Here is a 288358-nt window from a genome sequence, read left to right on the forward strand (position 1 = left end):
TAGAGTGGATATACCTAAACCTTGCTACAACACTTATAGGCAGTGTACCTAATCATACAGTAGTGTAGTTTTTAGTAAGTCCGGTTCGTTCCACAGGGAGCTTCCAAGTTTAACGCTATATTTTTAAAACTATATTTGTATAAATATATATATATATATATATATATATATATATATATATATATATATATATATATATATATATATATATATATATATATATATATATATATATATATATATATATATATATATTTATATAAGTAATATTATTATTATAAAAGGGGGTTTTTACCGTTTAATGACCGATTTGTCGATTTTAAAACTTTAGTCGCAGTTAAAACCTAATGTAAAATAATAAAAATAACTTAATTTAAAGCGTAAAGTAAATGACGATAATTAAAATGCGATAAATTAAAGTGCGATAAATAAAATGACGGTAAATAAAATTGCGAAAATTAAAAAGTACGATAATTAAAAGTGCGATAAATAAAATGACAGTAAATAAAAATGCGATGAAATATGAAATAAAGGAATTATGCTTATTTAAACTTCCGTAATCATGATGTTTGACGTGTTGATTTTAATTTATTACCATGGGTTAATTGTCCTTCGTCCTGGATTATTCGATATGTCCATACGGTTTTGTCCATAATAGTCCATCAGTCATAAATATAAAGTGCGAGAGTCTTCGTCAAATTATCCTTATACCCGAAGTCAAATATTCCAACTAATTGGGGATTCGAATTGTAACAAGGTCTTAATACTTTGTTTAATGAATACACCAGGTTATCGACTGAGTGTAATCCAAGGTTTTATTACTTTGTTAACAATTACCCTTGTATGTAATTCACCCCTGTTTCAATAAGTCTATTGATTATTAATCCATCCCCGTGTCCGGTCAAATGAATAATTATTGGTATTTATAGATATCCCGCCCACCGTACCCAGTCAAGCGTATGTAGTTATATATAAATACGTCAAATTATAAGTCTATATATTAAATTAACGAGGTATCATTTAGTTAATATAAAGCCCATTAATAGCCCATAGTCTAATTTCCACAAGTGTCGTTCTTTTGTCCAAACCCCAATTATGGTACAAAGCCCAATAACCTCGTCTTTAATATTTAGCCCAACATCACGATTACTTCGGTTTAAATAAGCATAATAATAACTTAGCTATGAGATATTAATTTAAAAAGGTTGAACATAACTTACAATGATTAATAATAGCGTAGCGTTACACGGACAGAATTTCGACTTTCACACTTACAACATTCGCTAACATACCCTTATTATTATTAATCTTAAATTAATAGGACCAAACTTTGCAATTTATAGGACCTGAGCTGAGCTGAGAGAGATTCAATTATAGGACCAAACTTACAATGATTAATTATAGGACCTGAGAGAGATTCAATTAGGATATAAAATTCGTCCACCAAACTTTGCAATTTATAGGACCTGAGCTGATACAGTATGCCATGCGACCGCATGACGTTTACACTACCTGGCCATGCGATCGCATGGCCACTTTTTCCTGGTCACAAAGCTTCCAAAGCGTGGGCTGCTGCATATTTATTTAATATTTATAATATAATATATATAATTATATATAATTAATTATATATTATATTATATTCTTGTACTTCGTTGACTTGTAATTTTAGTTCCGTTGCGTCGCGCGTTGAGAGTTGACTCTGGTCCCGATTTTGGATTTTCGAACGTCCTTGCGTACAATTTAATATCTTGTACTTTGCGTTTTGCGGCTCGTACTCTTGTAATTTTTAGACGTTTCTCATCAATAATTTGAACCTCTTGGATTGTACTTTGTACTTTTGAGCTTTTTGGTCGTTTGCATCTTCAAATAGTCGAATCTATCTTTTGTCTTCACCTTTTTATTATTTTAACGAATATCACTTGTAAATAGAACAATTACCACTAAAAGCTTGTCTTTCTTGAGGGATAATGCTATGAAATATATGTTCGTTTTTAGCATTATCAATAAGGAAACAGAACCGGTAGTTGAAAAGGTTAATGAAGATAACACAGTTAAGGCTAAACCTTATGTTAAACCATACCAACCACCACTTCCTTACCCAAGTAAAATGTGAAAAGAAAGACTTGAAGCCGAGCAATCCAAATTCTTGGATATGTTTAAACAAATAAATGTAAATCTTTCTTTCATTGATGTGATTTCAGGAATGCCTAGATATGCTAAATTCTTGAAAGATCTAATCACAAATAGAAAGAAAATGGAAGAACTCTCGGCTGTTACTATGAATGCTAATTGTTCTGCAGTGTTGTTAAATAAGATACCAGAAAAACTTTCAGATCCAGGAAGTTTCACAATTTCATGTTTTCTGGGTAGTCTTAGTTCAAAAGAAGCATTAGCAGATTTAGGTGCTAGTATAAATTTAATGCCGTATTCATTATACGCTAAACTAGACCTTGAAGAATTGAAACCAACACGAATAAGCATACAACTAGCCGATCGATCAGTAAAATATCCTAGAGGGATAATGGAGAACATGCTAGTTAAAGTTGGTACTTTAGTATTTCCAGTAGATTTTGTTATTCTGGACATGGAAGAAGATTCTCCAGTTCCTCTCATATTAGGAAGACCATTCTTAAACACGGCTAAAGCAATAATAGACGTGTTCGGTAAGAAACTGACCCTAAGTATAGAGGACGAGAGTGTTACCTTTTCTGTGGATAGAGCCATGCAACAACCGCAATCTGCAGATGATACATGTTATTATATTCAAACTATAGATTCACATGCAGAATTATTAGAAGAATTTCCAGAATTACAAGGAACAGGAGAATATTCTTTAGGAGAAGGAACTGAACCAATTGATGAAGCTGAAATGTTAGATACACTTATGGCTAATGAATATGAACCAACAACAGGAGAACTTCAAATGTTAAAAGAGGAAGACAGATATCGATACAAATCATCGATAGAAAAACCACCGACATTAGAGTTAAAGCCACTTTTAAACCATTTGGAATACGCTTATTTACATGGTGAATCTGAATTACCTGTAATAATATCGTCTTCTCTTACAGAAAATGAAAAATCTCAACTCATTACTGTGCTAAAAGCTCATAAACCAGCTATTGCATGGAAGATTCATGATATTAAAGGAATAAGTCCTTCGTATTACACACATAAAATCCTTATGGAAGAAGGTCATAAAACGTATGTGCAACGCCAACGAAGATTAAATCCTAATATGCAAGATGTTGTTAAGAAAGAAATTATTAAACTGTTTGATGCATGTTTAATTTATCCATCTCTGATAGTCCATGGGTAAGCCCAGTTCAATGCGTGCCTAAGAAGGGTGGCATGACTGTCATCACAAATGAAAAAAATTGAGCTTATTCCTACTAGGACTGTAACAGGATGGCGTGTTTGTATTGATTATAGAAAATTAAATGACGCCACCAGAAAAGATCACTTTCCCTTCTCTTTCATTGATCAAATGTTGGAAAGATTAGCTGGGAATAGTTACTATTGTTTTCTTGACGGTTTCCCCGGATATTTTCAAATTCCAATTGCACCCGAGGACCAAGAGAAAACCACGTTCACGTACCCTTATGGTACTTTTGCTTACAAACGCATGCCATTTGGACTTTGCAACGCCCCTGCAACCTTTCAAAGGTGTATGATGGCGATTTTTTACGACATGATAGAAGAATGCATGGAAGTTTTCATGGATGACTTCTCAGTCTTCGGTGATACATTTGAAACATGTCTAGTTAATCTTGAAAGAATGCTTATTAGATGCGAGCAATCAAATCTAGTTCTTAATTGGGAGTAATGCCATTTCATGGTTAAAGAAGGCATCGTTCATGGTCATAAAATTTCAAAGGAAGGAGTTAAAGTGGATAGAGCTAAAGTAGATGTAATTGCTAAACTTTCACATCCCACCAATGTTAGAGGAGTTAGGAGTTTTCTAGGGCATGCCAGTTTTTACCGACGTTTTATAAAAGATTTTTCTAAAATTGCCACTCCTATGAATAAACTCCTAGAAAAGGATGCTCCATTTATCTTTTCAGATGAATGCATCAAATCTTTTAATATTCTTAAAGAAAAACTCACTAATGCGCCGATCATGATAACTCCAAATTGGAATCTACCGTTTGAACTCATGTGCGATGCAAGTGATTTTGCAATGGGAGCCGTTTTAGGACAAAGGATTGAAAAATGATTTCAACCTATTTATTATGCTAGTAAGATGTTACAAGGAGCACAAACGAATTACACAACTACTGAAAAAGAACTCCTTGCTCTTGTCTTTGCTTTTGAAAAATTTCGTTCATATCTCGTTCTAGCTAAAACGGTGGTCTATACTGTAGTGACCCGAACTTTTCCATGTTTATATATATTAATTGAGATTGATATTTACATGATTAAATGTTTCCAACATGTTAAGCAATCAAACTTGTTAAGACTTGATTAATTGAAATATGTTTCATATAGACAATTGACCACCCAAGTTGACCGGCGATTCACGAACGTTAAAACTTGTAAAAATGACATGACGATATATATATGGATATACATATGGTTAACATGAGATTATGATAAGTAAGTATCTCCATAAGTATATTAACAATGAGTTATATACATATAAACAAGACTACTAACTTAAGGATTTCGAAACGAGACATATATGTAACGATTATCGTTGTAACGACATTTAAATGTATGTATATCATATTAAGATATATTAATATATCATAACATCATGATAATATAATAATTTAACATCTCATTAGATATAATAAACAATGGGTTAACAACATTAATTGAGATCGTTAACTTAAAGGTTTCAAAATAACACTTACATGTAACGACTAACGATGACTTAACGACTCAGTTAAAATGTATATACATGTAGTGTATTTAGATGTATTAAAATACTTTTAGAAGACTTCAAGACATATATCAAAACACTCATACTTAACGAAAATGGTTACAGTTACTTTCCCATTCTTTTCTTTCATCAAGAATTCTAGTCGTATTCTTACCCGTATTATACACAGCTTCAAAACGTACTTACTATGGGTATATACCAATAGGAACTAGCATGGGATTCCACTCTTGATTATGTCATGTATGACTAATCAATTTTAACTTCTACCATGAGCTAGTCAACTAACTAGAACTCCTTTTAACCCCACTCACCAATTACCACTCATCATTCACTCCATTTCACTTCCAATTCTCTTTCTAATTCTCTCTCAACACACACACACTATTATGAACGTATTTTTCCAGTAATTAATCATCATCTTCATCAAAAATCACTTCAAGAATCAAGCTATAATCATCATAGGAAGAACACTTCAAGAACACTTCAAAAATCCCTTCAAGTTTACTAATTTACTTCCAAGCTTTCTAATCCATTCCAAGTAATCATATAAGATCAAGAAACCTTTGTTATATATAGTAGGTTATCTTTCTTATTCAAGATAATATTCATATTCAAACTTTGATTCAATTTCTATAACTATAAACTATCTTAATTCGAGTAAAAATCTTACTTGAACTTGTTTTTGTGTCATGATCCTACTTCAAGAACTTTCAAGCCATCCAAGATCCTTTGAAGCTAGATCATTTCTTGTCACTTCCAGTAGGTTTACCTACTAAACTTGAGGTAGTAATGATGTTCATAACATCATTCGATTCATATATATAAAACTATCTTATTCGAAGGTTTAAACTCGTAATCACTAGAACATAGTTTAGTTAATTCTAAACTTGTTCGCAAACAAAAGTTAATCCTAATAACTTGACTTTTAAAATTAACTAAACACATGTTCTATATCTATATGATAAGCTAACTTAATGATTTAAAATCTGGAAACACGAAAAACACCGTAAAACCGGATTTACGCCGTCGTAGTAACACCGCGGGCTGTTTTGGGTTAGTTAATTAAAAACTATGATAAACTTTGATTTAAAAGTTGTTATTCTGAAAAAATAATTTTTATTATGAACATGAAACTATATCCAAAAATTATGGTTAAACTCAAAGTGGAAGTATGTTTTCTAAAATGGTCATCTAGACGTCGTTCTTTCGACTGAAATGACTATCTTTACAAAAACGACTTGTAACTTATTTTTCTGACTATAAACCTATACTTTTTCTGCTTAGATTCATAAAATAGAGTTTAATATGAAACCATAGCAATTTGATTCACTCAAAACGGATTTAAAATGAAGAAGTTATGGGTAAAACAAGATTGGATAATTTTTCTCATTTTAGCTACGTGAAAATTGGTAACAAATCTATTCCAACCATAACTTAATCAACTTGTATTGTATATTATGTAATCTTGAGATACCATAGACACGTATACAATGTTTCAACCTATCATGTCGACACATCTATATATATTTCGGAACAACCATAGACACTCTATATGTGAATGTTGGAGTTAGCTATACAGGGTTGAGGTTGATTCCAAAATATATATAGTTTGAGTTGTGATCAATACTGAGATACGTATACACTGGGTCGTGGATTGATTCAAGATAATATTTATCGATTTATTTCTGTACATCTAACTGTGGACAACTAGTTGTAGGTTACTAACGAGGACAGCTGACTTAATAAACTTAAAACATCAAAATATATTAAAAGTGTTGTAAATATATTTTGAACATACTTTGATATATATGTATATATTGTTATAGGTTCGTGAATCAACCAGTGGCCAAGTCTTACTTCCCGACGAAGTAAAAATCTGTGAAAGTGAGTTATAGTCCCACTTTTAAAATCTAATATTTTTGGGATGAGAATACATGCAGGTTTTATAAATGATTTACAAAATAGACACAAGTACGTGAAACTACATTCTATGGTTAAATTATCGAAATCGAATATGCCCCTTTTTATTAAGTCTGGTAATCTAAGAATTAGGGAACAGACACCCTAATTGACGCGAATCCTAAAGATAGATCTATTGGGCCTAACAAACCCCATCCAAAGTACCGGATGCTTTAGTATTTCGAAATTTATATCATATCCGAAGGGTGTCCCGGAATGATGGGGATATTCTTACATATGCATCTTGTTAATGTCGGTTACCAGGTGTTCACCATATGAATGATTTTTATCTCTATGTATGGGATGTGTATTGAAATATGAAATCTTGTGGTCTATTGTTACGATTTGATATATATAGGTTAAACCTATAACTCACCAACATTTTTGTTGACGTTTAAAGCATGTTTATTCTCAGGTGAATATTAAGAGCTTCCGCTGTTGTATACTAAAATAAGGACAAGATTTGGAGTCCATGTTTATATGATATTGTGTAAAAACTGCATTCAAGAAACTGATTTCGATGTAACATATTTGTATTGTAAACCATTATGTAATGGTCGTGTGTAAACAGGATATTTTAGATTATCATTATTTGATAATCTACGCAAAGCTTTTTAAACCTTTATTTATGAAATAAAGGTTATGGTTTGTTTTAAAAATGAATGCAGTCTTTGAAAAACGTCTCATATAGAGGTCAAAATCTCGCAACAAAATCAATTAATATGGAACGTTTTAATCAATAAGAACAGGACATTTCATATACCAACCATTATGCTCTTAGATACCTATTTTCAAAATAAGATGCCAAACCACGATTAATCCGTTGGATCTTACTCCTACAAGAGTTCGATATTGAAATCCGAGACAAAAAGGGAGCAGAGAATCTCGCCGCTGATCATCTTTCTCGTCTTGAAAATCCTGAATTAGAAGTTCTAAATGAATCGGCCATATAAGATAACTTTCATGATGAATATCTATTGAAGATAGATTATAATGAAATTTCATGGTTTGCAGACTATGTAAACTACTTAGTATGTGGATTCCTTGAAAAAGGGTTGTCGTACCAAAAACGAAAGAAATTCTTTAGTGATATAAAATACTATTTTTGGGAAGATCCACATTTGTTTAAAAGTTGTCCAGATGGAATAATACACCGATGTGTATTCGGGGATTAAGCCAGTCAAATCTTAAACCATTGTCACACAGGACCAACAGGAGGGCATTATGGGCCTCAACTTACAGCAAGAAAAGTCTACGATGCTAGATTCTATTGGCCTATAATTTTCAAAGACGCAAACCTTCTTTGTAAATCCTGTGATGCTTGTCAAAGGGCCGAAAAATTAGTCAACGTGATGAAATGCCACAAAATATCATTCAAGTATGTGAAGTATTTGATGTTTGGGCATAGACTTTATGGGTCCATTTCCAAAATCTCATAATAATCTCTACATTCTCGTTGCCATTGATTATGTATCTAAATGGGCGGAAGCACAAGCTCTCCCAACTAACGATGTACGAATTGTAGTCAACTTCTTAAAACATCTTTTTACAAGGTTCGGAATACTGAGAGCTTTAATAAGTGATCGGGGTACTCATTTTTGTAACAATCAACTTGAGAAAGTTCTCAAAAGATATGGAGTAACTCATAAAATCTCAACCGCTTATCATCCACAAATAAGTGGACAAGTTGAAAATACCAACCGAGCTTTAAAACGTATTCTAGAGAAAACCGTAGGATCAAATCCAAAGGATTGGTCCATGAAATTGGAGGATGCACTCTGGGCTTTTAGAACAGCCTACAAAACTCCAATTGGCACCACACATTTTAAACTCGTTTACGGAAAAGCATGTCACCTTCCAGTAGAAATTGAGCATAAAGCATTTTGGGCTTTGAAGACATGTAATCTTGATTTACATGAAGCCGGACGTCTACGGTTAAGTCAACTAAACGAATTAGAAGAATTAAGACATGAAGCATATGAAAATTCGTTAATCTATAAAGAAAGAACAAAGAAATGGCATGATAAAAGAATCAGAAGTTCAAAAGAATTTAAAGAAGGGACAGAGTTCTTCTTTTCAATTCACGATTCAAGCTATTTCCTGGAAAATTGAAATCAAGATGGTCTGGACCATTCATAGTCAAAAGAGTTTTCCCATACGGAACAGTAGAGTTAATAAAATTAAATGGGATTGAATTTAAAGTTAATGGTCACAGAGTTAAACATTATATACATGGTCCAATGGAAGTTGACAATGAATTTAATCACAATTTCAACACCACAGCTAACTAAGTGTGGGGAGAATCAAATCTTTTAAGGATAATATAATGCTATATAGAGTTAGATTTTCTGTTTTCGTGTAGTTCTCGAAAATGGAATCCGAATGGTCTTTCCCTAGCAGACCCTAAAGAACTAGTCTTTTCCATCCATTCTGAATTTTTATTTTTTTAGGTTTTACGAGATGAAGAATCCCTTTGATCTGAACCATGGTCTACTACTACACGCTATGATTACTAAACGTAATAATAACACTTTCTCGAGTGAACTGGTATCCTTCATAAGAGGAAAAATGGACGAAGTAAGGAAAGAACTCATGAAGAATCATCATAAGATACATTTTGGTAAAGGAAAATCAAAATCCGCAACAAAAAGAAGAGCAAGACACCTTGAAAGATGTCATAAATGCGGAAAATGGTCACACGAAGGTAAATGTTCGAACAATCAAACATATTCAAATACCCAATTTGTTACTCTATGCAGAGAAGGACCGTTCATATGTTTAGAAGAAAAGTTATTGAAGAATCGAGGTTATGCTTATGTAGCTATGGAAAACCAAATCACACGACTCTCCTATGAGTCAGCTAAAGCAGGTCTCTGAGAATTCTTTCTCACAGGTAAGTATGTATAGTTTTTATTTGTTTTTATTTATTGATTTTAACCTTTTGATAATAAACGCTGAATCGGTCGCTATAAAGTATTAAATTGATATTCAATAAAAAGAGGTATGCGAAACTGAAATTATTGATATCATACAAAAATTTATTACATCACTGCTAAATTTACCGTTTATTCTTAAGGTATAAATATCTTTAATCAATCAACCCAAAATATTTCAAAAATTCGTCAGGAGTAAAACTAGGTTATGGAACCGAAATTACTTTACCGAAAAGAGGGGCGTATATTTTTGATAATATTTGATTGATTAAAGTGGGATAAAAGACCAAAAAGATTTTTAATTTTATCTTTAACATGTTTTTAAAATTAATATTGTAAATTTTTAGAACCAATATATTTAAGTTTTTAAATATTTTAAAAATTAATATTTTTAATATAAGTTTGTAAAATTAATGTATAAAAATATTAATGATATTTATATGAATTTTTAAATTTTATGCATTTTAAATTTAAGTTTGGTATGAATTTAAAAACAAAAATGTACTTTATTTCATTAAGTTAAAAATTTGATATTTAAAATTCGTCGTGAGTTGAAGACTAGGTCATTGAACCAAAATTGCTTTACCCAAGGGAGGGACGAGAAATTTTATTATCATTATTTTTAATCTTATTAAATTAAAGTATGCCAAAAACATTAAAAAACCCAAAAATATTTGCTTTTAAAACGACGCTTAAAAAGTAACAAATTTTAAAATTTTGTCGAGAGACGGACTAGGACAACGATCCGAAACGCCCTCATTCTTAAAAGAAACAAATTTTTAAAATTTATTAATTTATGTTTTATTAGTTAAAGATTTTTATAAAAAAAAATAATAATAATAATAACCCCAAGCGATCGCATGGGGTTTGCACAGCAAAGCCATGCGATCACATGGCCTTGAAAATCTGGTCAGATATAAAAAGAGCAGCGAGCTGCTGCTGCTCCTCACTCACACACACAAACACGAACATACCTACAAAAACACCCCTAAATTCGTAATTTTTCAACCAAAATCAACCAAATTTCTTGCTACAATCATGTCTTTTCTCAGATGGGGAAGCAGAAAGGTAAAGATTTCACCCTTAAAACCTTTTAAATTTGAATTTTAGTGTTCTTGAGCTAAATTTTACCTAATTTGATTTTGTTAATTTCTAGTGTAATTAGAGTTAAATTGTTAGTATATTATGCATGTATAACCTAGATTGATGCTATTTAACATGACTTGAAGCCAAAAACTTCAAAAATTTAAGAAATCTTGGGTTTGTGTTCTTGAGCAATTTGGGGCTTTTTGATATAAACAGGTTATGGTCGATTTTTGTCATGAATTATTGCTAAATTAAGTAGTGTAACATGTTTAGGTAGCTAAATGATCCAAACTTTGATCCTAAACATGATTTTTGAGAATTAAAGTGGACTTTTTAAGTTTAAAATTCATGAACTTGATTAATTTGATGTAAATGCCATTTGAAACTTGTTTAATTGCTAGTAATGATTATTTTGACATGTTATTTGAGTTGAACGCTTATGAACTTTGTAAACATTTTCATATATGTTTATTTGAAAAAGTGTAGAATTGATAAAAATATGAAAATGAGCATGAGTTTAATATGGATTAAACATGTCATTGTAATTGTTTCAAATTGTTATTTTGCTAACACTAATGCATATTTGGATGCACAAAATTTGTGTTTAATGTGTTTTGAAAAAATATACCGAATCTGGCGGTGCATCATCATCCAGACAACCTGAAAACGAACCACAGCCAGAAATGTAATATGAGCCACAATATGAACCAGAATCTGAACAGGAACAACAACAAGAACAACAATATCATAATGATCAACACATACCATATTATGATCCGCAACAAGAATATGTTAATGCCTACGTACAATTTCCGATTCATCCAATAATAGAACACCCAACGATTGATGAAGAGATTTTGCATCCCAATTTGAGATTTGATCGAAGTTGGAGAGATTACGCAACGTACCAAAGTAACAAATTTAAACTGGTACCGAAAAATGTAGAAGTACCGAGGGTAATCGATTGGGAGCCTTTGGAAATTTCCAACTAGCTAACTCAGTTAGGCAGCATCTGATCCAAAGGTATGGGAACTCTTCTTTTCCCGATTGGGAACGTTTATTCACCATTCATAGGCCTGTATATAAGGAATGGTGTGTTGAGCTTATGAGTACTATATCAATTGATACGGATGTAGTTAGGTTAGACGATAGGAATTTTCTAAGATTTTTACTTGGCCGTAGGATGTACAGAATGTCCATGCTAGACATGGCCAGGGCTTTACAGATTTACACTCCTTCTGAATTACTACTACCTGATTGTACAAATTTGATTTATCATGGTGAAAGGGTAGATAGGAATTTTAACGCGGACGCCGTCTGGAGGCGTATGTCAAATTATAATGTTTTTACGCGGGGAGGAAGACACTCTTATTTAGATATTAACAAAGCAGAGCTTCGTATTATACATAGATTTTTAGCTAATTCGATTACACAAAGAGGTAACAACAAGGAGAAAATGACTTTACACGATTTATTTTACCTTAAGTGTATTCGAAACACTAGAAACTTTGTTAATATCCCCTACTGTGTTGGTTTTTATCTGTCCAAAATGGTGGAAGGAATACAGGACGGGGGAATAATAGGAGGGGGTATTTTTGTTACTCTCATTGGAGAGTATTTAGGTGTAAATAGGGATCAAGGGGGTCCACTGATGGTGTGTAGGGAACAGGTTGAGACTTTAGGATTGCGGGTCTATCAGGGTGCAAAGGTATTAAAGAGCAGACGCAATAAGGCAGTACCATATCAGGGCCCTCATTCACAGGTAGAGAGAGGTTCAGATGAGGAAATGGAGGAAGCGGATGACATTAGGGATGTCATTAGGGAGGCTGTTACTGACGTTTACCAGCGTATAGATGAGGTTGAAATGACAAACGAGGCTAGACATAGTCAGTACGAGCAGTGGTACGCCGAGAATGTGTACGAGCATTCCAGGCAACGACAGCATGATAGATGGCACTATCATCAGCATTAGATCATGAGCCAGCTATCACCTCAGGTACCAAATAACTACGTACCGACCCGACCTGCTTACTATCCGCCACACCAGCCCGATATGCGACCACCATTTACTCTCTACGACCCCAACCAAGCCTATCAGCACACCTATAACCAACCGTGGAACCCGACCGACGACATGAACTGGAACCCCTATCCAGATTGATATAGTTCCGTTGGTGATTTCTATGATTTTTATCTTTTTATTATTTTTATTTATTTATGTTTAAACATATAATATTGTGATACTTTTATGTAAGTTTTAATATTTTCATTATTTTGTATACTAATATTTCATTTTTTGTAATTTGAAAGTGGGATATTAAGTCCCATTTCAAATTACCATGCATGTTTATATTTGTATTGTTTATAGTTTATCTCAAGTACAAAACAGGGTAAAACAGCGCACTTTCAAAGACTGGCATTAAGTTCAGCAAAAGCTATTAATTTTGACGACAAAACAAAAAACAAATGTGATGTAACAACAAGACGGAATGAACAAATGATGTGCACCATTTATCATTCAACAAACAAACGCCAATATGTTTGAAAACTTTGGTAAAATTTAATCATTTTTCTACGCTAATCACCCTCAATAATTTAAATTGTACTGATTTCTTGCAAATGAGGGCATTGCAAGATCTTAAGTGTGGGAAGGGGTTAAATTCTTTCGGATTTTTAAAATTTTAATTTAAACACTTGGTTACTATTAAAAATACTAGTAACGCAGTAGTTGTATTAGAATCTAGTACTCTCTGATAATAGAGAACATCCCTAGTCTTATATACTGACTACCCAATTCTAGTAAAAAAATTTCAAAATTTTCAACTAAATGAACTCAAAATCATGATATTTATGAACGATAAAACTAGGTGTTAACACCGAAATTATGGTTACCTCGTAAAGGACATAAATTGAGAAACAACCCAAAATGTTAGAATTCATTTAAAATGGAATAGAGGAAAATAAAAAGGCAAAGAAAGAAAAATAAAAGCCAAATGTGAGAAAAATTTACCAAGTTATTTAGAACATATATCACATATTTTTGTACAAATAATTGAAGATACTTTTGTTTTGGACAATTTTATCAGTTTTACCCAATTTCTTATAATATATTTAAAAGAAATGTGCCACTTGATTTAAAAGGAAGTAAAGTCTTCCGAGAGGAAAAGAAACGCACTTCTTGATTTAGGTCAGGAAGTTGTCGTCTAGACCAGTTGTAGAGTCTACGAAAAACCTTGAAAAGTTTTCTCGAAAATCAGCTGGAAATCCACGGACCTCAGCATCAAACAGGGTCGCCAAGTGGTCAAACTTATCCTAACCATGAGAGGATCTGTCTCGTACAATGGGGGGCACCATGCAAATTAGCTTATAAGACTAATGAATCAGATCTCCAGAAAGGATAATCTCCTTAAAGATCAAAAATCAGCTTTTAAGACTGATATTACTCAATCCTTGAGATTGACCTTAAAGATTGAGAATTCAAACTCATGGAATTCAATGATATCTAAACTCGAGCTTGAACAAGAAAATATTTTGATCAAATTACAAACCGATTTATTTTCTGAAAACCCATTTTCAATGCGTTCATTACCATTGAACGTAAAATCCTAGGAATTCACCTGGAATTCATTAGGTCACCTGAACCAAATAGGGTGTCAACCGTAAGAACGGTGGTTGCATAGCATGTTCGAAGATAGGACCTTGTGAAAGGACTGAAAAACTATAGGGTGATCTTTACTATTGCTCCTACAAAGGATAGTAATTGCATCCGACATGATATAGACCATAATCAAAAATATGTCACGGGACATTGCCTTAATAATTGCTTGTTCAACGCTTTCCTTTACAACCGGACGGTTGTTTATCGAAAGATAATATACGGAGCAAGTATACTGGACGTGTTGCTTTCCCAATACAAGGATAGCAAGTGGGTGACACAAAACCGCAAGTTTTAAGCTAAAATTATCAAATCTGAAACCCACAAACATTTTGCATACACCGGTGAAGGGTTATTCCGGAAAACTTATCTAGGGTAAAAGCTAGATTGAATTTTCAAAAGATCAAATGTTTTCATAAAGATCTAATTTCCTAAAGGATCTAAATTTTTATAGTCATGTGAGACTGTAAACCACAACGTTACTATCATTGTTCATACCACCGTATTAAAATCACTGATGTACAAAGTGTAAAGAATAAAGAAGTTATTCTAGTAAAGTTATATTCAAGTTCTATATTGCTTGAGGACAAGCAACGCTCAAGTGTGGGAATATTTGATAATGCTAAAAACAAACATATATTTCATAGCATTATCCCTCAAGAAAGACAAGCTTTTAGTTGCAATTGTTCCATTTACAAGTGATATTCGTTTAAATATTAAAAGGTGAAGACAAAAGACAGATTTGACGATTTGAAGACGCAAATGACCAAAAAGCTAAAAAGTACAAAGTACAATCAAAGTGGTTCAAATTATTGATGTGAAACCTCTAAAAGTTACAAGAGTACGAGCCGCAAAACGCAAAGTACAAGATATTAAATAGTACGAAAGGACGTTCGAAAATCCGAAACCGGGACCAGAGTCAACTCTCAACACGCGACGTAATAGAGCTAAAATGAAAAGTCAACTATGCACATGAATATAATATAATATATAAATAATTCTTAAAATTATATATATATATTATATTATATAATAAAAATCGTCGGCAAACTAAAAAACAAAGTATTGTGAGCTGGCCAGAGGGGCTATGCGATCGCATGGCTTCTATGCTATATCCCCATGCGATCGCATGGTGAACATGAACTCGAATTTAGCCTATAAAAAGTCGGGTTCTGATCGAGCAAAAACACATCTTTTTCTAATCTCTCTCTCACGATATATATATATATATATATATATATATATATATATATATATATATATATATATATATATATATATATATATATATATATATATATATATATATATATATATATATATATATATATATATATATATATTTTATAATTTTAATTTTAATTTAAGATTAATAATAATAAGGTTATGGTAGCGATTGTTGTAAGTTTGTAAGTCGAAATTCTGTCCGTGTAACGCTATGCTATTATTAATCATTGTAAGTTATGTTCAACCTTTTAAAATAAAGTCTCGTAGCTAAGTTATTATTATGCTTATTTAAATCGAAGTAATTGTGATGTTAGACTAAATATTAAAGACGGGGTTATTGGGCTTTGTACCATAATTGGGGTTTGGACAAAAAACCGACACTTGTGGAAATTGGACTATGGGCTATTAATGGGCTTTATATTTGTTTAACAGAATGATAGTCCGTTAATTTAATATAAAGATTTACAATTGGACGTAATTATAAATAACCACATACACTCGATCGGACACGATGGGAGGGATATTTATAAGTACTAATAATCGTTCATTTGACCGGACACGGGAATGGATTAATAGTCAATGGTCTCATTAAAACAGGGGTGGATTACATATAAGGACACTTGGTGTAATTGATAATAAAGTATTAAAACCTTATTACAGTTTAAGTCCCCAATTAGTTGGAATATTTGACTTCGGATATAAGGATAATTTGACGAGGACACTCGCACTTTATATTTATGACTGATGGACTGTTATGGACAAAAACCAGATGGACATATTGAATAATCCAGGACAAAGGACAATTAACACATGATAATAAACTAAAATCAACACGTCAAACATCATGATTACGGAAGTTTAAATAAGCATAATTTCTTTATTTTATATCTCATCGCAGTTTTATTTATTGTCATTTTATTATCGCACTTTAAATTATCGCACTTTAATTTATCGCACTTTAATTATTGTCATTTACTTTACGCTTTAAATTAAGTTATATTTATTTTTTTATATTTTACCTTAGGTTTTAACTGCGACTTAAGACATAAATTCGACAAACCAGTCATTAAACGGTAAAAACCCCCTTTTATAATAATAATACTACTTATATTTATATATATATTTATATACAAATTTAGTTTTAAAAATATAGCGTTAAACTTGGCTAGTTCCCTGTGGACGAACCGGACTTACTAAAAACTACACTACTGTACGATTAGGTACACTGCATATAAGTGTTGTAGCAAGGTTTAGGTATATCTCATTCTATAAATAAATAAATAACTTGTGTAAAATTGTATCGTATTTAATAGTATTTCGCAATAAAAATATAACTATTTCGTACCCCTCTGCTTTAACATCAATTTACAATTATTATTTATTATGATTAATATTAGTGATATTATTAGATATAAATATTATATTGAACATTAAAAATAATTAATATTATCATTAATAAAATTATTATTTTCATTGTTATAATTATTATTATAGTTTTTATTATTTATTATCAACGTTAGTATTATTATTATTATTATAATTATTGTTATTATTACTGATATTATCATTTTTTAATATTAATATTTTTATTATATTGTTATTAGTATTCTTATCAAAATTAATAATATTAATGGATTTTATTAATAAGTTGATATTAATTATTTATTTAATATAACACTAATGTAATACAGATATACTCCGTACATATAGCTATATACAGATAGAATCAGTATTATTATTTTTTTAGATTATTATTATTAATATATATTTATTAATTATTAAAATTAAAATTCTTTATATATTCAGAAAAAGGGATCGATATACAGTTCAAGTAACTATCATCCTTTTGATTTCTTGTCTTGTAATGTTTGTACAGAATAAATGGCATCATATACAGCAAATTCGTTAATCATCTGTCTCTACTTTTCCTTTTAAATTTTGTTTGATTCCATAATTGAATTACTTTTCTGTTTATATTTTTTTTCTTCTTCTTCATTGAGTGGTTAACAGATGTAGACACACACACACTGTTATATGAATTCATCTCTTTCTTATTCCTATACCTTCAATTTCTTCATCAGCTATATCAATTATAGCAGTAAGTATCCATTCCTATCTGTTCAAATTAATTTATTTTTTTTCTTATAGTTCGTTACCCTGTATGGTCAATTTTAAATCAAAATATCGATTCCAAATCACTTATCAAAATATAGAAATGCAGACGTATTCTAAATGATATCATGAAGCTATCTGCACAATCACATCCCCTAATTCAATGAATTGAATCCAAATTTGAGAGTCAAACTTTTCATATAAAAAGTCAAACAGAATGTTCATGGCAAAAAGTCGAATTCATATCAATGTTTTAGGTTCAATTGAAGTTACAGAGAATTTCTAGGAGTAGTTTACAACTAATTTCATGTTGGAAGTTTTGTCTAAAACTTTATCAAAGTCAAAATTATTATTTTTTCTTTCTTTGTTTTGAGCCTCGACGAACAGCAGGCAGATGGTTTTAAATTTTTCTTTGTGTTTCTCTTGATACAAACACCCTGAAACGATTACTTATGTTTCACTTTCGAATTAGGAAGCAAACCCATAAATAATTACTTGACTCTGGTCGAATTACCTGTGACGAAGATGATGAAAAATAAGGAAATGTAATAAAGGAGTAAATACAATTGAGGTGTAATTAAATTAGAAAAATCAGGAGCAGATGAGTGGTTAAGTGTTGTGTCGGGTTTCGAGAGGTCTGGAGTTCGAGCCACGCATGGGCGGTTCTGTTGTTTTTTTTTTTTTTTGGAAAATTCATTCATGAGGTAGTTTTTATTTATTTACTTATTATTGATACTCATATTACTCATTAATTACTATTATTACTATTATTATTATTAATATGATTATTATTGCTATTGTTATTAACATCAATATAATAATAATTATTATTATTATTGATATTGATAATATAAGTAGTAATTATCACTTATTAGTATTATTAGGTATTAGTAATATTATGATTATTATTATCATTTTGTTATTATGTAACAACATTAAGTATTATTAATGTTATTATTAGTTTTATTGATATCAATATAAGTATTATTATGATTAGGATTAGGATTAGGATTATTATTATTATTGTTATTATGAAAATAATACAAACTATTATTTTATGATTGATATTAGTATTAGTATCATTGTAAGATTTATTATTATTATTATTAACAAAAGTATTTTTATCAAGATTACCATTAATAATATGATTGTTATAGTTAATATTATCAAGTATTAAGTAATTTTATTAATGATACTATTATTGTTATTATTATAATGAAAATAGTTATAATTTTAAGTGATAGGAACTATAGATATAGGTTACAAATTTATCACGAGGTTTATACTGAACTTATTATTACTAACATTGTTATTATTATTATCCTTACATAATTAAAGTAAAGTATCATTATATTTAAAAATTATCAAAGTATCATTTTACTACAAGTATAAGCATTATTATTATCATTAGTAACCTAAGTATTATTATAAATATTACCATTATTATTATTAGTATTATTATTATTACTATCACTACTATTATTATTATTAGCATTACCATTATTCTTATTAGCATTAAAATGATTAATAAAATCATCATTATTATAACTAACATTAGGATATGATTATTAGAATAATTAGTTTTATTATAATAACTACCTTTCCAAACAACTGATATATACAAAAATATATTAAGACATATAACATAACAAAATTAATATTTTCATATACAAAGAATAATTGAGTCATATATATATATATATATATATATATATATATATATATATATATATATATATATATATATATATATATATATATATATATATATATATATATAATATACAAAAATATATTAAGACATATAACATAACAAAATTAATATTTTCATATACAAAGAATAATTGAGTCATATATATATATATATATATATATATATATATATATATATATATATATATATATATATATATATATATATATATATATATATATATATATATCATTATTATAAAAATAATACAACTAATAAATTATTATATATATAAATTTATTCGCTTACAATTATATGTATTAATAAACATACAAATGATATAGGTTTGTGAATCCGAGGCCAACCCTTCATTGTTCAGTTTCGTCGTATGAATATTTTTACTACAAAATATTGGATGTAAGTTTCATTTGCTCCCTTTTTAAATGGTTTTGCAATGTATATTTTTGGGACTGAGAATACATGCGCTGCTTTTATAAACGTTTTACGAAATAGACACAAGTAATTGAAACTACATTCTATGGTTGAATCGTTATACCGGATATCACCCTTGTTGAACTTGGTAACCTAAGAATTGGTGTTTATTATAATTGCCACCAATTGACGCGAATCCTAAAGATAGATCTATGGGCCATTGACAATCCCCAGTCAGAGAATTTGAACTGCTTTAGTACTTCGACTTTATTTTTTTGGGGATATTCTAGATGCATTTGTTAAGGTCGGTTACCAGGTGTTCAATCCATATGAATGAATTTTAATTCGCGAGTTACGCGTGACAATATATGAAATCTTGTGGTCTATTAAAATGATGGAAATGAATGATTATGATAAACTAATGAACTCACCAACCTTTTGGTTGACACTTGAAAGCATGTTTATTCTCAGGTATAAAAGAAATCTTCCGCTGTGCATTTGCTCATTTTAGAGATATTACTTGGAGTCATTCACGACATATTTCAAAAGACGTTGCATTCGAGTCGTTGAGTTCATCAAGATTAATATAAAGTCATTCATAGTTTGGATATATTATGAAACGATATGCATATCTGTCAACTTCCGATGTAATGGAAGTTTGTCTTTTAAAAACGAATGCAATGTTTGTTAAATGTATCATATAGAGGTCAAATACCTCGCAATTTAATCATATGTTATTGTATTCATCCTTATGGATTAGGGCGGGTCGTCTCAAACCACAACTAGGTTGACCTCTCTGAGTTGAACCTAACAACTATAGGTTCCAACTGGCAACTACAACTTGTGCACACAACTGTTAAGCAACTACCACTACGGACAACTGTCACTACGACTAGCATGGCAACTCTACAGTGATCATTATTACAACATATCTACTAAGCATGGCAACTATAACAGTATAACATAGTAGCACAACTTGCTACTCTATACTACACCCGGAGATAATCCCACTCACCGATTACCAGCAACAGAAGGAACTCAGAATTCTAATCTTACTGAGCCTTCTCTTCATCTTTATCACCTGAGAATAGACATAACATAGTCAGTAATCATATCTTGATAACAATCCGACAACAAAACAACAACACACCGATACCAACACTTAATCAATCTGACCTGTCAACCGTACGAGTGACACTCATCCGCACATCTGAGAAACCTCAACTGTGCGGTTGACACCTCACTCGTACGTTTGGTCCTTGGCCAAATATCTAATTACACAATAGTAGATCCATACGGTTGACCACACGAGTGAAATATGACTCGTACGAGTCACATCTCAATCGTACGATCCAACTAGCAAATATAACAGTTCAAGTAACCACTCACTCGTGCGGTTCACCATGCGGTTGACCGCCTCAATCGTACGAGTGAAAGCTCACTCGTGCGAGTGAAGGCTCACTTATGCGAGTGATAAGGAACATCAATAGCAACATTTAAAGATATTTTCCAACCTATATTCATCATATATTCATTCATTCATAAGCCTATATCAAGAATTCAACCCATAATAACAGATTAACGCATGCACACTAGACACACACGCTAATACCTCTATTTATGACCTAAATACATTTTGATATAGCTTTTAAAGAGTTTACCATTAGAAAGGATTTTTCATTACGATTCCAACGATACTTGATTCATCAAAAATGGAGTTATGGTTTGAAAGTTATGACCAAAACAAGTTTCCACAAATCTGACCATGTACTCACACGTGTGACTGAGGCCTCACTCGTGCGAGTGAGTCCTCACATGTGTGGTTGACCACTCAAAATTTTGGTCACTCGTACGAGTGACCTGTCAAAAGTGTGGGTGCTGATGAACACCTACAGCTCGCTGTTTTCGCGTTTTTTGACCCCAAAACATGATTTTTGCTCAATCTGATCATGAGACCACTTCAAAAACATCATATAACAACTATATAATATATATCTAACAACAATTAACACTAACAAACACAATTCATCAAGATTCAAGCATCAAAACTCACTTTTGCTCAAGAACACAAAAACCCATTTAATCAAGAATTCAAGCAACAATTCAAGCAAGCTAACCTGGATTATTGATTACTAGGATGCAAGAATTTAATCTCTAAAGCTTCTTGATTCAATTCCACACTTGAATTAGATTAGGGTTAAAGGTAGGAGATGAAGTTAGGTACGGTGTGTTTTTGAGAAATCTCTAAAGAGATGGAGAAAATGGCAGCACAATAAACTTATTTGGGGTTAAAATCCCATACCCCATCACACCCGGGTATTTACCAGTTATCTAATAACTTACGTACCTCGTTAGGCGGCCCTAACGGAGTCCAAATTAAATAAACAAACTTGTTCGGTGACCCTTGTCACAAACTGGTCTCAACTATTCAACAACATAATTATAAACACATAATTATTAAAACCACTATTTACGCCACACCCAAAGGTAGAATGGTCATTTCAACTAGGCCCAAAATGCGGGTGTTACACCAATCGTCAATCATCACCACCAAACCATCCTGCAAATCGACTTCCATCAACCCTCCATCAACAGCCTGCAAGCGACACCATCACAGCCCATAATCGACTGCTGTTCAGCTTCCTGTTTCGACCACCAACAGCCCCTAAAGTACACTTGTTGCTGATATTCTCCTACTGCAAATACGCCTTCAAACAGCCTTATAATAGGTCCATAGTTGCAGCGTTTTTCCTTCTTTTCTTGCTGTTTTCTGTCGAGCCAAAACAGTCCAAGAAGACCCTCTGTTGGGTCGTAAATTGCTCCTGCTGAATCTGTTTCTGTTTCGTTCCACAATCATCATCTTCTCTTGATCTTAATCTTCATAAGGTATCCCTAAACCCTAGCTTCATGTCACTTATAAACTTATTTACTTTAAGTATTATTAATGAATGAATTATGAATGATGTATGAATAACTATAATGAATATGATTAGTTATTATGTTAATAAGATTAAGTATGTTAATTTATTAGTAATAAGGTTAAGAAGGATATAATGAAAGATTATGATCTTGATATATAAACTAGATAAGTAAATGGTTAAAAGATTATGAATAAGTTTATGGATTAATGAATTATGTACATGAAGTATTATGATAAGGTTTAGGGTTAGTAAGATAAAGAATCATGATGAAACTAGTTTAATAAGTTAAAGGGTATAAATAGGTTAGGATTATGATTAATACAAATAAAAGGTTTATGATTTTATGTGCATAAGTTTTGATTAGTAAATTATAATGATAACGAAACATACATGCATGCATGCATACGTATGTATGTATATATAGGTAGGTATATGCTTGTGTATATATTTAGATGTATACATACGTGTATATGTATAAATATATATGTATGTATATGTACGTGTGTGTGTATGTATGAGTGTGTATATGTATCATGTATATGTTATAAGAAATTATAAAAGTTGATAAGTAGTTATATGTATATATGTATCACCTTTACACTAATGTATATGTGACACATACATATAATATATACTTATATCATATAGCTATAAACACATACGTGATGATAATAATAAAGAATATATATATATATATATATATATATATATATATATATATATATATATATATATATATATATATATATATATATATATATATATATATATATATATCACATAGGTGTATATTTATATATGTAACACACATAATGATAAGATTATATAATGGTTGATTAATTAGATAATAATAATATTATTATAACCTATGAACTTATCTATATAGTAACACTTTAATTACACTAAGTATATTATCACCTATATATATAATTAATAAGTACATTAATAATTCGTTGTGCGTACACACCTATAACGTGAAGGTTATAATTAAAGATAACGTACAAAGACTACAAACATCACCGCTACTTGTGGCCTAGGGTGGTCCTTGTTGCCTTATGGGAACCGCTTGTGGATTTCGAATGCCATGACTTAGATTCTGGTCAAGAATCCTGGGCGCCCGGTAACAACAGATCATTCGAGTGACTTGCATGATAGCAACGAAGTTTGGGCTAGATTGTACAACATCTTTGTGGAAATTATAACCCGAACTCTTAAACTAGAAACTTACTATAAGTGGAAGCTTTCCATAAATAGTGGGTTTCCAAAAATAGAAACTTTTTAGGAATAGGGACTTTTCTCGAAAATCGTCACTGTTAATATAGTTTGCTATATTAATAAACTAACTTTATGTCTGTTAGACATTAACTAATCAAACGTTATATCTCTAGGTTGAGATCTCCGATTACATACTCCGTTCGTACTACTTGCATGGAATAACTTACTTGCTACTAAGGTGAACTTCATAGCCCCACTTTTTAACTATCTTATTTACTTATTTTAAACTTTGGGGTGAGACACATGCTTATTTTTAAAACTATTTTACGCTTAGACACAAGTACTCGAAACTTGATTTTAACTGTGCTGCCATGCTTTGTTTCATGCTAAATCCCTACCATGATATCGTTAATTGCTACTTTGAAACGCAAACTTAGTTATTGTGAGTAGGCCTACTGAGAGCGACGTCTCTAACCAGTTGACCGTTCGTCTTTGGTTACATAATAATGATTTCAACGACACTGACAGTTCAAGATGTCCTGGGGTAACTTTGTTTAGTTCGATATCATAACTTCAGCACTACTTTTGATAACTAAATCTTGTGGTCTAAAACAATTATAAACCTATGTTGTTCACTCAACCATTTTTGGTTGACACTTTAAGCATGTTTTGTCTCAGGTGAAGATTGCTAGAGATTTGTTTGCTGTTTGGACTTTGCTGCTTTTGGAGTCCGCATTTTACATTTACATTATTGCATCAAAACATTTAAGTTTACATTCACATTTACATTTGTAATGACTTATTACTTTCCGTTGCTTTAAATACATTGATTTTTAATAAAAACATCTCATTTAGAGTCGTTCTCGCTTTACACTTGTGTTATGATATTGCTTAGTCACATATGACCCCCGATCCCATTTAGGAGGTGTGACAACTAGGTGACTTGGGACTAAGGATAAAGGAAGAAGAGTCTTTGGTCAAAGCAAATCACTTTTTAGCTGATTTGGTTGATATGGAGTTAACTCAATATAATGTTAAAGTGATTCCTGAAGTGAATTCTGCCAAGTTGAATAAGGCCATAATGAGTCAACTGGTCAAAGTTCATAGATACACAAATTTATGGGTGAAACTTCATGTTTATGATGGAAGATGAGTGCTTTATACGGCTGAATCTTCCTTTTATGCCGAAAGAATTGACAGTTACAATTATATATGTTTTGGATTGGATTGTCATTACAAGGAAAAGACAATTCAAAGTGACTCTCCTCTTGAAGCACTTAAGATAGTTGATCTTGTTTTGAAAGAACTTACAGCTCAAAGGATCGATGTCGTGTTTAATGAGTCTTATCCATGTTGGACCGCCGTAAGCTACGCGCTTTAAGATTAAAGTGTTTCAATGACTTGAAATGTCGAAGAGTCGATCTAGTAATAAATTTCATATTTGGTCAATGCAGGCTTGGTAGCTGATGTATTATGGGCTAGATGCTAGTTGTAATGTTTGTGATGCCTGTGATGGTTTTGGATCTATACTATTGTGACTTATTAGTGCTTTTCTTTTGTTTGTTGTAATTTAAGGTTGCTTCATTTGGGTTAAAGCTATGTAAGTCCATGTGATTTCATATGTACGCTAGAATTTTTCACATTTTCGTGAATAATCTTTATTAATTTAATTCATGTTTTTTGTCAAAAAAAAAAAATGTTACTTCTTTTGATATGTAGTTTTAGGGATTTTTTGTAAGGCTTGGTCGACGATGTGGAGTGTTATTGCTTTTGGGTGTCTCAAATGAGTTTTTGCTTGGAATTTTGCTTCGGCCCCTTTTCTCGGCGTTTCATTCTTTAGTGTTCGTACCTATATCTCGTTGAAGCATATTTCTGTTTAGATGTGTCGTGTTCACTTGTGTTTATTTCGAACACGACGTTGTCTTCCGAATTTTTTTGGCCGATTTGTGTTCGCATTTGATGGGATCCATACATTCCATGAATAGTTGTCCTTGGGTGTTCATTCCCATGGGGGCTAAGGCAAAGTAGGTTTCCTATGAGTATATTATGTTCTCATTTGTCTTGTTCAGGGTCGATCCTGATAATTTAGATGCCCTATGCACCTCTTTATTTTAAATGATAAATGTTGAATTATATACTCAACATAGATTATTTAAAATGATTTTTTCGTGCGTTTCTAAGAATAAATAAATAGTCCTCTTAAACATAATGTTTTAACTAAATTAGGTTTAGCGCATGCTTGGTATAATGAGAGGAATGGAAATAGAAATAGTAATTGAAATATAATGAAATCTTATAAGGATTAAATATATATGATAAACAATACATATTAATAATAAAACAAATAAAAAAGGAGGAATACACGTAATAATTGTGAGATTAGTAATGGAAGAAAAGTTAGGAAGTTGGTTTCATGCTTCATACATATAGATTCGTGATTCTCCTCAATTTGATAGATAATGCTCCATTGGTCGCTACTAATAAATGCCTATTCCCAATATATTTAACCAAGCATGTGTATTCATTCACTTTCCCATTCCTCATCACCAAAAACCCCACAACAAAGCACACCCTTAATGTGGTTATTGAGTTAACTTTTTAATTTGAATTCACTTAGATATTATTTGTTTATCTTTAAAACTTAGAATATATCTTGTAATTTATCTAAAATCAATAAATTTTAAAAGTCAAAATTAACATACTAAATGATCAAAATGATTGATTCAATAATAACCATGTAGTATAACATATATGTAGATGCTAAAACGAATCTTAGAACAAACGTATAACTCGATCTAAGGGGGAAATCACTAGAACAAGCTTAATCTAATAAACCTAGACTTTCAGGATCGATGAATCAAACCTCTAAGAGATTAGATTGACACCTAGAGTTCTTATTCGGTTAGGTATGGTTTTAGTCAACTTTTGGACGACAAAACACGGCTAGGATATGTGTAGGGTGTGTAACCTATAAAAAAACCCATAACGCATTTATATAGATACAACAGTGACCATCGGTCGATGGTCTTGAACCATCGATCGATGGTCTTTCGTCATCGGCTGATGGTCCAACCATTCAGCTGATGGTCCAACCAATTATTATTTAAACGTTAACAAACAATAACCAAACATCAATGTACGTTACAATACAATAATTTTTTATAACTAATGACTGAAATAAACATACGAAACATATAGAACTTGGGATTAACATTTGCGCACTAATAAACTCCCCTTAAGACCTATTCTATAAAAAATCTCCAGTCATTCTTTCACTAGAATGGATATGTAACCAAGTTATTCAGATAACAAACTTTAGCCACACGAACAAACTGTTCTGCCTACACTCGGTTCTCCCTACGATACAACATCTGATTGTAGCACAGAGTGAAGATATCAGCCTCAGTGAAATTTATCAATCAGACTGGATCTAATACCCTTATCACATTGTCATCTTGTCCAGCCTTTTTCTCCAACACTATGACGGCTTCCTCAGAATAATCGTCATAATACCACCATCTAAATCTCTGATTAAAGTTCTACGACATTTTATTCAAAGAAACCTTCTTCATGGTCTTTGCAGGTTTGAACTTGTCAATTATCCGAGATTTACCTGTAGTAAATGGTCTTCGCAGGTTTGAACTTGACAATTATCCGAGATTTACCTATAGTAAGATTAGTTTTGTAACTAATCTTGGGAAATTGTAGACGAAACCATGCATTTCTGATTTTATAAGAAGACTAGGAAAATCATCATACTCACAGTACAACATCTTTATCCTTGCAAATTTCATAAGTTCCATATAAAGTAGTGACTTGAAATCATGAAAGTGTTTGATATAATCAACACTAAATTCTTTGTTCACCGCATATATATTGAACTCCTTGATGTAAGGCCGTGCTAAGATTTTTCCTATTGTAGCTCGGGACTTTCCTATATCAATGAACTTCAAGTACTTAGGCTCGAGCTTGGGTTTCTCACAATACTTTCTTATTCTCAACGAAACTTTCCAGTCTTCTTCCAAGACTTCTACCTTCTCCTTATTCAACTTTACCGGCAAAATATCCCTTCGGTAATTCACCTTAATTTTTTTCTTCACACTTTCTGTTTAGCAAATCTACATTCATTTTAAAGTGATCGGAAAAACTCGTAAGATCTTCATTATTTGAAGTATGATAAATTGCATAATCTTCCGCAGTTATATAAAAAATTACTTCATCAATATCTTCATCACTAAAGCTATTAGGAGCTTCTTCACTAGAGTCGTCCTGAGAAAGAGAATCAGTGGACGATGCGTCAGCCGATGAACTTGCTTCTTGCTCTAGACGCACCATTATGTCCAGTTCTTCTCTAATGAAGTTGTGAGGAATCTCCCCCTCTTCTAAATCATCAAAAACAACAGTATGCTTTAATTTGTCCTGCATCACAAGAAAATCGCGTAAAGAATAATCAACACTTAAAGCAATTACTAACAGTAGGTTATCCTCAGTTCCTTTGGCAATCTCTAATTGATTTTCAGTCACATTCTCCTCTGTTTGAGCTCCTTCTTCTTCACACATCTCAACCATTTCAAACTTTTGATCCCAATGATCCATTTTTTTTTCTCTCACTGAACTTGTTTCTTCACGAGCTAACACTATCAATTTATTCTGACTCTCAATTGTTTCATTCGTCGTCAACATCTCTTCCTTCTGTTTATTCACTTGACTGGTTAATCTTCCGATCTCAACCTTGTACGCTTCTTCCTTTTTCTTAACCTTTTCGTCCATCTCATCCTTATACTTCAGCTGCTCCGACATTGTTTTGATCAGAAACTTCGTCAATGATTGAACGGATTCTTGATCAACACTTGGATCAGTTCCACCTAGATTCACTGGAGGTGCGGGTGGGTTTGATGTAACATCCGTCTCTTGTGGACTTTGTTGTGGAATAGACATCGATGGTTGTTGAGGTTGTTGCATACAAAATTTTAAAATTAAGAGAACAATAAATATGTTTGTTAAAAGAAAAAACTTGCATATTGCTCGAACGAGATGTTACGTAAAAAATTTCAAAGATTATAGAATATTACGTAGTTTTGTTATATTTATTACATCAAAGTTTTTATATATGGGTAACATAGCACATATCAAAATAAAAGTTATTAATTAAAATAGAACGGCAATGATGGTACTTGTAAATTTTAAACGAATATAGTAGACACAAAAGTTCTATCCAAAACAAAAACAAATACACACGAGAACCAAATCAAATTGTTTAAATATTTTATCAAGGTTATAATACCATGCGGTATTATAAATATATTCAATTCAATACAAACTATGTTTTTACTATTCACAATATTATTTTAATACTAAAATCCGATTTTTCAAAATGACCCCCAACTTTGATCAAACTACAAATCGGCCCCTCAATCAGGGGGCAAAACGTCAAACCAAAATTCTAACAAAAAATCTTAAATAAACTCCACCTAAATTTTCAACGGGCCATATCTTCTCGCTCGCCGCGAGTTAAATTATTTCAACAATACCGTTCAACTCGAAATAATTTTACGAACATAACGCAACTAACTACTCGCAAAACGGATGTTTTTTAAATACGCTAAATAGTTAGGTCCACCTTTCATACACGTTGGTTTTTTCTTTTTTTCAAACACTGGGTTTTTCATTAGAACCTGCTTTGGAGTTCTGCTGTGAAGCGCGGGCTCCTTAACTTGTTATCTAATTAAAGACAAGATTAAGGAGGTAAATAAAAGGAAAAGGGCATTTAAGGATTTCAGATTAATGCTTTGAGTCCCTCACATAACTGTTTTCTATAAAATCTAACGTCTTTTAATCTTTAATTGTGGTAATCGTCATCAATCATCAACATAAATAGCGTGGTGGTGGTAGCAGTAGGAGTGGTGACCTTCCTGCTAACTCAACTGTTGATCCACACCGCCCAATTATACATTATTATCCGATATACTAAAACACACCCAGAATTTCGTCGTTTCAGTTCCTATATATTAAAACACACCCAGAATTTCGTCGTTTCAGTTGTTTCGGATTGTCGTTTTGGAGTTTGCGTTCACACTGCAATCGGTCCCTCAACTTTGGCTCAATTTACACAACGACCCCTCAAATTTACATTTTTTTAGTGGTCGAAAGTGAAAATATATAATTTTATTATAATAAAAAAAACTAATTCTACCCGAATTTTAACGGGCCCTATCTTCTCGCTCGGTGCGAGTTAAATTTTTCCGATACCACCGTTCAACTCGAAATAATTTTATGAACACAACGCGACTAACTATACGCGAAACGGACATTGTTAAAAAAATACTAAATATTTCGGGCTATATTTCATACATATACATACACGTACACTACTACCAAAATAGACTTTAGAAACCGGTTATAAAGGGTTTACAAACCGGTTTTAAAACCGGTTTCTAATGGGGGAGGTCTTTATTCGTTTTATCAAACCGGTTCCTAATGTTAGACTTTAAAAACCGTTTCTCTAACAAGTACCGGTCTCTATCTTTTGTTTAGAAACCTTTTTAGATGAAGAAAACCGATTTCTAAAATTGATTCTCAATTAATACTACTTCCTAGCGATGCTTTAGATTTTGAAACAAAATAAACTAAAAGAGTGCAAAAATTAGAATCATTTGTATAACTAGATTTATGAGCTCGTGCGTTGCACGGGGACTTATCCGCAAACATTATTGATTTTTAAACTTATATATGAAATAACGATTTTATAGGAAAAGTGTCAAAAGTATTGTTATGATCGAATTAGTAAGATATGTTTTTGTAAACAACATACATTAGTAAAACTTTGATAAATTTTAGTTCATTCATAGATTGATTACACAACATAAAGTTTTGTTCTATTAACCATTGGGGCTTCATCCCAGATGATAATAAGTTTTGTTCTTATTAATTCTGCCAAATGGCTATTAGGTTTAATCCTACAGAAGGATTCATACTTTAGATCAATAGGAATGCTAAAACGTGATGGGCCGTTCTTCCACCAGGCAACAAAGAGGCAATTCTGCTAGATGCGACATTCAACACAATCATTTGATTGAAAAGTGAAGTAACATGTTATAGGCTGCCATGGCGGAAGGTTGTTGAGGTGGTCCACCACTTTGATTCCCATGACCCTGAAATTTAAAAATTAGTTAATGAGTTTTGAATTAAAATAGTCAAACTCAATTGTGTTTCAATCCACCTACTAACATCAACTACCTTTGATCATTCAAGCAGACCAACATCTTCAAATTCGCAAGCCTATCATATTTAATCATTTTCAAACCCTTGCTTAAAAGTGGTGAAGCTTAAAAGTGGTTACTGCGGAAACTCGGACCATCAAATAATGAGAAATTAAAAGGAAAAACACATTAATATCTGCATTAAGATGAATTACTGTTAGACTAAAAGAAAAATACACTAATACTTCGCACTTTTCTTAGTTGAAACGTCTGCAATACTTTCAACAATACTATCAACCGACTCCATTAAGAACCTTCATTTCTAACCACTTTTTTACTTGCATTACAAGAAAGCGCCTTCTTCAACTGTTTATCAAGTTCATCTTCTTCAGCCAGGATTTCTTAATCCCGCACTGTTAGAGGTGCCTAAAGTGATGTAGTTGATAAGTTTATGTTGATAAACACACTTAAAATCTCTTTTTATCAAGCTCATAATTCTGACGTACTTAATACATAATAAATCATTTACATTCAGTTATAAGTTCATTTTTTTGATCAAAAAAAGAAAATGAATCTGCTGTCATTGAGCATAAATCAATTTAGCTTAATGATCAACATAATATAAAATTTAAAGGTTATTTTTTGACAATAACTTTCATTTTTCTACAGCAACATAATATAAAATTTAAAGAAAATTTGATTTAACTTCTTAAGCTACAACCATTAAAAAGTAAACTCTTTCACCTTTCCGTGGACACATTATTTAGCAACAACGAAAATACGGGACGAAAGTTATGGCATTACAAAAATGATCCAAAACACTGAACATGTTGTTACAGCATAGCATATTAGCAAATGTGACGTTTCGTTTGGACGAAAGTGTAAACCCATTTAGACTCGATAAACTGAAACATATCATATATCAATCTGAAGCTCGTCGGATTTACTTTATAAACGAATAATTATATTCACCAAAACTTTACACCCTTTTTTAACATTCGAGCCTGCAAAATATGTCGGAGACTCATTTTGATACTTTATCCATAAATAAATATGCAGGTTATTCACCAACCTTTAGTAGTACACAAATATCATAGAGAAATCAAAAACAAAAAAAAAAAATAATAATAATAATAATAACTCTTCACAAAGTTGGTATAATAAAAGACATAACTTGAGTACTTGTTAATACTAAAAGTCATATACATTTTCTGTAAATATATGGATAGTGGGTCAAAACTGGCACCTTTAATTTTCATATTTACATCAAAGATAAAGCTGAAACTATAAGTCTAAATTAGATCCATTTTCAAACTTTATCTCAAGATAGAGCACAATACTTCAAGTTCGGATAGTTTACTTATCTTAAATTTAATGTAACTGTCCCATTTGAAAGATGTAACCAAAAGGCTTCCAAGGCACGTTTCTATAGTTGTATGTAACCAAAAGTCTTCAGGCACACTTCTATCACAAGGATCTTAAAAAAAAAAAACTTCTATCACAAGGTTTATGTCATGTTTTATTATATAATCAAAATAGTTCATCATTTCATATGTATAATGCAAGCTATAGATACAGTTTTAGAGGAACTGAGGTGGAATAATAACAAAATACAGTCAAAATTGAAATACTAGAATATAAAAAGTGTGTAATAAGTTAAGGGAAATTAATGTTACCTTAAATGTATCAAATCAAATCGAAGTTTATCCGAGTAAAATTCAGCCTGTTGTTGAAATCATGAATTTTAGCACTTGAATAAACTTCTCTGAAACTCAACGTAACTCAAGTGGTTATTTCAACCCAAAAGGTCTGTTCAGTCAATTGATTCATCATAACATATTTAAAGCAAGTATATTCAATATTTTATTATGACTTTACTAATAAGCTAGTAAAAGAATTAATTAGTGTGAATTCACTAACCAATGGGACTTGAATCATCCTTGAAATTAGCTAGTTGAAGAACACACCCTTTGTGTTGAAAATTTAGATGTTCTCGAAAAGTAGGATCACCCTTCCTTATTGTCATAGGAATAACTATCAGAGTCTTTAGTGCCACCTGTCGAAAACCAAACCGTTGATAAACAGATAAGAAAGATGTAACCCTAAACCCAAAAAAAAAAAAAAAAAAAAAAAAAAAAAACGATGAAACAGATTACATGGGCTTCATCGGGTCAAACGGGGTCGAAAGTTGGCTAACGTGTATTCAAATGTTTACATTGTTCCCAAATATTTGTATTTGCAAGAAATCATATTGATATTTTAAAATTTTAGCTTATTAGCCATTTTAAAGTATTTATTAATTACAAAATCCAATGAGAGAGATCAGAACCTCCATTCGGTCAGCCCAAATTGACCTGTCGAACCCCGTTTGACCCGTCAGCAACCATTCAGTACATCACATCAGAAGTAGCAAGTCTTTGCCTACAATTGCACTTCTGCATGAAAAGGTCACTGTTATATATACTTTTTATATTCAGTTAAAAATAACTTACCATCAAACTTCTTCGTCTTTCCAAACTGAATGATTAAAAACACAGATTCTTCAGGTTTAGATGCTTTCATAGTGAACATTTTTTTAGGGTTGTAAACAGGTAGTGATTTCATAAATAATTGTTTAAAAATCTAAAATTGTTACTTTAATTTAACTAACAAACCTGATTAAAGAAAAGAGATGATGAAATGCTGTAATCTCAAAGACTTGACGGAAATTGATTCATTGTTCCTTTAATTTCATGATTGTGGACCAAATAATCGAACTTGAATCATCAATTTAGGTATTTTGTACATAGTATGGGATTTAGATTTTGGACCAAATAATCGAACTTGAATCATCAATTGATGGGATTTAGGGTATGTATCAAAGATAGGGATCTAGGGTTTGAGTCGACGAAGAGAGTGATTTAGGTTTTGCGTAGGGGATTTAGCGTCGGGTATGGTGGTAAGGGAGCAGGAAGGAGAAAAGTGGGAGCACGAAGGAGAAAAGTGTTTGCGTGTTTTTTTTCCCTTTTATTTGTCCAGCGTGGATTAATTAACTGCTAATGATAATTAGTGTGTGATTAACATGTCAGCATAATAGTTTAGGATTAAGTTAATGACTGACATGTAGGATAAATTTTCATGATTTATAGAGGTTAAGAGATAAAAACCAATAATACAATATTCGAATACAAAAACTTCAATTATAATCCAATGTACTTGTATGTTTACAATACAAACAAAGATATCACATTCACAATCTAATCGGCAATACATAGACTAATCAAATCATCAATACGTAGACTGAATTTTACAAAACATAATAGCCACAACCAAGCCATATTGTGTTGGAAATTTAGTGTAATTGAGGGATTTAATCTACACTTGTAAATGGGTTAGGAGGTACGGAGTGTACACCCATTAAGTGATAGATTACCCGGACCCGAAAGTGGTTTTCCATTATCACAAATTTGAGTGATTACGGAAGTATTATTCCTGCACTAGGTGAAACATCTCCATCGTGGAAATAAAACAAACAACTTTATGAAAAGGATTTAATCGATTTCCTTGATTTGGTTGTTGGAAATAAAAAAACAACTTTATGAAAAGGATTTAATCGATTTCCTTGATTTGGTTGTTGGAAATAAAACAAACAACTTTATGAAAAGGATTTGTTTTAGATTTGAAAAGGAAATTGAATTTTATGAAAAGGATTTAATCGATTTCCTTGATTTGGTTGTTGGAAATAAAACAAACAACTTTATGAAAAGGATTTGTTTTAGATTTGAAAAGGAAATTAGTTAGTGAAACATCTCCATCGTGGAATAATACTTGTTTTTGGGTGCCTATAAATAAGGACTATCATTCATGAGAAAAAATAGATACAAAAACACCTTAATACTCTTATGCAAAAGAGTTCTTGTTTACTGCCAATAACAAGAACTAATCTCTGTCTTATCCCAATGTGATATTCGTGTAACCCAGGCAATAAGGGTCGAATAATTACTTTCGAAAAGTGATACCATGATTCAGTGATTTATCCGGCTATCGATTATTTTACCCTACACGAAATTTCAATAAAACCTCCAACAATCAAAAGTAATTATTTATTATAATCGATGGCGGCTGATAATGCTAAAAACGAACATATATTTCATAGCATTATTCCCCAAGAAAGAGAAGCTTTTAGTTGTAATTGTTCTATTTACAAGTGATATTCGTTTAAATATTAAAAGGTGAAGACAAAAGACAGATTCGACGAATTGAAGACGCAAACGACCAAAAAGCTCAAAAGTACAAAATACAATCAAAGAGGTTCCAATTATTGATAAGAAACGTCTCGAAATTACAAGAGTACAAGATTCAAAACGCAAAGTACAAGATATTAAATTGTACGCAAGGACGTTCGAAAATCCGGAACCGGGACCAGAGTCAACTCTCAACGCTCGACGCAACGGACTAAAATTACAAGTCAACTATGCACATAAATATAATATAATATTTAAATAATTCTTATAATTATTTATATATTATATAAATAATAAAAATCCGTCGGCAAGAAAGACTCCAAAGTTGGTGAGCTGGAATTTCAAACTCCGCGACTCGCGGAGTTTGAAGGCAGAAAAGGCCGCGAGTCGTGGAGACCCCCTGAACTCAATTCCCTATAAAAGTAAATGAATTCTGATCATTTTAAATATCCATAATCTATCTCTCTCTCAATATATACGTAATATATATATATATATATATATATATATATATATATATATATATATATATATATATATATATATATATATATATATATATATATATATAATTTATATTTTAATTTTAATTTTAATTTTAAATCCTAATAATAAGGGTATGTTAGCGAATGTTGTAAGGGTGTAAGTCGAAATTCTGTCCGTGTAACGCTACGCTATTTTTAATCATTGTAAGTTATGTTCAACCTTTTTACATTAATGTCTCGTAGCTAAGTTATTATTATGCTTATTTAAATCTGAAGTAATCATGATGTTGGGCTAATTACTAAAATTGAGTAATTGGGCTTTGTACCATAATTGGGGTTTGGATAAAAGAACGACACTTGTGGAAATTAGACTATGAATTATTAATGGGCTTTATATTTGTTTAACTAAATGATAGTTTGTTAATTTTAATATAAAGATTTACAATTGGATGTCCCTATAAATAACCATATACACTCGATCGGACACGATGGGCGGGGTATTTATATGTATGAATAATCGTTCATTTAACCAGACACGGGAATGGATTAATAGTCACTAGAATTATTAAAACAGGGGTGAAATTATGTACAAGGACACTTGGCATAATTGATAACAAAGTATTAAAACCTTGGGTTACACTCAGTCGACATCCTGGTGTAATTATTAAACAAAGTATTAAAATCTTGTTACAGTTTAAGTCCCCAATTAGTTGGAATATTTGACTTCGGGTATAAGAATAATTTGATGAGGACACTCGCACTTTATATTTATGACTGATGGACTGTTATGGACAAAAACCAGACGGACATATTAAATAATCCAGGACAAAGGACAATTAACCCATGGGCATAAAACTAAAATCAACACGTCAAACATCATGATTACGGAAGTTTAAATAAGCATAATTCTTTTATTTCATATTTAATTTCCTTTATTTATATTTAATTGCATTTCTAATTATCGCATTTTTATTGTTATTGTATTTAATTGCACTTTTAATTATCGTACTTTTTAATTATCGCAAGTTTATTTTATCGCACTTTTATTATTCGCAATTTCATTATCGTTATTTACTTTATGCTTTAAATTAAGTCTTTTATTTATTTAATATTTTACATTTTGTTTTAACCGCGACTAAAGTTTTAAAATCGACAAACCGGTCATTAAACGGTAAAAACCCCCTTTATAATAATAATATTACTTATATATATATATTTGTATTTTTATAAAATTAAACTAATATAGCGTTAAGCTTTGATTAAAAGATTTTCCCTGTGAAACGAACCGGACTTACTAAAAACTACACTACTGTACGATTAGGTACACTGCCTATAAGTGTTGTAGCACGGTTTAAGTATATCCATTCTCTAAATAAATAAATATCATGTGTAAAATTGTATCGTATTTAATAGTATTTCCTTGTAAAATTTAATAGCTATTTTATATACACCTCGCATAACATCAAGTATTTTTGGCGTCGCTGCCGGGGAACATCTAGCTTAAAAGCCGGAAGCGCAACGCTAATATATAAAAAAAAAAAAAAAATTCTTATTAAGTTTTAATTAGTTTTTGTAAAATATATACTTTTTAAAATTTAAAAAATTAAAAAAATTAAAAACTGAAAAAATATATATATATATAAATCTATTTTTAAGATTTTTTTAAAATTATAAAGTATTTCTATTTTTATTTTAGTTTTTAAAACATAAGTTTTTATTTAATTTATATAAATATTTTATATATTTATTAAAACAGAAAATTTAAACAGAAAAATAAAAAAAATAAAACAAAATATAAACCTGTCAAACGAAAGCTCCTGATCTGAAATTTGATACCCCGCGACTCGCGAAGTTTCCAGCTTCGAGCACCGCAACTCGCGGAGCCGTCTGACACGGGCCACACAGAAACCCTAACAGCATTTATTACGGTGTAATTATTATTTATTATTATTATTAACCCTAATTACTTAATTATTATTATAATTAGTTTTAAATTTTTAAAATAAATTGTATTTTAAATTTTAATTAGTTTAATTAGTTTATAAAATTAATAGTTTTATAAATTAAATAATATAAAAATAATATTTTTATAAAAATTTTAATTTTCACAACTTTTAGTATATTTTTATATTTTGTCTCTTTTTAATTGTTTTAGTGTAATATTTGTATTTTTCGCTAGTTTTTAGTTTTAAACTTAGTTTTTGCCATAGTTATATTTTTATTTCTAGATTTTTAGGCTTTGCCGTAAAATCCCTTAAGTGCTTTTTCTTTAGACTAAGATTTAAGTGCTTTAGAATTCTGCGACGCCTTTTTAAGTTTTAGTGTCTTTTTAAGTTATTGCCATTTGGGATATAGTTTTTCTTGTAAGCTTTAATATTTTTAGACACGTTTTACCTATGTATCAATTATCATTCCAATTAGTAATCTCAATTTGCGATTATAATTTTAAGTTAGTGATAGTAATAAGGTTGGGTTAGTCGAGTGTTTTTAAGTTCTATAAGTCACTCTTTTTCTTTCTTATTTTTATTTTTCGATCTTTTTCCGACACGCTCTTTTTCTTTCTTATTTCTCGCTATTCTAGTTTTTAGGACATAGATTTTTTATTCTACTTCTTATCTAAATTTCTTAAAATTACGAAAATTTATTTTAAGTGGTTAAATTGATAGACATCAAAATTTTCTGGTTCGTAGTAATAGTTGGATTTGTACGTGGACCGGGTTATTGGAGCCAAACAGTCCTCAATTATATTGAGACCAAACGAATCCTGCCCCTCTGCTGCATCTTTTGGCTATTCGAAACGTGGGCAAAATCAGAAAAGTCTATTAATTGGATAACTTATATAATTTTTCTTTCCTTTTTAAAAACTAATAGGATATTCAGTGAATGCACCGAGCAAGACGTTCACCACCTTTTGTACGTTCACCACCTGTAACTCGATCAAGACATCTAGTTAATATTGTCGCCGTTGATAATCCATTCTTTGAAACCGACCTCACAATTGAGAATCCGGAGAATATTCAGGGACGATTTATAGATCTTGAACCATTAAATTTTCCTCCGGAACCACCAATCATTCAAACAGAGATTGTTGAGGAACAAACCATTAAATCGGAATCCTCTAGTGATTCGGATTCAACAAATTCAATTATGGAGAATCTGGAACCTTTAAGTATGGAAGACCGAATGAGAGCTAAACGTACTGGCCAAGGTCACGCAATTACTCATCCAGACATTAATGCGCCAGATTATGAAATCAAAGGACAAATTCTACACATGGTGACTAATCAATGTCAAAGATTGGTTGGAATCGTTACCTGAAGGGGCGATTGATACATGAGATGTTTTAGTTGAAAAATTTCTTAAACAATTCTTTCCGGCATCTAAAGCCGTAAGACTTCAAGGAGAAATTGTTACGTTCACACAGAAGCCAAATGAAACTCTATATGAGGCGTGGACAAGATTTGGAAAGTTATTAAGAGGATGTCCGCAACATGGTTTAGATACCTGTCAAATAGTACAAATATTCTACCAAGGATGCGACATCACTACAAGGAAAGACATCGATATAGCAGCTGGTGGTTCTATTATGAAGAAAACAGAAACTGATGCTTACAAAATTATTGATAACACTGCTTCCCACTCACATGAGTGGCACCGAGAAAAAGATATCGTTAGATCATCTAAAGCAGCTAGAGCCGATTCTAGCCATGACTTAGATTCCATTTCCGCAAAGATAGATGCTGTCGAGAGACGAATGGAAAAGATGACTAAAGATATACACTCAATACGAATTAGTTGTGAGCAGTGTGGAGGACCACATTTGACAAAAGATTGTCTCAGTATTGAATTAACAATGGAACAAAGAGAGAATATTTCATACATAAACCAAAGGCCTGGAAATAATTATCAGAATAATTATCAACCGCCAAGACCGATCTACAATCAAAACCAGAATTATAACAGAAATGTTCCATACAACAACCAACAAGGTCCTAGCAATCAACAAGTATCCAACAATACTTACAATCAGCAAAGACCTAATTTTCAAAACAACCCACCATAACAAACCGATGATAAAAAGCCGAATTTAGAAGATATGATGACGAAGCTAGTTGAAACTCAAACGCAGTTTTTCACATCTCAGAAACAAACTAATGAACAAAATGCTCAAGCATTTAGAAATCAACAAGCTTCTATTCAAAATCTGGAACAAGAAGTAAGTAACCTAGCAAGATTAATAGGTGAAAGAAAACTGGGAAGTTTACCTAGTGATACAAATGCAAACCCCCGGAATGAAACAGCTAAAGCCATTATCACAAGAAGTGGTACAACACTTAAACCACCTGAAATACCTGTAAATTCTGATGAAGCTATTCCTACTCCACAAGAACCACAACCTGAACAAGATAAGGAAAAAGAACCGGTAATTGAAAAGGTTAATGAAGATAACACAGCTAAGGATAAACCTTATGTTAAACCATACCAACCACCACTTCCTTACCCGAGTAAAATGAAGAAAGAGAAACTTGAAGCCGAGCAATCCAAATTCTTGGATATGTTTAAACAGATAAATGTAAATCTTCCTTTCATTGATGTGATTTCAGGAATGCCTAGATATGCTAAATTCTTGAAAGATCTGATCACGAATAGAAAGAAAATGGAAGAACTCTCGGCTGTTACTATGAACGCTAATTGTTCAGCAGTGCTGTTGAATAAGATACCAGAAAAATTATCTGATCCAGGAAGTTTCACAATTCCATGTTTTCTGGGTAGTTTTAGTTCAATAGAAGCATTGGCAGACTTATATGCTAGTATAAATTTAATGCCGTATTTACTATACGCTAAACTAGACCTTGGAGAATTGAAACCAACAAGAATAAGTATACAACTAGCCGATCGATCAATAAAATATCCTAGAGGGATAATGGAGAACATGCTAGTCAAAGTTGGTACTTTAGTATTTACAGTAGATTTTGTTGTTCTGGACATGGAAGAAGATTCTCAAGTTCCTCTCATATTAGGAAGACTATTCTTAAACACGGCTAAAGCAATGATAGACGTGTTCGGTAAGAAATTGACCCTAAGTATAGAGGACGAAAGTGTTACCTTTTTAGTTGATAGAGCAATGCAACAACCGCAATCTGCAGATGATACATGTTATTATATTCAAACTATAGACTCACATGCAGAATTGTTAGAAGAATTTCCAGAATTACAAGGAACAGGAGAATGTTCTTTAGGAGAAGGTAATGAACCAATTGATGAAGCTGAAATATTAGCTACACTTATAGCTAATGGATATGAACCAACAACAGAAGAAATTCAAATGCTAAAAGAAGAAGACAGATATCGATATAAATCATCAATAGAAGAACCTCCAAAATTAGAGTTAAAGCCACTTCCAAACCATTTGGAATACGCTTATTTACATGGTGAATCTGAATTACCTGTAATAATATCATCTTCTCTTACTGAAAATGAGAAATCACAACTCATTTCTGTGTTGAAAGCTCATAAACCAGCTATTGCATGGAAGATTCATGATATTAAAGGAATAAGTCCTTCGTATTGCACACATAAAATCCTTATGGAAGAAGGTCATAAAACGTATGTGCAATGCCAATGAAGACTAAATCCTAATATGCAAGATGTAGTTAAGAAAGAGATTATTAAACTGCTAGATGCAGGTTTGATATATCCAATTTCTGATAGTCCATGGGTATGCCCAGTTCAATGCGTGCCTAAGAAGGGTGGCATGACTGTCATTACAAATGAGAAAAATGAGCTTATTCCTACTAGGACTGTAACAGGATGGCGTGTGTGTATTGATTATAGAAAATTAAATGACGCCACCAGAAAAGATCACTTTCCCTTACCTTTCATTGATCAAATGTTGGAAAGATTAGCCGAAAATAGTTACTATTGTTTTCTAGATGGATTTTCCGGATATTTTCAAATTCCAATAGCACCCGAGGACCAAGAGAAAACCACGTTCACGTGCCCTTATGGTACTTTTGCTTACAAACGCATGCCATTTGGACTTTGCAACGCCCCTGCAACCTTTCAAAGGTGCATGATGGCTATTTTTCACGACATGATAGAAGAATGCATGGAAGTTTTCATGGGACTTTTCAGTCTTCGGTGATACATTTGAAACATGTGTAGCTAATCTTGAACGAATGCTTATTAGATGCGAACAATCAAATCTAGTTCTTAATTGGGAGAAATGCTATTTTATGGTTAAAGAAGGCATCGTTCTTGGACATAAAATTTCAAAAGAAGGAATTGAAGTGGATAGAGCTAAAGTAGATGTAATTGCTAAACTTCCACATCCCACCAATGTTAGAGGAGTTAGGAGTTTTCTAGGGCATGCCGGTTTTTACCGACGTTTCATAAAAGATTTTTCTAAAATTGCCACTCCTATGAATAAACTCCTAGAAAAGGATGCTCCATTCATCTTTTCAGATGAATGCATCAAATCTTTTAATATTCTTAAATAGAAACTCACTAATGCGCCGATCATGATAACACCAAATTGGAATCTACCGTTTGAACTAATGTGCGATGCAAGTGATTTTGCAATGGGAGCCGTTTTAGGACAAAGGATTGAAAAACGATTTCAACCTATATATTATGCTAGTAAGACGTTACAAGGAGCACAAACAAATTATACAACTACTTAAAAAGAACTCCTTGCTATTGTCTTTGCTTTTGACAAATTTCGTTCATATCCCGTTCTAGCAAAAACGGTGGTCTATACCGACCATTCTGCTCTTAGATACCTATTTTCGAAATAAGATGCCAAACCAAGATTAATCCGTTGGATCTTACTCTTACAAGAGTTTGATATTGAAATCCGAGATAAAAGAGGAGCAGAAAATCTCGCCGCTGATCATCTTTCTCGTCTTGAAAATCCTGAATTAGAAGTTCTAAATAAATCGGCCATACAAGACAACTTTCCTGATGAATATCTATTGAAGATAGATTATAATGAAATTCCATGGTTTGCAGACTATGCAAACTACTTAGTATGTGGATTCCTTGAAAAAGGATTATCGTGCCAAAAAAAAAGAAATTCTTTAGTGATATAAAACACTATTTTTGGGAAGATCCACATCTATTTAAAAGTTGTCCAGATGGAATAATACGCCGATGTGTATTCGGAGATGAAGCTAGTAAAATTTTAAACCATTGTCACACAGGACCAACAGGAGGGCATTATGGGCCTCAACTAACAGCAAGAAAAGTTTATGAAGCTGGATTCTATTGGCCTACAATTTACAAAGACGCACACCTTCTTTGCAAATCCTGTGATGCATGTTAAAGGGCCGGAAAAATAAGTCAACGTGATGAAATGCTACAAAATGTCATCCAAGTATGTGAAGTATTTGACATTTGGGGTATTGACTTTATGGGTCCATTTCCAAAATCTCATAATAATCTCTATATTCTCGTAGCCATTGATTATGTATTTAAATGGGCGGAAGCACAAGTTCTCCCAACTAACGATGCACGAGTTGTAGTCAACTTTTTAAAACGTCTTTTTGCAAGGTTTGGAACACCGAAAGCTTTAATAAGTGATCGGGGTACTCATTTCTGTAATAATCAACTTGAGAAAGTTCTTAAAAGATATGGAGTAACTCATAAAATCTCCACTGCTTATCATCCACAAACAAGTGGACAAGTTGAAAATACCAACCGAGCTTTAAAACGTATTCTAGAGAAAACCGTAGGATCAAATCCGAAGGAATGGTCTATTAAATTGGAGGATGCACTCTGGGCTTTTAGAACAGCCTACAAAACTCCAATTGGAACCACACCTTTTAGACTCATTTACGGAAAAGCATGTCATCTTCCAGTAGAAATTGAACACAAAGCATTTTGGGCTTTGAAGACATGTAATCTTGATTTACATGAAGCTGGACGTCTACGATTAAGTCAACTAAACGAATTAGAAGAATTAAGACATGAAACATACGAAAATTCGTTAATCTATAAAGAAAGAACGAAGAAATGGCATGATAAAAGAATCAGAAGTTTAAAACAATTTAAAGAAGGAGATAGAGTTCTTCTTTTCAATTCACGATTCAAGCTATTTCCTCGAAAATTAAAATCAAGATGGTCTGGACCATTCATAGTCAAAAGATTTTTCCCATACGGAACGATAGAATTAATAAATTCAAATGGGATTGAATTTAAAGTTAATGGTCACAGAGTTAAACACTACATAGATAGTCCAATGGAAGTTGACAACGAAGTTAATCACAATTTCGATACCACAGCTAACTAAGTGTGGGGAGAATCAAGTCTTTAAAGGATTTTATGTATTTCTGTTAGAGTTAGATTGTCTGTTTTCGTGTAGTTCTCGAAAATGGAACCCGAATGGTCTTTCCCTAGCAGACCCTAAAGAACTAGTCTTCTCCCCCCATTCTGAATTTTTATTTTTTTTAGGAAATGAAGACTGCCTGTGAACTAAACCATGGTCTAATGCTACACGCTTTGATCACTAAACGTAATAATGACACACTTCCGAGTGAAATAGTATCAGTAATCAGAGAAAGATTGGACGGAGTAAGAAAAGAATCCAGATACGAAGATAATAAGTTACAATTTGGTAAAGAAAAATCAAAATCCGCAGCGAAAAGAAGAGCACGACACCTAGAAAGATGTCACAAATGCGGAAAATGGTCACATGGAGGTAAATGTTCAAATAATCAAACCTATTCAAATACCGAATTTGTTACTTTATGCAGAGACGGACCGTTCATATGTTTAGAAGAAAAAACACTTAATGCTCGAGGTTACGCCTATGTAGCCATGGAAAACCAATTAAACCGACTATCTTATGAATGGGATAGATCGTATAACTAAGAATACTATCTCACAGGTAAGTCTGTACAGTTTTTTTTTTATTTTTATTTTTATTTTTAACCTTTTGATAATAAACGCTAATTTGTTCGCTATAAAGTATTAAATTGGTATAGAATAAAATTAGGTTTGGCGACCGAAATTATTGATATCATACAAAAATTTATTACATCACTGTGAAATTTAACGTTTATTCTTAAGGTATAAATATCTTTAATCAATCAACCCAAAATATTTCAAAAATTCGTCATGAGTTAAATTAGGTTATGGAACCGAAATTACTTTACCGAAAAGAGGGGCGCATATTTTTGATAATATTTGATTGATTAAAATGGGATAAAAAGCCAAAAAGATTTTTAATTTTATTTTTATCATTTTAAAATTAATATATAAATCTTAAATTAATATTGTGAACTCTGTAAAATCAATATATTTAAGTTTATCAATATTTGAAAAATTAATATTTTTAATATAAGTTTGTATGTATAAAAACAAAAATATAATATAAAGTTTGGTGTGAAATTTTAATATTATGCATTTTTAATTAAGTTTGGTGTAAATTTTTAATTTTATGCATTTTTAAATTTAAGTTGGTGTGTATTTAAAAACAAAAATTTACTTTATTTCGTTAAGTTAAAAATATGATTTTTAAAATTCGTCGTAAGTTGAAGACTAGGTCTTTGAACCGAAATTGCTTTATCCGAGGGAGGGACGAGAACTTTTATTATCATTATTTTTAATCTTATTGAATTAAAGTATGTCAAAAACATTAAAAAAACCCAAAAATCTTAGCTTTTAAAACAATCACTACAAAAAGATAAATTTTAAAATTTTGTCGAAGGACGGACTAGGACATCGATCCGAAACGACCTCGTCCTAAATAACAAGGGAAACAAAATTTTAAAATTAATTACTTAATTGTTTTAATTAGTATAAGATGTTTAAAAAAAATACAAACTCCGCGACTCGAAGAGTTTGAAGGGTCAAACACCGCGACTCGCGGAGGGACCAAAACCCAGAAAAAATAAAAACGTAAACTGATCAGTCCACACACCACACCACAAAAATACTGCGAAATAAAACCCGAAAAAACCCTAGAAAACACTCCCAAATTCACAATTTTTCACCGTTAATCATCAAATCTTTTACTAAAATCATGTTAAGAAGGATGCTATCAAGGAATTACTCAAAAAAAATGGTAAATTTCTACACCTAAACACCATTTAATCCGAAAATTGGTGTTCTTGAGCAATTTTATACCCAATTCGATTTTGATGCTTTTTAGTGTAATTATGCTTAAATTGCTTATGTATTATGCTTGTATAACCTAGATTGATGCTATTTAACATGATTAGAAGCCTTAAACTTCAAATTTTGAGTAATCTAGGGTTTGTGTTCTTGAGCAATTTGGGGCTTTTTGATATAAACAGGTTATGGCCGATTTTTGTCATGAATTGTTGCCAAATTAAGTAGTGTAACATGTTTAGGTAGTTAAATGATCCAAACTTTGAGCCTAAACATGATTTTGAGAATTAAAGTGGACTTTTTCAAGTCTAAAATTCATGAACTTGATTTTTGAGAGATAATGCCATTTGAAACTTGTTTAATTGCTAGTGATGATTATTTTGACATGTTATTTGAGTTGAATGCTTATGAACTTGGCGAACATTTTCGTATATGCTTATTTGAAAAAGTGTAGATTTGATGAAAATATGAAAATGAGCTTAAGTTTGATATAAATTAAACATGTCATTGTAATTATTTTGATTGATGATTTTGCTGACACTAATGCATATTTGGATGCACAAAAATTGTGTTTGATGTGTTTTGCAGACTGAAAGGGGTGAATCTTCATCCTAAGCTCGCAATGCTCCTGCTGAGAATGCGGAACAACATGAGGTGGATAACTACTACAAACAAGATATACCTCATCCAGTCATGACATTTTCTGATATGCACTTGGAAGATTTGCACCCGAACCTGAGATTTGACAGACTTTGGATAGATTATCCAAAATACCAAAGGGGCTTGCATACTCTTCATTCTAAAGCTGTTGAAGTACCTAGGGTCATAGAATGGGGACCATTAGAAGCTGTAGAATTGGCCGGGCCAATTAGGGAATTACTTGCACAGAGGTATGGTAATTCTACTTTTAACGATTGGGTACGGTTATTCAACATGCGTAGACCTGTATATAAAGTATGGTGTGAAGAATTGTTGTGTACTATAGAATTAAATGATCGGGTAGCTAGTTTAACCGATCGATCTTTTATTAGATTTTTGTTAGGAGGTTCGATGCGCCACATGTCTTTACTAGACATGGCTCAGGCTTTACGTATATATACGCCTGAGGAGTTAGCATCTGCCGATTGTAGAGGGTTGATATTGAACGGTAGGAAGATAGATGAGAATTTTGATACACATGGTGTATGGAGTCAAATGACTAGCCATCACCGATTCAAAGGGGGAAATTACTCTTATTTGGATATAGATAGAGCAGAGTTAAGAGTAATTCATAGATTTTTAGCTAATTCGATTACACAAAGAGGTAAGAATAAGGAAAAGGTAAATGAACAGGATTTGTTTTACCACATGTATATTCAAGACCCACAAAGCGCTGTAAGTATACCATATTGTGTGGGTTATTATTTATCAGCTATGGTTAGGGGGATGAGACCGCATAGCATAATAGGAGGTGGTATATTTATAACTTTGATTGCTGAATATCTCGGTGTAGATATAAGGCGGGGGGGGGGGGGGGGGGATTACTAATCGAAGAACCAGAAACCCCGCGATACAATAGGTTTAAATGTATACCATGGTGCGAAGGTTTTGAAGAGGCAAAATAACGCCGCAGTACGATATAATGGTAGACATCCACAGGTTGAGAGAAACCAACAGCCAGGTAATGTGGGAGGGGGAAATGAAATGACAGAAATGCAAAGGTTTATAGCTTCACAAGAGTACGAAAATGCTAGACATCGAGCATTTGAAGATTGGCAAGTTCATCAAAACCAAATCATAGCTTATTGCCAACAAATAGGTAGAAACTATATTCCTACTCCATCGCCCGCATTTCCTCCCTGGTCTATAGAGATCCAACCACCGTATCCTACGTATAACCCAGCCGAAGCATTTTATAACACCTATGGTTATGCATGGAACCCCTACTGGTATCAGTATCATCCCTAGTCTACTTAGTTTTATTTATTTTATAATTTGTAATGTTGATACATTTAATACTTATGTTAATATTGTAATAGTTTTTATAATTTTCTAACTTTTATTATTAGATTTTAATAATTTTTGAATGTGGGGTAATATACCAAACTTCAAAAATATGTATATATGTTTGCAGTTTATCTTATGTACACAACAGGGTAAAACAACGCATTTTCAAAGACTGGCATTAAGTTCAGCAAAAGCAACTAATTTTGACGACAAGATGCAAAATATATGTGAAATAACAACAAGACGGAATGAACAAATGATGTGCACCATTTATCATTCAACACAAACACAAATATGTTTGGAAACTTTGGTAAAATTTAATCATTTCTACCCTAATCACCCTCAATAATTTAAATTGTTACTGATTTCTTGCAAATGAGGGCATTGCAAGATCTTAAGTGTGGGAAGAGGTTAAATTCTTTCGGATTTTTTAAAATTTTTTTTTATCTTAAACACTTGGTTACCATTAAAAATAGTAGTAAAGTAGTAGTTGTATTAGAATCTAGTGCTCTCTGATAATAAAGAACAGCCCTAGTCTTATATACTGACTACCCAATTCTAGTAAAATTTTTCGAAATTTTCAATTAAATGAACTCAAAATCATGTTTATACATATTTATGAACGATAAAACTAGGTTTTAACACCGAAATTATTGTTACCTCGGAAAGGACATAAATTGAGAAACAAACTAAAATGTTAAAATTCATTTAAAATAGAATAGAGGACAATAAAAAGGAAAATAAAAGCCAAGTGTGGGAAAATTTACCAAGATATTTTAAACATATGTCACATATTTCTGTAACAAATAATTGAAAATACTTTTGTTTTGAACGATAATTAACTGTTTTACCCGATTTACTGTAAGAAAGATGGATCTACACGATGAATCAATTCCATCATTAAAAGGATGTAAAGTCTTCCGAAAAAGAAACGCGCTTCTTGATTTAGGTCAGGAAGTTGTCGTCCAGACCAGCTGTAGGTTGACGAAAAATCTAGAAAAGTCATCACTAAAATCACCAGGAAATCCACGGACCTCAGCATCAAACAGGGTCGCCATGTGGTCAGACTTATCCTAACCATGAGAGGATCTGTCTCGTAAAATGGAGAGGGCGCCGTGCAAATTAGCTGGATAAGACTAATGAATCAGATCTCCGGAAAGGATAATCTCCTTAAAAGATCAAAAATCAGCTTTTAAGCCTGATATTACTCAATCCTTGAGATTGACCTTAAAGATTGAGAATTACAAACTCATGAAATTCAATGATATCTAAACTCGAGCCTGAACGAGAAAATATTATGATCAAAATTACAAACCGATTTGTTTTCTAAAAATCCATTTTCAATGTGTTCATTACCATTGAACGTAAAATCCTAGTAATTCACCTGGAATTCATTAGGTCACCTGAACCAAATCGGGTGTCAACCGTAAGAACGGTGGTTGCATAGCATGGTCAAAGACAGGACCTTGTGCCAGACCAGAAAATTATAAGGGTGAGCTTTACTATTTCTCCTACAAAGTGAAATGTCCCGTTCTTATTGATTAAAAACGTTCCATATTAATTGATTTCGTTGCGAGGTTTTGACCTCTATATGAGACGTTTTTCAAAGACTGCATTCATTTTTAAACAAACCATAACCTTTATTTCATCAATAAAGGTTTAAAAAGCTTTACGTAGATTATCAAATAATGATAATCTAAAATATCCTGTTTACACACGACCATTACATAATGGTTTACAATACAAATATGTTACAACAAAATAAGTTTCTTGAATGCAGTTTTTACACAATATCATACAAGCATGGACTCCAAATCTTGTCCTTATTTAAGTATGCGACAGCGGAAGCTCTTAATAATCACCTGAGAATAAACATGCTTAAAACGTCAACAAAAATGTTGGTGAGTTATAGGTTTAACCTATATATATCAAATCGTAACAATAGACCACAAGATTTCATATTTCAATACACATCCCATACATAGAGATAAAAATCATTCATATGGTGAACACCTGGTAACCGACAATAACAAGATGCATATATAAGAATATCCCCATCATTCCGGGACACCCTTCGGATATGATATAAATTTCGAAGTACTAAAGCATCCGGTACTTTGGATGGGGTTTGTTAGGCCCAATAGATCTATCTTTAGGATTCGCGTCAATTAGGGTGTCTGTTCCCTAATTCTTAGATTACCAGACTTAATAAAAAGGGGCATATTCGATTTCGATAATTCAACCATAGAATGTAGTTTCACGTACTTGTGTCTATTTTGTAAATCATTTATAAAACCTGCATGTATTCTCATCCCAAAAATATTAGATTTTAAAAGTGGGACTATAACTCACTTTCACAGATTTTTACTTCGTCGGGAAGTAAGACTTGGCCACTGGTTGATTCACGAACCTATAACAATATATACATATATATCAAAGTATGTTCAAAATATATTTACAACACTTTTAATATATTTTGATGTTTTAAGTTTATTAAGTCAGCTGTCCTCGTTAGTAACCTACAACTAGTTGTCCACAGTTAGATGTACAGAAATAAATCGATAAATATTATCTTGAATCAATCCACGACCCAGTGTATACGTATCTCAGTATTGATCACAACTCAAACTATATATATTTTGGAATCAACCTCAACCCTGTATAGCTAACTCCAACATTCACATATAGAGTGTCTATGGTTGTTCCGAAATATATATAGATGTGTCGACATGATAGGTCGAAACATTGTATACGTGTCTATGGTATCTCAAGATTACATAATATATAATACAAGTTGATTAAGTTATGGTTGGAATAGATTTGTTACCAATTTTCACGTAGCTAAAATGAGAAAAATTATCCAATCTTGTTTTACCCATAACTTCTTCATTTTAAATCCGTTTTGAGTGAATCAAATTGCTATGGTTTCATATTGAACTCTATTTTATGAATCTAAACAAAAAAATTATAGGTTTCTAGTCGGAAAAATAAGTTACAAGTCGTTTTTGTAAAGGTAGTCATTTCAGTCGAAAGAACGACGTCTAGATGACCATTTTAGAAAACATACTTCCACTTTGAGTTTAACCATAATTTTTGGATATAGTTTCATGTTCATAATAAAAATCATTTTCTCAGAATAACAACTTTTAAATCAAAGTTTATCATAGTTTTTAATTAACTAACCCAAAACAGCCCGCGGTGTTACTACGACGGCGTAAATCCGGTTTTACGGTGTTTTTCGTGTTTCCAGGTTTTAAATCATTAAGTTAGCATATCATATAGATACAGAACATGTGTTTAGTTGATTTTAAAAGTCAAGTTAGAAGGATTAACTTTTGTTTGCGAACAAGTTTAGAATTAACTAAACTATGTTCTAGTGATTACAAGTTTAAACCTTCGAATAAGATAGCTTTATATGTATGAATCGAATGATGTTATGAACATCATTACTACCTTAAGTTCCTTGGATGAACCTACTGGAAAAGAGAAAAATGGATCTAGCTTCAATGGATCCTTGGATGGCTCAAAGTTCTTGAAGCAAAATCATGACACGAAAACAAGTTCAAGTAAGATCATCACTTGAAATAAGATTGTTATAGTTATAGAAATTGAACCAAAGTTTGAATATGATTATTACATTGTATTAGAATGATAACCTACTGTAAGAAACAAAGATTTCTTGAGGTTGGATGATCACCTTACAAGATTGGAAGTGAGCTAGCAAACTTGAAAGTATTCTTGATTTTATGAAACTAGAACTTTTGGAATTTATGAAGAACACTTAGAACTTGAAGATAGAACTTGAGAGAGTTCAATTAGATGAAGAAAATTGAAGAATGAAAGTGTTTGTAGGTGTTTTTGGTCGTTGGTGTATGGATTAGATATAAAGGATATGTAATTTTGTTTTCATGTAAATAAGTCATGAATGATTACTCATATTTTTGTAATCTTATGAGATATTTCATGCTAGTTGCCAAATGATGGTTCCCACATGTGTTAGGTGACTCACATGGGCTGCTAAGAGCTGATCATTGGAGTGTATATACCAATAGTACATACATCTAAAAGCTGTGTATTGTACGAGTACGAATACGGGTGCATACGAGTAGAATTGTTGATGAAACTGAACGAGAATGTAATTGTAAGCATTTTTGTTAAGTAGAAGTATTTTGATAAGTGTATTGAAGTCTTTCAAAAGTGTATAAATACATATTAAAACACTACATGTATATACATTTTAACTGAGTCGTTAAGTCATCGTTAGTCGTTACATGTAAGTGTTGTTTTGAAACCTTTAGGTTAACGATCTTGTTAAATGTTGTTAACCCAATGTTTATAATATCAAAAGAGATTTTAAATTATTATATTATCATGATATTATGATGTACGAATATCTCTTAATATGATATATATACATTAAATGTCGTTACAACGATAAACGTTACATATATGTCTCGTTTCAAAATCATTAAGTTAGTAGTCTTGTTTTTACATATGTAGTTCATTGTTAATATAATTAATGATATGTTTACTTATCATAATATCATGTTAACTATATATATAACCATATATATGTCATCATATAGTTTTTTTTTACAAGTTTTAACGTTCGTGAATCACCGGTCAACTTGGGTGGTCAATTGTCTATATGAAACCTATTTCAATTAATCAAGTCTTAACAAGTTTGATTGCTTAACATGTTGGAAACATTTAATCATGTAAACATCAATCTCAATTAATATATATAAACATGGAAAAGTTCGGGTCACTACACAAAGGATAGTAATTGCGTCCGACACGTTATAGACCATAATTAAAAGCATGTCAGGGGACATTGCCTTAACAGTTGCTTGTTCAACGCTTTCCTTTACAACCGGACGGTAGTTTACTGAAAGGTAATATACGGGACAAGTAAACTGGACGTGTTGCTTTCCAAATACAAGGTTAGCAAGTGGGTGACACAAAACCATAAGTTTTGAGCTAAAATTTTCAAATCTGAAACCCACCAAACCCACAAAAATATTTTGCAAACACCGGTGAAGGGTCATTCCGGAAAACTTATCTAGGGTAAAAGCTAGATTTAATTTTCAAAAGATCAAATGTTTTCATAAAGATCCAATTTCCTTAAAGGATCTAAATTTTTATAGTCATATGGGACTGTAAACCACAACGTTACTACCATTGTTTATACCGCCGTAAAGAAATCACTGATGTACAAAGTGTGAAGAATAAAGAAGTGATTCTAGTATTTCAAGACTATATTGCTTGAGGACAAGCAACGCTCAAGTGTGAGAATATTTGATAATGCTAAAAACGAACATATATTTCATAGCATTATTCCCCAAGAAAGACAAGCTTTTAGTTGCAATTGTTCTATTTACAAGTGATATTCGTTTAAATATTAAAAGGTGAAGACAAAAGACAGATTCGACGAATTGAAGACGCAAACGACCAAAAAGCTCAAAAGTACAAAATACAATCAAAGAGGTTCCAATTATTGATAAGAAACGTCTCGAAATTACAAGAGTACAAGATTCAAAACGCAAAGTACAAGATATTAAATTGTACGCAAGGACGTTCGAAAATCCGGAACCGGGACCAGAGTCAACTCTCAACGCTCGACGCAACGGACTAAAAATTACAAGTCAACTATGCACATAAATATAATATAATATTTAAATAATTCTTATAATTATTTATATATTATATAAATAATAAAAATCCGTCGGCAAGAAAGACTCCAAAGTTGATGAGCTGGAATTTCAAACTCCGCGACTCGCGAAGTTTGAAGGCAGAAAAGGCCGCGAGTCGTGGAGACCCCCTGAACTCAATTCCCTATAAAAGTAAACAAATTCTGATCATTTTAAATATCCATAATCTATCTCTCTCTCAATATATACGTAAATATATATATATAATTTATATTTTAATTTTAATTTTAATTTTAAATCCTAATAATAAGGGTATGTTAGCGAATGTTGTAAGGGTGTAAGTCAAAATTCTGTCCGTGTAACGCTACGCTATTTTTAATCATTGTAAGTTATGTTCAACCTTTTTACATTAATGTCTCGTAGCTAAGTTATTATTATGCTTATTTAAATCCGAAGTAATCATGATGTTGGGCTAATTACTAAAATTGAGTAATTGGGCTTTGTACCATAATTGGGGTTTGGACAAAAGAACGACACTTGTGGAAATTAGACTATGGATTATTAATGGGCTTTATATTTGTTTAACTAAATGATAGTTTGTTAATTTTAATATAAAGATTTACAATTGGACGTCTCTATAAATAACCATATACACTCGATCGGACACGATGGGCGGGGTATTTATATGTATGAATAATCGTTCATTTAATCGGACATGGGAATGGATTAATAGTCACTAGAATTATTAAAACAGGGGTGAAATTATGTACAAGGACACTTGGCATAATTGATAACAAAGTATTAAAATCTTGGGTTACACTCAGTCGACATCCTGGTGTAATTATTAAACAAAGTATTAAAATCTTGTTACAGTTTAAGTCCCCAATTAGTTGGAATATTTGACTTCGGGTATAAGAATAATTTGACGAGGACACTCGCACTTTATATTTATGACTGATGGACTGTTATGGACAAAAACTAGACGAACATATTAAATAATCCAGGACAAAGGACAATTAACCCATGGGCATAAAACTAAAATCAACACGTCAAACATCATGATTACGGAAGTTTAAATAAGCATAATTCTTTTATTTCATATTTAATTTCCTTTATTTTATATTTAATTGCTCTTCTAATTATCGCATTTTTATTGTTATTGTATTTAATTGCACTTTTAATTATCGTACTTTTTAATTATCGCAAGTTTATTTTATCGCACTTTTATTATTCACAATTTCATTATCGTTATTTACTTTATGCTTTAAATTAAGTCTTTTATTTATTTAATATTTTACATTTTGTTTTAACCGCGACTAAAGTTTTAAAATCGACAAACCGGTCATTAAACGGTAAAAACCCCCCTTTATAATAATAATATTACTTATATATATTTGTATTTTTATAAAATTAAACTAATATAGCGTTAAGCTTTGATTAAAAGATTTTCCCTGTGGAACGAACCGGACTTACTAAAAACTACACTACTGTACGATTAGGTACACTGCCTATAAGTGTTGTAGCAAGGTTTAAGTATATCCATTCTCTAAATAAATAAATATCTTGTGTAAAATTGTATCATATTTAATAGTATTTCCTTGTAAAATTTAATAGCTATTTTATATACACCTCGCATAACATCAGCGGCTACGATGAAACGCATGACGGCGAATTTCTCTAAACTTGATAAGTTTGTGGGAATTGATTTTAGGAGATTGTAAAAGAAGATGCACTTCTTTCTGAGCAGCATGAGTGTGGTGTACGTACTCAGCACACCAATTTCTGAAGATCATGGTGATGATGCCACTGTTGAACAAATTCGGAAAAGGTTCAAGTGGGAGAACGATGACTACATCGCTGGAGGTTTAATCCTCAATGGTATGGCTGATTCCCTTTTTGATATTTACCTAAATGTTGAATCTGCTAAAGAACTATGGGACTGTTTAGAAACCAAGTATATGTCTGAAGATGCTTCTAGTAAAAAGTTCCTTGTGAGTAATTTTAATAATTACAAGATGGTCGATTCTAGACCGCTCTTGAAACAATACAATGAGCTTATTCGTATACTTGGTCAATTCACACAACATAAGATGAACATGGATGAGTCTATTTAAGTCTCAAGCATAATTGATAAACTACCTCCATCTTGGAAAGAATTTAAACATTCTTTGAAACATAAGAAGGAGGAGTTAACTCTTGTTGAGTTGGGTAGTCATCTGCGTATTGAGGAATCCCTCAGGTTGCAGGATAATGACAAGCCAAAGAGCAACGAAGTTGCTGGTACGTCTGTTGTCAATATGGTGGAACATAAAAAGTTCACTAGTAATAATGACAAAAAGGGAAAACGTAAACTTCAAGGTAATAACAAAGTTGATCCTAATAAGAAGTCTAAATTGACTTGTTGGAAGTGTGGTAAATCTGGACACTTGAAGAGGGATTGCAAGGTTATTTTTGGCACTAACAATGCTAAGGGATCTAGCACAAATGGTTCGGGCGATGGTTCGAACAACCAAGCCCCGAAAGGTCAGAATATATTTAATAATTCAATTGAGAATTATTATGTTTCGTATATATCTGAGATTTGTTTTGTGCAGGATGATGATGTTGCATCGTGGGTTGACTCTGGAGCTACTATTCATGTATGTAAGGATAGATGTTGGTTCAAGACTTACGAGTCGGTGACTGATGGATCAATTCTTCATATGGGAAATGAGTCAACAGCCTCTATCCATGGATGTGGTCGTGTGGATTTAAGTTTTAGTTCTGGAAAGATTGTTTCTTTGTTTAATGTTTTGCATGTACCACAAATTAGGAAAAATTTGGTTTCAAGTAGTATGTTGAATAATTGTGGTTACAAGCAAGTTATTGAATCTGACAAGTTTGTTCTATCTAAAAATGGTTTATTTGTTGGATTTGGTTATTTGAGTAATGGAATGTTTAGACTAAACATTGAACATGTAAGTGTTGATATTGCTTGTATGTCTACTACTAGCATAAATAATTCTATTCTTTGGCATGCTAGACTAGGACATGTACACTTTAAAAGAATGCAAGATATGTCTAAAGATGGATTAATACCGGCCTTTGATATGAACAATGAAAAGTGTAAAACGTGTATGTTGACAAAGATCACTAAGAAACCTTTTCAAAATATACATCGTGATACTGAGATTTTGGAATTAATACATAGTGATTTATGTGATTTGTATGCAACTCCTACTTTAGGGAACAAGAAATATTTTGTGACTTTTATTGATGATGCTTCTAGATTTTGCTATGTTTATTTGTTACATACTAAGAATGAAGCATTAGATAAATTTAAAATATTCAAAACTGAAGTAGAATTACAACAAAAGGCATTAATTAAAAGACTTAGAACGGATAGGGGAGGTGAATACATTGACCAATTGTATTTCCAATCCGTTGGTATTATTCATGAGACCACAGCTTCTTATACTCCACAACAAAATGGTATATCTGAGAGGAAGAATAGGGTCATCAAAGAGATGGTTAATTTCATGTTATCCTATTCGGGTTTAAGTAAGGGATTTTAGGGAGAAGCTATATTAACAGCTTGTTATTTGCTTAATAGAGTTCCTAACAAAAGGAACAAGATTACACCTTATGAACTTTGGAATAAAAGAAAACCTAACTTGAACTATCTTCGGGTATGGGGTTGTAGGGCTGTTGTAAGACTGCCCGATCCCAATAAGAAAAGTTTAGGTGAAAGAGGTATATATTGCATATTTATTGGATATGTTGAACATTCCAAGGCGTATAGGTTCTATGTTATAGAGCCTAATGAGTTTGTCTCAATTAATTCTGTGATTGAATCAAGGGATGCAATCTTTGATGAAAATCGATTTTCATCTATACCTAGACCAAAGGATATGATTCCAAGTAACAATGGAATCAATAAGGATTGTAATGATGAAGTCTCTGAAAAGGCTGTTGATCAGTCACTTGAGATTCGCAAAAGCAAAAGAAAAGGGAAACCTAAATCATTTGGACCTGATTTTCAGTTATACTTAATTGAAGGTTCTAGGTGTGATGTTTCTACCCAATATTCGTATTGTTTCAATGTTGATGATGATCCTAAAACATATGATGAAGCAATGAGGTCTCAGGATGTTGCATTCTGGAAAGAGGCAATTAATGATGAGATGGATTCTATCATGGGCAATAACACTTGGGTGTTAGCTGATCTACCTCCTGGTTGTAAACCTTTGGGTTGCAAATGGATCTTCAAAAAGAAGATGAAGGTAGATGGAACTATTGAAAAGTTCAAGGCAAGGTTAGTCATTCAAGGCTTTAGACAAAAAGTCTGGAATTGACTATTTCGATACTTATGCTCCCGTGGCACGTATCACTACTATTAGACTGTTGATTGCTTTAGCTACAATTCACAATCTGGTTATTCACCAGATGGATGTGAAGACATCATTCTTGAATGGTGAATTGGATGAGGAGGTTTATATGAACCAACCTCATGGCTTTGTCATGCCAGGTAATGAAGGCAAGGTGTGCAAACATGTGAAGTCCTTATATGGTTTGAAACAAACACCTAAGCAATGGCATCAGAAATTTGATGAAGTGGTTTTATCTAGTGGTTTTAAATTAAACCAAGCAGATAAATGTGTATATAGCAAATTTGATGATTCTGGTAAAGGAGTTATAATTTGTCTATATGTTGATGACATGTTAATCATTGGGACTGACCAAAGTCAGGTTGATTTAACAAAAGAATTTTTGTCATCAAAATTCTCCATGAAAGATATGGGGGAGGCTGACGTTATCCTTGGCATTAGGATCAAACGTGAAAGCAAAGGAATTTCGATTTGTCAATCTCATTATGTTGAGAAGGTGTTGAAAAAGTTCAATTGCTTTGAATGTACTCCTATGAGTACCCCTGTTGATCCAAGTGAGAAGCTTATGCCTAATCAAGGTGAAGCCGTATCACAACTTGAGTATTCTCAGGTGATTGGCTGTTTGATGTACGCCATAACTTGTACAAGACCGGATATTACTTTTGCTGTGGGAAAACTGAGTAGATATACTAGTAATCCTAGTACTCATCACTGGCAAGCAATTAGGCGGGTACTGAAGTACTTGAAGAAAACTATGGACTATAGTTTATCTTATAATGGGTTTCCTTCGGTAATAGAAGGATATTCTGATGCGAGTTGGATAACCAATATTGAAGATCATTCTTCAACGAGTGGTTGGGTGTTCTTGCTTGGGGGAGGTGCTATTTCATGGGCTTCTAAGAAGCAGACATGTATTACCAACTCAACGATGGAATCTGAGTTTGTTGCTTTAGCTGCTGCTGGTAAACAAGCAGAATGGCTTAGAAACTTGATCCATGAGATACCATTATGGCCTAAACCTATAGCACCCATGTCTATCCATTGTGATAGTGCTGCGACATTGGCAAAGGCTTATAGCCAGATGTACAATGGAAAGTCTAGACACTTAGGTGTCAGACATAGCATGATTCGTGAACTCATCATGAATGGAATGATTTCTATAGTGTTCGTGAGGTCACAATAGAATTTAGCTGATCACTTGACGAAGGGATTGGCAAGAGACTTGGTTGACAAGTCTGCTATGGGGATGGGTTTAAAGTCCACATAAATGTCTATTTATAAGATACCCAATTCCCTTCCAATGAAAATTAGAAGTTGAATTCAATGTGGAAGGCTTATACTTAGAAATTTGAAGTACATAAATTTTATATCATCCCAAGGTAAGGTATGTACTCGGACCTGCTGAAGGTGAGATTGAAGTCTAGCTTCTTAACAGTTCATTTGAAAAAGTGCAAGAGCAGGTGCATGACTGAAGTGAACTACCTATGTGAATGTGAAGTTTTGCCGCTTCAACAAAGCTTGGACTTTTAGCTTTGGATACATTCATGAAAGGATATGGACACATGGCTTGTAAAGTGTCAGGGTAGCTTTAGAGTATTTGAAAACTTATGTGTATATTATTTTCAGTTATTCAAATGGGATGAAGGGTTCAATTCTTAGAACACACTGATTCTCGAATATTTAGAATGTGTAATGTACTAAGGTGAAAATTCAATCTTCAAGATATTTTCATTTATGCATGAGTTTTTGTTTTAATTTGTTTAATTCTCATGAAACGAATTGCACTAAAATGGAGAGGATTGTTGAAAATTTAGTGTAATTGAGGGATTTAATCTACACTTGTAAATGGATTAGGAGGTACGGAGTGTACACCCATTAAGTGATAGATTACCCGGACCCGAAAGTGGTTTTCCATTATCACAAATTTGAGTGATTACGGAAGTGTTATTCCTGCACTAGGTGAAACATCTCCATCGTGGAAATAAAACAAACAACTTTATGAAAAGGATTTAATCGATTTCCTTGATTTGGTTGTTGGAAATAAAAAAACTTTATGAAAATGATTTAATCGATTTCCTTGATTTGGTTGTTGGAAATAAAACAAACAACTTTATGAAAAGGATTTGTTTTAGATTTGAAAAGGAAATTGAATTTTATGAAAAGGATTTAATCGATTTCCTTGATTTGGTTGTTGGAAATAAAACAAACAACTTTATGAAAAGGATTTGTTTTAGATTTGAAAAGGAAATTAGTTAGTGAAACATCTCTATCGTGGAATAATACTTGTTTTTGGGTGCCTATAAATAAGGACTATCATTCATGAGAAAAAATAGATACAAAAACACCTTAATACTCTTATGCAAAAGAGTTCTTGTTTACTGCCAATAACAAGAACTAATCTCTGTCTTATCCCAAAGTGATATTCGTGTAACCCAGGCAATAAGGGTCGAATAATTACTTTCGGAAAGTGATACCACGATTCAGTGATTTATCCGGCTATCGATTATTTTACCCTACACAATAAAACCTCTAACATATTGTCCAAGTCCTTTACTAAGTACATATGAGTCTCTTTGCTTATGACGTATCTGTATGTATGAAAAGAAACAGCAAATAATCGTTATTTATAGAACGAAAGAGTTCATTAAGTTGAAAATTTTATATGCTATAGTGATTTAACATGTTCTTATCATTTTGAAATCATCTTGTTGCATAATATTGCAGCATCTTCTAAGTGATCTGTATCTGTATATATATGAAGAAAAAAAATATTACGGAGTAATAATAAATATAAATACTACGGAGTACATAACAAATGAGAGGTTCGTTCTTTAGATACATAAATCACTTACCGTTTCCAAGAAATAATGGTGTTGAAATTTGATAAACCTGTGTATCCCCTGCATCACGTAAAAATTAAACCTATGAATAAAACAATCAACATTTAAGCATTTCGAAATCATAGATGCGACCTATGAATTTAAATACCACTAATTATAAATCTATATTCTTTGTTTCAACAACAACTAATATGGAATGAATTTGTTTATCGTTTATCCTTTAGTGCTAAAGATTAAGAGCTTCTTTTGCACCTCGAAAATAGTTTATGAAAGAGCTTTATTAAAAAATATATGATAATGATAATGGGCGGCTTTGATTGATTAACTGAACGTATAATGGTAGAGTTGAATTTTAAAAAATATACTAGTTTAATACCTGTGAATTTGCGGGATTTTGAAAGTAAAGTTGCAATAAGGGTGATGATATGTACACATCATTTTTTGTCCATAAATAGTGTACGTTTGACTATCACATCATAAAATAGGTTTAAAAAAAGGTGAATTTTACAAGCAAGCAATAGATAAATATGTTATGTATATGAAATATATGTACATGTTTAGGCTCATATTACACTGTTTATATCTAACAATTGAAACTACATGTTTTTTGTGTTCTTTTTATGCATGATGAATAGAGTAGGGCATAAAATCTAGGTTAATACATGATTCTTTACCAACACAGAAGTAAATAGAACTGCATACGATATAGAATGTAACTTTTTATGTACTAAAGTGTTCTCTTTGTTTAGTGTTGACATAAGATGGTGAAAACAAAATGAAAAAATGGACAAAGCAGACCAAAAAGTCATGTGATAAGAGGATCAACCATAAATTCTTTGGAAATATCAATAGCATAAAATACATTTAGTGTTCTCTTTGTTTATTGTTACATACGATGGCTAACATGAATATAGACATAGACATATTTAGAATAACATTTGCAGATTTGTTGCAACACTGAACATCAAGATCGAATGTGACATAATTGTTGGGTCAAGATCTAGGGTCAACTGATATAACCTGATTTGAGGTTGAATCATAATCCATTTCTATTGAACAGACCGCTCTCAAACAAAAAAGCCTAAACTTCAAGATTCTTAAAGATTATTCACATGAAAGCTATTTTAGTTAATAACATGCATATTCACATGACTTAAATATGGTGTGATTATTAATATGGATAAATGGATAGATTGTTACACATATGACAAAAATCAGATAATAATTAATCATTAGAGCAATTAATGTTGTTATATCAACTGGTATGATTTATATAAATTAGATCATAAGGTGAATTTTAATTTGATTATATTCTTTTGCAAATCAAATACATATGTTAAGTCATACATGAAAGAAAGAAAAAAAACATCATGTTTAGTAATTTGCTATTAAATACTGTATGTAGAATATGAGTCGACTTCTGCACCGAAAGCATATAAAATACATCCTAAAAAGCACTGGTATGATTTGGGAACATACAAACACATAGACAATAAGAAATTTACCCGATAGGGTGAGTATTCCGACTCTATACTCGAACGTACGTGGCCCTGCCGGATTACTCTGTGACTGTTTCTAATCCTTCTCTGGCCACTACAAGATTGGAATCTGAGACCTCTTGTAAAAGCAACCATCTTATGTTTCTGCCTATACATAATCAAAATCAAAAGGAAAATCCCTATCAGAGGAAAAAATAATAAAAATATAAACTTTTTTATGTGGGGAATGATTAAATGAAAGTAAGTCCATCGTCTATTGTACTAAAAGTGAACGTTTCAGTAACAAAATTCAAGTGTTATCGTTTGATGTATCAAGCGTTTATGTGTAGAACTTCATGATGTTATTGTGTTTCAATGTTTCATCATGAATAACAATCTACCTTCAAGATCATCTAGACTTTGCAAAAGATCATAAAGCTTTACCTGATTTCAAGTCAATTATATTCCTTCATGCTCATTAAAACCCCTATAACTTTATGATTCCAAGAGAATAGAAAAAAGATCATTTTTGCTCAGGTTAATAGAAAAAACTAATGATGAAGTTAAATAAATAAATAAATAAAAAATCTTACATTGTCTTTGAAGCACCCGTACCCATATATCATTATACTGCAACAACAAACAAATCAACATGGAATAGTCTTCGAATCTACAACAAAACGTTTTAGCATGTACAACGTGTTAGTAACTCTAATAATGTGAAAATTCTAACTGTTGATTATAATTTATATGCCAAACTCCACTTACTATACTACATAGGAGTGATTTCAACAACCAACAACCAGGATCAACACCCTGAGCCATGTTTTCAGCTGTTGAAATGTGTTGATTGAATTCATCAATTAAAGTCTCTATATCCCAAATCTTAGACCTGTTTTGATTCAATTCAATTTATCAACCCAACAACCATCTTCTTAGACCCATTTTTAGGCCTCCTATAAGTAATCCAAAAATTTCATTTAATTCAATATATGAAACTGTAAATTGTGCTACCTTTCCCTCATTTATTTCTGCTCAACTTTCTACTTTCTACTTTCTACAAACCAAAAATGGAAAAGTGAAAATTTTAGCATTGATTATAATCTAATTTCTAAATTACCTCTGTTAGTACCTTTCTATTTTGCATTTGATATTGGGACAAATTTTGTTTTATTAAGCGTCAATAAATTCAACACATAGATATACTTAAAAACTTACATAGCAATTCGAACTTATTGTTAGTGGTCATGAACTAACCATATACGTACTGCACCAAAAAGGGCTAATCGTCTATCGATAGATATAATCCAAAATGAGAACTTTACCAACAGAATAGAAATGAAACCTCTACAAAATGCGATTTATATTGATTACCTCATCAAGAAAAAACCTTTGCTATAGGAGACAATTTCAACCCATTTACTAATGTTTGACTCAATTTCGGTTAAGTTTTATCATAAAGTTGGATAAGTCTTTTAATTTGGATGAAAATGGGACGTGCCCAATGAGTTGAATCATCTAGTATTTTTCATACACACAACTCTAGCTCTAGTTGAGAAAAGTGCATACCTTCACCTTCCTTAAAGGACTGCTAATATCTTTTGATAACAAAACTTGTATATATCCATGCTGCTATTATAAGTAATAAGTAGGAAAAATGGTGAGAGAAAGTGTGAGAGAGAGTGTGAGGAACAACGTTGCGGGCACGAATAGAGTTAGGGTTGATTACAGCGAGAGACCACTAGATCGATTAAAAATACTTTTCGGAATTCATTTGATATCTTTCATGTTCTTCAACTTCCCGGAAGAGTGGAACGTTGAGAAACTTTGGAGGACCTTCAAAAACATCGGGGATGTTAGGGATGTGTATATGGCAGGGAAGCGGCTGAGAAACGGCCAAAGATTCGCTTTTGTCAGGTTTGCGAATGTTGTGAATGAAGATCGAATGCTTTCGGATCTAAGTAATATTAAGTTTGAAGATAAACCTATTAGAATCTTTAAGGCGACTAATAGGGGAACAGAAGGCAGAAAGTTTGATAAAGTCTCAAACAATCATGGAAAATATCAATCAGCAGGTTACGGTAACACTAGTGGGGGAGTCAACCCTGCATTTAGAGATGAAAGAAAATATCATGAAGTTGCTGGTCACTATGGTGATGACTTACGGGACAAACTTCAAAATAGGGATCCTAAAAATAACACCTACAATAAGCCAAATGTAGAAGGGTGGAAAGATAATAAAGTGATAGAAATCAAGTTTAAAAATAGGGTGAATCATATTAACAAAAGATCGATCGTTGGTACTGTTAAAGACTGGAATATAATCCCACAGATTAGCAACCTATGTAAAGCTGAAGGAATCACAAACTGTGATGTCAAATACTTGGGTGGTCTGAAATTTCTTCTTATCTTTCAATCGTCTTCTGAGGCTAAAGAAATAATGAACAACCAAGAGGCGGCGATACATAGATGGAGTTCATGTGAAATACTAGGTGATACTCCTATCAACAATAATCGTAAATTAGTATGGTTGGATATTCATGGAATGCCGGTGAGTGGATGGAATGAAATAAACTTTAACAGAGTTGGAAGTATGTGGGGGGATGTTTTAGACTACCATAATTGTTCTATTAACAATGAACACCAAAACTTGATTGTTGGCAGCGTGCTTATCCACACCAAAGGTTCAATACGTATATGCGATGAAGTAAAGATCAAGATAGACAATTGTATCACTCGAGTCCAAGTTTATGAAAGTGATATTATTCCTATAGAATTAGAGACAGAGATAAGCAGCGGTGAAGAATGCTCGGTTGATCAAGTTAAAGAGGATGATGAATTCATAGACGATACATATGATAACGAAGATGAAGACGTGTCTGAAAGTGAGATTTATGAATCTGATGAAGAAGTTTTTGACCTACACCGAATCAATATGGATAGTATGGATAGGGATCCGGCGGCGGTGGCCGGAGATCATCACCATCAACACATGCCGGAACCGGTGGAAGAAGAGGATGATTACGTGGGAATAAAGAACCTTTTTGAATGTATCAACAATGATGTTGTCGTGGAAAATCCAAAAAGTGCCGAAAGCAATAACTTTTACTCACCTAATTCAAAAAATGCTTCTTTTTTGTCTCCAAAAAGTCCACGTAATCCCAATATTGTGCATGCTAATTGTGAACCACATGTTACACTAGATTCAGAAAGTGAAAGCCCAACTAAGAATAATGTTGGGCCGTTGGAGGGAGTATCAGGTTTTTCTAAAGAGGATGGGCCTAATAATATAAATCCACTTAGATGTCCAATTGATGAGAACCTTAGGCCTTCGACAAAAAATACAAAAACTAAGGGAAGGGTCTCTGTTAGGAATAAAATGGGTAAAGATAAAAACAAGTCAATTATCAGTTCTGGTATTGATAACAAGAATAAATCGAAGGCAAAAACAGTGAAGAAAAAAGACTGTTGCTGGTACTCCTTGCGGCAATGGAAGTCCTCTTCAAGAATGATGAACATCAAAGGCGCTGCTAGGATTCAAAGACCAACAAATCAACCGCTAAAATCGACATGTACATCCTGTAAGGCTACGGTTGTTCCAGAATCCAATCAAGTGGGACGCGAATCTCCCTCTGGATCCGTCCAAATCCAAGAAGTGAAGAGCTATGGGAATAAACTGGGTCTCAAATGGAAGCGTAAGGCTTCCAGTCAGTAAGTTTTGGTTTCTTTCTTTTCGAATTAATTTTGTCTCCAATGAAGATTATTGCCTTTAATATTCGCGGTTTTGGGTTCGGGTCTAAGGATGATAAATCGGGATATTTAAAGAGTTTGTTATGCAAAGAGAAGCCTTCTATGATTGCTTTACAAGAAACTAAATTAAAGACCATTGATTTAATTTGGGTTCGAAAGGTGTGGGGGTCGGATGACTGTAATTTTGTACAAAAGGAAAAGATGGGAAAATCTGGTGGACAACTTCTGATATGGGATAACAATCAATTCTTGGCGGAATCCGTTATTAGGGATGATTACATAATTGGGATTAAAGGAAGGTGGATTGATTCGGGGATGATATGCAACATTGTAAATGTTCACGAACCGCATGATGATACTGGGAAACAAAAACTTTGGTCGATTTTATCTAGATGGGTTAGTTCGAGTATAGAGGATGCTTGGATATTATGTGGGGATTTCAATGAGGTAAGGAGTGAAGTGGAAAGATTTAATTGTGATTTTTTAGAGTATAGGGCGAAACGTTTCAATGAGTTCATTACGGATAATAGTTTGATTGAGATACCAATGTCGGGACGTTTATTCACTCGGGTTAGTGATGATGGGTTAAAGTATAGTAAATTAGATCGCTTCCTTGTAACAGATAAATTTCTCCAACCTTGGACAGATTTGACAGCCTGTGTGTTAGATAGACATCTCTCGGACCATTGTGCCATAGTTTTGAAAGATGAAGAAAGAAACTTTGGGCCGAAACCGTTTAAAGTTTTTGATGCTTGGTTAGATGACGAAGATGTGGAGGGTGTTATTCGTAACACGTGGGATATTGGAATTCCGGTGATTAATAGAAAAGATTGTATGTTTAGAAATAGGCTAAAAAATGTTAAAGCTGCGATCAAAGATTGGAGTAAAATCAGATTTGATAAGCTCGAAGAAGAGATTGAAGCTCATAAGATGGTTGCCAAAAATCTTGAATTAAAAGCCGAACAAACGGTTTTAGATGATCTCGAGTTGGTAAATTGGAGAAATTCGAGGAAACTTTGGTTTGAAAAGGAGAATACGAAGAGGAGTATGCTAAAGCAAAAGGCGCGTATCAAGTGGGTATTGGAAGGGGATGAAAATAGTAAATTTTTTCATTCGGTGGTTCGTAGAAGATATAACAAAAATGCCATATGTGGAATTAAAATTGATGGGATGTGGAAAGACGACCCTGGTGAGATAAAAAGCGAAGCTTTTTCACACTTTGCAACTAGGTTTCAACAAGTTCATAGTGAAAGACCAAGCTTAGAGGACCTTAGATATCAGGTTCTTTCAGCTTTTGAGGTTAGTAGTTTAGAGGATCGATTTGATGAGAAAGAAATTCGGGATGCTATTTTTGATTGTGGAAGTAGTAAGGCCCCGGGTCCGGATGGATTTAATATGAGATTTTTTAAAAATTTTTGGGATTTAATTAAGGTTGATCTTATCGATGCACTCACGTGGTTTTGGGAAAAAGGTGAAATATCTAAGGGTTGTAACGCTTCTTTTGTTACTCTCATTCCGAAGGTTAATGATCAGCAAATTCTAGGTGACTTTCGCCCCATTAGTCTTATTGGTAGTTATTATAAAATAATTGCCAAGATCCTCTCAAATCTTTTACGCAAGGTTACCCCTTCACTTGTGGGCGCGGAACAAAGTGCGTTTCTAAAAGGAAGATTCATTTTAGATGGAGCGTTAATTGTAAACGAGTGTGTTGACTTCCTTAGGTCTAATAGGCAAAAAGGCTTTCTATTCAAAGTAGATTTCGAGAAGGCATTTGATTGTATAAATTGGGAATTTCTGTTAGAAGTTATGAAATGCATGGGTTTTGGTTCTAAATGGTGTAAGTGGATCCACTCTTGTCTATCCACGGCTTCCATTTCCATACTCGTCAACGGGTCTCCGACTAATGAATTCTCACTTGGAAGGGGTGTTAGACAAGGTGATCCACTATCTCCATTTCTCTTTATTCTAGCGACGGAAGGACTCAATATTCTTGCCAAAGCAGCGATTGATCGAGGCCTTTTTAAGGGTATTGAAGTGGGCATAGACAAAGTCCCCATTTCTCACCTTCAATATGCGGATGATACCATCTTTATGGGTGAATGTAGTGGTGCTAATGCCCGTAGTCTTCAAATTCTTCTAAAGTGTTTTGAACTTGCATCCGGCTTAAAAGTGAATTATCATAAAAGCTGCTTATATGGAGTTGGGGTTGGTAATGAAGAGTTGACGGTAATTGCTAATCAATTCGGATGTCAAGTTGGTTCATTCCCATTTACTTATCTTGGTCTTCCGATTGGGTGTAAGATGAATAAGTTAAAACATTGGGATCCGGTAATTGAAAAGATAAAAAATCGTCTTTCGAGTTGGAAAATGCGTTCGATGTCATATGGAGGAAGATTAGTCCTTATTAAATCGGTTCTCTCGAGTCTCCCGTTGTATTATTTATCGCTCTTTCGTGCGCCGCAATGTGTTATAAAATTACTTGAGAGTGTGAGAAGGAATTTTTTTTGGGGAGGGGGGGATTCGGGTTCAAAAATAGCGTGGGTTAAATGGGATAATATCTTAGCTTCTTATGGGTTTGGGGGGTTAAACATTGGTTCTCTAAATGGGAAAAATTTAGCTCTACTCGCAAAGTGGTGGTGGAGGTTTAAAACCGAAACCAATTCACTTTGGGTTAGAGTGATTCGTAGCATTTATGGTTCGTGTGGTGGCCTAAGGTCGGGTGGTGACTTAGGTTATCGCCCGTCCGTAGGTACTTGGCATAATATCATTGTTGCAGGTAATTCTTTGGAAGACATTGGAATCAACTTCAAAAATTCGTTCGTGAAGACAATTGGGAATGGTTTGGATACTTCTTTTTGGAATGAAGTGTGGATCGGAAATTGCAAGCTTAGTGAGCGGTTCCCGCGATTGTATCGTCTAGAATGTCACAAAACGGCTTCGGTTAATTCGCGCATTGGGTCGTCTAATCAGCAGGGCAGCTTCACATGGGCCTGGGCTCGTCAACCTTTGGGCCGCGGCTTAGGCGATCTCATGTCTTTAATACGGATGGTTTCGGGGATATCGTTAAGCGACAAAGCGGATTCATGGCATTGGAACTTAGATGGGGACAATCCCTTCTCCGTCAAAAAATTATCGGGTCTGTGTGATGAAAGGCTTTTATCTATTGGAAGCAACTTATCAAGTACTTTGCGTAACAACTTAGTGCCTAAAAAAGTAGAAGTTTTTGTGTGGTGTTTGATGAAGAAAAGATTATCGGTCAGGATTGAATTAGATAAAAGGGGTGTTGACCTTCATAGTGTTCGATGCCCCCTTTGTGACGACGATATTGAAACAACAGATCATACCTTGTTATTTTGTTCGTTTGCTCAAGACATTTGGAGCCGAATCAATAGTTGGTGGGGGTTGGGTTCGTTTTCGAATCTTAGTTTCAATGAGATTCTTAGAGGAAACTCCGGTGTCTCTATGTCTCCTTTCGGGAAGAAAATTTGGCAAGCTATCGAGTGGATAAGTGCGTACTACATTTGGAAGAACCGTAATAATCGAGTGTTTCGCGGAAATGCGTGGAGTGTAGCGGTTACTCTTAATGAAATCCAGGTCAAATCGTTCGAATGGATTTCAGTTCGTAATAGAGGAAAAAAATTTGACTGGTATACTTGGTTGAGCAACCCTCTCATATAATCTTTCGAGCTAGTTTTTCTTATATGGTTGCTCACTTCGCAACCTATTTCTTGTGATGTAATTTTTGTACGTTGTTATATTTTTCGCGATTAATAATATTCCTTGCTTTTCAAAAAAAAATATATCCATGCTAATATCTAAAATGTCATATATAACATAAACCTAATTACATAACATCGGTTGCAAATCCAGCGCTAACACAACCTCACTATTGAGATGAATATAAAACAAAAGGTATGATAAAATAGTAAAACCTGGTACTTGTGTCTGCTTAGATCGTGGTGGTGATGATTATAATATTTCTTCTTTAGCAAAAACACGATGAAGATGTCTCTTGCTTTTTTCTTTATCCTTCTTGGCTAAATTGTTAATTATATTAGTTAAGCTTCATTTAATTATCTAAAACAAAAGAAGTCAAGTGAGACAAAAAAAAAATGCCTTTTGTGGACAGTGAAATTAGATATAGTTAAATACCCGTCATCTCGTGTAAAGAACTCCTTTATATTTGTTGCCTCAACTTGTAACTTAAGTTTTTCTTTGTTTATAGATAGTCCATATCATGTACAGGTTTTACTAAATAGATTTAGAGCACAATAAACTTTAATATAGGAAAAGCAAAAATCCGTAACACAAGATATTCAATAAAAAGTTCAAACTACATATCGATTAATTGTTCCATAGATGACCCAGATACTGTTAGCACAATGTACCTGAAATCAACCCACCTTTACTTTTCTTTTTCATGTCGTGGCCCTGATCTACTATGTCTTTGCTATCCATTGTATTCTTTTTCTTTGCACGTGCCAATTGAACTTTTCTTGTCACACCTGCAGATGCTGGTAGCAAGTAATATTTTAAACAAGTAATTACCTAACCCAATAACAGATTGGTGATAATAGCTAACAATTTGGTTATAATATAACTTATGATATAGAAAAAAAATGTACCTTCAATAACCAGACCATCTATTCAAAAAAAGGTCCTCATGCAATCTGCACCGCCTTGATTTTTGGGTGGTTCAAGCGCCTTCAAAAAGAAGTGATGTTCAATAACATAACAAAAGGTGAAGAAAGCTTGTTCTTCCAAACAAAAGTAATATCATTTGAAATGTAACTTGAAGTTTCAATACGACAACGGATTCATGGATAACATATAGGGGTGGTCAGTATTTGGTTTGAAACCGAGGAACCCGAAAACCAAACCGAAAGTAAACCGGAAAAAAACCAAACCGAATTTGAAAAACGGTTTTCGGATCGAGTCAAACCGAAACCGAATTTGAATTCGGTTTTCGGTTTTGAAAATTCTGAATTCGGGTTAACCGAAAACCGAATTCAAAATTTTTAAATATTTAATTTGTATATTTATGTTTTAATGTTATTATAATTTGGGATCCAATCAATAAAATATGTTCTCACTTATATGACGATTTGGTAGCTCACATTATAATTATGTTACTCAAATTATTATGTTCTTCTATGTTACTCAAATTATTATGTTCTTCTTCTTAATAACAGAAGCAGTAAACGTCATAATTCAGCTGTAAATATTAATAAATTATTGAATTCTTTATAATTTAATAGTACGTCATTGTTTTAGAATATAAATAACCAAGACATCAGTAACGCCACAACATAAACCAACATCGTTCTCAGTTTTTTCATAATATTCGGTTTTAACCGAAAACCGAACCGAATCCGAATTCGAATTCGGTTTTCGGTTCGGTTCGGTTTTAACTTTGAATTCGGTTTTCGGTTTTGCCCAACAAAATTTCAAAACCGAATACACCAAACCGAATAAACCGAACAAACCGAAAACCGAACCGATAAACACCCCTAATAACATAGTTATGAATGTTGAGTAATTAATAAATAAATAAAGAGGAGATAGGACAAACCTTGGGATTTTTCAATGCTTGATCTCTCTTTATAACTTTTCTCATGAAACTTATATGATCTATTATATCATTCTCTGGAAGCCTAATACCGCACAAGATGCAAAATGAAATGAGCTATAAGACACTCATACAAATATATTATTAATACAAATATCAATTACAGAAACACGTATTATAAGTGTATGCAATTTTTTATATATAATCTGAAAAACAACAATTAGCATCCGATAATACTTTTCATCAAACACCTGATATGCGTAAATGATTATAGAGCGTATGTGATTCGCCAAAGTCACCTCTACAGATAAAAATGGTTGATATTCACAGTAACTATTTTCAACAACATACAGAAACCACAAACAAGAATGCAAATTCTTGATTAGAAAAGGAAGCAATCAATTCGTACCTGATATGTGATTATGAAGGTATGTGAGCATTGTCCTACTGAATTTAATCATGGAAATCACCTGAATGAAGCCAATATGAAACATACATTTATATAGTGATATATAGAACCCTAATTCTCCATTATGAACAATGAAATTAAGGGATTTGTGTGTTTAATTTTTTTTGTATTGAATCTGATGAAGGAGAATTGTGTGTTTATGGAAGAAGTTTTGGTGAAACTGCACAGGTTAGGGTAGTTTTCACATCAGCGGTTTATAAGTTTGATATGTAATAACTGCAGAAGGGATCGTACATGTATTTATGAAATGGAGGGATAAATTTGGAAAACACTATAAACCTGACATGAGAGAGAGAGAATTCTGAGGTCAGACAAATTCTAGCCAATGGATCAAGAGTTAAAAATCAATTTTAATGGTGGAGATTAACTAATTAAATGAGGTTTATTTAATTCTGACATAAATATGACTTCGCTTTAATATATAGAGTAGAAGTAGATATATACAATTAAAAGGTGTTTGAAATATCGTGTGAGAAAAAATCGTGGAAAAATGAGGGAGGTTGTTGTTATATCACGTAATTGATTTCTGATGGTTTTAGAGATCGGTGTTTCAAATTAATATGTCTCTTTTCTTAAAACCGGTTAATTATAACAAAATGGTCTTTAAACTTTTTTAATAGAAATATGTTCAGTAAGTAGAACCGATTTCTATGATCACTGACGAATACAAATCTGTTTGTTATACTATAACCGGTCTCTAACGTTTTTATAAACCGATTTTCTAAAGTGTTTACAAAAATCGGTTTCTATTAGGGGTCTCTATCGTAATTTTTGTAGTAGTGGTACAACAAACAAAACAACCTATTAGATATATTAGGTACCAAACAACGTATATTCAAATTCGACCGCGCGTTGAATACAACTGCAGTAACGCGCGCCCTGTGAACAGTAACCACTTTTGTTTTGTTCATAGGGTTATATCGGTAATTATACAATTTCTATTTTTTTTTAAATTTCTTAAATAAACACCACTAGTTATAACCTCCTTCCACCACGGCGACATCGCCACCACCGCCAGCCACTACCAGATCTAATAAACCACCACCGACAACCACCTTTAACCAATCTCCTATGTACAGACCACTATCAAAATCTAATACAGTAAAAAACCCTAGAGCCAAACCGTCGGCTACCACCACCACCATGGTGTTGTTGTCACCATCTCGTTGCCACCATTGTTAGCCACTACTGGAACCAGAATAAGACATATTTGAGAGCGGATTTTTTCCATTAGAATAACAAAGCTATTTCAAAACTAAAATAAAAATTTACAATAGCTTAAGCAAATGAAATTATACATTATACAAAAATAATAAAAATAAAAAATCATATGGAAGCATTAAATAAATGGTAATTTGACATTCAAAGGGATAATGTGAATAATTGGGTAGATTTGGTTGGCGACATGAGGTTATAAAAAAGTCTAAAACATAAACAATTAGTCGGTTTGAATGGAAAGTTGAAAAACCAATAGGATTTGATAGTATGGCAGTTGTATAACAGTCTGCGGGGCGGAAGTGTTTCCAGTTAGTGGTGAGAGAAAGTGAGAGGGAAGTGGTGTTGTGGTCATAATGGATGACAGAATAGTGGTGTTTGTTGATAGCGATGGTAGAAGTGCCGGTGAAGAGGATCTAGTTTATAAAGAAGGGTGGCCGGATACAAGCATGGTTGAGAATAGGAATGGTGGTTATTGTTGAGTCCCCAGAGTAATTAAAGATTTAATTATGACAAAACCGAATTTATTTGCACTAAAATGTAATGTGCAGCAAGCACAAGTTTGTTTATGTATAGACATCAAATATTGTTGTGTCGAGTGTCTAGTATGCTGCCTAGTCTACCAGCACAAGGTAGACAGTATTCTTTAAATCAGCACATGATGTGTACCCAGCAATTCAAGAATATCAAGTGACTCAGCATAGAAGAACCAGCATGGCTGGAAAGCAGCATACAACACAAGACAGCTATGCTCCATTACAAGCATAGTAGTTTCCTGAGTGGTCTACATCAATTGTACTATTCAACAGAAGTCGAAGACAAAGTTGAACAGAAAAAGACACGCGTCGGCGGCTGACAAGTGACTTTACAAGACCATGTGAGAATGCAGAAGTTTAACGCATGTGCAGACATGTATTATACTTTGTCAACGCCTAGGGAACACAACATTCTATTTGTTTAAACAAATAGTGGTGCCAAATCGAATTGGGGTGTTCCTGCCAATAGCTACCTAAGAGGAAAGAAGGGAGCACACTCTTTGACATAATTGTCCCCACAAGTACAGACATCCTATGTACCAGTGGACAATAGAACAATTACACGGTTAATAGGACCACTATAAATTGGTGTATCCACTATTGTAACAACTAGTGGTGTGGGTTTATTTATTTAGAGTCCAAACGTGTAATAGCTTTAAGAATATCCTCAATAGCTATAACTAGGTAAATCTGTATCAACCAACTATCATTCCGCCAAGGATAGTTGTAATTCTTTGTGATTCAATCAATAAAGAATAAACCGTTGAAAACTTACCTTTGACTCTATTTAATTTACTTGTTTGAATACTAAACTGTCTTAACTGTTAAGTTAATTTGAAAAACCTGTATTCACCGGTAACAACCTCGAATCGAGCCTAGCGATAAATGACCTTTTTACCCTTAGTTAATATTAATTTATTAATATTAGTGATTTTAATAATTATGGGTTAATAATTATTTGATTAGTTAGTTGTGTGCGCTTTGTGACAAGGGTTACAGAACAGGTTTCGTTATGTGAATTGGACCTTGTTAGGGTCACCTAATGAGGTACATTGTGTTTTAGATAACTGGTAAATACCCGTGTGTAGTGGGGAATGGGTTTTCTCATAGTTAAGAAACCCCTAAATGAATATATGCACCGTACGTTCTATTCTTTCCATCTTTAGAAACCTCAACCCTAAAACACACTCTAGCTCCTTAAATTCATAAAATCAAAAGTGCAAGATCAAAGCTTGTGATTTCGTTTATAAGATTCAAGTGTTTTCAAGGATCAAAACAAGGTAAACATCATTGAATTTGATAGATTTAAAGTAGGGTTTGGGTTAAAATGGATTTTGATAATTTTTGAGTTTGATTCTTGATTATATGTGTTTGTTATTCTTGATTGATGTTAGAAATAGTTTCTTTATGTGTTATGTGGTATTCTTGATGCATTAGATTGACCAAAACATGCAAAAATCGAGTTTTGGGTGCTAAAAACGCGAAAACAGCGAGCTGGAACTGATTTTCAGCACCCACACTTTTGACAGCTCAACCACACGGTTAAGCACACTTTTAAGGGCTCAACCATGTGGTTGAGGGCTCAACCGTACGTGTAAGGCCTCAGCCACGCGGTTGAGCAGTGGTCAGCTTTTGGTAAAATTAAAAAGGGTGTAACTTTCAAACCGTAACTCCGTTTTCGACGAATAAACTATCGTTGGAATCGTCTTAAGATTTAATTTTCAATGATAAGGTTTTAAAATATTAAATCAAACTTTATATTTGGTGAAAAAAGCTCGAATTGCAGTTATGCTGCTGTTGTTGCTCAACCGTGCGAGTTAGGCACTCACCCGTACGGGTGAGGTGTCTACCCGTGCGTGTAAGTTATTAAATCATGCGAGTGGACTTTAAAGTCACTCTTGGTAGTAGGTTGGTCAGTTATGCGAGTGAGGATACTCATCTGTACGAGTGAGCTGGTCAGTCGCACGAGTGAGACCCCACCCGTGCGAGTGATAGTGTTTGTTTGTTTGGGTCAAGTACTATTCTCACCCGTTCACTATATTGTTATACTGATATACAATCTGATTAAAAAGTGTACTGACTAGAGAAATGATATTCTCAGGTGATAAAGGAAAATGTGTAGGCTCAGTGAAATAAGACTACTGAGTTCTTGTATTTCCAGGTGAGTGGGACTATCCTAATGTTAATAAGTATTTAGTAACGAGTATGATACTGTTACCTTGGTTTATTCACCTGAATAATTTGTATATGATATACTGTGCTTTATTATGTGACTTTTTGTAGCCACCCTGGATGCCGACTACGGGTTAGTAGTCTGGTAGTGATATTGCCGATTGCGGGTTTTGTAGCAGCAACTGGCTTACATGTGGGGCAGCTATGGTTTTGTAGTTATGCTAAATTTGTAAGTTGGGCAAGAGGCAGGAATGAGTCTTTCTGGTTCAGGAATTACTATTCGCGTAGTATAGTTGAATGATGCACCCCCTGCATCTAGATACTATGCGAGGGTGACAGTAATTGGAATTATCGATATACTCCATCCTGATCAATTGGATTTAAGGGCCCGGCCAGGCTGCCGATCCTCTTGTTATCGAGACCTTGTTTGTGTGTTGGCTAGCTTGATGCTATACGCTTATACCTGTTAGGATCGTGCCATTCACTTAGCCTTGTGCTAACTCCCTCACTTCCTCTGTGACGCCCCGTACTAAATCAACATGTACGGACCATCAACGACAGGATCATTACAAGATCAAACACTATATGCGTTTTCAAAACAAGTTTGCATTCATGATAAAAGGTGACGTCATAACCAACGTCAAATGTTTTACAACCAAAAGTATGCTTCTATGAACGGAAGCAAGTAATATTAGTACGTGACCCTTAGGTCGATACAAATCATTGTTCAAAAGTAATATAGTTTGAATGCAAGATAAAATGTTTCATGCGGTGACATCTCTATAAAAGCGCAGCGGAGTCTGCAAGGCATGACTAGTACAACAGCGGAAGCAAGCAACCTTAAGCACCTGAGAAAAACATGCTTAAAAATGTCAACACAAAGGTTGGTGAGCTATAGTTTAAGTATAACAGTAATGTAAGGTAGGTCACGAGATTTCAGTGCTTCAACAGCGTTTCAAAACAGTATGAAAAGTATATGTATAACCGTGGGCACTTGGTAACTAACTTAACGTTTATCACCCCCTAAAAGTACACTTGGCAAGTGCGTATGTTTACGAAGTATTAAACACCCGTTAAATGCTAGTGCTACTAGCCCGAGTGGGGATGTCAAACCCTATGGATCCATATCTAAGATTCGCGTTCATCGGTTCAAAGACCAATGACTAAACGTTACCGAGCTAAGGGGAAAGTTTATGCCGTTGTATAACCCACACATATATAAAGTTTAAGTACTCATGCCTAGTATGTAAAACATAAAATGCGCATGTATTCTAAGTTCCCAAATAGTTAAAGTAAAAAGGGATGCTATAACTCATAGTGATAAAGTAGTAAAAGTCGGCACGCGGTAAAGTAAGCAAAGTGGTTGGTCCGAAAGTCCTCAACCTAAGTCAAAAGGTACTAAGTCAGTAATTCGTTCCCAAAGGTTTAAATTTATGTAAAGTAGGTCTTAAGTATCATCATCATTCATCATTAAGTCAAAAGGGTAAAGTAAGTTTTCATTCAAGAATCGGGTTTAAAACAAAGGCTGACTTCGTCTAGTCGCCACGGCCTCTATACAAACTGAAATGAGGTGAGACCAGTGACCATGGCTCCGTATATAAGTCCTCTAGGTACTGACCAATTTCCAGAACCAAACTCGTCTTTGTTTGACCGTGGTGACGGTTTAAGTGCGAGTTAGTCAGAAATTTCAGTACAACGTTAATAAGGTGTAGTGACTTTCGGAGGCCATAGATCCTAAACCGTAACTCGGATTAAGACGAGGTCTAAACAGAAAATCATCTAATCGAACCGAAATAACTTAAAATCAACTTTCCAGTAGCCCAGGTGTCACGACCCTACTTTTTCCGTTATCTTTTCAGTTAATTATTTAAAGATCGTTAACTGTTAGTGTGCCACGTCATTTCTATGACCTATATTATTATTTGTAATAATATATATATATATATATATATATATATATATATATATATATATATATATATATATATATATATATATATTAATTATTATGTGTTATGTGAATATTTGTATTCATATTTTAATTTATACGTTTCTACGTCTCGCGGATTTCCATCCGGTGAATCTTTTTGGTTTTCAAACCAACGGACGCGTTTTTGGGATATTTAAATCCTAAATATTTTAAATATGATATTTTAAGATCATATTATTATATAGTGTATTTATATTTATTTTTCGTCGCGCGTTTGTTATCTTTCCGGATTTTAAATCGCGTAAGTGCGTTTTCGCGTTTCGGGACTCGTTCGGGCTTTCGGGCCACAAGGAATATACATTTAAGTGAGATGGACCAAGTGGGGCCCACCCCACTAATTTTTTCGGCCGAAGCCTCATGGGAGGGAGGAGTATATCCCTTGTTTTCTTTTTTTGACATTCCGTTTTATTTATTCCACAATTAATCTAAACCTAAACTTATTAATTTTGCTCTCCTCCTTCTCCTCTTCCCCTTGTGCCGTCGCCATCACCACCATAAACCACCATCTTCATCAATTTTCAAGCTTGGATCAAGAGATAACTAGTATAATCGGATTCCTCTCGTCTTTCTCTACGCGACTACGTTATCAGGGTATAAACCCTAACCCTAGAATTTTCTATTTTTCATTTATTTACTGTATTTTGATGTTTAATTGATAGTATGATGTTTGTGGATTATTGTAATGGTGTTTGTATGCATAGATGTACTCAAAATTGCATGTTTTCGGTTTGTAAATTTCTGGACAGCAGCTATTTCGTGATTTCTGGGTTTGTGACTGATATAAAAGTTAAAATAAACTATCTAGATGAGTTCCTCTCATCAAGACATTAATTTTAGACTCCGGATTCATGTCGTTTCGATTCCCGGAGCCCTAGTTATGATCAAATTACTTTTTGTTAAAATTGAATTGTGTTATGGACAAGAACCAGGTTGGGTCCGACTTTGTGACCATCCTTGGTGTCTTTGGGGTGTGTCATTTGGTTAGGACTGATGGTGGGATGAATTTTCATGTTCGGGTCACCTAAATCAGAGCCACGGTTCACCCGTTGTGCCTAAATCGCTGTTTTGAGTAAATTGAAGTCCCAAGTGGTGTCATTGCTGATTACCATGACCTAGGGACTGTTCTTGGAGTGTTCTTGAGTACACCATTGTGTCGGGTGGTTTGGATAGGCGGAGATGCATATAAGGCTCGCCAGAAGTCGACACCCGGGGCTCAAAATACGACCCGATGAACTTTTGAATTAAAAACTTATGGTTAATGATTAAACTTATGATAAAATTTATGTCTTTCATTATTAATTAATTACTTATGATAAAAGAGGTAATTATTATTATTTAAGACTTATGATATAAATATTTATTATATCATTTAATTATTATTTATGATTTAATTAACATTTTAATTTAACTTATGATTAATGACACTTTTATTATTAATGGAAAATACTTATGATAAGTATTAAATTTATTTTATAAGAATATTATTATAAGACTTATAATGAAGATTAAATAATTATTTAATTATTATAAGACTTAATTATTATTTAATTATGATTTAATTATTAAATACTTATGATTTAATAATTATATTTAGAAACTTATGATATGATTAATAATTCATTATTAATTAATAATACTTATGATATGATTTAAAATTTATTATTAATTAATAATATTTATATTATGACTAATATTTAATTAATTAATTAAATACTTATGTTATATTAATTATATCATTTCAACTTATATTAACTTTAATAATTCATTTTATTTAATTAAACTTATGTTATGACATAATTAGACATATCTAACTTTAATAAACGTTATAACTTACATTATTATTATAACTTACACTTTTCAATTTAACGTTGACTATGTTTGACCAAGTTTAACTTTTGAGTTGACTTTCAGTTGACTTTGACTTTCAGTTGACTTTTGTTGACTTTCGAAATAAGGAAACTTTCCTAACTTAAAAATTTCCAAAAATAGAAACTTTCCAAAAATAGAAACTTTTCAAAAATAGAAACTTTCCAAAAATAGAAACTTTCCAAAAATGGAAACCTGCTAAAAATAGAAACTTTCTATAAATAGAAAGTATGTGTCTGTACGCTGTTCCAGTCAAACTGATGCTTGCCGAGTATTGTTCTATGTCTACTTGTAACATGTACAATAGCTATCATACTAAGACTTGACCTAAGTTAGTTATTTATATCGACCTGCTTTATTTATAGGTCGGCGTTGTGATCGTTCCTGATCACTTTACTCTATTTGCTATTCGCTTGTTTGTGTGGTTTCTTCAGTTGCTTTTAAGGTGAGTTATAGTCCCGTTTTTACATACTTTTCAAAGTATATTTTTGGGATGTGATTTCATGCATTTTATTTACGTTTAGACACAAGTAACAGTTAAATTTAATTATTCATTGTGAGTTGGACAAAAATATTTTCTAGTCTGGTAACTGTAATCATTGGTTTCTACTGGTGAACGCGAATCCTATGGATAGATCTATCGGGTTTGACAACCCCATTTCGAGCTAGTCGCGCTAGCAATTTATAATCGGAATGTTTAGTACTTCGTAATTTGTTGTAGATACACTGTCTAAGTGTATATTTTTATTGTGTTTGGCAAGGGTAAATAAAGGGTTAAGTGGTTACCAGGTGGCTCTTTGATAATGGAATAATGTTTAATGTTTTCTAACATTTTTAAATCTTGTGGTCTAAAGTTTACTTATTTATTTAAACCTATAATTCACTCAACCTTTGTGTTGACAGTTTACTTGCATGTTTTCACAGGTACTTGAGTTTTGTGATGCTTCCGCTGTGTTTAGAAGAGTCTGCATGCATTTGGGCAAATTTTATGAAACATTTTATGAAACTTAAGCTTGCATTCTATTTTTGGAGAATTTAAACTTGTGGGTTTGTTGGCAAGGATTTGTGTCAACTTTTGGTTTATTACTATGGTTGGTTGTTTAAAACTACATATTTGGGTTTGTTTCCTTTTTGAGAAACTTTTGAAATAAAAGAATGCAACTTTGTTTATTTAATTCATTTAAGTCCGATCAAGCTGTGGGACCAACTGACGGATCCGTTAAGTGTTTTGACGGGGTCGTCACATGTGGTATAAGAGCGTTGGTTGTAGGGAACTAGGCGGTCTTAATGTGGTCAACCCGTGATTATTAGGGTGCATTAGAGTCTAGTCTACAGCCCGACCTTTTTGCTATAGCATTATTATGCATTTCATTTCGTATAAGTTATATTATTAGCTTTTATATCTTTTTGGTATGTGGTTTGCGGTTTTGCTGTTTGCAGATGTTGACTTCGAGCGATAACTCCGTTGCTGCTCCTGCTCCACCGTCTCCTGATAGACGTCATGCTAATCAACCGGAGATCGATGATCCTGTTCATTACTATTTTTCTACCATTACTCATATGAACCGGGCTTATAATGAGGTGACACGTATTAACGCCCTTAGTGATTGTTTGCGCACCTTGCCACATAATGAAGTTATGGACGAGATCCGTGCCGACATGGGTAACTTTATCACTTTCAAGCATAGGGTTGAGGATGCGAACCGTAAGCGTGATCGAGAAGTTAATGCTAAGTTCGAGGCTCTCGAGAGCACTGTTCGTGTGTTGAAGGAAGAGTTGGATGTTGTGAAAGGGAAGTTGCGTAAGTATGAGGATCCTGCTGAGACTCATGTTGGACCAGCTTATCACACCCGCTCTAAGCGAATGTGATGTGATTATTCATATTGATTATCTATTTCATCAGACTTAATGTCCTTTTTATACATACATTTTGGGTTATGTACGGCGTTTTTCCGAGGATTTTATTAAGATTTTGTTATGGGATATTTTTCATTATGTATGGATGGTTATTTTTATGACATCTATTATCATTATCATGTTTTATTTCTGATGTTGTGGCTCTTGGCATGTTATATTATGCGTAATATATGTTCATGTATGTTAGGTGCTATGTATGTTGTATGATGTTATCATAAAATATGTATGCATGTGATGGTTATTTCTATAACAATCATAATTGTCATGTTATTACTCATAGTGTTAGTTGACTAATATCTTAATGGTTAGTCTTTTCGTGTTTTGATCTATTCCTTTATGACACTAGTATTATTCTTGGTACTAACGGATGTGTTATTCTATTTTGAAGATCATGCCTCCAAGAGAGTCCACTGAAGCGCGTATGCAACGCCTGATCAATGAAGGAATTGCTGCTGCTATGGCAGCAAATGCTAATGTTAACGCCAATATGAACAACAACGTGGGATGCTCCCACAAAACTTTTATGGCTGGTCGACCCCAAGAATTCAGTGGTACGGAAGGACCAATAGGGCTTACTCGTTGGTTCGAGAAAATCGAATCTATTTTCAGGGTCAGTCGGGTCCGTGAAGAGGACAAAGTTAGTTTCGCTAGTTGCACTCTCAAGGATAGTGCCTTGACATGGTGGAACAATCTGGTTAGTAGTTTGGGAAGCGATGTAGCTTATGGTTTGGCCTGGAATGATTTTAAGGAAAGATTGATCACCCGCTATAGACCTCGGGGTGAGCTTAAGAAGCTAGAGGTTGAGCTCAAGAATTTGAAAATGCATGGCACCGAGTTAGATGCCTATGAACGAAGGTTTTTCGAGTTAACTTTGCTATGTCCGAGGGTTTATGCGGATGAGGACCGCAAAATTGAGGCTTACATTGATGGTTTGTCCGAGAAGATTGAACACGGGGTTGAGTCTAGTGAACCCCAGACTATTGAGGCGGCTATGTCTATGGCCCACAAACTTAATGACAAGGTGTTGAGAAGAAGTAAGACTACAGTTGTTGAAACTAGTGAGGAGGTTGTCAAGAAGGCTGATAATGGTAAACGAAAGTGGGATAATGTAGTGACCCGAACTTTTCCATGTTTATATATATTAATTGAGATTGATATTTACATGATTAAATGTTTCCAACATGTTAAGCAATCAAACTTGTTAAGACTTGATTAATTGAAATATGTTTCATATAGACAATTGACCACCCAAGTTGATCGGTGATTCACGAACGTTAAAACTTGTAAAAACTATATGATGACATATATATGGATATATATATATAGTTAACATGATACTATGATAAGAAAACATATCATAAAGTATATTAACAATGAACTACATATGTAAAAACAAGACTACTAACTTAATGATTTTTAAACGAGACATATATGTAACGATTATCGTTGTAAAGACATTTAATGTATATATATCATATTAAGAGATATTCATACATGATAATATCATGATAATATAATAATTTAAAATCTCATTTGATATTATAAACATTGGGTTAACAACATTTAACAAGATCGTTAACCTAAAGGTTTCAAAACAACACTTACATGTAACGACTAACGATGACTTAACGACTCAGTTAAAATGTATATACATGTAGTGTTTTAATATGTATTTATACACTTTTGAAAGACTTCAATACACTTATCAAAATACTTCTACTTAACAAAAATGCTTACAATTACATCCTCGTTCAGTTTCATCAACAATTCTACTCGTATGCACCCGTATTTGTACTCGTACAATACACAGCTTTTAGATGTATGTACTATTGGTATATACACTCCAATGATCAGCTCTTAGCAGCCCATGTGAGTCACCTAACACATGTGGGAACCATCATTTGGCAACTAGCATGAAATATCTCATAAAATTACAAAAATATGAGTAATCATTCATGACTTATTTACATGAAAACAAAATTACATATCCTTTATATCTAATCCATACACCAACGACCAAAAACACCTACAAACACTTTCATTCTTCAATTTTCTTCATCTAATTGATCTCTCTCAAGTTCTATCTTCAAGTTCTAAGTGTTCTTCATAAATTCCAAAAGTTCTAGTTTCATAAAATCAAGAATACTTTCAAGTTTGCTAGCTCACTTCCAATCTTGTAAGGTGATCATCCAACCTCAAGAAATCTTTGTTTCTTACAGTAGGTTATCATTCTAATACAAGGTAATAATCATATTCAAACTTTGGTTCAATTTCTATAACTATAACAATCTTATTTCAAGTGATGATCTTACTTGAACTTGTTTTCGTGTCATGATTCTGCTTCAAGAACTTTGAGCCATCCAAGGATCCATTGAAGCTAGATCCATTTTTCTCTTTTCCAGTAGGTTTATCCAAGGAACTTAAGGTAGTAATGATGTTCATAACATTATTTAATTCATACATATAAAGCTATCTTATTCGAAGGTTTAAACTTGTAATCACTAGAACATAGTTTAGTTAATTCTAAACTTGTTCACAAACAAAAGTTAATCCTTCTAACTTGACTTTTTAAATCAACTAAACACATGTTATATATCTATATGATATGCTAACTTAATGATTTAAAACCTGGAAACACGAAAAACACCGTAAAACCGGATTTACGCCGTCGTAGTAACACCGCGGGCTGTTTTGGGTTAGTTAATTAAAAACTATGATAAACTTTGATTTAAAAGTTGTTATTCTGAGAAAATGATTTTTATTATGAACATGAAACTATATCCAAAAATTATGGTTAAACTCAAAGTGGAAGTATGTTTTCTAAAATGGTCATCTAGACGTCGTTCTTTCGACTGAAATGACTACCTTTACAAAAACGACTTGTAACTTATTTTTCCGACTATAAACCTATAATTTTTCTGTTTAGATTCATAAAATAGAGTTCAATATGAAACCATAGCAATTTGATTCACTCAAAACGGATTTAAAATGAAGAAGTTATGGGTAAAACAAGATTGGATAATTTTTCTCATTTTAGCTACGTGAAAATTGGTAACAAATCTATTCCAACCATAACTTAATCAACTTGTATTGTATATTATGTAATCTTGAGATACCATAGACACGTATACAATGTTTCGACCTATCATGTCGACACATCTATATATATTTCGGAACAACCATAGACACTCTATATGTGAATGTTGGAGTTAGCTATACAGGGTTGAGGTTGATTCCAAAATATATATAGTTTGAGTTGTGATCAATACTGAGATACGTATACACTGGGTCGTGGATTGATTCAAGATAATATTTATCGATTTATTTCTGTACATCTAACTGTGGACAACTAGTTATAGGTTACTAACGAGGACAGCTGACTTAATAAACTTAAAGCATCAAAATATATTAAAAGTGTTGTAAATATATTTTGAACATACTTTGATATATATGTATATATTGTTATAGGTTCGTGAATCAACCATTGGCCAAGTCTTACTTCCCGACGAAGTAAAAATCTGTGAAAGTGAGTTATAGTCCCACTTTTAAAATCTAATATTTTTGGGATGAGAATACATGCAGGTTTTATAAATGATTTACAAAATAGACACAAGTACGTGAAACTACATTCTATGGTTGAATTATCGAAATCGAATATGCCCCTTTTTATTAAGTCTGGTAATCTAAGAATTAGGGAACAGACACCCTAATTGACGCGAATCCTAAAGATAGATCTATTGGGCCTAACAAACCCCATCCAAAGTACCGGATGCTTTAGTACTTCGAAATTTATATCATATCCGAAGGGTGTCCCGGAATGATGGGGATATTCTTATATATGCATCTTGTTATTGTCGGTTACCAGGTGTTCACCATATGAATGATTTTTATCTCTATGTATGGGATGTGTATTGAAATATGAAATCTTGTGGTCTATTATTATGATTTGATATATATAGGTTAAACCTATAACTCACCAACATTTTTGTTGACGTTTTAAGCATGTTTATTCTCAGGTGATTATTAAGAGCTTCCGCTGTCGCATACTTAAATAAGGACGAGATTTGGAGTCCATGCTTATATGATATTGTGTAAAAACTGCATTCAAGAAACTTATTTTGTTGTAACATATTTGTATTGTAAACCATTATGTAATGGTCGTGTGTAAACAGGATATTTTAGATTATCATTATTTGATAATCTACGTAAAGCTTTTTAAAACCTTTATCTATGAAATAAAGGTTATGGTTTGTTTTAAAAATGAATGCAGTCTTTGAAAAACGTCTCATATAGAGGTCAAAACCTCGCAACGAAATCAATTAATATGGAACGTTTTTAATCAATAAGAACGGGACATTTCAGTTGGTATCCGAGCGTTGGTCTTAGAGAACCAGAATTTTGCATTAGTGTGTCTTATCGAGTTTGTTAGGATGCATTAGTGAGTCTGGACTTCGACCGTGTTTACTTGAAAAATGATTGCTTAACAAATTTTGTTGGAAACTATATATTTTTAACATGTGAATATTATGTGATATATTAATCTCTTAACGCGTTTGATATTATGTGATAGATGTCTACCTCTAGAACAAGTCCCATTGACTCACCTAATAATAATGAAGAGTCAAATGTAAATTGGAATGATTCGTGGACTGATTCACAAGTTCCCGAAGAGGAACCAGAAGAAGAGTCTGAACCGGAAGAAGAATCGGAACCGGAAGAAGAATCGGAACCGGATGAAGAAATAGAACCGGTGGGGGAAATAATAAACCGGTTAAGTAAAAGAAAATCCTCAACCAACCGACCAAGGTTAATTATGGTCAATGGTGTTTCCGCCAAGGAAGCAAAATATTGGGAGGATTACAAATTCTCCGATGAATCGGATTCCGACGAGAATTCCGATGATGTTATAGAAATTACCCCAACTGAATTTAAAAAGGCAAAAGAAAATAATAAGGGAAAGGGCATAAAAATAGAGAAATCTAATTCCAACCCCGATGAACTTTATATGTATCGTCAACCCCCGAAGTCCTTAAGTTGTAACAATGACCCGGGAACCTCTAAACCACCAGGTTTTTCTAAACCAATGTGGACAACGACGGCTCGTATTAGGGGAACATCATATATCCCTAGAAACTTGGCAAAACGAACCAAAACCGAAGAAGAAGAAACGAGCGAGTCGGAATAAGATAGTTGTATTCGTGTGGTGTAATATATGTAATATAGTGTTCTTATGCTTTATGATATATGTAAAAATTGCTTGTATTAATAAGTATTTTTTTATGAATCTAACTCTTGTCTATTTTACAGTTTAAAAACACAAAATGGATAGACAACCCAATATTTTAAGAGACCTACCCGGAGACATGATTGATGAAATCTTGTCTAGAGTCGGCCAGAATTCTTCGGCACAACTATTTAAGGCGAGATCAGTTTGTAAGACATTCGAAGAACGTTCCAAGAATGTCTTGGTTTATAAGAGACTTTCGTTTGAAAGATGGGGGATATCACATTGGGAAACTCATAAGTTACGATGTGTTTACTTTGACGCATATATTGCGGGGAACCCAAATGCTATTTTACGCAACGGGTTAAGAAATTATTTTGACTCAATATATCCGAATATTGGACTTCGTGATTTAGAAAAAGCGGCTAACATGCAACATAAAGAAGCATGTTATGCTTACGGATTAGTAATGTTCGCTTCTCACCAAAGTGAGAACAAGAACATCGGGCTACAACTATTAAACAAAACGTTTCCACAAGTGACGGAGTCGGTAATTGGGGTAAGAAATGAGGTTTTTAGATTATTACGGGACTGTTGGACATTACGTAACCCTCGTCCCTTTGATGACGTTACAACATGCTGTCTTATCAACGGCCATAACGGTTATGTTGCACAAGACCAAGGATGGGAAGTAGTCCTAGTAAAACCAGAATGCATGACTTGTTTCTGGACGTATGAATTACGTGTCTTTATTGCCTTTGCTGAACGACTTGTGTACTAGCTAGAATTGTCTTCACAACTATCTTGTATCAAAGTTATTATGTGCTATATTTCATGCTTTATGTAAAATAAGCGGTATTGTAAGTTTGTAAAATATTGTATAAAAGTTTGAACGCGAAATATTATTATAATCAGTTTTTCATATAGAATTGTAGTAGTTGAATTGTATATTAGCTACTAAGTATGAACTTAACGGGTAGGTACTACCCGAATTTAAACCTATAAAACGCTAATATGAAGAAAAAGCTTTTATAAATGAGTTCATATTATGCTACGAAATACTATTAACTACTCTTAATATTCTGTATGATTAACTTGTTCCATTTAACTATTTTGAAGGAAATGGCACCGACTACTCGACACACCGTAAATATGAATGAAGAGGAATTCCGTACTTTTCTAGCTTCAAACATAGCCGCAGTACAGGCTGCGCTACATACCAACAATAACCTTGGATCTAGCAGTACAGGAAATCGTGTAGGATGCACCTACAAAGAATTCACTGCCTGCAAACCTTTGGAATTTGATGGAACCGAAGGACCGATCGGATTGAAACGGTGGACCGAGAAGGTTGAATCGGTGTTTGCCATAAGTAAGTGTACTGAAGAGGACAAAGTGAAGTACGCTACGCATACCTTCACAGGTTCTGCGTTAACATGGTGGAATACCTATCTAGAGCAAGTGGGACAAGATGATGCGTACGCACTACCGTGGTCAGCATTCAAGCACTTGATGAACGAGAAGTACCGTCCCAGAACTGAGGTCAATAAGCTCAAGACAGAACTTAGAGGGTTACGAACCCAAGGATTTGATATTACCACGTACGAAAGACGATTCACAGAATTGTGCCTATTGTGTCCGGGAGCATTCGAAGATGAGGAAGAGAAGATCGACGCGTTTGTGAAAGGATTACCGGAAAGAATCCAAGAAGATATAAGTTCACACGAGCCCGCCTCCATACAACAGGCATGTAGAATGGCTCACAAACTAGTGAACCAGATTGAAGAAAGAATTAAAGAACAGACTGCTGAAGAGGCCAATGTGAAGCAAGTCAAAAGAAAGTGGGAGGAAAACGGTGATAAGAATCACCAATACAACAACAACAGCAATTATAACAATAATCGCAACAATTATCCCAACAATCGCAACATCAATCGCAACTACAACAAACGGCCCAACAACAACAACAACAACAGCAACTACAACAATCATCCCAACAACAATAATAACCGCAACAACAACAACAATCAGAAGCAGCTATGCCAAAGGTGTGAAAAGAATCACTCGGGGTTCTGCACCAAATTTTGCAACAAGTGTAAAAGAAATGGTCATAGCGCGGCGAAGTGTGAGGTCTACGGACCAGGGGTTAATAGAACGAAAGGAACAAATGGTGTCGGAACGAGTAATGGCGGAGAAAGTAGTGTCGGAGCAAGTTATGCCAATGTAGTTTGTTATAAATGTGGAAAACCAGGCCACATTATTAGAAATTGCCCGAACCAGGAGAACACGAATGGACAAGGCCGTGGAAGAGTTTTCAATATTAATGCGGTAGAGGCACAGGAAGACCCGGAGCTTGTTACGGGTACGTTTCTTATTGACAATAAATCTGCTTACGTTTTATTTGATTCGGGTGCGGATAGAAGCTATATGAGTAGAGATTTTTGTGCTAAATTAAGTTGTCCATTGACGCCTTTGGATAGTAAATTTTTACTCGAATTAGCAAATGGTAAATTAATTTCAGCAGATAATATATGTCGGAATCGAGAAATTAAACTGGTTAGCGAAACATTTAAGATTGATTTGATACCAGTAGAGTTAGGGAGTTTTGATGTGATAATCGGTATGGACTGGTTGAAAGAAGTGAAAGCGGAGATCGTTTGTTACAAAAATGCAATTCGCATTATACGAGAAAAAGGAAAACCCTTAATGGTGTACGGAGAAAAGGGCAACACGAAGCTACATCTTATTAGTAATTTGAAGGCACAAAAACTAATAAGAAAAGGTTGCTATGCTGTTCTAGCACACGTCGAGAAAGTACAAACTGAAGAAAAGAGCATCAATGATGTTCCCGTCGCAAAAGAATTTCCTGATGTATTTCCGAAAGAATTACCGGGATTACCCCCACATCGATCCGTTGAATTTCAAATAGATCTTGTACCAGGAGCTGCACCAATAGCTCGTGCTCCTTACAGACTCGCACCCAGCGAGATGAAAGAACTACAAAGCCAATTACAAGAACTTTTAGAGCGTGGTTTCATTCGACCAAGCACATCACCGTGGGGAGCTCCTGTTTTGTTTGTCAAGAAGAAAGATGGTACATTCAGGTTGTGTATCGACTATCGAGAGTTGAACAAACTTACCATCAAGAACCGCTACCCACTACCGAGAATCGATGACTTATTTGATCAACTACAAGGCTCGTCTGTTTATTCAAAGATTGACTTACGTTCCGGGTATCATCAAATGCGGGTGAAAGAAGATGATATTCCAAAGACTGCTTTCAGAACACGTTACGGTCATTACGAGTTTATGGTCATGCCATTTGGTTTAACTAATGCACCAGCTGTGTTCATGGACCTTATGAACCGAGTGTGTGGACCATACCTTGACAAGTTTGTCATTGTTTTCATTGATGACATACTTATTTACTCAAAGAATGACCAAGAACACGGTGAACATTTGAGAAAGGTGTTAGAAGTATTGAGGAAGGAAGAATTGTACGCTAAGTTTTCAAAGTGTGCATTTTGGTTGGAAGAAGTTCAATTCCTCGGTCACATAGTGAACAAAGAAGGTATTAAGGTGGATCCGGCAAAGATAGAAACTGTTGAAAAGTGGGAAACCCCGAAAACTCCGAAACACATACGCCAGTTTTTAGGACTAGCTGGTTACTACAGAAGGTTCATCCAAGACTTTTCCAGAATAGCAAAACCCTTGACTGCATTAACGCATAAAGGGAAGAAATTTGAATGGAATGATGAACAAGAGAAAGCGTTTCAGTTATTGAAGAAAAAGCTAACTACGGCACCTATATTGTCATTGCCTGAAGGGAATGATGATTTTGTGATTTATTGTGATGCATCAAAGCAAGGTCTCGGTTGTGTATTAATGCAACGAACGAAGGTGATTGCTTATGCGTCTAGACAATTGAAGATTCACGAACAAAATTATACGACGCATGATTTGGAATTAGGCGCGGTTGTTTTTGCATTAAAGACTTGGAGACACTACTTATATGGGGTCAAAAGTATTATATATACCGACCACAAAAGTCTTCAACACATATTTAATCAGAAACAACTGAATATGAGGCAGCGTAGGTGGATTGAATTATTGAATGATTATGACTTTGAGATTCGTTACCACCCGGGGAAGGCAAATGTGGTAGCCGATGCCTTGAGCAGGAAGGACAGAGAACCCATTCGAGTAAAATCTATGAATATAATGATTCATAATAACATTACTACTCAAATAAAGGAGGCGCAACAAGGAGTTTTAAAAGAAGGAAATTTAAAGGATGAAATACCCAAAGGATCGGAGAAGCATCTTAATATTCGGGAAGACGGAACCCGGTATAGGGCTGAAAGGATTTGGGTACCAAAATTTGGAGATATGAGAGAAATGGTACTTAGAGACGCTCATAAAACCAGATACTCAATACATCCTGGAACGGGGAAGATGTACAAGGATCTCAAGAAACATTTTTGGTGGCCGGGTATGAAAGCCGATGTTGCTAAATACGTAGGAGAATGTTTGACGTGTTCTAAGGTCAAAGCTGAGCATCAGAAACCATCAGGTCTACTTCAACAACCCGAAATCCCGGAATGGAAATGGGAAAACATTACCATGGATTTCATCACTAAATTGCCAAGGACTGCAAGTGGTTTTGATACTATTTGGGTAATAGTTGATCGTCTCACCAAATCAGCACACTTCCTACCAATAAGAGAAGATGACAAGATGGAGAAGTTAGCACGACTGTATTTGAAGGAAGTCGTCTCCAGACATGGAATACCAATCTCTATTATCTCTGATAGGGATGGCAGATTTATTTCAAGATTCTGGCAGACATTACAGCAAGCATTAGGAACTCGTCTAGACATGAGTACTGCCTATCATCCACAAACTGATGGGCAGAGCGAAAGGACGATACAAACGCTTGAAGACATGCTACGAGCATGTGTTATTGATTTCGGAAACAGTTGGGATCGACATCTACCGTTAGCAGAATTTTCCTACAACAACAGCTACCATTCAAGCATTGAGATGGCGCCGTTTGAAGCACTTTATGGTAGAAAGTGCAGGTCTCCGATTTGTTGGAGTGAAGTGGGGGATAGACAGATTACGGGTCCGGAGATTATACAAGAAACTACCGAGAAGATCATCCAAATTCAACAACGGTTGAAAACCGCCCAAAGTCGACAAAAGAGCTACGCTGACATTAAAAGAAAAGATATAGAATTTGAAATTGGAGAGATGGTCATGCTTAAAGTTGCACCTTGGAAAGGCGTTGTTCGATTTGGTAAACGAGGGAAATTAAATCCAAGGTATATTGGACCATTCAAGATTATTGATCGTGTCGGACCAGTAGCTTACCGACTAGAGTTACCTCAACAACTCGCGGCTGTACATAACACTTTCCACGTCTCGAATTTAAAGAAATGTTTTGCTAAAGAAGATCTCACTATTCCGTTAGATGAAATCCAAATCAACGAAAAACTTCAATTCATCGAAGAACCCGTCGAAATAATGGATCGTGAGGTTAAAAGACTTAAGCAAAACAAGATACCAATTGTTAAGGTTCGATGGAATGCTCGTAGAGGACCCGAGTTCACCTGGGAGCGTGAAGATCAGATGAAGAAGAAATACCCGCATCTATTTCCAGAAGATTCGTCAACACCTTCAACAGCTTAAAATTTCGGGACGAAATTTATTTAACGGGTAGGTACTGTAGTGACCCGAACTTTTCCATGTTTATATATATTAATTGAGATTGATATTTACATGATTAAATGTTTCCAACATGTTAAGCAATCAAACTTGTTAAGACTTGATTAATTGAAATATGTTTCATATAGACAATTGACCACCCAAGTTGATCGGTGATTCACGAACGTTAAAACTTGTAAAAACTATATGATGACATATATATGGATATATATATATAGTTAACATGATACTATGATAAGAAAACATATCATAAAGTATATTAACAATGAACTACATATGTAAAAACAAGACTACTAACTTAATGATTTTTAAACGAGACATATATGTAACGATTATCGTTGTAAAGACATTTAATGTATATATATCATATTAAGAGATATTCATACATGATAATATCATGATAATATAATAATTTAAAATCTCATTTGATATTATAAACATTGGGTTAACAACATTTAACAAGATCGTTAACCTAAAGGTTTCAAAACAACACTTACATGTAACGACTAACGATGACTTAACGACTCAGTTAAAATGTATATACATGTAGTGTTTTAATATGTATTTATACACTTTTGAAAGACTTCAATACACTTATCAAAATACTTCTACTTAACAAAAATGCTTACAATTACATCCTCGTTCAGTTTCATCAACAATTCTACTCGTATGCACCCGTATTTGTACTCGTACAATACACAGCTTTTAGATGTATGTACTATTGGTATATACACTCCAATGATCAGCTCTTAGCAGCCCATGTGAGTCACCTAACACATGTGGGAACCATCATTTGGCAACTAGCATGAAATATCTCATAAAATTACAAAAATATGAGTAATCATTCATGACTTATTTACATGAAAACAAAATTACATATCCTTTATATCTAATCCATACACCAACGACCAAAAACACCTACAAACACTTTCATTCTTCAATTTTCTTCATCTAATTGATCTCTCTCAAGTTCTATCTTCAAGTTCTAAGTGTTCTTCATAAATTCCAAAAGTTCTAGTTTCATAAAATCAAGAATACTTTCAAGTTTGCTAGCTCACTTCCAATCTTGTAAGGTGATCATCCAACCTCAAGAAATCTTTGTTTCTTACAGTAGGTTATCATTCTAATACAAGGTAATAATCATATTCAAACTTTGGTTCAATTTCTATAACTATAACAATCTTATTTCAAGTGATGATCTTACTTGAACTTGTTTTCGTGTCATGATTCTGCTTCAAGAACTTTGAGCCATCCAAGGATCCATTGAAGCTAGATCCATTTTTCTCTTTTCCAGTAGGTTTATCCAAGGAACTTAAGGTAGTAATGATGTTCATAACATTATTTAATTCATACATATAAAGCTATCTTATTCGAAGGTTTAAACTTGTAATCACTAGAACATAGTTTAGTTAATTCTAAACTTGTTCACAAACAAAAGTTAATCCTTCTAACTTGACTTTTTAAATCAACTAAACACATGTTATATATCTATATGATATGCTAACTTAATGATTTAAAACCTGGAAACACGAAAAACACCGTAAAACCGGATTTACGCCGTCGTAGTAACACCGCGGGCTGTTTTGGGTTAGTTAATTAAAAACTATGATAAACTTTGATTTAAAAGTTGTTATTCTGAGAAAATGATTTTTATTATGAACATGAAACTATATCCAAAAATTATGGTTAAACTCAAAGTGGAAGTATGTTTTCTAAAATGGTCATCTAGACGTCGTTCTTTCGACTGAAATGACTACCTTTACAAAAACGACTTGTAACTTATTTTTCCGACTATAAACCTATAATTTTTCTGTTTAGATTCATAAAATAGAGTTCAATATGAAACCATAGCAATTTGATTCACTCAAAACGGATTTAAAATGAAGAAGTTATGGGTAAAACAAGATTGGATAATTTTTCTCATTTTAGCTACGTGAAAATTGGTAACAAATCTATTCCAACCATAACTTAATCAACTTGTATTGTATATTATGTAATCTTGAGATACCATAGACACGTATACAATGTTTCGACCTATCATGTCGACACATCTATATATATTTCGGAACAACCATAGACACTCTATATGTGAATGTTGGAGTTAGCTATACAGGGTTGAGGTTGATTCCAAAATATATATAGTTTGAGTTGTGATCAATACTGAGATACGTATACACTGGGTCGTGGATTGATTCAAGATAATATTTATCGATTTATTTCTGTACATCTAACTGTGGACAACTAGTTATAGGTTACTAACGAGGACAGCTGACTTAATAAACTTAAAGCATCAAAATATATTAAAAGTGTTGTAAATATATTTTGAACATACTTTGATATATATGTATATATTGTTATAGGTTCGTGAATCAACCATTGGCCAAGTCTTACTTCCCGACGAAGTAAAAATCTGTGAAAGTGAGTTATAGTCCCACTTTTAAAATCTAATATTTTTGGGATGAGAATACATGCAGGTTTTATAAATGATTTACAAAATAGACACAAGTACGTGAAACTACATTCTATGGTTGAATTATCGAAATCGAATATGCCCCTTTTTATTAAGTCTGGTAATCTAAGAATTAGGGAACAGACACCCTAATTGACGCGAATCCTAAAGATAGATCTATTGGGCCTAACAAACCCCATCCAAAGTACCGGATGCTTTAGTACTTCGAAATTTATATCATATCCGAAGGGTGTCCCGGAATGATGGGGATATTCTTATATATGCATCTTGTTATTGTCGGTTACCAGGTGTTCACCATATGAATGATTTTTATCTCTATGTATGGGATGTGTATTGAAATATGAAATCTTGTGGTCTATTATTATGATTTGATATATATAGGTTAAACCTATAACTCACCAACATTTTTGTTGACGTTTTAAGCATGTTTATTCTCAGGTGATTATTAAGAGCTTCCGCTGTCGCATACTTAAATAAGGACGAGATTTGGAGTCCATGCTTATATGATATTGTGTAAAAACTGCATTCAAGAAACTTATTTTGTTGTAACATATTTGTATTGTAAACCATTATGTAATGGTCGTGTGTAAACAGGATATTTTAGATTATCATTATTTGATAATCTACGTAAAGCTTTTTAAAACCTTTATCTATGAAATAAAGGTTATGGTTTGTTTTAAAAATGAATGCAGTCTTTGAAAAACGTCTCATATAGAGGTCAAAACCTCGCAACGAAATCAATTAATATGGAACGTTTTTAATCAATAAGAACGGGACATTTCAGATAACAACCGCAATCAAAACCAAAATCAGTAGAAGAAACAGGATACCTCAGGTGCTAATAACAGAAATCAGCGTGTGTGTCCTCGTTGCTATAAAGCTCATGATGGTTACTGCACAGTTACTTGTAAGAGGTGCTCTAAGTAAGGGCACATTGCTAAAGATTGTACAGTGCTTTTGAAGGGGGCTGCTACTCCCGCGACTGGTGGTAATAATAATAATGTTGGTAATAGAGGTGGTAACGGTAACGGTAATGGGAAATCGAATAATGGAGGTAATCCAAGGGTTTGTTATGAGTGTGGGAAGCCGGGGCATTTCCAAGATACTTGTCCCAACAAGAAGACTGCAGAGACTGCACGCGGCCGAGCGTTCAACATTAATGCTAAGGATGCGGAGGAAGATCCTAAGCTTGTTACTGGTACGTTCTCAGTCAACGATTTATCAGTTTTTGTGTTATTTGATTCAGGGGCTGATTTAAGTTTCGTGTCGAGTAAATTAAGTCCGAGAATCAAAACGCCGTTAACTCCCTTAGACAATACTTATGTTGTTGAAGTAGCTAATGGTAAGGAACTTACTGCTAAGACTGTACATCGTAAATGTAACATTAATCTGGGTGGTAGGGATTTTGAGATAGATTTGATATCGATTGAACTTGGTAGTTTTGATATTGTTATTGGTATGGATTGGTTGTCTGCGAACCGTGCTGAGATCGTGTGTTATGATAAGGCTATTCGTATTACTGATGTGATTGGAGAGCCACTGATGGTCTTTGGAGATAAGAAATGCACACAGTTAAACCTTATTAGCTGTATGAAAGTTCGAAAACATCTCCGCAAAGGCTGTCATGCTATTCTTGCTCATGTTGTTGATCCTAGTAAGGAAGTAAAGAACGTTGATGACGTTCACATTGTTAGGGATTTTCCCGAGGTGTTTCCCGATGACTTACCTGGCCTTCCGCCACAACGCGCGGTAGAATTTCAGATTGATCTTGTTCCCGGCACTGCTCCTGTAGCACGTGCTCCTTATCGTCTTGCGCCTTCCGAACTTCAAGAATTGTCGAGTCAACTTCGTGAGTTGTTAGACAAAGGTTTCATTCGTCCTAGTTCGTCCCCTTGGGGAGCTCCCGTTCTGTTTGTTAAGAAGAAAGATGGTTCCTTTCGTTTATGCATTGATTACCGTGAACTGAATAAGCTCACTGTTAAAAATCGTTATCCTCTTCCGAGAATTGATGATCTGTTCGATCAACTTCAGGGTTCGTCTGTTTATTCAAAAATTGATCTTCGTTCTGGCTATCATCAGTTGCGTGTTAAAGAATCTGATGTTTCAAAAACTGCTTTTCGCACCCGTTACGGTCACTTTGAATTTCTTGTTATGCCGTTCGGATTGACAAATGCACCTGCTGTGTTCATGGACCTCATGAACCGTGTGTGTAGACCCTATCTGGACAAGTTCGTTATTATTTTCATCGACGACATCCTTATCTATTCTAAGAGTGATGAAGAGCACGAAGAACACTTGAGGTTAGTGCTTGATTTGTTAAAGAAAGAAGAGTTGTACGCTAAGTTATCTAAGTGTGCTTTTTGGTTAAGAGAAGTTCAGTTCCTTGGTCATATTGTTAGTAAACAGGGAATACAAGTTGATCCTGCTAAAATTAAGGCGATTGAAAAGTGGGAAACCCCGAAAACTCCTACTCAGATTCGTCAGTTCTTAGGGTTAGCAGGTTACTATCGAAGGTTCATTCAGGATTTCTCTCGTATTGCGAAACCTCTGACTGCTTTAACGCATAAGGGGAAGAAGTATGAGTGGAAGGATGAACAAGAGAATGCTTTTCAGATTTTGAAGAAGAAGTTGACTACCGCTCTGATTTTGTCACTACCAGAGGGTAATGATGATTTTGTTGTTTATTGTGATGCATCGCGACAAGGCTATGGTTGCGTTTTGATGCAACGAAAGAAGGTTATTGCGTATGCGTCACGACAGTTGAAGATTCACGAACAGAACTATACAACTCATGATTTAGAGTTGGGGGCTGTTGTTTTTGCGCTTAAAATTTGGAGACACTATCTTTATGGTGTCAAGATTACTGTGTACACCGATCACAAGAGTCTTCAACATATCCTCGATCAGAAACAGTTGAACATGAGACAACGAAGATGGATTGAGATGTTGAATGATTATAATTGTGACCTTTTGTATCACCCGGGTAAGGCCAATGTTGTGGCTGATGCATTGAGTCGTAAAGAAAGGACTGAACCTCACAGGGTTAGGGCCTTGAATATGACAGTTAGATCAAACCTCGTTAGGTAGATTCTTGAGGCACAACAAGAAGCCTTAAAGGAGGAGAATTTCGTGAAGGAGAATGTAGAAAAGGTAGCTAAGAAGTTTGAAGTACGAGCTGATGGTACTAGGTATTTTGCGGGACGTCTTTGGGTTCCGAAATTTGGAGGTCTTCGACAACTTGTTTTGGATGAGGCTCATAAGTCTAGATACTCTATTCATCCTGGTTCAGGAAAGATGTATCAGGATCTTAAGGAGCTGTATTGGTGGCATAATTTGAAAGGTGATGTAGCTAAGTATGTGACTAAGTGTTTGACCTGTACTAAGGTCAAAGCTGAACATCAAAAACCGTCTGGACTTTTGGTGCAACCAGAAATTCCCGAGTGGAAGTGGGAAGGTATCACTATGGATTTTATTACTAAGTTACCAAGAGTATCGGGTGGCTATGATGTGATTTGGGTGATTGTAGATCGACTCACTAAGTCGGCTCACTTTTTGCCGATTAGGGAAACGAATTCGATGGAGAAACTCACCCGTTTGTATTTGAAAGAGATTGTTTCTAGGCATGGTGTTCCTGTTTCCATTATTTCCGACCGAGACAGTCGATTTGTGTCGAGGTTTTGGCGATCTTTACAGGAAGCCTTGGGTACTAGGTTGGATATGAGCACCGCTTATCACCCTCAAACGGATGGTCAAAGTGAAAGGACCATTCAGACATTAGAAGACATGTTGCGAGCGTGCGTCATTGATTTTGGAAATGGGTGGGATAAATATTTGCCGCTAGCTGAGTTTTCTTATAACAACAGTTACCACGCAAGTGTTAAAGCCGCACCGTTTGAAGCTTTGTACGGTAGGAAATGTAGGTCTCCTATTTGTTGGAATGAGGTTGGGGATGCTCAACTTACAGGTCCAGAGATTATTCACGAGACTACTGAGAAGATTGTACAAATTAAAGAAAGGTTGAGAACTGCTAGAAGTCGGCAAAAGAGTTATGCCGATAAGGGAAGGAAAGATGTTGAATTTCAAGTTGGTGTTCGTGTTATGTTAAAGGTTTCGCCTTGGAAGGGCGTAATCCGTTTTGGTAAAAGAGGGAAGTTAAGTCCTCGTTTCGTGGGACCTTTTGAGATTATTGAAAGAGTTGGACCGGTGGCTTATCGTTTGAAATTGCCACAAGAACTCAGTGCTGTTCACGATGTTTTCCATATTTCGAATTTAAAGAAGTGCTTGGCTGAATTTGATCAGACTATTCCTTTGGAGGAACTTCAAGTTGATAAGCAATTGCATTTTATTGAGGAGCCTGTTGAAATCATTGACCGAGAGGTTAAGACTCTTAAACAGAGCAGAATTCCTATTGTTCGGGTCAGATGGAACGCTAGACGCGGTCCCGAGTTCACTTGGGAGCGTGAAGACCAGATGAAGCAGAAATACCCGCATTTGTTCGCAGATGCCGAGTCAACCCCTGCGCCTGCTTAAATTTCGGGACGAAATTTTCGTAACGGGAAGGTACTGTCACGACCCTACTTTTTTCGTTATCTTTTCAGTTAATTATTTAACGACCTTTAACTGTTAGTGTGCCACGTCATTTCTATGACCTATATTATTATTTGTAATAATATATATATATATATATATATATATATATATATATATATATATATATTAATTATTATGTGTTATGTGAATATTTGTATTCATATTTTAATTTATACGTTTCTACGTCTCGCGGATTTCCATCCGGCGAATCTTTTTGGTTTTCAAACCAACGGACGCATTTTTGGGATATTTAAATCCTAAATATTTTAAATATGATATTTTAAGATCATATTATTATATAGTGTATTTATATTTATTTTTCGTCGCGCGTTTGTTATCTTTCCGGATTTTAAATCGCGTAAGTGCGTTTTCGCGTTTCTGGACTCGTTCGGGCTTTCGGGCCACAAGGAATATACATTTAAGTGAGATGGACCAAGTGGGGCCCACCCCACTAATTTTTTCGGCCGAAGCCTCATGGGAGGGGGGAGTATATCCCTTGTTTTCTTTTTTTGACATTCCATTTTAATTATTCCACAATTAATCTAAACCTAAACTTATTAATTTTGCTCTCCTCCTTCTCCTCTTCCCCTTGTGCCGTTGCCATCACCACCATAAACCACCATCTTCATCAATTTTCAAGCTTGGATCAAGAGATAACTAGTATAATCGGATTCCTCTCGTATTTCTCTACGCGACTACGTTGTTTCTCGATCAGGGTATAAACCCTAACCCTAGAATTTTCTATTTTTCATTTATTTACTCTATTTTGATATTTAATTGATAATATGATGTTTGTGGATTATTGTAATGGTGTTTGTATGCATAGATGTACTCAAAATTGCATGTTTTCGGTTTGTAAATTTCTGGACAGCTGCTATTTCGTTATTTCTGGGTTTGTGACTGATATAAAAGTTAAAATAAACTATCTAGATGAGTTCCTCTCATCAAGACATTTATTTTATACTCCGGATTCATGTCGTTTCGATTCCCGGAGCCCTAGTTATGATCAAATTACGTTTTGTTAAAATTGAATTGTGTTATGGACAAGAACCAGGTTGGGTCCGACTTTGTGACCATACTTGGTGTCTTTGGGGTGTGTCATTTGGTTAGGACTGATGGTGGGACGAATTTTCATGTTCGGGTCACCTAAATCCGAGCCACGGTTCACCCGTTGTGCCTAAATAACTGTTTTGAGTAAATTGAAGTCCCAAGTGGTGTCATTGCTGATTACCACGACCTAGGGACTGTTCTTGGAGTGTTCTTGAGTACACCATTGTGTCGGGTGGTTTGGATAGGCGGAGATGCATATAAGGCTCGCCAGAAGTCGACACCCGGGGCTCAAAATACGACCCGATGAACTTTTGAATTAAAAACTTATGGTTAATGATTAAACTTATGATAAAATTTATGGCTTTCATTATTAATTAATTACTTATGATAAAAGAGGTAATTATTATTATTTAAGACTAATGATATAAATATTTATTATATTATTTAATTATTATTTATGATTTAATTAACATTTTTATTTAACTTATGATTAATGACACTTTTATTATTAATGGAAAATACTTATGATAAGTATTAAATTTATTTTATAAGAATATTATTATAAGACTTATAATGAAGATTAAATAATTATTTAATTATTATAAGACTTAATTATTATTTAATTATGATTTAATTATTAAATACTTATGATTTAATAATTATATTTAGAAACTTATGATATGATTAATAATTCATTATTAATTAATAATACTTATGATATGATTTAAAATTTATTATTAATTAATAATATTTATATTATGACTAATATTTAATTAATTAATTAAATACTTATGTTATATTAATTATATCATTTCAACTTATATTAACTTTAATAATTCATTTTATTTAATTAAACTTATGTTATGACATAATTAGACATATCTAACTTTAATAAACGTTATAACTTACATTATTATTATAACTTACACTTTTCAAATTAACGTTGACTATGTTTGACCAAGTTTGACTTTTGAGTTGACTTTCGGTTGACTTTGACTTTCAGTTGATTTTTGTTGACTTTCTAAATAAGGAAACTTTCCTAACTTAAAAACTTTCCAAAAATAGAAACTTTCCAAAAATAGAAACTTTCCAAAAATGGAAACCTGCTAAAAATAGAAACTTTCTATAAATAGAAAGTATGTGTCCGTACGTTGTTCCAGTCAAACTGATGCTTGCCAAGTATTGTTCTATGCCTACTTGCAACATGTACAATAGCTATCATACTAAGACTTGACCTAAGTTAGTTATTTATATCGACCTGCTTTATTTATAGGTCGGCGTTGTGATCGTTCCTGATCACTTTACTCTATTTGCTGTTCGCTTGTTTGTGTGGTTTCTTCAGTTGCTTTTAAGGTGAGTTATAGTCCCGTTTTTACATACTTTTCAAAGTATATTTTTGGGATGTGATTTCATGCATTTTATTTACGTTTAGACACAAGTAACAGTTAAATTTAATTATTCATTGTGAGTTGGACAAAAATATTCCCTAGTCTGGTAACTGTAATCATTGGTTTCTGCTGGTGAACGCGAATCCTATGGATAGATCTATCGGGTTTGACAACCCCATTTCGAGCTAGTCGCGCTAGCAATTTATAATCGGAATGTTTAGTACTTCGTAATTTGTTGTAGATACACTGTCCAAGTGTATATTTTTATTGTGTTTGGCAAGGGTAAATAAAGGGTTAAGTGGTTACCAGGTGGCTCATTGATAATGGAATAATGTTTAATGTTTTCTAACATTTTTAAATCTTGTGGTCTAAAGTTTACTTATTTATTTAAACCTATAATTCACTCAACCTTTGTGTTGACAGTTTACTTGCATGTTTTCACAGGTACTTAAGTTTTGTGATGCTTCCGCTGTGTTTAGAAGAGTCTGATGCATTTGGGCAGATTTTATGAAACATTTTATGAAACTTAAGCTTGCATTCTATTTTTGGATAATTTAAACTTGTGGGTTTGTTGGCAAGGATTTGTGTCAACTTTTGGTTTATTACTATGGTTGGTTGTTTAAAACTACATATTTGGGTTTGTTTCCTTTTTGGGAAACTTTTGAAATAAAAGAATGCAACTTTGTTTATTTAATTCATTTAAGTCCGATCAAGCTGTGGGACCAACTAACGGATCCGTTAAGTGTTTTGACGGGGTCATCACACCAGGTATTCTGATCAGACCCGAAAAACAGTAGGTTAAGTGTTCCGGTGGGTTCTTGGTGCTCGATGCTCATCACGGTTCTCATCGTTGATGCTTATAACTTCAAGTGTACAACTCGTTGATGTGTTTGCATCATCTTTACCAAGTTTTGAAAATCATAACACAAGTGCAAGTCTAAGATATGTAGCACAACTCAATTAAGAGTTGTATGAAGTTTGATGAACCAAAGTTACATCAAGGTCTTAGATCCAACACATACATGAACTCTAAAAGTAATATTAACCAAGTTTGACCATCATGACACTAGTGTAAGTCTAAGACATGTAGCACAACTCACTTAAGAGTTGTATGAAGTTTGATGAACCAAAGTTGCATCAAGATCTTAGATCCAACACATACATGAGTTATAAAAGTAATAATAAGCTATAAACTTGAAAGTAAACTTATATAAACAAGATCTTAAGTTGTAAAACATAGTCTTAGTTAGATCTTGAAGATCCTAGACCCAAAAGTCTAGATCTAACATAAGTGTACAAAGTTATAATTAAAAAGTCTCACTTACATGTTTTTGAACTTACAAAGTAGTTTCAAGAAATATGAGATCAAGATTAACTAGTAATACTTGACCAAATTAACAACACTACAACTTTAAATAATTGAATTGAAGAAATAAATTAAAGCTACAAGTATTATGTTCATATTTGCTTCATACTTGAGAAGATTCAAACCAAAGTTTAGATCTTAAGAATTCAAGTCTACAAAACATGAACATAAAGAAGATCATCAAGTTTATGAACTCTAGATCTTGAAAACACTTAAGTATAGAACCACAAACTAACAAGTTTTAGGTTCTTGTTCGTGGTTCTTCATCAAACAAAAGATGTAAGTAACCAAGATCCATGAAGATGCAAACTAGGAAGTTTGATCTTGAATAACAACCAACAATAATCAAGTAACAAAACAAGCAAGAAGTAAAATGATGATGATGTATAGCCACAGTTTTTGAACAAGGAAAGAAAGAAAAATAAAATTTTTGTTACTTACAAGCTAGAGAGAAAATTGAAGTGTTGTATGTAAGTGTGTGTAAAGGAAAATGAAATGCAAGTAATAAGTAACAAAGTTTGAAAAAAAAGAACTCCTTTGCCCTCCCCAATACCGACAGTTTAGGTGATAGAAATGGGAAGTCAAAACTCACTTTCTAGTGTTGGAAAGGTAGTGAAAGCTTGAATGGGTAATAAGGTTAAGTTGCATGGGAGAAAGGTGTAGCATGCTTGAAGTAATTTGTCTCTAAATTAAGCTAATTAAAACATGATTATTCTTAGTGTAATACGAGCATAAAAGATGGGCTTACAAGTCCATTATGGGTGTAGGGTGGGCTTACTAGTCCATGTAATAAAAGTTCAAGCCCAAGTAATCAATAATTTAATAAAAGGCCCAAGTAATTAACCACTAACACTAGTTAATTAAAAATGATTAATAATAAATAATCATGAATGTAAATAATATTCAAAAATATTATTCGTGAAAAGTACGCATGTCACAAAGACTAGTCAGGCCATGGAAAGTTAAATATGGTAACAAGTAAATGTAATAAAATACATTTATTAAAGCACAAGTATTAATAATAAATATTAATAATAAACGTTGGAAAATCCAGGGTCGTTACATTACTCACCTGTTAAAGAAAATTTTGTCCCAAAATTTTAAGCTGAGGTAGATAGAGGAGTCGGGAAAAGGTGAGGATACTTCTGCATCATTTAATCCTCTCGCTCCCAGGTAAACTCAGGTCCTTGTTTGGCATTTTATCGTACTCGGACGATCGGAATCTTGTTGTGTTTCAAATTTTTGACCTCACGGTCTATAATTTCAACAGGCTCTTCCACGAAGTGGAGTTTGTCATCAATTGTAAGTTCTTCTAGTGGTATGACAAGTTCTGGTGCAGCAAGACACTTCTTCAAATTCGATACGTGGAAGGTAGGATGCACTGAGCTCAATTGAGTTGGAAGATCCAAACGGTATGCAACGGGTCCAAGACGCTCCAAGATATTAAAAGGACCAATGTATCGTGGGTTTAACTTTCCACGTTTTCCAAAACGGATTACACCTTTCCAAGGTGCAACCTTCAACATTACATGGTCACCCACATTGAATTCAAAGTCCTTACGTTTGAGGTTGGCATAACTCTTTTGACGATCACGGGCCGTCTTAAGTCTCGCTTGAATCTGAGCAATCTTCTCCGTTGTTTCATGGACTACCTCGGGTCCAATGATTTGCTTTTCGCCTACTTCGGCCCAACAAATAGGAGAACGGCACTTGCGCAGCATTAATACTCGAATGATAACTGTTGTTGTACGAGAATTCGGCTAACGTCAAATGCCTTTCCCAGGCCTTTCTGAAATCAATGACACATGCACGCAACATGTCTTCTAAAGTCTGAATTGTGCGTTCACTTTATCCGTCGATCTGTGGGTGATACGCAGTACTCATGTCGAGACGAGTTCCCAAGGCTTCTTGTAAAGAACGCCAAAATCTGGAAGCAAAACAGAGATCGCGATCTGAGATGATCGATAAAGGTACACCATGATGAGATACAACCTCCTTGATGTATAGTTGAGCAAGTCTCTCCATCGTATCCGTCTCCTTCATGGCTAAGAAGTGTGCAAATTTAGTGAGACGGTCAACGATAACCCATATGGTATCGTATCCGCCCACCGTCTTTGGTAACTTAGTAATGAAGTCCATCGTTATCCTCTCCCACTTCCATTGCGGGATTTCCGATTATTGAAGTAATCCAGAAGGCCTCTGATGTTCGGCCTTAACTTTCGAGCAAGTCAAACACTTACCAACATAAGTTGCAACATCCTTCTTAAGATTCGGCCACCAATACTGTTCCTTAAGATCGTGGTACATTTTGCCCACTCCTGGGTGAATCGAATATCTCGACTTATGGGCTTCATCTAAAATAAGGTTCCGTAAATCTCCATAAAGAGGTACCCAAATTCTTCCGACATAGCATTGGAGTCCAGTCTCCTTAACTTCGAATCGAGAAACGAGAATGTTCAAGTGTTCATGAGATATATTCTCCTCCTTGAGAGCCTCATCTTGGGCTGCTCGGATCTGACTATTGAGGTTCGAATGAATGGTGATGTTCAGTGCCCGAACACGAAGAGGTGCCATCCTCTCCTTGCGGCTCAAAGCGTCAGCTACAACATTGGCCTTGCCAGGGTGATAACGAAGTTCACAATCATAGTCGTTTAGCGTCTCGATCCATCGACGCTGTCTCATATTCAGTTGCTTCTGATCAAAGATGTGTTGGAGGCTTTTATGATCGGTGAAAATAGTGATCTTTGTTCCATAAAGATAGTGTCTCCACAGTTTTAATGCAAAGACAACGGCTCCAAGCTCGAGATCATGAGTAGTGTAGTTTCGCTCGTGAATCTTCAATTGTCGGGAGGCGTAAGTGATAACCTTTGTTCGTTGCATCAGTACACAACCAAAACCACTTTTCGAAGCATCGCAATAAATGACGAAATCGTCACTGCCTTCAGGTAGTGATAAGATAGGTGCGGTGGTTAACTTCTTTTTGAAGGTTTGAAATGCTGATTCCTGTTCGAGTTCCCAAATGAACTTCTTCCCTTTGTGAGTCAGTGCGGTCAAAGGACGCGCAATCAGAGAGAAACCTTTAATAAACCTTCGGTAGTAACCGGCGAGGCCTAAAAATTGGCGGATGTGAGTTGGAGTAGTGGGGGTCTCCCACTTGCTGATAGCTTCAATCTTGGCAGGATCAACTTTGATACACTGGTCGCTCACAACATGACCCAGAAATTGGACCTCCTTCAACCAAAATTCACACTTGGAGAATTTGGCATAAAGTTGCTCTTATCTCAAGAGTTCAAGTACTAATCGAAGATGTTGTTCATGTTCTTCTTCGCTCTTAGAGTAGATGAGGATATCATCTATGAAGACGATAACGAACTTATCCAGGTATGGCTTGCAGACACGATTCATGAGATCCATGAATACGGCAGGTGTGTTGGTTAATCCGAATGGCATCACGAGAAACTCATAATGACCATAACGAGTTCTAAACGCAGTCTTCATCACATCACTTTCCTTCACCCTCAACTGGTGAAAACCGGATCGCAAATCGATCTTAGAGTAAACGCTTGATCCTTGCAACTGGTCGAAAAGATCGTCAATTCGGGGAAGAGGATACCAATTCATGATCTTCAATTTGTTGAGTTCACGGTAGTCGATACACATGTGGAATGATCCGTCCTTCTTCTTCACAAATAAAACGGGTGCGCCCCAAGGAGAGAAACTTGGTTGAATAAATCCACGGTCTAGCAGTTCTTGTAATTAGCTCTGCAACTCTTGCATCTCGGAAGGTGCGAGTCGATAAGGTGCGCGAGCTACAGGTGCAGCTCCTGGCACTAAATTGATCTGAAATTCTACTGCTCTCGGTGGCGGTAATCCAGGCAATTCTTCCGGAAAGACATCAAAAAATTCGTTCACAATTCGTACATCGCCCACGCTCTTCACTTCGGTTTCTAATGTTTTCACATGTGCTAAAACGGCAAGATGTCCTTTCTTCATGATCTTTTGCGCTTTCATGCAACTAATGATATTTAGTTTCGAGCTACATCTCTCTCCGTAAATAATCAGTGGCTCACCATCTCCGTGTGGTATACGAAGAGCTTTATCTCCACAGATAATATCGACCCTTATCTTGGTCAACCAGTCCATACCGACAATAACATCAAAGCTTCCCAACTTAATGGGTATCAAGTCAATCTTGAAATCCACACCAGCTATGTTGATAATAGCTCCTCGGCTAATTTGGTCAACTTTCTCAAGTTTTCCATTGGCTACTTCTACAAGCATACTCTCCTTTAATGGAACTAACAACCAATTTATCTTATCGCAAAAGTGTCTACATACATAACTCCTATCGGCACCAGTATTAAATAAGACAGAAGCTAATAGATTGTTGATAGTAAATATACCTGTCACCAAGTCGGGGTTCTCACGAGCATCCCTTGCATTTACATTGAATGCTCTGCCACGCGGTGGTCCGCCATCCTTTCGTTTGTTGGGACACTCATTTCTGAGGTGGCCCGTTTGTCCGCATTCATAACACTTTCTTGGTCCATTGGGGTTCGGCTTCCCAGTCATGGTGGTGATCTTGCAGTCTCTGCCAATATGCCCGGTCTTTTTGCACTTTTCACAAACAACGTTACAATACCCGGTATGGTGCTTGTAGCACCTCTTGCATTGCGGTAGGGTACCCTTGTAGTTGGGGTTCGAGTTGGTGTTCGGATTGGGATTCCCACCGTTGTTGTGCCTCTTAGCAGGGGTTTGATCATAGGCTATCCCCTTGTTGTTATCCCACTTACGCTTATCACTACTACCCACTTCGGATTTAGCCTTTTCCGGTTCATCGATGATGATTTGGTTCATTAAAGTGTGCGCCATGCGCATTGCTTCCGGGACGTTTGGTGGCTTAGATGAGGTGACATTTCCCTTAATGGACTTAGGAAGTCCCCACAAGTACCTTTCCATGCACTTAAACTCCGAGGTAACCATGGTAGGACACATCAGGGCTAATTCTAGATACCTACGGTTGTAACCATCGAGATCGTTTCCCACAACCTTCAACTGCATAAACTCAATCTCCATCTTCTGGATCTCTGTCCTAGGGCAATATTCCTCAATCAGGGCCCCTTTGAATTCCTCCCATGGGGTAGCAAACGCCTTATCAATACCCTTTGCTTGAGCCAATGTGTTCCACCAAGTTAGTGCACCGTCTGACAGCGCACATGAAGCATACTTGGTTTTATTCGCCTCTGAGCAGTTACTAACTCGAAACACAGATTCTAATTTCTCAAACCACCTAGTGAGACCAACTGGCCCCTCAGTTCCACTAAAGTTGTGGGGCTTGTAGCTTTGAAACTCTTTGTACGTGCACCCATTACGAATGGGCTGGATAACAGGTGGCGGTGGAGCTTGGGGGTTCATTTCTGCTAAAGCTGCAGCGACTCGTTCGTTGATCATTTCCTCGATTTGGACTGTGGTGGGTGTTGATCTTCCGTTGGCCATTGATGTTCTAAACAAAAATTTTGACTCAAGTCAAAATCTAGTGTTCAAATAGTAATAATACAGTACATGGTAAACAGCATGGAATCAACACAACACATGCTAATTAAGTAACGCAAATAGATTCAGATACCACAAAGTCATCACACAGTAATGTAAATAGAACACTGTGCAAAAATTGAACAACACAAAGTTCCATTCATTAATAATAAGTTGCATACATCCGCATAGGTTCGTACAATACATAAGTAAAACATAAAACTACAAATAAGATTACATAATGAAATCTACTACAAAAGTCCTAAGGTGATGGTGGGTGTAGGATGTCCATTACGTGGGACATCTGGTCCTCGAGTTCAGCTACCCGAGCATGGAGGATCTCCACTTCCCTTGTCAGTTCCTCGACAGAGGGAGATGGTGGGGCGGGCGGTGCAGTCGGTACGGGTGGTGCTGGTGGTGCAGATGGTCCGGCTCCAGAAGTGGAGGCTGCAAAGCGGTAAGGCTTACGTACAAAAGGATCAGCAGGGTACGGTACAAGCCGCTTTCGGGCGGTAACCTTATGACGCAGACCATGAGCGTCAACGAATGTTCGACCTCCATTAATCCCTGGCATGACGGTACCATCGAAATGGTACCGCTTCTTCGGCGGGGTGGAGGGTGGATGTACAGGTGCATCATCAGGGTCCTCATCTGAATCCTCATCACTAGAGTCATCAGAGGATGAGTCATCGGATGAAGAATTGGCGGATGATGGGTCATCTAGATCGGCTGGGGGTGGCTGCACTGGTGGCTCTCCTCGGGTGGCCATCATCTTTCGGTATCTGGCGGACCCGATCGGCTCGAGACGTCCATCAGGAAGGCGTCGGCACCAATGGTTATGCTCATTACGGACTGGACCTTCCCCAAGTTCCGCGGGAATCACATGACCACAGGAATGGTGTTGTGGCTCCGAAGGTCTTGGGACAAGTGGAGCTGGAATCTCCTATAGGTCCTCAACTCCGTCTGAGGTAATCACTGGGCCTGGTGCATGGCTACTAGCTCCAGAGGATGAAGCGCCAGAGTCACTGGAAGGTGTAGATGACAGGATCGAGTCAGCAACAACGGTAGGTGAGGTGGCCGATGAGTCCGAGTGGCTCTCCAAGTGAATGATAGTGGGTGGGGCATCGGACATCTGAACAAGGAAAAATAACTTTTTCCATGTCAGTAAGTCATAAAGCAAGCACGTATTATGCAAATTAACTACGACAGTCTAAATCATGTATAGCAGTAAATAGCATGGCAATAACAATGAATCCTACAGAAGTAGCATGCAATCGAAAGCAAATAATATCATGCAGTAGTGAAAACCAAGTAATAGTACACGGCATATAGCAGTAAAAGTAAACGGCATCATGCAGTAAGTCCCTCAGAAACAAGTAAACTAGCAAGTTGTAGATTAGTCCTATTAGTGAATCCTACTCGGTCGGGTCTTGACTCACTAATGCAACCTAATTCCCTACAACCAATGCTGTGATACCAAATGTGACGCCCCGTACTAAATCAACATGTACGGACCATCAACGATAGGATCATTACAAGGTCAAACACTATATGCGTTTTCAAAACAAGTTTGCATTCATGATAAAAAGTGACGTCATAACGAACGTCAAATGTTTTACAACCAAAAGTATGCTTCTATGAACGGAAGCAAGTAATATTAGTACGTGACCCTTAGGTCGATACAAATCATTGTTCAAAAGTAATATAGTTTGAATGCAAGATAAAATGTTTCATGCGGTGACATCTCTATAAAAGCGCAGCGGAGTCTACAAGGCATGACTAGTACAACAGCGGAAGCAAGCAACCTTAAGCACCTGAGAAAAACATGCTTAAAAACATCAACACAAAGGTTGGTGAGCTATAGTTTAAGTATAGCAGTAATTTAAGGTAGGCCACGAGATTTCAGTGCTTCAACAGCGTTTCAAAACAGTACGAAAAGTATATGTATAACCGTGGGCACTTGGTAACTAACTTAACGTTTATCACCCCCTAAAAGTACACTTGGCAAGTGCGTATGTTTACGAAGTATTAAACACCCATTAAATGCTAGCGCTACTAGCCCGAGTGGGGATGTCAAACCCTATGGATCCATATCTAAGATTCGCGTTCATCGGTTCAAAGACCAATGACTAAACGTTACCGAGCTAAGGGGAAAGTTTATGCCGTTGTATAACCCACACATATATAAAGTTTAAGTACTCGTGCCTAGTATGTAAAATGTAAAATGCGCATGTATTCTCAGTTCCCAAATAGTTAAAGTAAAAAGGGATGCTATAACTCATAGTGATAAAGTAGTAAAAGTCGGCACGCGGTAAAGTAAGCAAAGTGGTTGGTCCGAAAGTCCTCAACCTAAGTCAAAAGGTACTAAGTCAGTAATTCGTTCCCAAAGGTTTAAATGTATGTAAAGTAGGTCTTAAGTATCATCATCATTCATCATTAAGTCAAAAGGGTAAAGTAAGTTTTCATTCAAGAATCGGGTTTAAAACAAAGGCTGATTTCGTCTAGTTGCCACGGCCTCTATACAAACTGAAATGAGGTGAGACCAGTGGCCATGGCTCCGTATATAAGTCCTCTAGGTACTGACCAATTTCCAGAATCAAAATCGTCTTCGTTTGACCGTGGCGACGGTTTAAGTGAGAGTAGGTCAGAAATTTCAGCACAACGTTAATAAGGTGTAGTGACTTTCGGGACGCCATAGATCCTAAACCGTAACTCGGATTAAGACGAGGTCTAAACAGAAAATTATATACTCAAACCGAAATAACTGAAAATCAACTTTCCAGTAGCCCAGGTATTCTGATCAGACCCAAAAACAGTAGGTTAAGTGTTCCGGTGGGTTCTTGGTGCTCGATGCTCATCACGGTTCTCATCGTTGATGCTTATAACTTCAAGTGTACAACTCGTTGATGTGTTTGCATCATCTTTACCAAGTTTTGAAAATCATAACACAAGTGCAAGTCTAAGATATGTAGCACAACTCAATTAAGAGTTGTATGAAGTTTGATGAACCAAAGTTACATCAAGGTCTTAGATCCAACACATACATGAACTCTAAAACTAATATTAACCAAGTTTGACCATCATGACACTAGTGTAAGTCTAAGACATGTAGCACAACTCACTTAAGAGTTGTATAAAGTTTGATGAACCAAAGTTGCATCAAGATCTTAGATCCAACACATACATGAGTTATAAAAGTAATAATAAGCTATAAACTTGAAAGTAAACTTATATAAACAAGATCTTAAGTTGTAAAACATAGTCTTAGTTAGATCTTGAAGATCCTAGACCCAAAAGTCTAGATCTAACATAAGTGTACAAAGTTATAATTAAAAAGTCTCACTTACATGTTCTTGAACTTACAAAGTAGTTTCAAATATGAGATCAAGATTAACTAGTAATACTTGACCAAATTAACAACACTACAACTTTAAATAATAGAATTGAAGAAATAAATTAAAGCTACAAGTATTGTATTCATATTTGCTTCATACTTGAGAAGATTCAAACCAAAGTTTAGATCTTAAGAATTCAAGTCTATAAAAGATGAACACAAAGAAGATCATCAAGTTTATGAACTCTAGATCTTGAAAATATTTAACTATAGAACCACAAACTAACAAGTTTTAGGTTCTTGTTCGTGGTTCTTCATTAAACAAAAGATGTAAGTAACCAAGATCCATGAAGATGCAAACTAGGAAGTTTGATCTTGAATAACAACCAACAATAATCAAGTAACAAAACAAGCAAGAAGTAAAATGATGATGATGATGATGTATAGCCACGGTTTTGGAACAAGGAAAGAAAGAAAAATAAATTTTTTGTTACTTACAAGCTAGAGAGAAAAGAGAGAAAATTGAAGTGTTGTATGTAAGTGTGTGTAAAGGAAAATGAAATGCAAGTAATAAGTAACAAAGTTTGAAAAAAAAAAGAACTCCTTTGCCCTCCCCAATACCGACGGTTTAGGTGATTGAAATGGGAAGTCAAAACTCACTTTCTAGTGTTGGAAAGGTGGTAAAAGCTTGAATGGGTAATAAGGTTAAGTTGCATGGGAGAAAGGTGTAGCATGCTTGAAGTAATTTGTATCTAAATTAAGCTAATTAAAACATGATTATTCTTAGTGTAATACTAGCATGAAAGATGGGCTTACAAGTCCATTATGGGTGTAAGGTGGGCTTACTAGTCCATGTAATAAAAGTTCAAGCCCAAGTAATCAACAATTTAATAAAAGGCCCAAGTAATTAACCACTAACACTAGTTAATTAAAAATGATTAATAATAAATAATAATGAATGTAAATAATATTCAAAAATATTATTCGTGAAAAGTACGCGTGTCACAAAGACTAGTCGGGCCATGGAAAGTTAAATATGGTAACAAGTAAATGTAATAAAATACATTTATTAAAGCACAAGTATTAATAATAAATATTAAAAATAAACGTTGGAAAATCTAGGGTCGTTACATCCTCCCTGCTGGTAGGCTTATACGCTAGGGTTTTGGGAGGAGCTTCTTTTGATGGATATGTTTGAAGTTCAAACTCTGATGTCTTTTGTATAATATAATAATAGTTATTTAACATAACACCGGATGATTTTTAATAACTGTGTGATATTGTAAAACATAATTATGGTTATGTAAGTATTATATGTATAATATTTCCATTGTGTATTAAAAGAATGGACGGTGTTACAAGTTGGTATCAGAACGTGTACACATGGATGTCATGTTCCCAAACCTTCGACAGTGTGTCAAACATATCTTTAGGAGACAAGCTAAGTAAATGTAGAGAATGGTATGATAGTCTATAGGTACTAACGGATTATCCACTAAGATTTTGTAAGTTGATGTGTAGTACAGGTGAAAGATGACTGATGAAAGGCAGGATGTCCGAGCTCCACCTACCCCCGGAATCTTCAGAGCTCCACCTGAAGGGGAAGACTCGGACACTGATCAGCAAAAGTACATCCAACGATTGGAGAGTTGATTGAAAGAACCCCGAGACTGGATAACTGAGCTAGAAGGTATTGTTTCTACGGGTACAGTGACGGGTAATGATGATACTGTACCTCCAAGGTTTTCTGTACCTCAGTTTGGGTCTGCATCAGGGGGAACTTCATCACAACCACAATAGTCCCAAGTTCCGTTGCCATTTCTACAGTTTCAAACGCCACCTCAAAAACATTCACAACCTCAATAGGGATACCAAAATCTGGGTCAAGTTATGTATCCTTATGTGATCCAAATGTAGAAACCACCAACAACTGAAACAAAGAAGAAGTGTACATTCAAGCAATTCCTTGATTGTAAGCCTCCAGAGTATGTCGGTAGTTCTAATCTGACTGAAACCTTTGATTGGTTACGTGAGGTAGGCCGAGCATTGGAAGCCTGTCAATGTGAGCCCGAATTACGCGTAACTTATGCCAGTAGATTGTTGAAAAGGAAAGCAATGGGTTGGTGGGATTCAATAACTTCTCAGATGTCAAAGGAAATGTTGAACCAGGTGACTTGGGAATAATTTGCTGCTAAGGTGTGCGAACAGTATTGCACTCCTTATGAGATCTCAAGAATGAAGTGAGAGTTTATGAATATGAAGATGAACAGATAGATGACAATTGATGAAGTGATCGAGAAGTTCACTGACAAGCTTTGCTTTGTACAACAGTGGCTTCCAGATGAACAATCTAAGATTGATCAGTTTGTGGAAATGATCTTGCTAGAATATAGATCATTGGTAAGAATGACACCTTCGTTACCTCAAGCTTTTGCAATAGCCAAGATGGTGGAAGGAGACATTAAGGCGGCCAGAGAAATTTAAAACGAACCAGTGATGCAACCAAAGCAAGCGTCAAGTCAAGGTAGTTTTAAATCAAAAAATCTCATGGTGGTCAACATAAGGGAAGATTTTCCCAAAGTGGTAGTAGTTCGAACCAGAGGCTGTGGTGCAATGGTTGTAAATCGACTCATGCGGGTCCTTGCACCAATTTGACAAAGAGGTGCATGCGGTGTGGAGTAATGGGTCACGATATCCAGGCATGCACATTCAAAGAAAATGTTTGCTGGAATTGCCATAAATCAGGGCACAGATCAGTTGATTGTCCATCTGCAAGAAAGATGAGTTCTGGGGTAGGGGCAGAGCAAGGACAGCGTCAGACGGGGGATCTTCAGCTTCGTCAACTGGACAGAAGCGTAAGACTCCTCCAAGACCTATAGCAAGAGCCTTTCAGATGTCGGTAGATGCAACTACTACTTCCGACGATGCTATCACCGGTATGTTTTTGGTTAACTCTACACCTGCTCGTATATTGTTTGATTGCGGAGCCAATCGTTCTTTTATGGCTACCAGATTCTGTGATAAGTTAAACTTGCCTGTTTCTATGTTACCTGAACCTTTAGAAGTGGAAGTAGGCAGTGGTAAGACTGTTCCAGTTACAACATCTGTGTCTGGAATAAGTATAGAAATAGATGGGAGTATATTTCTGGTGACTTGCTTAGTGATGCCCATACCTAGCTTTGATGTAGTTCTAGGTATGAACTGGTTGAGTTGCCATAAGGCAAGTATACAATGTCATAAGAAATTGATTTCTTTCCCTTTGTCTGATGGGACACGTGTTATAGCCCTGGGCGAACGGGGTGAGTTTGGTTGTCCTTTGATTTTGATGATGAAGGCTAGGAAATCGTTAGCCAAGGGATGTGATTCGTTTCTCGCATATGTAATTGATGCTAAGAAAGAGAAAAAGATGATAGCTGATATTCCAGTAGTGCGTGACTTCCCAGAAGTATTTCTAGATGAATTACCGGGTTTTCCGCCAGTTAGGGAAGTAGAATACAGAATTGAGTTGATGCCAGGATCTACACCAGTGGCTAAAGCTCCTTATAGGTTAGCTTCGTCCGAGATTCGCAACATGATGACGCAAATTCAGGATTTGCTAGATCATGGGTTTATACGACCGAGTTCATCACCGTGAGGTGCTCCAGTGTTATTCGTGGAAAAGAAAGATGGTACGCTCCGAATGTGTATTGATTATGGGGAATTGAACAAAAGAACTGTGAAGAATAAGTATCATCTTCCGAGGATAGATGATTTATTCGATCAGCTTCAAGGAGCTTCGTTCTTTTCGAAAATAGATTTACGTTCCGGGTATCATCAGGTTCATGTTGCTGAATCTGATATTCCAAAAACAGCATTTCGTACTAGGTACATTGATTATGAGTTTCTGGTGATGCCGTTCGGGTTAACGAATGTGCCAGCAATTTTTATGGATTTAATGAATCAGGTGTGTCGACAGTTTCTTGATAAGTTTGTCATAGTATTTATTGATGACTTTCTGATCTATTCAAAGACAGAGTCTGAGCATGCTGATCACCTACGTCAAGTATTATAATTGTTGAAACGAGAACAGCTATACGCCAAGTTTTCCAAATGTGAATTTTGGTTACGTGAAGTTCAGTTTCTGGGTCATGTTATTTGTCAAGAAGGTATTAAAGTGGATCCATCTAAAATAGAAGCGGTAATGAATTGGAATGCACCGAAAAATACGACAGAAATTAAGAGTTTTCTAGGTTTGGAAGGGTATTACCGTAGATTTATTAAGGATTTCTCTAAGATTGCGGGTCCATTAACAAAGTTAACTAGAAAGGATGTATCTTTTCAATGGGGTGATGAACAGGAGAAAGCATTTTAGACATTGAAGCAGCTATTGTGTCAAGCTCCAATATTAATGTTACCCGAGGGTACCGACGATTTTATGGTATATTGTGATGCGTCATAAGAGGGTTTGGGTTGTGTGTTAATGCAACAAGAGAAGGTAATTGCGTATGCTTCACGGCAGTTGAAAACTCATGAAAAGAATTATCCAGTTCATGACTTAGAAATGGCGGCAGTGGTTTTTGCTTTGAAGCTATAGTGACATTATTTATACGGTACGCACTGCGTTATTTGTACAGATCACAAGAGTTTACAGTATATCTTTTCTCAGAAAGAGTTGAATATGAGGCAGAGACGGTGGCGAGAATTAATAAAAGATTATGATTGTGAAATCCGCTATCATCCGGGTAAGGCAAATGTAGTCGCCGATGCTTTAAGCCGAAAATGATCCATTGACAATGTAAAATTTATGTGAATAGAAATTGTATCGGATCTGATCGAACGCTTGAAGATAACTCAATTTGAAGTCTTGAGGGATGAACATTTAAAATTCGAGCTTTTAGTCAGGAGAAAGAAGGATTTAATTGACGATTCTCGTGGATTAAAAACCTTCAACAATCGATTATGGGTTCCTTTACTCGGAGAACTGAGGGAATTAATTACGAATGAGGCGCACAAATTAAGATTATCCATTCATCCAGGAAGTACAAAGATGTACCATGATTTGAAGACTATGTATTGGTGGCCAACAATGAAGAAAGACATCACGAATTTTGTGGAAAAATGTCATATATGCGCCCAAGTTAAAGCGGAACATCAAAAACCCTATAGATCATTACGTCAATTAGAAATTCCAGAATGGAAATGGGAACATATAACGATGGATTTTGTAACCAAGTTACCCCGAACCCAGAAAGGACATGATATGATTTGGGTGATTGTTGATCGATTAACCAAGAACGCACACTTTTTGCTTACTAGTGAAACGACATTGTTGAGTAAATTGGCTCAGTTATACATAAATGAAGTTGTAGCTCGGCATGGGATACCATTATCTATTATGTCAGATAGGGATTTGAGATTTGTATCTAACTTCTGGCAGAGTTTACAACAAAATTTGGGTACTCGTGTTAATCTTAGTACATCGTATCATCCTCAGACGGACGGTCAAAGTGAACGAACTATTCAAACATTAGAGCATATGTTAAGAGCCTGTGTATTGGAATATGGTGGGTCATGGGATTTTCACTTACCATTGATAGAATTCGCATACAATAATTTGTATCAATCGAGTATCGGCATGCCACTCTATGAGATGTTGTATGGTAGACGATGCAGAACTCTGACTTGTTCGTTAGAGGCCGGAGAGAAACAGTTTGCCGGCCCTGAAATTGTACAACAAACCGCTGATAAAGTTGCAATAGCTCAAGAAAAGTTAAAAGCTGCCAGTGATAGACAGGAAATGTACGCAGATCCTAGTCGAAGACCAGTGACATTTTCTGTGGGTGAGCGTGTGTACCTGAAAGTATCACCGTGGAAAGGTGTAATTCGGTTCAGTAAACGCGGAAAATTAGCCCCAAGGTATATAGGTCCATTTAACATAAGACATATATTGAACGATCAAACCGTGGTTCTAGATCTTCCCCAGTGTTAGCGGGCATTCACGATACATTTAACATATGTTATCTTCGTAAGTGTAAGGTAGACGACGAAAGTTAGATTCTACTATCGCAGGATTTAAAGGTTGACATGAATAAAAAGTTAGTAGAAGAACCAATCAGGATTGTTGACAGAAAGGTTACCAAGCTACGTAAGAAACGTATACCAATGATACTTGTAGAATGGAAACATAGTTTGGGTTCTAATTTGATTTGGGAAACAGAAGAGCTAATGAAGGCTAGATAGCCTCAATTGTTTGTCTTGGACCAGATTTCGAGGACGAAATCTTCTTAAGGGGTAGATTTGTAACAACCTCGAATCGGGCCTAGCGCTAAATGACCTTTTTACCCTGAGTTAATATTAATTTATTAATATTAGTGATTTTAATAATTATGGGTTAATAATTATTTGATTAGTTACTTCTGTGCGCTTTGTGACAAGGGTCACAAAACAGGTTTCGTTATGTGAATTGGACCTTGTTAGGGTCACCTAATGAGGTACATTGTATTTTAGATAACTGGTAAATACCCGTGTGTAGTGGGGAATGGGGTTTTCTCATAGTGAAGAAACCCCTAAATGAATATATACACCGTACATTCTATTCTTTCCATTTTTAGAAACCTCAACCCTAAAACACACTCTAGCTCCTTAAATTCATAAAATCAAAAGTGCAAGATCAAAACTTATGATTTCGTTTATAATATTCAAGTGTTTTCAAAGATCAAAACAAGGTAAACATCATTGAATCATTGAATCATTGAATTTGATAGATTTAAAGTGGGTTTTCGGTTAAAATAGGTTTTGATGATTTTTGGGTTTGATTCTTGATTATATGTGTTTGTTATGCTTAATTGATGTTAGAAATAGTTTCTATGTGTGTTATGTGGTATTCTTGATGCATTAGATTGCCCAAAACATGCAAAAATCGAGTTTTGGGTGCTAAAAACGCGAAAACAGCGAGCTGGAACTGATTTTCAGCACCCACACTTTTGACAGCTCAACCATACGGTTGAGCACACTTTTGATGGCTCAACCACGTGGTTGAGGGCTCAACCGTACGTGTGAGGCCTCAGCCACGCGGTTGAGCAGTGGTCAGCTTTTGGTAAGATTAAAAAAGGTGTAACTTTTAAACCGTAACTGCATTTTTGACGAATAAACTATCGTTGGAATCGTCTTGAGATCTACTTTTTAATGATATGGTTTTAAAACACTAAATCAAACTTTATTTTAGGTAGAAAAAGCTCGAATTGCTGTTATGCTGCTGTTCTTGCTCAATCGTGCGAGTTAGGCACTCACCCGTGCGTGTAAGTTACTAAATCGTGCGAGTGAACTTTAAAGTCACTCTTGGTAGTAGGTTGGTCAATCGTGCAATTGAGGATACTCGTCTATAATGACCCGTCCAAATCCATTTGGACGAATGCATCATTGATCGATTTCATAGTGAGGTACTGACCTCTACATGATACGTTTTGTAAACATTGCATTCTTTTGAAAATGCACACCATAAATGAATATCAATTTCCAAGGTTTTTTGGAATCTGATGATTGCTACATATAGACAATCACCGTAAATAATAGTTTACCATAATACATTAGTTGACAATGCAGTCAAAATAAGATACATGGTGATGATTTTGTGAATGCAAAGTTTTCTCGAATAAAGCATGTATGACTTCATGCACATAGCTTGTATAACGTATAAGCAAACAGCGGAAGACTTTTAGGAACTTGAGAATAAACATGCTTAAAAGTGTCAAAACAAAGGTTGGTGAGTTCATAGTTTTAATGTTGCGCATAATCTGTATATAAAGGTGGATCACAAGATTTCAGTTGTTTCATCCAGAAACGTTTATCAAAATATTCTACAAGATTGAGCACCCTGGTAACTAAACTTTAACGTTATAAAAAGTACCCCTGTTTTAACATACATGCAACCAACATGTATAATACACGCACTCCAACGTGTACTAAACTCAAATAGCATACGTCTGTTTTATAGTTCAGGCTAGGGTTTCTAAACCTGGAACAGACGGGGATGTCAAGCCTTATGGATCCATATATAACTACTCGCGCCCATCAGTTCTTATAACCGGCAGTTACTAGTTACCAAAGCTAAGGGATTTTTGGTTCAAACTCGGTGTAGAATTTATATGTACTTGTATCCATTGCATTTAAAATAAAGTGCATGTATTCTCAGCCCAAAAATATAGATTGCAAAAGCAATTAAAAAGGGATCTATAAACTCACCTTAGCAGCACATAAGGTTATTCACCAAAATGTGACCGAAACTCGGAATGCAAAATAACCGTAGATCTCAACCTATAGAACATATGTTGGTCAATACATGTCTAACAAGCTAGGTCAGGTCATAGTGTATCACAATCCTAATGCTCGAGACCGACATGCAAAAGTTAACAAAAGTTATCTCAAAAGTCAACCTGACCCAATATGATCTTTAAATCTATACATGTTTATTGACATAGTATAAGTCTTGATAATTGAAAGAATTTATAGTTTATCAAACTCAAAATATTATTTATTTCAGGAGCTATGTTATATTTGAATTATCATGGCAATCGAACATATTTTACTATTTCACATATTTTTCTAATACTTGTAAAATCAGATTATATTGTTTATAAAGCTTTAAAATATGATAAAACAGTCAACTTGACAATTGTTCAACGAGACGTGCCTTATATAAGAATTCATTTACTCGACTAATAATATTTGGAAATTCAATTTATCAATCTCATAGACAAGTTGTTTAAATATCAATTTACTGTTTCAAACACAATTTCAATTAATATTAATCATAATTCAGTTGACCATAACTTTTAATCCGTTTCTCGAAAACACACGATTTCTAAATGAAAAGTTATTAATTTTTCGACAGCTTTCCAATGACATGCATATCATATACCTTATATCAATAACATATGTATCAAATTCGTGATTCATCATAATCTATCTAACGACAAAATTTAAGCATACAAGTATGCATAAACATATATATCGAGCACTAGACATGGATACACTACTAAATATATAAAAGATAAGATATGAATGCTCACGTATCAATATTGTGATTCAATATTGCAGGAAAGTACGTAGACGCAACGAAGATGATAAACACTAGGTTTGACTTGCGAACAATATCCATGAACATTAACCATAACCTTCATAGCTATAACACATAGTTTCCTTAGCTCTATCTCGTTCATAAAACCCGTTTTGAAATAATTCTCTCATGACCCCGTCGTAGTATTTTATGTATATACTAATAATAATACTAATACTACTAAAAATAATATTAGAATTAATAATAATCTTTATTAATAATCTTTATTAATAATATATATATATATATATATATATATATATATATATATATATATATATATATATATATATATATATATATATATATATATATATATATATATATATATAACAGAGCGATTCAGAGATGTGTGTGTTCTCTCGAGCCAAAAACTGTCGAATTTATAGATGTTGCCAGGAATCTCACCCCATGCGATCACATGGGTTTCATGCCCATTTGCCATGCGATTGCATGGCCAGTTGGTACGCACCCAATATGTTTTATTTTCTTGTTTGTCGACATATTTTTTTTACTGTAGTAAATAGTGTTTTACTGTAGCAAGTCATTTTTTTACTGTAGCAAACATATTTTTTACTGTAGCAAATAGCGTTTTACTGTAGCAAGTCATTTTTACTGTAGCAAATTGTGTTTTACTGTAGCAAAGTCATTTTTACTGTAGCAAATAGTGTTTTACGGTAGCAAAGTCGTTTTTACTGTAGCAAATAGTGATTTTTGAAAACACTGTAGCTTTTCGGGTACTGTAGCAATTCGAAAATACTGTAGTAAATTAGTGTTTTACTTGTTCATCTTAAACGTTTTAGTTAACTCATCTAAATATCAATCGAATCAATAAACGAATGTTACTATCGTTTACTAAATAACTTGAATTTTTATATATGTATATATCTTTATTTAATATATATAAATCAGTTTTTAAATACACATTGCAAGTTATTTATGAATTATTAATATTCCAATATATATATATATATATATATATATATATATATATATATATATATATATATATATATATATATATATATATATATATATATATATATATATATATATATATATATCTCTCTATTTACAAATAGATGTTCGTGAATCGTCGGTCAATAGTCAAAGGTTATCTGAATATATAACATTAGTTCAAAAATTTTGAGAATCAATATTACAGACTTTGCTTATCGTGTCGAAATCATATAAAGATTAATTTTAAATTTGGTCGAAAATTTTCGGGTCGTCACAGTACCTACCCGTTAAAGAAATTTCGTCCCAAAATTTGATTGGGATGGTCATGGCTGACAATAAGTATGTTTTCATGACTCATATGAGTTGGAAATTTGAGTTATATCATTAGTGGGTACTATGGATAAAACAATTTGATTTTTGTGAAGAGTACAAGTGAAGTTATCACAAAAGAGTGAAAATGAGTAAATACATGTTCGCCTTAACTGGTGACGTAGTCACGGTTGATTTTCGGAATTCAAGGGATTTAGAGAAAATCTTCGTAATAAGATTTGGTTCTTCGGTAATTAAGGAAATTAGAATCTTCTTTGGTTAAATGCGATAATCTGTTTCGATTGCTCTGTCGGATATTTTACTATAAATCCACTCCCTTCGTTTCCTTATTTCCACAGCTCACATCTTCTATTCTTTCTCCCTCAATTCATACTTTAAAGTATTCGTTAATATGCTCCATCCAGTTCTGGTTCTTGATATACTCCTAACTTTCATATCTATCATTCTTCTTTTTCATCTACCGCCGGAGGAATCTATTCACTTTTACTATACTCTTGGCTTTATAGTGTTTTTAGTTCTCCCATGTCTTTATGTTGCAATACTTATTGATATACACAGTTTGTAATTTATGTGTTGTCGTCGGGCTTTATATCTTTCCTTATTTTTCAGAGTCCCTGCTTCTGTCTTTCTATAATCATCGACATCTACAGTTAATGCTCTCTCCTATTTGCTGCGATTTATACCCCCATTTCTATTTCGGAGCTTCATGCTCTGTTTTCCCTTCTATCCATTAAGCACCGCATGTAATGGACCAGAATTCGCAGATATGAATTTCAGAATGAACATAGTTAATGTTCTAAGAAGAAAATTGTAATGACACGATCTTGATTTGTCAAATTACCAGAATACCTCGGAAAAGGCCGAATCATCAAGAAAAATATTTTCTTGATAGTTTAAAGGTTAAATAGAATGAAAGAGTTATGTAACATGGTTCATGATGAGGGTATGATCTGTGAACCTTTATCACGTTCCATTAGAAACTCAGCATGACTTACTGTAATATAATCACGTTGATCAAGTGTCATTATATTATACTAACTCATTCTTCAATTCCCAACATTACTTCAAAAACATTCATATTTTAAATTCGAATTTTTCAGATTTTAGAAACTACAACAGTTTCCTTTATGATGGAACACTGTTAGCGCGAAGAGATAAATGATTTCAGATAAAAATGGTTATGAAAATATCTTCAAAAATATCGAGGATCTTTATAATGAAAGATACGATGATATTTTAGAATTTCTAATATCGAAAGATGATAAAGAATATTTATTCGTAAAGATTTAGAGTCAGGAGCAAGGTATTCGATAATGACTTCAGCAGATACTGAATCATTTGGATTCTTTGAAGGCAGGTTTAGTCTTTGTGATTTATTCACAGCCTCCTTCATGGTTTGCTCAATCCGTTTTCCAGCTCCAAACCTTCTATTTTTCTGAGCTTTGCCAACACATTATTTTTTATCATCAAACTTTTGACTGTTAAGGTCGTTTACAGTTTTTGCTGCTTCATCAGCATTTTTCCAAAATTCAGAGAACTAGTTCGCAGTTTAGGGTGTTTTTCAGAAACTTCACATTCGAAGTGTGTAAGTCTAGGAGATAGACGTTATATGTACATATATAACTGTTGGCGTAGAATTGCTGAAAAATTCGAGAATAACTTTTAATCCGTTTCTCAAAAACACACGATTTCTAAATGAAAACTTATCAATTTTTCGACAGCTTTCCAACGACATGCATATCATATACCTTATATCAATAACATATGTATCAAATTCGTGATTCATCATAAACTATCTAACGACAAAATTTAAGCATACAAGTATGCATAAACATATATACTCGAGCACTAGACATGGATACACTATTAAATATATAAAAGATAAGATATGAATGCTCACGTATCAATATTGTGATTCAATATTGCAGGAAAGTACGTAGACGCAACGAAGATGATAAACACTAGGTTTGACTTGCGAACTGTGATGAACCGGAAATTTCTGACCAAATTTAAACTTTATCTTTAAATGATTTAATGTTTCCGACACGATAAGCAAAGTCTATGAAGTTGAATCTTAAAATTTTAGAACTGTTTCATGTATTAAATTACATTTGACTGCTCTCGACGATTCATGAACAATTATATGTATGTATATATATATTGCTACAGTAAAATGACTTTCCTACCGTAAAACACTATTTGCTACAGTAAACACTATTTGCTACAGTGAAACCGTATTTTGCTACAATGATTTGCTACATTAAACACTATTTGCTACAGTAACACTATTTGCTACAGTAAAATACTATTTGCTACAGTAAACACTATTTGCTACAGTAAACACTATTTGATGTCGGCGAACTAGCAAACAAAAACAGGATAAGGCGGCCATGCGATCGCATGGCAAAAACACTGAAAACTCATGCGATCGCATGAGGTACTGTAGCAGGCCACATACTATAAAAGCTCGATTCATTCCTCTGTATTATTATTTTTTATATTATTATTATTATTATTATTATTATTATTATTATTATTATTAAGATTAATATTATTATTATTATTAATCTTATTATAATATTATTATTAGTAGTATATATACCTAAAATACTACGACGAAGTTATGAGCGTGTCACCTTCAAAATAGGTTTTTGAGCGGGATAGAGCTAAGGAAATTATGGGTTATTGTCAAGGAGGTTATGGGTAATGTTCGAGGGTATATTTGTGAATCAAATCTAGTGTTTATCATCTCTGTTGCGTCTACGTACTTTCCTACAATATTGAATCTCGATATTGATACGTAAGCACTCATATTTTATCTTTTATACATTAATTGTGTATCCATGTCTAGTGCTCGAGTATATATATTTATGCATGCTTGTATGCTAAATTTTGTCGTTAAACAGTTATGATGAATCACTTAGTAAATACATATATTACTAGTAAAAGGTATATGATATACATATTTTTGGAAAGCTGGCGAAAAATCAATAACTTTTCATTTAGATATCGAATAATTTTGATGAACGGATTAAAAGATATGATCAACTGAATTATGATTAACGTTAATTGAAATTGCTTTTGAATCTACAATTAAGATTTAAACAACTTGTTTACGAGATTGATAAATTGGATTTTTGAATATTACCAACCGAGTAAATGAATCCTTATATAAGGTATGTCTCGTTTTGTTGAACTATTGTCAAAATTGACTTTTTGAAACGACTTTGGATAACTTTTGTATGGACGGTGTTACATCACCCCCTACAGTACTCCTGTTGTTTATCAAGAGACCAACAACTGGTATCAGAGCTTCAGTCTTAATAATTTAATATCTTGAATCTGAATTCTCACATGGCTGCATATTCAAATACAGCTTACCTTGAAAATGGCTCATTCAATAGACCACCCAAATTTGATGAAGATGAGTATGAAACTTGGAAGGCAAGGTTCATGCTTCACCTTGTGTCTATTGACCTACTCATGTCTGGCATTGCCACAGATGGTCCATTCATCCCAACTGAGACTATTGATAGTGTTTCAGGTACTGCAAACACTCCTGCCATTCCTGGCAGAGAAGTTATTCTCACTCCAGCAAAATGGGATGCTGAGGACAAACGTCGTGTTGGACTTGATTCTAAGATCAGAACCCTATTGGCTATAACATTACCTAACCATTTGTTTAAACTGATTAAGGGAAAGCTGAATGCTAAGCTTATGATAGACTATCTTGATGTTATCTATGAGGGCATGGATGAGGTTAGGCAGAACAAGATTATTGCTTTGAAAAGAGAGTATGAGATGTTCTTTGCCTATAAGAGTGATGCTCTTAAGCAAACCTTCATTAGATTTAACTCCTTAGTTGCTGACCTGCTTACTTTGAAAATCACATATACTAATTTTGAACAACTAAACAAATTTATTGACTCACTGCCTGCTAAATGGAAACCTGTTACCGAACCTCTGAGAACCACCCAGACTTTAAAGAACTTTAACATGTCTTCTCTCTATGGTACACTTTAGAACCATGAGAAGGCAGAAGCTAAACTTGAACTTAACTTGAAAGAAAACTTTAAATCTGCCCCCACCACTTCAAAATCTTCTAAGACAGATGATACTTCTCTTATTGTTGCAGCTAAAAAGAAAGCTCAAAAAGCTTTACTGGTTCAAAAGTTGATGGCAGAAGAAGAGTCAGCTGAAGATGAGGTGGATAGTGGTACTGGGTCTGAAGAAAGCAGTGATGATGAAGATGATGTGGAAGGGTTTGCTGAAAGTATGCCTTTGCTGGCTAGGCAGTTCAAAAGGTTCAATCGTAATAGAACCAGCAAGTCATACAAAGGGAGTAAGAAACCGAGTGCTAGGTATAGTATCAAATCAGTCAAAGGTCCTAAATTTGAGTGTTACAATTGTAGGAAGGTTGGACATTTTGCTGCTGAATGCTTGTCCAGGAAACCTTCAACATCACATGCTAACTCCTTCTCAAAAGCTGATAAGTACAAAAACAAGTACAAAGCTATGAAGGCTCAGATGAAGGAAAGTGCAAAGGCTGATAAGAAGGGAAAGAAGCCAGAAAAGGTTCTAGTTGCTGAGCATCATGATTGGAATGAAACCAGCTCTTCTTCATCTTCTGACAGTGATACTGATGATGATGGTGCTGGTTATGCTTCTGGTAAAAAGCTGTGTTTAATGGCCAAGAAGGTCAAGGAATCTGATGAGGATGATAATGGTAGTACATTTATGGCTGATATGAGGGAAGTTGACCTGAAAAAGGATTCACCTCAATAGAAATATGAAATGCTTTATCAGGTTGATACTTTTCGAACTTATACTGATGATGAAAAAGCTGAAATGTTTGACTACCTAAGAGTTGATTTGTGTACAGGCAGTAAACGTGAAGAAGTTTTGAAAACTGATAACAAATCTTTAAATGAAAAACTTAAAGGCAAAAATGATGAAATTAAAATCTTGAAAGATGAAATTTCAAAACTTGAAAAACAAAATTTTATTTTAAAGTCTCTTCACGTTGAGGCATCAGATGTCAAGAACCAGCTAAACGATCTCAAAAATGTTGTTGCTTTATGGTGTACATCTGCTCAATGCACAGCTAAGTGTGTGAATGAGCAGGTGCCTGCCCAAGTTGAAGCATTCTTTGTTGGTGACTATGCTGTTGCTGCTGCTCTTGCAGAAGTTGCTTTTATGGACCCTACTCTTGAAACTGATCCTGAAGCTGTCTTGCCAAATACTTTTTCCAAGATAGTTAAGGGTAAAAAGGTTTTAACAAATAAGTTTGTCAGACCTACAGAGACCCCACCACCATCCATGAAAGAGATTTTGGAGAGTGAAGTTAAAGCTAAGGAAATCAGTGCTTCAATTAATGAAACTACTGATCCCTCAAGCATTTACTATATGACTCCCAAAGAAAGACAAATCAAGAAGGAAATAACTGAGAATAACAAGAGAAATCTAAAATCAGTTAAGCCTTCTAGCTGCCTGAATGCTAAGCCTGCTGCTGCTATTCCTGCTGGTCAACCAGTAACTACAGACGAACCAGTAAACCCTGATACTGGTAAGTCTAAAGTGATCTCAGCTGGTAAATCAGTAGCAGCAGATAAACCAGTAACTTCCCACACTGGTAAGTCAAAATCCAAAGGCAAAGCAGCAAACCACACGAATGGTACTGGTTCCAAGCCAAAAGCTGCCCATAAGGGAAAAGCTAATGCAGTAGAGTCAAATACTGAGACATCTATCATTGAGATACTGACTGTGAAGCTCGACCAGCTGCTACTGGCTGTTACTCAAAGCCAGCAGCAGAACCAGTCATCCAGTACATCTACTGCAAACCAGCTACCGACACCAAAAGTGAGAAAATGCTACAAATGTGGCAGCAAAACTCACTGGTCCCATCAGTGTACCCGTGTTATGAATCCCAATGCTGTTACCCCTCAAACCAACTAAGCAGTAAGGAAGAAAGCATCAAAGATGAATCTTCCGGAACCCATCCTTGGATGGGTTCCCAAAGAATATATATATATATATATATATATATATATATATATATATATATATATATATATATATATATATATATATATATATATATATATAGCAAAAGATCTCATAGATTACGGAGAAATTTACGGAATATGTCTTGCAAAGTTTACAGTAATAGATACGAGAAGATATGATTTAGCAGATACGCTAAGATATGAATTTTGTCTATACACTATTCATGCAATCAATGCAGCAAGACGTGTCTAGACTAAGAATTATAAGCATATAATTTCCTAAGGATGATAAGTAGGTAATTTTCGACACAAAATGATAAGCAAAACTTTTGACATGCAGACACGGTCGAAGTCCAGACTCATTAATGCATCCTAACGACTTATCAGTTAGACACACTAATGCAGACCTGGTTCGCTAAGACCACCGCTTGATACCAACTGAAATGCCTAGTTCTTATCGATTATAAACGATTCATAATAGTTGATTACATCGCGAGGCATTTGACCTCTATATGATACATTTTACAAACATTGCATTCGTTTTTTTAATAGATAGACTTTCATTACAACGAAAGTTGACATGTATGCATACCCCTTCATAATATATCCAAACTATGAATGACTTAATAATAATCTTGATGAACTCAATGACTCGAATGCAACATCTTTTGAAATATGTCATGAATGACTCCAAGTAATATCCTTAAAATGAGCTAATGCACAGCGGAAGATTTCCTTAATACCTGAGAATTAACATGCTTTAAAGTGTCAACTAAAAGGTTGGTGAGTTCATTAGTTTATCATAAACAATCATTTCCATTAATTTAATAGACCACAAGATTTTCATTTCCATTTCTCATAAACATCATCTCATATCAGGCATTTCGCAAACTGCATAGAGATAAAAAAATCATTCATATGGTGAACACCTGGTAACCGACCTTAACAAGATGCATATAGAATATCCCCATCATTCCGGGACTCCCTTAGGACATGATAAATTCGAAGTACTAAAGCATCCGGTACTTTGGATGGGGCTTGTTGGGCCCAATAGATCTATCTTTAGGATTCGCGTCAATTAGGGTGTCTGTTCCCTAATTCTTAGATTACCAGACTAAAAAGGGGCATATTCGGTTTAATAATCCAGCCATAGAATGTAGTTTCGATTACTTGTGTCTATTTCGTAAAACATTTATAAAAGCAGCGCATGTATTCTCAGTCCCAAAAATATATATTGCAAAAGCATTTAAAAAGGGAGCAAATGAAACTCACCATACTGTATTTTGTCGTAAAAATACATATGACGACAATGAATAAGTGTAGGATTGACCTTGGATTCACGAACCTATATCATTTATATATATATTAACACATGATATTAATCAACTAAGTTTATAAATTTCATAATGTATTATGATTAATATTCCTATATGTAATTATATTAATATCCCTATGTATAATTATATTAATACTTATAATAGGTTATATTATTATGATATATAATTTAATTAATGTTATAATAATAATATTTTAGTTTAATATATTAAAACATAGTAATTTGTAATATTAATTATATTTATGTTACATGTAATAATTATATTTTGTATAAAGAATATTGTTGTAATAATTAAAATAATACTAGTAGTAATATTAGTAATACAAATAATGATAATAATAATAATAATAATGTTAAAAGTAATAATTTTAATTTTAAAAATAATAATGATGAAAATAATAATAATAATTATAATATTCATCAAATTAATAATAATAGTAATTTTTATAAAAATAATGATAATGATCATAATAATAAAAATAATGACAATTCTAATAGTAGTAATGATAGTTTTTAATGAAAATAAAATGATAGTTTTAATAATACTAATAAGAGTAATAGTAATATTAATTTTTAATAAAAATGATAATTTTAATATTAATGATAAAAATAGTTAGTAGTAGTGATAATATTAATAATAATGGTAGTTTTTAATAATAATAATAATAATAATAATAATACTTACATCAATAATCATAATGATAAAATTAATAATAAAAATAATAAGAATAATAATAATAATAATAATAATAATAATAATAATAATAATAATAATAATAATAATAATAATAATAATATTACTAATATTACTACCTTAAGAATCAAGCTTTCCAAACATAAAACGCCATTGCCCGGGTTCGAACCCGAGACCTCTCGCTCACCCAACAACACCCTTAAACTACTTGTCCGTTCTAATTTATCCGATAAAACTCATACACAATTTCAATTAACATGTTACTTCTGTTTTCTATTTCTTCTTCTTCCTAAATTGTAATCAACTTTCATCAACATCAATTTATTCGTAATCATCACCGTTATATTCTTACTTCGTTTATCATCACTGATTAACTATCATCTAGTCATCCTATCATCGTCAAATACGAAGAAGATCAAAGTAGCAGCAATAAGTTGACGACAACAATAACTAGCCCACATAATATTTTGGGCCGAATTTATACCAAATTTAAATTAAATGTATAATGGGTTTCGGCCCATGTTGAAATCAACAGCCCAAGTTAGTGATCCAAAACAAATTCGTGAGTTTAGGTCTGTGTAGGAAAATTTGAACGAATAGGAGTGGAATGAGAATATCTTACGCAAGCATCATCATTCTCTTTATCATTATGGAACCATCACTATCACTATCTTTCCATTATCATCATCGTGATTTCTTTTACTCACCATCATCTTAACATTATATTCATCATCATCGACTTATTCATGATCATAATATAATCATAATCATAACATAATCATAATCATATCATAATCATAATCATAACACGATTGTAATCATAATCATAACATGATCATAATCCTATCATAATCACAATCATAACATGATTATAACCATAATCATAACATAATCATAACATGATCATAATCCTATCATAATACTCGTATATCATGTATCATCTCATATCATTATCACTATAATCTATCTTTATCATAATCTATATTATATATCTATCATCATCATCTTACTAAAATATCATTATCATTGACATACCATCATGATTTTGTTTCTGTAACATAATCCGAACTGAGCAATAATAGAAAAGAAGTAGAGCTACAACAATCTCGTCAATTCATCATTTCCTTTTTCACATTCTGTTTGAACAATAGAAAAAAATATAGCAGCAGCAACCAAGCTGTGAAACAAATATATGGAGATGGTCTTTCTGGTTTGGGTCACGGTTTTTAACAGTCAACAGATGCAGTAGTTTAGGTGAGGTGTGTGTTGGTTGTCAAGAAGGAAAAAAAATGTATATGCATCTGTAACAGAACAGGGACGAACATGTATACCTTCAAATCCGATTCATCTAGTTCGATCGTTTCAAGCTATAATCCCAACATAAAAGTTGTTATAAATTACTCATCAAATACTCGACACTCATAATTAAAGCCTGAAACCACCTCCAAATTCTCAATTCGAACGAAGAACACCAGTTTGACTTTTAAATCCTAAAACTTTGACTACTAAATTAACGATTAATTTGATAAATCAAAGCTTGAAAATTTGCAGAAAGCTTCACCAGATGATTCCTGATAACTCTACATTAATAGGTTTTTGTGATTGGTTTAAAATTGAATCATGGCTCAAACATGTCGCGAAGGAAAAAGAATGGGTTTTGTTTCTTTATTTCTGCTTTGAACGGCTGGGGTGGATGTATATCATGAAATTGATCGATGATGTGCAGTACCATGAGTTGATCGAAAAATTGTAAGGTAGTGGATTTGATCGACACAAGTTCACGGGCAGGAGAAAAACGAAAAAGGGAAGAAAGAAGAGAACGAATCAGATAGGGATATAGCATAGGATTCTATTTTCATATATTTATATTAATATTACTAATAAATAAATATAAATATATTAATAATAATACAATTAATATTAATAATAATAGTATTACTAATATTACTAAATAAGTTGCATTAATAATAATAATATTAATAATAATTATTATTATTAATAATGATAGTAATTTTTGATTATAATGTTAATAATAATATTTATAATAATTATAACAATATTAATAATAATAATAATAATAATAACATTTATAACATTAATATAACAAATTAATATTAATATACTAATATTTTACATAGACTAAAATATCCTAATTTCTTCCTATAATATATATATATATACATATATATCTATAATATATTTATAATAATTATGTATAGAAATTATGTAAATATATTATGTAATAACTTACAATTATATATTGTATATTTATAAGTATTCATTTTTATCTTCGTTTAATATCAATCGACTGACAATTGAGCGTTGCAATTATTTAATAACTCTCTTCGAAGCCATATATATATATATATATATATATATATATATATATATATATATATATATATATATATATATATATATATATATATATATATATATATATATATATATATACACTATACATATATTTGTATATACAGATTTACAATAAATTTTATTATATCTTATATTATTTTATTTTGTAAACTTAATTCTAATAACTAAATAATATAATATTTCTAATTATCTTTCGAATTAATATATATTTATATTCTTAAATATATATGTATCTATTTACAAATAGTTGTTCGTGAATCGTCGAGAACAGTCGAAGGGTAATTGATTACATGAATATAATTCCAAAACTTTCGAGATTCAATATTACAGACTTTACTTATCTTGTAGAAATCATATAAAAATTAAGTTTAAATTTGGTCCGAAATTTCCGGGTCGTCACACTACCTACCCGTTAAAGAAATTTCGTCCCGAAATTTGATTGGGATGGTCATGGTTGACAATAAGTATGTTTTCATGACGCATATGAGTTGATGAATAGAGTTTTATCATCATTGAGTAATTTATATAAAACAATTCGATTATGCTAAGAGTATAAGTGAAGCTATCGTAAAAGTTTGAAAAAAAAATAAAAAAAAATAGAGATTCGTCTTATCTTTTGACGTAGGCAGGGTTGATTTTTCGGTATCCAAGGGATTTAAAGATAATCTTCAAAATCTATATAAGATTTGATTCTTCGGTAATTAAAGAAATTTAAGATCCTCTATGGTTAAATGCGATAATCGGTCTTGATTGCTCTGTCGGATACTTCACTATAAATTCACCCCCTTCGTTTCCTTATTTCCACAACTCACATCTTCTATTCGTTATTTCTTAATTCATACTTTTGTTTACTCTTCCCGACTTTAATTCAAGCGAATAATGATCCAGAATTCGTAGATATGAAGTTTCGAATGAACATGACTAATGTTCTAAGAGAGAGAGTGTAATAGCACGACATCGATTGGTTAAATTACCAGAATTCAAGAGAAAAGATAGAACTATCAAGAAAATATGTTATTAATATATTTATAGATTAGATAGAATGTAAGAGTTGTGTAACATGGCACACGATGAGGGTATGATCTGGGAACCATCATCACGTTCCATTAGAAACTCAGCATGACTTACTGTAATATAATCACGTTGGCCGGGGGTCATTATATTATACTAACTCATGCTTCAATTCCCAACACTTCTCCAGAATTCATTCGTAATTTATACTTAGGTTTTACAGAAGTTTCAAATATAATGTAATACAGAAAGCACGAAGAGGTATATAATTTCGGATGAGAGTATTTATGAAAATATCCTCAAAAATATCGAAGATATTTATGATGATATTTTGGAATTTCTAAATTCGAAGGTTGGTGAAGAAAACTTTTCCGCAAGATTTTAACATGACTTCGGAGCAAGATATTCTCTAAAGATTTCATTGGATCCAGAATTACCTGGATTCTTTGAATATAGGGTTTGGTCTTTGTATTTTGTCATGACCCGGATTTTTCCATGATTATATATTGACCAATATTAATATTTACATGATTAAATGTTTCCAACATATTAAGCAATCAAACTTTTTAAGACTTGATTAATTGAAACGAATTTTATGTAAACGTGTGACCACCCAACTTGTCTGATGATTTACGAACGTTATAACTTGTAAATAACATGATAATATATATATGAACTTATATATATATATTTAACATGATGAAATGATAATTAAGTATCTCATTATGTATATTAACAATGAACTATATACATAAAATGAGACTACTAACTTAAGGATTTCGAAACGATATATATACCTAACGATTATCGTTGTAATAACGTCTTAATATTTATATATCGTATTAAGATATATTAACACACTATGTTATCATGATAATATAACAATTTAACATCCCATTAGATATAATAACAATGGGATTAATTACATTTAACAAGGTCGTTAACTTAAAGGTTTCGAAACAACACTTACATGTAACGACTAACGATGATTTAACAACTCAGTTAAAATGTATATATATATATATATATATATATATATATATATATATATATATATATATATTTATAGTGTATTAAGATGTATTAATACACATTTGAAGGACTTCAATACATATATCAAAACACTCTTACTTAACAAAAATAATCACAATTGTATTCCCATTTGTTTTCGTCAAGAATTCTACTCGTATTCCCTCGGTATTTGCACTCGTATTATACCCAGCTTCTAGATGTATTTACTATTGGTATATACCAATAAAAATCTGCTCCTTAGCAGCCTTAAATGATTAAGGAACATGTGGAACCAACCATTTGTCAAGTAGCATGAATTATTTAGCAAGAAAACAAAATTAGGAATCTTTTCTTTCTTTATAAACTAAAAACGTTTTTATGCATACACACCATTTCGTCATTCCATTTTCTCATACTTACACTCCCAATTCTCTCTAAAAATACTCCTAACTTCATACTTGATCATCTCTAAGTATTTTCCCCATCATTTAGCTTCAATTACAAGCTTTAATCATCATAAAAATAACCTAGAATCAAGAAGTTGCAAGATTACTTCCAATCTTTTTAATCCAATCCAACAACTCATCAAAGATCAAGAACTTCCATCTAATCTCAGTAAATTTTCATTCTTAATCAAGGTAATAATCATATCCAAGCTTTGGTTTAATTCCTATAAACATAACTACCTTAAATCAAGTAGTAATCTTACTTGAACTTGTTTTTGTGTCATGATTCTGCTTCAAGAACTTCCAAGCCATCAAAGATCCTTTGAAGCTCAAGTTATTTTCTCATCATTTTCAGTAGGTTTACCTACTATACTTGAGGTAGTAATGATGTTCATAACATCATTCAATTCATATATATATATATATATATATATATATATATATATATATATATATATATATATATATATATATATATATATATATAACTATCTTATTCGAAGATTTAAACTTGTAATCACTAGAACATAGTTTAGTTAATTCTAAACTTGTTCGCAAACAAAGTTAATCCTTCTAACATAAATTTTAAAATCCAATAAAAACATGTTCTATATCTATATGATATGCCAACTTAATGATTTAAAACCTGTAAACACGAAGAACACCGTAAAACCGGACATACGCCATCGTAGTAAAACCGGGGGCTGTTTTGGGTTAGATAATTAAAAACTATGATAAACTTTGATTTAAAAGTTGTTCTTATGAGAAAATGATATTTCTTATGAACATGAAACTATATCCAAAAATCATGGTTAAACTCAAAGTGGAAGTATGTTTTTCAAAATGGTCATCAAGATGTCGTTTTTCGACGGAAATGACTACCTCTTTCAAATATGACTTGTAACCTATAACTCCGACTATAAACCACTACTTTTTCAGTTTAGTTCTAAATACTACAATTCATTATGAAACCATAGCAATTTTATTCACTTTAAACGGAGTTGTAATGAATATTTGGCGAGCAAAACAAAATCTGCTAAAATTAACGTTGTATGGACGAAATTTATATTGTAAAAACTATATTAACCATATTTCCTATATATATTTGGACATGTTATCATTAGTATAATAAAATATTATAATCTTAGTTAATTCCGAGATTGTATATATATATAATAATCTTAGTACATTCCATGACAATAAGTATACAATATGTTTTGATAAATCCTAAGACAATAAGTATACAATACGTTTTGATAAATTCTAAGATAATACGTATACAATACGTCTCTGGGTTGATGCAAATACAATACATATACAATACATCGTGGGGTAATTCTAAGATTATATATATACCGATTATTGGACTGTTGGACATTTCGGACTATTTTGGACTACTAACATAAAAATGTTAAAAAAATTAATATATAAGTATTATATGAACTTGCTTTATTTTATTCACATGTCGTATTATTATATGAATCATTATTATTGTTATAGGTTCGTGAATCCAAGGACGACAGCCATATTTTTAATAAGCTGAAAACTTATTATTAATATACTTTTACTACTGTGAGTATATAGTCCCATTTTTAAACTCTACAAATATTTTGGGATGAGAATACATGCATTTTATGTTTTACGCCATAGACACAAGTACTCAAAATATATTCTACGTTGAGTTGTACCACTTTGCATATCTTCCCTAATAGCTTGGTAACTAATATTTACATGTTGTAAGAACATGTATACGCGAATCCTATTGATAGATCTATCGAGTTTGACAACCCCAACCGGGCTAGTCGCTATAGTATCATAAACAGTTACATAGTACTTCGTTTTTACTACACTTGGTACAGTGTAGGGAGATTTCATAATAAAGGGAATATGCCACATTAATGGTTAAGTATGGTTACCGAAGCGCTCAACAACTTATAGAATATCTTTATTGAAATATTTATAACTATGAAATCTTGTGGTCTATATTTATATCGATGCTAGCTTTAAACCTATATATCTCACTAACCTTTGTGTTGACTGTTTAAGCATGTTTATTCTCAGGTCCTAAAGAAAGTCTTCCGTGTAGTGACCCGAACTTTTCCATGTTTATATATATTAATTGAGATTGATATTTACATGATTAAATGTTTCCAACATGTTAAGCAATCAAACTTGTTAAGACTTGATTAATTGAAATATGTTTCATATAGACAATTGACCACCCAAGTTGACCGGTAATTCACGAACGTTAAAACTTGTAAAAACTATATGATGACATATATATGGATATATATATAGTTAACATGATACTATGATAAGTAAACATATCATTAAGTATATTAACAATGAACTACATATGTAAAAACAAGACTACTAACTTAATGATTTTTAAACGAGACATATATGTAACGATTATCGTTGTAAAGACGTTTAATGTATATATATCATATTAAGAGATATTCATACATGATAATATCATGATAATATAATAATTTAAAATCTCATTTAATATTATAAACATTGGGTTAACAACATTTAACAAGATCGTTAACCTAAAGGTTTCAAAACAACACTTACATGTAACGACTAACGATGACTTAACGAATCAGTTAAAATGTATATACATGTAGTGTTTTAATATGTATTTATACACTTTTGAAAGACTTAAATACACTTATCAAAATACTTCTACTTAACAAAAATGCTTACAATTACATCCTCGTTCAGTTTCATCAACAATTCTACTCGTATGCACCCGTATTCGTACTCGTACAATACACAGCTTTTAGATGTATGTACTATTGGTATATACACTCCAATGATCAGCTCTTAGCAGCCCATGTGAGTCACCTAACACATGTGGGAACCATCATTTGGCAACTAGCATGAAATATCTCATAAAATTACAAAAATATGAGTAATCATTCATGACTTATTTACATGAAAACAAAATTACATATCCTTTATATCTAATCCATACACCAACGACCAAAAACACCTACAAACACTTTCATTCTTCAATTTTCTTCATCTAATTGATCTCTCTCAAGTTCTATCTTCAAGTTCTAAGTGTTCTTCATAAATTCCAAAAGTTCTAGTTTCATAAAATCAAGAATACTTTCAAGTTTGCTAGCTCACTTCCAATCTTGTAAGGTGATCATCCAACCTCAAGAAATCTTTGTTTCTTACAGTAGGTTATCATTCTAATACAAGGTAATAATCATATTCAAACTTTGGTTCAATTTCTATAACTATAACAATCTTATTTCAAGTGATGATCTTACTTGAACTTGTTTTCGTGTCATGATTCTGCTTCAAGAACTTCGAGCCATCCAAGGATCCATTGAAGCTAGATCCATTTTTCTCTTTTCCAGTAGGTTTATCCAAGGAACTTAAGGTAGTAATGATGTTCATAACATCATTCGATTCATACATATAAAGCTATCTTATTCGAAGGTTTAAACTTGTAATCACTAGAACATAGTTTAGTTAATTCTAAACTTGTTCGCAAACAAAAGTTAATCCTTCTAACTTGACTTTTAAAATCAACTAAACACATGTTCTATATCTATATGATATGCTAACTTAATGATTTAAAACCTGGAAACACGAAAAACACCGTAAAACCGGATTTACGCCGTCGTAGTAACACCGCGGGCTGTTTTGGGTTAGTTAATTAAAAACTATGATAAACTTTGATTTAAAAGTTGTTATTCTGAGAAAATGATTTTTATTATTAACATGAAACTATATCCAAAAATTATGGTTAAACTCAAAGTGGAAGTATGTTTTCTAAAATGGTCATCTAGACGTCGTTCTTTCGACTGAAATGACTACCTTTACAAAAACGACTTGTAACTTATTTTTCCGACTATAAACCTATACTTTTTCTGTTTAGATTCATAAAATAGAGTTCAATATGAAACCATAGCAATTTGATTCACTCAAAACGGATTTAAAATGAAGAAGTTATGGGTAAAACAAGATTGGATAATTTTTCTCATTTTAGCTACGTGAAAATTGGTAACAAATTTATTCCAACCATAACTTAATCAACTTGTATTGTATATTATGTAATCTTGAGATACCATAGACACGTATACAATGTTTCGACCTATCATGTCGACACATCTATATATATTTCGGAACAACCATAGACACTCTATATGTGAATGTTGGAGTTAGCTATACAGGGTTGAGGTTGATTCCAAAATATATATAGTTTGAGGTGTGATCAATACTGAGATACGTATACACTGGGTCGTGGATTGATTCAAGATAATATTTATCGATTTATTTCTGTACATCTAACTGTGGACAACTAGTTATAGGTTACTAACGAGGACAGCTGACTTAATAAACTTAAAACATCAAAATATATTAAAAGTGTTGTAAATATATTTTGAACATACTTTAATATATATGTATATATTATTATAGGTTCGTGAATCAACAGTGGCCAAGTCTTACTTCCCGACGAAGTAAAAATCTGTGAAAGTGAGTTATAGTCCCACTTTTAAAATCTAATATTTTTGGGATGAGAATACATGCAGGTTTTATAAATGATTTACAAAATAGACACAAGTACGTGAAACTACATTCTATGGTTGAATTATCGAAATCGAATATGCCCCTTTTTATTAAGTCTGGTAATCTAAGAATTAGGGAACAGACACCCTAATTGACGCGAATCCTAAAGATAGATCTATTGGGCTTAACAAACCCCATCCAAAGTACCGGATGCTTTAGTACTTCGAAATTTATATCATATCCGAAGGGTGTCCCGGAATGATGGGGATATTCTTATATATGCATCTTGTTAATGTCGGTTACCAGGTGTTCACCATATGAATGATTTTTATCTATATGTATGGGATGTGTATTGAAATATGAAATCTTGTGGTCTATTATTATGATTTGATATATATAGGTTAAACCTATAACTCACCAACATTTTTGTTGACGTTTTAAGCATGTTTATTCTCAGGTGATTATTAAGAGCTTCCGCTGTCGCATACTTAAATAAGGACGAGATTTGGAGTCCATGCTTGTATGATATTGTGTAAAAACTGCATTCAAGAAACTTATTTTGTTGTAACATATTTGTATTGTAAACCATTATGTAATGGTCGTGTGTAAACAGGATATTTTAGATTATCATTATTTGATAATCTACGTAAAGCTTTTTAAAACCTTTATCTATGAAATAAAGGTTATGGTTTGTTTTAAAAATGAATGCAGTCTTTGAAAAACGTCGCATATAGAGGTCAAAACCTCGCAACGAAATCAATTAATATGGAACGTTTTTAGTCAATAAGAACGGGACATTTCAGTTGGTATCAGAGCGTTGGTCTTAGAGAACCAGAATTTTACATTAGTGTGTCTTATCGAGTTTGTTAGGATGCATTAGTGAGTCTGGACTTCGACCGTGTTTACTTGAAAAATGATTGCTTAACAAATTTTGTTGGAAACTATATATTTTTAACATGTGAATATTATGTGATATATTAATCTCTTAACGCGTTTGATATTATGTGATAGATGTCTACCTCTAGAACAAGTCCCATTGACTCACCTAATAATAATGAAGAGTCAAATGTAAATTGGAATGATTTGTGGACTGATTCACAAGTTCCCGAAGAGGAACCGGAAGAAGAGTCGGAACCGGAAGAAGAATCGGAACCGGAAGAAGAATCGGAACCGGATGAAGAAATAGAACCGGTGGGGGAAATAATAAAACGGTTAAGTAAAAGAAAATCCTCAACCAACCGACCAAGGTTAATTATGGTCAATGGTGTTTCCGCCAAGGAAGCAAAATATTGGGAGGATTACCAATTCTCCGATGAATCGGATTCCGACGAGAATTCCGATGATGTTATAGAAATTACCCCAACTGAATTTAAAAAGGCAAAAGAAAATAATAAGGGAAAGGGCATAAAAATAGAGAAATCTAATTCCAACCCCGATGAACTTTATATGTATCGTCAACCCCCGAAGTCCTTAAGTTGTAACAATGACCCGGGAACCTCTAAACCACCAGGTTTTTCTAAACCAATGTGGATCACGACGGCTCGTATTAGGGGAACATCATATATCCCTAGAAACTTGGCAAAACGAACCAAAACCGAAGAAGAAGAAACGAGCGAGTCGGAATAAGATAGTTGTATTCGTGTGGTGTAATATATGTAATATAGTGTTCGTATGCTTTATGATATATGTAAAAATTGCTTGTATTAATAAGTATTTTTTTATGAATCTAACTCTTGTCTATTTTACAGTTTAAAAACACAAAATGGATAGACAACCCAATATTTTAAGAGACCTACCCGGAGACATGATTGATGAAATCTTGTCTAGAGTCGGCCAGAATTCCTCGGCACAACTATTTAAGGCGAGATCAGTTTGTAAGACATTCGAAGAACGTTCCAAGAATGTCTTGGTTTATAAGAGACTTTCGTTTGAAAGATGGGGGATATCACATTGGGAAACCCATAAGTTACGATGTGTTTACTTTGACGCATATATTGCGGGGAACCCAAATGCTATTTTACGCAACGGGTTAAGAAATTATTTTGACTCAATATATCCGAATATTGGACTTCGTGATTTAGAAAAAGCGGCTAACATGCAACATAAAGAAGCATGTTATGCTTACGGATTAGTAATGTTCGCTTCTCACCAAAGTGAGAACAAGAACATCGGGCTACAACTATTAAACAAAACGTTTCCACAAGTGACGGAGTCGGTAATTGGGGTAAGAAATGAGGTTTTTAGATTATTACGGGACTGTTGGACATTACGTAACCCTCGTCCCTTTGATGACGTTACAACACGCTGTCTTATCAACGGCCATAACGGTTATGTTGCACAAGACCAAGGATGGGAAGTAGTCCTAGTAAAACCAGAATGCATGACTTGTTTCTGGACGTATGAATTACGTGTCTTTATTGCCTTTGCTGAACGACTTGTGTACTAGCTAGAATTGTCTTCACAACTATCTTGTATCAAAGTTATTGTGTGCTATATTTCATGCTTTATGTAAAATAAGCGGTATTGTAAGTTTGTAAAATATTGTATAAAAGTTTGAAAGCGAAATATTATTATAATCAGTTTTTCATATAGAATTGTAGTAGTTGAATTGTATATTAGCTACTAAGTATGAACTTAACGGGTAGGTACTACCCGAATTTAAACTTATAAAACGCTAATATGAAGAAAAAGCTTTTATAAATGAGTTCATATTATGCTACGAAATACTATTAACTACTCTTAATATTCTGTATGATTAACTTGTTCCATTTAACTATTTTGAAGGAAATGGCACCGACTACTCGACACACCGTGAATATGAATGAAGAGGAATTCCGTACTTTTCTAGCTTCAAACATAGCCGCAGTACAGTCTGCGCTACATACCAACAATAACCTTGGATCTAGCAGTACAGGAAATCGTGTAGGATGCACCTACAAAGAATTCACTGCCTGCAAACCTTTGGAATTTGATGGAACCGAAGGACCGATAGGATTGAAACGGTGGACCGAGAAGGTTGAATCGGTATTTGCCATAAGTAAGTGTACTGAAGAGGACAAAGTGAAGTACGCTACGCATACCTTCACAGGTTCTGCGTTAACATGGTGGAATACCTATCTAGAGCAAGTGGGACAAGATGATGCGTACGCACTACCGTGGTCAGCATTCAAGCACTTGATGAACGAGAAGTACCGTCCCAGAACCGAGGTCAATAAGCTCAAGACAGAACTTAGAGGGTTACGAACCCAAGGATTTGATATTACCACGTACGAAAGACGATTCACAGAATTGTGCCTATTGTGTCCGGGAGCATTCGAAGATGAGGAAGAGAAGATCGACGCGTTTGTGAAAGGATTACCGGAAAGAATCCAAGAAGATATAAGTTCACACGAGCCCGCCTCCATACAACAGGCATGTAGAATGGCTCACAAACTAGTGAACCAGATTGAAGAAAGAATTAAAGAACAGACTGCGGAAGAGGCCAATGTGAAGCAAGTCAAAAGAAAGTGGGAGGAAAACGGTGATAAGAATCACCAATACAACAACAACAGCAATTATAACAATAATCGCAACAACTATCCTAACAATCGCAACATCAATCGCAACTACAACAAACGGCCCAACAACAACAACAACAACAACAACAGCAACCACAACAATCATCTTAACAACAATAATTACCGCAACAACAACAACAATCAGAAGCAGCTATGCCAAAGGTGTGAAAAGTATCACTCGGGGTTCTGCACCAAATTTTGCAACAAGTGTAAAAGAAATGGTCATAGCGCGGCGAAGTGTGATGTCTACGGACCAGGGGTTAACAAAATGAAAGGAACAAATGGTGTCGGAACGAGTAATGGCGGAGCAAGTAGTGTCGGAGCAAGTTATGCCAATGTAGTTTGTTATAAATGTGGAAAACCGGGCCACATTATTAGAAATTGCCCGAACCAGGAGAACACGAATGGACAAGGCCGCGGAAGAGTTTTCAATATTAATGCGGCAGAGGCACAAGAAGACCCGGAGCTTGTTACGGGTACGTTTCTTATTGACAATAAATCTGCTTACGTTTTATTTGATTCGGGTGCGGATAGAAGCTATATGAGTAGAGATTTTTGTGCTAAATTAAGTTGTCCATTGACGCCTTTGGATAGTAAATTTTTACTCGAATTAGCAAATGGTAAATTAATTTCAGCAGATAATATATGTCGGAATCGAGAAATTAAACTGGTTAGCGAAACATTTAAGATTGATTTGATACCAGTAGAGTTAGGGAGTTTTGATGTGATAATCGGTATGGACTGGTTGAAAGAAGTGAAAGCAGAGATCGTTTGTTACAAAAATGCAATTCGCATTATACGAGAAAAAGGAAAACCCTTAATGGTGTACGGAGAAAAGGGCAACACGAAGCTACATCTTATTAGTAATTTGAAGGCACAAAAACTAATAAGAAAAGGTTGCTATGCTGTTCTAGCACACGTCGAGAAAGTACAAACTGAAGAAAAGAGCATCAATGATGTTCCCGTCGCAAAAGAATTTCCCGATGTATTTCTGAAAGAATTACCGGGATTACCCCCACATCGATCCGTTGAATTTCAAATAGATCTTGTACCAGGAGCTGCACCAATAGCTCGTGCTCCTTACAGACTCGCACCCAGCGAGATGAAAGAACTGCAAAGCCAATTACAAGAACTTTTAGAGCATGGTTTCATTCGACCAAGCACGTCACCGTGGCGAGCTCCTGTTTTGTTTGTCAAGAAGAAAGATGGTACATTCAGGTTGTGTATCGACTACCGAGAGTTGAACAAACTTACCATCAAGAACCGCTACCCACTACCGAGAATCGACGACTTATTTGATCAACTACAAGGCTCGTCTGTTTATTCAAAGATTGACTTACGTTCTGGGTATCATCAAATGCGGGTGAAAGAAGATGATATTCCAAAGACTGCTTTCAGAACACGTTACGGTCATTACGAGTTTATGGTCATGCCGTTTGGTTTAACTAATGCACCAGCTGTGTTCATGGACCTTATGAACCGAGTGTGTGGACCATACCTTGACAAGTTTGTCATCGTTTTCATTGATGACATACTTATTTACTCAAAGAATGACCAAGAACACGGTGAACATTTGAGAAAGGTGTTAGAAGTATTGAGGAAGGAAGAATTGTACGCTAAGTTTTCAAAGTGTGCATTTTGGTTGGAAGAAGTTCAATTCCTCGGTCACATAGTGAACAAAGAAGGTATTAAGGTGGATCCGGCAAAGATAGAAACTGTTGAAAAGTGGGAAATCCCGAAAACTCCGAAACACATACGCCAGTTTTTAGGACTAGCTGGTTACTATAGAAGGTTCATCCAAGACTTTTCCAGAATAGTAAAACCCTTGACTGCATTAACGCATAAAGGGAAGAAATTTGAATGGAATGATGAACAAGAGAAAGCGTTTCAGTTATTGAAGAAAAAGCTAACTACGGCACCTATATTGTCATTACCTGAAGGGAATGATGATTTTGTGATTTATTGTGACGCATCAAAGCAAGGTCTCGGTTGTGTATTAATGCAACGAACGAAGGTGATTGCTTATGCGTCTAGACAATTGAAGATTCACGAACAAAATTATACGACGCATGATTTGGAATTAGGCGCGGTTGTTTTTGCATTAAAGACTTGGAGGCACTACTTATATGGGGTCAAAAGTATTATATATACCGACCACAAAAGTCTTCAACACATATTTAATCAGAAACAACTGAATATGAGGCAGCGTAGGTGGATTGAATTATTGAATGATTACGACTTTGAGATTCGTTACCACCCGGGGAAGGCAAATGTGGTAGCCGATGCCTTGAGCAGGAAGGACAGAGAACCCATTCGAGTAAAATCTATGAATATAATGATTCATAATAACCTTACTACTCAAATAAAGGAGGCGCAACAAGGAGTTTTAAAAGAGGGAAATTTAAAGGATGAAATACCCAAAGGATCGGAGAAGCATCTTAATATTCAGGAAGACGGAACCCGGTATAGGGCTGAAAGGATTTGGGTACCAAAATTTGGAGATATGAGAGAAATGGTACTTAGAGAAGCTCATAAAACCAGATACTCAATACATCCTGGAACGGGGAAGATGTACAAGGATCTCAAGAAACATTTTTGGTGGCCGGGTATGAAAGCCGATGTTGCTAAATACGTAGGAGAATGTTTGACGTGTTCTAAGGTCAAAGCTGAGCATCAGAAACCATCAGGTCTACTTCAACAACCCGAAATCCCGGAATGGAAATGGGAAAACATTACCATGGATTTCATCACTAAATTGCCAAGGACTGCAAGTGGTTTTGATACTATTTGGGTAATAGTTGATCGTCTCACCAAATCCGCACACTTCCTGCCAATAAGAGAAGATGACAAGATGGAGAAGTTAGCACGACTGTATTTGAAGGAAGTCGTCTCCAGACATGGAATACCAATCTCTATTATCTCTGATAGGGATGGCAGATTTATTTCAAGATTCTGGCAGACATTACAGCAAGCATTAGGAACTCGTCTAGACATGAGTACTTCCTATCATCCACAAACTGATGGGCAGAGCGAAAGGACGATACAAACGCTTGAAGACATGCTACGAGCATGTGTTATTGATTTCGGAAACAGTTGGGATTGACATCTACCATTAGCAGAATTTTCCTACAACAACAGCTACCATTCAAGCATTGAGATGGCGCCGTTTGAAGCACTTTATGGTAGAAAGTGCAGGTCTCCGATTTGTTGGAGTGAAGTGGGGGATAGACAGATTACGGGTCCAGAGATTATACAAGAAACTACCGAGAAGATCATCCAAATTCAACAACGGTTGAAAACCGCCCAAAGTCGACAAAAGAGCTACGCTGACATTAAAAGAAAAGATATAGAATTTGAAATTGGAGAGATGGTCATGCTTAAAGTTGCACCTTGGAAAGGCGTTGTTCGATTTGGTAAACGAGGGAAATTAAATCCAAGGTATATTGGACCATTCAAGATTATTGATCGTGTCGGACCAGTAGCTTACCGACTAGAGTTACCTCAACAACTCGCGGCTGTACATAACACTTTCCACGTCTCGAATTTGAAGAAATGTTTTGCTAAAGAAGATCTCACTATTCCGTTAGATGAAATCCAAATCAACGAAAAACTTCAATTCATCGAAGAACCCGTCGAAATAATGGATCGTGAGGTTAAAAGACTTAAGCAAAACAAGATACCAATTGTTAAGGTTCGATGGAATGCTCGTAGAGGACCCGAGTTCACCTGGGAGCGTGAAGATCAGATGAAGAAGAAATACCCGCATCTATTTCCAGAAGATTCGTCAACACCTTCAACAGCTTAAAATTTCGGGACGAAATTTATTTAACGGGTAGGTACTGTAGTGACCCGAACTTTTCCATGTTTATATATATTAATTGAGATTGATATTTACATGATTAAATGTTTCCAACATGTTAAGCAATCAAACTTGTTAAGACTTGATTAATTGAAATATGTTTCATATAGACAATTGACCACCCAAGTTGACCGGTGATTCACGAACGTTAAAACTTGTAAAAACTATATGATGACATATATATGGATATATATATAGTTAACATGATACTATGATAAGTAAACATATCATTAAGTATATTAACAATGAACTACATATGTAAAAACAAGACTACTAACTTAATGATTTTTAAACGAGACATATATGTAACGATTATCGTTGTAAAGACGTTTAATGTATATATATCATATTAAGAGATATTCATACATGATAATATCATGATAATATAATAATTTAAAATCTCATTTAATATTATAAACATTGGGTTAACAACATTTAACAAGATCGTTAACCTAAAGGTTTCAAAACAACACTTACATGTAACGACTAACGATGACTTAACGAATCAGTTAAAATGTATATACATGTAGTGTTTTAATATGTATTTATACACTTTTGAAAGACTTAAATACACTTATCAAAATACTTCTACTTAACAAAAATGCTTACAATTACATCCTCGTTCAGTTTCATCAACAATTCTACTCGTATGCACCCGTATTCGTACTCGTACAATACACAGCTTTTAGATGTATGTACTATTGGTATATACACTCCAATGATCAGATCTTAGCAGCCCATGTGAGTCACCTAACACATGTGGGAACCATCATTTGGCAACTAGCATGAAATATCTCATAAAATTACAAAAATATGAGTAATCATTCATGACTTATTTACATGAAAACAAAATTACATATCCTTTATATCTAATCCATACACCAACGACCAAAAACACCTACAAACACTTTCATTCTTCAATTTTCTTCATCTAATTGATCTCTCTCAAGTTCTATCTTCAAGTTCTAAGTGTTCTTCATAAATTCCAAAAGTTCTAGTTTCATAAAATCAAGAATACTTTCAAGTTTGCTAGCTCACTTCCAATCTTGTAAGGTGATCATCCAACCTCAAGAAATCTTTGTTTCTTACAGTAGGTTATCATTCTAATACAAGGTAATAATCATATTCAAACTTTGGTTCAATTTCTATAACTATAACAATCTTATTTCAAGTGATGATCTTACTTGAACTTGTTTTCGTGTCATGATTCTGCTTCAAGAACTTCGAGCCATCCAAGGATCCATTGAAGCTAGATCCATTTTTCTCTTTTCCAGTAGGTTTATCCAAGGAACTTAAGGTAGTAATGATGTTCATAACATCATTCGATTCATACATATAAAGCTATCTTATTCGAAGGTTTAAACTTGTAATCACTAGAACATAGTTTAGTTAATTCTAAACTTGTTCGCAAACAAAAGTTAATCCTTCTAACTTGACTTTTAAAATCAACTAAACACATGTTCTATATCTATATGATATGCTAACTTAATGATTTAAAACCTGGAAACACGAAAAACACCGTAAAACCGGATTTACGCAGTCGTAGTAACACCGCGGGCTGTTTTGGGTTAGTTAATTAAAAACTATGATAAACTTTGATTTAAAAGTTGTTATTCTGAGAAAATGATTTTTATTATTAACATGAAACTATATCCAAAAATTATGGTTAAACTCAAAGTGGAAGTATGTTTTCTAAAATGGTCATCTAGACGTCGTTCTTTCGACTGAAATGACTACCTTTACAAAAACGACTTGTAACTTATTTTTCCGACTATAAACCTATACTTTTTCTGTTTAGATTCATAAAATAGAGTTCAATATGAAACCATAGCAATTTGATTCACTCAAAACGGATTTAAAATGAAGAAGTTATGGGTAAAACAAGATTGGATAATTTTTCTCATTTTAGCTACGTGAAAATTGGTAACAAATTTATTCCAACCATAACTTAATCAACTTGTATTGTATATTATGTAATCTTGAGATACCATAGACACGTATACAATGTTTCGACCTATCATGTCGACACATCTATATATATTTCGGAACAACCATAGACACTCTATATGTGAATGTTGGAGTTAGCTATACAGGGTTGAGGTTGATTCCAAAATATATATAGTTTGAGGTGTGATCAATACTGAGATACGTATACACTGGGTCGTGGATTGATTCAAGATAATATTTATCGATTTATTTCTGTACATCTAACTGTGGACAACTAGTTATAGGTTACTAACGAGGACAGCTGACTTAATAAACTTAAAACATCAAAATATATTAAAAGTGTTGTAAATATATTTTGAACATACTTTAATATATATGTATATATTATTATAGGTTCGTGAATCAACAGTGGCCAAGTCTTACTTCCCGACGAAGTAAAAATCTGTGAAAGTGAGTTATAGTCCCACTTTTAAAATCTAATATTTTTGGGATGAGAATACATGCAGGTTTTATAAATGATTTACAAAATAGACACAAGTACGTGAAACTACATTCTATGGTTGAATTATCGAAATCGAATATGCCCCTTTTTATTAAGTCTGGTAATCTAAGAATTAGGGAACAGACACCCTAATTGACGCGAATCCTAAAGATAGATCTATTGGGCTTAACAAACCCCATCCAAAGTACCGGATGCTTTAGTACTTCGAAATTTATATCATATCCGAAGGGTGTCCCGGAATGATGGGGATATTCTTATATATGCATCTTGTTAATGTCGGTTACCAGGTGTTCACCATATGAATGATTTTTATCTCTATGTATGGGATGTGTATTGAAATATGAAATCTTGTGGTCTATTATTATGATTTGATATATATAGGTTAAACCTATAACTCACCAACATTTTTGTTGACGTTTTAAGCATGTTTATTCTCAGGTGATTATTAAGAGCTTCCGCTGTCGCATACTTAAATAAGGACGAGATTTGGAGTCCATGCTTGTATGATATTGTGTAAAAACTGCATTCAAGAAACTTATTTTGTTGTAACATATTTGTATTGTAAACCATTATGTAATGGTCGTGTGTAAACAGGATATTTTAGATTATCATTATTTGATAATCTACGTAAAGCTTTTTAAAACCTTTATCTATGAAATAAAGGTTATGGTTTGTTTTAAAAATGAATGCAGTCTTTGAAAAACGTCGCATATAGAGGTCAAAACCTCGCAACGAAATCAATTAATATGGAACGTTTTTAGTCAATAAGAACGGGACATTTCATTCCGCTGTTGCATTATCTGAGCAAGCTGTGCATGGAGTCTCATGCTTTTGTTTAAATGAAGTGTTGCATTTAATAAAACCTTTGTCATGTATTATATTCGACTGTTATGTCAGGTGTGTAGTATTTGGAAACCGATGTATTATGGGGATTATTTCTTAAATAATCGCCCACTTGTTTAAAACATGTACTATGTATAATAAGGGCGTGTCTTTTTATGAAACGAATGCAATATTTTCTAAAATGTATCATATAGAGGTCAAATACCTCGTTATGGGACCAATGAATAATGTACCGCGTTTATAGTAATATGGACGAGTCATTTCAGTTGGCATCAGAGCAGAGGTCTTAGCGAACCAGAAATTGCATTAGTGTGTCTGACCGGTGTTTGTTAGGATGCATTAGTGAGTCTGGACTTTGACCGAACTTGTTTTTGAAAACCATTACTTATAATTTTTGGTCGGAAATTAAATATTATAACATGTAAATATTATGTGGTATATTACTAATGTGGTAGTTAATGTGTGATAGATGTCTACTTCTAGCACCAATCTCATTATCACATTCAGCGACTCCGAAGTTGAATCTCCAACAAAAGTACCAATCATCGACTTATCTGATAACGACGATGACCTGAAGGAAGGTGTATCAATCATCTATATAACTGATGATGATGATAACCTGGAGTCGGATGCATTTTTGGAAGACTCACAATTCCCAGAGGAACCAGAAGAGGAACCTATAATCAACAACCCAGAAATTCCAAAAGCAGAAACTAATAAAACAATTATTGTACCAAGTGCTCTCGATACTACCACACCTAGTCAGCCATGTCTTACCAATACTACAGAAATGTCATCTACTAAACCCCAACCAAAACCTAGACTTACCGCTGAAATACGCACTCTGACAGTAGGGAAGCGAAAATTCTATGATTTCCCAGATTTCTTTGAATTCCCAAGGAAGCCTCGTCGTTTCTAATCTGTTTTTGCAGCTATTCGACTTCACGCCTTATATAATAATATATCATGTGCTATATTTCATCTTACATATGTTTTATGTAAATAGTGATATTGAATTATTGTAAAATATTGTACCAAAAGAATAAGCGTGAAGTATTAATGCATTAAGTTTTTCATGATAGAATATTATCATGATTGTAGTAGTTAATTTGTGTAGTAGCTATTAAGTATGAACTTTAACAGGTAGGTACTACCCGAGCTACAATTATAAAATGCTAATAAGAAGAAAATGCTTTTATAATAATTGGTTCATATTATTAATATACCACGATGTACCATTAATTACTTGCTACATCTATAATATTCTATGTGATTAATTATCTTATATGTTTATTGAAGAAACATGGCTCGATTAAATCGAATGACGGAACAAGAAATTGAGGAGCTTATCAACCAACGCGTAAACGACCGAATGCTTTGGGTTGAAGCGGCAAGAGCAGCAGCAAACAACACAAACCCTCGTGTTGGATGCTCATATAAAGCATTTCAAGGTTGCAAACCTTCATCATTCAGTGGAACAGAAGGACCAGTCGGTTTAACCCGATGGTTCGAAAAACTGGAGTCCGTATTTAAAATCAGTGGTTGTGCGGAAGGGGATCGGACAAAGTATGCTTCATGCACATTAAAGGATGGTGCACTTACATGGTGGAAAAACTATGTAAAAGCTGTAGGGGGCGATGAAGCATATGATACTCCTTGGGAGGAATTGAAAAATATGCTAATCAACGAATACTGCCCAAGGAACGAGGTTAGGAAGATGAAAGCCGAGTTATGAAATATGAAAGTTGTCGGAACGGAACTTACCAACTATAACAGGCGATTCATGGAATTAGCCTTGTTATGTCCTGAATTGGTATCAACGGAAGAGCGAAAGATTGAATTGTACAAAGATGGTCTGCCAAAGAACATCAAGGCCAATGTTACAGCATCCAAACCTAAGACAATTCATGAAGCTATCACCATGGCAAATGAGCTAATGGATCAGACAATCCTGGATAAGAACGCATCAAATACCGATGCCAAGGTATCGGATAACAAAAGAAAGTGGGATGGAAACCGTGATCGAGGTCACCAGCAACAATCTCTCAAGAAACAGGAAACCACGCAGGGTGCGGGTAGTGGTTCAAGCTCGGGTTACAAAGGGCGTAATTGATAATGCTAAAAACGAACATATATTTCATAGCATTATTCCTCAAGAAAGACAAGCTTTTAGTTGCAACTGTTCTATTTACAAGTGATATTCGTTTAAATAATAAAAGGTGAAGACAAAAGACAGATTCGACGAATTGAAGATGCAAACGACCAAAAAGCTCAAAAGCTCAAAATACAATCAATGAGGTTCCAATTATTGATAAGAAACGTCTCAAAATTACAAGAGTACAAGATTTAAAACGCAAAGTACAAGATATTAAATTGTACGCAAGGACGTTCGAAAATCCGGAACCGGGACCAGAGTCAACTCTCAACGCTCGACGCAACGGACTAAAAATTACAAGTTAACTATGCACATAAATAAAATATAATATTTAAATAATTCTTATAATTATTTATATATTATATTATTATTTATAAAAGTCGGCAAGAAAGAAAACAAAGATATGTGACTTCTCCCAGCTGGCCATGCGATCGCATGGCCTGGAGGCACAAAAGCCATGCGATCGCATGGCTCTGAAATCCAGCCCAGGTCCTATAAATTCAACGCGTTTTGGCCAAAATAAACACATCTTTTTCTTCTTCACTCAACGTAATATTTATATTTATATTTATATTTTAATTTTAATTTTAATTTTAAATCCTAATAATAAGGGTATGTTAGCGAAAGTTGTAAGGGTGTAAGTCGAAATTATGTCCGTGTAACGCTACGCTATTTTTAATCATTGTAAGTTATGTCCAACCTTTTTAATTTAATGTCTCGTAGCTAAGTTATTATTATGCTTATTTAATCCGAAGTAATCATGATGTTGGGCTAAAAATATTAAAATTGGGTAATTGGGCTTTGTACCATAATTGGGGTTTGGACAAAAGAACGACACTTGTGGAAATTAGACTATGGGCTATTAATGGGCTTTATATTTGTTTAACTAAATGATAGTTTGTTAATATTAATATAAAGATTTACAATTGGGCGTCCCTATAAATAACCATATACACTCAATCGGACACGATGGGCGGGATATTTATATGTACGAATAATCGTTCATTTAACCGGACACGGGAATGGATTAATAGCCACTAGAATTATTAAAACAGGGGTGAAATGATGTACAAGGACACTTGGCATAATCGTTAACAAAGTATTAAAACCTTGAGTTACACTCAGTCGACATCCTGGTGTAATTATTAAACAAAGTAATAAAACCTTGTTACAGTTTAAGTCCCCAATTAGTTGGAATATTTAACTTCGGGTATAAGGATAATTTGACGAGGACACTCGCACTTTATATTTATGACTGATGGACTGTTATGGACAAAAACTAGACGGACATATTAAATAATCCAGGACAAAGGACAATTAACCCATGGGCATAAAACTAAAATCAACACGTCAAACATCATGATTACGGAAGTTTAAATAAGCATAATTCTTTTATTTCATATTTAATTTCCTTTATTTCATATTTAATTGCACTTCTAATTATAGCACTTTTATTTATTGTTATTGTATTTAATTGCACTTTTAATTATCGTACTTTTTAATTATCGCAAGTTTATTTTATCGCACTTTTATTATTCGTAATTTCATTATCGTTATTTACTTTACGCTTTAAATTAAGTCTTTTATTTAATATTTTACATTTGGTTTTAACTGCGACTGAAGAATTAAAATCGACAAACCGGTCATTAAACGGTAAAAACCCCCCTTTATAATAATAATATTACTTATATATACATTTGTATTTTTATAAAAGTAAACTAATATAGCGTTAAGCTTTGTTTAAAGATTTTCCCTGTGGAACGAACTGGACTTACTAAAAACTACACTACTGTACGATTAGGGACACTGCCTATAAGTGTTGTAGCAATGTTTAAGTATATCCATTCTCTAAATAAATAAATATCTTGTGTAAAATTGTATCGTATTTAATAGTATTTCCCTGCTAAAATTTAAGCTATTTTATATACACCTCGCATAACATGAAGTATTTTTGGCGCCGCTGCCGGGGAACGCCGAAGCGAAACGCCACACACAAAAAAAAAGATTTTTATTTTTAGTACGCTTTTGTAAAAATACGTTTTAAATATTCGAAAATATAAAAAGAAAAACAAAAATATAAATATTTTTAAGAGTTTGTAAGTTATATAAAAGTTTCTTTATCTTTATTTTATAAAAATATAAGTTTTATTTAATTTATATATTACATAATTTTATTAAAACAGCAAAGAAGAAAAAAAAATATAAAAAAACATACTCTGCCCGATCACTGTTGCAGCCCAGAGCCTGGCCCAATTTCGCAAGCCATGCGATCGCATGGAAAATCAACTAACACCTCATGCGATCGCATGAGGTGATTTGACAGGCCTGGTAACCTCAGCCACCTGTTTAGGGTTTTAATTAATATATAATTATTATTATTATAACCCTAATTAGGGTTTAATTTTTAATTATTAATTTAGTTTTTATTATTAATTTGTATTATTTAGTTTAATTAGTATAATTAAATTATAAAATTAATAGTTTTATAAAATAAATAATATAAAAATAATATTTTTATAAAAATTGTAATTTTTACAACTTTTTATATATTTTTATATTTTTTCCCTTTTTAATAGTTTTAGCGTAATTTTTGTATTTTTCGCTCGTATTTATTTTTAACTCATAGTTTTTGCCATAGTTATTTTTACTTCTAGATTTTTAGGCTTTGCCATAAAATCCCTTAAGTGCTTTTTCTTTAGACTAAGATTTAGGTGCTTTAGAATTTTGCGACGCCTTTTTAAGTTTTAGTTTCTTTTTAAGTTATTGCCATTTGGGATATAGTTTTTCTTGTAAGCTTTAATATTTTTAGACACCTTTTACCTATGTATCAATTATCATTCCAATTAGTAATCTCAATTTGCGATTATAATTTTAAGTTAGTGGTAGTAATAAGGTTGGGTTAGGCGAATGTTTTAAAGTTTTATAAGTCACTCTTTTTATTTCTTATTTTTCAACGCCTTTTTCAATTTTTCTTTTCTTTTTCGACCTTTTTCGACGCGCTCTTTTTCTTTCTTATTTCTCGCTATTCTAGTTTTTAGGACGTAGATTTTTATTCTACTTCTTATCTAAATTTCTTAAAATTACGAAAATTTATTTTAAGTAGTTAAATTAATAGACATCAAAATTTTCTGGTTCGTAGTAATAGTTAGATTTGTACGTGGACCGGGTTATTGGAGCCAAACAGTCCTCAATTATATTGAGACCAAACGAATCCTGCCCCTCTGCTGCATCTTTTGGCTATTCGAAACGTGGGCAAAATCAGAAAAGTCTATTGATTGGATAACTTATATAATTTTTCTTTCCTTTTTAAAAACTAATAGGATATTCAGTGAATGCACCGAGCAAGACGTTCACCACCTTTTGTACGTTCACCACCTGTAACTAGATCAAGACATTTAGCAAATATTACCGCCGTTGATTTTTCTTTAGAATCGTCATCCAGTCAACCAAGTACTCCAATTCAAATTTCCGATAATCCATTTTTTGAACCCGACCTCACAATTGAGAATCCGGAGAATATTCAGGGACGATTCATAGATCCTGAACCACTAAACTTTCCTCCGGAACCACCAATCATTCAAACAGAGATTGTTGAGGAACGAACCATTAAATCAGAATCCTCTAGTGATTCGGATTCAACAAATTCAATTATGGAGAATCTGGAACCTCTAAGTATGGAAGACCGAATGAGAGCTAAACGCACTGGCCAAGGTCACGCAATTACTCATCCAGACATTAATGCGCCAGATTATGAAATCAAAGGACAAATTCTACACATGGTGATTAATCAATGCCAATTTAGTGGTGCGCCGAAGGAAGATCCAAATGAACATCTTCGTACCTTTAATAGGATCTGCACACTATTTAAAATAAGAGAAGTTGAGGATGAACATATATATCTCATGTTATTTACCTGGACTTTAAAGGGAGAAGCCAAAGATTGGTTGGAATCGTTACCTGAAGGGGCAATTGATACATGGGACGTTTTAGTTGAAAAATTTCTTAAACAATTCTTTCCGGCATCTAAAGCCGTAAGACTTCAAGCAGAAATTTTTACGTTTACACAGAAACTGAATTAAACTCTATATGAGGCGTGGACAAGATTTGGAAAGTTATTGAGAGGATGTCCGCAACATGGTTTAGACACCTGTCAAATAGTACAAATATTCTACCAAGGATGCGACATCACTACAAGGAAAGACATAGATATAGCAGCTGGTGGTTCTATTATGAAGAAAACCGAAACTGATGCTTACAAAATTATTGATAACACTGCTTCCCACTCACATGAGTGGCACCAAGAAAAAGATATTGTTAGATCATCTAAAGCAGCTAGAGCCGATTCTAGCCATGACTTAGATTCCATTTCCGCAAAGATAGATGCTGTCGAGAGATGAATGGAAAAGATGACTAAGGATATTCACTCAATACGAATTAGTTGTGAGCAGTGTGGAGGACCACATTTGACAAAAGATTGTCTCAGTATTGAATTAACAATGGAACAAAGAGAGAATATTTCATACATAAACCAAAGGCCTGGAAATAATTATCAGAATAATTATCAACCGCCAAGACCGATTTACAATCAAAACCAGAACTATAACCGAAATATTCCATACAACAACCAACAAGGTCCTAGCAATCAATAAATATCTAACAATACTTACAACCAGCAAAGACCTAATTTTCAAAACAAACCACCACAACAAACCGATGATAAAAAGCCGAATTTAGAAGATATGATGACGAAGCTAGTTGAAACTCAAACGCAGTTTTTCACATCTCAAAAACAAACCAATGAACAAAATGCTCAAGCATTTAGAAATCAACAAGCTTCTATTCAAAATCTGGAACAAGAAGTAAGTAACCTAGCAAGGTTAATAGGTGAAAGAAAACTGGTAAGTCTACCTAGTGATACAAATGCTAACCCCCGGAATGAAACAGCTAAAGCCATTACCACAAGAAGTGGTACAACGCTTAAACCACCTGAAATACTGTAGTGACCCGAACTTTTCCATGTTTATATATATTAATTGAGATTGATATTTACATGATTAAATGTTTCCAACATGTTAAGAAATCAAACTTGTTAAGACTTGATTAATTGAAATATGTTTCATATAGACAATTGACCACCCAAGTTGACCGGTGATTCACGAACGTTAAAACTTGTAAAAACTATATGATGACATATATATGGATATATATATAGTTAACATGATACTATGATAAGTAAACATATCATTAAGTATATTAACAATGAACTACATATGTAAAAACAAGACTACTAACTTAATGATTTTTAAACGAGACATATATGTAACGATTATCGTTGTAAAGACATTTAATGTATATATATCATATTAAGAGATATTCATACATGATAATATCATGATAATATAATAATTTAAAATCTCATTTGATATTATAAACATTGGGTTAACAACATTTAACAAGATCGTTAACCTAAAGGTTTAAAAACAACACTTACATGTAACGACTAACGATGACTTAACGACTCAGTTAAAATGTATATACATGTAGTGTTTTAATATGTATTTATACACTTTTGAAAGACTTCAATACACTTATCAAAATACTTCTACTTAACAAAAATGCTTACAATTACATCCTCGTTCAGTTTCATCAACAATTCTACTCGTATGCACCCGTATTCGTACTCGTACAATACACAGCTTTTAGATGTATGTACTATTGGTATATACACTCCAATGATCAGCTCTTAGCAGCCCATGTGAGTCACCTAACACATGTGGGAACCATCATTTGGCAACTAGCATGAAATATCTCATAAAATTACAAAAATATGAGTAATCATTCATGACTTATTTACATGAAAACAAAATTACATATCCTTTATATCTAATCCATACACCAACGACCAAAAACACCTACAAACACTTTCATTCTTCAATTTTCTTCATCTAATTGATCTCTCTCAAGTTCTATCTTCAAGTTCTAAGTGTTCTTCATATATTCTACAAGTTCTAGTTACATAAAATCAAGAATACTTTCAAGTTTGCTAGCTCACTTCCAATCTTGTAAGGTGATTATCCAACCTCAAGAAATCTTTTTTTCTTACAGTAGGTTATCATTCTAATACAAGGTAATAATCATATTCAAACTTTGGTTCAATTTCTATAACTATAACAATCTTATTTCAAGTGATGATCTTACTTGAACTTGTTTTCGTGTCATGATTCTGCTTCAAGAACTTCGAGCCATCCAAGGATCCGTTGAAGCTAGATCCATTTTTCTCTTTTCCAGTAGGTTTATCCAAGGAAATTAAGGTAGTAATGATGTTCATAACATCATTCGATTCATACGTATAAAGCTATCTTATTCGAAGGTTTAAACTTGTAATCACTAGAACATAGTTTAGTTAATTCTAAACTTGTTCGCAAACAAAAGTTAATCCTTCTAACTTGATTTTTAAAATCAACTAAACACATGTTCTATATCTATATGATATGCTAACTTAATGATTTAAAACCTGAAAACACGAAAAACACCGTAAAACCGGATTTATGCCGTCGTAGTAACACCGCGGGCTGTTTTGGGTTAGTTAATTAAAAACTATGATAAGCTTTGATTTAAAAGTTGTTATTCTGAGAAAATGAGTTTTATTATGAACATGAAACTATATCCAAAAATTATGGTTAAACTCAAAGTGGAAGTATGTTTTCTAAAATGGTCATCTAGACGTCGTTCTTTCGACTGAAATGACTACTTTTACAAAAACGACTTGTAACTTATTTTTCCGACTATAAACCTATACTTTTTCTGTTTAGATTCATAAAATAGAGTTCAATATGAAACCATAGCAATTTGATTCACTCAAAACGGATTTAAAATGAAGAAGTTATGGGTAAAACAAGATTGGTTAATTTTTCTCATTTTAGCTACGTGAAAATTGGTAACAAATCTATTCCAACCATAACTTAATCAACTTGTATTGTATATTATGTAATCTTGAGATACCATAGACACGTATACAATGTTTCGACCTATCATGTCGACACATCTATATATATTCCGGAACAACCATAGACACTCTATATGTGAATGTTGGAGTTAGCTATACAGGGTTGAGGTTGATTCCAAAATATATATAGTTTGAGTTGTGATCAATACTGAGATACGTATACACTGGGTCGTGGATTGATTCAAGATAATATTTATCGATTTATTTCTGTACATCTAACTGTGGACAACTAGTTGTAGGTTACTAACGAGGACAGCTGACTTAATAAACTTAAAACATCAAAATATATTAAAAGTGTTGTAAATATATTTTGAACATACTTTGATATATATGTATATATTGTTATAGGTTCGTGAATCAACCAGTGGCCAAGTCTTACTTCCCGACGAAGTAAAAATCTGTGAAAGTGAGTTATAGTCCCACTTTTAAAATCTAATATTTTTGGGATGAGAATACATGCAGGTTTTATAAATGATTTACAAAATAGACACAAGTACGTGAAACTACATTCTATGGTTGAATTATCGAAATCGAATATGCCCCTTTTTATTAAGTCTGGTAATCTAAGAATTAGGGAACAGACACCCTAATTGACGCGAATCCTAAAGATAGATCTATTGGGCCTAACAAACCCCATCCAAAGTACCGGATGCTTTAGTACTTCGAAATTTATATCATATCCGAAGGGTGTCCCGGAATGATGGGGATATTCTTATATATATGCATCTTGTTAATGTCGGTTACCAGGTGTTCACCATATGAATGATTTTTATCTCTATGTATGGGATGTGTATTGAAATATGAAATCTTGTGGTCTATTGTTACGATTTGATACATATAGGTTAAACCTATAACTCACCAACATTTTTGTTGACGTTTTAAGCATGTTTATTCTCAGGTGATTATTAAGAGCTTCCGCTGTCGCATACTTAAATAAGGACGAGATTTGGAGTCCATGCTTGTATGATATTGTGTAAAAACTGCATTCAAGAAACTTATTTTGTTGTAACATATTTGTATTGTAAACCATTATGTAATGGTCGTGTGTAAACAGGATATTTTAGATTATCATTATTTGATAATCTACGTAAAGCTTTTTAAACCTTTATTGATGAAATAAAGGTTATGGTTTGTTTTAAAATGAATGCAGTCTTTGAAAAACGTCTCATATAGAGGTCAAAACCTCGCAACGAAATCAATTAATATGGAACGTTTTTAATCAATAAGAACGGGACATTTCAGTTGGTATCAGAGCGTTGGTCTTAGAGAACCAGAATTTTGCATTAGTGTGTCTTATCGAGTTTGTTAGGATGCATTAGTGAGTCTGGACTTCGACCGTGTTTACTTGAAAAATGATTGCTTAACAAATTTTGTTGGAAACTATATATTTTTAACATGTGAATATTATGTGATATATTAATCTCTTAACGCGTTTGATATTATGTGATAGATGTCTACCTCTAGAACAAGTCCCATTGACTCACCTAATAATAATGAAGAGTCAAATGTAAATTGGAATGATTCGTGGACTGATTCACAAGTTCCCGAAGAAGAACCGGAAGAAGAGTCGGAACCGGAAGAAGAATCGGAACCGGAAGAAGAATCGGAACCGGATGAAGAAATAGAACCGGTGGGGGAAATAATAAAACGGTTAAGTAAAAGAAAATCCTCAACCAACCGACCAAGGTTAATTATGGTCAATGGTGTTTCCGCCAAGGAAGCAAAATATTGGGAGGATTACCAATTCTCCGATGAATCGGATTCTGACGAGAATTCCGATGATGTTATAGAAATTACCCCAACTGAATTTAAAAAGGCAAAAGAAAATAATAAGGGAAAGGGCATAAAAATAGAGAAATCTAATTCCAACCCCGATGAACTTTATATGTATCGTCAACCCCCGAAGTCCTTAAGTTGTAACAATGACCCGGGAACCTCTAAACCACCAGGTTTTTCTAAACCAATGTGGATAACGACGGCTCGTATTAGGGGAAAATCATATATCCATAGAAACTTGGCAAAACGAACCAAAACCGAAGAAGAAGAAGAAACAAGCGAGTCGGAATAAGATAGTTGTATTCATGTGGTGTAATATATGTAATATACTGTGCTTATGCCTTATGATATATGTAAAAATTGCTTGTATTAATAAGTATTTTTTTTTTATGAATCTAACTCTTGTCTATTTTACAGTATAAAAACGCAAAATGGATAGACAACCCAATATTTTAAGAGACCTACCCGGAGACATGATTGATGAAATCTTGTCTAGAGTCGGTCAGAATTCCTCGGCACAACTATTTAAGGCGAGATCAGTTTGTAAGACATTCGAAGAACGTTCCAAGAATGTCTTGGTTTATAAGAGACTTTCGTTTGAAAGATGGGGGATATCACATTGGGAAACCCATAAGTTACGATGTGTTTACTTTGACGCATATATTGCGGGGAACCCAAATGCTATTTTACGCAACGGGTTAAGAAATTATTTTGACTCAATGTATCCGAATATAGGACTTCATGATTTAGAAAAAGCGGCTAACATGCAACATAAAGAAGCATGCTATGCTTATGGGTTAGTAATGTTCGCTTCTCACCAAAGTGAGAAAAAGAACATCGGGCTACAGCTATTAAACAAAACGTTCCCACAAGTGACGGAGTCGGTAATTGGGGTAAGAAATGAGGTTTTTAGATTGTTACGGGACTGTTGGACATTACGTAACCCTAGTCCCTTTGACGACGTTACAACACGCTGTCTTATCAACGGCCATAACGGTTATGTTGCACAAGACCAAGGATGGGAAGTAGTCCTAGTAAAACCAGAATGCATGACTTGTTTCTGGACGTATGAATTACGTGTCTTTATTGCCTTTGCTGAACGACTTGTGTACTAGCTAGAATTATCTTCACAACTATCTTGTATCAAAGTTATTGTGTGCTATATTTCATGCTTTATGTAAAATAAGCGGTATTGTAAGTTTGTAAAATATTGTATAAAAGTTTGAACGCGAAATATTATTATAATCAGTTTTTCATATAGAATTGTAGTAGTTGAATTGTATATTAGCTACTAAGTATGAACTTAACGGGTAGGTACTACCCGAATTTAAACTTATAAAACGCTAATATGAAGAAAAAGCTTTTATAAATGAGTTCATATTATGCTACGAAATACTATTAACTACTCTTAATATTCTGTATGATTAACTTGTTCCATTTGACTATTTTGAAGGAAATGGCACCGACTACTCGACACACCGTGAATATGAATGAAGAGGAATTCCGTACTTTTCTAGCTTCAAACACAGCCGCAGTACAGGCTGCGCTACATACCAACAATAACCTTGGATCTAGCAGTACAGGAAATCGTGTAGGATGCACCTACAAAGAATTCACTGCCTGCAAACCTTTGGAATTTGATGGAACCGAAGGACCGATCGGACTGAAACGGTGGACCGAGAAGGTTGAATCGGTGTTTGCCATAAGTAAGTGTATTGAAGAGGACAAAGTGAAGTACGCTACGCATACCTTCACAGGTTCTGCGTTAACATGGTGGAATACCTATCTAGAGCAAGTGGGACAAGACGATGCGTACGCACTACCGTGGTCAGCATTCAAGCACTTGATGAACGAGAAGTACCGTCCCAGAACCGAGGTCAATAAGCTCAAGACAGAACTTAGAGGGTTACGAACCCAAGGATTTGATATTACCACGTACGAAAGACGATTCACAGAATTGTGCCTATTGTGTCCGGGAGCATTCGAAGATGAGGAAGAGAAGATCGACGCGTTTGTGAAAGGATTACCGGAAAGAATCCAAGAAGATATAAGTTCACACGAGCCCGCCTCCATACAACAGGCATGTAGAATGGCTCACAAACTAGTGAACCAGATTGAAGAAAGAATTAAAGAACAGACTGCTGAAGAGGCCAATGTGAAGCAAGTCAAAAGAAAGTGGGAGGAAAACGGTGATAAGAATCACCAATACAACAACAACAGCAATTATAACAATAATCGCAACAACTATCCTAACAATCGCAACATCAATCGCAAATACAACAAACGGCCCAACAACAACAACAACAACAACGGCAACCACAACAATCATCTTAACAACAATAATAACCGCAACAACAACAACAATCAGAAGCCGCTATGCCAAAGGTGTGAAAAGAATCACTCGGGGTTCTGCACCAAATTTTGCAACAAGTGTAAAAGAAATGGTCATAGCGCGGCGAAGTGTGATGTCTACGGACCAGGGGTTAATAGAACGAAAGGAACAAATGGTGTCGGAACGAGTAATGGCGGAGCAAGTAGTGTCGGAGCAAGTTATGCCAATGTAGTTTGTTATAAATGTGGAAAACCGGGCCACATTATTAGAAATTACCCGAACCAAGAGAACACGAATGGACAAGGCCGCGGAAGAGTTTTCAATATTAATGCGGCAGAGGCACAGGAAGACCCGGAGCTTGTTACGGGTACGTTTCTTATTGACAATAAATCTGCTTACGTTTTATTTGATTCGGGTGCGGATAGAAGCTATATGAGTAGAGATTTTTGTGCTAAATTAAGTTGTCCATTGACGCCTTTGGATAGTAAATTTTTACTCGAATTAGCAAATGGTAAATTAATTTCAGCAGATAATATATGTCGGAATCGAGAAATTAAACTGGTTAGCGAAACATTTAAGATTGATTTGATACCAGTAGAGTTAGGGAGTTTTGATGTGATAATCGGTATGGACTGGTTGAAAGAAGTGAAAGCAGAGATCGTTTGTTACAAAAATGCAATTCGCATTATACGAGAAAAAGGAAAACCCTTAATGGTGTACGGAGAAAAGGGCAACACGAAGCTACATCTTATTAGTAATTTGAAGGCACAAAAACTAATAAGAAAAGGTTGCTATGCTGTTCTAGCACACGTCGAGAAAGTACAAACTGAAGAAAAGAGCATCAATGATGTTCCCATTGCAAAAGAATTTCCCGATGTATTTCCGAAAGAATTACCGGGATTACCCCCACATCGATCCGTTGAATTTCAAATAGATCTTGTACCAGGAGCTGCACCAATAGCTCGTGCTCCTTACAGACTCGCACCCAGCGAGATGAAAGAACTGCAAAGCCAATTACAAGAACTTTTAGAGCGTGGTTTCATTCAACCAAGCACATCACCGTGGGGAGCTCCTGTTTTGTTTGTCAAGAAGAAAGATGGTACTTTCAGGTTGTGTATCGACTACCGAGAGTTGAACAAACTTACCATCAAGAACCGCTACCCACTACCGAGAATCGACGACTTATTTGATCAACTACAAGGCTCGTCTGTTTATTCAAAGATTGACTTACGTTCCGGGTATCATCAAATGAGGGTGAAAGAAGATGATATTCCAAAGACTGCTTTCAGAACACGTTACGGTCATTACGAGTTTATGGTCATGCCGTTTGGTTTAACTAATGCACCAGCTGTGTTCATGGACCTTATGAACCGAGTGTATGGACCATACCTTGACAAGTTTGTCATTGTTTTCATTGATGACATACTTATTTACTCAAAGAATGACCAAGAACACGGTGAACATTTGAGAAAGGTGTTAGAAGTATTGAGGAAGGAAGAATTGTACGCTAAGTTTTCAAAGTGTGCATTTTGGTTGGAAGAAGTTCAACTCCTCGGTCACATAGTGAACAAAGAAGGTATTAAGGTGGATCCGGCAAAGATAGAAACTGTTGAAAAGTGGGAAACCCCGAAAACTCCGAAACACATACGCCAGTTTTTAGGACTAGCTGGTTACTACAGAAGGTTCATCCAAGACTTTTCCAGAATAGCAAAACCCTTGACCGCATTAACGCATAAAGGGAAGAAATTTGAATGGAATGATGAACAAGAGAAAGCGTTTCAGTTATTGAAGAAAAAGCTAACTACGGCACCTATATTGTCATTGCCTGAAGGGAATGATGATTTTGTGATTTATTGTGACGCATCAAAGCAAGGTCTCGGTTGTGTATTAATGCAACGAACGAAGGTGATTGCTTATGCGTCTAGACAATTGAAGATTCACGAACAAAATTATACAACGCATGATTTGGAATTAGGCGCGGTTGTTTTTGCATTAAAGACTTGGAGGCACTACTTATATGGGGTCAAAAGTATTATATATACCGACCACAAAAGTCTTCAACACATATTTAATCAGAAACAACTGAATATGAGGCAGCGTAGGTGGATTGAATTATTGAATGATTACGACTTTGAGATTCGTTACCACTCGGGGAAGGCAAATGTGGTAGCCGATGCCTTGAGCAGGAAGGACAGAGAACCCATTCGAGTAAAATCTATGAATATAATGATTCATAATAACCTTACTACTCAAATAAAGGAGGCGCAACAAGGAGTTTTAAAAGAGGGAAATTTAAAGGATGAAATACCCAAAGGATCGGAGAAGCATCTTAATATTCGGGAAGACGGAACCCGGTATAGGGCTGAAAGGATTTGGGTACCAAAATTTGGAGATATGAGAGAAATGGTACTTAGAGAAGCTCATAAAACCAGATACTCAATACATCCTGGAACGGGGAAGATGTACAAGGATCTCAAGAAACATTTTTGGTGGCCGGGTATGAAAGCCGATGTTGCTAAATACGTAGGAGAATGTTTGACGTGTTCTAAGGTCAAAGCTGAGCATCAAAAACCATCAGGTCTACTTCAACAACCTGAAATCCCGGAATGGAAATGGGAAAACATTACCATGGATTTCATCACTAAATTGCCAAGGACTGCAAGTGGTTTTGATACTATTTGGGTAATAGTTGATCGTCTCACCAAATCAGCACACTTCCTGCCAATAAGAGAAGATGACAAGATGGAGAAGTTAGTACGACTGTATTTGAAGGAAGTCGTCTCCAGACATGGAATACCAATCTCTATTATCTCTGATAGGGATGGCAGATTTATTTCAAGATTCTGGCAGACATTACAGCAAGCATTAGGAACTCGTCTAGACATGAGTACCGCTTATCATCCACAAACTGATGGGCAGAGCGAAAGGACGATACAAACGCTTGAAGACATGCTACGAGCATGTGTTATTGATTTCGGAAACAGTTGGGATCGACATCTACCATTAGCAGAATTTTCCTACAACAACAGCAACCATTCAAGCATTGAGATGGCGCCGTTTGAAGCACTTTATGGTAGAAAGTGCAGGTCTCCGATTTGTTGGAGTGAAGTGGGGGATAGACAGATTACGGGTCCGGAGATTATACAAGAAACTACCGAGAACATCATCCAAATTCAACAACGGTTGAAAACCGCCCAAAGTCGACAAAAGAGCTACGCTGACATTAAAAGAAAAGATATAGAATTTGAAATTGGAGAGATGGTCATGCTTAAAGTTGCACCTTGGAAAGGCGTTGTTCGATTTGGTAAACGAGGGAAATTAAATCCAAGGTATATTGGACCATTCAAGATTATTGATCGTGTCGGACCAGTAGCTTACCGACATGAGTTACCTCAACAACTCGCGGCTGTACATAACACTTTCCACGTCTCGAATTTGAAGAAATGTTTTGCTAAAGAAGATCTCACTATTCCGTTAGATGAAATCCAAATCAACGAAAAACTCCAATTCATCGAAGAACCCGTCGAAATAATGGATCGTGAGGTTAAAAGACTTAAGCAAAACAAGATACCAATTGTTAAGGTTCGATGGAATGCTCGTAGAGGACCTGAGTTCACCTGGGAGCGTGAAGATCAGATGAAGAAGAAATACCCGCATCTATTTCCAGAAGATTCGTCAACACCTTCAACAGCTTAAAATTTCGGGACAAAATTTATTTAACGGGTAGGTACTGTAGTGACCCGAACTTTTCCATGTTTATATATATTAATTGAGATTGATATTTACATGATTAAATGTTTCCAACATGTTAAGAAATCAAACTTGTTAAGACTTGATTAATTGAAATATGTTTCATATAGACAATTGACCACCCAAGTTGACCGGTGATTCACGAACGTTAAAACTTGTAAAAACTATATGATGACATATATATGGATATATATATAGTTAACATGATACTATGATAAGTAAACATATCATTAAGTATATTAACAATGAACTACATATGTAAAAACAAGACTACTAACTTAATGATTTTTAAACGAGACATATATGTAACGATTATCGTTGTAAAGACATTTAATGTATATATATCATATTAAGAGATATTCATACATGATAATATCATGATAATATAATAATTTAAAATCTCATTTGATATTATAAACATTGGGTTAACAACATTTAACAAGATCGTTAACCTAAAGGTTTAAAAACAACACTTACATGTAACGACTAACGATGACTTAACGACTCAGTTAAAATGTATATACATGTAGTGTTTTAATATGTATTTATACACTTTTGAAAGACTTCAATACACTTATCAAAATACTTCTACTTAACAAAAATGCTTACAATTACATCCTCGTTCAGTTTCATCAACAATTCTACTCGTATGCACCCGTATTCGTACTCGTACAATACACAGCTTTTAGATGTATGTACTATTGGTATATACACTCCAATGATCAGCTCTTAGCAGCCCATGTGAGTCACCTAACACATGTGGAAACCATCATTTGGCAACTAGCATGAAATATCTCATAAAATTACAAAAATATGAGTAATCATTCATGACTTATTTACATGAAAACAAAATTACATATCCTTTATATCTAATCCATACACCAACGACCAAAAACACCTACAAACACTTTCATTCTTCAATTTTCTTCATCTAATTGATCTCTCTCAAGTTCTATCTTCAAGTTCTAAGTGTTCTTCATATATTCTACAAGTTCTAGTTACATAAAATCAAGAATACTTTCAAGTTTGCTAGCTCACTTCCAATCTTGTAAGGTGATCATCCAACCTCAAGAAATCTTTGTTTCTTACAGTAGGTTATCATTCTAATACAAGGTAATAATCATATTCAAACTTTGGTTCAATTTCTATAACTATAACAATCTTATTTCAAGTGATGATCTTACTTGAACTTGTTTTCGTGTCATGATTCTGCTTCAAGAACTTCGAGCCATCCAAGGATCCGTTGAAGCTAGATCCATTTTTCTCTTTTCCAGTAGGTTTATCCAAGGAAATTAAGGTAGTAATGATGTTCATAACATCATTCGATTCATACGTATAAAGCTATCTTATTCGAAGGTTTAAACTTGTAATCACTAGAACATAGTTTAGTTAATTCTAAACTTGTTCGCAAACAAAAGTTAATCCTTCTAACTTGACTTTTAAAATCAACTAAACACATGTTCTATATCTATATGATATGCTAACTTAATGATTTAAAACCTGAAAACACGAAAAACACCGTAAAACCGGATTTACGCCGTCGTAGTAACACCGCGGGCTGTTTTGGGTTAGTTAATTAAAAACTATGATAAGCTTTGATTTAAAAGTTGTTATTCTGAGAAAATGAGTTTTATTATGAACATGAAACTATATCCAAAAATTATGGTTAAACTCAAAGTGGAAGTATGTTTTCTAAAATGGTCATCTAGACGTCGTTCTTTCGACTGAAATGACTACTTTTACAAAAACGACTTGTAACTTATTTTTCCGACTATAAACCTATACTTTTTCTGTTTAGATTCATAAAATAGAGTTCAATATGAAACCATAGCAATTTTATTCACTCAAAACGGATTTAAAATGAAGAAGTTATGGGTAAAACAAGATTGGTTAATTTTTCTCATTTTAGCTACGTGAAAATTGGTAACAAATCTATTCCAACCATAACTTAATCAACTTGTATTGTATATTATGTAATCTTGAGATACCATAGACACGTATACAATGTTTCGACCTATCATGTCGACACATCTATATATATTCCGGAACAACCATAGACACTCTATATGTGAATGTTGGAGTTAGCTATACAGGGTTGAGGTTGATTCCAAAATATATATAGTTTGAGTTGTGATCAATACTGAGATACGTATACACTGGGTCGTGGATTGATTCAAGATAATATTTATCGATTTATTTCTGTACATCTAACTGTGGACAACTAGTTGTAGGTTACTAACGAGGACAGCTGACTTAATAAACTTAAAACATCAAAATATATTAAAAGTGTTGTAAATATATTTTGAACATACTTTGATATATATGTATATATTGTTATAGGTTCGTGAATCAACCAGTGGCCAAGTCTTACTTCCCGACGAAGTAAAAATCTGTGAAAGTGAGTTATAGTCCCACTTTTAAAATCTAATATTTTTGGGATGAGAATACATGCAGGTTTTATAAATGATTTACAAAATAGACACAAGTACGTGAAACTACATTCTATGGTTGAATTATCGAAATCGAATATGCCCCTTTTTATTAAGTCTGGTAATCTAAGAATTAGGGAACAGACACCCTAATTGACGCGAATCCTAAAGATAGATCTATTGGGCCTAACAAACCCCATCCAAAGTACCGGATGCTTTAGTACTTCGAAATTTATATCATATCCGAAGGGTGTCCCGGAATGATGGGGATATTCTTATATATATGCATCTTGTTAATGTCGGTTACCAGGTGTTCACCATATGAATGATTTTTATCTCTATGTATGGGATGTGTATTGAAATATGAAATCTTGTGGTCTATTGTTACGATTTGATACATATAGGTTAAACCTATAACTCACCAACATTTTTGTTGACGTTTTAAGCATGTTTATTCTCAGGTGATTATTAAGAGCTTCCGCTGTCGCATACTTAAATAAGGACGAGATTTGGAGTCCATGCTTGTATGATATTGTGTAAAAACTGCATTCAAGAAACTTATTTTGTTGTAACATATTTGTATTGTAAACCATTATGTAATGGTCGTGTGTAAACAGGATATTTTAGATTATCATTATTTGATAATCTACGTAAAGCTTTTTAAACCTTTATTGATGAAATAAAGGTTATGGTTTGTTTTAAAATGAATGCAGTCTTTCAAAAACGTCTCATATAGAGGTCAAAACCTCGCAACGAAATCAATTAATATGGAACGTTTTTAATCAATAAGAACGGGACATTTCAAATACCTGTAACTTCTGATGAAGCTATTCCTACTCCACAAGAACCACAACCTGATCAAGATAAGGAAAAAGAACCGGTAGTTGAGAAGGTTAATGAAGATAACACAGTTAAGGCTAAACCTTATGTTAAACCATACCAACCACCACTTCCTTACCCGAGTAAAATGAAAAAAGAGAAACTTGAAGCCGAGCAATCCAAATTCTTGGATATGTTTAAACAGATAAATGTAAATCTTCCTTTCATTGATGTGATTTCAGGAATGCCTAGATATGCTAAATTCTTGAAAGATCTAATCTCGAATAGAAAGAAAATGGAAGAACTCTCGACTGTTACTATGAACGCTAATTGTTCAGCAGTGCTGTTGAATAAGATACCAGAAAAATTATCTGATCCAGGAAGTTTCACAATTCCATGTTTTCTGGGTAGTCTTAGTTCAATAGAAGCATTGGCAGACTTAGGTGCTAGTATAAATCTAATGCCGTATTCACTATACGCTAAACTAGACCTTGGAGAATTGAAACTAACAAGAATAAGCATACAACTAGCCGATTGATCAATAAAATATCCTAGAGGGATAATGGAGAACATGCTAGTTAAAGTTGGTACTTTAGTATTTCCAGTAGATTTTGTTGTTCTGGACATGGAAGAATATTCTCAAGCTCCTCTCATATTAGGAAGACCATTCTTAAACACGGCTAAAGCAATGATAGACGTGTTCGGTAAGAAATTGACCCTAAGTATAAAGGACGAGAGTGTTACCTTTTCAGTTGATAGAGCAATGCAGCAACCGCAATCTGCAGATGATACATGTTATTATATTCAAACTATAGATTCACATGCAGAATTGTTAGAAGAATTTCCAGAATTACAAGGAACAGGAGAATGTTCTTTAGGAGAAGGTAATGAACCAATTGATGAAGCTGAAATGTTAGCTACACTTATAGCTAATGGATATGAACCAACAATAGAAAAAATTCAAATGCTAAAAGAAGAAGACAGATATCGATACAAATCATCGATAGAAGAACCTTCGAAATTAGAGTTAAAGCCACTTCCAAACCATTTGGAATACGCTTATTTACATGGTGAATCTGAATTACCTGTAATAATATCGTCTTCTCTTACTGAAAATGAGAAATCACAACTCATTTCTGTGTTGAAAGCTCATAAACCAGCCATTGCATGGAAGATTCATGATATTAAAGGAATAAGTCCTTCGTATTGCACACATAAAATCCTTATGGAAGAAGGTCATAAAACGTATGTGCAACGCCAACGAAGACTAAATCCGAATATGCAAGATGTAGTTAAAAAAGAAATTATTAAACTGCTAGACGCAGGTCTAATTTATCCAATTTCTGATAGTCCATGGGTAAGCCCAGTTCAATGCGTGCCTAAGAAGGGTGGCATGACTGTCATTACAAATGAAACAAATGAGCTTATTCCTACTAGAACTGTAACAGGATGCCATGTATGTATTGATTATAGAAAATTAAATGACGTCACCAGAAAAGATCACTTTCCCTTACCTTTCATTGATCAAATGTTGGAAAGATTAGCCGGAAATAGTTACTATTGTTTTCTAGATGGATTTTCCGGATATTTTCAAATTCCAATAGCACCCGAAGATCAAGAGAAAACCACATTCACGTGCCCTTATGGTACTTTTGCTTACAAACGCATGCCATTTGGACTTTGCAACGCCCCTGCAACCTTTCAAAGGTGCATGATGGCGATTTTTCACGACATGATAGAAGAATGCATGGAAGTTTTCATGGATGACTTTTCAGTCTTCGGTGATACATTTGAATCATGTCTAGTTAATCTGGAACGAATGCTTATTAGATGCGAACAATCAAATCTAGTACTTAATTGGGAGAAATGCCATTTCATGGTTAAAGAAGGCATCGTTCTTGGACATAAAATTTCAAAAGAAGGAATTGAAGTGGATAGAGCTAAAGTAGATGTAATTGCTAAACTTCCACATCTCACCAATGTTAGAGGAGTTAGGAGTTTTCTAGGGCATGCCGGTTTTTACCGACGTTTCATAAAAGATTTTTCTAAAATTGCCACTCCTATGAATAAACTCCTAGAAAAGGATGCTCCATTCATCTTTTCAGATGAATGTATCAAATCTTTTAATATTATTAAAGAGAAACTCACTAATGCGCCGATCATGATAACACCAAATTGGAATCTACCGTTTGAACTAATGTGTGATGCAAGTGATTTTGCAATGGGAGCCGTTTTAGGACAAAGGATTGAAAAACGATTTCAACCTATATATTATGCTAGTAAGACGTTACAAGGAGCACAAACAAACTATAGAACTACTGAAAAAGAACTCCTTGCTATTGTCTTTGCTTTTGACAAATTTCGTTCATATCTCGTTCTAGCAAAAACGGTGGTCTATACCGACCATTCTGCTCTTAGATACCTATTTTCAAAACAAGATGCCAAACCAAGATTAATCCGTTGGATCTTACTCTTACAAGAGTTTGATATTGAAATCCGAGGTAAAAGAGGAGCAGAAAATCTCGCCGCTGATCATCTTTCTCGTCTTGAAAATCCCGAATTAGAAGTTCTAAATGAATCGGCCATACAAGACAACTTTCCTGATGAATATCTATTGAAGATAGATTATAATGAAATACCATGGTTTGCAGACTATGCAAATTATTTAGTATGTGGATTCCTTGAAAAAGGATTATCGTACCAAAAACGAAAGAAATTCTTCAGTGATATAAAACACTATTTTTGGGAAGATCCACATCTGTTTAAAAGTTGTCCAGATGGAATAATACGCCGATGTGTATTCGGAGATGAAGCTAGTAAAATTTTAAACCATTGTCACACAGGACCAACAGGAGGGCATTATGGGCCTCAACTAACAGCAAGAAAAGTTTATGAAGCTGGATTCTATTGGCCTACAATTTACAAAGACGCACACCTTCTTTGCAAATCCTGTGATGCTTGTCAAAGGGCCGGAAAAATAAGTCAACGTGATGAAATGCCACAAAATGTCATACAAGTATGTGAAGTATTTGACATTTGGGGTATTGACTTTATGGGTCCATTTCCAAAATCTCATAATAATCTCTACATTCTCGTTGCCATTGATTATGTATCTAAATGGGCGGAAGCACAGGCTCTCCCAACTAACGATGCACGAGTTGTAGTCAACTTTTTAAAACGTCTTTTTGCAAGGTTCGGAACACTGAAAGCTTTAATAAGTGATCGGGGTACTCATTTTTGTAATAATCAACTTGAGAAAGTCCTCAAAAGATATGGAGTAACTCATAAAATCTCAACCGCTTATCATCCACAAACAAGTGGACAAGTTGAAAATACCAACCGAGCTTTAAAACGTATTCTAGAGAAAACCGTAGGATCAAATCCGAAGGAATGGTCCATGAAATTGGAGGATGCACTCTGGGCTTTTAGAACAGCCTACAAAACTCCAATTGGAACCACACCTTTTAGACTCGTTTACGAAAAAGCATGTCATCTTCCAGTAGAAATTGAACACAAAGCATTTTAGGCTTTGAAGACATGTAATCTTGATTTGCATGAAGCCGGACGTCTACGGTTAAGTCAACTAAACGAATTAGAAGAATTAAGACATGAAGCATATGAAAATTCGTTAATCTATAAGGAAAGAACGAAGAAATGGCATGATAAAAGAATCAGAAGTTCAACAGAATTTAAGGAAGGAGACAGAGTTCTTCTTTTCAATTCACGATTCAAGCTATTTCCTGGAAAATTGAAATCAAGATGGTCTGGACCATTCATAGTCAAAAGAGTTTTCCCATACGGAACGATAGAATTAATAAATTCAAATGGGATTGAATTTAAAGTTAATGGTCACAGAGTTAAACACTACATAGATAGTCCAATGGAATTCGACAATGAAGTTAATCACAATTTCGATACCACAGCTAACTAAGTGTGGGGAGAATCAAGTCTTTAAAGGATAATATGTATTTCTGTTAGAGTTAGATTGTCTGTTTTCGTGTAGTTCTCGAAAATGGAACTCGAATTGTCTTTCCCTAGCAGACCCTAAAGAACTAGTCTTCTCCCCCCATTCTGAATTTTTATTTTTTTAGGTTTTTACGAAATGAAGACTGCCTGTGAACTAAACCATGGTCTAATGCTACACGCTTTGATCACTAAACGTAATAATGACACACTACCGAGTGAAATAGTATCAGTAATCAGAGAAAGATTGGACGGAGTAAGAAAAGAATCCAGATGCGAAGATAATAAGTTACAATTTGGTAAAGGAAAATCAAATTCCGCAGCGAAAAGAAGAGCACGACACCTAGAAAGATGTCACAAATGCGGAAAATGGTCACATGGAGGTAAATGTTCAAATAATCAAACCTATTCAAATACCAAATTTGTTACTTTATGCAGAGACGGACCGTTCATATGTTTAGAAAAAAAAAACACTGAATGCTCGAGGTTACGCCTATGTAGCCATGGAAAACCAATTAAACCGACTATCTTATGAATGGGATAGATCATATAACTAAGAATACTATCTCACAGGTAAGTCTGTACAGTTTTTATTTTTATTTTTATTTTTAACCTTTTGATAATAAACGCTAATTTGTTCGCTATAAAGTATTAAATTTGTATTAAATAAAATTAGGTTTGGCGACCGAAATTATTGATATCATTCAAAAATTTATTATATCACTGCGAAATTTAACGTTTATTCTTAAGGTATAAATATCTTTAATCAATCAACACAAAATATTTCAAAAATTCATCATGAGTTAAATTAGGTCATGGAACAGAAATTACTTTACCGAAAAGAGGGGCGTATATTTTTGATAATATTTGATTGATTAAAGTGGGATAAAAGCCAAAAAGATTTTTAATTTTATTTTTACTATGTTTTTAAAATTAATATATAAATCTTAAATTAATATTGTAAACTTTGTAAAAATAATATATTTAAAATTGTAAATATTTGAAAAATTAATATAAGTTTGGTGTAATTTTATAATTTGAATTTTTAAATTAAGTTTGGTGTGAATTTTTAATTTTTAAAATATGAATTTTTAATCTTATGCATTTCAAATTTTAAGTTTGGTGTGAATTTTTAATATTAATTTTGAATTTTATGTATTTTTTTAAGTTTGGTGTGAATTTAAAAATAAAAATTTACTTTATCTCATTAAGCTAAAAATATGATTTTTAAAATTCGTCGTAAGTTGAAGACTAGGTCTTTGAACCGAAATTGCTTTACCCGAGGGAGGGACGAGAACTTTTATTATCATTATTTTTAATCTTATTGAATTAAAGTATGCCAAAAACATTAAAAAAAACCCAAAAATCTTTACTTTTAAAAAACCGCACTTTGATTTGACAAATTTTAAAATTTTGTCTAGGGGCAGACTAGGACAACGATCCGAAACGCCCTCGCTCCTAAAGGAAAACAAAATTTTTAAAATTTAATTAATTATAAGTTTTATAAAGTATATGGTTTAAAAAAAAAAAAAAAAAACTGAAAGTACTGTAGCCGGCACCCCATGCGATCGCATGGGGTTTGCACTTGGAACCCATGCGATCGCATGGGGACCAAATGCAGGCCTGATACATACAGCCTATCTGTTCTGCCTCACACCAACACACACACAAAACATACGAAAATACTCCCAAATCACCTCTAAAATTCGCCATTTTTCACCGTAATTCGTTATTTTTCTTGCTCTAATCTTGCCTAGATTCTCATTCTTCAGCAAATTGGTAAAAATTACACCCCTAAACTCTATAAATTCCTAGTTTTTGTGATAATTACCAATTTTTTACCTAATGCAATTTTGTTAATTTCTAGTGTAATTAGTGTTAAATTGTTAGTATTTTATGCATGTATAACCTAGATTGATGCTATTTAACATGATTTGAAGCCAAAAACTTCAAAATTTTTAGAAATCTAGGGTTTGTGTTCTTGAGCAATTTGGGGCTTTTTGATATAAACAGGTTATGGCCGATTTTTGTCATGAATTATTGCTAAATTGAATAGTGTAACATGTTTAGATAGTTAAATGATCCAAACATTGAACCTAAACATGATTTTTGGAGATTAAAGTAGACTTTTTAAGTCCAAAATTCATGAACTTGATTAATTTGATGTAATTGCCATTTGAGACTTGTTTAATTATTAGTAATGACTATTTTGACATGTTATTTGAGTTAAATGCTTATGAACTTGGTATACATTTTCATATGTGCTTATTTGAAAAGTGTAGAATTGTGAAAAATTGTGAAAATGTGTATAAGTTTAATTTCGATTTAACATGTTATAGTGATTGTTTTAAGTCGTTATTTTGCTAACACTAATGCATATTTGGATGCACAAATTTTGTGTTTAATGTGTTTTGCAGAAAGCCGATACTGGAGGTTCAGGAGCATCATCATCTAGACAACCAACACCAGCACCAGCACCAGAACCAGAACCAGAAATGCAACACGAACAAGAACCACAACAGGAACAACAACAACAGCCTGATCAGCACATACCTTATTATGATCCGGTACAGTTTGTTGATGAATTCATAGTATTCCCAATGAGGCCGCCAGTAGAATTTCCAACGATTCCTGAGCACACTCTGCATCCTAATCTGAGATTTGATAGGAGATGGAGAGATTACGAGACATATCAAAGGAACAAATTCAAATTGGTAACAAAAAATGTAGAGGTGCCAAGGGTAATCGATTGGGCCCCTTTGGAAACGGTCCATCTAGCTGACCGTGTTAGACAGCTTTTAGTTCAAAGGTATGGCAGTTCTTCTTTTACAGATTGGGAACGTCTTTTCACCATTCGTAGACCTGTATATAAGGAATGGTGTGTTGAGTTGATGAGTACTGTATCACTTGATACAAATATAGTTAGAATAGATGATAGAAGATTTCTTAGGTTTATCCTTGGCGGTAGGATGTACAGAATGTCCATGCTGGACATGGCCAGGGCCTTACAGATATATACTCCTAGTGAGTTGCTATTACCCGATTGTACAAATTTGATTCATTATGGTGAAAGGGTAGATAGTAACTTTGACGCTGACGACATTTGGAGGCGTATGTCACATTTTGATGTTTTTATATGAGCAGGGGGACACTCCTATACACATATTGACAGAGCCGAGCTTCGTATTATTCATAGATTTTTGGCTAACTCGATTACACAGAGAGGTCATAATAAAGAAAAAAATTACCTTACATGATTTATTCTACCTAAAGTGTATTCGGGATCCTAGAAGCTTTGTCAATATCCCTTACTGTGTTGCTTTTTATTTATCTAAAATGGTAGAGGGAATGCAGGACGGGAGTATAATAGGAGGAGGTATTTTTGTTACTCTCATTGGAGAGTATTTAGGTGTTGATAGGAACCAAGGGGGTCCATTACAGCTTTGTAGAGAACAGGTTGAGCCCTTAGGATTGAAAGTTTATGTGGGTGCTAAGGTATTAAAAAATAGACGTAACCAGGCAGTACCCTATGAGGGATCTCATCCTCAGGTAGAGAGAGGCTCAGACGAGGAAATGGAGGAGGCGGAAGACATTAGGGATGTCTTTCGAGATGCTATTCTTGACGTCCACGTTCGTATAGATGAGGAAGCAATGACGAACGCGGCCAGACATAGTATGTATGAGCAGTGGAACTCCGAGCAAGTATACGAGGATTATAGGCGACGCCAACACGATAGCTGGTTAGTTCATCAGCACCAAATCATGAGCCAGCTATCATATCAGGTACCAAATAACTATGTACCTACTCGACCTGCTCATTTTCCGCCACATAGCCCCGATATCCAACCACCCTTTAACCGGTATGACTATAACCAAGTCTATCAAAACACCTATAACCAACAATGGAACCCACCTGACGAGATGAACTGGAACCCATATCCAGACTGATTTAGTTCCATTTGGTTATTTATATGATTTTTATGTTTTTATCTTTTTACTTATTCATGTTTAAACTTATGTTATTGAATATACTTATGTAATCTTTATCATTTTTATTATTATTGTGTACTAATATTTCACATTTAGGATTTGAAAGTGGGATATTAAGTCTCATTTCAAATTGCCATGCATGTTTATATTTGTATGTATGTATATTGTAAATTGTACAAAACAGGGTAAAACAGCGCATTTTCAAAGACTGACATTAAGTTCAGCAAAAGCTACTAATTTTGACGACAAGATGACAAATAAATGTGATGTAACAACAGACGAAATGAACAAATGATATGCACCATTTATCATTCAGCAACCAAACGCCAATATGTTTGGAAACTTTGGTAAAATTTAATCATTTTTACGCTAATCACCCTCAATAATTTATATTGTTACTGATTTCTTGCAAATGAGGGCATTGCAAGATCTTAAGTGTGGGAAGGGGTTAAATTCTTTCGGATTTTTAAAATTTTTATCTTAAACACTTGGTTATCATTAAAAATACTAGTAACGTAGTAGTTGTATTAGAATCTAGTGCTCTCTGATAATAAAGAACAGCCCTAGTCTTATATACTGACTACCCAATTCTAGTAAAAATTTTCAAAATTTTCAATTAAATGAACTCAAAATCATGTTTATACATATTTATGAACGATAAAACTAGGTGTTAACACCAAAATTATTGTTACCTCAGAAAGGACATAAATTGAGAAACAAACCAAAATGTTAAAATTCATTTAAAATGGAATAGAGGATAATAAAAAGGAAAATAAAAGCCAAGTGTGGGAAAAATTACCAAGTTATCTTAAACATATGTCACATATTTCTGTAACAAATAACTGAAAATACTTTTGCTTTGGACTAAACTAAACTATTTTACCCAATGAAAGAAAAGAAGAGATGGATCTACACGATGAATCAATTCCATCATTAAAAGGAAGTAAAGTCTTCCGAAAAAGAAACGCGCTTCTTGATTTAGGTCATGAAGTTGTCGTCCAGACCAGCTGTAGGTTGACGAAAAACCTAGAAAAGTCATCACTAAAATCAGCAGGAAATCCACGAACCTCAGCATTAAACAGGGTCGCCAAGTGGTCAGATTTATCCTAACCATGAGAAGGATTTATCTCGTACAATGGGGGGGCACCATGCAAATTAGTTGGATAAGACTAATGAATCAGATCCCCAGAAAGGATAATCTCCTTAAAGATTAAAAATCAGCTTTTAAGACTGATATTACTAAATTCTAGAGATTGACCTTAAAGATTGAGAATTCAAACTCATGGAATTCAATGATATCTAAACTCGAGCTTGAACGAGAAAATATTTTGATAAAATTATAAACCGATTTGTTTTCTGAAAACCCATTTTCAATGCGTTCATTACCATTGAACGTAAAATCCTAGGAATTCACCTGGAATTCATTAGGTCATCTGAACCAAATCGGGTGTCAACCGTAAGAACGGTGGTTGCATAGCATGGTTAAAGACAGGACCTTGTGCCAGACCGACAAATTATAAGGGTGAGCTTTACTATTGCTCCTACAAAGGATAGTAATTGCGTCCAACACGTTATAGACCATAATTAAAAGCATGTCAGGGAACATTGCCTTAACAGTTGCTTGTTCAACGCTTTCCTTTACAACCGGACGGTAGTTTACCGAAAGGTAATATATGGGACAAGTAAACTGGACGTGTTGCTTTCCTAATACAAGTTTAGCAAGTGGGTGACACAAAACCGCAAGTTTTGAGCTAAAATTTTCAAATCTGAAACCCACCAAGCCCACAAAAATATTTTGCAAACACCGGTGAAGGGTTATTCCAGAAAACTTATCTAGGGTAAAAACTAGATTTAATTTTTAAAAGATCAACTGTTTTCATAAAGATCCAATTTCCTTAATGGATCTAAATTTTATAGTCATGTGGGACTGTAAACCACATCGTTACTACCATTGTTTATACCGCCGTAAAGAAATCACTGATGTACAAAGTGTGAAGAATAAAGAAGTGATTCTAGTATTTCAAGACAATATTGCTTGAGGACAAGTAACGCTCAAGTGTGAGAATATTTGATAATGCTAAAAACGAACATATATTTCATAGCATTATTCCTCAAGAAAGACAAGCTTTTAGTTGCAACTGTTGTATTTACAAGTGATATTCGTTTAAATAATAAAAGGTGAAGACAAAAGAGAGATTCGACGAATTGAAGACGCAAATGACCAAAAAGCTCAAAAGTACAAAATACAATCAATGAGGTTCCAATTATTGATAAGAAACGTCTCAAAATTACAAGAGTACAAGATTCAAAACGCAAAGTACAAGATATTAAATTGTACGCAAGGACGTTCAAAAATCCGAAACTGGGACCAGAGTCAACTCTCAACGCTCGACGCAACAGACTAAAAATTACAAGTTAACTATGCACATAAATAAAATATAATATTTAAATAATTCTTATAATTATTTATATATTATATTATTATTTATAAACGTCGGCAAGAAAGAAAACAAAGATATGTGACTTCTCCCAGCTGGCCATGCGATCGCATGGCCTGGAGGCACAAAAGCCATGCGATCGCATGGCTCTGAAATCCAGCCCAGGTCCTATAAATTCAACGCGTTTTGGCCAAAATAAACACATCTTTTTCTTCTTCACTCAACGTAATATTTATATTTATATTTATATTTTAATTTTAATTTTAATTTTAAATCCTAATAATAAGGGTATGTTAGCGAATGTTGTAAGGGTGTAAGTCGAAATTCTGTCCGTGTAACGCTACGCTATTTTTAATCATTGTAAGTTATGTTCAACCTTTTTAATTTAATGTCTCATAGCTAAGTTATTATTATGCTTATTTAATCCGAAGTAATCATGATGTTGGGCTAAAAATATTAAAATTGGGTAATTGGGCTTTGTACCATAATTGGGGTTTGGACAAAAGAACGACACTTGTGGAAATTAGACTATGGGCTATTAATGGGCTTTATATTTGTTTAACTAAATGATAGTTTGTTAATGTTAATATAAAGATTTACAATTGGGCATCCCTATAAATAACCATATACACTCAATCGGACACGATGAGTGGGATATTTATATGTACGAATAATCGTTCATTTAGCCGGACACGGGAATGGATTAATAGCCACTAGAATTATTAAAACAGGGGTGAAATTATGTACAAGGACACTTGGCATAATTGTTAACAAAGTATTAAAACCTTGAGTTACACTCAGTCGACATCCTGGTGTAATTATTAAACAAAGTAATAAAACCTTGTTACAGTTTAAGTCCCCAATTAGTTGGAATATTTAACTTCAGGTATAAGGATAATTTGACGAGGACACTCGCACTTTGTATTTATGACTGATGGACTGTTATGGACAAAAACCAGACGGACATATTAAATAATCCAGAACACAGGACAATTAACCCATGGGCATAAAACTAAAATCAACACGTCAAACATCATGATTACGGAAGTTTAAATAAGCATAATTCTTTTATTTCATATTTAATTTCCTTTATTTCATATTTAATTGCACTTCTAATTATAGCACTTTTATTTATTGTTATTGTATTTAATTGCACTTTTAATTATCGTACTTTTTAATTATCGCAAGTTTATTTTATCGCACTTTTATTATTCGTAATTTCATTATCGTTATTTACTTTAAGCTTTAAATTAAGTCTTTTATTTAATATTTTACATTTGGTTTTAACTGCGACTGAAGAATTAAAATCGACAAACCAGTCATTAAACGGTAAAAACCCCCCTTTATAATAATAATATTACTTATATATACATTTGTATTTTTATAAAAGTAAACTAATATAGCGTTAAGCTTTGTTTAAAGATTTTCCCTGTGGAACGAACCAGACTTACTAAAAACTACACTACTGTACGATTAGGTACACTGCCTATAAGTGTTGTCGTAAGGTTTAAGTATATCCATTCTCTAAATAAATAAATATCTTGTGTAAAATTGTATCGTATTTAATAGTATTTCCCTGCTAAAATTTAAGCTATTTTATATACACCTAGCATAACATCAGTAATCCCTTATGTAACAGATGCCACAAACATCACACTGGTTTTTGCAATGTGGTGTGCAACAAATGTAATCGAAGGGGTCATCTTGCTGAAGATTGTTTGGTTCCGGTTACAAATATAAATGGTACCAAGACTCCTGCCACCAATGCAAATAAAACTGCCCTGGCTACTGTTACTTGTTAAAGGTGTGGGAAACAGGGTCATATTAAGAGACAGTGCCTGAATCCAGAGAAGAATAAAAGACCTGCATGGGGAAAAGCATTTGTTATTAATGCTAGAGAGGCATGTGAAGACCCGGAGCTTGTTACGGGTACGTTTACCATTAATGACTTATCAGCATCTATTATATTTGATACTGGTGCTGATAGAAGTTACATGTGTAGAGACTTTTACGCTAAATTGAATTGTTCATCATTACCTCTAGATGCTAAGTACATGATTGAGTTAGCTAATGGTAAACTAATTAAAGCCGATAAAATTTGCCTTGATTGTAAAATAAAGTTAGACGGAGAAACATTTAAAATTGATTTGATACCCGTAGAATTAGGAAGTTATGATGTAATAGTCAGCATGGACTGGATGTCCAAAATAGGAGCTGAGGTTGTGTGTGCCAAGAAGGCAATTCACATTCCTCGTAAGGATAAAATGGCAGTAATGATATATGGAGAGAAGGGTAACTCAAAGCTAAAACTCATTAGCTACTTGAAAGTCCAAAAGTGCTTGAAGAAAGGGTGCTATGCTATCCTAGCACATGTTAATAAAGTCAAAACGAAGGAAAAAGAGAAGAGCATCAACGACGTGCCTGTGGCAAGAGATTTTCTTGAAGTCTTTCCGGAAGAGTTGCCGGGATTACCTCTATTTAGATATGTAGAATTTCAAATAGATCTAGTACCAGGAGCTGCACCAGTGGCTCGTGCTCCATACAGACTTGCACTGTCTGAGATGAAAGAGTTACAAAGCCAGTTACAAGAATTACTGGACCGTGGATCCATTCGACCGAGTACTTCACCGTGGGGAGCTCCAATTTTATTCGTCAAGAAGAAAGATGGATCCTTCCGAATGTGTATATATTATCGCGAATTAAACAAGTTAACTATCAAGAATCGATACCCATTACCGAGAATTGATGACTTGCTTGATCAGCTGCAAGGATCACGTGTTTACTCCAAAATCGATCTAAGATCGGGATATCATCAGTTGCGTGTCAAAGAAGAAGATATTCCGAAAACTGCATTTCGGACACGCTACGGTCATTATGAATTTTTAGTCATGCCATTCAGGCTGACAAACGCACCAGCTGTATTCATGGACCTCATGAATCGGGTATGCAGTCCGTATTTGGATAAGTTTGTTATCGTCTTTATTGATGATATTCTTATTTATTCCAAAAATGAATAAGAACATGAGCAACATTTAAGGTTGGTGCTGGAACTGTTGAAGAAAGAACAGTTATACGCAAAGTTTTCTAAGTGCGCCTTTTGGTTAAAGGAAGTACAATTCCTTGGTCACATCGTGAGCAGTCAAGGAATTCAGGTCGATCCTGCGAAGGTTGAATCCATTAAAAAATGGGAAACCCCAAAGACGCCGACGTAAATACGCCAATTTTTGGGTCTTGCTAGCTATTACAGAAAGTTTATTCAATATTTTTCCCGAATAGCCAAACCATTGACAGCATTAACACATAAAGGGAAGAAGTACGAATGGACTTCTGAGCAGGAAGCCGCATTTCAATTATTGAAGAAGAAGTTGACTACATCGCCTCTTCTATCGTTACCTGAAGGAAACGATGATTTTGTAATTTATTGTGACGCTTCGCGACAAGGTTTTGGTTGTGTCCTCATGCAATGAAAGAAGGTTATTGCATATGCATCCCGACAACTGAAGATTCATGAATAAAATTATACGACTCATGATCTAGAATTGGGAGCAGTGGTGTTTGCATTAAAGATTTGGAGACACTACTTGTACGGGGTTAAATGTACTGTGTATACCGACCATAAAAGCCTTCAACATATCTTCAACCAAAAACAACTGAACATGAGGCAACGTAGGTGGGTCGAGCTAATAAATGACTATGATTGTGAAATTTTCTATCATCCCGGGAAAGCAAATGTAGTAGCAGACGCTTTAAGCAGGAAGGAAAGAGAGTCGATTCGAGTACGGGAAATGAATATGAAGATTCATACAAACCTGACTACACAAATAAGGGAGGCTCAACGAGGAGCTCTTACTGAAGAAAACTTTGGAAATGAGATGCTCAGGGGTTTAGTCAAGCAACTTGAGATACGAGAAGACGGAACCCGGTATTTTAATGGACATATTTGGGTACTAAAGTTTAAAGGGTTAAGAAAATTGTTTTTGGATGAGGCACATAAGACGAGATACTCGATACATCTCGGAGCTGGAAAGATATATTAAGATCTTAAGGCACACTTTTGGTGGCCAAATTTGAAAGCTGATATTGCAACATACATTGGAGAATGTTTGACTTGCTCCAAAGTCAAGGTGAAACATCAGAAACCATCAGGTTTGCTTCAACAACCAGAAATCCCAGAATGGAAATGGGAATGTATCACCATGGATTTCATCACGAAGCTACCAAAGACTGCATGGGGTTATGACACCATTTGGGTAATTGTCGATTGTCTCACCAAATCTGCACATTTCCTACCTATGAAGGAAATGGATAAGATGGAGAAATTGGTATGATTATACATGACGGAAGTTGTTTCAAGACATGGAGTACCTATTTCCATTATATCTGATCGCGACAGTAGGTTTACGTCAAGGTTTTGGCAATCACTACATGAAGCTCTAGGGACTCGTCCGGATATGAGCATGGCATATCATCCTCAGACCGATGGGCAAAGTGAAAGGACCATTCAGACTCTTGAAGACATGCTTAGAGAATGTGTGATCGATTTCGGAAACGGATGGGATAAATATTTACAATTGGCAGAATTCTCGTATAACAACAGTTATCATACGAGTATTAATGCCGCACCATTCGAAGCACTTTATGGAAGAAAGTGTAGATCCCCTATCTGTTGGAACGAAGTAGGTGACAGACAACTGACTGGTCCCGAGATCATACAGGAGACTACTGAAAAGATTGTGCAAATCAAGGAGAGATTGAAGACCGCCCAAAGTCGTCAAAAGAGCTATGCTGATGTTCGAAGGAAGCCGTTAGAATTTTAGGTTGATGACATGGTTATGTTAAAGGTGTCACCTTGGAAAGGTGTGATACGCTTTGGTAAGAGGGGTAAATTGAACCCAAGATACGTAGGACCATTCAAGATCATCGAACGTATTGGACCGGTGGCTTATCGACTTAAGCTACCACAAAAACTTGCTGGAGTACACAATACCTTTCACGTCTCGAACCTAAGGAAATGCCTTGAAAAAGAAGACCTTACTGTTCCTCTTGAAGAAATCCAAATCGACGACAAACTGCATTTTATAGAAGAGTCTGTCGAAATTATGGATCGTGAAGTCAAACGGCTCAAGCAAAGAAACATACCTATAGTTAGGGTTCATTGGAATGCTCGAAGAGGTCATGAGTTCACTTGGGAAAGAGAGGACCAGATGAAACAGAAATATCCACAGCTGTTTACAAACACCGCCCATTGAATAGGTATTACTTCAAATTTCGGGACGAAATTTCTTTAACGGGTAGGTACTGTCATGACCCGGATTTTTCCATGATTATATATTGAACAATATTAATATTTACATGATTAAATGTTTCCAACATATTAAGCAATCAAACTTTTTAAGACTTGATTAATTGAAATGAATTTTATGTAAACGTGTGACCACCCAACTTGTCCGATGATTTACGAACGTTATAACTTGTAAATAACATGATAATATATATATATATATATATATATATATATATATATATATATATATATATATATATATATATATATATATATATATTTAACACGATGAAATGATAATTAAGTATCTCATTAATTATATTAACAATGAACTATATACATAAAATGAGACTACTAACTTAAGGATTTCGAAACGATATATATACGTAACGATTATCGTTGTAATAATGTATTAATATTTATATATCGTATTAAGATATATTAACACACTATGTTAACATGATAATATAACAATTTAACATCCCATTGATTAATTTCATTTCACAAGGTCGTTAACTTAAAGGTTTCGAAACAACACTTACATGTAACGACTAACGATGATTTAACGACTAACTATGATAAACTTTGAGTTAAAAGTTGTTCTTCTGAGAAAATGATATTTCTTATGAACATGAAACTATATCCAAAAATCATGGTTAAACTCAAAGTGGAAGTATGTTTTTCAAAATGGTCATCAAGATGTCGTTTTTCGACGGAAATGACTACCTCTTTCAAATATGACTTGTAACCTGTCACTCTGACTATAAACCACTACTTTTTCAGTTTAGTTCTAAATACTACAGTTCATTATGAAACCATAGCAATTTGATTCACTTTAAACGGAGTTGTAATGAATATTTGGCGAGCAAAACAAAATCTGCTAAAATTAACGTTGTATGGACGAAATTTATATTGTAAAAACTATATTAACCATATCCTTGATAACTTTTTCTATATATATTTGGACATGTTATCATTAGTATAATAAAATATTATAATCTTAGTTAATTCCGAGATTGTATATATATATATATATATATATATATATATATATATATATATATAATAATCTTGGTACATTCCATGACAATAAGTATACAATACGTTTTGTTAAATCCTAAGGCAATAAGTATACAATACGTTTTGATAAATTCTAAGACAATACGTATACAATACGTCTCTGTGTTGATGCAAAGACAATACGTATACAATACGTCGTGGGGTAATTCTAAGATTATATATATATACCGATTATTGGACTGTTGGACATTTCGGACTATTTTGGACTACTAACAAAGGACTACTAACATAAAAATGTTAAAAAAATTAATATATAAGTATTCTATGAACTTGCTTTATTTTATTCACATGTCGCATTATTATCTGAATCATTATTATTGTTATAGGTTCGTGAATCCAAGGACGACGGCCATATTTTTAATAAGCTGAAAACTTATTATTAATATACTTTTACTACTGTGAGTATATAGTCCCATTTTTAAACTCTACAAATATTTTGGGATGAGAATACATGCATTTTATGTTTTACGCCATAGACACAAGTACTTAAAATATATTCTACGTTGAGTTGTACCACTTTGCATATCTTCCCTAATAGCTTGGTAACTAATATTTACATGTTGTAAGAACATGTATACGCGAATCCTATTGATAGATCTATCGGGTTTGACAACCCCAACCGGGCTAGTCACTCTAGTATCGTAAACGGTTGCATAGTACTTCGTTTTTACTACACTTGGTACAGTGTAGGGAGATTTCATAATAAAGGGAATATGCCACATTAATGGTTAAGTATGGTTACCGAAGCGCTATTGAAATATTTATAACTATGAAATCTTGTGGTCTATATTTATATCGATGCTAGCTTTAAACCTATATATCTCACCAAACTTTGTGTTGACTGTTTAAGCATGTTTATTCTCAGGTCCTTAAGAAAGTCTTCCGCTGTTGCATTATCTGAGCAAGCTGTGCATGGAGTCTCATGCTTTTGTTTAAATGAAGTGTTGCATTCAATAAAACCTTTGTCATGTATTATATTCGACTGTTATGTCACGTGTGTAGTATTTTGAAACCGATGTATTATGGGGATTATTTCTTAAATAATAGCCCACTTGTTTAAAACATGCATTATGTATAATAAGGGTGTGTCTTTTTATGAAACGAGTGCAATATTTTCTAAAATGTATCATATAGAGGTCAAATACCTCGCTATGGGACCAATGAATAACGTACCGCGTTTATAGTAATATGAACGAGTCGTTTCATATTTGTCCTTGGTTTCCTTCATGGTTAGCTCGATCTGTTTTTCAGTACCAAATTTTTCTATCGAGCATTCCCAACATTTCATTCTTTATTATCAAACTTTTGGCTGTTTAGACCATCTACAACTTTGCTGTTTCCTCTGCATTTAATGCTACCATATTTGAATCATCGGTTATCAATCCGAGGTGGTTTCAAGATAATTGTGTTTTTAGATGATTAAACGCTGATGGTAATATGGTGGAATATAAAAGGTTCCTCGGTGACAATAAAAGAGCACGCGTTTATATCAAGGTTATGATATGGTTATTTCGAACGAAAGATCGAAATTGTCTTGCTGAAGCTGTGACAAAATTTGCTACTTTGAAAGGGATTACCAAGTTATTTTGGGTAATAATAACACTAAGGAATTAGCACAGCTATGTGTTAAACATTTACTCAGGTTTCGAGAGTTTTTCAGGTGCATAACTATATGCATAAATCTTTTCCTTCCGTAGATGAAGTGCGGTTGATTTATCTTCTCGATTGAGGTATTTTCAAGAAGCATGAAAGGTTTAAATGCAGATTGTATTCGTCAAGATACAAATGAGGTTTAGGATGAAATCAAGTGGCAAACTTGAAGAATTGTTTAGTTTCATATGTTATAATCAATATTTTAATTCATTTTAATTATCCAATGTTGGTAGTCCACAGTTAGCAGTCCACAGTTACTAATTCAATAATTCATATATAGTTTATAATATTCGATGTAATTAATACGTATCGTGACCCGTGTACATTTCTTAGACTCGATCACAACTCAAAGTATATATATTATTGTGGAATCAACCTCAACCTTGTATAGCGAACTCGAGCATTACAGTATATAGAGTGTCTATAGTTATTCCAAATAATATATATAGATGCGTCGATATGATATGTCAAAACCTTGTATATGTGTCCCGATATTTAAATTGCATAAAATAAATAACAGAAATTAAATGACGATAAATAAAATTGCGAGAATATAAATTACGATAATTAAATTGCGATAAATAAAATGTAACCAGTTAGCTAGGATCAGTTAGCTAGGAACAGTTAGCGTGGATTCTTAACAAAATTCTTCTCATAGTTAAATTGTTTTTTTCTAATAAATTTTATTTTGTCCAATGTTTTCTTCATTATGCCACTTGTTGGATTCTGATAAGTCAAAATCCAAATATGAAATTGAATGAAAATGGTTACTCTGTGGTGAATGGATTCGTATATCTGTGAATGTAAGTAGGATAGTAAATGATCGTTGAATCAGATTTGAAGAATGTACAGTATAACTTACTAATGTGCAATCTAAATATTCCTCGGGTATTACCTACCCGTTAAAATATTTTCACCATTAATGGTTTGTACAAAAGAATTTTTAATTACAATCTTTATGAAAACATATATACATATATTTTCTTCAGATGTAATCATGGATTTAATGAGTTAATATGATATTAATCTCATTTGCTTTTCGGTTTGAGCTAGAATAAATAACCTCTAAGACTTTTAGAAACCATATATTCTTCGCAGAATATTTCTTCAATGAAGTTATGGATCAATACTTCATCGTTCATTGTTGGTGGTACTCCTTGATATCTATGGTGCGTATGATATTGATGTTCGTGGGACAGATTGTGAAATTGAGGCTTGAGATGTGGATGTTGTTGTTGGTACTGTTGGTGTTGTTGATAGTGGTACTGGTTATGCTGATGGTGCTGCTGCTGGTGTTTGTAACCTTTGCACCATATTCTCCAAATCCACCACCCGAGCGCGAAGTGTAGTGACCCGAACTTTTCCATGTTTATATATATATTAAATGAAATTGTTATTTACATGATTAAGTGTTTCCAACATGTTAAGCAATCAAACTTGTTAAGACTTGATTAATTGAAATAGGTTTCATATAGACAATTGACCACCCAAGTTGACCGGTGATTCACGAACGTTAAAACTTGTAAAAACTATATGATGACATATATATGGATATATATATATAGTTAACATGATATTATTATAAGTAAACATATCATTAAGTATATTAACAATGAACTACATATGTAAAAACAAGACTACTAACTTAATGATTTTGAAACGAGACATATATGTAACGATTATCGTTGTAACGACATTTAATGTATATATATCATATTAAGAGATATTTATACATCATAATATCATGATAATATAATAATTTAAAATCTCATTTGATATTATAAACATTGGGTTAACAACACTTAACAAGATCGTTAACCTAAAGGTTTCAAAACAACACTTACATGTAACGACTAACGATGACTTAACGACTCAGTTAAAATGTATATACATGTAGTGTTTTAATATGTAATCATACACTTTTGAAAGACTTCAAGACACTTATCAAAATACTTCTACTTAATAAAAATGCTTACAATTACATCCTCGTTCAGTTTCATCAACAATTCTACTCGTATGCACCCGTATTCGTACTCGTACAATACACAACTTTTAGATGTATGTACTATTGGTATATACACTCCAATGATCAGCTCTTAGTAGCCCATGTGAGTCACCTAACACATGTGGGAACCATCAATTGGCAACTAGCATGAAATATCTCATAAAATTACAAAAATATGAGTAATCATTCATGACTTATTTACATGAAAACAAAATTACATATCCTTTATATCTAATCCATACACCAACGACCAAAAACACCTACAAACGCTTTCATTCTTCATTTTTCTTCATCTAATTGATCTCTCTCAAGTTCTCTCTTCAAGTTCTAAGTGTTCTTCATAAATTTCAAAAGTTCTAGTTTCATAAAATCAAGAATACTTCCAAGATTGCAAGTTTACTTCCAAGTTTTCTAAATCCATTCCAAGTAATCATCCAAGATCAAGAAACCTTTGTTACTTACAGTAGGTTATCTTTCTAATACAAGGTAATAATCATATTCAAACTTTAATTTAATTTCTATAACTATAACAATCTTATTTCGAGTGGAAATCTTACTTGAAATTATTTTCGTGTCATGATTCTGCTTCAAGAACTTTCAAGCCATCCAAGGATCCTTTGAAGCTAGATCCATTTTTCTCATTTCCAGTAGGTTTATCCAAGGAACTTGAGGTAGTAATGATGTTCATAACATCATTGGATTCATACATAAAAAGCTGTCTTATTCAACGTTATAAACTTGTAATCACTAGAACATAGTTTAGTTAATTCTAAACGTGTTCGCAAATAAAGTTAATCCTTCTAACTAGACTTTTAAAATCAACTAAACACATGTTCTATATCTATATGATATGCTAACTTAATGATTTAAAACCCGGAAACACGATAAACACCATAAAACTGGATATACGCCGTCGTAGTAAAATCGGGGGCTGTTTTGGTTGGGATAATTAAAAGCTAAGAAGAACTTTGATTTAAAAGCTATACTTCTGGAAAAATAATTTTTCTTATGAACATGAAACTATATCCAAAAATCATGGTTAAACTCAAAGTGAAAGTATGTTTTTCAAAATGGTCATCAACATGTCGTTCTTTCGACGAAAATGACTACCTCTTTCAAAAACGACTTGTAACTTGTATTTCCAACTATAAACTTATACTTTTTCTATTTAGATTCATAAAGTTAAGTTAAATACGAAACCGTGGCCACTGGAATCACTCAAAATGGATTAGAAACAAAGAAATGGCGAGTAAAACAAGATTGATAAAAACTACTCATTTTACCTACGTGAAAGTTAGTAATAAATCTATTCCAACCAGAACCTAATCAACTTATATTGTATATTATGTAATCTTGAGATACCATAGACACGTATACAATGTTTCGACCTATCATGTCGACCCATCTATATATATATATATATATATATATATATATATATATATATATATATATATATATATATATATATATATATATATATATATATATATATATATATATATATATATATATATATATATATATATATATTGCGGAACAACCATAGACACTCTATATGTGAATGTTGGAGTTAGCTATACAGGGTTGAGGTTGATTCCAAAATATATATATAGTTTGAGTTATGATCAATACTGAGATACGTGTACACTGGGTCGTAGATTGATTCAAGATAATATTTATCGATTTATTTCTATACATCTAACTGTGGACAACTAGTTGTAGGTTACTAACGAGGACAGCTGACTTAATAAACTTAAAACATCAAAATGTATTAAAAGTATTCTAAATATATTTTGAACATACTTTGATATATATGTATATATTGTTATAGGTTCGTGAATCAACCAGTGGCCAAGTCTTACTTCCCGACGAAGTAAAAATCCGTGAAAGTGAGTTATAGTCCCACTTTTAAAATTTAATATTTTTGGGATGAGAATACATGCAGGTTTTATAAATGATTTAAAAAATTGACACAAGTACGTGAAACTACATTCTATGGTTGAATTATCGAAATTGAATATGCCCCTTTTTATTAAGTCTGGTAATCTAAGAATTAGGGAACAGACACCCTAATTGACGCGAATCCTAAAGATAGATCTATTGGGCCCAACAAGCCCCATCCAAAGTACCGGATGCTTTAGTACTTCGAAATTTATATCATATCCGAAGGGTGTCCCAGAATGATGGGGATATTCTTATATATGCATCTTGTTAATGTCGGTTACCAGGTGTTCACCATATGAATGATTTTTATCTCTATGTATGGGATGTGTATTGAAATATGAAATCTTGTGGTCTATTATTACGATTTGATATATATAGGGTAAACCTATAACTCACCAACATTTTTGTTGACGTTTAAAGCATGTTTATTCTCAGGTGAATACTAAGAGCTTCCGCTGTTGCATACTAAAATAAGGACAAGATTTGGAGTCCATGTTTGTATGATATTGTGTAAAAACTGCATTCAAGAAACTGATTTCGATGTAACATATTTGTATTGTAAACCATTATGTAATGGTCGTGTGTAAATAGGATGTTTTAGATTATCATTATTTGATAATCTACGTAAAAATTTTTAAACCTTTATTTATGAAATAAAGGTTATGGTTGGTTTTAAAAATGAATGCAGTCTTTGAAAAACGTCGAATATAGAGGTCAAAACCTCGCAACGAAATCAATTAATATGGAACGTTTTTAATCAATAAGAATGGGACATTTCAGTTGGTATCCGAGCGTTGGTCTTAGAGAACCAGAATTTTGCATTAGTGTGTCTTATCGAGTTTGTTAGGATGCATTAGTGAGTCTGGACTTCGACCATGTTTACTTAAAAAATGATTGCTTAACAAATTTTGTTGAAAACTATATATTTTTAACATGTGAATATTATGTGATATATTAATCTCTTAACGTGTTTGATATTATGTGATAGATGTCTACCTCTAGAACAAGTCTCATTGACTCACCTAATAATAATGAAGAGTCAAATGTAAATTGGAATGATTTACAAGTTCCCAAAGAGGAACCGGAAGAAGAATCAGAACTGGAAGAAGAATCAGAACCGGAAGAGGAGGAACCGGAGGAGGAAATAGAACCGGTGGGGGAAATAATAAAACGGTTAAGTAAAAGAAAATCCTCAACCAACCGACCAATCTTAATTATGGTCAATGGTGTTTCTACCAAGGAAGAAAAATATTGGGAGGATTACCAATTCTCCGATGAATCGGATTCCGACGAGAATTCCGATGATGTTATAGAAATTACCCCAACTGAATTTAAAAAGGTAAAAGAAAATAATAAGGGAAAGGACATAAAAATAGAGAAATTTAATTCCAACCCCGATGAACTTTATATGTATCGTCAACCCCCAAAGTCCTTAAGTTGTAACAATGACCCGGGAACCTCTAAACCACCAGGTTTTTCTAAACCGTTGTGGAAAACGACAGCTAGTATTAGGGGAACATCATATATCCCTAGAAACTTGGCAAAACGAACCGAAACCGAAGAAGAAGAAACGAGCGAGTCGGAATAAGATAGTTGTATTCGTATGGTGTAATATATGTAATATAGTGTGCTTATGCTTTATGATATATGTAAAAATTGCTTGTATTAATAAGTATTTTTTTTTATGAATCTAACTCTTGTCTATTTTACAGTATAAAAACACAAAATGGGTAGACAACCCAATATTTTAAGAGACCTACCCGGAGACATGATTGATGAAATCTTGTCTAGAGTCGGTCAGAATTCTTCGGCACAACTATTTACGGCGAAATCAGTTTGTAAGACATTCGAAGAACGTTCCAAGAATGCCTTGGTTTATAAGAGACTTTCGTTTGAAAGATGGGGGATATCACATTGGGAAACCCATAAGTTACGATGTGTTTACTTTGACGCATATATTGCGGGGAACCCAAGTGCTATTTTACGCAACGGGTTAAGAAATTATTTTGACTCAATGTATCCGAACATAGGACTTCATGATTTAGAAAAAGCGGCTAACATGCAACATAAAGAAGCATGTTATGCTTACGGGTTAGTAATGTTCGCTTCTCACCAAAGTGAGAACAAGAACATCGGGCTACAACTATTAAACAAAACATTTCCACAAGTAACGGACTCAGTAGTTGGGGTGAGAAACAAGGTTTTTAGATTGTTACGGGACTGTTGGACATTACGTAACCCTCGACCCTTTGACGACGTTACAATACGCTGTCTTATCAACGGCCATAACGGTTATGTTCCACAAGACCAAGGATGGGAAATAGTCCTAGTAAAACCAGAATGCATGACTTGTTTCTGGACGTATGAATTACGTGTCTTTATTGCCTTTGCTGAACGACTTGTGTACTAGCTAGAATTATCTTCACAACTATCTTGTATCAAAGTTATTGTGTGCTATATTTCATGCTTTATGTAAAATAAACGGTATTGTAAGTTTGTAAAATATTGTATAAAAGTTTGAACGTGAAATATTATTATAATCAGTTTTTCATATAGAATTGTAGTAGTTGAATTGTATATTAGCTACTAAGTATGAACTTAATGGGTAGGTACTAGCCGAATTTAAACTTATAAAACGCTAATATGAAGAAAAAGCTTTTATAAATGAGTTCATATTATGCTACGAAATACTATTAACTACTCTTAATATTCTGTATGATTAACTTGTTCCATTTGACTATTTTGAAGGAAATGGCACCGACTACTCGACACACCGTGAATATGAATGAAGAGGAATATCGTACTTTTCTAGCTTCAAACATAGCCGCAGTACAGGCTGCGCTACATACCAACAATAACCTTGGATCTAGCAGTACAGGAAATCGTGTAGGTTGCACCTACAAAGAATTCACTGCCTGCAAACCTTTGGAATTTGATAGAACCGAAGGACCGATCAGATTGAAACGGTGGACCGAGAAGGTCGAATCGGTGTTTGCCATAAGTAAGTGTACTGAAGAGGACAAAGTGAAGTACGCTACGCATACCTTCACAGGTTCTGCGTTAACATGGTGGAATACCTATCTAGAGCAAGTGGGACAAGATGATGCTTACGCACTACCGTGGTCAGCATTCAAGCACTTGATGAACAAGAAGTACCGTCTCAGAACCGAGGTCAATAAGCTCAAGACAGAACTTAGAGGGTTATGAAACCAAGGATTTGATATTACCACATACAAAAGACGATTCACAGAATTATGCCTATTGTGTCCGGGAGCGTTCGAAGATGAGGAAGAGAAGATCGACGCGTTTGTGAAAGGATTACCGGAAAGAATCCAAGAAGATATAAGTTCACACGAGCCCGCCTCCATACAACGGGCATGTAGAATGGCTCACAAACTAGTGAACCAGATTGAAGAAAGAATTAAAGAACAGACTGTTGAAGAGATTAATGTGAAGCAAGTCAAAAGAAAGTGGGAGGAAAACGGTGATAAGAATCACCAATACAACAACAACAGCAATTACAACAATAATCGCAACAATTATCCCAACAATCGCAACATCAATCGCAACTACAACAAACTGCCCAACAACAACAACAACAACAACAACAACAACAACAACAACAAAAGCAACTACAACAATCATCCCAACAACAATAACAACCACAACAACAACAACAACAACAACAACAATCAGAAGCAGCTATGCCAAAGGTGTGAAAAGTATCACTCGGGGTTCTGTACCAAATTTTGTAACAAGTGTAAAAGAAATGGTCATAGCGCGGTGAAGTGTGAGGTCTACGGACCAGGGGTTAACAGAACGAAAGGAACAAATGGTGTCAGAACGAGTAATGGCGGAGCAAGTAGTGTCGGAGCAAGTTATGCCAATGTAGTTTGTTATAAATGTGGAAAACCGGGCCACATTATTAGAAATTTCCCGAACCAGGAGAACACGAATGGAAAAGGCCGTGGAAGAGTTTTCAATATTAATGCGGCAGAGGCACAGGAAGACCCGGAGCTTGTTACGGGTACGTTTCTTATTGACAATAAATCTGCTTACGTTTTATTTGATTCGGGTGCGGATAGAAGCTATATGAGTAGAGATTTTTGTGCTAAATTAAGTTGTCCATTGACGCCGTTGGATAGTTAATTTTTACTCGAATTAGCAAACGGTAAATTAATTTCAGCAGATAATATATGCCGGAATCGAGAAATTAAACTGGGTAGCGAAATATTTAAGATTGACTTGATACCAGTAGAGTTAAGGAGTTTTGATGTGATAATGGGTATGGACTGGTTGAAAGAAGTGAAAGCAGAGATCGTTTGTTACAAAAATGCAATTCGCATTATACGAGAAAAAGGAAAACCCTTGTTGGTGTACGGAGAAGAGGGCAACACGAAGCTACATCTTATTAGTAATTTGAAGGCACAAAAACTAATAAGAAAAGGTTGCTATGCTGTTCTAGCACACGTCGAGAAAGTACAAACTGAAGAAAAGAGCATCAATGATGTTCCCGTCGCAAAAGAATTTCCCGATGTATTTCCGAAAGAATTACCGGGATTACCCCCACATCGATCCGTTGTATTTCAAATAGATCTTGTACCAGGAGCTGCACCAATAGCTCGTGCTCCTTACAGACTCGCACCCAACGAGATGAAAGAACTACAAAGCCAATTACAAGAACTTTTAGAGCGTGGTTTCATTCGACCAAGCACATCACCTGGGGAGCTCCTGTTTTGTTTGTCAAGAAGAAAGATGGTACATTCAGGTTGTGTATCGACTACCGAGAGTTGAACAAACTTACCATCAAGAACCGCTACCCACTACCGAGAATCGACGACTTATTTGATCAACTACAAGGCTCGTCTGTTTATTCAAAGATTGACTTACGTTCCGGGTATCATCAAATGCGGGTGAAAGAAGATGATATTCCAAAGACTGCTTTCAGAACACGTTACGGTCATTACGAGTTTATGGTCATGCCGTTTGGTTTAACTAATGCACTAGCTGTGTTCATAGACCTTATGAACCTAGTGTGTGGACCATACCTTGACAAGTTTGTCATTGTTTTCATTAATGACATACTTATTTACTCAAAGAATGACCAAGAACACGGTGAACATTTGAGAAGGGTGTTAGAAGTATTGAGGAAGGAAGAATTGTACGCTAAATTTTCAAAGTGTGCATTTTGGTTGGAAGAAGTTCAATTTCTCGGTCACATAGTGAACAAAGAAGGTATTAAGGTGGATCCGGCAAAGATAGAAACTGTTGAAAAGTGGGAAACCCCGAAAACTCCGAAACACATACGCCAGTTTTTAGGACTAGCTGGTTACTACAGAAGGTTCATCCAAGACTTTTCCAGAATAGCAAAACCCTTGACTGCATTAACGCATAAAGGGAAGAAATTTGAATGGAAGGATGAACAAGAGAAAGCGTTTCAGTTATTGAAGAAAAAGCTAACTACGGCACCTATATTGTCATTGCATGAAGGGAATGATGATTTTGTGATTTATTGTGACGCATCAAAGCAAGGTCTCGGTTGTGTATTAATGCAACGAACGAATGTGATTGCTTATGCGTCTAGACAATTGAAGATTCACGAAAAAAATTATACGACGCATGATTTGGAATTAGGCGCGGTTGTTTTTGCGTTAAAGACTTGGAGGCACTACTTATATGGGGTCAAAAGTATTATATATACCGACCACAAAAGTCTTCAGCACATATTTAATCAGAAACAACTGAATATGAGGCAGCGTAGGTGGATTGAATTGTTGAATGATTACGACTTTGAGATTCGTTACCACCCGGGGAAGGCAAATGTGGTAGCCGACGCCTTGAGCAGGAAGGACAGAGAACCCATTCGAGTAAAATCTATGAATATAATAATTCACAATAACCTTACTACTCAAATAAAGGAGGCGCAACAAGGAGTTTTAAAAGAGGGAAATTTAAAGGATGAAATACCCAAAGGATCGGAGAAGCATCTTAATATTCGGGAAGACGGAACCCGGTATAGGGCTGAAAGGATTTGGGTACCAAAATTTGGAGATATGAGAGAAATGGTACTTAGAGAAGCTCATAAAACCAGATACTCAATACATCCTGGAACGGGGAAGATGTACAAGGATCTCAAGAAACATTTTTGGTGGCCGGGTATGAAAGCCGATGTTGCTAAATACGTAGGAGAATGTTTGACGTGTTCTAAGGTCAAAGCTAAGCATCAGAAACCATCAGGTCTACTTCAACAACCCGAAATCCAGGAATTGAAATGGGAAAACATTACCATGGATTTCATCACAAAATTGCCAAGGACTGCAAGTGGTTTTGATACTATTTGGGTAATAGTTGATCGTCTCACCAAATCAGCACACTTCCTGCCAATAAGAGAAGATGACAAGATGGAGAAGTTAGCACGACTGTATTTGAAGGAAGTCGTCTCCAGACATGGAATACCAATCTCTATTATCTCTGATAGGGATGGCAGATTTATTTCAAGATTCTGGCAGACATTACAGCAAGCATTAGGAACTCGTCTAGACATGCGTACTACCTATCATCCACAAACTGATGGGCAGAGCGAAAGGACGATACAAACGCTTGAAGACATGCTACGAGCATGTGTTATTGATTTTGGAAATAGTTGGGATCGACATCTACCGTTAGCAGACTTTTCCTACAACAACAGCTACCATTCAAGCATTGAGATGGCGCCGTTTGAAGCACTTTATGGTAGAAAGTGCAGGTCTCCGATTTGTTGGAGTGAAGTGGGGGATAGACAGATTACGGGTCCGGAGATAATACAAGAAACTACCGAGAAGATCATCCAAATTCAACAACGGTTGAAAACCGCCCAAAGTCGACAAAAGAGCTACGCTGACATTAAAAGAAAAGATATAGAATTTGAAATTGGAGAGATGGTCATGCTTAAAGTTGCACCTTGGAAAGGCGTTGTTCGATTTGGTAAACGAGGGAAATTAAATCCAAGGTATATTGGACCATTCAAGATTATTGATCGTGTCGGACCAGTAGCTTACCGACTTGAATTACCTCAACAACTCGCGGCTGTACATAACACTTTCCACGTCTCGAATTCAAAGAAATGTTTTGCTAAAGAAGATCTCACTATTCCATTAGATGAAATCCAAATCAACGAAAAACTTCAATTCATCGAAGAACCCGTCGAAATAATGGATCGTGAGGTTAAAAGACTTAAGCAAAATAAGATACCAATTGTTAAGGTTCGATGGAATACTCGTAGAGGACCCGAGTTCACCTGGGAATGAGAAGATCAGATGAAGAAGAAATACCCGCATTTATTTCCAGAAGATACGTCAACACCTCCAACTGCTTAAAATTTCGGGACGAAATTTATTTAACGGGTAGGTACTGTAGTGACCCGAACTTTTACATGTTTATATATATATTAAATGAAATTGTTATTTACATGATTAAGTGTTTCCAACATGTTAAGCAATCAAATTTGTTAAGACTTGATTAATTGAAATAGGTTTCATATAGACAATTGACCACCCAAGTTGACCGGTGATTCACGAACGTTAAAACTTGTAAAAACTATATGATGACATATATATGGATATATATATAGTTAACATGATATTATGATAAGTAAACATATCATTAAGTATATTAACAATGAACTACATATGTAAAAACAAGACTACTAACTTAATGATTTTGAAACGAGACATATATGTAACGATTATCGTTGTAACGACATTTAATGTATATATATCATATTAAGAGATATTTATACATCATAATATCATGATAATATAATAATTTAAAATCTCATTTGATATTATAAACATTGGGTTAACAACACTTAACAAGATCGTTAACCTAAAGGTTTCAAAACAACACTTACATGTAACGACTAACGATGACTTAACGACTCAGTTAAAATGTATATACATGTAGTGTTTTAATATGTATTCATACACTTTTGAAAGACTTCAAGACACTTATCAAAATACTTCTACTTAACAAAAATGCTTACAATTACATCCTCGTTCAGTTTCATCAACAATTCTACTAGTATGCACCCGTATTCGTACTCGTACAATACACAGCTTTTAGATGTATGTACTATTGGTATATACACTCCAATGATCAGCTCTTAGCAGCCCATGTGAGTCACCTAACACATGTGGGAACCATCATTTGGCAACTAGCATGAAATATCTCATAAAATTACAAAAATATGAGTAATCATTCATGACTTATTTACATGAAAACAAAATTACATATCCTTTATATCTAATCCATACACCAACGACCAAAAACACCTACAAATACTTTCATTCTTAAATTTTCTTCATCTAATTGATCTCTCTCAAGTTCTATCTTCAAGTTCTAAGTGTTCTTCATAAATTTCAAAAGTTCTAGTTTCATAAAATCAAGAATACTTCCAAGATTGCAAGTTTACTTCCAAGTTTTCTAAATCCATTCCAAGTAATCATCCAAGATCAAGAAACCTTTGTTAATTACAGTAGGTTATCTTTCTAATACAAGGTAATAATCATATTCAAACTTTAATTCAATTTCTATAACTATAACAATCTTATTTCGAGTGGAAATCTTACTTGAAATTGTTTTCGTGTCATGATTCTGCTTCAAGAACTTTCAAGCCATCCAAGGATCCTTTGAAGCTAGATCCATTTTTCTCATTTCCAGTAGGTTTATCCAAAGAACTTGAGGTAGTAATGATGTTCATAACATCATTCGATTCATACATAAAAAGCTGTCTTATTCAACGTTATAAACTTGTAATCACTAGAACATAGTTTAGTTAATTCTAAACTTGTTCACAAATAAAGTTAATCCTTCTAACTAGACTTTTAAAATCAACTAAACACATGTTCTATATCTATATGATATGCTAACTTAATGATTTAAAACCCAGAAACACGATAAACACCATAAAACTGGATATACGCCGTCGTAGTAAAACCGGGGGCTGTTTTGGTTGGGATAATTAAAAGCTAAGAAGAACTTTGATTTAAAAGATATACTTCTGGAAAAATGATTTTTCTTATGAACATGAAACTATATCCAAAAATTATGGTTAAACTCAAAGTGAAAGTATGTTTTTCAAAATGGTCATCAAGATGTCGTTCTTTCGACGAAAACGACTACCTCTTTCAAAAACAACTTGTAACTTGTATTTCTGACTATAAACTTATACTTTTTCTATTTAGATTCATAAAGTTAAGTTAAATACGAAACCGTGGCCACAGGAATCAGTCAAAATGGAATAGAAACAAAGAAATGGCGAGTAAAACAAGATTAATAAAAACTACTCATTTTACCTACGTGAAAGTTAGTAATAAATCTATTCCAACCATAACCTAATCAACTTATATTGTATATTATGTAATCTTGAGATACCATAGACACGTATACAATGTTTTGACCTATCATGTCGACCCATCTATATATATATTGCGGAACAACCATAGGCACTCTATATGTAAATGTTGGAGTTAGCTATACAGGGTTGAGGTTGATTCCAAAATATATTTATAGTTTGAGTTGTGATCAATACTGAGATATGTATACACTGGGTCGTGGATTGATTCAAGATAATATTTATCGATTTATTTCTGTACATCTAACTGTGGACAACTAGTTGTAGGTTACTAATGAGGACAGCTGACTTAATAAACTTAAAACATCAAAATGTATTAAAAGTATTGTAAATATATTTTGAACATACTTTGATATATATGTATATATTGTTATAGGTTCGTGAATCAACCAGTGGCCAAGTTAGGTTCGTGAATCAACCAGTGGCCAAGTCTTACTTCCCGACGAAGTAAAAATCTGTGAAAGTGAGTTATAGTCCCACTTTTAAAATCTAATATTTTTGGGATGAGAATACATGAAAGTTTTATAAATGATTTACAAAATAGGCACAAGTACGTGAAACTACATTCTATGGTTGAATTATCGAAATCGAATATGCCCCTTTTTATTAAGTCTGGTAATCTAAGAATTAGGGAACAGACAACCTAATTGACGCGAATCCTAAAGATAGATCTATTGGGCCCAACAAGCCCCATCCAAAGTACCGGATGCTTTAGTACTTCGAAATTTATATCATATCCGAAGGGTGTCCCGGAATGATGGGGATATTCTTATATATGGATCTTGTTAATGTCGGTTACCAGGTGTTCACCATATGAATGATTTTTATCTCTATGTATGGGATGTGTATTGAAATATGAAATCTTGTGGTCTATTGTTACGATTTGATATATATAGGTTAAACCTATAACTCACCAACATTTTTGTTGACGTTTAAAGCATGTTTATTCTCAGGTGAATACTAAGAGCTTCCGCTGTTGCATACTAAAATAAGGACAAGATTTGGAGTCCATGTTTGTATGATATTGTGTAAAAACTGCATTCAAGAAACTGATTTCGATGTAACATATTTGTATTGTAAACCATTATGTAATGGTCGTGTGTAAACAGGATATTTTAGATTATCATTATTTGATAATCTACGTAAAGCTTTTTAAACCTTTATTTATGAAATAAAGGTTATGATTTGTTTTAAAATGAATGCAGTCTTTGAAAAACGTCTCATATAGAGGTCAAAACCTCGCAACGAAATCAATTAATATGGAACATTTTTAATCAATAAGAACGGGACATTTCACGAAGCTCGTTGACTTCTTCTATTACACCGGGGTGATTGTCGGTTTGGACGAGTGGATAAATAAAATCTAGAATTTGATGTAGTATATAATCGTGACGAGATACTCTGAAAATGAGAGAGAAAATAGTGTTTCTGACAGGTTCGCCGGTATGTGCTTCAGGTTCTTCACCAAGAGGGTAATGTGGTGGATGGAAAGGATCACCTTCTTTTTGTCTCCAATGATTGAGGAGGCTACGAACCCATCCCCAATTCATCCATAATAGATGATGACTGATTGGTTGATCCATTCCGGTCACACTACTTTTGGAGCTTGAGTGGGATTCTATTTCGGAATATGAGGGACTTGAACTAATGACGAATTCCATTTTCGTACGATTGAATAAAGGATTTTTTTTCGATATGAAATGACTTTCTGGCTATCGGGTGGTACTCTAATTACAAAGAATATATATATATAGAGCAAAAGATCCCGTAGATTACGGAGAAATTTACGGAATATGTTAGGTAAAGTTTACAGTAATAGATACGAGAAGATATGATTTAGCAGATACGCTAAGATATGAATTTTGTCTATACACTATTCATGCAATCAATGCAGCAAGACGTGTCTAGACTAAGAATTATAAGCAGATAATTTCCTAAGGATGATAAGTAGGTAATTTTTGACACAAAATGATAAGCAAAACTTTTGACATGCAGACACGGTCGAAGTCCAGACTCATTAATGCATCCTAACGACTTATCAGTTAGACACACTAATGCAGACCTGGTTCGCTAAGACCACCGCTTGATACCAACTGAAATGCCCCGTTCATATCGATTATAAACGATTCATAATAGTTGATTACATCGCGAGGTATTTGACCTCTATATGATACATATTACAAACATTGCATTTGTTTTTTTAATAGATAGACTTTCATTACAACGAAAGTTGACATGTATGCATACCCCTTCATAATATATCCAAACTATGAATGACTTAATAATAATCTTGATGAACTCAACGACTCGAATGCAACGTCTTTTGAAATATGTCATGAATGACTCCAAGTAATATCCTTAAAATGAGCTAATGCACAGCGGAAGATTTCCTTAATACATGAGAATAAACATGCTTTAAAGTGTCAACCAAAAGGTTGGTGAGTTCATTCGTTTATCATAAACAATAATTTCCATTAATTTAATAGACCACAAGATTTTCATTTCCATTTCTCATACACATCATCTCATATCAGGCATTTCGCAAACAGCATAGAGATAAAAAAATCATTCATATGGTGAACACCTGGTAACCGACCTTAACAAGAAGCATATAGAATATCCCCATCATTCCAGGATTCCCTTCGGACATGATAAATTCGAAGTACTAAAGCATTCGGTACTTTGGATGGGGCTTGTTGGGCTCAATAGATCTATCTTTAGGATTCGCGTCAAATAGGGTGTCTGTTCCCTAATTCTTAGATTACCAGACTAAAAAGGGGCATATTCGGTTTAATAATCCAGCCATAGAATGTAGTTACGATTACTTGTGTCTATTTCATAAAACATTTATAAACGCAGCGCATGTATTCTCAGTCCCAAAAATATATATTGCAATTGCAAAAGCATTTAAAAAGGGAGCAAATGAAACTCACCATACTGTATTTTGTAGTAAAAATACATATGACAACATTGAATAAGTGTAGGGTTGGCCTTGGATTCACGAACCTATATCATTTATATTTATATATATATATATATATATATATATATATATATATATATATATATATATATATATATATATATATATATATATATATATATATATATATATATATATATATATATATATATATATTAACACATGATATTAATCAACTAAGTTTATAAATTTCATAATGTTTTATGATTAATATTCCTATATGTAATTATATTAATATCCCTATGTATAATTATATTAATACTTATAATAGGTTATATTATTATGATATATAATTTAATTAATGTTATAATAATAATATTTTAGTTTAATATATTAAAACATAGTAATTTGTAATATTAATTATATTTATGTTACATGTAATAATTATATTTTGTATAAAGAATACTTGTTGTAATAATTAAAATAATACTAGTAGTAATATTAGTAATACAAATAATGATAATAATAATAATAATAATAATAATGTTAAAAGTAATAATTTTAATGTTAAAAATAATAATGATGAAAATAATAATAATAATTATAATATTCATCAAATTAATAATAATAGTAATTTTCATAACAATAATGATAATGATAATAATAATAAAAATAATGACAATTCTAATAGTAGTAATGATAGTTTTTAATGAAAATAAAATGATAGTTTTAATAATACTAATAAGAGTAATAGTAATATTAATTTTTAATAAAAATGATAATTTTAATATTAATGATAAAAATAGTTAGTAGTAATGATAATATTAATAATAATGGTAGTTTTTGATAATAATAATAATAATAATAATAATAATAATAATAATAATAATAATAATAATAATACTTACATCAATAATCATAATGATAAAATTAATAATAAAAATAATAATAATAATAATAATGATAATAATAATAATAATAATAATAATAATAATAATAATAATAATAATAATAATAATAATAATAATAATAATAATAATAATAATAATAATAATAATAATAATAATAATAATAATAATAATAATAATAATATTACTAATATTACTACCTTAAGAATCAAGCTTTCCAAACATAGAACGCCATTTCCCGGGTTCGAACCCGAGACCTCTCGCTCACCCAAAAACACCCTTAAACCACTTGTCCGTTCCAATTTATCCGATAAAACACATACACAATTTCAATTAACATGTTACTTCTGTTTTCTATTTCTTCTTCTTCCTAATTTGTAATCAACTTTCATCAACATCAATTTATTCGTAATCATCACCGTTATATTCTTACTTCGTTTATCATCACTGATTAACTATCATCTAGTCATCCTATCATCGTTAAACACGAAGAAGAACTAAGCAGCGGCAATAAGTTGACGACAACAATAACTAGCCCACATAATATTTTGGGCCGAATTTATACCAAATTTAAATTAAATGTATAATGGGTTTCGGCCCATGTTGAAATCAACAGCCCAAGTCAGTGATCCAAAACAAATTCGTGAGTTTAGGTCTATGTAGGAAAATTTGAACGAATAGGAGTGGAATGAGAATATCTTACGCAAGCATCATCATCCTCTTTATCATTATGGAACCATCACTATCACTATCTTTGCATTATCATCATCGTGATTTCTTTTACTCACCATCATCTTAACATTATATTCATCATCACCGACTTATTCATGATCATAATATAATCATAATCATAACATAATCATAATCATATCATAATCATAATCATAACACGATTGCATTCATAATCATAACATAATCATAACATGATCATAATCCCATCATAATCACAATCATAACATGATCATAACCATAATCATAACATAATCATAACATGGTCATAATCCTATCATAATACTCGTATATCATGTATCATCTCATATCATTATCACTATAATCTATCTTTATCATCATCTATATTATATATCTATCATCATCATCTTACTAAAATATCATTATCATTGACATACCATCATGATTTTGTTTCTGTAACACAATTCGAGCTGAGCAACAATAGAAAAGAAGTAGAGCTGCAACAATCTAGTCAATTCATCATTGCCTTCTTCACATTCTGTTTGAACAACAGAAAAAAAATATAGCAGCAGCAACCAAGCTATGAAACAGATATATGGAGATGATCTTTCTGGTTTGGGTCAAGTTTTTTAACAGTCAACAGATGCAGTAGTTTAGGTAATGTGTGTGTTGGTTGTCAAGAAGGAAAAAAAATGTATATGCATCTGTAACAGAACATGGACGAACATGTATACCTTCAAATCTGATTCATCTAGTTCGATCGTTTCAAGCTATAATCCCAACATAAAAGTTGTTACAAATTACTCATCAAATACTCTACACTTATAATTAAATCCTGAAACCACCTCCAAATTCTCAATTCGAATGAAGAATACCAGTTTAACTTTTAAATCCTAAAACTTTAACTACTAAATTAACGATTGATTTGATAAATCAAACATTGAAAATTTGCAGAAAGCTTCACCAGATGATTCCTGATAACTCTACATTAATAGATTTTTGTGATTGGTTTAAAATTGAATCATGGCACAAACATGTCGCGAAGGAAAAAGAATGGGTTTTGTTTCTTTATTTTATGCTTCGAACGGCAGGGGTGGATGTATATCATGAAATTGATCGATGATGTGCAGTACCATGATTTGATCGAAACATTGTAAGGTAGTGGATTTGATCGACACAAGTTCATGGGTAGGAGAAAAACGAAAAAGGGAAGAAAGAAGAGAACGAATCAGATAGGGATATAGCATAGGATTCTGTTTTCATATATTTATATTAATATTACTAATAAATAAATATAAATATATTAATAATAATACAATTAATATTAATAATAATAGTATTACTAATATTACAAATAAGTTGCATTAATAATAATAATATTAATAATAATAATAATAATTATTAATGATAGTAATTTTTGATTATAATGTTAATAATAATATTTATAATAATTATAACAATATTAATAATAATAATAATAATAATAACACTTATAACATTAATATAACAAATTAATATTAATTTACTAATATTTTACATAGACTGAAATATCCTAATTTCTTCCTATAATATAAATATACATATATATCTATAATATATCTATAATGATTATGTATAGAAATTATGTAAATATATTATGTAATAACTTACAATTATATATTGTATATTTATAAGTATTCATTTTTATCTTCGTTTAATATCAATCGACTGACAATTGAGTGTTATAATCGTTTAATAACTCTCTTCGAAGCCATATATATATATATATATATATATATATATATATATATATATATATATATATATATATATATATATATATTCAATATACTATACATATATTTATATATATAGATTTACAATAAATTTTATTATATCTTATATTATTTTATATATATATATATATATATATATATATATATATATATATATATATATATTCAATATACTATACATATATTTGTATATATAGATTTACAATAAATTTTATTATATCTTATATTATTTTATTTTATAAACTTAATTCTAATAACTAAATAATATAATATTTCTAATTATCTTTCGAATTAATATATATTTATATTTTTAAATATATATGTATCTATTTACAAATAGTTGTTCATGAATCGTCGAGAACAGTCGAAGGGTAATTGATTACATGAATATAATTCCAAAACTTTCGAGATTCAATATTACTGACTTTGCTTATCTTGTCGAAATCATATATAAATTAAGTTTAAATTTGGTCGGAAATTTTCGGGTCGTCACATCTCTTAGCTACTGTGCAGGGCATTCAAAACAAGTAAATCTGGTATCTCGATTGTGATTGTTCGAGACATATGACCGAAAGTAAGTCCCTGCTGACGGACTATCAAGAAAATGATGGTCCAGTTGTTTCATATGGAGATAATTCGTTGGGTTATACAAAGGGTTTTGGTACTTTAACAAATGGGAATGTCACTTTTTCAAATGTGGCATATGTCGTTGGGCTTAAGCACAATTTGCTCAGCATAAGCCAACTGACAAGCAAGAATAAGATAGTCTAATTCAGAAGGAAAATTGGCACTATTTTTGATAAGACATGGAAGCCTCTGCTGACAGCAAAAAGATATGAGAACATGTATCAAATTGACATGAACACAACAGTCACAACAACTGATACTTGTTTCTATTCAAAGGCAGCAGACAACCTCAAGTGGTTATGGCATAAGAGACTCACACATCTCAACTTCAAGGATATTCACAAATTGTCTAGTAATAGTTTGGTGTCTAGGCTACCCAGTATGTCTTATCTGAAGGACAGATTGTGTCCTGGTTGTGAAAAGGGAAAGCATCACAATGCCTCATTCAAATCAAAGCAGATTTCATCTGTTGAAAAGCCATTTCACTTACTTCACATGGATCTTTTTGGTCTTGTTAATGTAGCCAGCTGTAGTGGGAAGAAATATACACTGGTTATTGTTGATGAATATTCCAGATACACTTGGGTATTCTTTTTGAAGTAAAAGAGTGAAGCTGCTGATAAAATTATTAATTTTATCAAAAGAATGGAACTTTTGAATGGGCAACTGGTGAAGCAGCTAAGAAGTGATCATGGTACAGAATTCAAAAATGCTATATTGGAAGAATTTTGTGCTGACAAAGGTATTTCACAGAACTTTTCTGTGAGAACACCTCAACAGAATGGTGTTGCAGAAAGAAGAAACATTACTCTCATTGAAGCAGCAAGATCTATGTTGGCTGAGTCTGGGCTGAAAAATTCATATTGGACAGAAGCTGTGAATACTGCTTGTTTTACCCAGAATAGATCTTTAATTGTGAAAAGACATCAGAAAACTGCTTATGAAGTTCTTAAAGGCAGAAGACCCTCAATTTCTTTTCTTCATGTTTTTGGCACTCCCTGTGACATTCTAAATAATAGGAATCAGCTGGGCAAGTTTGATGCTAAGGCTGATGAAGGTATATTTCTTGGATATTCCAATATGTCAAAGGCATATAGGTTCTACAATAAAAGAAGGGGTTGTTTTGAAGAATCCATTAATGTTACATTTAATGAAACTGCCCCTACTTCATCTTCTAGTCAAGAAGATGAGGATTTACTATTTGAAGAGCCTACTCAGCAAGCTCTAGATGATGAAGAAGAACTAGCAGCACCCTCACCAATCCATATTGCTGAGTTCTCTGATGATGAAATGGAACATTCTGTTCCATCTGTGTCTAAACCTAGTAGACCTACTGGCTTTACTGAAGTTCTACAACTTGAGCAGAGGTCTACTGGCTCTGAAGGATTACAAGCTGGCACTGGTTACACTCATAATGAACAGCTATCTTCTGCTGCTGCTCATACTGCTGAACCAGCTAATAATCAAGGCGATGTGTGTTCCACAACAAGCTCACCTGTTCATAACACTAGATAGACAAAGGAGCATCCAATTGAGCAGTTTATTAGTAATCTGGCCAGTGGTGTTAAGACAAGGAGACATGCAACCAGCAACTTTTATATGCATGTAAAATTTGTATCTACCATTGAACCTATATGTCCTGAAGAAGCAATTAAAGATCCAAGCTGGGCAGGAGCTATGCAAGAAGAGATCTCCCAGTTTGATAGGAATAAGGTTTGGATATTGGTACCTAAACCTGATGATGAAACTAAGAAGATCATTGGTACCAAGTGGGTTTTCAAGAATAAGATGGATGAAGATGGGATTATGATCAGAAACAAAGCTAGATTGGTAGCTCAGGGTTTTAAACAGGAAGAAGGATTGGATTATGGAGAGACATATGCACCAGTGGCTAGGATGGAAGCTATTAGATTGTTCTTGGCATATGCTGCTAAGATGAACTTTAGGGTATTCTAGATGGATGTTAAGTCTGCATTTCTGAATGAGAAGCTGCAAGAAGAAGTCTATGTCAAACAGCCTCCTGGTTTTGTAAGCAGTAAATATCCAGACCATGTCTACAAATTAGACAAAGCTCTATATTGTAGTGACCCGAACTTTTCAATGTTTATATATATATTAAATGAAATTGTTATTTTAAATGATTAAGTGTTTCCAACATGTTAAGCAATCAAACTTGTTAAGACTTGATTAATTGAAATAGGTTTCATATAGACAATTGACCACCCAAGTTGACCGGTGATTCACGAACGTTAAAACTTGTAAAAACTATATGATGACATATATATGGTTATATAAATAGTTAACATGATATTATGATAAGTAAACATATCATTAAGTATATTAACAATGAACTACATATGTAAAAACAAGACTACTAACTTAATGATTTTGAAACGAGACATATATGTAACGATTATCGTTGTAACGACATTTAATATATATATATATATCATATTAAGAGATATTTGTACATCATAATATCATGATAATATAATAATTTAAAAACTCTTTTGATATTATAAACATTGGGTTAACAACATTTAACAAGATCGTTAACCTAAAGGTTTCAAAACAACACTTACATGTAACGACTAACGATGACTTAACGACTCAGTTAAAATGTATATACATGTAGTGTTTTAATATGTATTCATACACTTTTGAAAGACTTCAAGACATTTATCAAAATACTTCTACTTAACAAAAATGCTTACAATTACATCCTCGTTCAGTTTCATCAACAATTCTACTCGTATGCACCCGTATTTGTACTCGTACAATACACAGCTTTTAGATGTATGTACTATTAGTATATACACTCCAATGATCAGCTCTTAGCAGCTCATGTGAGTCACCTAACACATGTAGGAACCATCATTTGGCAACTAGCCTGAAATATCTCATAAAATTACAAAAATATGAGTAATCATTCATGACTTATTTACATGAAAATAAAATTACATATCCTTTATATCTAATCCATACACCAACGACCAAAAACACCTTCAAACACTTTCATTCTTCAATTTTCTTCATCTAATTGATCTCTCTCAAGTTCTATCTTCAAGTTCTAAGTGTTCTTCATAAATTCCAAAAGTTCTAGTTTCATAAAATCAAGAATACTTCCAAGATTGCAAGTTTACTTCCAAGTTTTCTAAATCCATTCCAAGTAATCATCCAAGATCAAGAAACCTTTGTTACTTACAGTAGGTTATATTTCTAATACAAGGTAATAATCATATTTAAACTTTAATTCAATTTCTATAACTATAACAATCTTATTTCGAGTGGAAATCTTACTTGAAATTGTTTTCGTGTCATGATTCTGCTTCAAGAACTTTCAAGCCATTCAAGGATCCTTTGAAGCTAGATCCATTTTTCTCATTTACATTAGGTTTATCCAAGGAACTTGAGGTAGTAATGATATTCATAACATCATTCGATTCACACATAAAAAGCTGTCTTATTCAACGTTATAAACTTGTAATCACTAGAACATAGTTTAGTTAATTCTAAACTTGTTCGCAAATAAAGTTAATCCTTCTAACTAGACTTTTAAAATCAACTAAACACATGTTCTATATCTATATGATATGCTAACTTAATGATTTAAAACCCGGAAACACGATAAACACCATAAAACTGGATATACGCCGTCGTAGTAAAACCGGGGGCTGTTTTGGTTGGGATAATTAAAAGCTAAGAAGAACTTTGATTTAAAAGCTATACTTCTGGAAAAATGATTTTTCTTATGAACATGAAACTATATCCAAAAATCATGGTTAAACTCAAAGTGAAAGTATGTTTTTCAAAATGGTCATCAAGATGTCGTTCTTTCGACGGAAATGACTACCTCTTTCAAAAACAACTTGTAACTTGTATTTTCGACTAGAAACTTATAATTTTTCTATTTAGATTCATATAGTTAAGTTCAATACGAAACCGTAGCCACTGGAATCACTCAAAACGGATTAGAAATGAAGAAATGGCGAGTAAAACAAGATTGATAAAAACTACTCATTTTACCTACGTGAAAGTTAGTAATAAATCTATTCCAACCATAACCTAATCAACTTATATTGTATATTATGTAATCTTGAGATACCATAGACACGTATACAATGTTTTGACCTATCATGTCGACCCATCTATATATATATTGCGGAACAACCATAGACACTCTATATGTGAATGTTGGAGTTAGCTATACAGGGTTGAGGTTGATTCCAAAATATATATATAGTTTGAGTTGTGATCAATACTGAGATACGTATACACTGGGTCGTGGATTGATTCAAGATAATATTTATCGATTTATTTCTGTACATCTAACTGTGGACAACTAGTTGTAGGTTACTAACGAGGATAGCTGACTTAATAAACTTAAAACATCAAAATGTATTAAAATTGTTGTAAATATATTTTGAACATACTTTGATATATGTGTATATATTGTTATAGGTTCGTGAATCAACCAGTGGCCAAGTCTTACTTCCCGACGAAGTAAAAATCTGTGAAAGTGAGTTCATTTGATTCCCTTTTACTCTTTACATTTTTGGGCTGAGAATACATGCAAATGCTTTATTAATTGTTTTACAATATTTATATGCGTGAGTTTCATTTGCTCCTTTTTAAATGCTTTTGCAATATATATTTTTGGGACTGAGAATACATGAGCTGCTTTTATAACTGTTTTACGAAATAGACACAAGTAATCGAAACTACATTCTATGGTTGAATTATTAAACCGAATATGCCCCTTTTTAGTCTGGTAATCTAAGAATTGGGGAACAGACACCCTAATTGACGCGAATCCTAAAGATAGATCTATCGGGCCCAACAAGCCTCATCTAAAGTACCGGATGCTTTAGTACTTCGAAATTTATATCATGTCCGAAGGAGGATCCCGGAATGATGGGGATATTCTTAAATATGCATCTTGTTAATGTCGGTTACCAGGTGTTCACCATATGAATGATTTTTATCTCTATGTATGGGATGTGTATTGAAATATGAAATCTTGTGGTCTATTGTTACGATTTGATATATATAGGTTAAACCTATAACTCACCAACATTTTTGTTGACGTTTAAAGCATGTTTATTCTCAGGTGAATACTAAGAGCTTCCGCTGTTGCATACTAAAATAAGGACAAGATTTGGAGTCCATGTTTGTATGATATTGTGTAAAAACTGCATTCAAGAAACTGATTTTGATGTAACATATTTGTATTGTAAACCATTATGTAATGGTCGTGTGTAAACAGGATGTTTTAGATTATCATTATTTGATAATCTACGTAAAAAATTTTAAACCTTTATTTATGAAATAAAGGTTATGGTTGGTTTTAAAAATGAATGCAGTCTTTGAAAAACGTCGAATATAGAGGTCAAAACCTCGCAACGAAATCAATTAATATGGAACGTTTTTAATCAATAAGAATGGGACATTTTAGTTGGTATCCGAGCGTTGGTCTTAGAGAACCAGAATTTTGCATTAGTGTGTCTTATCGAGTTTGTTAGGATGCATTAGTGAGTCTGGACTTCGACCGTGTTTACTTAAAAAATGATTGCTTAACAAATTTTGTTGAAAACTATATATTTTTAACATGTGAATATTATGTGATATACTAATCTCTTAACGTGTTTGATATTATGTGATAGATGTCTACCTCTAGAACAAGTCTCATTGACTCACCTAATAATAATGAAGAGTCAAATGTAAATTGGAATGATTCGTGGACTGATTCACAAGTTCCCGAAGAGGAACCGAAAGAAGAATCAGAACCGGAAGAAGAATCGGAACCGGAAGAAGAAATAGAACCAGTGGGGAAAATAATAAAACGGTTAAGTAGAAGAAAATCCTCAACCAACCGACTAAAGTTAATTATGGTCAATGGTGTTTCCGCCAAGGAAGCAAAGTATTGGGAGGATTACCAATTCTCTGATGAATCGGATCCCGACAAGGATTCCGATGATGTTATAGAAATTACCCCAACACAATTTAATAAGGCAAAAGAGAACAATAAGGGAAAGGGCATAAAAATAGAGAAATTTGATTCCAAACCCGATGAACTTTATATGTATCGTCAACACCCGTATTTCTTAAGTTGTGACAATAACCCGGGTACCTCTAAACCACCAGGTTTTTCTAAACCAATGTGGAAAACGACGGCTCGTATTAGGGGAACATCATATATCCCTAGAAACTTGGCAAAACGAACCAAAACCGAAGAAGAAGAAACGAGCGAGTCGGAATAAGATAGTTGTATTCGTGTGGTGTAATATATGTAATATAGTGTGCTTATGCTTTATGATATATGTAAAAATTGCTTGTATTAATAAGTATTTTTTTATGAATCTAACTCTTGTCTATTTTACAGTATAAAAATACAAATGAATAGACAACCCAATATTTTAAGAGACCTACCCGGAGACATGATTGATGAAATCTTGTCTAGAGTCGGTCAGAATTCCTCGGCACAACTATTTAAGGCGAGATCAGTTTGTAAGACATTCGAAGAACGTTCCAAGAATTCCTTGGTTTATAAAAGGCTTTCGTTCGAAAGATGGGGGATATCACATTGGGAAATCCATAAGTTACGATGTGTTTACTTTGACGCATATATTGCGGGGAACCCAAATGCTATTTTACGCAACGGGTTAAGAAATTATTTTGACTCAAAATATCCGAATATAGGACTTCGTGATTTAGAAAAAGCGGCTAACATGCAACATAAAGAAGCATGTTATGCTTACGGGTTAGTAATGTTCGCTTCTCAACAAAGTGAGAACAAGAACATCAGGCTACAACTATTAAAAAAACGTTCCCACAAGTGACGGAGTCGGTAATTGGGGTACGAAATGAGGTTTTAAGGTTATTACGAGACTGTTGGTCATTACGTAACCTTCATCCTTTTGACGATGTTACAACACATTGTCTTACTATCGGTCACAACGGTTATGTTCCACAAAACCAAGGATGGGAAGTGGTATTAGTAAAACCAGAATGCATGACTTGTTTCTGGACGTATGAATTACGTGTCTTTATTGTCTTTGCTGAACGCCTTATTTATTAACTAGAATTATCTTCGCAACTACTTTGTATCAAAGTTTTATGTGCTATATTTCATGCTATATGTAAAATAGCAGTATTGTAAGTTTGCAAGTTATTGTATAAAGGTTTGAATATGATATATTTTTTTTTGTGATTAGTTTTTCATATAGAATTGTAGTAGTTGAAATGGTATGTTAGCTACTAAGTATGAACTTAACGGGTAGGTACTACCCGAATTAAAGAGTATAAAACGCTAATATGAAGAAAGATCTTTTATAAATAAGTTCATATTATGCTACGAAATACTATTGACTACTCTTGATATTCTATATGATTAACTCGTTTCATTTGACTATTTTGAAGGAAATGGCACCGACTACTCGACACACCTTGAATATGAGTGAAGAGGAATTTCGTGCCTTTCTTGCTTCGAACATAGCCGCAGTACAGGCCGCGCTACATACCAACAATAACCTTGGATCTAGCAGTACAGGAAATCGTGTAGGATGCACCTACAAAGAATTCACTGCCTGCAAACCTTTGGAATTTGATGGAACCGAAGGACCGATCGGATTGAAACGGTGGACCGAGAAGGTCGAATCGGTGTTTGCCATAAGTAAGTGTACTGAAGAGGACAAAGTGAAGTACGCTACGCATACCTTCACAGGTACTGCGTTAACATGGTGTAATACCTATTTAGAGCAAGTGGGACAAGATGATGCTTACGCAGTACCGTGGTCAGCATTCAAGCACTTGATGAACGAGAAGTACCGTCCCAGAACCGAGGTCAATAAGCTCAAGACAGAACTTAGAGGGTTACGAACCCAAGGATTTGATATTACCACATACGAAAGACGGTTCACAGAATTGTGCCTATTGTGTCCGGGAGCGTTCGAAGATGAGGAAGAAAAGATCGACGCATTTGTGAAAGGATTACTGAAAAGAATCCAAGAAGATATAAGTTCACACGAGCCCACCTCCATACAACAGGCATGTAGAATGGCTCACAAATTAGTGAACCAGATTGAGGAAAGAATTAAAGAACAGACGGCTGAAGAGGCCAATGTGAAGCAAGTCAAAAGAAAGTGGGAGGAAAATGGTGATAAGAATCACCAATACAACAACAACAGCAATTACAACAATAATCGCAACAACTATCCCAACAATCGCAACATTAATCGCAACTACAACAAACGGCCCAACAACAACAACAACAACAACAATAGTAACTACAACAATCATCCCAATAACAATAACAACCGCAACAACAACAACAATCAGAAGCAGCTATGCAAAAGGTGTGAAAAGTATCACTCGGGGTTCTGCACTAAATTTTGCAACAAGTGTAAAAGAAATGGTCATAGCGCGGCGAAGTGTGAGGTCTACGGACCAGGGGTTAACAGAACGAAAGGAACAAATGGTGTCGGAACAAGTAATGGAGGAGCAAGTAGTGTCGGAGCAAGTTATGCCAATGTAGTTTGTTATAAATGTGGAAAACCGGGCCACATTATTAGAAATTGCCCGAACCAGGAGAACACGAATGGACAAGGCCGCGGAAGAGTATTCAATATTAATGCGGCAGAGGCATAGGAAGACCCGGAGCTTGTTACGGGTATGTTTCTTATTGACAGTAAATCTGCTTACGTTTCATTTGATTCGGGTGCGGATAGAAGCTATATGAGTAGAGATTTTTGTGCTAAATTAAGTTGTCCATTGACGCCTTTGGATAGTAAATTTTTACTCGAATTAGCAAATGGTAAATTAATTTCAGCAGATAATATATGTCGGAATCGAGAAATTAAACTGGTTAGCGAAACATTTAAGATTGACTTGATACCAGTAGAGTTAGGGAGTTTTGATGTGATAATCGGTATGGACTGGTTGAAAGAAGTGAAAGCAGAGATCGTTTGTTACAAAAATGCAATTCGCATTATACGAGAAAAAGAAAAACCCTTAATGGTGTACGGAGAAAAGGGCAACACGAAGCTACATCTTATTAGTAATTTGAAGGCACAAAAACTAATAAGAAAAGGTTGCTATGCTGTTCTAGCACACGTCGAGAAAGTACAAACTGAAGAAAAGAGCATCAATGATGTTCCCGTCGCAAAAGAATTTCCCGATGTATTTCCGAAAGAATTACCGGGATTACCCCCACATCGATCCGTTGAATTTCAAATAGATCTTGTACCAGGAGCTGCACCAATAGCTCGTGCTCCTTAAAGACTCGCACCCAGCGAGATGAAAGAACTGCAAAGCCAACTACAAGAACTATTAGAACGTGGTTTCATTCGACCAAGCACATCACCATGGGGAGCTCCTGTTTTGTTTGTTAAGAAGAAGGATGGTACATTTAGGTTGTGTATTGACTACAAGGAGTTGAATAAACTTACCATCAAAAACCATTATCCACTGCCAAGAATTGACGACTTATTTGATCAACTACAAGGCTCGTCGGTTTATTCAAAAATTGATTTACGTTCTGAATATCATCAAATGCGAGTAAAGGAGGATGATATTCCAAAAACTGCTTTTAGGACGCGTTATGGTCATTACGAGTTTATGGTTATGCCGTTTGGATTGACTAACGCACCAGCTGTGTTCACGGACCTTATGAACCGAGTGTGTGGGCCATATCTTGACAAGTTTGTCATTGTTTTCATCGATGACATACTTATTTACTCAAAGAATGATCAAGAGCACGAAGAACAATTGAGAAAAGTGCTAGAAGTATTGAGGAAAGAAAAACTGTACGCTAAGTTTTTAAAGTGTGCATTTTGGTTAGAAGAAGTTCAATTCCTCTGTCATATAGTGAACAAAGAAGGTATACAGGTGGACCCGGCAAAGATTGAAACCGTTGAAAAATGGGAAACCCCAAAAAACTCCGAAGCATATACGTCAATTTTTAGGATTGGCTGGTTACTACAGAAGATTCAACCAAGATTTCTCCAAAATAGCAAAACCCTTGACTGCATTAACGCATAAAGGGAAGAAATTTGAATGGAAGGATGAACAAGAGAAGGCGTTTCAGTTATTGAAGAAAAAGCTAACTACGGCACCTATATTGTCATTGCCTGAAGGGAATGATGATTTTGTGATTTATTGTGACGCATCAAAGCAAGGTCTCGGTTGTGTATTAATGCAACGAACGAAGGTGATTGCTTATGCGTCTAGACAATTGAAGATTCAAGAACAAAATTATACGACGCATGATTTGGAATTAGGCGCGGTTGTTTTTGCATTAAAGACTTGGAGGCACTACTTATATGGGGTCAGAAGTATTATATATACCGACCACAAAAGTCTTCAACACATATTTAATCAGAAACAACTGAATATGAGGCAGCGTAGGTGGATTGAATTGTTGAATGATTACGACTTTGAGATTCGTTACCACCCGGGGAAGGCAAATGTGGTAGCCGACGCCTTGAGAAGGAAGGACAGAGAACCCATTCGAGTAAAATCTATGAATATAATGATTCACAATAACCTTACTACTCAAATAAAGCAGGCACAACAAGGAGTTTTAAAAGAGGGAAATTTAAAGGATGAAATACCCAAAGGATCGGAGAAGCATCTTAATATTCGGGAAGACGGAACCCGGTATAGGGCTGAAAGGATTTGGGTACCAAAATTTGGAGAGATGAGAGAAATGGTACTTAGAGAAGCTCATAAAACCAGATACTTAATACATCCTGGAACGGGGAAGATGTACAAGGATCTCAAGAAATATTTTTGGTGGCCGGGTATGAAAGCCGATGTTGCTAAATACGTAGGAGAATGTTTGACGTGTTCTAAGGTCAAAGCTGAGCATCAGAAACCATCAGGTCTACTTCAACAACCCGAAATCCCAGAATGGAAATGGAAAAACATTACCATGGATTTCATCACTAAATTGCCAAGGACTGCAAGTGGTTTTGATACTATTTGGGTAATAGTTGATCGTCTCACCAAATCAGCACACTTCCTGCCAATAAGAGAAGATGACAAGATGGAGAAGTTAGCACGACTGTATTTGAAGGAAGTCGTCTCCAGACATGGAATACCAATCTGTAAAGACCCGCACTTTTTCGATCGTTCTATACTTATAAGATTAATATTTATATAAATTAAACCTTACCAACATGATAAGCAATCCAAATTGTTGAGACTTATGTTTTCGAAAAGAGTTTTACACAACGTTTGACCGTCTAGTTTGACCGATGATATCACGAACTATACAATATATGATAATTATACGTTTGTGTATATATATGTATATATACATATTTAACATGATCTAAGAATGTTTTAATATCTCATTTTGTATTAATAACAATAAGTTATAAGTATATTTTGAAACTACTAACTTAAGTTTTCAAAACGATAACCATACGTAACGTTATTTGACTTAAATACTTATGACCTATAATGTTTATACATATATCGTATAAGTAATGTATTTAATCACTTTTAAAGACTTAAATACATAAAACAATATAAGTATATTTACAAAAGATAGCTATATTTGAATCCTCGTTCCGTTTTCTCAAAGATTTCTATACGTATACCTAGGGTATATGTACCCGTATCATACGCAGCTTCTAGATGTATTTACTATTGGTATATACCAATAAAAATCTGCTCCTTAGCAGCCTTAAATGATTAAGAAACATGTGGAACCAACCATTTGTCAAGTAGCATGAATTATTTAGCAAGAAAACAAAGTTAGGTATTTTTTTTTCCTTTATAACCTAAAAACGTTTTTATGCATGCACACCATTTCTTCACCCCATTTTCTCATACTTACACTTCCATTTCTCTCTCAAAATACTCTTAACTTCATACTTGATCATCTCCAAGCATTTTCTCCATCATTTTGCTTCAAAAACAACACTTAAATCTCATAAGAAAACCTTACAAAAACACTTCAAGAAATCCTTCCAAGAACACAAACTTACTTCCAATCTTTCATCCAATTCCATCACCCTTTTGGTTCTAAGCTTTTTACTCCTCTTTTACAGCAACCTTGTCCAAGGAACTTGAGGTAGTAACTATGTTCATAACCTTATTCGATTCATATATATATAGCTATCTTATTTTGTGGTATAAAATTTTAACAACAAGAACATAGTTTGAATGTTTTCAAACTTGTTTGCAAACTAAATAGATTCTTATAACTTAACTTTTAAAATACTTCAAGACCTGTAATATAACTTAAAAATATGCTAATTTAACAAGGTATAACTTCGTTTTTCAAAGAACACCTTAAAAACTGTTTTTACGACGTCGGAGTGCAACCGGGGGCTGTTTTGGGTTGGATAATTAAAAACCATCTTAAACTTTGAATTGGAGGTTTATTTTCTGGAAAAATGATTTTTACTATGAATATGATAACACATAAAAATTTCATGATTTAACTCAAAGTATAAGTATTTTTAGAAAAATAATCATTTAAGGTTGTTTACATGATGGAAAATGATTAACTTCATAAGTTTCACTAAAGTTTGACCTATGACCTGTGATTTCGATTACAAACTAAGGTATTTACAGTTCATAGTCTTAAAGAGGGACTCGATCCAAGGAAGTGGCAAGTTGAATCAACGAAAACGGAGTTGTAACGAAGAAACTATGACCAAAACGAGATCGGATATCTAAGACTAGTTTGGCTACGAAAATAATTGGAGAAAATTAAATAAATCACATCTTTTTAAAATAACATGATATTTTATATATATGTACTCATAATTTAATTTTATATGGTTCAGGATCACCCGTAAACAATACGAGAAGATTAATCATAAGATCCCATGATTGTACGCAACACGTCATTTGACAACACCGGTACTTTATGTACGCAACACGTCATTTGACAACACCGGTACCATGGGTCAAGATTAATCTCGACCAATACATATACGATGGGGGTTTTTATTTATTTCATTGGGGGTTTATTAAACACCTAAAAATGAACCATTAAAATTGAATTACTAACATCGGACTGCTAACTACGGACTAAGAAATTATTAAAACTATTAAAAGTATAAAAAGTATATATATGTGACGATTGTTTAAAATAGAAATATATTGATAAACTATATATGGATAGGTTCGTGATATCAATCGGAGACCAAGTCGAAATTACATATCTTCAAGACGAAAGTGAGTATATAGTCCCACTTTTAAACTCTAAATATTTCGGGATGAGAATACATGTATTTTATGTTTTACGTTATGGACACAAGTAACTGAAAAATATATTCTACGTTGAGTTGTACCACTGGCATACTTCCCTGTAGCTTGGTAACTAATATTTACAGCGGTATTGTAAACGCGAATCCTGTTGATAGATCTATCGGGCCTGACAACCCCAACCGGACTGGACGACCAGTATTCAACGGTTGCACAGTACTTCGTTTCGTGACTACACTTGGTACGGTGTAGTCAGATTTCATAATAAAGGGAATATGCGACGTGATTAAATGTTAAGTATGGTTACCAAGTGCTCAACCACTTAGAATATTTTTATTAAACTGTTTATATATGAAATCTTGTGGTCTATATATATATTGCTGCCGGCACTAAACCTATATCTCACCAACTTTATGTTGACGTTTTAAACATGTTTATTCTCAGGTGATAATTAGAAGTTTCCGCTGCATTATGTTGAATTTGAGCAGGATCTTGCGTACGCATATTTGTGTCAAAAATAAGACTGCATATCCAAGAACTTGTGTTGTAAAATATGCTAGAAATCGTGTTGTTATCATCATTTGTAAAGTTTGTAAGTCGAAGATTATCGCTAAACGATAATCATCTTTATTTTGTCCAAAGCTTGTATCAAAAATAAGAATCATGGTTTGTAATGTATAATATATGCAGTTTTTCTTTTAAAAATGTCGCATATAGAGGTCAATACCTCGCAATGAAATCATACGTTATCTAACACGTTCTTACGGTTAAGGACGGGTTATGACATGTGGTATCAGAGCGGTGGTCTTAGCGAACCAGGTTTGCATTAGTGTGTCTAACTGATAAGTCGTTAGGATACATTAGTAAGTCTGGACTTTGACCGGGTCTGATTTAAAAACCATTGCTTATCATTGTTGGTTAAAATTTATATGTAAATATTATGTAGTACTAATGGGTTAGTTGTTGTGTGATAGATGTCGGGCTCAAAACTTGTTATCACATTCAGCGACTCCGAACCAGAATCTTCAGATGGTGTTCCAGTCATTAACCTATCCGATGACGAAAATAATATCTTTGGGGAAGACTCACAAATTCCGGATGAACCGACTATAGAGAACCCGGAAAGTGAACCCGAGGAGGAAAGTGAACCCGAGGAGGAAAGTGAACCCGAGGAAGAAATACAGGAAATTACAAAAGAAGAGCTCGAACTAGGAAAGAAACGAAAGGCTAATGAATTAGAAAATTCAAATCCTGAGTTTAATAAGGATGATGTGGCACCAACTCCACTAGACACTACCACCCCTATTCTCGCTATTCCTATTCATTCTATCCCGGCATCCAGTTCCTCAGTCCCACAGCCAAAATATAGGCAGACAGCCAGGATAAGCGTTAAGCGATTCTCTGAACCTAAACGTCCTAGAAAATAGACCAAACGATGCGCTGCCGTATTAAACCATGGGATCATATAATGTTTTGTATAATATTATTAGTGTGGTTTGCTTAATGTTCGATGTAAGATAAGCATATGTAAAATAGTGAAGTGTGAAATGCAATAATTTTCCATGGTTAAGTATTATTTAGATGGTAGTAATTGATTCTGTACTAAGCTATTAAGTATGGACATTGACGGGTAGGTCCTACCCTAGATATAATTATAAAACGCTAATAAGAAGAAAAGGCTTTTATAATAATACCTGGTTCATATTATTAATAAGCTATAATGTACTGTAAATATACACTACATCTATAATATTCCATGTGAATAATTATTTTCTTTTCATTCTTATAGAAGAATATGGCGCGATTGAACCGAATGACGGAACAAGAAATCCAGGAACTCATCAATCAGCGAGTGAACGACAGAATGTTATGGGTCGAGGCTGCAAGAGGTGCTGCAGTTAACCCAAATCCTCGTGTGGGGTGCACTTACAAAACTTTTCAAGCTTGCAAGCCCTCATCATTCAGTGGAACAGAAGGACCGATCGGTTTAACCCGGTGGATAGAAAAGATGGAAACTGTGTTCAAAATCAGTGGTTGTGTTGAAAAGGACATGACCAAATACGCATCGTGCACTTTACAAGATAGTGCACTCACGTGGTGGAAAAATTATGTGAAGGCTGTAGGAGGAGATGTAGCTTATGATACTCCGTGGGAAGAATTCAAAACAATGTTAATCAATGAATATTGTCCAAGGAACAAGGTTAGGAAGTTGGAAGATGAGTTACGAAGTCTGAAGGTTATTGGTACTGAAATCACCAACTACAATCAGCGATTCATGGAATTAGTTTTGCTATGTCCTGAATTGGTTCCAACCGAAGAACGGAAGATTGAAATGTACAAAGATGGTTTGCCCAAAAAGGTCAAGGCAAATGTTACAGCATCGAAACCTAAGACAATTCATGAAGCTATAACCATGGCAAACGAGCTAATGGATCAGGTCATCATGGATAAGAAAGTATCCAATACTGATGTGAAGGTATCAGGTAACAAAAGAAAGTGGAATGGAAATTATGATCGAGGTAACCAACAACAATCTTTTAAGAAACAAGAAAACACGCAAGGTACGGGTAGTGGTTTAAGCTTTGGTTATAAAGGACAAAATCCTTTATGCAACCGATGCCACAAACATCACTCTGGTTACTGTAATGTGGTATGCAACAAATGTAATCGAAAGGGTCATCTTGCTGAAGATTGTAGGGCTCTCGTTACAAATACAAATGGTACCAAGACTCCTGCCACCAATGCAAATAGAACTGCTTTGGCTACCATTACTTGTTTTGGGTGTGGAAAAGAAGGTCACTATAAGAGCCAGTGCCCGAATCCAGAGAAGAATATCGGACCTGCACGTGGAAGAGCATTTGTTATTAATGCTAAAGAGGCATGTGAAGACCCGGAGCTTGTTACGGGTACGTTTACCATTAATAACTTATCCGCATCTATTATATTTGATACTGGTGCTGATAGAAGTTACGTGTGTAGAGACTTTCACGCTAAATTGAATTGTTCATCATTACCTCTCGATGCTAAGTACATGATTGAGTTAGCTAATGGTAAACTAATTAAAGCCGATAAAATTTGCCGTGATTGTAAAATAAATTTAGCCGGAGAAACGTTTAAAATTGACTTGATACCCGTAGAATTAGGAAGTTTTGATGTAATAGTCGGCATGGACTGGATGTCCAAAATAGGAGCTGAAGTTGTGTGCGCCAAGAAGGCAATTCGCATTCCTCGTAAGGATAAAACGCCAGTAATGATTTATGGAGAGAAGGGTAACTCAAAGCTAAAACTCATTAGTTATTTGAAAGCTCAAAAGTGCTTGAAGAAAGGGTTCTATGCTATCTCAGCACATGTTAATAAAGTCGAAACAAAGGAAAAAGTGAAGAGCATCAATGACGTGCCTGTGGCAAGAGATTTTCCTGAAGTCTTTCCGGAAAAGTTGCCGGGATTACCTCCATTTAGATCTGTAGAATTTCAAATAGATTTAGTACCAGGAGCTGCACCAGTGGCTCGTGCTCCATATAGACTTGCACCGTCCGAGTTAAAAGAACTTCAGAGTCAGTTAAAAGAATTACTGGATCATGGATTCATACGACCAAGTACTTCACCGTGGGGAGCTCCGATTCTATTTGTTAAAAAGAAAGATGGATCTTTTAGGATGTGTATAGATTATCGTGAATTAAATAAGTTAACTATCAAGAATCGGTATCCACTACCGAGAATTGACGACTTATTTGATCAACTCCAAGGATCATGTGTGTACTCAAAAATTGACTTAAGGTCGGGCTATCATCAATTACGTGTCAAAGAAGAGGACATTCCGAAAACTGCTTTTCGGACACGTTATGGTCATTACGAATTTTTGGTCATGCCGTTTGGGTTGACAAATGCGCCAGCTGTATTCATGGACCTCATGAATCGAGTTTGTAGTCCATATTTAGATAAGTTTGTTATCGTTTTCATTGATGATATTCTTATCTATTCCAAGAGTGAGCAAGAGCATGAGCAGCATTTAAGGTTGATATTAGAGTTGTTGAGAAAAGAACAGCTATATGCTAAATTTTCTAAATGTGCTTTCTGGTTGAAAGAAGTGCAATTTCTTGGCCACGTTGTTAGTAGCAAAGGAATTCAGGTTGATCCAGCAAAAATTGAAGCCATTGAAAAATGGGAGACTCCTAAGACACCAACGCAGATACGCCAATTTTTGGGTTTAGCCGGTTATTATAGAAGGTTTATTCAAGATTTTTCCCGAATAGCTAAGCCGTTGACAGCGTTAACGCAAAAAGGGAAGAAATATGAATGGACTTCTGAGCAGGAGAGTGCATTTCAGTTACTGAAAAAGAAGTTGACTACGGCGCCTATTTTATCGTTACCAGAAGGGAACGATGATTTTGAAATATATTGTGACGCTTCGCGACAAGGTTTTGGTTGCGTTCTTATGCAACGAAAGAAAGTTATTGCATACGCATCCCGACAATTGAAGATTCACGAGCGGAATTATATGACGCATGATCTAGAACTGGGAGCAGTCGTGTTTGCATTGAAGATATGGAGACACTACTTGTATGGGGTTAAATGCACTGTGTTTACTGATCATAAAAGCCTTCAACATATTTTTGATCAGAAACAGCTGAACATGAGACAACGTAGGTGGGTCGAGTTAATAAACGACTATGATTGTGAAATTCGTTATCATCCCGGGAAAGCGAACGTGGTGGCCGACGCTCTAAGCAGAAAGGAACGAGAACCAATTCGAGTACGAGCGATGAACATAAAAATTCGCATGAATCTCAACTCACAAATCAAAGAAGTTCAACGAGAAGCACTTACTAAAGAAAATATAGGAAATGAAATAATGAAGAAGTATGAGAAGCAACTCGTTATGCGGGAAGATGGAATTCGATATTTTGCAAATCGTATTTGGGTACCGAAGTTGGGTGGATTAAGGAAGTTGATATTAAATGAGGCACATAAGACAAGATACTCGATACATCCTGGAGTTGGAAAGATGTACCAAGATCTTAAGACACATTATTGGTGGCCTAATTTAAAGACAGACGTTGCAACATATGTTGGGGAATGTTTAACTTGTTCCAAAGTCAAAGCTGAACACCAGAAGCCGTCAGGGTTACTTCAACAACCAGAAATCCCAGAATGGAAATGGGATGGTATTACCATGGATTTCATCACGAAGTTACCAAAGACTGCCTGGGGATACGACACCATTTGGGTGATTGTTGATCGTCTCACCAAGTCTGCACACTTCTTGCCTATAAAGGAAACGGATAGAATGGAGAAACTATTACGATTGTATATAAAGGAAGTTGTTTCAAGGCATGGAATACCTATTTCCATTATATCCGATCGTGATAGTAGATTTACATCAAAGTTCTGGAAATCACTACAGGAGGCCCTAGGAACTCGTTTAGATATGAGTACCGCGTATCATCCGCAAACCGACGGGCAGAGTGAAAGAACGATTCAGACTCTTGAAGACATGCTCAGGGCATGTGTGATCGATTTTGGAAACGGATGGGATAAATATCTACCATTAGCAGAATTCTCGTATAATAATAGTTATCATGCGAGCATTAAAGCTGCGCCATTCGAAGCATTGTACGGAAGGAAGTGTAGATCTCCTATTTGTTGGAATGAAGTAGGAGATCGACAATTAACTGGTCCCGAGATCATACACGAAACGACTGAGAAGATAGTACAAATCAAGGAGAGATTGAAAACAGCCCGTAGTCGCCAAAAGAGCTACGCCGATGTTCGAAGGAAACCATTAGAGTTTCAGATCGGTGACATGGTTATGTTAAAGGTGTCACCGTGGAAAGGTGTAATACGCTTCGGAAAAAGGGGTAAACTGAACCCAAGATATGTAGGCCCGTTCAAGATTATCGAACGCATTGGACCGGTAGCTTATCGACTCGAGTTACCACAACAACTCGCCGGAGTACATAATACCTTTCACGTCTCAAACCTTAAGAAGTGTCTTGCAAAGGAAGACCTCACCATTCCTCTTGAAGAAATCCATGTCGACGAGAAACTACAATTCATCGAAGAACCAATCGAAATCATGGATCGTGAAGTTAAACGGCTCAAGCAGAGCAACATACCGATCGTTAAGGTTCGTTGGAATGCTCGAAGGGGTCCCGAGTTTACTTGAGAACGAGAGGATCAAATGAAACAAAAATATCCACACTTGTTTTCCGATGACGCAAAATAGGTACAATTTTAAAATTTCGGGACGAAATTTATTTAACGGGTAGGTACTGTAAAGACCCGCACTTTTTCGATCGTTCTATACTTATAAGATTAATATTTATATAAATTAAACCTTACCAACATGATAAGCAATCTAAATTGTTGAGACTTATGTTTTCGAAAAGAGTTTTACACAACGTTTGACCGTCTAGTTTGACCGATGATATCACGAACTATACAATATATGATAATTATACGTTTGTGTATATATATGTATATATACATATTTAACATGATCTAAGAATGTTTTAATATCTCATTTTGTATTAATAACAATAAGTTATAAGTATATTTTGAAACTACTAACTTAAGTTTTCAAAACGATAACCATACGTAACGTTATTTGACTTAAATACTTATGACCTATAATGTTTATACATATATCGTATAAGTAATGTATTTAATCACTTTTAAAGACTTAAATACATAAAACAATATAAGTATATTTACAAAAGATAGCTATATTTGAATCCTCGTTCCGTTTTCTCAAAGATTTCTATACGTATACCTAGGGTATATGTACCCGTATCATACGCAGCTTCTAGATGTATTTACTATTGGTATATACCAATAAAAATCTGCTCCTTAGCAGCCTTAAATGATTAAGAAACATGTGGAACCAACCATTTGTCAAGTAGCATGAATTATTTAGCAAGAAAACAAAGTTAGGTATTTTTTTTTCCTTTATAACCTAAAAACGTTTTTATGCATGCACACCATTTCTTCACCCCATTTTCTCATACTTACACTTCCATTTCTCTCTCAAAATACTCTTAACTTCATACTTGATCATCTCCAAGCATTTTCTCCATCATTTAGCTTCAAAAACAACACTTAAATCTCATAAGAAAACCTTACAAAAACACTTCAAGAAATCCTTCCAAGAACACAAACTTACTTCCAATCTTTCATCCAATTCCATCACCCTTTTGGTTCTAAGCTTTTTACTCCTCTTTTACAGCAACCTTGTCCAAGGAACTTGAGGTAGTAACTATGTTCATAACCTTATTCGATTCATATATATATAGCTATCTTATTTTGTGGTATAAAATTTTAACAACAAGAACATAGTTTGAATGTTTTCAAACTTGTTTGCAAACTAAATAGATTCTTATAACTTAACTTTTAAAATACTTCAAGACCTGTAATATAACTTAAAAATATGCTAATTTAACAAGGTATAACTTCGTTTTTCAAAGAACACCTTAAAAACTGTTTTTACGACGTCGGAGTGCAACCGGGGGCTGTTTTGGGTTGGATAATTAAAAACCATCTTAAACTTTGAATTGGAGGTTTATTTTCTGGAAAAATGATTTTTACTATGAATATGATAACACATAAAAATTTCATGATTTAACTCAAAGTATAAGTATTTTTAGAAAAATAATCATTTAAGGTTGTTTACATGATGGAAAATGATTAACTTCATAAGTTTCACTAAAGTTTGACCTATGACCTGTGATTTCGAATACAAACTAAGGTATTTACAGTTCATAGTCTTAAAGAGGGACTCGATCCAAGGAAGTGGCAAGTTGAATCAACGAAAACGGAGTTGTAACGAAGAAACTATGACCAAAACGAGATCGGATATCTAAGACTAGTTTGGCTACGAAAATAATTGGAGAAAATTAAATAAATCACATCTTTTTAAAATAACATGATATTTTATATATATGTACTCATAATTTAATTTTATATGGTTCAGGATCACCCGTAAACAATACGAGAAGATTAATCATAAGATCCCATGATTGTACGCAACACGTCATTTGACAACACCGGTACTTTATGTACGCAACACGTCATTTGACAACACCGGTACCATGGGTCAAGATTAATCTCGACCAATACATATACGATGGGAGTTTTTATTTATTTCATTGGGTGTTTATTAAACACCTAAAAATGAACCATTAAAATTGAATTACTAACATCGGACTGCTAACTACGGACTAAGAAATTATTAAAACTATTAAAAGTATAAAAAGTATATATATGTGACGATTGTTTAAAATAGAAATATATTGATAAACTATATATGGATAGGTTCGTGATATCAATCGGAGACCAAGTCGAAATTACATATCTTCAAGACGAAAGTGAGTATATAGTCCCACTTTTAAACTCTAAATATTTCGGGATGAGAATACATGTATTTTATGTTTTACGTTATGGACACAAGTAACTGAAAAATATATTCTACGTTGAGTTTTACCACTGGCATACTTCCCTGTAGCTTGGTAACTAATATTTACAGCGGTATTGTAAACGCGAATCCTGTTGATAGATCTATCGGGCCTGACAACCCCAACCGGACTGGACGACCAGTATTCAACGGTTGCACAGTACTTCGTTTCGTGACTACACTTGGTACGGTGTAGTAAGATTTCATAATAAAGGGAATATGCGACGTGATTAAATGTTAAGTATGGTTACCAAGTGCTCAACCACTTAGAATATTTTTATTAAACTGTTTATATATGAAATCTTGTGGTCTATATATATATTGCTGCCGGCACTAAACCTATATCTCACCAACTTTATGTTGACGTTTTAAACATGTTTATTCTCAGGTGATAATTAGAAGTTTCCGCTGCATTATGTTGAATTTGAGCAGGATCTTGCGTACGCATATTTGTGTCAAAAATAAGACTGCATATCCAAGAACTTGTGTTGTAAAATATGCTAGAAATCGTGTTGTTATCATCATTTGTAAAGTTTGTAAGTCGAAGATTATCGCTAAACGATAATCATCTTTATTTTGTCCAAAGCTTGTATCAAAAATAAGAATCATGGTTTGTAATGTATAATATATGCAGTTTTTCTTTTAAAAATGTCGCATATAGAGGTCAATACCTCGCAATGAAATCATACGTTATCTAACACGTTCTTACGGTTAAGGACGGGTTATGACACAATCTCTATTATCTCTGATAGGGATGGAAGATTTATTTTAAGATTCTGGCAGACATTACAGCAAGCATTAGGAACTCGTCTAGACATGAGTACTGCCTATCATCCACAAACTGATGGACAGAGTGAAAGGACGATACAAATGCTTGAAGACATGCTACGAGCATGTGTTATTGATTTCGAAAACAGTTGGGATCGACATCTACCATTAGCAGAATTTTCCTACAACAACAGCTACCATTCAAGCATTGAGATGGCGCCGTTTGAAGCACTTTATGGTAGAAAGTGCAGGTCTCCGATTTGTTGGAGTGAAGTGGGGGATAGACAGATTTCGGGTCCGGAGATAATACAAGAAACTACCGAGAAGATCATCCAAATTCAACAACGGTTGAAAACCGCCCAAAGTCAACAAAAGAGCTACGCTGACATTAAAAGAAAAGATATAGAATTTAAAATTGGAGAGATGGTCATGCTTAAAGTTGCACCATGGAAAGGCGTTGTTCGATTTGGTAAACGAGGGAAATTAAATCCAAGGTATATTGGACCATTCAAGATTATTGATCGTGTCGGACCAGTAGCTTACCGACTTGAGTTACCTCAACAACTCGCGGCTGTACATAACACTTTCCACATCTCAAATTTGAAGAAATGTTTTGCTAAAGAAGATCTCACTATTCCGTTAGATGAAATCCAAATCAATGAAAAACTTCAATCCATCGAAGAACCCGTCGAAATAATGGATCGTGAGGTTAAAAGACTTAAGCAAAACAAGATACCAATTGTTAAGGTTCGATGGAATGCTCGTAGAGGACCCGAGTTCACCTGGGAATGAGAAGATCAGATGAAGAAGAAATACCCGCATTTATTTCCAGAAGATACGTCAACACCTCCAACTGCTTAAAATTTCGGGACGAAATTTATTTAACGGGTATGTACTGTAGTGACCCGAACTTTTCCATGTTTATATATATATTAAATGAAATTGTTATTTTACATGATTAAGTGTTTCCAACATATTAAGTAATCAAAATTGTTAAGACTTGATTAATTGAAATAGGTATCATATAGACAATTGACCACCCAAGTTGACCGGTGATTCACGAACGTTAAAACTTGTAAAAACTATATGATGACATATATATATATGGTTATATATATAGTTAACATGATATTATGATAAGTAAACATATCATTAAGTATATTAACAATGAACTACATATGTAAAAACAAGACTACTAACTTAATGATTTTGAAACGAGACATATATGTAACGATTATCGTTGTAACGACATTTAATGTATATATATCATATTAAGAGATATTTGTACATCATAATATCATGATAATATAATAATTTAAAATCTCTTTTGATATTATAAACATTGGGTTAACAACATTTAACAAGATCGTTAACCTAAAGGTTTCAAAACAACACTTACATGTAACGACTAACGATGACTTAACGACTCAGTTAAAATGTATATACATGTAGTGTTTTAATATGTATTCATACACTTTTGAAAGACTTCAAGACACTTATCAAAATACTTCTACTTAACAAAAATGCTTACAATTACATCCTCGTTCAGTTTCATCAACAATTCTACTCGTATGCACCCGTATTTGTACTCGTAAAATACACAGCTTTTAGATGTATGTACTATTGGTATATACACTCCAATGATCAGCTCTTAGCAGCCCATGTGAGTCACCTAACACATGTGGGAACCATCATTTGGAAACTAGCATGAAATATCTCATAAAATTACAAAAATATGAGTAATCATTCATGACTTATTTACATGAAAACAAAATTACATATCCTTTATATCTAATCCATACACCAACGACCAAAAACACCAAAAACACCAAAAACACTTTCATTCTTCAATTTTCTTCATCTAATTAATCTCTCTCAAGTTCTATCTTCAAGTTCTAAGTGTTCTTCATAAATTCCAAAAGTTCTAGTTTCATAAAATCAAGAATACTTCCAAGATTGCAAGTTTACTTCCAAGTTTTCTAAATCCATTCCAAGTAATCATCCAAGATCAAGAAACCTTTGTTACTTACAGTAGTTTATCTTTCTAATACAAGGTAATAATCATATTTAAACTTTAATTCAATTTCTATAACTATAACAATCTTATTTCAAGTGGAAATCTTACTTGAAATTGTTTTCGTGTCATGATTCTGCTTCAAGAACTTTCAAGCCATCCAAGGATCCTTTGAAGCTAGATCCATTTTTCTCATTTCCAGTAGGTTTATCCAAGGAACTTGAGGTAGTAATGACGTTCATAACATCATTCGATTCATACATAAAAAGCTATCTTATTCAACGTTATAAACTTGTAATCACTAGAACATAGTTTAGTTAATTCTAAACTTGTTCGCAAATAAAGTTAATCCTTCTAACTAGACTTTTAAAATCAACTAAACACATGTTCTATATCTATATTATATGCTAACTTAATGATTTAAAACCCGGAAACACGATAAACACCATAAAACTGGATATACGCCGTCGTAGTAAAACCGGGGGCTGTTTTGGTTGGGATAATTAAAAGCTAAGAAGAACTTTGATTTAAAAGCTATAATTCTGGAAAAATGATTTTTCTTATGAACATGAAACTATATCCAAAAATCATGGTTAAACTCAAAGTGAAAGTATGTTTTTCAAAATGGTCATCAAGATATCGTTCTTTTGACGGAAATGACTACCTCTTTCAAAAATGACTTGTAACTTGTATTTTCGACCATAAACTTATACTTTTTCTATTTATATTCATAAAGTTAAGTTCAATACGAAACCGTGGCCACTGGAATCACTCAAAACGGATTAGAAACGAAGAAATGGCGAGTAAAACAAGATTGATAAAAACTACTCATTTTACCTACGTGAAAGTTAGTAATAAATCTATTCCAACCATAACCTAATCAACTTATATTGTATATTATGTAATCTTGAGATACCATAGACACGTATACAATGTTTTGACCTATCATGTCGACCCATCTATATATATATTGCGGAACAACCATAGACACTCTATATGTGAATGTTGGAGTTAGCTATACAAGGTTGAGGTTGATTCCAAAATATATATATAGTTTGAGTTGTGATCAATACTGAGATACGTATACACTGGGTCGTGGATTGATTCAAGATAATATTTATCGATTTATTTCTGTACATCTAACTGTGGACAACTAGTTGTAGGTTACTAACGAGGACAGCTGACTTAATAAACTTAAAACATCAAAATGTATTAAAAGTGTTGTAAATATATTTTGAACATACTTTGATATATGTGTATATATTGTTATAGGTTCGTGAATCAACCAGTGGCCAAGTCTTACTTCCCGACGAAGTAAAAATCTGTGATAGTGAGTTCATTTGATTCCCTTTTACTCTTTACATTTTTGGGCTGAGAATACATGCAAATGCTTTATTAACTGTTTTACAATATTTATATGCGTGAGTTTCATTTTCTTCCTTTTTAAATGCTTTTGCAATATATATTTTTGGGACTGAGAATACATGCGCTGCTTTTATAACTGTTTTACGAAATAGACACAAGTAATCGAAACTACATTCTATGGTTGAATTATTAAACCGAATATGCCCCTTTTTAGTATGGTAATCTAAGAATTAGGGAACAGACACCCTAATTGACGCGAATCCTAAAGATAGATTTATCGGGCCCAACAAGCCCCATCCAAAGTACCGGATGCTTTAGTACTTCGAAATTTATATTATGTTCGAAGGAGGATCCCGGAATGATGGGGATATTCTTAAATATGCATCTTGTTAATGTCGGTTACCAGGTGTTCACCATATGAATGATTTTTATCTCTATGTTTGGGATGTGTATTGAAATATGAAATCTTGTGGTCTATTGTTACGATTTGATATATATAGGTTAAACCTATAACTCACCAACATTTTTGTTGACGTTTAAAGCGTGTTTATTCTCAGGTGAATACTAAGAGCTTCCGCTGTTGCATACTAAAATAAGGACAAGATTTGGAGTCCATGTTTGTATGATATTGTGTAAAAACTGCATTCAAGAAACTGATTTCGATGTAACATATTTGTATTGTAAACCATTATGTAATGGTCGTGTGTAAACAGGATGTTTTAGATTATCATTATTTGATAATCTACGTAAAGCTTTTTAAACCTTTATTTATGAAATAAAGGTTATGGTTGGTTTTAAAAATGAATGCAGTCTTTGAAAAACGTCGAATATAGAGGTCAAAACCTCGCAACGAAATCAATTAATATGGAACGTTTTTAATCAATAAGAACGGGACATTTCATATATGGCCTAAAACAGGCACCAAGAGTATGGTATGAGACACTTCATGTGTATCTCACTGGTATAGGTTTTAAAGTTGGAACAATTGATACCACTCTATTCTCAAAGGAGATAGATGGTGATCTCTTGCTGGTACAGATATACGTGGATGAAATTATTTATGGATCTAAAAATGAAAAACATTGTTAAGATTTTTCAAAACTTATGTCAAAGACATATGAAATGAGCTTACAAAGAGATTTGCAATACTTTTTAGGATTGCAAATTAAACAACTTGATGATAGAATTTTTATAAGTCAAGATAAATATATCAAAGATATGTTAAAGAAATTTGGTCTGACCTGTTTAAAAGATATAGGGACTCCAATGGCAGCATCTATCAAAATAGATGCTGATCCCAATGGTGAACCAGTCAATATCACTGAATATAGAGGTATGATTGGGTCCCTACTTTATCTCACAGCCAACAGACCATATATTATGTTTGCCACTCTCTGTGCCAGATATCAAGCTAATCCTAAAGAGTCACATTTGCTAGCAGTAAAAAGGATATTTAGGTATCTGAAAGGTAATGCTAAACGTGGTCTTTGGTATCCCAAAGACTATGGTTTTTGAGCTAATTGGGTATTCAGATGCTGACTTTGCAGGGTGTAAAATAGACAGGAAAAGTACTACTGGTAGTTACCAGTTACTGGGTGGTAGGCTAGTCAGCTGGACAAGCAAAAAGCAAAATACTGTGTCCGCATCTACTGCTGAGGCAGAATATGTCTTTGCTGGTAGTTGTACTGCTCAAGTACTATGGATGCAAAGCCAGCTGAAGGACTATGGTGTTCATGTTACAAAAACTCCAATCTACTATGACAACACCAGTGCAATTGCTATCACCAACAATCCTGTGATGCATTCAAGGACTAAGCATATTGATGTTTAATATCACTTCATAAGGGATCATGTTCAAAAAGAAGATGTGGAGCAACATTTTATTTCAACAGACCAGCAGTTAGCAGATCTTTTCATATAGCCCTTAGATGAGAAATGTTTTAACTATCTCATCTCTGAGCTGGGTATGCATGAACTCTAAAATAAAAGACAATTTTGTTGGTATGCTGGCTCTACAGCATGTAGGGCAAACTAGTAAGTCACAATTCTTTACTTACTGCCTACATATCAAACAATCAACACAACAAGGTCTTTTATGTCATGGTTATTCAATGTCTAAAATGAAATAATAAATAGCTCACCATACTAAAATGATACCTTAAAACTGAAACTCATTTACTCACAATGATTTAAATTAAATTCATGACATATTAAATGTAACAAAGAATTTTTGTATTTAATACAAACTTTAGTTTATGGTTTTTAACTTCAATTTTGAATAAAACCCTGCTGCATTTAATGCTTAATGGGAGGTATGAGTGTTCAAGCCGATTATACGTCATGTCAACAGTCTGTGTCCCCTCGAAAACATGCTAGTCTGTCAAATCTGCCCACGCGCCTGCAGATGACAGTTGCCATTTTTCTTCTCCTGCACTTTTTCACCAATCAGAATGGATAAAAGGGTGCATCATTTTCAATAATAACCTTCGGTTATTCAACTTACAAAAATACACTCTTCTCTCCAAATCCCCAAATCTTCATATCTTCAAGCATTCATCTTTACAATCCATCAATGGCAGACCAACAACAACCACAACTAGAGGTGAACCAACCTGAGGAACAACAACCACAGTAACCTAAAAAACCTCAGCAGCAACAACCCGAACAACAACCCAAACCTCAATAAGAAGAAGAGAATGAACTTGTATCATTATTTGTTCTTCATCCAAGCCTGGTCAAGGCTGATCCTGCTCCTGCTCATGAAGAAATTCGCCTATCTAGAGGCAATGCTGCTCATTCTCTCTCGATTCCCAAATCGAAGGCCAACATGGGTTATGAAACCATGACTGCATATGTGATGCAATCTCCTCTTGCTAGAGTAATTACCGGTGTTCCTTCTCGATTTTATACAGCCTGCTTAGGCCGATTCTGGTATACTGCCACCATGTATACCACTCAACAGATACTCCATGTATTCGTGGCATGGTTACTGAAACCCTAACCTGCTCTATCACCATTGATGCTATTCGACGTGCTCTTCAACTGCCAGGTGGACCATTTGTTGATTCACCAACAAGTGATGATTTCAAGAGTCAAGTTCTGGAGATTATTGGATATACTGGTCAAGTAGCTCATACGCCCTTAACGAAGCTTATGCCACCCTTCTGGTATTACTTTTTCGATTTGCTGACCCAGTGTATCAACCAAAAATCTGGGAATTTTGATCAGTGTTCTGACTTTGAATTGAAAATTGGTCATGGGTTGCTGTACAATCGTAACATAGACTATGCTGCTGAAATTTATTTGAGGTTAAGGGAGACGGTGCTGGCACTTAAAAGAACTTATTTGACCCCCTTTCCAAGATTCTTAAGCTTGGTGTTTGAAAACGAGCTGGGTGATGCTTACCAGCATATTAATGATGAATCTATTGACCTACCTTTAAAACAAGGGGGGATGGCAAAAGCAGCACCAACTGCTCCATATATTGGTCTGACGCCAAGAATGATCGAGTATCTTGCTGCTCGGGGTGGAGCTACCCAATCGACTGCCTCTGGTAGTGCACCAGCTGAGGGGGAGGGAACTCAGTGAAGGCCAGCTGTTCGTAGGAAGAAGTCAACTACCTCAACTAGAACAACCACCGTCTCAGATACTGGTAACGCAGTAGTTGTATTAGAATCTAGTGCTCTCTGATCATAAAGAACAGCCATAGTCTTATATAATGACTACCCATTTCTAGTGTTGGAATCCATTGCTCATCTATTTCTTGGTAACAGGCAAATCCAAACGTGCAAAAACTGGCTCCAAGCATGCCACAGGGGAGGTTGCACCAGTCTCAACTGCTGCTCCTGAAAAGGATGTTGCTATGGAACCTGGTGCGTCTCTAGACCAAACAGCAGAAATCTCTAACTTAATTAACAATATTTTAACTGCTGGCTTGAAAAATAAAAGTGGAGTTAAAGGTATAACCTTGGCTCCCAAGCTGACTGGTTTTAAAACTAGTGTTAAGAAGAATAGCAATCCATACTCTTTTAACCAGGCACTTCCACATTTTTCAAAATTATACTTCATGAAATATCCTCTGCTGATAGTATAACCAGCAGAGAACATAACTGACCCCCAAAGCAGACTTAAGCTGGCTCCTCATCGTATTGAACCCGCTCAGGCTACTGCATAACCTGAATGTTACTTGGATCATGATAAGAGTCACACTCCTACATCATTACCAGCCAGAACTCTTACACAATCTGGGTCAATTTGTGTTGCCAATGAGTCAGCAGAGTCACAGCTGTACTTACAGACACCTTACTCTGTCTCAATCAAAGGGCTGACTAAATCACCAGTCTGTCTCCAGAGACCAACACTGTAACTGATAATGCTAAAAACGAACATATATTTCATAGCATTATTCCTCAAGAAAGACAAGCTTTTAGTTGCAATTGTTCTATTTAAAAGTGATATTCGTTTAAATAATAAAAGGTGAAGACAAAAGACAGATTCGACGAATTGAAGACGCAAACGACCAAAAAGCTCAAAAGTACAAAATACAATCAAAGAGGTTCCAATTATTGATAAGAAACGTCTCGAAATTACAAGAGTACAAGATTCAAAACGCAAAGTACAAAATATAAAATTATACGAAAGGACGTTCGAAAATCCGGAACCGGGACCAGAGTCAACTCTCAACGCTCGACGCAACAGACTAAAAATTACAAGTTAACTATGTATATAAATATAATATAATATATAATTAATTATATTAATTATATATATATATATATATTATATTTATAAATAAATCTTCGGCAAGAAAGACTCCAAAGAATGTGAGCTGTATTTTCAAACTCCGCGACTCGCGGAGTTTGAAGGCAAAAAATGCCGCGAGTCGCGGAGCCCCAATTTCTGAAACTCCCTATAAAAGCAACCGAATTCTGATCGCAAAATCCATCCTTTTTCTTCTTCTCTCATAATACGTAAATATTTATATTTATATTTTAATTTTAATTTTAATTTTAATTATAATTCTAATAATAAGGGTATGTTAGCGAATATTGTAAGGGTGTAAGTCGAAATTCTGTCCGTGTAACGCTACGCTATTTTTAATCATTGTAAGTTATGTTCAACCTTTTTATATTAATGTCTCGTAGCTAAGTTATTATTATGCTTATTTAATCCAAAGTAATCATGATGTTGGGCTAATTACTAAAATTGGGTAATTGGGCTTTGTACCATAATTGGGGTTTGGACAAAAGAACGACACTTGTGGAAATTAGACTATGGGCTATTAATGGGTTTTATATTAACTAAACAATACCTTGTTAATTTAATATACAAACTTATAATTCGACGTATTTATATATAACCACATACGCTTGACTGGGTACGGTGGGCGGGATATCTATAAATACCAATAATTATTCATTTTACCGGACACGGAACTGGATTAATAGTTAATAGACTTGTTGAAACAGGGGTGAATTACATTCAAGGGTAATTGGTGTAATTGTTAACAAAGTAGTAAAACCTTGGTTTACACGCAGTCGATAACCTGGTGTATTCATTAAACAAAGTATTAAAACCTTGTTACAATTCGAATCCCCAATTAGTTAGAATATTTGACTTCGGGAATAAGAATAATTTGACGAAGGCTTTCGCTCTTTATATTTATGACTAATGGACTATTATGGACAAATCCGTATGGACATATTAAATAATCCAGGACAAAGGACAATTAACCCATGGGCATAAAACTAAAATCAACACGTCAAACATCATGATTACGGAAGTTTAAATAAGCATAATTCTTTTATTTCATATTTAATTTCCTTTATTTTATATTTAATTGCACTTCTAATTATCGCATTTTTATTGTTATTGTATTTAATTGCACTTTTAAATATCGTACTTTTTAATTATCGCAAGTTTATTTTATCGCATTTTTATTATTCGCAATTTCATTATTGTTATTTACTTTACGCTTTAATTTAAGTCTTGTATTTATATTTATTATTTTACATTTGGTTTTAACTGCGACTAAAGTTTTAAAATCGACAAACCGGTCATTAAACGGTAAAAACCCCCCCCCCCCTTTATAATAATAATATTACTTATATATATATTTGTATTTTTATAAAAGTAAACTAATATAGCGTTAAGCTTTGTTTAAAAAGATTCCCTGTGGAACGAACCGGACTTACTAAAAACTACACTACTGTACGATTAGGTACACTGCCTATAAGTGTTGTAGCAAGGTTTAAGTATATCCATTCTCTAAATAAATAAATATCTTGTGTACAATTGTATCGTATTTAATAGTATTTCGTAGTAAATATATAACTATTTTGTACCCCTTTGCTTTAACATCAAGTATTTTTGGCGCCGCTGCCGGGGAACTCTTAAACGCCGGAAGCGCAACGCTAATAATAAAAAAAAAATAAAAATTAGTTTACTTTTATTAAAATTCGTTTTTATAAAAATACGTTTTAAATATTCAAAAATATTAAAAGAAAAACAAAAATATAAATATTTTTAGGAGTTTGATAAATATTTAAGTTTTATAAAGTTTCTTTAGTTTGTAAAAATATAAGTTTTATTTAATTTATTTTATAAATATATTTTATAAATAAGAAAACCGAAAAAATAAATATATATATATATAAATCTATTTTTAAGATATTTATAAAATTATAAAGTAGTTCTATTTTTATTTTACTTTTTAAATATAAGTTTTTATTATACAAATATTTAGATTTTAAAACAGAAAAATATAAAAAATAAAAAATAAAAACGTCAAATTTTGAACTGCACCAGAGTTGAATTTTGGAACCCCGCGACTCGCGGAGTTTGATGCTTTGAATACCGCAAGTCGCGGAGCCGTCTGACACGGGCCACACAGAACCCTAATCTGCATTAAATACGGAGTATTATTAATTATTATTAATTAATTTGTAATTAGGGTTAAATATTTAATTAATTTAGTATTTAATTTAAGTTTTAATTAATTTGTATATTTAGTTTATTAAGTTTAATTAATTTGTAAAATTAATAGTTTTAATAAATAAATAATATAAAAATAATATTTTTATAAAAATTGTACTTTTTACAACTTTTTGTATATTTTTATATTTTGTCCCTTTTTAATCGTTTTAGCGTAATATTTGTATTTTTAGCTCATATTTAGTTTTAAACTTAGTTTTTGCCATAGTTATTTTTACTTCTAGATTTTTAGGCTTTGCCGTAGAATTCCTTAAGTGCTTTTTCTTTAGACTAAGATTTAGGTGCTTTAGAATTTTGCGACGCCTTTTTAAGTTTTAGTTTCTTTTTAAGTTATTTCCATTTGGGATATAGTTTTTCCTGCAAGCTTTAATATTTTTAGACACCTTTTACCTATGTATCAATTATCATTCCAATTAGTAATCTCAATTTGCGATTATAATTTTAAGTTAGTTGTAGTAATAAGGTTAGGTTAGTCAAGTATTTTTAAGTTTTATAAGTTTCTTTTATTTTTCCGTCACCTTTTATTTTTCAACCATTTTTCTTTTTCGACCTTTTTCGACGAACTCTTTTTCTTTCTTATTTCTCGCTATTCTAGTTTTAGGACATAGATTTTTATTCTACTTCTTATCTAAATTTCTTAAAATTACGAAAATTTATTTTAAGTGGTTAAATTAATAGACATCAAAATTTTCTGGTTCGTAGTAATAGTTGAATTTGTACGTGGACCGGGTTATTGGAGCCAAACAGTCCTCAATTATATTGAGACCAAACGAATCCTGCCCCTCTGCTGCATCTTTTGGCTATTCGAAACGTGGGCAAAATCAGAAAAGTCTATTGATTGGATAACTTATTATAATTTTTCTTTCCTTTTAAAAACTAATAGGATATTCAGTGAATGCACCGAGCAAGACGTTCACCACCTTTTGTACGTTCACCACCTGTAACTAGATCAAGACATTTAGCAAATATTACCACCGTTGATTTTTCTTTAGAGTCGTCATCCAGTCGACCAAGTACTCCAGTTCAAATTTCCGATAATCCATTTTTTGAACCCGACCTCACAATTGAGAATCCAGAAAATATTCAGGAACGATTCGTAGATCCTGAACCACTAAATTTTCCTCCGGAACCACCAATCATTCAAACAGAGATTGTTGAGGAACGAACCATTAAATCAGAATCCTCTAGTGATTCCGATTCAACAAATTCAATTATGGAGAATCTGGAACCTTTAAGTATAGAAGACCGAATGAGAGCTAAATGCACTGGCCAAGGTCACGCAATTACTCATCCAGACATTAATGCACCAGATTATGAAATCAAAGGACAAATTCTACACATGGTGACTAATCAATGCCAATTTAGTGGTGCGCCGAAGGAAGATCCAAATGAACATCTACGTACCTTTAATAGGATCTGCACACTATTTAAAATCCGAGAAGTGGAGGATGAACAGATATATCTCATGTTATTTCCCTGGACTTTAAAGGGAGAAGCCAAAGATTGGTTGGAATCGTTACCTGAAGGGGCGATTGATACATGGGACGTTTTAGTTGAAAAATTTCTTAAACAATTCTTTCCTGCATCTAAAGCCGTAAGACTTCAAGCAGAAATTGTTACGTTCACACAGAAGCCAAATGAAACTCTATATGAGGCGTGGACAAGATATGGAAAGTTGTTAAGAGGATGTCCGCAACATGGTTTAGACACCTGTCAAATAGTACAAATATTCTACCAAGGATGCGACATCACTACAAGGAAAGACATAGATATAGCAGCTGGTGGTTCTATTATGAAGAAAACCGAAACTGATGCTTACAAAATTATTGATAACATTGCTTCCCACTCACATGAGTGGCACCAAGAAAAAGATATCGTTAGATCATCTAAAGCAGCTAGAGCCGATTCTAGCCATGACTTAGATTCCATTTCCGCAAAGATAGATGCTGTGGAGAGACGAATGGAAAAGATGACTAAAGATATTCACTCAATACGAATTAGTTGTGAGCAGTGTGGAGGACCACATTTGACAAAAGATTGTCTCAGTATTGAATTAACAATGGAACAAAGAGAGAATATTTCATACATAAACCAAAGGCCTGGAAATAATTATCAGAATAATTATCAACCGCCAAGACCAATTTACAATCAAAACCAGAATTATAACAGAAATATTCCATACAACAACCAACAAGGTCCTAGCAATCAACAAGTATCCAATAATACTTACAATCACCACAACAAACCGATGATAAAAAGCCGAATTTAGAAGATATGATGACGAAGCTAGTTGAAACTCAAACGCAGTTTTTCACATCTCAAAAACAAACCAATGAACAAAATGCTCAAGCATTTAGAAATCAACAAGCTTCTATTCAAAATCTGGAACAAGAAGTAAGTAACCTAGCAAGGTTAATAGGTGAAAGAAAACCGGGAAGTCTACCTAGTGATACAAATGCTAAGCCCCGGAATGAAACAGCTAAAGCCATTACCACAAGAAGTGGTACAACACTTAAACCACCTGAAATACCTGTAACTTCTGATGAAGCTATTCCTACTCCACAAGAACTACAACCTAATCAAGATAAGAAAAAAGAACCGGTAGTTGAAAAGGTTAATGAAGATAACACAGTTAAGGCTAAACCTTATGTTAAACCATACCAGCCACCACTTCCTTATCCGAGTAAAATGAAGAAAGATAAACTTGAAGCCGAGCAATCCAAATTCTTGGATATGTTTAAACAGATAAATGTAAATCTTCCTTTCATTGATGTGATTTCAGGAATGCCTAGATATGCTAAATTCTTGAAAGATCTAATCTCAAATAAAAAGAAAATGGAAGAACTCTCGGCTGTTACCATGAATGCTAATTGTTCAGCAGTGCTGTTGAATAAGATACCAGAAAAACTATCTGATCCAGGAAGTTTCACAATTCCATGTTTTCTGGGTAGTCTTAGTTCAATAGAAGCATTGGCAGACTTAGGTGCTAGTATAAATCTAATGCCGTATTCACTATACGCTAAACTAGACCTTGGAGAATTGAAACCAACCAGAATAAGCGTACAACTAGCCGATAGATCAATAAAATATCCTAGAGGGATAATGGAGAACATGCTAGTTAAAGTTGGTACTTTAGTATTTCCAGTAGATTTTGTTGTTCTGGACATGGAAGAAGATTCTCAAGTTCCTCTCATATTAGGAAGACCATTCTTAAACACGGCTAAAGCAATGATAGACGTGTTCGGTAAGAAACTGACCCTAAGTATAGAGGATGAGAGTGTTAACTTTTCAGTTGATAGAGCAATGCAACAACCACAATCTGCAGATGATACATGTTATTATATTCAAACTATAGATGCACATGCAGAATTATTAGAAGAATTTCCAGAATTACAAGGAACAGGAGAATGTTCTTTAGGAGAAGGTAATGAACCAATTGATGAAGCTGAAATGTTAGCTACACTTATAGCTAATGGATATGAACCAACAACAGAAGAAATTCAAATGCTAAAAGAAGAAGACAGATATCGATACAAATCATCGATAGAAGAACCTCCGAAATTAGAGTTAAAGCCACTTCCAAACCATTTGGAATACGCTTATTTACATGGTGAATCTGAATTACCTGTAATAATATCATCTTCTCTTACTGAAAATGAGAAATCACAACTCATTTCTGTGTTGAAAGCTCATAAACCAGTCATTGCATGGAAGATTCATGATATTAAAGGAATAAGTCCTTCCTATTGCACACATAAAATCCTTATGGAAGAAGGTCATAAAACGTATGTGCAACGCCAACGAAGACTAAATCCTAATATGCAAGATGTAGTTAAGAAAGAGATTATTAAACTGCTAGATGCATGTCTAATTTATCCAATCTCTGATAGTCCATGGGTAAGCCCAGTTCAATGCGTGCCTAAGAAAGGTGGCATGACTGTCATTACAAATGAGAAAAATGAGCTTATTCCTACTAGGACTGTAACAGGATGGCGTGTATGTATTGATTATAGAAAATTAAATGATGCCACCAGAAAAGATCACTTTCCCTTACCTTTCATTGATCAAATGTTGGAAAGATTAGCCGGAAATAGTTACTATTGTTTTCTAGATGGATTTTCCGGATATTTTCAAATTCCAATAGCACTCGAGGACCAAGAGAAAACAACATTCACGTGCCCTTATGGTACTTTTGCTTACAAACGCATGCCATTTGGACTTTGCAACTCCCCTGCAACCTTTCAAAGGTGTATGATGGCGATTTTTCATGACATGATAGAAGAATGCATGGAAGTTTTCATGGATGACTTTTCAGTCTTCGGTGATACATTTGAATCATGTCTAGCTAATCTTGAACGAATGCTTATTAGATGCGAACAATCAAATCTAGTACTTAATTGGGAGAAATGCCATTTCATGGTTAAAGAAGGCATCGTTCTTGGACATAAAATTTCAAAAGAAGGAATTGAAGTGGATAGAGCTAAAGTAGATGTAATTGCTAAACTTCCACATCCCACCAATGTTAGAGGAGTTAGGAGTTTTCTAGGGCATGCCGGTTTTTACCGACGTTTCATAAAAGATTTTTCTAAAATTGCCACTCCTATGAATAAACTCCTAGAAAAAGATGCTCCATTCATCTTTTCAGATGAGTGTATCAAATCTTTTAATATTCTTAAAGAGAAACTCACTAATGCGCCGATCATGATAACACCAAATTGGAATCTACCATTTGAACTAATGTGCGATGCAAGTGATTTTGCAATGGGAGCCGTTTTAGGACAAAGGATTGAAAAACGATTTCAACCTATATATTATGCTAGTAAGACGTTACAAGGAGCATAAATGAACTATACAACTACTGAAAAAGAACTCCTTGCTATTGTCTTTGCTTTTGACAAATTTCGATCATATATCGTTCTAGCAAAAACGGTGGTCTATACCGACCATTCTGCTCTTAGATACCTATTTTCAAAACAAGATGCTAAACCAAGATTAATCCGTTGGATCTTACTCTTACAAGAGTTTGATATTGAAATCCGAGATAAAAGAGGAGCAGAAAATCTCGCCGCTGATCATCTTTCTCGTCTTGAAAATCCCGAATTAGAAGTTCTAAATGAATCGGCCATACAAGACAACTTTCCTGATGAATATCTATTGAAGATAGATTATAAAGAAATTCCATGTTTTGCAGACTATGCAAACTACTTAGTTTGTGGATTCCTTGAAAAAGGATTATAGTACCAAAGACGAAAGAAATTCTTCAGTGATATAAAACACTATTTTTGGGAAGATCCACATTTGTTTAAAAGTTGTCCCGATGGAATAATACGCCGATGTGTATTTGGAGATGAAGCTAGTAAAATATTAAACCATTGTCACACAGGACCAACAGGAGGGCATTATGGGCCTCAACTAACAGCAAGAAAAGTTTATGATGCTGGATTCTATTGGCCTACAATTTACAAAGACGCACACCTTCTTTGCAAATCCTGTGATGCTTGTCAAAGGGCCAGAAAAATAAGTCAACGTGATGAAATGCCACAAAATGTCATCCAAGTATGTGAAGTATTTGACATTTGGGGTATTGACTTTATGGATCCATTTTCAAAATCTCATAATAATCTATATATACTCGTAGCCATTGATTATGTATCTAGATGGGAGAAACACAAGCTCTCCCAACTAATGATGCACGAGTTGTAGTCAACTTTTTAAAACATCTTTTTGCAAGGTTTGGAACACCGAAAGCTTTAACAAGTGATCGGGGAACTCATTTCTGTAATAATCAACTTGAGAAAGTTCTTAAAAGATATGGAGTAACTCATAAAATCTCAACCGCATATCATCCACAAACAAGTGGACAAGTTGAAAATACCAACCGAGCTTTAAAACGTATCCTAGAGAAAACCGTAGGATCAAATCCGAAGGAATGGTCCATTAAATTGGAGGATGCACTCTGGGCTTTTAGAACAGCCTACAAAACTCCAATTGGAACCACACCTTTTAGACTTGTTTATGGAAAAGCATGTCATCTTCCAGTAGAAATTGAACACAAAGCATTTTGGGCTTTGAAGACATGTAATCTTGAATTACATGAAGCCGGACGTCTACGATTAAGTCAACTAAACGAATTAGAAGAATTAAGACATGAAGCATACGAAAATTCGTTAATCTATAAAGAAAGAACGAAGAAATGGCATGATAAAAGAATCAGAAGTTCAAAAGAATTTAAGGAAGGAGACAGAGTTCTTCTTTTCAATTCACGATTCAAGCTATTTCCTGGAAAATTGAAATCAAGATGGTCTGGACCATTCATAGTCAAAAGAGTTTTCCCATACGGAACGATAGAATTAATAAATTCAAATGGGATTGAATTTAAAGTTAATGGTCACAGAGTTAAACATTACATACATGGTCCGATGGAAGTTGACAATGAAGTTAATCATAATTTCACCACCCAAGAAAACCTTCAAAATGAAAACATAAATATGTTATCAACAACATATGAAAAATCAAAACTGGAATATAGGGAGGATTCAAATTTGAGTGATGAAGAAGAATTCCTATACAAACCTCCCATTCCAAGAAACGAAGAAAAATGTGAACAAGAAATTCAAATAGAAATGAAAGAACCAAGGAAAGAACACCCGAAAAAGGTTTACAAACCAACTCGACTTACTAAAGCAGGAGACCCGGGTGAATTTATCATTTCTTGCTTACTTAATGATGGTGCTGTATATAATGGACTCGCAGATTTAGGAGCAAGTGCAAATATTATACCTCTTTCCTTATACAAAAGATTAGGCATGGGTAAATTAAAACCAACCAAAATAGGTGTTCAATCATTTGACCAAACCATTAAACACCCGGTTGGAATAGCAAATAATTTACTTGTTAACGTGGGAAGTTTGACCTTTGTTGCAAAATTCATAGTGATTAATATGGAGGAAAACCTTGATATTCCTCTAATTCTAGGTCGCCCATTTTTAGCAACCACCGAGGCATTCATTGATGTAAGAGAAGGTAGAATGACACTTAGGGATGGTGATACATCGATCACCTTTGTGAACCGAAAGTTTAGATCTCCACAAACCAAAACTGTTAGACGAATAAAAACGCATAAGTGTGGGGAAGATGAAGAAACACTTAATGATGATCCAATCACAAAGAATGCCGTTGATGATACGAAATTAGATGAACCCATTTTTAACAGTTCAACGAAGAAACTTTATAAACGGATTCATGATGCTAAGATTAAAGGAAACTTTAAGTTATATAACCGATTAATATCCAATTTATCGTCAAAAGAAAAGGCAATGTTAGTTGAATTTATGAAAGTTACGGAGGAAATCAACAAATGGATTGAAGTAAAAGTCAAAGATATACAAGTTGTTGATGATTCAATTGACAATGAAGTTAATCACAATTTCGACACCACAGCTAACTAAGTGTGGGGAGAATCAAGTCTTTAAAGGATAATATGTATTTTTGTTAGAGTTAGATTGTCTGTTTTCGTGTAGTTCTCGAAAATGGAACCCGAATGGTCTTTCCCTAGCAGACCCTAAAGAACTAGTCTTCTCCCCCCATTCTGAATTTTTATTTTTTTTAGGTTTTTACAAAATGAAGACTGCCTGTGAACTAAACCATGGTCTAATGCTACACGCTTTGATCACTAAACGTAATAATGACACACTACCGAGTGAAATAGTATCAGTAATCAGAGAAAGAATGGACGGAGTTAGAAAAGAATCCGGATGCGAAGATAATAAGTTACAATTTGGTAAAGGAAAATCAAAATCTGCAGCAAAAAGAAGAGCACGACACCTAGAAAGATGTCACAAATGTGGAAAATGGTCACATGGAGGTAAATGTTCAAATAATCAAACCTATTCAAATACCGAATTTGTTACTTTATGCAGAGACGGACCGTTCATATGTTTAGAAGAAAAGACACTGAATGATCGAGGTTACGCCTATGTAGCTATGGAAAACCAATTAAACCGACTATCTTATGAATGGGATAGATCATATAACTAAGAAATCTATTTCACAGGTATGTCTGTACAGTCTTTATTTTTATTTTTATTTTTAACCTTTTGATAATAAACGCTAATTTGTTCGCTATAAAGTATTAAATTGGTATTGAATAAAATTAGGTTTGGCGACCGAAATTATTGATATCATTCAAAAATTTATTACATCACTGCAAAATTTAACGTTTATTTTTAAGGTATAAATATCTTTAATCAATCAACCCAAAATATTTCAAAAATTCGTCATGAGTTAAATTAGGTCTTGGAACCGAAATTACTTTACCGAAAAGAGGGGCGCATATTTTTGATAATATTTGATTGATAAAAGTGGGATAAAAAGCCAAAAAGATTTTTAATTTTATTTTTACCATGTTTTTAAAATTAATATATAAATCTTAAATTAATATTGTAAACTTTGTAAAAATAATATATTTAAAATTGTAAATATTTGAAAATTTTATATAAGTTTGGTGTGATTTTTTTTATTTTTAAAATATGAATTTTTAATTTTATGCATTTCAAATTTTAAGTTCGGTGTGAATTTTTAATATTAATTTTGAATTTTATATTTAAATTGTGTGAATTTAAAAACAAAAATTTACTTTATCTCATTAAGTTAAAAATATGATTTTTAAAATTCGTCGTAAGTTGAAGACTATGTCTTTAAACCGAAATTGCTTTACCCGAGGGAGGGACGAGAACTTTTATTATCATTATTTTTAATCTTATTGAATTAAAGTATGCAAAAAACATTAAAAAACCCAAAAATCTTAGCTTTTAAAACAATCGCTACAAAAAGACAAATTTTAAAATTTTGTCGAAGGACGGACTAGGACATCGATCCGAAACGACCTCGTCCTAAATAACAAGGGAAACAGAATTTTAAAATTAATTACTTAATTGTTTTAATTAATATAAGATATAAAAAAAAATACAATCTCCGCGAGTCGCGGAGTTTGAAAGGTAAATCCACCGCGACTCGCGGAGGATGAAAAAACCAGAAAAAAAATATATACTGGTCGAACTGATCAGTCCTAACACAGAAAAAAAAACTGCGAAAAACCTGCGCGAAAAAACACGAAAAACACCCCCAAAATCACAATTTTTAACCGTTAATCATCAAATCTTTTACTAAAATCATGTTGAGAAGGATGCTATCAAGGAATTACTCAAGAAAAACGGTAAATTTCTACACCTAAACACCATTTAATCCGAAAATTAGTGTTCTTGAGCAATTTTTTCCCCAATTTGATTTTGATGCTTTTTAGTGTAATTATGCTTAAATTGTTTATGTATTATGCTTGTATAACCTAGATTGATGCTATTTAACATGATTAGAAGCCTTAAACTTCAAATTTTGAGTAATCTAGGGTTTGTGTTCTTGAGTAAATTTGGGGCTTTTTGATATAAACAGGTTATGGCCGATTTTTGTCATGAATTGATGCTAAATTAAGTAGGGTAACATGTTTAGGTAGTTAAATGATCCAAACTTTGAGCCTAAACATGATTTTGAGAATTAAAGTGGACTTTTTCAAGTCTAAAAATTCATGAACTTGATTTTTGAGAGATAATGCCATTTGAAACTTGTTTAATTGTTAGTAATGATTATTTTGACATGTTATTTGAGTTGAATGCTTATGAACTTGGCGAACATTTTCATATATGCTTATTTGAAAAAGTGTAGATTTGATAAAAATGTGAAAATGATCTTAAGTTTGATATAAATTGATCATGTCATTCTGATTGATGATTTTGCTGACACTAATGCATATTTGGATGCACAAAAATTGTGTTTGATGTGTTTTGCAGACTGAAAGGGGTGAATCTTCATCCCAAGCTCGCAATGCTCCTGCTGAGAATGCGGAATAACAGGAGGTGGATAACTACTACAAGCAAGATATACCTCATCCAGTCATGAAATTTTCTGATATGCACTTGGAAGATTTGCACCCGAACCTGAGATTTGACAGACTTTGGATAGATTATCCAAAATACCAAAGGGGTTTGCATACTCTTCATTCTAAAGTTGTTGAGGTACCTAGGGTCATAGAATGGGGACCATTAGAAGCTGTAGAATTGGTAGGGCCAATTAGGGAATTACTTGCACAGAGGTATGGTAATTCTACTTTTAATGACTGGGTACGTTTATTCACCATGCATAGACCTATATATAAAGTATGGTGTGAAGAATTGTTGTGTAGTATAGAATTAAATGATCGGGTAGCTAGTTTAACCGATCGATCTTTTATTAGATTTTTGTTAGGAGGTTCGATGCGCCACATGTCTTTACTAGACATGGCTCAGGCTTTACGTATATATACGCCTGAGGAGTTAGCATCTGCCGATTGTAGAGGGTTGATACTAAATGGTAGAAAGATAGATGAAAATTTTGATACACATGGTGTATGGAGTCAAATGACAAGCCATCACCGATTCAAAGGGGGAAATTACTCTTATTTGGATATAGATAGAGCTGAATTAAGAGTGATTCATAGGTTTTTAGCTAATTTGGTTACACAAAGAGGTAAGAACAAGGAAAAGGTAAATGAACAGGATTTGTTTTACCATATGTGTATTCGAGACCCACAAAGCGCTGTAAGTATACCTTATTGTGTGGGTTATTATTTATCAGGTATGGTTAGGGGGATGAGACCGCATAGCATAATAGGAGGTGGTATTTTTATTACTTTGATTGCTGAATATCTCGGTGTGGATATAAGTCGGGGGGGATTATTAGTCGAAGAACCAGAACTCCGCGATACTATAGGTTTAAATGTATACCATGGTGCGAAAGTTTTGAAGAGGCGAAATAACGCCGCAGTACAATACCATGGTAGACATCCACAGGTTGAGAGAAACCAACAGCAAGGTAATGTAGGAGGGGGAAATAAAATGCAAGAAATGCAAAGGTTTATAGCTTCACAGGAGTACGAAAATGCTAGACAGAGAGCATTTGAAGATTGGCAAGTTCATCAAAACCAAATCATAGCTCATTGCCAACATATAGGTAGAAACTATATTCCTACTCCAAAACCCATATTCCCTCCCTGGTCTATAGAGATGCAACCACCGTATCCTACGTATAACCCTGCCGAAGCATTTTATAGCACCTATGGTTATGCATGGAACCCCTATTGGTATCAGTATCATCCCTAGTCTACTTAGTTTTATTTATTTTGTAATTTGTAATGTTGATACGTTTAATACTTATGTTAATATTGTAATAGTTTTTATAATTTTCTAACTTTTATTCTTAGATTTTAATAATTTTTGAATGTGGGGTAATATACCAAACTTCAAAAATATGTATAAATGTTTGCAGTTTATCTTATGTACACAACAGGGTAAAACAACGCATTTTCAAAGACTGGCATTAAGTTCAGCAAAAGCAACTAATTTTGACGACAAGATGCAAAATATATGTGAAATAACAACAAGACGGAATGAATAAATGATGTGCACCATTTATCATTCAGCAAACAAACGCCAATATATTTGGAAACTTTGGTAAAAATTTAATCATTTTCACACAAATCACCCTCAATAATTTAAATTGTTACTGATTTCTTGCAAATGAGGGCATTGCAAGATCTTAAGTGTGGGAAGGGGTTAAATTCTTTCGGATTTTAAACTTTTTATCTTAAACACTGGGTTACCATTAAAAATACTAGTAAAGCAGTAGTTGTATTAGAATCTAGTGCTCTCTGATAATAAAGAACAACCCTAGTCTTATATACTGACTACCCAATTCTAGTAAAAATTTTCAAAATTTTCAATTAAATGAACTCAAAATCATGTTTATACATATTTATGAACGATAAAACTAGGTTTTAACACCGAAATTATTGTTACCTCAGAAAGGACATAAATTGAGAAACAAACCAAAATATTAAAATTCATTTAAAATGGAATAGACGACGATAAAAAGGAAAATAAAAGCCAAGTGTGGGAAAATTCTCCAAGTTATTCAAAACATATGTCACATATTTTTGTACAAATAACTGAAAATACTTTTGCTTTGGACTAAACTAAAAAAATTTTAAAATTTTACCTGATTTACTGTAAAAAGGATGAATCTACACGATGAATCAATTCCATCATTAAAAGGAAGTAAAGTCTTCCGAAAAAGACACGCGCTTCTTGATTTAGGTCAAGAAGTTGTCGTCCAGACCAGCTGTAGGTTGACGAAAAATCTAGAAAAGTCATCACTAAAATCAGCAGGAAATCCACGGACCTCAGCATTAAACAGGGTCGCCAAGTGGTCAGATTTATCCTAACCATGAGAAGGATTTATCTCGTAAAATGGGGGGCACCATGCAAATTAGCTGGATAAGACTAATGAATCAGATCCCCAGAAAGGATTGACCTTAAAGATTAAAAATCAGCTTTTAAGCCTGATATTACTCAATCCTTGAGATTGACCTTAAAGATTGAGAATTACAAACTCATGGAATTCGATGATATCTAAACTCGAGCTTGAACGAGAAAATATTTTGATAAAAATTACAAACCGATTTGTTTTCTGAAAACCCTATTTTCAATGCGTTCATTACCATTGAACGTAAAATCCTAGGAATTTACCTGGAATTCATTAGGTCACCTGAACCAAATCGGGTGTCAACCGTAAGAACGGTGGTTGCATAGTGGTCAAAGACAGGACCTTCTGCCAGACCAAAAAATTATAAGGGTGAGCTTTACTATTGCTCCTACCAAGGATAGTAATTGCGTCTGACACGTTATAGACCATAATTAAAAGCATGTCAGGGGACATTGCCTTAACAGTTGCTTGTTCAACGCTTTCCTTTACAACCGGACGGTAGTTTACCGAAAGGTAATATACGGGACAAGTAAACTGGACGTGTTGCTTTCCAAATACAAGGTTAGCAAGTGGGTGACACAAAACCATAAGTTTTGAGCTAAAATTTTCAAATCTGAAACCCACCAAACCCACAAAAATATTTTGCAAACACCGGTAAAGGGTTATTCCGGAAAACTTATCTAGGGTAAAAACTAGATTTAATTTTCAAAAGATCAAATGTTTTCATAAAGATCCAATTTCCTTAATGGATCTAAATTTTTATAGTCATGTGGGACTGTAAACCATATCGTTACTACCATTGTTTATACCGCCGTATAGAAATCACTGATGTACAAAGTGTGAAGAATAAAGAAGTGATTCTAGTATTTCAAGACGATATTGCTTGAGGACAAGCAACGCTCAAGTGTGGGAATATTTGATAATGCTAAAAACGAACATATATTCCATAGCATTATTCCTCAAGAAAGACAAGCTTTTAGTTGCAATTGTTCTATTTAAAAGTGATATTCGTTTAAATAATAAAAGGTGAAGACAAAAGACAGATTCGACGAATTGAAGACGCAAACGGCCAAAAAGCTCAAAAGTACAAAATACAATCAAAGAGGTTCCAATTATTGATAAGAAACGTCTCGAAATTACAAGATTACAAGATTCAAAACGCAAAGTACAAAATATAAAATTGTACGCAAGGACGTTCGAAAATCCGGAACCGGGACCAGAGTCAACTCTCAACGCTCGACGCAACGGACTAAAAATTACAAGTTAACTATGTATATAAATATAATATAATATATAATTAATTATATTAATTATATATATATTATATTTATAAATAAATCGTCGGCAAGAAAGACTCCAAAGAATGTGAGCTGTATTTTCAAACTCCGCGACTCGCGAGTCCCAATTTCTGAAAATCCCTATAAAAGCAACCAAATTTTGATCGCAAAATCCATCCTTTTTCTTCTTCTCTCATAATACGTAAATATTTATATTTATATTTTAATTTTAATTTTAATTTTAATTTTAATTTTAATTATAATTCTAATAATAAGGGTATGTTAGCGAATATTGTAAGGGTGTAAGTCGAAATTCAGTCCGTGTAACGCTACGCTATTTTTAATCATTGTAAGTTATGTTCAACCTTTTTATATTAATGTCTCGTAGCTAAGTTATTATTATGCTTATTTAATCCAAAGTAATCATGATGTTGGGCTAATTACTAAAATTGGGTAATTGGGCTTTGTACCATAATTGGGGTTTGGACAAAAGAACGACACTTGTGGAAATTAGACTATGGGCTATTAATGGGTTTTATATTAATTAAACAATACCTTGTTAATTTAATAAACAAACTTATAATTCGACGTATTTATATATAACCACATACGCTTGACTGGGTACGGTGGGCGGGATATCTATAAATACCAATAATTATTCATTTTACCGGACCCGGAACTGGATTAATAGTTAATAGACTTGTTGAAATAGGGGTGAATTACATTCAAGGGTAATTGGTGTAATTGTTAACAAAGTAGTAAAACCTTGGTTTACACGCAGTCGATAACCTGGTGTATTCATTAAACAAAGTATTAAAACCTTGTTACAATTCGAATCCCCAATTAGTTGGAATATTTGACTTCGGGAATAAGAATAATTTGACGAAGGCTTTCGCTCTTTATATTTATGACTAATGGACTATTATGGACAAATCCGTATGGACATATTAAATAATCCAGGACAAAGGACAATTAACCCATGGGCATAAAACTAAAATCAACACGTCAAACATCATGATTACGGAAGTTTAAATAAGCATAATTCTTTTATTTCATATTTAATTTCCTTTATTTTATATTTAATTGCACTTCTAATTATCGCATTTTTATTGTTATTGTATTTAATTGCACTTTTAATTATCGTACTTTTTAATTATCGCAAGTTTATTTTATCGCATTTTTATTATTCGCAATTTCATTATTGTTATTTACTTTACGCTTTAATTTAAGTCTTGTATTTATATTTATTATTTTACATTTGGTTTTAACTGCGACTAAAGTTTTAAAATCGACAAACCGGTCATTAAACGGTAAAAACCCCCCCTTTATAATAATAATATTACTTATATATATATTTGTATTTTTATAAAAGTAAACTAATATAGCGTTAAGCTTTGTTTAAAAAGATTCCCTGTGGAACGAACCGGACTTACTAAAAACTACACTACTGTATGATTAGGTACACTGCCTATAAGTGTTGTACCAAGGTTTAAGTATATCCATTCTCTAAATAAATAAATATCTTGTGTACAATTGTATCGTATTTAATAGTATTTCGTAGTAAATATATAACTATTTTGTACCCCTTTGCTTTAACATTAGTAACATCCCGCCTTTTTCCGTTTACTTTTCCGTTTACTTATTTAAAGTCCGTTATATATATATAACGTCTCCCGTTTATGTGCGTTTTAAATTATCTCGTTTAGGTAATTCACGCACCCGAATGAAACTTGAGGGACTAGGCTTGCCAATTGACCAAACCTTTGACTAGGTCAACTAGTCAACACCCTTCCTCATCCATTCATTAATTTATTTTCTTTTCCATTTCCTCTAATACTTTCACCAAATCTCTCAAACACCATTACAAAGATTCATCATCTAAATCAAATCTAGCAAGCTTCAATCCAAACAAATTACATATTTGGAATCCTTGCAACTTCCTCCTCGATTCCATACCGATTACATCTTATTTGGGTAACTTTCTAAAATCCCTAGATTTTGTTTTCTTGATGTTTTTAACTTATAAAGTTGTTAATTAGTGTCTATGGCTCAAGTCTAACATGAATATATGATTTATATGTTCGATCTTGTTATTTTTAGTAACTAGCATGAACTTGAAAGTTTGGTGTATTTGATTGATGATTTGGTTGCCTAAATGTTGTTGTTATGATAAAGTGCAAGTATTAAATGTGTTACTAGTATCACTAGCTTCAAATTGATGTGTAGGCTGCTTAGGAAAACTTCATAAACTTGATTATTGATTTTGGGTAATTTTGGTTAGGGTTTGATAGAACTAAATGTGAACTTTGATGCATTGAATGCCATGAATTGTTGTTGGTAAGTGTTTAGTTGGATTGTATGCTTGATTACCTTCAAAACAGCGTATTATACATGTGCATTAAATTCCCGAATCATAATAATGCATTTATGAACTTGGAGTAATAAATGATGAGCATTAATGGTGATTTTGATATGAGTTTGTTTGGTTTTGATTGATTAAATGCGTTTAGTTATTCTCCTTGTCAAATTACCTTTCCAACGATATATGGTATGCATTTTGAATGTTTTCGGCTCATAAATTATGCTAATTCGAGTTTTGGTTCGAGACTTAGCTTTTTTTTACTGCAATCAGCATGTTTTCCAGGCATGCGCGCCGCGCACAATTCTGCGTGCTGCGCAAATATGCAGACCCAGATCCTTGACCCCTTTTGACATGTTCTGACCTGGTTTTACACTTGGTTGCGCGCCGCGCAAACCTGCGCGTGCCCCGCAACAGCCCAGCTATTTTTTTTATTTGTTTTATTGTTCGCAAAATGTTTCCCGCTTAACCGTAACTCCGATTAACATGAAACTTGGCTATTGTGCTCATATATGATTTCTCATCATGGGAAAATTGTCGGATACCTGACCCGACCTCGTTGACTTTAACTTTGACCGAGTTTGACTTTTAGTCAAACTTAACCAAACGCTTATACGATTGTTCTAACATGCTTGACTACTTGTAACGTGCATGAAACTTGACTAATTGATTCACATGCTATATAATCGAGTCGTAACGAGCCATAGGACTAATTGAACATCTTTGACCAATCGTGTTTACCGTTATTGATACGACCTATTTGTTTAGGTCAAAACTAGCATTGTTTCTTTGCACACGTTACTTGTTGAAGTACATATTACTCGTGCACACAAGGTGAGATCATAGTCCCATCTTTCAAACAACTTTTATGCTTTAAACTATGGGATGAGAAACATATACGTATCATACTTTTACACTTTGAACACAAGTACGAAAACGAACATTCCACGTACGGGTTTGAACAAAAATCCTCAATTCAATTATCATTAGTTACACTTGAAGGGTGTAAACGAGAACTTATATTATGTGATCACATGGGCTTGACGAGTCTCATTCGGACGGTTCGCTACCGTTAGCGGATGAAATATATTTTTGAGTATAGTGTATGTTCTAACACTACGTAACAGGGTACAAAACAGTTAAGTTTGATAATTGGGTGCCCGCGAAACAAATAACAACTTGGGAATGAAAATGATTTTGATAATCATCTTATATTAAATCTTGTGGTTCAAATGCAACGTTTACTAAAACACCTATGATTTCACCAACGTTTTTCGTTGACAGTTTTCTATATGTTTTCTCAGGTCCTTGAATGCTTAAGGATACATGCTTCAGCTTACTTTTTGATACTTGCTTAGATGTCGAGTATACGTGCATAGTTGGAGCGTCCTTTGACTACTTTTATAAATTGTGTCACATAGGTTTTATTTGTACGTTAAACATTGATATGTAACTAGTCATTGAACTACTTTTGTAAACTTGAAACATCCTTTTACTTATGAAATGAATGAGACATATTTTGGTCAAACGTCCTGTTAAAGACTTACGACCACGTAACGGGACCTAAGTAGACGGCGCCGTCAAACATGATTTGGTCGGGTCACTACAGATGGTATCAGAGCGTTGGTTGTAGGGATTTAGAGTTCATTGGTGTCAACCCCGAGTCATAGGGTACATTAGTGAGTCTAGTCTACAACCGGCATATAGATTTGAAGTAGGAATTACTTGACTACTTGTGCATTATACTCGAACTCCTCTATCATATCTAATTCTTATTCAATCTTAATCTCACGTTACTTTATTTAATTGACGGGTCACCTTGACTATATGAAATAGTGTCGAATGCACATATGAATTAGGGTAATATAATTTCCGGGATTATATTACGGTGACTCATATGAACATTCTGACATTATGACATAAAGAATTTAAGGCGAGTCGAGGAAAATTTCTCTCTATCCTTATTCCATATCATGGTTAGTATTATTAAGAATACTAATCAACGATATTCTTGTGTTTTGAAGGAACAATGGCTCCTCGCCGTGGAGCACGCCGTGAGACACCCGAACAAGCTCTACAACGAATGGTAGCCACCGCCGTAGAGGCGGCCATGGCCGGTCACTCCACCAAAAACAATAACAACAATAACAACAACAACAACAACAACAACAACAACAATCAAGGGGCCGGTAACTCAAGCGAAGGGTGCTCCTACAAAGCCTTCAAGGGGTGCAAACCTCACACTTTTGATGGAACCGGGGGACCAGTTGTACTCACTCAATGGTTCGAACAAACGGAAGCTGTTTTTAGCATAAGCGGTTGTCGGGACCAAGATAAAGTCAAATATTCCACCCACACCTTTGTCGGCATCGCCCTCACATGGTGGAACACGTATGTACAATCGGTGGGTACCGATGAAGCTCTCGCCCTCTCTTGGGCCGACTTAAGGGAAAGGATGATCGTCGAATTTTTACCTCGTGAAGAAACCCGAAAGCTCAAACAAGAGCTAAGAAATTTAAAGGCGGTCGGAAACGATCTCAAGGCCTACAATCAACGATTCGCCGAACTATCCTTGATGTGTCCCAACCTCGTGAACCCCGAATCTCAAAGGGTTGAACTCTATATGGTTGGTCTTCCAAAGAGCATCAAACAAGAAGTGATGTCATCCAAACCCGCTAACCTACAACAAGCCTTAAACATGGCCCGCCAATTGATCGAAACGGTTGACGAAATCATAGTTGCGGCACCTAAGTCCGTGGATAAGTCGGGTGGTAATAAAAGAAAGTGGGAACCCTCTCAATCAAACAACTACAGCAACAACTTCACCAAAAAGCCTTTCACCTCCGACGCCAAGAAAAGTTATGGCGGAAATAAACCCTTTTGCAACAAATGCCACAAACACCACTATGGTGAATGTAGCAATCTATTTTGTCACCGGTGCCAAAAGGGTGGTCATGTGGCCAATGATTGTAGAAGTGCCGCCCCCGTCGCTCAAAAGGTGCCTAATGCACCAAAACCGGGTACTTGTTATGAATGTGGCCAAACGGGTCATTTTAGAAATGCATGTTCGAAGAAGAAAGCCAACCCCAACACACGCGGCCGAGCTTTCAACATCAACACCGAGGAAGCCCGAGATGACAATGAATTAGTCACGGGTACGTTTCTCCTCAACAACACTTATGTTACTTGTTTATTCGATTCGGGTGCCGATAAGAGTTTTGTATCCAAGGCTTTGACTCATTCTTTTAGCACCCCACCATTTCTACTAGATACCACTTATACCATTGAAGTGGCCAACGGAAAATTATTGAGTGCCGACACATATTACCGGGGGTATACGTTAAACATTTTGGGTAATGAGTTTGAAATTGACTTGATACCCATGGCACTAGGAAGCTTCGATGTAATAATTGATATGAATTGGCTAGCCAAAACGAAATCTCACATCCTTTGTGATCTTAACGCAATCCGAATTCCTATCGAGAATGGTGAACCCTTGATTGTTTATGGCGATAAGAGTTGCACCGGACTCAACCTCGTTTCGTGCATTAAAGTTAGAAAACTACTCCGTAAGGGTTGTTTTGCGATCCTTGTTCACGTTAAGAAAGTCGAGTCCGATGAGAAGCACATCGATGATGTGCCAATTGTTAGTGACTATTCCGATGTATTTCCCGACAAATTGTCGGGTCTTCCACCTCATCGACCGGTTGAATTCCAAATTGATCTTATTCCGAGAGCCGCACCCGTAGCACGTGCACCATATAGACTTACTCCATCTGAAATGTAAGAATTGCAAAGTCAAATCCAAGAACTACTTGACCGTGGTTTTATCCAACCTAGCCATTCACCTTGGGGTGCTCCGATTTTATTCGTTAAGAAGAAAGATATATCCCTACGAATGTGCATTGATTATTGCGAACTAAACAAATTGACGGTTAAGAACCGATATCCTCTTCCTCGTATCGATGACCTCTTTGATCAACTACAAGGTTCTTGTGTATATTCGAAAATCGATCTCCGTTCAGGTTATCATCAACTAAGGGTTAAGGAGGAAGATGTCTCCAAAACTGCTTTCCGGACTCGTTATGGTAGTTATGAGTTTATTGTAATGCCATTTGGTCTCACTAACGCACCGGCAGTGTTCATGTGCAAACCGTACCTCGATAAATTCGTTATCGTGTTCATCGATGATATTTTGGTCTATTCAAAAAGTGAAGAAGAACACGAGGAACACCTCCAACTTGTGCTTGAACTTTTAAGACAAGAACGACTCTATGCCAAATTCTCCAAGTGTGAATTTTGGTTGAAGGATGTTCAATTTCTTGGTCATGTTGTAAGTGATCAAGGTATTAAAGTCGATCCATCAAAAATTGAAGCCATTAGTAAATGGGAGACTCCTACTACTCCTACTCACATTCGTCAATTCTTGGGTCTCGCCGGATAAAGATTTCTCTTTGGTTGCTCGTCCTCTAACCGCGTTAACTCACAAGGGAAGAAAATTCACTTAGGCAACCGAACAAGAATCCGCATTTCAAATCTTGAAAACAATGCTAACCACCGCTCCTATCTTGTCACTTCCCGAAGGCAATGATGACTTTGTTGTATATTGCGATGCCTCGAAACATGGTTTAGGGTGTGTATTGATGCAACGAAAGAAAGTCATTGCTTATGCCTCTCGAAAACTCAAGGTTCACGAATGTAACTACATGACACATGATCTCGAACTCGGAGCCGTTGTCTTTGCACTTAAAATGTGGAGACACTATCTTTATGGGACCAAGAGTACTATCTTTACCGATCACAAAAGTCTCCAACATATCTTCGACCAAAAGCAACTAAACATGAGACAACGAAGGTGGATTGAAACCTTAAATGATTACGATTGCGAGCTTCGTTACCATCCCGGAAAGGCAAATGTAGTAGCCGATGCCTTAAGTCGAAAAGAAAGAGCGGTGCCTCTTTGTGTCCGAGCTCTAAACATCACCATCCACGCCAACCTTAATAGCCAAATTCGTGTAGCCCAAGATGAGGCTCTCAAAGATGAAAACGTTTCACACGAGCTCTTGAACATTTTAGTCTCTCGATTCGAAGTTAAGGAGACCGGACTCCTATATTTCGCCGGAAGGATTTGGGTGCCTAAATATGGGGACCTACGAAGCCTTATTTTAGATGAAGCCCATAAGTCACGATACTCGATTCACCCCGGTGCCAATAAGATGTACCACGACCTTAAAGAACAATATTGGTGGCCGAACATCAAAAGGGACGTAGCTACTTATGTTGCCAAGTGTTTGACATGTTCCAAAGTCAAAGCCGAACACCAAAGACCGTCAGGTTTACTTCAACAACCCGAAATCCCGCAATGGAAGTGGGAAAGAATAACAATGGATTTTATCACCAAGCTACCAAAGACGGTGGGCGGTTATGATACTATTTGGGTTATTGTTGACCGTCCCACCAAATCCGCACACTTTCTCGCTATGAAAGAAACCGACAAAATGGAGAAACTTGCACAACTTTACATTAAGGAGATCGTAGCCCGACACGGTGTACCGTTATCGATTATCTCTGACCGAGATGGCCGATTTGTTTCTAGATTTTGGTGTACTTTACAAGAAACGTTGGGAACGCGTTTAGACATGAGCACCGCATATCATCCTCAAACCGACGGACAAAGCGAACGCACAATCCAAACTTTGGAAGACATGTTACGAGCTTGCGTTATCGATTTTGGAAGCCGAATTCTCTTACAATAATAGTTATCATGCGAGCATTAAAGCCGCACCTTTTGAAGTATTATATGGCCGAAAATGTCGTTCACCTCTTTGTTGGGCCGAAGTAGGCGACACACAAATCACCGGACCCGAACTCATTCATGAAACAACCGAGAAAATTGTTCAAATCCGAGATAGGTTTAGGACGGCCCGTAGTCGTCAAAAGAGCTATACCGACAAACGACGCAACGACCTCGAATTTCAAATCGGTGATCGAGTAATGTTAAAAGTCGCACCTTGGAAAGGTGTAATCCGTTTCGGGAAATGCGGGAAGCTAAATCCGCGGTATATTGGTCCTTTCGAAAGGTGTAATCCGTTCCACCTCAATTGAGCTCCGTTCATCCTTGGAAAGGTGTAATCCGTTCCACCTCAATTGAGCTCCGTTCATCCTACCTTCCATGTATCTAACTTGAAAAAGTGTCTTGCTAAACCTGATATCGTCATCCCTCTCGAGGAACTTACTATTGATGACAAACTTCATTTTGTGGAAGAACCGGTTGAAATTGTGGACACCTCCGTCAAGATGTTGAAACAAAGCTGAATCCCGATTGTCAAGGTTCGTTGGAATGCCAAAAGGTGACCCGAGTTTACTTGGGAAAGGCAAGATCAAATTCAAAGGAAATACCCTCATCTATTCCCGGTTCCGGAAACGCAAGATCCCGAGGAAGAAACAACGACTACTACGCCTACTTAAATTTCAGGACGAAATTTCTTTTAAGGAGTAGGTAATGTAACATCCCGCCCTTTTCCGTTTACTTTTTCGTTTACTTATTTAAAGTCCGTTATATATATATATATATATATATATATATATATATATATATATATATATATATATATATATATATATATATATATATATATATATATATATAACGTCTCCCGTTTATGCGCGTTTTAAATTATCTCGTTTAGATAATTCACGCACCCGAATGAAACTTGAGGGACTAGGCTTGCCAATTGACCAAACCTTTGACTAGGTCAACTAGTCAACACCCTTCCTCATCCATTCATTAATTTCTTTTCTTTTTCCATTTCCTCTAATACTTTCACCAAATCTCTCAAACACCATTACAAAGATTCATCATCTAAATCAAATCTAGCAAGCTTCAATCCAAACAAATTACATATTTGGAATCCTTGCAACTTCCTCCTCGATTCCATACCGATTACATCTTATTTAGGTAACTTTCTAAAATCCCTAGATTTTGTGTTCTTGATGTTTTTAACTTATAAAGTTATTAATTAGTGTCTATGGCTCAAGTCTAACATGAATATATGATTTATATGTTCGATCTTGTTATTTTTAGTAACTAGCATGAACTTGAAAGTTTGGTGTGTTTGATTGATGATTTGGTTGCCTAAATGTTGTTGTTATAATAAAGTGCAAGTATTAAATGTGTTACTAGTATCACTAGCTTCAAATTGATGTGTAGGTTGCTTAGGAAAACTTCATAAACTTGATTATTGATTTTGGGTAATTTTGGTTAGGGTTTGATAGAACTAAATGTGACTTTGATGCATTGAATGCCATGAATTGTTATTGGTAAGTGTTTAGTTGGATTGTATGCTTGATTACCTTCAAAACAGCGTATTATACATGTGCATTAAATTCCCGAATCATAATAATGCATTTATGAACTTGGAGTAATAAATGATGAGCATTAATGATGATTTTGATATGAGTTTGTTTGGTTTTGATTGATTAAATGTGTTTAGTTATTCTCCTTGTCAAATTACCTTTCCAACGATATATGGTATGCATTTTGAATGTTTTCGGCTCATAAATTATGCTAATTCGAGTTTTGGTTCGAGACTTAGCTTTTTTTTTTACTGCAATTAGCATGTTTTCCAGGCATGCGCGCCGCGTACAATTCTGCGCGCCGCGCAAATATGCAGACCCAGATCCTTGACCCCTTTTGACATGTTCTGACCTGGTTTTACACTTGGTTGCACGCCGCGCAAACCTGCGCGCGTCGCGCAACAGCCCAGCTATTTTTTTATTTGTTTTATTGTTCGCAAAATGTTTCCCGCTTAACCGTAACTCCGATTAACATGAAACTTGGCTATTGTGCTCATATATGATTTCTCATCATGGGAAAATTGTCAGATACCCGACCCGTCCTCGTTGACTTTGACCGAGTTTGACTTTTAGTCAAACTTAACCAAACGCTTATACGATTGTTCTAACATGCTTGACTACTTGTAATGTGCATGAAACTTGATTAATTGATTCACATGCTATATAATCGAGTCGTAACGAGCCATAGGACTAATTGAACATCTTTGACCTATCGTGTTTACCATTATTGATACGACCTATTTGTTTAGGTCAAGACTAGCATTGTTTCTTTGCACACGTTACTTGTTGAAGTACATATTACTCGTGCACACAAGGTGAGATCATAGTCCCATCTTTCAAACAACTTTTATGCTTTAAACTATGGGATGAGAAACATATACGTATCATACTTTGACACTTTGAACACAAGTACGAAAACGAACATTCCACGTACGGGTTTGAACAAAAATCCTCAATTCAATTATCATTAGTTACACTTGCAGGGTGTAAACAAGAACTTATATTATGTGATCACATGAAATATATTTTCGAGTATAGTGTATGTTCTAACACTACGTAACAGGGTACAAAACAGTTAAGTTTGATAATTGGGTGCCCGTGAAACAAATAACAACTTGGGAATGCAAATGATTTTGATAATCATCTTATATTAAATCTTGTGGTTCAAATGCAACGTTTACTAAAACACCTATGGTTTCACCAACGTTTTTCGTTGACAGTTTTCTATATGTTTTCTCAGGTCCTTGAATGGTTAAGGATACATGCTTCCGCTTACTTTTTGATACTTGCTTGGATGTCGAGTATACGTGCATAGTTGGAGCGTCCTTTGACTAAATTTATAAATTGTGTCGCATAGGTTTCATTTGTACGTTAAACATTGATATGTAACTAGTCATTGAACTAGTTTTGTAAACTTGAAACATCCTTTTACTTATGAAATGAATGCGACATATTTTGGTCAAACGTCTTGTTAAATACTTACGACCACGTAACGGGACCTAAGTAGACGGCGGCGTCAAACATGATTTGGTCGGGTCGCTACAAACACCAGATGCAATTGTTGAGTCAAATTTATTTGGTTCTACAGTTGTTAACATAAAATGTTCTTTTGTTTCAGTTCTTAGCAGGGTAGATGAATAGGCGGAGGGGGAGCATGAAAAGAATCATATTGTTTATACTGAAGAGCTCTCTGCTTCTGCTACTGGTGTTGGTGCTACTGATTTTCCTACTGGTGGTGATGATACTAGTGCTGTTGATTTTACTGTTGCTTCTATTGCTGACTCCACTACTGTTTCAGAAGTGGATTATGAGATGATTGTTGAACCTCCTCCCGTTCTTGAAGAAGTGATTGATAAAATTGTTAAGGAGGTTCTCATTGATGATCTTGTCACTGATACCAAGGGTGACACTGTGCTGATAATTGATACTGCTACTGATACTACTAATTCTTTTGACATGAATTTTCAATCCATTCCTCCAAATGCAGCTAATGTTATTGTTATCCCTGGTTCAGATTCTGGTGAACAGGGTAATAAATTGGATGCTGGTACCCATGCTGCTACTACAACTGAAACTACTCAGGCTTCTATTTCTGGTGAAAAGCCCAAGTATATTTACAAGGTACCAGATCCAGATGAAGTAGTGCCCAACTTCATCTACAGGGGAGCTTCTATTTCTCCCAAAGTTTCCTTGCTGGTGGATCAGCTGACTATTGATCCTCAACATGCATTAATTTTAGCCAGCAAATTACCTGATGAGGAGCTGACTGAATTACTATCTCAGCTTGATCGTCCAGCACATAAAGAGGTATATGAGAGGCTGGCCACACTGGAGCAGATTAATGAACAACCTTACTACCTTGTTTTTGGCATGGCCCCAGCTGTTTCTCCATGGCCTGGTACTTGGAGGCCTCTTAAGTTCATTATTGATCCTGATACTAAAAAATGTATGATACAGAATGTTCCTGATTCGCTAGTACCTTCTGATTTATCAGCTTCTTCCTCATCATCTTCTTCATCTAATGATGATGTTGATAAAGGTACTGATAAGGACGAGCCCTTCATTCATGATAACGTGACCAGCTCCAAACATAAACCAGTGGATCTAAGTGATGATGCTGATGATGATGCTGCAAAGGATACCAGTGGTTCTAAACCTTCGGGTGAAGGTAAAAATGATGGTGATCAAGGTGACGAGTCAAATACTGACCTTCCACCTCCACCACCCCACAGAGGTACTCCTGTTGTAGCTGCTAGTGATCGCCCCACAACCAGTGGTTCTGTTGATTCTGAGGTGGCTGAGGTATCTACTCTGGCTGTCTACAGGACAGTTGCCAGAATCACACCTGATATCACCAAAACTATCAGGGAAACTCTTACTGACTGCATGGCTGAAGCTATTCGCAGAGCAGGGTGCATTACAATGTCTACTATTGAAGTCCAGCTCAAAAAAGTATGTGCCTTTGTAGATTTAGCAGTTGATGTGATTTTCCAACACCGTGAAGAAGAAGAAGACAATCTTAAGCAGCGAATCATCTCTCATAATGAATATACTGATCATATTATCCATCTTCAAGCTGAACTTGATGCTGCAAATCAAAGGAACATGTTCCTTAATGAAGAGAACATGGTACTAGAAGAGAGATTGGAGTCACAGGAAAGGCAGATGGCTACCATGATTCCTGCTTCTGCTTATATTACTTTGGTGGAGACAATGCAACGCATGGCTGCTCTTCAGGCTTATGTTAGAGCCAGTGTTAATCAAATGGCCATGGGTGTTGCTAGGAATGAAGTCAGATCTTCAAACCTTTGTCTCAGGAAATATGGTGTAGATCCTGGTGCCCATCTATCTCCTGCTGATGCTGACTGGAACAACTTTGCTTTTTTTGTTTCAAAGTCAGATAGTGATCTTGATGCACGTGTTTCCCAGACCATCCTTCTGCCCCTGCTGATGACAAAAAGGGGGAAAAGAAAGTTAAGAAACACAAGAAGAGAAAACAAACTGAGGGGGAGCATGAGCATGAGAAAGCTCCAAAGCTGCAAAGGAGAGATGGTGATGATGGCGGTGATGGTACTATTCAAGGTACTGGCACTAAGCCCAGCAACGCTCATACTGAAGCAGGTGTCACGGCTGCTGGTGAATCTCAACCCAGTATGCCTCCCACATGTGACGAAACGGAAATTTTCGACCAAAATTAAACTTAATCTTTAAATGAATTCGACACGATAAGCAAAGTCTGTAATGTTGAGTCTCAAAATTTTTTAACAGTTTCATATATTCAATTATCCTTTGACTATTCTCGATGATTCACGAACAATTAATTGTAAATAGATATGTGTGTATGTATATATAAATAATAATTCGAAATATAATTTGAAGTATTATATGTTGTTGTTATTAAAAATTAATAAAATAAAAATAGGATATTATAATAATTATTATTTAAAATATATCTCTATATATAAATAAAGTATATTAAAAATAAATATTAAATGATTGTAATACTCGTTTGATGTTTCGATTGATATTAAGCAAGTTAAATTCAAACTTATGTAATTTTAAAATAAACGGTGATTCGAAAATGAGTTCTATAAATTTTAGGCTTATTAAAAATGTATTTAGGAACTATTTGTTAAGTTTTAACACTTTTTATATTTCACCCATAAATAAGAGGGACAGTTGATGTAATTTTTATTTAATAAATTAATGATCGAATTTTATACCATAATGACCAAAATAAATAAATATAGCTAATTTAAAAATATGGGATTTTTACTGAACACTTTTATCAGCCACTAGTTTCGCACGATACATAGTCCGTGAAAACTGTCGGTAGATGAAGTTAAAATAATAGGCTGCTTGACTGTTTCTTTGGCACGTTTACAGAATCATTTATATTATTAAAGTTATGTTTTCTCCACTTGATATGTATATAATTGTCTTTATCCCACTGCATTCTTATAGATACAAGGGATTGATGATATATATTACTATTACGGTACTGTGCTAAATTGAATGATTGGATTACTGCGTTTAAATTCAATGAATTGCCTGCACATTCTCTTGAAAATGAATATGATATTATATATTAAAAATATTATATGTGTCATCCATCTCCATATATATATATATATATATATATATATATATATATATATATATATATATATATATATATATATATATATATATATATATATATATATATATATATATATATATATATATATATATATATACGAGAACATAAATTTATATATATATACATCACATATGCACCTAGATATAATGATATACCCACCATCCCTACACTTATAATCTTTCTCTTCACTTGCTTTCACCACCTTAAACAAACACCGGCTATCACCATGGTATTTCCCTGCAGCTATTCGCGGTTGTCAACCACAAGACCATCAAGACACACTACAAACCTTCACGACACCCATACCACCTCTTTAATTTTGCTTCGGCCAATGAAACCCTCACCATTTCTCCACCTTAACCCTTCTATCTTCATTCTGGTTGAAAACCACCACTTTTTACCTTTCTCTCTTATCTTGTATCCGAGAACCATTAAAGCACCAAAACAAAACATAAACGCTACTTGTTTATACTGTTGCAGTTGCTTGATAGAAGAAAAAAGTGTCGTGTAAAGATGATTCATAAAGCAATGGTATAGATAATTATCATAATCATGAATAAGTGAATGATTGAACCAAAGTTACCTTTTAAAGGCTGCTACACCTGCAACTTGTTCCATTTTGTACTGCTACTGTTTCCATTCGAATTCCATCACCACCCAACAATTCGAATACCCCTTTTCGCTTGCTGCTCGCTGCTATACCTGTGATTTTCTGTTTCTCCCATCAAAACACACCATAACCAACACCATCCCTAATACACAACAATTAAAATGTTCCTACTGATATCCAGAAATTTATTGTAGCCAAATAAACTGAACACCAACAATATAAAACCTACTGCAACTATATCTTATGTCGTTGTGAAGCTGCATAATTTTCTTTCTTTCTCTCTTCCAAACGTTCTCAGGGAAATGAGTATATATATTAAGAATGTTATTAAAGACATGATATAGGCAAAGATTTTGCAAGTGGAGATTAATTACAAGATGGTGGCCGACAATTACAGCACAAAGACATTAAGTTATGATATATTTTTTTATGAGTGTTTTATAAGTGGGTCATTGACTACTTTGATTGAATACCACAATCACCAAGGAAACCATGTTGCTACAGCCGTTTATTTATTATTTTTTTTCTTCTGTTACTCGATCAAACACCACTAGAGATAACCTATTGCCGCTTGTTTCATGTTGTTTTTCTTTTTCCTTTGGATCGAGTTCCAGCTATCATTGTAGCTCTCATTTTACCTAGCAAACCTTGGGCCATTTAAATGGGTTTTTAAATTAGTCTTTTAAAAATGAACTAGTACATGGGTTTCTAAAACACTGCTGGACTGATTGATAAATTCGGAATGGGCCTGTTGGGCTGAGATCTAGATAACATTTACGGTTGGGCCGAAACAAGGACAAGATAAATATTACGATTAAATATATATGGTGTTTGATTAATTCAGAAAAAACGGGTATGGAGGAGTGGTTGGTGTGGTGTGGGTTAAGCGAGAGGTCTCGGGTTCGAGCCCGGGATATAGCAATTTTTTTGAGATCTTATTCTTAAAGGTAGTCTCTTTTTTATCATTTTTATTATTATTATTATTATTATTATTATTAGTAAGATATTAGTTATTATTATTATTATTATTATCATTAGTATTAACATGATTATTATTATTATTATTATTATTATTATTATTATTATTATTATTATTATTATTATTATTATTATTATTATAAACATGATTATTAGTATTATCATTAAGACTATTATTAGAATTATTATTATTATTATCAAACTTATCTTTTTATTAAAAATTATTATTTTTATTAAAAGTATCATTATTAGTATTATTAATATTAACATTACTTTTATTATTACTTTTAACATTATTATTACTACTATCATTATTATTATTATTTTATTAATATTAATATTATTATTATTATTATTATTATTATTATTATTATTATTATTATTATTATTATTATTATTATTAATACAAACATAATAACATTATTTACATAAATATTTATATATGAAAATTTTTGATTTAACAATATAATACTAACTATATAGATATATATGTATAAATATTAATATACAATATATATATATATATATATATATATATATATATATATATATATATACATATATATATATACATATATACATATATATATATACATATATATATATATATATATATATATATATATATATATATATATATATATATATATATATATATATATATATATATATATATATATATATATATATATATATATATATAAAACCTTTGAAATAACAAATATATTACTAAATTAAATAAGTAATATATATAAACTAGTTTGATTATTATTACATGTCAATTATATGTGTTTATATATATAATTGATATAGGTTCGTGAATCCAAGGCCAACCCTGCATTATTCAGTATCGTCGTATGCATATTTTTACTACAAAATATCATATTGTGAGTTTCATTACTCCCTTTTTATATATAATTTTTGGGACTGAGAATACATGCGCTGATTTTACTAATGTTTTACGAAATAGACACAAGTGATCAAAAACTACATTATATGGCTGGATTATGAATATTGAATATCACCCCTTTTTAGCTTGGTAACCTAATAATTAGGAAACGGGTATGGCCCCTAATCGACACGAATCCTAAAGATAGATCTATGGACCTCGACAAGTCCCATTCGGGGTACGATGCTTTAGTACTTCGAGATTATTATTATTATACAGACGAGAGGTTCTGTTTGGTGATATTCTATGCATTAAAGTTAAGTCGGTTATCAAGCATTCACCATATGAATGATTTTTAATTCGCGAGTTACGCGTTTTATTATGTACTCGGGTTACGTGTACAATTGAATATCTGAAATCTTGTGGTCTATTAATATGATGGAAATGAATGTTTATGATAAACTAATGAACTCACCAACCTTTTAGTTGACACTTTAAAGCATGTTTATTCTCAGGTATGAAAGAAATCTTTCGCTGTGCGTTTGCTCATTTTAAAGATATTACTTGGAGTCATTCATGGCATATTTCAAAAGACGTTGCATTTGATTCGTTGAGTTCAACAAGATCATTATTAAGTCATTGATAGTTTGATATAATATGAAATGGTATGCATGCTGGTCAACTTTCGATGTAATGAAAGTTTGTCTTTTAAAAACGATTGCAATGTTTGTAAAATATATCATATAGAGGTCAAGTACCTCGCGATGTAGCCAAATGTAATGTATTCGTCTAGATGGATTAGGACGGATCATGAAATCACATCTGTGGATGATATTGGTTCTAGCAGTAAGCCCAGTGATGTTTTTGAACTGGCTGTAGCTGAATCTTTTGTTGTCTCTCAGACCATTGAGAGAAAGATGAAAAGAAAGATGGAGAGGTATCAGAAGAGACAGCAGGAATTAAATGATGCCTTCAATGCTAAATTTGAGGCCTATGCTGCGCGTAAAAGACATAGAATTGAGCATAGAAGAAGCCTCGATCCTGAAAAGATGGAAATTCATGATGAACTGCTCAGCATAAACAAATACAAGAGAGATGCTCTAAAAAGATATGCTAAAAAGAAGGCAAAGTTGTATGATGAGCGAGCAGATGGAAATTAAAAAGATGACACCTGAAGAGATGCAAGATTATTTGAATTCGACTGAGTCAGGAGGAGTTAGAGCTGATGTATTCATGAAATGGCTGGATGCTATGTTGGAAACCAGCCAATCCTCTAGACCTGCATCTTCTGCTCAGCCAGCTGCACCACAACAGCAAGCAGAAGTCATCAACCTTGATGATGATGAAGGGGAGTATCTTGCAGTTACTCCCTATCTGCATCCACAAGAACCAGTATCAACACAAGAACCACCAGTTGAACCCAAGCCAATCGATAAATAAAGGGTAAAATCTGCCCCTATGGACAACCAGCCCCTAAGGAAAGAGTCCTTATTTGAGGCAGCTGGTGAAGATACTGCAGCAGTTGTGCCAGCTGATACTAATCAGTCAGCTGGTACTGAAGACACAGCAAGAAGTGCTGTGATTGAAGACCCAGCCAGAAGTGTGCTGCTGGGTGTAACAAGTGCTAAAGACCCAGCTAAGGTGGATGAGTTGGGTGCTAATAATGATGCTGATTCTGTTGATGCTGCTGATTTCACAGTCTGGGCAGGGGGAGTTCAACTTTCATTCAATCACCAATACCTGCCCGGACCGTTGCTTACTTTTACAGGACACTGGATGAACGTATTGACTTTGAACCAGTGGGTCCTTCTGGCACATCAGAATCACCTTTTATGTATCTTCCATCTTCCCCCAAGAAGAATGATAAGCATACCACTTGGGAGGATGACTCAGCTGCAAAGGGTAAGCCTGACATCAGAAAGATGAATCCAGATGAAAGGGAGGCTTACAGGCTTGAGATCACTGTTCCTGAGCTGCTTGAACAAAGAGAAGCATCTATACCAGAAAGAATTCGTCACATCAGAATGTTGTATCATCATTTGGACCAGCAATTCTATATTGATGCCATGACACACAACATTGATGTTGGTATGTATCTATCCAACAGTGGTCAAAGGCTCCATACTGATGAGGAGAAAGCCCTTTTCTATGAGGCTTTGCAGCTTGACATAGACTTAAGGCAATATTGTGATGTCCTCAATACAGATGAGGGCAGGCAATTGATTTCAACAGCAAAATCCCTTAACATTACTATGAACGACTATCTTTTTAGTGTTCAAATCGAAAAGCAAAGAAAGAAGGATGCTGATGCTGAATATGCTGAGAGGCTGAGGCTTCAGGAAGAAGAAGCTAAGTTGGCTGCTGATAGAAAACAAGAGGCTGCATCTCTTAAGTTAGCTAAAGCCATTGTTAAAGAACAGGATAAGGTATTTGATAAACTGGAAGCTGCTGAGAAGGTACCTGCTGCAATTCCTATTGAAACTGAAAGAACAATAGAATTATATGATCATTTCTTTAGGAGTAAATACACTGATGTGATGATCAGAAGATCTAATCCTGGTAAGATCATCAAGGTGCATAAAGGCACACGAAGGTCCTCCAGTATCGACAGGGATAACAATGTTCATGAGAGGGTAGATTACACGAATCTAAGAACTTTTGGATTCAGTGAATGGATGGAGATACTGCAGTACTTCATTGATAAAGGTAAAAGCACTATTAAAAATACACTGAAACCTGAACTTCAAGAACTCTTCAACAAAGCAGTCAAGTATGGGAATGCACCATAAGTGAATGTCGAAGAAGTTCTTTCACAGAAACCTAAAAGGAAGAAATCTATTGGTGCTGGCCCACACAGAAGAGATCCCATCATTCTACCCCTCAAATTCCAGTATTTGATCCTGCTGAGATACCTATCTTATTCCCTGAAGCCTGGGCAGCCGTTAAAGTGAAGGAAGAAGAGCTATCTGGTGATGAACAAGAGAAAGATAAAGATAAAGACAGATAGCCTTCTAGTGCTTAATTGTATCTTTTGTTATTTCATGTTTCATTATACTGCTTTGTAAATTATTGTATATACTCTGTTGTAATGAAAATGAAATGAGTTTATCTTCAAAATCATATCAATTTATAAGATATAGATAACTCAGCAAAAGATCCCAAAACAAACCAAAAAGGGACAAATTTACTGACTATTTTTCATTAAGTCCTTTAGCGCTGGCTTTAGTGTTTTCTCTATATGTCATAGGTTTTGTCATCATCAAATAGGGGGAGACTGTTGAGTCCCCAGAGTAATTATGGATTTAATTATGACAAAACAGAATTTATTTGCACTAAAATGTAATGTGCAGCAAGCACAAGTTTGTTTATGTATAGACAGCAAATATTGTTGTGCCGAGTGTCTAGTATGCTGCCTAGTCTACCAGCACAAGGTAGACAGTATTCTTCGAATCAGCACAGGATGTGTACCCAGTAATTCAAGAATATCAAGTGACTCAGCATAGAAGAACCAGCATGGCTGAAAAGCAGCATACAACACAAGACAGTTATGCTCCATTACAAGCATAGTAGTTTTCTGAGTGGTCTACATCAATTGTACTATTCAACAGAAGTCGAAGACAAAGTTGAACAGAAAAGGACACGCGTGGGCGGCTGACAAGTGACCTTGCAAGACCATGTAGGAATGCAGAAGTTTAACGCATGTGCAGATATGTGTTATACTTTGTCAACGCCTAGGAAACACAACATTCTATTTGTTTAAACAAATAGTGGTGCCAAACCGAATTGGGGTGTTCCTGCCAATAGCTACCTAAGAGGAAAGAAGAGAGCACGCTCTCTGACATAATTGTCCCCACAAGTACAGACATCCTATGTACCAGTGGACAATAGAACAATTACACGATTAATAGGACCACTATAAATTGGTGTATCCACTATTGTAACAACTAGTGGCGTGGGTTTATTTATTTAGAGTCCAAACGTGTAATAGCTTTAAGAATATCCTCAATAGCTATAACTAGGTAAATCTGTATCAACCAACTATCATTCCGTCAGGGACAGTTGTAATTCTTTGTGATTCAATCAATAAAGAATAAACCGTTGAAAACTTACCTTTGACTCTATTTAATTTAATTGTTTGAATACTAAACTGTCTTAACTGTTAAGTTAATTTAAAAAAAAAACTGTATTCACTCCTCTACAATACTTCTGTTGTTTATCACGTGACCAACAGTTATGTTGTGGTGAAGTGTGGACTTGAATGGCATATAAAAATGTGTAGATGAATCCCCAAATTTAAAGAGCGTACACTCTCAACATTTATTAATGTATGTGGTCATTTTTGATGTGAAGCCCATTGGGCTAAGTATGTTATATATTTACGGTCTATCAATTACTAACTAAGATATATATATATATATATATATATATATATATATATATATATATATATATATATATATATATATATATATACACACACACATATACACATCTGTGTGTGTGTGCGAGCGCGCGAGCGCGCGAGAGTGTGTGCGTGTGTGTGAGTATGTGAGTATGTGTGCATGCGTGCGCACGTGCGTGCGCGCACGCTATATTTAACTATATTATATATCTATGGTTTGTCAAAAAAGCCCAACTTATTATTTATTACCATTACTATTACTATTACTAATATATAAATATTGTATTAAACTCGTTGATATATAGGCATTTAGCTTCGATGACTTCAAAAAACTATTGTAAATTATGATTTAATTATTAAAATAATTATCCAATCAAAAATTAATGATAATTTATCAATTACTCGTATTTTAATTATGGATTTTGTTAAAAACGGCTTTTAAAGTTACCGTTAACGTACACAAATCCATTTTATATTTGTATAGCCACTATAAAAGTCAATTTAAAGTTATATAGCGATATAACGTACACAAGCTTCAGTTGTTTAGACATATTTAGGTTGTATTTTTATTGTATGTAATGTAATAGGTTGTATTGTTTGTGATCTTTTCTAAATGGGTGTAGGACAAAATTGGATCATCTAATCTAATGCAAGTTTATATAAAGAATGGAACTGCCACATGTGTAATGATTTTGTCATATACTATTTTTATCTTTTTATTAAACTCATCTGATACTGAAAGTCTTATTTCATCACCAATTTTGATTTAAAGATCATATTTTGATAATGAGTTATATTAAGTGGCTTCGACAATTTTTGTTTCTTTGTTAAAGATGATCCATTTATTATCATTTAACCTTACCTCTAATATACAATGCTTATATCCTTATACCATACATCAATATTTTTATAATTTTGTTTGTTTATATTGTCTAATATCAAGTAGCCTATTAAAGGAGATTTCCATGTGAAATGAAGAAGGTTTACATAAAATATATGTGAAGCTTTTGTGGTTTGCTCTAATAACAAATAACGTGTGCACATAGTCATTGTATACATATATTTTACGAGTATAAATGTTGTCACAATAATGCTTCTGGATTCCTGTTTTTAATTGTTGTTCTTTCAAGTATTTGTTTAAACATTGTTGTTTTCTATCTCATATAACTTGATGAATTATGTTAGTTTATCTACATGTTGATTATATAACGTATTGTTAAAAACAAATTCTGTAAAAACCCGTGATTTCACGGGTCTTTGCACTAGTTACTATTACTAATATATAAATATTGTATTAAACTCGTTGATATATAGGCATTTAGCTTCGATGACTTCAAAAAACTATTGTAAATTATGATTTAATTATTAAAATAATTATCCAATCAAAAATTAATGATAATTTATCAATTACTCGTACTTTAATTATCATTTTTTTTTTTTTTGAAAGGCAAGCTTGCATCAGTCCGGACCGAAGCCTAGTCATCATTTGCACACACACACACGCGCTTTCGGGCAGAAAACCCGAACCACACTCTGAGGATCCGACCCTTTAACCATCCCGAGGGGCAGGCGGGCCGGATCTTAGTCCCGGAGCGGGTCGGTAAAACCTTCCCTTTGGGCTACCTTCAAGGAATATATTTCAATTCCTAGAGCGGGTGACGAGGCTCGAACCCGAGACCTCTAGCCCTGCGAGTACACAAGTGTAACCGCGGTACCATTGAAGCAATGCTTCGTTGGTTCGTACACAAATCCATTTTATATTTGTATAACCACTATAAAAGTCAATTTAAAACGTTATAGCGATATAATTATGCACGTTAGCATAGAGGAATATTCAAATGAATCCAACTTTTAAGTTGAGATCCAATATGCGACATGTGGCGCGACAATCACATGTTTAAAAAAAACAAAGTTTAGAAAGTTTTTTTATAATTTTTTTTTTTGAAATTTATCCGATTGAATTTGACATTCAGTAAATCACATGTGATTTTACATGTCAAATCCAATCACATGTGATTGGAAAAATAAATTTCAATTTTAAAAAAAAAAAAAAAAAATTCAATCAAATGTGATTGGATTTGACATACAGAATCACATGTGATTGTTTTGACATACTAAATTTTTTAAAATAAAAAGGTTTTACTAAATTTTTTTTCTTTTTAAAAAAAAAAAAAATTCTTGAATTTTTTTTTCCAATAACAAGTGATTGTCGCGCCACATGTCACGCTCTGATTGATCCATTGTATTTTAAGCAAATTATTTGAATTTAAGGGATTACCGTTACCATAATCTATTAATTATAAACAATTTGAACAATCTTTTTTGTATATAACGAAAACAATTATTATTGTAAAAAATTACATGGGGCAACTCGACAAGTTCCGCTCGTTCCTAATAATTTTCAACTCGAGTCCACTATAATTTCGTATTTTTACTATTATAGTATTCTACCATAAATGTGGTCGGAAGAATATTTTTGGGAATTACGAGTATGTAAATAAACCTAACACTAGCTAGTGACGTTTAGTACTCGTATTCAATATTCTTTGCTTCTTAAAAAATAACCGTTAATAAAAAGCAAGATGCATGTTAATTTGTAATTGTAAGTGGTAAAATGCTCTCTTCTTCTCTTACTGTTCCATCGCCGCCGGCTATCACACCATCGTTGTTTTCATTCTCTGGTAATTGACTTTTATTTCTTTTATTTTCTTCTACTACTCTACACTCTAATCAATCGTATCTTATCCCTGCACCATGTTTCATATCCCAACCTCTCCCTTTACCCCTAATCCCTCCAACCGCCGCCACTACAACCCCGGCAACACTTCTGACCATATCAACTACAGACCACCGAACGAAGGCATATGGGTAAAAGTTGAACCAGGAAAACGTAAAAACCAACCTCCTTCTCATAGCCAAACCGGTTTTATGAACCCTAACCCTAGCCAAACCGGTTACAAAAACCCTAACCCTAATATTACCAAACTCAATTCTTCTTCCAATCTCATTTATAATCACTTTAAGCAACGAGAATCTGCGAGAAATCTCATCAACCAATTTGGTAACATGAACCCTAACACACCTGCACCTCTTAAACCGATTGATAAGAACCGTATTACCTCTTATTTGTTCTATAATTTCCCTGATAATTGGTCTTCCGTGGATCTTTGGACTGTTTTTAAAAGATATGGAAATATACATGAGGTTTACATCCCAAAGAAAACCCTAAAAAATGAAAAAAGATTTGGTTTCGTTTGATTCATAGACGTTCCTGAGTATCATAAGGAATCCTTGGCCAGAAGACTCAACCTTGTAGTTGCTGGCGATTATCTTCTTAAGGTATACAAAGCATGGGATAAGAAACCGAGCGATACCTCTAAACCTTCTCCTCAGCAAACACCCATACAAAATAACACCCATGCTCCTAATTCTAATATCTCCAAAATCATTGATGATCGAAGTTTTATGGAGGCATTTTCGAATAAGAAATCAAACGGTTCAAAAATTCCATCTATTATGGTAAATCCGAATGAACCTTTACTTGATTTACTTGGTCATGCTGTCATCGGTAAGGTGAAGGACCTTGAATATCTCGAATATTTTCATGAGATATGCCGAAGCGAAAACCTTGAAGGATTCACGATCAAATATCTTGGTGGTCACGACATTATGCTTATCTATGATGACAAAAGACCGGCCCTCGAGATGCTTAACAACCAAAGCCATCCTTTATGGAATTGGCTCGATGATATCAACCCATGGGACCCTGAAGAATATTCTTCTTCAGGTCATTTAGCTTACGTTAACATCTTCGGGGTTCCGATAACATGTTGGTTAGACTCTACCTTCCGTGATATTGCAAACAACTGGGGTCAAGTTATCGATACTTTTAATTGCTCAATCACCAACGATGATAACCAAGACCTATCACATGGTTCGGTAATCATTAAAACCAATGATTTTAAACCCATTGACTCGCATGCTTTGATTTGTCACGATATTTCTAAGCAAACATTGGTATTTATTAAAGAGGTCCAAAATTTCTCATTGTTTAATTGTCATGATATCACACCCTCTGATTACTCCACAAGCGATGTTTCGGATAACGATGATCCGATCTCGGATGAAGAATCTAACATAGACGACGAGGAGTCGATTGAAGGCAACCCTCCTAAAGATCACTTGCAACAAAACCGCAACACTTCAAACAACGTTAACATGTCTGATCAAAACTCCTCGTATCCTAAACCTGGCAACTCCAAACGTATGGAATCCAAATGTTTTGACACTAATGACAATCCTAATTGTGGCAACGGATCGAAAAATACATATAATTATGGCTACGATTCTAGGGAAGTTGTCCCCGATTCTCCTTTTGTCGAACCCTCTCCATCTCCCACTGTACAACCGGCCCCAAATGACTCTATTGACCCTCCTGACCAAACAGCAAACTCAGATTCACCACCTGTTCAACTCGCAAACTTATTTTCACCTCCTGATCAACACACGGCTGGCCCAACATCTCCCCAGCCCAACACCTTTTCCAACCTGGTAACAGCAAGCCCAGCTCATAACAGCCCGATCACTTGCCCAACAACTCAGCAGCCTGTTAACCTTGGTTCAGCAGATTCTGACTCGACTCCTAATTCCCCACATTCGAACAGACCAATTTCCCCCATGAACCTCATGCCTGACCCACCCCCACCCCATAACACAACCGCATCCTCAGACCCTTTCAACCTCAACGACCTCCTCCATATCGGCAAGAACAAACCCAAAACAAAACGTAAAACCACCTCTGAATTTAAACCGAAACTGATTCCTAAAGAAAAAGAGCATTCTTTTAAGAGAAGCTCGAAAGATGATCTTTTAAAACCTAAACCCTCTTCCCGAAGCTCTACCGAGGTCCCTATCCCTATTCCGAAAAACAGGCTGATGATGTAGCGTGAGGGTACGAAATAGTATTATTTTTACTAGGAAATACTACAAAATATGACACAAGTTTTATTAATTTACGGATGGGATATACCTAAACCTTGCTACAACACTATAGGCAGTGTACCTAATCGTAGAGTAGTGTAGTTTTTAGTAAGTCCGGTTCGTTTCACAGGGAGCTAGTGATTACGTACTATATTTTTATAAAACTATATTTATATAAATATATATATATATATATAAGTAGTAATATTATTATAAAAGGGGGGGTTTTTACCGTTTAATGACCGGTTTGTCGATTTTATATTTTTAAGCGTAAAGATAAATGACAATAATTAAAGTGCATAAAATAAATAAATGACGATAAATAAAATAACAATAAATAAAATTGCGATAGAATATGAAATAAAAGGATTATGCTTATTTAAACTTCCGTAATCATGATGTTTGACGTTTTGATTTTAATTAATTGTTACTCGGGTTAATTGTCCTTTGTCATGGTTTATTTGATACCTATCTGGTTTTTATCCATAATAGTCCATCGGTCATAAATATAAAGTGCGAGTGTCCTCGTCAAATTACCCTTATACCCGAAGTCAAATATTCCAACTAATTAAGGATTTAAACTGTGACGCAGTTATCACTTCTGTCAACAATTACACCAGTTATCACTGTATGTAATCTACCCCTGTTTTGATTAGATATGAATATTAATTTACCCACTTGATCAGTTTGAATAATCAATTACCCAACCCGAATAATTAATTAAATGATTATAATAGATTCCATATGAACGTCACTAAATAGGACAACCATAATCATTATTAATTATTAGGATAATTAATTTGAAGATAGGTTCGACAGACTCCAATGAGTTGTCACTCAATTAGACAATACCCCCCATCTATTAATAGTCAATAGTCCAATTTCCACAAGTGTCGGTCTTTTGCCCAAACCTTAATTATGGTACAAAGCCCAATTACCCAATTTTAGTAATTAGCCCAACATCATGATTACTTCGTTTTAAATAAGCATAATAATAACTTAGCTACGAGACATTAATATAAAAAGGTTGAACATAACTTACAATGATTAAAAATAGCGTAGCGTTACACGGACAGAATTTCGACTTACACACTCAAACGATCTCTATCATAAATCTTATTATTATCATAATTTAAAATTAAAATTAAGATTATTGTTATATCTTATTAAGTTAACATTATGATAGAGATATAGAATATAGATATTGATAATAGATAGATGGATCGATATATAGATTTAGGATAGAAAAATGTATATATCAATTGATCGTTACATAGCCTTTTATAGGCGAAATTAGAAATTGAATTTTCATTTACGACCCCTGAACTATGCTCAATTAACAACTTTTTATTATTTAATATTATTCTTATTATGAATTATTTAAATATTATATTTTATTCTTGTGCATAGTTGACTCGTAATTTTTACACCGTTGCGTCGAGCGTTGAGAGTTGGTTCATGTCCTGGTTCCGGATTTTCGAACGTCCTTTCGTACAATTTTATATCGTGTACTTTGCGTTTTGTAACTTGTACTCTTGTCATTTTTAGACGTTCTTCATCAATAATTTGAACCTTTTTGATTGTATCTTGTACTTTTGAGCTTTTTGGACCTTTTTGTCTTCAAATCTTCGTTTTCGCCTTTTGTCTTCGCACTTATTAAATATAAACGAATATTACTTGAAAATGGAACAATTGCAACTAAAATCTTATCTTTCTTGGGGGATTTTGCTATGAAATATATGTTCCTTTTTAGCCTTATCAATATCCCCACACTTGAGCGTTGCTTGTCCTCAAGCAATACAGTCTTGAAATAATATAATACATCACACGAATCACTTCTTTATTCTTCACACTTTGTACATCAGTGATTTTGATAGAGCGGTATAAACAATGATATTAACAATAGAACCATGGTTAAAGGTGGGTGTGTCATCCACAGTTGCCTCGGGTTTAGGTCAACGACACTTGCAATCAAATAGCCGATTTACTTTCGGTTTCCAAAGCAAAGTGCACATTTGAAAGGTGGTTTACAGTCCCACATGACTATTAAAATGTAGATCCTTAAGGAAATTGGATCTTTATGAAAACATTTGATCTTTTTGAAAATTTAATCTAGCTTTTACCCTAGATAAGTTTTCTGGAATAACCCTTCACCGGTGTTTGCAAAATATTTTTGTGGGTTGTGTGGGTTTCAGATTTGAAAATTTTAGCTCAACACTTGTGAATTTGTGTTACCCACTTGCTAACCTTGTATTAGGAAAGCAACACGTCCAGTTTACTTGTCCCGTATATTACCTTTCGGCAAACTACCGTCCGGTTGTAAAGGAAAGCGATGAACAAGAAACTGTTAAGGCAATGTCCCGTGACATGCAGATGATTATGGTCTTATTAACGTGTCGGATGCTAGAACTATCCTTGGTAGGAGCGATAGTAAAGATCATCCTATAATTTTTCGGTCTGGCACAAGGTCCTGTCTCCGACCATGCTATGCAACCACCGTTCTTACGGTTGACACCCGATTTGGTTCAGGTGACCTAATGAATTCCAGGTGAATTCTCAGGATTTTACGTTCAATGGTAATGAACGCATTGAAAATGGGTTTTCAGAAAACAAATCGGTTTTAATTTTGATCAAAATATTTTCTCGTTCAAGCTCGAGTTTAGATATCATTGAATTCCATGAGTTTGAATTCTCAATCTTTAAGGTCAATCTCTAGGATTGAGTAATATCAGTCTTAAAAGCTGATTTTTAATCTTTAAGGAGATTATCCTTTCTGGGGATCTGATTCATTAGTCTTATCAAGCTAATTTGCACGGTGCCCCCCATTGTACGAGATAAATCCTTCTCATGGTTAGGATAAATCTGACCACTTGGCGACCCTGTTTGATGCTGAGGTCCGTGGATTTCCTGCTGATTTTAGAGATGACTTTTCTAGATTTTTCGTCAACCTACAGCTGGTCTGGACGACAACTTCATGACCTAAATCAAAAAGCGCGTGTCTTTTTCGGAAGACTTTACTTCCTTCTAATGATGGAATTGATTCATCGTGTAGATCCATCTCTTCTTTTCTTTCATCGGGTAAAACAGTTGATTATCGTCCAAAACAAAAGTATTTTCAATTGTTTGTACAAAAATATGTGATATATTTTGAATAACTTGGTAGAGTTTTCACACACTTGGCTTTTATTTATGTTTTTCTTTGCCTTTTTCTCCTCTATTCCATTCTTAAATGAATTCTAACATTTTGGTTGTTTCTCAATTTATGTCCTTTCCGAGGTAACGATAATTTCGGTATTATCACCTAGTTTTCACCGTTCATAAATATGTATAAACATGATTTTGACTTCATTTAATTGAAAATTTTTCAAATTTTTACAAAATTTGGCAAATAAACCAAGTATAAACCTGAGAGAATTTATAACCCTTCCCCACACTTAAGATCATGCAATGCCCTCATTTGCATGAAATCAGACTATAATTTAAATTCATGAGGGTGATTAGCGTAGAAAAGTGATTAAAAATACCCAGTTTGCAAACATCTTGTTGTTATCTCACATTTGATATTTTGCTTCTTGTCGTCAAAATTAGTACCTTTTGCTAAACTTAATGACAGTCTTTGAAAGTGCGTTGTTTTACCCTGTTTTGTATATAACATAAAATACAAACATATATATACATATTTTTGAAGTTTGGTATATAACCCCACGTTCAAAAATTTATAAAATATAATATTTTTTTGGCATACTTTAAATCAATAAAATAATGATAACAAAATTTGTCGCCTCGCCTTCGGGTAAAGCAATTTCGGCTCTATGACCTAGTCTTCAACTTACGACGAATTTTATAAATCATTTTTTTTTTCAACTTAATGAAATAAAGTAAATTTTGTTTTTAAAAACACACAAAACTTAAATTTAAAAAGCATATTAATTTCATATAAAACCTACAAAGCAAAAATTCAGAATGGAGGGAGAAAACTAGTTCTTTAGTGTCTGCTAGCGGAAAAGACCAATCGGATTTCATTCTCGGAACTACACGAGAACAGAACAACTAATTCTAAATAACATTTTCTTTTAGAACATTTGAATCTCCCCACACTTAGGTAGCTGTGGTGTCGTAATTGTGATTAACTTCATCTTCAATTTCTCTTGGTCCATAATCAACTTGCATATCTGTGACTTTTTCTTTAAGCCATTGGTCGGATTCCTGTGTAATATCCACAATTTCAACTAGTTTCTCCTTTTCTTTAGGTGATAGATTGGATACTAACCGGTTACATAACTTAAAGTTCCCCTTGGTTCTAGCATCGCGAATCCGTTTAATAAGTTTCTTCATTGAACTATTAATAACGGGATTATCTAATTTCGTATCAACAACGGGGTTCTTTGTTATCATGTCATCATTAGGTGTTACTTCATTTTCCCCACACTTAGGCGTTTCATTATTGCTAAGTATTACCGTTGGAGTTGGTAAAAGCACATGGTTCTTACCAATTGTTTTTACTGGTTCAACGGTTTTGGCTGGTGGAGATTTAGACTTTCGAATCATAAAGGTGATCGATTTGTCACCACTTTTAAGTGTCATTCTTCCATTTCCTACATCAAATAACGCCCCGGTGGACGCAAAGAATGGTAGACCTAAAATTAGAGGAATGTTTGGGTCCTCTTCTATGTCAATGACAATGAATTCGACTAGAAAGGTTAAATTACCTACTTGAATGGGTAGGTTGTCAGCAATTCCAACTGGGTGCTTAATGGTTTGATCAAAGAGTCGAACACTCATATCCGTTGGACTTAACTTACCTACACCTAATCTCTTATATAAGGAAAGAGGCATAACACTTACACTTGCACCTAAATCTGCTAGTGCATCATACATGACACAATCACTAAGTAGACAAGGAACAATAAATTCACCCGGATCACCTACCCTAGGTGGAGGTTTTGGTGGAACTGTATTCACCGGGTTTACTTCTACGGCTTTTGTTTCTTGTACTTTCTTATTCTTTTTCTTCTTCTTCTTTCCAGAAGTATCACAATCTTTATTACTTATTACTTGCTCATACTCAACTCCTTTTCTTGGAAACGGGATGGGTGGTTTGTATGGTGCCACCACTGGCTTTACATACTCTGGTGGTGGTGGTGTAACTTCTTCATTTTTATTCTCATCTAAAACCTTCCCATCTTCCGGAGCTGGTTTTTCAGAATTTGTTGAAACCATGTTAACATTCTCATTCCGAGGATTTGCTTCAGTATTACTCGGTAGCTTTCCTTGTTCCCTCTCACTCATTAAGCTAGCAAGAGTACCTACGTGTTTTTCTAGATTCAAAATGGAAGCTTGTTGAGTTCTTAATGACTGATCAAACCTCTCATTTGTTTGGGTTTGAGTTTCAATAAATTGTGTTTGAGATTCAACTAGCTTGAATACCACGTCTTCCATATTTGACTTTTTCTCTTCGGTTTGTTGTGGTGGTTTATACAAGCCAGGTCTTTGTTGATTGAAAGTGTTGTTTTGAGTTGGTTGGTTATTCGGACCTTGTTGGTTATACCAGTTATTTTCGGGTCCTTTTGGATTGTAAAGAATGTTTTGATTTCGATTGAAGTTTAGCTTTGGCGGTTGATAATTATTTTG

At 34.0% G+C, this 288358-nt stretch overlaps 1 protein-coding gene across 1 annotated transcript; it reads left to right on the plus strand.

Annotated features, from left to right (window-relative positions):
* The first annotated feature begins 114161 nt into the window (after positions 1–114161).
* Positions 114162–116262, plus strand: LOC139892009 (uncharacterized). Its single transcript, XM_071875041.1, has 5 exons — positions 114162–114256; positions 114403–114454; positions 114546–114797; positions 114903–115028; positions 115405–116262. The coding sequence occupies exons 1-5, from the start codon at positions 114162–114164 to the stop codon at positions 116260–116262; spliced, it is 1383 nt and encodes a 460-aa protein (XP_071731142.1).
* Positions 116263–288358: the final 172096 nt, after the last annotated feature.

Source organism: Rutidosis leptorrhynchoides, chromosome 1 (assembly GCF_046630445.1).
Source record: "Rutidosis leptorrhynchoides isolate AG116_Rl617_1_P2 chromosome 1, CSIRO_AGI_Rlap_v1, whole genome shotgun sequence".
In the NCBI taxonomy this organism is placed as follows: domain Eukaryota; kingdom Viridiplantae; phylum Streptophyta; class Magnoliopsida; order Asterales; family Asteraceae; genus Rutidosis; species Rutidosis leptorrhynchoides.

Bases quoted from the DNA above. Each gene is read 5' to 3' on its own strand.
- LOC139892009 (XM_071875041.1), top strand. From the start codon at position 114,162: ATGACTGATGAAAGGCAGGATGTCCGAGCTCCACCTACCCCCGGAATC. The intron at 114,798-114,902 runs GTGACTTGGGAA...ATGAACAGATAG, and splicing joins CAAAGGAAATGTTGAACCAG to ATGACAATTGATGAAGTGAT. The intron at 115,029-115,404 runs GTAAGAATGACA...TCCATCTGCAAG, and splicing joins TGCTAGAATATAGATCATTG to AAAGATGAGTTCTGGGGTAG.